The sequence below is a fragment of the Xiphophorus hellerii genome, chromosome 22 (genome assembly GCF_003331165.1).
Source record: "Xiphophorus hellerii strain 12219 chromosome 22, Xiphophorus_hellerii-4.1, whole genome shotgun sequence".
In the NCBI taxonomy this organism is placed as follows: Eukaryota; Metazoa; Chordata; class Actinopteri; order Cyprinodontiformes; family Poeciliidae; genus Xiphophorus; species Xiphophorus hellerii.
In genome coordinates, this window is record NC_045693.1 from 4,494,283 (window position 1) to 4,713,626 (window position 219,344).

Below are 219,344 nucleotides of genomic sequence, written 5' to 3' on the forward strand. Positions count from 1 at the left end.
CCCTGATAATCTCTCCTATAATTATTTAATACGACATTGCAAAAGCACAAAATCTTCTCAAGTAAGACTAGTCTCTGGTGCTAATATCTTAATTCACTTGAATTAAGACAAAACTGATTTATAAGTAACTTTTGAGTAAGACATACGAGCTTGCTTTGAGTAAATAATTCTTTAACATTGGTGAAAAAGTTCAAGTTAAACTGGCAGATTATTTCAGTTACATAACCTCTAAAAATGTCTTGCCATAAGTGAAATAATCCACCAATGGAACTAGAACTGGGTTGCTAGGTAACGAGCTGGGCTGTGCTGGCATTGCTAGGTAACAGCGCAGAGTTACATGATTGTGAAATAAGCTAGTTTTGTCTTATTAGAAGTGAACTAAGATATTTGCACAAGAAACTAGACCAAGGATACTTGGTAAGATTTTGTTAATTATTTTATTAAATTGTTAATTTGTTTTTATTTTTATCTGTATGACTGTATTCCTAAATTTATGATCAATTGATTTTATGCTTGGAATGTATTTTTTCTACACTATTTGTAAGTTGTTTCTTTTATATCTTGTAATTGTGAGCTTCAAAGGTCAAAAAATTGCAAAAAAAACCCATAAGAAATTGTAAGTTTTATCTCAGAAATTTTCAGGAAAAATCTTGGATGTTTCGGAGTTTTAAAAGTCGGCACTAATACGGCATCATACACTTCCTCATAAGGCACAGCAACAAACTTCTGACCAATCAGACGACACTTCGCACAGACCTCTGTCGAAATAGTTCAACTCAGGTTTTTTTGTGTGTCAGCTGTTATTTCCACAAAATTATAACCAAGCAGTTTGAATATCTTTAAATAAAAATACCGGAGTAAAAGCAACAGCTGAGTTTTGTTTAAACAAGGCCTGAAGCCCCAGATCCAGTCGGAGCGCATCATTATCACATACTGCAGGGAAATGTTTTGGTGTTGTTGTGCAGAGATTCAGATGTAGGTGGAACATCACACATGGGCTTAATTTCATATTGAAAGTGTCACCTATTCTGCAGCCTACACATAAACTCATCAGATGGAAATGCATTTAACCTCCCACACAGGCCAAGGAGACATGATGGGAATGACAAGCATTGCAGTCACATGTAGGGAGCCAAACGCAGCGTTAGCATCAAAATGCTCATTTTTCTGAGCTGGAAAATCTCCAAATCTTGGTAATACCAACCTAAATAAATCACAGCTGCTCATTTTCATCTATGAAAAGGAGATGAGAAAAAAATGTTCTCCAATGTTCTCCAAATCTTGGTAATACCAACACCAACATCAAGCAGAGAGCTTGATGTTGTGATTATGAGGGGAGTGCTAGAGAGAGATTATTGATCTAAGTGTTGAAATAAAGAAAAACAATTATTTAGTAGCTAATAAACATTTTTCAGTTTTTCAGTAAATGTTGGTTCAGTCTTAGTGTTTCTTAAATTAACTCAATCTTTAATTTACTGCCCTAAACTCAAGACAAGTGTAAGCAGGGCATTCTGGGTAAATACAGCCAGAACAAACGCATTAGCCTAGCGCTAGCAGGCTAAATGGCTCGTGGTTTTTTACAAAATAGAACAGCTAAAATCTGACGCTAATCCATTTTTGTTTACATTTCATGATGAAGAAAGTTGAGCTCAATGTCTTCTTCGGAGGTTTTGTGTTGTTTCCTTTAGTGGTTCTTGGTGCAGCGCCCCCACAGGCCAGGAGGGGAACAGGTTTTTAAATTAGTTTGAGAAAAGAAAAAATTGAAACATAACAAATGTTGCAATTTTGATCCCCAATCTGATTGAGTCTACCAGATTATCAGGAGTGAAAACAACCTTAGAAACGCTGTCCGATGAACATAACTGAACAAGTTAATGATCAAAAAACCTGAGAATTACAGCAATATCAGCAGTCTAACTAAAAACCAGATAAATATAAACAGCAGGCAGCTGTTACATGCTGAGAGGAATCAGCAGCAGCTAGATTACCCTCCAGAAGTTAATGCTGGTCCATCAAGGTCGGTGGCAATCATCTGGATGGGTCAGATAAAACTGAAACCAAACCTTGGATCGAAAACAGTTGAGGAGGAATACGGTTGTAGAGCTAAAACCCTGAGAAATAACAGTTTAGCTTTTAGTTTTCTAACTTTGGAGATTTTCTCCTTAGAGTGAAACTCTGACCATGTAATTCAAACTTAACCACCCAGCTTCAAAGCAAATGTTCCTGCAAGCTAAAAATGAAAAAAAACATCCACCTCCAAGCTTTATTTTCTGCTAAAAGATTACTATCTCACTCAACATTTATCTTTAACATGGACCTGTGTTACTCAGACAGGCAATTTCCTGCACAAAGCAGCTTCCCTTTTGCTTGAGCACATTATTCCTGCAAAGACTTTGCTTTGTTTGACTCAGAAGCTAAGCTGAAGTAAAAATTTTACCTTGCATGAACACACACCTGCTGTTAGAGAGAATGACTTCACTGGAAAGTGAATGATACCAACTATATAAGACCATTACCGAAAATTTTCCATCTTTCCATCTTCCAGTTTTTCTGTATTGGTCACAAAGATCTACATCAGTATAAAAGCCAATAAAAGTTTATCTAACTCACCAAATGTATTGTAAAGTAACTTTTGAGTGCACAGCACCTGAAATCTAACAGCCTATGAAGTGTTGCAAGTGTGATAATGTACACTTTGAAATTTCTATGATGATTGCACGTCTATATATAGTGCAGCTGTGATGAAAACGGTGCTTACAAAAGGGTTTTTACTTTGGCTGTGAATGTTCAGTTGGTAGCATTGCTTCCATTTTGTCATAATTACTTTTGTTTTTAATTGGAATCTGTTGTTGATTAATTTCATTTATGGTGTTCCATACAAATTTATTCCTTGTTATTTTTGTACTTCTAGGTTTCAAACGCTACCAATGACTGGCTTTTTCATGGCAGTCTGAAAAACACAAAATCTGAATAAGATCGTTCTTCTTCTTCGCATGCAGGTCGCTTTCCGGGCATAAAGCGTTCACATAAGTCAGATTACTTCTGGGTTTAATTAATATGATAATTATAGCATCAAGACCTGCTGTGTGAACATTGCCGTAGATTCTTACTCTTTGGTTTTGTTTTCACCGGTAATGTCTGCTATTAATCTCCCATGTGTTTTATCATCAGAGTTGTATACAGGAGTGCATGTGCATGCGTGCGTGGGCGTGCACACATGCGTGTTTCTACCTTTCTTCTCTGCAGGTTGTGACTGGCAGGTGGGATCTTCACCATTACCATCTGCAGAGCTCACCTTGTCCCTAACAAACCAACGTGTGAGATTTTGATGAATTTGTTCTCACTGGTGACAGCTGGCAAAGTGAAGAAACAATGAAGAACTGTTTGAACATTGTTTTTTTTAAAGTAGCAGCAGGAGTTTGACATAACATACAGTCTCTGTTTTACACTTTTTTGTGTCAAAGTTTTCAAAAAGTTACGTGCAAGAACGTTCACAGGTTTTCTGTTACAATTAAAAGTTGTATTTCTGACAGTTTTTGGCTGCCAACAATAGTACTTCCAGTTATTTAACTTTTTTGTAGTTCAAGTCCAACCAAGTACCACAAATTAGTTGTATTTTCCTTTTGACCTTGTGTATTTGAGAGCAATTCCCCCAAAATGTGAAAGCCATTTGCTAACAGCTGCGTTTCCATTACAAATTTGCGCAAAACTTTGTCAATATTCTGCTAATGTAAACAAAACAGTTTTGCAATTGTGGTGTTTTCATTAAAGAAGAAACACAATTAAAATCTCATGTGAATAACACTGTTCACATGATTAAGTCATTAAAAAACAAGCTTTGCCATCATTCTTCAAGTACTTCCTGTTGTCGTCTTCTTTGCAATTTCCGCCAGTAGCAACATCTGGTTGTTGATCATGTGATTCCATTGAAAATAAACCGATTTTGATACGGTCATAAAATAATAATAAACACCTCATCTTAGCATCAAAACTTATTTTTTTCTTTTCAAAACTGTTGTTTCCATTAAGCAGATTTATTTTCGGAATGTCAAATTGCTAATTAAACAGTCAAGGGTTAACTAAAGTTTCTAACTGTTGGATCCATGTGATTTTTTTGTCTTTTGGGCTTAAAAAACTTTTGAGATAACACTTGTGTGCTTAAATATGATCTGTATATGTTGGTTAAAACACATTTTTCTGCATGTTTAATGGAAGAACTCTTGCTTTATGCTGCTCTGTCTTGTGTTTCTGATGATGAAATTCCAGGAATAATGGATTTTCCTGCTGCCAAGCAGCTCATGTTCCCCAGAGAAAATGAGAAAACATCAAAAGATCATCCAAAGTTGCTGCTTTCGCATCTTGTTATCCACGCAGACACTCCCAACTCAAGCTTTGATTCTCCATCATCTAACAAGTTCCTAACGAAGTTATGAGCTTCAAACGAGACTCTGACTCAGCGCTGCGTCCAGGAAGTCGAGGCATAATGCATTAAAGATGAGCCAATTGTCTCCAACCTGGCTTTCTGCTGCTTTGGCACTGAAACAAGTTCAGCTTTCCATTTTCTGACATTTGACTTGGATTTTTATTTGATTAAGCCTCCCTCTTACTTTGGTTAATATACAGATGAAGAGTAGGGGTCAAATGTCATCCATGCTAAAATGCTTCTGCAATGCCACCTGAATTAATCACACCTGGTGAATCTTTGGCCCTCTGCTCATACCATCATCACAGCTGCAAAACTTAAAGGTGACCTATTATGCTTCCTTGAACAAGTTATGACATTTTTTGCATGTTTTAGCTGATTTAAGGCATCTTGTCACTTTAAATCCAAATAAGCTGCTGCTGGCCACGCCCCTCAACTCATCATTTACGCTCGCATGTGAAAATGGCTGCCAACAGATGCGCAATTATACAATTGCACACCTTTAAAAAGCAGAAGTGGAGCCTCTTGCACAACCGATAAGAATGCAACAAGGGGTTTCTGGATGGTGAGTCAACAACGAAACATTTGTCTTTTCCAGCAGCCATTGTACAGCGAATACAGTGGTAAAACCAGCAGACCAAATGTGCTGAAGTTGCACTAGGGTTGCTAGATATCGGCTGAGCTCGGCAGGGGTTGCTAGGTAACGGGCAGAACTCGGCTGGGGTTGCTAGGTAACGGGCAGAACTCTGCTGGGGTTGCTAGGTAACGGGCAGTGCCTCCTGATTTGTGATGTTACATTCTGTAGGTTTTTGAAACAGCTAATTTTCCAGAAACCCTTAATTTATTGCTAAAAAATCGGCTGGGTGTTTTTTTTAAATGCGTGGATTGTTTGTAGAAGCTGAAAAAACCCCAAAGCACAAAAATGTGCAAAGTGTAACTTTTTTCAGAATTTAGGAGCTAACGCAACATAAAGTACATAATCCCTGAGGACCAGAATGGAAATAGTTTGTTTTTTTATTATAGTTCAGTTTTATTTCATTGTCACTTTTTGTTGGTCTAATTCAGTTGGTTTTAATTAATTTTTAGAGTGTGGTTGCTAGTTTGTATTAGTTAGCATTCATTAAATATTGTTTAGTTTTTAGTAGCTTTAGTTTTTTCATACATTAGTTAATTTTCAGGTGCAGAATTGAAAAAGGTGAAAGTGATTATGATTATATTTACATCAGTTGGGTCATGAATACTCAACAGAAAATACAATTTTCAAAAATTGGATTAAATTATTGTTGAACAACCGATTGATTCTAAGCTAGCCCGCCATTTTTGTGGGCTAGCTTACGCATGAGGAGGAAGATGGGGCGCCATAATTTGCAGACAGCTGCCGCAAACTGCTTGTGTTGGAGGAAAAAATCAATTTCACATCAGTTTGAAAGGCTATTAAAAAGATTCATAAAGCGGAAAACTTAGGATGTTAAATCTATAATTTCAGTGTAGTGTTGCAAACGCCCAATATAGGTCCAGTTAGCTAAAGGTTTTCCCCATTAATGACCAGTATTATTTATTTTAGCTAAGGAAAATGCTTTCTCAGTTCCAGTTTTTGTTGTTTTGTTAGTTTTATTATACTATAATAGTTTTATTTTTCTATAATAACCATTCTGTGAACTACACTGAGGTTGGGTATGAATACTTTTGGAAAGGATTTCCCTTTGGTTACCTTTTTCTTCCAGAGTTTTCTAAAGGATAACCGGTTCTATCGTAACAAACGGAGCGGATATAAGCGGTAGACGGACAGAAGAAGCCGCTGTAATTGTTTTTGGTTGCCACACCTCAAGGTCTGTATTTCCTTTCTGCCGACTGCAAATCAGTGACAGACATTTTCTCTGGCTTCAGAAGGTTGCTGATTCTGCTGAGGGATGCCCAGAGCGATTGATTGGTTTAGGACAGAATCGATAGCCATCTATCCACGCTCAGAGGGTGATGGCGCGGAGGTGACACTACAGGGGGACATGCAGGACGTCCATCTGGTGGCTCAGCAGCTAAAGAGGCTAAAAGCTAACAGTCAGACATCATATCTGAATTTAAACTCACCCTCTTGTCCAGGTTCTTAGCTGTTTTTGTGAATTAAAATATATCTTCAGAAAGTCCAAAAATGTTCAGCTTCCGACTCTGTTTGGAAAAGTTTTTATACCTCTTGAATTTTTTTGAATTTTAATGTGAAACAATAAAACAAAGTGAAGTAGAATGAGGATTAAAGATGATTCAAATTTTTTTTATAAATAATCACACACAGTTGGACTGTAATTAGCCGTTAGCAGTCATCAGGCTACTCAGAGAAATGAATACTTTGCACACCACACTTTTCAATTTTTTATATATAAAAATATGGTTGTAAAGTGACAAAATATGGAAAAGTTCAGGAGGTCTTAGCGCTGTCAATCACCCTCCGTTCGATGCTGCTCATGCTGGAGCTAGCATTGCCTGCTGTGAATGCTAAGGCTAGTTATTATAGCGATTGATGACAGCAGATAAATGGTTGTCCTGTAATGGTAAGTTGCTTCACTAGCATTAGCACATTTAGTAGAAAGTACCTAAGGTTGATTGACAGCACTAAGACCCTCCTCCTGGCTCTGATTTGTTGTTTTTGGTCCATTTCTTCAAATTTCTTCCTCCACCTTCTACAGCTAGAAGGTGGAGGAGTTTGATCTTTTCAACAATTATCTGTCTCATTAAAACGTCACGACAAAGTGACAGTTTTAATAAATATGTAAAATATAGGTATATATATTTTATAAAAGTTACAAAATGCAGCTTTACCAACAGTTTTTCTTTGACTGATCTAGAACTCTAGATCTCCAGAAAATTCCCACACAGAATTTGCTGATGCTCACATTGCATTGTGACGCCAGTCAACGTGACAGAACCACAAAAAGCATCTAAAATGGTTTCTGTTTTCCGATATCTGAGTAACTCGCTCCCACAGGTGAGCTGAAACACAATATTGATGGAAAAAAAAGAGGTGTAAGATTTTCCACTTGAAAACATTCCTCGACTCAGAAGACTTTTGAGTGGGAAGGTTTCACTCTGAAGCCAAGTCTGCAGCTGCTCTGCCTACATCCTGGTTCTGCTGTTAGGTAACACCTGCAAATGTTCAGCTGGGCAGAAATTAAAGTAAGAGTAGCAATCAACATGTTTTTACTCAAATAAAGGTAAAACGTAGCCATCAAAGAAATTACTCAGGTAAAAAAGTACTGATCAAATGATCAATCATTTAATATTTAAAAATTACATCATCAGATGGACCAAAATGTAAAGTTAAGTGGAAATTTTGGCATTTAAGGGTCAAAATGACAATAATTCTTATAGGTAACAAAAAAATAAGAAAATCAGGCAATATACATTTTCCCAAATCAGTTTCTTTCAATAAAAAACTTGTGAAAAAAAATGCAGGCGTGTGTTTGTCTGGTGAATTTAGTTGGTTTTTCATTCAGTGGGTAGAAAATACAGCCAGTTTACTCAAGTAAGAGTAGAAATACTTCTTAATAAAATGACTCAAGTAAAAGTAAAAAGTATAGCCTGGTAAAAATACTTCTAAAAGTAAAATTCTTCAAAAACGTTACTCATGTAAATGTAAGTGAGTAAATGTAACTAGCTACTACCCAATTTTGAAAACAATAAATATCTTTGTTGTTGAGCTCAGGTGTCTATTTATTCAATAATTCAGCAGCAGAAATTATTTTTGAATTGAAAATGTTGCTTATTTTGTCTGAACGGTGAGTAACTGATCAAATTATCAATCATTTTATGTTTTAAAATTACATCATTAGACTGACCAAATATAAAGATAAGTGTAAATTTTGGTATTTAAACAATTAAAATGGTAATAATTCATATAGGTAATAAAAATAACAAATTCAGGCAAAATAAATGTTTAAAATAAAAAACTTATGAAACTTTAACAGAAACTGCAGGTGTGTTTCTGTGTCTGGTGAATTTTTGGTTAAAACATGTTAGTTTTTCATTCAGTGGGTAGAAAATCCAGAAATTTTATTCAAGTAAGAGTAAAAATACTTCAAAATAAAATTACTCAAGTAATAAGAACTAAAAAAAATTAAGTAAATATACTTTGTTCAAAGAAGTAACTCAAGTAAATGTAAGTTGTGTTAACTTTGCAGTTAGGGAAGCTTGTTTAAAAAATGTCCGTCATTCTAATATCCAATAACACAGAGCTGTATATTTTCACATATATTCAATCTTACCTTTTTTCATTTTCTGTATTTTTAGCCTGCTTGGGTTTCCATCAAAATAAAAACTTTAATAAATGGAATTTTGCTCGTGCAGAATCTAAATTAGAGATTATCAAACCCAAGAAGGAATGATTTTGTTGTGTACAGCCTGCAGGTCTTTCTGTTGACACGTCACATGAAAACACCCAATTTTCATTCAAGAGATTAGATTCATCTTTGTCCCTCAGCTTCATCTGCCGTACTATAAAGTAAAGGGAGCTTTTGAATAATTCAGCAGCAGCTGTTGTTAGAGTAGTATCTTATTTTTGTAGGTCAACACCCTTACAAAGAGAATGGGATATTTCTAAAGGAAAGCAAGAATAACACGCAATAATAAAACACAAGAAGACGTCTAAGTCTCGCTATGTCAGCAATCTGTCCAGGTTCTGAGTGGAACAATCAAAATATCTTCTTCAAAACATGTTTCCAGATTAAATCACCTTTACTGCTGCACCATTATTATCCATGATTTGTCAGAGCAACTTAATTAAAAGGCAGTACAAATAAAGGATTTCTACAACCTTATTGGCTTTCTTGTAATCAAACTTCAAACAACGCCCAATGCTTTCAAACACATTAAAATATTTAAAACTGGACATGGCATGTTGAAAAATAAGCTAAAGGACAAACATAATGTTGTAATTCACTGTAGTTGTAGAAATTATTATGTACAAAGTTGAGAAATATGAGAGTCAGTGTATAATTGTTTTAATCTGTTATTGTTTGGACTTTTAAGTTGTTTTCACACCTGATAGTCCAGTAGACTGGATTTGATTGGGGATCAATATTCCAACATTTTCTGCATTTTCAAATGGTGAAGTTCACTTTCACACTGCTCTGTGTCAAACAAGCATAACTAAATGAAAAAGCTGTTCCCCTCCTGGCCTGTAGGGGCACCGCACCAAGAACCACTGAAGGAAACGACATGGAAATTCCTTAGTATTGATGAAAAGCTACTAGTTCCATTGGCAGATTATTTAACTTATAACAAAACATTTTTCCCAGTTATTAGTGAAATAATCTGCCAGTGGAACTAGATCTGGGTTGCTAGGTAATAGGCTGGACTTAGTTGGCATTGCTAGGTAACAGCGCAGGGCCAGTTGAGTAATCTGTCAGTGGAACTACAATTTTTTCATCAATATTAAAGAAATATTGACTTAAAACACGCCTCTATGTCTGGCAAAAATGTTACTTGTAAGTTAGTTTCGTCTTACTTCAAGTGAACTAATATATTTACACTAGAAATTAGACCAAACATACCTGATAAGATTTTATGTTTTTGCAGTGTGCTACTTGCTTTCACACTGCACTGTATCAAATAAGGCAAATTAGTTGAAAAAATCTGTTTTCCTCCTTGCCTGTGGTGGGGCTACAACAAGAATCACTGAAGAAAATGTCACAAAAACCTCCAAAGATATGATAAGATGATATGATGAGATATGAGAGCAACTTCCTTCTTTATGCAATGTAAACAAAAATGGAGTAGCGTGAGATTTTAGCTTTTGTAGGATTTCTCTCGTTTTTGGTTGAAGACCACAAGCCGTTTCTCCTGCTAACACTGGACTCTCTTGTTTGTTTTGGTTGTATTTACCCAGAATGCCCTGCACTTATAATCCACTTCCTGCTTTTGGAGCTTTTCAGTCCGCTTGGCGTTCACATATGCCTCACCAGAGTTCATTTCAACCGAACCGAGACCAAGGTTTGTTGGCGGACTAAAGTTTGCTGTTTTGGTTTACCATATTTTTCTTCAGTGGTTCTTGATTCAGCGCCCCCAGAGGCGAGGAGTGGAACAGGTTTATCAAAGGGTTTGTTCACATGACACAGTGCAGTGTGAAAGCCAATCGCAGCAGCTGAAAATGTAACAAATGTTGCAAATTTGGCCCCCAATCAAAACGAATCTACCAAACTATCAGCTGTCACCTTTGTACTTACTACTACTAGCTACCATAAAAAATGTTTTTAGAGAAAGAAATGCAGCATCTTCTTCCCCTGGGATTTCTAAAGTGGATAAAATGTTCAACTCCTGCAGCCAGCAAACCAAGCCGTATGAATGCTTGACTAAAAACTGAGCCACCTAGCCTCCTGAAAGTGATTACAGCTCTATGCGATCCATCCACATTTGCACAGCAATCGGAGGCTGCTTATCAGGCTTCCACTCCCAGGAAGGCTGCAAGCCTGAATGGCATGCTCACTGGCACGCTCGCTAATCTGTCCAGAGAGGAAATTAACAAGGAGAAAGTCTTTCTTGCTGTTTTGTGTGTATACAGACACAAAGGGAGCTTGTCATTATGTTAAAAACCAGAGATTAATTAGACCCTCCCACCCTTGTGTCTCTTTAACCCTGCAGATTTATTATCGTCTGATTAATTGATTTATTGCAACAGCCCTGCCAGTGAGTAATTAGAGATAGAAATCACATATTTTTAGGCTGCATTCCCACTTAATCAAGCTCTAGTTTGTTTGTCTAGAAAGTCCGGTTCATTTGAAGAGGTGTGAATGCTTAATCAACCAAAAAAGCAAACTCTGTTCCACTTACAAACCTCAGTCTCAGTTTGGTTGAAGTGAACTCTGGTGCAGTTTGAATCCATATGTGAATGCCAAGCAGACTGGAAACTGCTCCAAAAGCAAGAAGTGGATTATGATGCCAGGCATTGTGGGTAAATAAAACCAAAACAAATGCTAGTTAGCCTAAAGCTAGCAGGAGAAATGGCTCAAAATAAATCCTACAACCACTAACATCTGACACTACTCCATTTTTGTTTACAATTCGTGAAGACGGAAGTTGCGCCCAGTGTCTTCTTCAGAGGTTTTTGTATTGTTTCCTTCAGTGGTTCTTACTGCAGCGCCCCCACAGATGAGGAAGGAAATAGGTTTCTCAAAGGAGTTGGTTCATTTGATGGAGTGCAGTGTGAGAGAGAAGGAGAGCAGCTGAAAATGTAACAAATATTACAATTTTGATCCCAATTTAAACCAAGTCTACCAGACTATCAGGTGTGAAAACAACCTTAGTGCTCATTCACACTAACCATCTTTATTTCTTTTTATCTCATAGATCAACATACAGTACGTTATATATTAATGGGAAAAGTCTCCAGATGTGCAAAGCTAATAGAGAACACATAACTATGATTGTAGCAGTTGATGGATCTACAAATAAATATACATGCCTCAGTTTTCAAATTTAAACCGAAAACATGCACTGAGGTTTATGGATGCAACGTGACAAAATGGAAACAAGTTGAAAGTGTGGTAGTACTGCTGCAGTGTACTGTAAACATGTTTTAGCTTAGCTGCAGGTCAGTTCTAATCCTGAGGAAACAGAGAATGACTCTGGGAGGATTGGATGGCCTCTAAAACGGTCAGACCCCTCTGACTGCTCCAGTTTCACCCCCACCTGTCGACAGGTCTGCAGGAGGCAGAACGGCTGGAACTGGAAGTCTGAACCCTGAAGTCTTTTCATCATCTGTCCACAGCTTCGCCATGAAGCCGACGCTGCCAGATCAAATGACTGACTGGTTTCCATTTAGAGGTAAATTCACCCTTCAGATCGGTGGCAACAGTTACCACACTGCAAAAAACACAAAATCTTTAATATTTTTAGTCTACTTTCTTGAGCAAATATTGTAATATTGAAATAAGGAAAAACTAACTTACAAGTAACGTCTCAGCAACAGAAAAGGAGCTTCTTTTAAGTCAATAACTCCTTAATATTGATGAAAAAAGTTCTAGTTTTGCTACGAACTGTCACTGTGCTGTTACCTAGCAACGCAGGCCCAGCCCAGCCCGTTACCTAGCAACCCAGTTCTAGATCCACTGGCAGGTTATTTCACTTATAACATGGGAAAATGTCTTGCTATAAGTGAAATAACTTGCCAAAGTAACAAATACGTTTTCATCAATATTAAAACATTATTGACTGTAGTGTTGGCATTTAAAATAAATTCAAGCAAATAGAGTTATCAGAATTTATTTTTCAAAATGGACACTTGTTGCAGATCCAGAACTTGAAAAGAGTAGTAGTGCCATTAAAAAATAAAAGATAAAGTACTAAATTTTCAGAAATTCAGATGTATTCTGAGAAATTTCAGAGTTTGAAAATTTTAAGATTAGCTTGAAAATAATTCTGAAAAAAATGTCAAATTTCCATTTTTGGAATTTTTCTGCATTTCAAAAGTTGAAAGTTTCCATTTTTTTGTAAAAAATTTCTGAGATTAATATAAAAAATTCTGATTTTTTGTGGGGAAAACATACTCCTCCTTTTTTCCTTTTTTCTAAAATGCCATCGTAGATTTAACACATTTGCTATATTTGAAGAAAATCATTTCATTTTCAGTTTCTTTTGGGCTTGATTAAAAAATATATATTTTTAGTAACAAGAACAGGATCTGGGTCACTTTCTTTCAAAACATTTGCAGCATTTAATCAAGTTTAACAATTTAAATCAAAGCTGATTTGGGTGCGTTAAAGTCGCCTTTTCAGTAAAAACCTCTGGATAAATGTGTTTTTATCTTTTGTTAAAGTTTAGTTATAGAAACACAAACACTATGTGTTGTACTTTACATTTTGAATTGTGACAAAATTATATCTGTAATCATTTTACTACTTTGAGTGAATACTGATTTATTTTCCTTGCATATGACACATCAAACATATTAAAATGAAAAATAGACTGTTTTGATACTAACAAAAGTAATGAAATATTTCCATTTGCAGTCGGTGAGTGAAATTTGTTTGGCTTTTTAAAACCTGGCTGCATCACTTTCTTTTTGATTTCCAATCCTCTGCCTCCTTCTCTCAGCAGCTCTGGTTGAAAATAAAGTCTATTATCTGGTAATGACGTATAATCCTGGATTTTGCAGTCTTGGTGCAGTGCTGTTCCTCTGCTGCTTATGACTCCTCAGTGCAGAGAAAATATGTACTGAAACATTTTTAACAGAAGCTAAATCATTTATATCAATGTTTCTCAGAAACTGCAGAATTCATTTATTAATTTTCATCCTAAAGATCATAAGTGTCAAGGTAAAGATGAGATTATTAAGATCTGCAGGTTGATTCACGTTGCAGAAAATAAAGATTATCTGGTGAAATGTGTCCATGAGTTACATACAAAACCATAAAATAGGCAAAAACATAAAATACTTCAAATACTCAAACATCAAGGCTCACATTGCTAAAGAAATAAAATGCGTAAAAACATTAAAAACATCCAGCATCTAAAAGAAAATTTAAATAGCGTCGCTATAAGATTTAGAAATTAGTGAGAATAATAAAGGCATCTAAGAATAAAGCTGAAACAACATTTTGATTTTGAAACTCAGGATGTTTTAATTTCATCCCAACTGAAGGAGTAAGAACTCACAAAACAAAGGATGCTCGTCGTTACAAGAGATATTAGGCCAACAGGTGCAAACACAAAACTAACGACAAAACAAGCTACAAACACATGAATGATACAAACTCCAAAAAACAAATGCAACAGGGAATGCTGCAAAAGAAAAATGCTGCGACCACAGAAAAAAGCCACAAAGAGCAAAAACAAATTCAAGTATGAAACGCTGCAAACTCGCTCACCAAAACGGAAGTCCTCCAGACCACTAGGGGGAGTCTAGAGTAAATTATATTACAGATGTAAATATGAAGACTGAATGTTTGAAAAAGACATGAACCATCGCGCAACTTTTTTCTTTCCTCCAACTTTTCTCTGGACATCCCATCTTTACTGAGAGTCTGGTACCATAAGATTTGTTATTAGACTCCCCCTGGTGGTTTGGAGGACTTCCATTTTGGGATGTGAGTTCTTGGCAGAAATGCATTCAGTTCTTTTAAACTATAATGACACCAATATGCCATCCATCCATCCATCCATTTTCTTACACCCTTGTCCCTAGTGGGTTCGGGAGGTGCTGGTGCCTATCTCCAGCTAATGTACCAATATGCCATCTAGTCTTAAATATTAGCAACATTCCTAGCAAATTTTTGACTTTCCAAACTCAGAAATTTCCTTGTTTTTCTAGAAAATTTCTACAATTAGTCTCAAAATTATACGACTTTTGGTGGAAATGTACTAATTTGTTATCTACAATGGCCCTAATACACCGTTTAGTTTTAAGTATTTGCAACTTTTCCAGTTTTGCTGCTGTTTTCTGTGGTTGCTTCTGTTATGTTAGTTGTAGGTTCTTGGTTCTAAATTTTTGTTTTTGCAAAAACAAAAATCTGTTGCATTTCCTCTGGAGTTTACCTCATTCGTGTGTTTCGCCGTTTGCTGGCCACCTTAAGACGGAGACATTAAGTCGCTGCAACTCTTTGACGCAAAGCCTCATCTGCAACTCCCGTATCAGCCCGTTTGGGCAAAAGACAAGTAGGACTTACTTGAAGGAAAAGCTAGGATCTCCTCCATAAATAAAACTGAATGCATGAATTCAGTTTTTAATGTTATATCTAAAAAAATTCTGACTTCTGAACAGAAGAACCCAAAGGGATGATGTCTGAACTAAATACATGGCAATATCTTGGATGAAAACACAAACTATAAATACAAATAACAAACTAACAGTGAGCACAGTTATGGTTTCTGCCACTTTTAAAATGAATCCTCCTCTGATTATAAAGTATCTTTGAGGTGAATAAAAACGACTCAAATCTGATGTTTGAGCTTCATTACCCTGAAAAATGTTTTCATACAGGAGGCTGATCAAAAGCAAATAGTACATGAAGATATTTAAATATATACAACTTTGAAAATAATCTGTCATGAACTTTGGGACTTTGGCTTTTATTTTAAGATTGATCATTCTTTTTGCTTTTAATGTTAAGTTAATTCCTAAGGTTTAAGATTCCTTGTAGCACCCTAAAGTTTATTTTAGTTCAGCTTTAAACAAACTCGTTTGTTTGTCTAGAAACTCACATGCTTTATATTTTATAGCAAATCTGTGAGCAGTGAGGATAAATATATATCTGAGAAAAAAGTGTGAGAATAAGTTAAACCACTGGACCTGTTAGGAGAGTCCAGGCGTAGAGGAGGAGATGAGGAAGGTGCAGACCTCCCCGGTCTTCTCTGGTTTGTCACACAGCCAACAACATTGGCAAAAGCTTGATCGGGCGGTGAAGCACAGAGAGAGGCTGCAGGGAACAGAACAGAACCAGTTGGAGAAAATTATTTTCACAAAACTCCTAAAACAACAGAATCAATAGACGGTCTGAGAAGCAGAACTAATTCTGACATTTGAAAATGTGACATTTGGCATCACAAAAACTACAAACCAAAAGGTGTGAAGATGATTTATCAAGGATTTATTGTTTGGTGTTTATTTTTTTAGGTTGACCTTTGTTAATAGAGCAGATTTTTAACTCCAAAAGGTATTCCTTGTTTTTATTTTTAAGGCTAGTTAATAGTTGCTAACTAATATAAACTTCTTGAGAAGGCATTTGCAGTTCAGTATTTGCAAATTCAGGATGATTGAACAGGCAATTCACCTAATAAGGAAGTAAGTCGAGTAAATCGGAGATAGGGAATTTTTACTCTATTTTTTTCTATCTACAAATGCCCTGACACTCTGTCGTAAAAATCCCCTTCAAGTTTTGGATTTACAATAAATATCGGGTTGCTGTATTTGCTTGTTTTTTTTTTATTTGAGTCTACAGTTTTGGTCAACGCGACAAAAAGTTTGTCCCCTGCTGACCTGGTGGGACCTGTCACTGTCAGTAATCTGGTTTCTGCTCATCCCTCTCAGCCGACGTCATCGTATTTAATGTCCTGCCAGTCAGACTCTGAGCTGCTCTGTTGCATCTCTGACTAACGTCTTTGCGCTACATGGACATCTACTGCACATCTCTACAAATGAAGCTGCATCATCATCTCACTTCGAAATGTGTAAAGCAAGCAACCCAAAGTGTCATCTTCAATGTCCTTCACCGTCAATTTGAGAAATAAGTCATCTGCAACCAGTGGATTCATGAAATTAACTGGAATCAGGCTCACGGCTCGCTCACATTACAGTGATAAGTATCCCATTAGGATCAGATTTATAAAAATGCACTGGAAAAGTCAAAAGAAGTGTTTGAGTGTGAAATGTGCTGGTTTAGACTGATTGGCAGCGATTATACCGCTCACACCCATTATTTATGCTCATCTGAAAAACACTCAAGCCTGAATATTAGGAAATCAAATTATGTGAAAGGTGTGTGCAATATTTCTTCAGCCAAGATTCATTTTGCATAACGTGAAGCAATGAGCAGGAGTTATCAGCAGATAAAAACAAATTAAGATGAATCAGGAGGAGATATTACAAAGAAAGTAATTTTCTTTAAACCGCTCTACTGAGTAATTGCTTTAATTTGCTTCTAATCACAGAGGGACTCATTAAATAGCTGGTTTAGTGCTTTAATAACATCTTTAAGGTGAAGGCACCAGCATTTAACGGTTTAATCCAATCTGTCTGTCTGGCTAGCTATAGAGCAATCTTATGAGGTCCTTATCTAGCTAGCTAGTAAGCTGTCCGTCCGTCCGTCCGGAATTTATGAGATTTTTTGGCAGAAATTTGCTTTTTCCTTTTTCTTCTACAATACGCCGTAGCAAATTTAGCATGTTTGCTGTATTTAGAGAAATACATCTAGTTTCAGTTTCTTTTGGGCCTGATTAAATAAATCTATCTTCAGTAATAAGAGCAGGATTTGGGTCATTTTGTTTCTAAATGTTTCTGAAGCTGATTTGGGTGGAACAAAGTTGACTTTTCAGTAAAAGTCTATGGATAAACTCGGTTTTAACTTTTATTAAAACTTGGTCACATAGTATTTTTAATGCTCTGTACTTCTTACTTTTACTTGAGTAATTTTATTGTGAAGTATTTCTACTCTTACTTGAGTAAAATTTCTGGATTTTCTACCCACTGAATGAAAAATAAACATGTTTTAACCAAAATTCACCTGACACACACCTGCAGTTTTTGTTAAAGTTTCTGAAGTTTTATATTGAAAGAAACTTTTTGATTTGCAGTCGGGGGCTGCACAAAATCAATCCAGGTGCTACAAATGGCCCCCGGTCCTCACTTTGGGCACCCCTGCACTAGATGACTGTGTGGTGAATTATTTTAATATCCATGTGAAAACAGGATATTAAAATAAAGATTGTCTTCAAAAACTCCTGAGAATTCAGTCACACAAAAAGGCAAAATGGAGAAATATACTGGAGAGGAAAAGGGCAGCATGAACAGCCATCCAAAACAGAGACGAGAAAGCATCTCAGCGCAGTGAGGCGAATGTGGAAGCACAGCAGCTTTAAATAGATCCTTTTATCGAGCGGGGGAAGAAAAATGAGCAGAATATCTATTCTGGCATTGGGGAACACGGATGCGTTTCTGGGAAAGATGTAGCTGAGGTAATATTTACAGATACTGTGTCAACAACCTGAACATTTGTGATCAAACAAGCAAAATCTGGCATGCAGAACTGTGCAGAAATACAAAATGAGTATTACATGTGTGTTGTATCACATTTAAACATTGAATTGAATATAAAGAAATGGCAAAATATTTAATTCTGCACGTTTGTTTTTTTTTGCATATTTTCTCAATGGTTGGCTTGAAGTTTAAGCAGAGTACAGAGCATTATCTCTCCTTACCAGAGGCACAACGCACAGAAAATTTACAAGAACAATAAAGTATGCCTGACAGAAAATGTAAATGTTCTGCAGATATAAATTACAGCGGTGAGGGAAGTATTTATGCTGTGGTTTGAGCAGATAACATCCAACATTCAGAGAGGTGAAACATTATATAAACATCCCCACTGCAAACTAACAGAAGCAGGAAGATTATTAAAACAAAACGCTTCCTTGAACTTAATGAAAAGCAACTTCTATTTCTAAAGAAAAAACAAGTTTAATTAACATTTTTTACACATTTTAATATGTGACTTAATGTCAGTTTCTATACCAAGGTCAACTCTGACCCTATCTGCACTGAGAGAGAACAAGTCGACTAAAAGATGTTTCATTATAGTTTTTATTATTATTATTATTATTATTATAAAAACTAGTGGGCTGTCCTTAAAATATCAAAATGTCCACTTAACTTTATAATTTGGTCCATCTGTTGATGTAATTTTTAAATATTACATGACTGATAATTTGATTAGTTACTCTGTACTTGAGCAGACTTTTTACCAAATACTTTTTTGCTCTTACTTGAGTAACTTCTTGAATGGATACTTTTTACTTTTACTTGACTAAAATTATGTTGAAGTAGTGCCACTCTTACTTGAGTATAATTTTTATGTACTTTATCCATCTGTGACGTTGAGTTATCTTTGTAGATATGCTGCAGTTTTTCAGCGACAAGTGGTTCTAGACTGCAAAAAAAACACAAAATCTTAAGTATTTTTGGTGTAGCTTCTAGTGCATATATCTTAAAAGATTATTAAACTCATAATGAGACATTTTTTGCCATGTCATAAATTAATTTATCTGCTAGTGGAACTAGTACTTTTTCATCAATTTTAAGGAATTATTTACTGAAAACAAGCCTCTGTATTTTGCTGAAAAGTTACCTTTACATTAATTTGTCTTATTTCAAATGGACTAAGATATGTTCACTAGAAAATAGTTGGTAAAATTTTGTATTTTTGCAGTGTACTTCTACTTATTTCAGCAGGATATCCAGGATTATTTTGCTCAATCAGGCACATGATCTGCGTCTGACAGCGAAACCATTTTTTTTACCCGCCCCGCCCAGGAGGTCGACCTCCCGGGTGAGAGGAACATTTCTCTGGGACTCGGACTCAGTGATATCCTTCGCCACGGTGCGCTCCGTGTTCGGTTTGAACCCCTCCAACGTTACGCTTCTTCACACACACACACACACACAATCAACTGAATCTCATCCAATTACTGGGAGAACAAGACACGGTTTAGCATAATGAATTATTCATAACCCGACGGAGACCCACCACAAAGGTTAGAGTGTAAATCCGGAGGCCTCTCGTCTGAATCCATTTGAAAGATTATTGCTCAACTTCAGCCGACATGCCATAATTAAGTTGCCTTTTTGCACGTGTGGAAGTGGGACTCCAATCTGCCTCTCAGTGATTAGTGTTTTAATTCTGGACGTCCTTGGTGCTAACTCCAACCCTGAGTTAAACTAAAGGAGTTTAACCAGTTTCAAGAGGATTTTCTGGCACAAAGCAAAGTTATTATAGTTAACTAAAACTAACAAAATAACAAAAACTAAACAGAGAAGACATCCGTTAACTGAAATAAATAAAAACGTAATTGATGGGGAAAAACTATAACTAACTTGACCTGTATCATGTGTTTATAATATTAACTAAAACATACTGAAATTATACACAATATCTTTTGTTTTTGTGTTTATAAATGTATTTATTAGCCTTTTGAACTGATGTGAAATTTATTTTATATTCCACTCACAAGCAGTTTACATCGGTTTATGTGAGACCACAAAATTTGGGAGAAAACACCAGTCAGTTGGTTTTTCAACAATTGAATTCATTGTTTGAATAGTATCTTGTGATGAGTATTCATTACCCAATCGGTGCATACATAATCAAAATACTTTTACTTTTTGAATTTTGCACCTAAAAAAAGAATTAAAGTATGAAAAAACTAAAACTACTAATACTATAAGTAATAAAAAAAAAAACTACACTACACTAAACAATTTTAAACAAATAATAGCTAATAAAAACTGGCAAACACACTCAAAGAAAAAAATCACAATGAACTAAAACAAAACTAAATTGAAAAACCAAAAACTATTAAACCCTGGTGATGCTACATTAAGTATTCGTTTAACATTTTGTCACATATTGGGACTGTTTCTGACAGATCAATAAAAATAGGGCATAATTGCGAATTGGAAGGTAAAGACCAGACGGACCTAAGCTTTCTAGTCAAATGAACTAATTTGATTATAGCGTCATGTCCGCATGCGCAGTGGAAGGCGCAGTTACGTCACATATAAAGAGGGAGCTCGACGTTTTGCGAACCGCCATAAAAAAGAAGAAAAAGAAGAAGTGCTCAGTGTTTACGGAAGTAAACATAGATGCTAATGGTGGAGCAAAGCTTACGGTTTTAAAGTTGTTGTCCGTCCGCAGCCAGCACATTAACAACTTAATCCTCTTTATCGCCGCCATGGTTGTTGTTTTCCTTCCCGCTATCAGGACGCAGAATAGTGACGTCTGTCGAGTATCAATGACGTTCAGGTCGGATGAACGCGACCTGGCCGCACAGACTCCGATTATTTTTGAAAAGATCAGATAGTATCGGATTTAGAACCACATATTTAATAAACACAAGTGCGATTTGTGTTGTTCAGACTATCATGAAAAGATAAGATACAGGTACTCAAGTAAGAGTAGAACTACTTCAACATATTTTTACTCAAGTAAAAGTAAAAAGTAGCCGTCCAAGAAATGACAAAAGTAAAAAGTCTACTCAAGTACTGAGTAACTGATCAAATTATTAAACATTTAAAAACAACATCAATAGATGGACCAAAATATTAAGTTAAGTGGAAATTTTAAGTACGAAAATGACAACAATTCAGATAAATAACAAAGAATAAAAAAAAGAAATCAGGCAAAAATAAATATTTTACCAAATCAGTTCCTTTCAATGAAATTTTAACAAAAACTGCAGGTGTGTGTCTGGTGGACTTTTGGTTAAAACATGTTAGAGAATAGAGAATCCAGAAGTTTTACTCACGAGTACACAGGAAAAATAGGAGAGTAATTTTTTCGGAGTTAACATCATTTTCATCTAAAAGAGTCCTGTTTATACATTAAAGAGTGAAATCATTTCCATTGGTCAATAGAATCGGAGTAAAAAAATAGAGGAAATTATATCGGAGTAAAACAAGAACACGCCCACTGAAGTTCCTTAAGTTTCGTTTCTTCCACCATCTTGTTATCCTGCAGTGGAAACGGAGGCAACGATTAGCTGTGTGCCAGGTAAGTCCCCAAATGGGTTGTAGATATATTTTACGTGGGGTTTTATGATTTTTTTTATTATTAAGACTAATTATGATGACGTGCTGCTGTATGGTAGTGGGGGAAGGAGGGGTGCAGCGAGGAATTAACATGGTTGGCTAACTAGTTAGCATGTGTGCTTCAGCTAACTTAATTTAGCCGTTTACAGCAACGTAAGCAGAAAAAAAACATCAGTGTTGTACAATTCTACGTCCATTATTTTATTTTCACAAGTCAAGGCTGCCGCTATTTTTAAGCTGAGAAACGGAGTTTAAAAGAGGAGCGAGCTGTACTATTGGAGCTGGCTCTGCTAGCAAGTGGAGTCAGTATTCCGCCCAGAAAATGGCGCGGGAGGACTATGCTAGTAACTTTTCTTGAACGTAGAGCAACGATTAAAAAAAAAAAAAAGAATTAAAGTTGTGCTTTGTATGCAAACTGTGTAAGTTGTCAGTAAAACATTTTTGATTTACTATTTTGTCCATAAACCCCGTTTATATCGAGTTGTATGGAGCTGATATGTTTTTTTTTCCCGTTTTAGTTGTGGTAATTGGCTAAATTCAAGTAAATCCTGCAACCAAACTGCACAATAAGTTCCCAAGCTTTATTTATTAAATCCTAAGATGGATGTGAGAAAGTTTAACAAAATGATTTTTAAAACCTTCACTTCATCTAGGTTGAGCAAGATTTTACATTGATGTTTGGGGAAGCCATCTCTGCAAAGTTCCTGGAGAAGTGGCCCACTGTCTACAAGCAGAAAGTCCTCAAACAAAGTCGTGGTCTCACACAGTCTGATGACCTTAAGAACCTTCTTGACAATGCTGAAGGCACAACAGAAGAGGAAAATGGTAAGTTGCAATGACTTATAAAGAAAGTGTTTACTGTAACAGAATTTTATATGAATTGGTTCAATATAATTGCACCTCCTCCTGCCCTCAGTGTTTGGTAAGCTTACTCTGGAAGTATTAACATCGTTGCAAATAAGAAGTTTTGGTAACTTATGTTTATTTTACTTTTTCTTCTAGGATGGGACATTGACATGTCATCCATTTTGATCCTAGTGCACCTCCTGCCACCGTCACCTCTTGGGCGCAAGAGACCAGGAAAACTCTCAGCCAGACAAGCCAGTGAACATCTTGTGAAGTTTGTCAAGGTAAGGTTACAGTAAAGGGAACATTTATGTTGATCAAAATTCTCTATTTTTCCCTTTTTATATATATATATTTATTTATTTGTATTTCTTGTGAAGTTGGTCTTAAATTTAATTTCAAGTGACATTTAAAAGATGCTGAAAAGTAATTTGCCTTATCTATTAGAACCCTCTCTTCTTTGAAACCCAAGACTAATCATGTTTTATTCTGTTTTTACCACAGACAGGAACCAGCATCCAGGAGCACCTTGATGGCATCGCAGAAAGCCGTCAACCATACCTGCTTGCAGTAGGGACTCAGAGGAGCGTGATTCACAAGTACTTCATTGTGATTGACAAACATGCCATACCTTGTAAATCACAAGGTTCTCTTGCCTGTTTTGATGAGCTTTTTAAAGCTCACTTTGTGTTCGGCACTTCATATGATCATAATCTGGTCAATGTGTACAACTTTCTGCAGACCGCCAGTTATGAGATAGATGTTGAGACAACCAAAGTGAATCCTAGGGTTGCAGAGTTGAGGGCTCGGATGCTGCGTTAAATAGTTGTTTTGCTATGATTCAGTTACCAATCAACACCAAGGTATTAAATGTAAAATGGGCCAAACATCATGGAAATATGTATCGTGCAGATTTAGTTGTTTGTAAAGAAGTTTTTTGTGAAATGCCAGTTTTCCATAAGATCTACAATGTTGTTGTGAAAGATGAGAGGTTACTGTTTGTTACATTTGCTCTGCAAACAGTGTGTCTGAATGAGCATTTCAGTGCTTTTCAAGTTTTGTATACAAGAGACGGACCTCATGTTATTTATGTAGAAGAGCTTTACTGTTACAGAGCTTTTGATTTACAGGTGTCGTGTCATACAGTCATGAAGATGCAAATGTTTATATTGTTCCATACTGTTTCCTGTGAACAATAAAAATGGCTGTTCAAATACTGATTTCTGGTCTTTGCATTGTACTCTTACAAACTCAGCTGTGTATTATAGCTATAAAACAATTGCTTAGTGAGTGAAATAAAGTTAAATTTGGCACTGTTTTAGAATTTAATTAAATGTTTAACTGCACAATATGGAATTAAATTAAATTAAATTAGGAGTAAAATTTTATACTATTAAGAGCACAATTTTACACTATATGGAATAAAATGTTATTCTATTTTGTGTAAAATTTATTTTTAGTTAGACTAAAATTTTTCTCTACTTAGAATAGAGTGCAATTCTCTTTAGAGTAAATTATATTCCACTTGGAGTTAAAATACGGTAGAGTACTTTTTCTTTTAAACAACTTGGAGTAAATTCTCTTGGCATTGATTAAAATTTTTGCACTAAATGGTGTTGATTTTAATCTGTAATTTCAACTCTTCCATGAGAGTAAATTTTACTCTATTTAGACTGGGACCAAATGTTGTCTTTTTTAGAGTAAAATTTTTTTCAAATTGAGTACATTTTAATCTGGAAATTTTACTGTGTAGAGATACTTAAAAATAAAATTACTCAAGTAAAAAGTACAGCGGAGTAAAAATACTCGTTAAAGTAAATTTTTTCAAAAGGGTTACTCAAGTAAATGTAACTAGTTTCGACCCAACTCAGGCATTACGGCAAAAAAAGGGATTTGAGTCACTTTGAGCTCTGCATGGATGGATGGAGAAAACTTCTCCAGCAGACACAGCAACTTGCTGAATCTTTTGCTCACATCTGGAATAACCTTGGCTGCAACTTTCACACGTCAACGACAGATGCAGCACAGATCAGGCACTGGGAAAGTTTTAATTCAGACTGACAGCTGAGCTCCTTCGGCTAATTCTCAAAGACACTCTGCAGTGACAGTGAAGAGGAGTGACAGTCTCATCACAGCTAGAATCAGGATCAAATGTTTCCACAACAAACGCAGAACAAATTTACATTCTGCTCTCAATTAAAAAGGGATTAAAAAAATATTAGCTGCAATAAAATGGGGGAAATTTATGTATAAATCTGTATGTTTCAGCTTCATCCACTTCCAAAGTTTACATCATCTGCTCTGTTAATCCCATGCAGAGTGGCGCCGATGTGGCAGGCAGCCATTTAGAGGAGCTGGCACAATGTTTGTTTTTGTCATTTGGAGAACGGAGCAGCCGCCGGTTGTGACGGCCATGAATGTGGTCCAAATGTAATTCAAGAGGCTTTTACGCTAAGCTCTCACTGGGAAATCAGTTCACATGTTTGCTGTTTACGAGGGCCAGAATCATTACACGGATGATTTAAAGATGGACCTGGAAGAAAAATAAACTTATTTCACGACTGTTTAATCTTTTTAGAAATGTAGAAATTCATCTTTAAGAGAGTAAAATGAATTTGGAAGTATTTGGGGTCTAGTTCTATTAGATCACTTAAAATAAAACAAAATTAGCATGAAAGTAACCTGTTAGTAAGATATAGGAGCTTGTTTTAAGTAAATTATTCCTTAAAACTGAGAAAGAAGTTCCTGTTCCATTGGCAGATTATTTCACTTAAAATACGTTTTGCCTTCTTATAAGTGAAATAATAAGCCAATCGAATAAAATTTGTAAAAATCAATAATAAGGATTTAACACTTAAAACAAGATCATATCTGTAAAGTTACTTGTTAGTTAGTTTTGTTTTATTTCAAGTGAACTAATAGAACTAGATGAAAAATACTTTGGTTAGATTTTACAAAGTGAAATAAGCACACAAACACGCACACACACACGTGCGAGCGCACACTCGCGCCCACCCACACACACACACACACACCCACGCACGCACACACACACACACACACACTCCTGTTTCCATTGTAAAGATCCTCATTATGCTGAGTTTTTGTCTTAAAAATGACATTTTAAGTGCCAACAGAGGTTTTTTTTTCTTTAAACCTTTTCTGCATTCAGAAATAAATAAATGTGAATGTATTCTGATATAACCAGTCATGTTTAAAGTCCCACTCACACAGCTCACATTTCACTGCAAAGGAATGTTTCTCCTTCCAGCCTATTTTTACTTGAGGAAATCTCTGTGGTTCGTTTTCTTTTGTTTCACATATCCCAGGTTGCCTGAACAGAATGGATGACCCGCTGCTTGAAAATGCTTGGCTGAGGGTTATAAAATGATAGCCAAATGAAATGTTTTTCACATGCCTGCACAATGTCCTGTCTGCCGAGCCACGGAGAAACGGGGTCGCTGGTTTGCTCTGGGCTGACGTAAACAAAAGTAACGTAACTGAATCATTACACGGATGATTTAAAGATGGACCTGGAATGTCAGCAGTTGTCCGCCTGCATGTTGTTGTTACTGATTCACTTCAGCCTTGGAAAATGAGAAACATTTCACTTTTTATCGTGAGAATGAATAAATCCACGTTTCTAATGTGTTAGCAGCACATTTAATACGGGTACCACAAAAAGGGAGATGTTGTCAGTGAAAAACTAAGGACACCCCGTTATTTAGTAGCTGGTAGAAAAGTTACACAATAAAAAAATTAAAAGAAATAATTTGGGTGTTCATTTTTCAAAGTCATAGTTTCATCATGTTATTCCTACATTTATAAACATCGCAGTTTCTAACAAAATATTTAATATATATTAATATATATAGCTTGTGAATATTTAATTCACAAGCTAAATATTTAGTTTACAAACAAAATATTTAGCTTGAAAATTAAATATTTAGTTAGGAAGCTAAATATTTTATTTGCAAACTATAAATCTGGTTTATAATCTAAATATTTAGCTACAAATTATATATTTAGTTTCCAAATGAAATAATTTTAAAACTAAATAGTTACCTTGCTAATATGTAGCTAGTAAGCTACATATCTAGTTAGCAACAAGCTAAATGTAGGTTGCTAGCCATATATTTTGCTCGCTAAACAATAGGTAGAAGCTAAATATTTAGTTACTATCCAAATTAGATTGCTGATAAGCGGAAGTGGACTATCAAAATAAAAGCGGTGTTTTGCGCGCTTCTATGTAAACTCTTGATGCTGTCGAGACAAGTAGCGTTTTGTCCTCTAAATGTTGCTGTTGATCCTTGAGTAACTGTTAAAACAGGATGTCTTATGTTTTCAGTTTGCTAGATGAAAATAATCGAGAATAAATTTTTTTTGTTAATATTAATGTTGTTAGCATAATATTCTGTTAAAAGAAAATTTGTTTTATGACCTACTGCATGTTTTCTGTACTGAGAAATTAGTTAAGATACAAAAGCATCTAAATGTGATAACATTTGTTTTACTTCATTTGTAAAAACAAAATAATCTAAATCACTCTGTTGGTCTCAGACTCCCTCACTCACATCTTTAACTGCTTGTTTATATTCACTCTGCCACAAACGCTTTTGACTTAAATTGCCTTCCAATTAAAATTTAAAAGCCATCTAGTCCATCTTATTTTGCCTGCAGCTGTGACACTATGTGTTTAACTAAGTGAGCTTTAATTTCACAGCCTGTTTGGAGCCCCACACCATTCATCTTACAAAGAGACAGGATGGTGTTTAACTGCGAATCCTCAGCAGAGAACCAGGAAACACATATCAGTGATGATAATTAGATGTCTGATGGCAGGGCTGGCTTATTAGAGGGCTGTCATGGCGGCGGTGCGGAGGTTTGTGACAGTGAAAAGCTACTTAAATATTCATTACACGGGCAACTCCCAGTACAGTGACTTTAATATAACAATAATTGCATCTCAAGGGGAGTGGGGTGCAGCAGCGGTGGGTTATTTGCATGCATGCTGAAGGGCTGTACGATACCAGGAAGTGACATTTGATTAGAAATAACAGGAAACAACAAGTGACCAACATTTAAAACTCAGAGTCTCAGAAAAAGCAACCATTTGAAAACTGAGCTGAAGAAGAAAAGCTCAGAGAGAAATCTGTCGATCAGATGGACTAGTTAAAAAAGAAAATGTTTGTTTTTAACACCAGTAATCTCTTTGCTTTTTTCATATTATATGGAAAACTTTGTTCCAACTACCACAGGAGAAATATCTAAAGATAATCAGAATGTGACGCAGAGAAAGAGGATGGACGGAAAAGAGAGAATAAAATTTATTAAAAGACGGACGGACGAACGGATGGCTAGTTGGTTGGTGGAATATATGGTTGGAAGAATGGTTGGTTGGATGTTTGTTTGGATCTTTGGTTAGTTGGATGGTTGGTTGGATGTTTTTTTGGTTGGTTGGATGAACGGTTGGATGGTTGGTTAGTTGGATGTTTCTTTGGATGTTTGGTTGGATGGTTGGTTAGTTGGATGTTTCTTTGGATGTTTGTTTGGATGTTTGGTTAGTTGGATGTTTGGTTGGATGTTTCTTTGGTTGGTTGGATGAACGTTGGATGCCTGCTCTAACTGCTGGTCTCCTGTCAGCTCCTCTCTGTGCTGCAGTGGCTCAGTTAAAGCCCGGTCCGTGTCAGAGCAGCGTAGTGCGGCGGCGGCGAATCGTTCTGAGCGCCCTTGGTGGAAAACGACGCGTCAGCAGAACGTAAATCCGTGCGGCGCCTCGTCTGAACCGTCAGCGAAAAGCCTTCAACGGAGAATGAGCCGCGCCAGAGCGAGTCAGAGCAGCATAATTAAAACATTTCCCACCCGCTCTTTTATCTGCTGCCTCTGTGTGTGTGTGTGTGTGAGTGGGTGTGTGTGTGCGTGAGGAAGATTTGCTATTTCTAACCCACCTGTAGGCACAGAGAAATGGGGTCACACACCAACAATGTCGCTGTGACACGTTTCTCTCTGAACAACATGAGGCGACGGACGAACGGGGAAATGTCAGAAAATCAGGAGGGTTAAGTTGTTGTCAGCACATGTAGAATATCAGAAAATGCAATATTTCAGCAAAATCTTTCACACAGACAGATGATCTCAGAGGCATTCTTCTTTGAAAAATTCAAGATGGCCGCCATTGTCATCAAGGAAAATGTTGTTTTGCACTAAAACTGCCAATATTTATTGTAGTTCACTGTAACATTTCCTGAACGTCACCATTAGTTGTAAGTATTTTACAGATAATTACGTTTGGTGTCAAATATCACATAATTGGATCCATAGAAATCATATTTACTGATAATTATTTGGTTTTCCAACATGGCCACAATATACTTCATGAAAAATAAATTTTCGCACTAAAGTCACCATTTAGATTAACATGTTTGGAGTCAAATCATAGTCTACGTACTTTGAACCATGTAGAACCGTGTTTTTAACGGGATCAAAAGTTTATACAAGTCATAAAAATAGGAAACATTTTATTGGTTTAAAAGGCTGAAGTTGGGCGTCCATTTTGAAATTCAAGTGACTAATGGAAAAAATGACAAACAACATGAGGGGTGAGAATGCATATTTTTATGCTTGTATCCATACTTGAAATATTTTTACAGTAAAGTAACTAATGTCATCACAGAGACACAGTTTCAACAGCCTCTTCCAGCTCTGAGTCCCCCATTATTCTTCCATAAGTTAATTACGGTAATTAAACTCCACGGCTAAACTCTTCCATGTAAGGAGAAGAAGCTCCAAGGAGATGATGAGTATGAAAAAAACACACATTGCACCTGGACTGGCTGTAAAACACAAGTCCAAACATCTGTGAAATGCGCTGAATGTTAATGAATTAACTTTTAATTGGATCTGAAATGTCCCAGACGGTCCTGCAGTTAAAGTGGTACATGTAATTAAACGCTTAAAGCCCATAATGTGGGCTGTGATTACGTCTTTATTGGGAACAAAAGTAGAAAATGGAGCTACGGCCTGGAAAATGAAGACGCTCGAGTTGTCATCAGTTTCACGGTTTCAAGTCAGAAACGGAAGATGACCGATGCTGCCTGAATTTAAAGTAAAAATAATAAATACTGAGGTGTAAACAGCATTTTATGCTAACTAATAAAATACATCGAGAGATTCATGAAACTGACACAACCAGTTAAATCTTGTCCACTGATTTGATTTGTCTGTTTGCAAATCAAATCAAATCAGAAATACTTTGTTCATCCAAAAATCTGTGGACTGTGATGGATCTCTGGTAGCAGTCAGTCTTACAACGACTCAGAAGACGCCTCTGACTGAAGACTGTTACTCCACGACAGTCACATGACTGTCCTGACATGCTAACGGTTCCATTTCCAGGTAGGAGAGGAAATATCTCCCAGCAACATGTCCTGAATGACACCATCATCACACAATGCTAATCCACCTCATTTGCTTTTGCTGCTCCTTTCTAGGCCACTTCCTGGTCCAGTGGTTAGAAAGATGAGCAGAGAAACGGATTCTGGGACCCGATGATCCATGAAACCGGCTTTCACGCTCCTCTGGGATTTAGGGTTTGTAGTTAGACGTACTAGTCAGCTGCCCTGTTGTAAAAAAAAAAAAAAAAAAAGCTATAATAAGTTGTTGCCATGGTTACACAACCTAACAATTATCCGAAAGTTAAAAAGTAGGAGCAAAACTTTTCCCTGGTGCACAGCATCCAAAACCAGAGGGAACAACGCTCCGACCAAAACAAATATGAAAAAAGGTACAAAACAAACAAATCAGAAGGTAACAGAGTCACTCCAGCATGATGCTGCCGCTCTTCATCTCTTAAATGGTTTATATAATTTCTGTAATAAAAAAAACTCTCTTCAGATGTTCTCTAGTTTTCTCTGAAATATTTAGTTTAGAATTTAAAATTTAGTTTGCAAAATAAATATTTTGTTCATAAACTAAATATTTAGTTTGAAAGCTAAATATTTAGCTAGTTAGGAAACTAGAAAGCTAAATATATGATTTCCTAACTATATGTTTAATTTCCTAACTAAATATATAATTTGAAAGCGAAATATTTAGCTTGTAAACTAAATATTTAGCCTTCAAATTAATCATTAATGAAGAATCTAAATATTTAGTGACTAAACTAAATATTTATTTAAGAACTAAAGATGAATTTAAAAGCTAAAAACTTAGTTTACAAACTAAATATTTAGATTATTGACTAAATATTTAATTTGAAAGCTAAATATTTAGTTTGTAAGCTAACTAAATAATTTGCTTACTAACTAAATATTTGATTTGAAAGCTGAATATTTAGTTTGGTAACTAAATATTTAGCTTTCTAATTAAATATTTAATTTGAAAGCTAAATATTTAGTTTGTGAATTAAACATTTGTAAATGTATGAATAACATGATAACTTTGAAAAATGAACACCAACAGTTTTTTCCCTTTATAACGGGCTAAAAAAACCAAAAATATTACAGTTAACTTTTTATTGTGTAACCTCACAAACATTGATTTCTGCATCTTTGCAGGAAGATTTGAAACATTTAAGTTAAACTGTCGACACTGTAACACCTTTGTGACGTCACACAGCATGTGGGTCAAACGCTGCGCTTTAATTTGAAAGGTATCGCGGAAAGGAAACACTCCCGCCTGGTCCACCTTGACTTCGTCACATTGACCCAGTTTCATTCAAGAGCGCTCGCGCTGCTTGTCCGTTTGAATGCGCGGCGCGCGCGCGGCTGCTCAGCGAGCGCACCTTGCCACTTGCCTCTCGTGCGCCTCACAATGCTGGAAACCAAGTTTGCGTCCCCGCGATGAATCCGGCCAACGAGACCGAGAGAAGCGCGGACAGATACCTGTTCGCGGCTGGAACCTACAAACTTCTGGCGGTCGCCATCGGAACCATCGGAGTGTTCGGGTTCTGCAACAACGTGGCGGTGATTTTGCTCTACTGCAGGTTCAAGAGGCTCCGCACGCCCACCAATCTGCTGCTGGTCAACATAAGTTTGAGTGATTTTCTGGTGTCGGTCATCGGGATAAACTTCACGTTTGCGTCGTGCGTCAAAGGCAGGTGGATCTGGAGCCAGGCGACCTGCGTCTGGGACGGATTCAGCAACAGCCTGTTCGGTGAGAAAATATCTGTGAAGAAATGTTTTCTAAAAAGAGGTTTTTATCATTTTTATTTTTCATTTATTTTTGCTTAAAAATCTCATTAAAACACAATTAATACCTTATAAACCATCGACCAGATATTGATTATACTCCTAATCGATAGATACTTTATTTAAGAGTCAACCACTAGATATACACACATCCACAACCATCCAAAATAGTACGAAATGCATAATATATTAAAGTTAATTTACTAAAATGTATTACAAGATATCGTCTTATATACAAAAGAATTTATTTGTTTGCATTTTTTTATGGATTTCTAATATTCTATAAAAAGGTCTGTAAAGCAGTTTTTAAATTAAAACATTTTATTATCACTATAGGGATCACTGTGTCATGCAGATGTAACCTTATTTAACAAGAAGACATTGAATTGTTTGTTAGCATTTGTAATGTATTTCTACATAAAAGAGGCTGTGAATGCTTTTTAATTAAAACTGAGCATAGCATCATGTTAGTTGTTTTATTTAACAAAAAGGAGTTGAATTGTTTATTTGTACTATAGAGGTCATTGCATCGTGCAGATGTAATGCTTACTGTCTTAATAAAAATGTATTGATTTATTTATTTATACTTTTTAATGTCTAATAATGTATAAAAAGGCTCAATAAAAGACCCTGAAAGCTTTTTTGATTAGAACTGAGCATCCAGCAACCTAAATGTTACCTTATCAGGAAGAGTTGCCTTTTTTGTACATCTGACATCTCGTTGGGATGACACACATTCCCACCCATTACCATAAGCAGAGCTGTATTTAATAATGAAGTGTGAACAGGCACTTTTTGGCTCCCACCACCATTCGACCTCCAGCCCCAGAGGAAGGCTGAGTGATAACGAGCTCATTAGAAAAACCCTTCTAGCCTTTTTTTTGTGTTTTTTGTTGCTTTTTCATTTTGGGAGTGCTGGACAGTTGCCCTCCACTCCTGTCATCCTGCCGTCCTTTAGCTGACATTGCATTGTGAGCCTGCAGGATGTGAGGAACACGTCTGCCTGCCTCTGTCAGCGCGCAGTACTGCAGCGACGTGTTTGTTTTTTGGTGTTTTTATCTTTCATGTTTGCATTTCAAACATGTCACAGGAGACATTGCAGATCAAAAAGATGCAAAGTTGATGGTCACGTCGATTCTCGTACTGTACATCTTATTTCACCAGCAGGATATGGCAACCTGCTCTGGCCTACATTCACAAAATGAAGCAAACCTGGAAGATAATGAAAGTTTAAGCTAAATGAATGAGTGTTCACTCATAAATTAGCTGATAATCATCTATTCTTTTGTGTTACGATCCAAGGTCACACCGATTTAAGAGCTCCAAGAAAAGATGAGGTAGTGATGCTACATCTTAAAAAACTACGTTTGTAAAACTACAAAAGCTCTGAGAAATCTGATTTATTTATTTCTGGATGTTTTTCTGAATTCCTTGTCTTGTAATCTATAGTTTTTCTTGACTTAAAGGTGTTGAATGATGTTTTTATAAAAAAAAAAGGAACTTGTATGCTTTACAGTAGGACTGAAGTGATTAATCATGATTAATCGATTAGTGAAATAACCGTCAATGATGCTCGGATTGTATCACTCTGTGTGTAACGGGTTTCATTTGTTAAGTGTATTGGCATCCAGTAGATTTTTACTAAAACTGAGATATTTTAGTTAAAAAGCACAAAGATAAAAATAATCCAAGAGTTTTTCAGTCAGTTTTGAAACACTAACAGATAAACGACTATCTACAAGATGAAAATCTATTTTCAATTAGGGCTGAAACCATTAATTGTGAATAGTCACGATTAATCATTCCATAATCGTCAATTAGTTGACGATTATGTCAAAACTGTACAAAAAATTTACACATTTTTCATTTAAGATGAAGTTTTAGCTTCATCTCGTTCAGTTTCTGTTAAAAAAATCACCTTTTGCTACCCAGTTATTAATAGTTTCAGCCAAAATATGAATCAAAAGATTAGCTCTACACGCTATTGATGTTGAATTAAGCAGAAAGGGCTGAACTTGCCACATCCTAGAAGCTTTAATCAAGCGTTAACTAAAGCAATGTTGTCGTATTTTAGACAACGAAATGTTTATTTTCTTATTTAAAAATTATTTTTTATTTGCAACTTTCTAATATTCTACAAAAAATGCTGAAAAGCAAAATCTGCAGAATTGACCAATTCTTTTATCCAATTAATCATCAGTATATACGATTGATCGATTACTGAAATAATCGTTAGTTGCAGCCCTATTTTAAAGTTGCCCCACGGCTTGCAGATGTGCTTCTTTTAAAAGTTGGAACAATCTGATGACAATCAAATCTGCTGCACTGACAGAAACAAGCCCTCCGCTAACTGTTGCTCTATGCTACGCTTCAGCTAGCTCAGCCTGTGGTGAATGCTAATGCTAGTTAGCATTACCACAGATAACGGCAGACAAACAGTTTTACCTTTAACAGTAAGTTGTTTCTCTGCCATTAGCACATTGAGCAGTGAGTACAGGAGGTTGACTGACAGCATTAAGACCCACATAGACTCCTTTTGTCACACAATCAGGTAATTGTTAACTTCAGTTGTTATAAAAATGCTATATAGATCAAATACGACTTAAAAGAAATTTGACTTCGATATTTAACACCTTGAAATTGGGCTTCTGTCTCTTTAAAACGCAACCTTCTGGAAGTAATCACAAAATGGCTCCTCTGTTAACCCTTTAACAACGTTTTTTATCAGAGTTTTTTGAGAAGTAGCTCCTATAATGAACTCAGCAGATGCACAGTTCTACCAGGTGTTTGCTAATCGCTGCTGGCTAGTCTGAAGGAGCTGAGTGGAAAAGTTGCAGAAGCTCATGAGCTTGGAAACTGCAGCTCAGAGGTGGAGCTGCACCCCAAGGCGGGGCTTCGTCCACCCGGCCGTTTTGGACAGCTGAGTGGTTTCTATGGAGATGAAAAGATTAATCAAACGTTCATGAAAAAAATCAAAGCAACACTCCAGGTATGTTTCTGATGAGAGAATGAAAAAGTAGATTTTACATCATGCTGCCCCTTTAAAAAAGCTTTAAGAGTCGCCCTGAAATGACTGCTCGGTATTCGGTTTACACCAGAAGTGTCAAAGTCATTTTTATTTTGGGCCAAATCAAAATCATGAATCCTCTTAAAGGGCCGGTTGTGCCAGACTGTGTTGTTAAAACCAGATTTGGCCCCCGGACCTTGAGTTTGATGACGACTGTGATGAAAGTCTGACCAAAGAGACGCTGAGTCGCCGCTCTTTCTCCTCCCAGGCATCGTCTCCATCATGACTCTGGCGGCTCTGGCTTATGAGCGCTACATCCGGGTGGTGCACGCCCAGGTGGTGGACTTTCCCTGGGCATGGCGGGCCATCGCCCACATCTGGCTGTACTCGCTGGCCTGGACGGGGGCGCCTCTGCTGGGCTGGAACCGCTACACGTTAGAGATCCACCAGCTGGGCTGCTCCCTGGACTGGGCGTCCAAAGACCCGAACGACGCCTCCTTCATCCTCTTCTTCCTCTTTGCGTGTTTCTTCGTGCCCGTTGGCATCATGGTCTACTGCTATGGCAACATCCTTTACACAGTGAGAATGGTAAGGCTGCGGACGATGTTTTTATTGTTTTACAAGAACGCACACCTTCTGCTCTGCTGGAATAAATTCTCCCTGCAGGTGACATTTCAACCATATTAAATTCCTAATTTTGAAATGGCAGATCCACCGTTGGTTCTCTAAAGCTGACATTTCAGAGCTTTTCTGGTTTTATGCTCTAATCCCAACAAATTGACAATAACGTCTGGTTCCTCAATACTCATTCTAGCACTTAAACCACACTAAAAAAATAAAAAGCCTAAAGTTAGCCAAAATAAATAAATAAATCTATAATTCTGAGTAGCAAAGACCATTAAATACTTGAAATAGTTACATCCTCATTAATATAGAAACGGAAATAAATTAGTTTTTAATTAAATTTTAGAAACAGGGTTTTTGAAAAATATCTAAATTTTTCAAAAAATTCAATCTTCAAAAACCAAAAAATTTGATTAATTGATGAAGTTAATCATTGCTCACTGCCAGTTTAAACGTTGTGATAAGGATTTCATCATTATAGCAATGCTGGATGCAGTTTTGCATTAAAGCACAGGTTTCCTCCTGCCACTGTAACAACAATAACGGACCGAACTGGCAGAGCAGACAGCAGGAGAGATCCAAACTGAAATGGTCATTAAGCTCACAGTGAGCAGAAGCAGAAAGAAAAGAATCCCAAACAGGCAAAAAATTAAAATTATCCAAATTACATCCAGACAAAAAGCAGGTGTGAAGCTTTAAAATGTAACAGGAGGGAAATAATGTGAATGAACAGTTGCAAAATGGCAGGAAGGAACCAGAATGAAGCTTTGACCAAACAAAGTAATTACATAAAAAGAAAATGAACACATAAAATAAACTCATCATTCATCTTTATATAAGTACAATTATACAGCAAAGTCTGCTCTTTCAAAACCAAACAAGAATCACTAAAAGCAGGGAGAAAATTTACCTTGGTAACAAGAACTCTTCTGTAAAAATAGCTTATTATTATGTAACTAAAATTATAAATTGATATTAAAATAAACATAAAACATGTATATAACAAGTATATGTTTTGCGCTTTGCATGCTTGCTTTAATCTAAAGCAGTACAAGAAAGCTTTGAAATTGTCCTCTATTTGTGTTTTCACAAATACATTAAAGGTTCATAAATTATTTGACAGAATCTCTGTTTGGCATAGAGTAATTCAGATGTGGTCTGAACAGTCTAAATATGTAAGTTTTGATTTATAAATGTGGTTCAAACTCCCTTAAAAAAATACTGAAATAGCTATTTAATTAATCACAGCAATAAGTAATCACAACATTTCCACTGGGCACACCACAGGGGAGTGCCAATTATGCAAAATTTTATTTTTTCTTGTTTTTGTACTTCCATTTGGGTCTCAACTACTTCTAAAAACAAACCAAGCATTTAAAAAAAATACACGTCTGGAAAATGAGCCGTTTCAAAAACCTCCAGATCGCCAAGTCACAAATCAGCAGGCACCTCATTGTTACCTAGCAACCCTAGCAGAGTTCCGTCCGTTACCTAGCAATCCCAGCAGAGTTCCGTCTGTTACCTAGCAACCCAAACGGAACTCCAGCATGTTTGGTCAGCTGGTTTTACCTCTGTTTGCGCTGTACAATGGCTGTCGTTAAAAGACAAGTGTTTTGTTGTTGACTTAAAATCCAGAAACCACTTACTGCATTCTTGTTGGTTTACAGTAGGCTCCACTTCTGCTTTTCAAAGATGTATGGTTGTACAGCTGCGCATCTATTTGCAGCCATTTTCAGGTGCGAGTGTAAACGTTGATTTGGGGGCTCGTGGCCGGCAGCAGCTTTCTAGGATTTAAAGTGACAAGAGACCCTTAAACGGCTTACTCTGACGAAAATCTTAGTATCTAAGAATGATTTTGTGGAAAAAAATATAATGAACATGTTTTGTTTAGGCCATTGAATTATCCTAACCTGTTCAAGGAAGCATAATAGGTCCCACTTAAAATAAGCAACAGAAAAATCAAATTGGGGTGATATTTTCTGCCTTTTGCTGCCCTTCATGTCGTGCCACCCAGGGCAGAGAGCCATTTCACCCAAAGATAAAATATACCCATCACCAGACATTTCACTTCCAGATCAGTTTGACTCAAACGTAAAGCTAAAAAACATAAATAACAAACCTTTAGTGCTTATAAGCTGTGGTCAGTTTCTAGACTCCTGAAGCACAAATACCACATCACTTCCTATCGCCCTGGTTTGTTTAACGATTTTAAATGTCACGTCTTCTAGGTCAGCTGCTCTAATTGTTTGCGCTCGGATAACATTTCCACTTCGTTGTGTTCATTTCATCACTTCTGCTTTAGTATCTCCCACAGTGAGCTCAGATTGAAAACGTTACCTGAAATAACCTCAAGTTTAGTTATTCCTTTGAAAACATGGACTCAATTATGGATTTTCTTTATGCTGACTCTTTCTAACTCTTGTGGAGATTTTTTTCATTACATTAAATCTGCAGGTAAAATATAAAGAAAACCAGTCTTAATTCAGTTCAAGTGACCCACATGTCTTTGTGAATCAGTTTCCTCCCTGAAATATTCACCATTTTGCTGGAAGTGTGAGCAGCTCCCTCCTCTGAGACCCCGAATTCGAGCTGCAGAAAATTCCCAGAACGGCGCCGAAGCCTGAGAGGACTTCACGGCGATCCGGAAAAATCTTCAAAGAAGAAAAAAAACAAAAAACACTCTGAACGCTGCAGAGATTTCACTCCAGAGCAGCTGGCCTGCTTTTCCTGACACAGAAAAATCCATCAGGCGTCTGAAGACCTGGAGAGAGCAGCAGATCACTAACATGGAACTGGGGAAAAGATTAAAAAATCTATGAATTAAACCACTAAAAACGATTATTAAATGATTGCAGAAGCTCACTTTTTAATTAAAATTGAAATAAAAAAGATTTAAATGTTGAACTCATGGAAAATTCTTCAAAGATCTCCTGTAGCAGTCTGTAACGCTGCTACAGGTCAGAGGATTTGAAGAAACCTCTGACTAAAGACAGTCTGTTTTTCTAAGACAGTCTTATTAACACACATGTCACAATAATTAATAACAAAAAATAGTCTCAGAAGTTATTGCAATAAACAATAATATTGCTTTGAGACCATTTTCAAGTAATATGACGGTCTTGGGATTCTGGTAGTGGCAGAATCATGATGTGGAGTCGACAAGGAAACTGGTCATAGTTGATGCAAAGATGGAAGAAAACACATTGGAGGTGAAACCTTCCACCAGGACAGTGGTACAAACGACATAAACAGACTGAAACCGTGTTCGAAAAGCCCAGATGTTCAAAGGGGTGTCCAAACTTTTTGCCACTTTGGCCAAAACTGTTGACCCAAAAGAAAATAAGGTAGCCCGGTATTTATTGTAGGTCTAAAACAAGTAAATTTTTCCCAAGAACTCAAACATTTTCTGATTAAAATCAGAAATGTTCTAGAATAGCATTTGCATTTTAGAAATGTTTAAGTTTCTTTTAGAAAGTTTAATTAATGTCAAAACTTAAAAATTAAAATGTACTCGTACATCTTTTGAGCTCAGAAATGTCCTTTTTTCTAGAAAATTTCAGAGATTATGCTCAGAAACTCTGAGGTTTTTTTTTTTTTTACTACTTCTTTAATTTTGCTGTATAAAAGAAATATCTAGTTTTCAGTTTCTTTGGGGTTTGATACATTTATTTTGAGTAATAAGAACGGGATTTGGGTCAACTTGTTTCAAAGCATTTTCTATAGTTAGCCAAGTTAAAGAAAGAATAAAAGCTGATTTGTTTTTTTTCTGCCAAAAACTTTTACATTTTGTGATTAATCTCAGACATTTTCTAGAAAATTTTTCAAAATAAAATTTTTGACATTTGAATTCAGAAATGTTCATGTTTTTTTGTGGAAAATTTCTGAGATTAGGCAAATTTCTTTTCTACCAAATTTCCTTCTGAGGCTACTCTCAAAATTGATTTTATTTTCTGTTATAAGAACGGGATTTGGGTCACTTTCTCTTCAAACATTTGCCGTATTTAGCCAAGTTTAAGAAAGAATAAAAGCTGATTTGGTTTCAGCAAAGTCGGCTTTTCAGTTAAAGTCTCTGGATAAACTCAGTTTTAACTTTCGTCAATATTTTAACTTTTAAAACTTGTACTTTACATGTTTCTGTGTAAGAAAATTATGTTGGTAACATTTTTTACTGTGATTGCAAATTAAAAGTCTACATCTACATCCACGGGCCAAATTTGTGTCACTTTTGAATTGTAGTTGGGTGCAGCACAAAATTAGTACAAGGCCCACAAATGGCCCCTGAACCACACTTTGGACATCCCGGATTTAAGTGATGATTTCCGTTGTCCGCAAACAAAAATAAATTAGATTTCCAAACTAGAGTTGAATTTAACACCTCATATTTCTGAAATGAAACATTCAGATTTGCAGCTGAAGATTTTAAAGTCTTAATTTTCTCTTTCTTTCCATTCCTGCAGCTGCGTTCCCTCCAAGACCTGCAGACGGTCCAGATCATAAAGATCCTGCGCTATGAGAAGAAGGTGGCGGCCATGTTCCTACTGATGATTTCCTGTTTCCTGGTGTGCTGGACGCCGTACGCCGTGGTTTCCATGATGGAGGCGTTCGGCAGGAAGGCCATGGTCTCTCCCACCGTGGCCATCATCCCGTCTTTCTTCGCCAAGTCCAGCACGGCGTACAACCCCCTCATCTACGTGTTCATGAGTAGAAAGGTTTGTAATCCTCTAAATCAGTCTCTTTCAAACCTCTGGCGGTCCGCGAGCGCCCCTAGTGGTTTGCAAGGTACTGCACGTAACAACCGTTAATGTACTGTGACGTCAGCTCAAAGTGCGACGCGTACAGCTAGCTGCAGCTAGCTTGAAATAATAATGGATAGATGGCTTAAAACTGGGTCACTCAAAAGAAAAACTGAAGATACCGATGGAAAGAAAACATCAGGATTATTTATGTGATCAGAGGAAAATGTGTTGTTCAAGAACGATTCAATTCTTTTGAACGGCTCTCTACTGCAGGACTCAAGTTTCAGTTAATGAGAACTGTTCTTTGTCTTTGCTGTCACACGTTAAGAACTACTGACATTTTTAACTAATTAAAAATGATTAAATTAGCTTAATTAAATATAATAGATAAATATGACATAAAAATTGGTGAAAGATTTTGTATTTAAGAAGAGGATTTTACCATACCAATTTAGTTTTGCCTTATTTCAAGTGTACTAAGATATTTACACAAGAAACTAGACCAAAAATACCTTGAAAGACTTTGTATTTTTGTTGTGATTGCAAAATAATGCAAGTTCGCTCTCTGAAATATAAACTTTCTATAGACGGCTAAATGAGTGAGAACTGGCATCATCAGTTGAGCAGAAATTAGTTACATCTACCTCTGGAACTTTTTTGAAAAAAATTACTTTTAGGAGTATTTTTACTACGCTGTACTTTTTACTTTTACTTCAGTAATTGTATTATGAAATCTCACTAATCTAATTGGAGTAAAATATCTGGATTATCAGCTCACTGAATGAAAAATAAACATATTTCAACCAAACATTGACCCAACACAGTAAACACACCTGCAAGTTTTGTTAAAGTTTCATAATTTTTTTATTGAAAGAAATTGATTTGGGAAAATTATTATTACTTTTTGTTACTTGTATGAATTATTGTCATTTTGAGCCGTAGAATACTAACATTTCCACTCAACTTTATATTTTAGTCCGTCTGATGATGCAATTTTTAAATATGAAGTGATTGATAATTTGATGAGTCACTCAGTACACGAGTAGACTTTCTACCAAATACTCAAATACTTTTTTACCCCTACTTGAGTAATCTCTTGCAACTTTTTACTTGAGTAAAACTATGATGAAGTATTGCTATTCTTACTTGAGTGTAATTTTTGGATTCTCTACTCACCTCTGATCATCATCATCATCTGTTTTCCTCATCCTCTTCCTCCAGTTCCGGCGTTACTTCCTGCAGCTGCTCTGCTCCCGGCTCTTCCATAAGATCTCCTGGCTGCAGCAGAACCTCAAAGAGCGGCCGCTGACGCCCGCCGAGCGCCCCGTCCGCCCCATCGTCGTCTCCAGCGCCTGCGACTCCAGGGACCGGCCCAAGAAGAGGGTCACCTTCAACTCCTCCTCCATCGTCTTCATCATCACCAGCGACAACTTCCAGCAGTTCGATGTCACCTCCAAGGCCGGAGATTCCTCGCAGGTGAACGTCGTCCAAGTGAGGCCGCTGTGATCTTTGACCTCTGGATAATGCCTTATGACCAAACATGCAGTTCCAAGCCAAACTAATCCCGCCTGACCTCCACGGCTGTTTCTGAACGCAGCCCCAGACATTTTACAACTGACTGTAAATACCCAGCAACACCTAAACGAGTCGTAAAGAGGGGGACATCCTCATTAGACATGGGCTTGGTGATATTAAGTAGGTAATTGCATAGTTGATTAACTAGTTTTATGTGATGCAGTGTGTGGCAGAGAAGCTGGGTTTCCGTTACAAATGAGCTCAAAACTTTGTCAACATTCAACGCTAATGCCAGAAAAACACAATTTTGCAATTGTGGTGTTTAAGTTAAACGGCATTAAAATTACACCTGAGTAAGTTTGTTCATGAGAAAAGTCACTAAAAAAACATGCTGCATAGGCCTGTCGCAGTAAGTAATAATCAATTAATCCTTGATCATTTAAAACATCAATAATTTCCACTTGCATGATTTATTGTTTTTTTATTTTTTCTCTTTTTTTTTTTAACCAAAAACTGGATGATAAAAAATCTTCAGTTTGGTGTTTTGGTCTCAATTAGCCCTTCTTTTGAGGGATAATTTTGTTTTCAAAATTTTTTTTATTTGTTGTTTCTGGATATTTAAAATGTCTTCCAGTTCCAGTGTTAAATGTTCATTACAATTTAAAGCTTAATAATCTTTGATTACCATTGTATTACTTGAAAATGGTATCAAAACAACAATATTATCGTTTATCGCAATGACTTCTGGGATTATTTATTGTCCTCAAACCACTTCCTGTTGTCTCCTTAATTTCCTCCAGTAGTAACATCCGGTTGTTGAACACATGCAACAAAAGTTTTTCCATTACAGTTTTGCGAAATACACTAATTTCTAAACAGCCGAAAAAAATCCACTTCATCCTAAGCAAATTTATTTCCGTAATTCCAATTTGCGCAAATATTATCAACGGAAACACAGCTACTATGTTCAGTATTTACTCTGCTAAAGCACAAAATCTTACCAAGTATGTTTGGTCTAATTTCCACTGCAAATATCTTAGTTCACTTGAAATAAGACGAAACTAAATTACAAGTAACTTTTGAGCAAAACATAGGAGCTTGTTTTAAGTAAATAATTCCTAAATTTTGACAAAAAGGTGCTAGTTCCATTGGCAGATTATTTCAAGTCAACTGTCCCTGCGCCGTTACCTAGCAACGCCAGCCAAGACCAGCCAGTTACGTAGCAACCCAGTTCTAGTTCCACTGGCAGATTATTTCACGTATGACAAAACATTTTTCCAAGTACTTGTGGGCATTTATTATATTGTTTTATTTATTTATTGTGATAAATTTCTTATCATAATAATTTAGTTTCATTAATACAATAAAATTTATTATTAAATGGAGTTTAACTGGACTGTGTAAAAGTTTAGTGTATTACAAATGGAAATTTTTGAATGTTTTCAGGAGCATTATTTGTGTTTGTGAGGCTTTGATTGCCGGGCTATGCAGTCATAGTTACCTAAAAAAATAAGTAACAAATAGTTCTTATTGTCACTTTTATTGGTGTAGCAATAGTATCACAAATATTCACTGCAAAAACAACATTTTACCAAGTATTTTTGTCTAGTTTGTAGTGCAAATATCTTAGCACACTTGAAATAAGACGAAATTAACTTAAAAATAACTTTTCAGCAAGATTATTTACTTGCGTAAGGTAAATAATTCCTTAATATTGGTGAAAAAGTACCAGTTCCTTTGGCAGATAAATTAACGTATAACACGGGAAAAATGTTTGCCAACAGAACTAGCACTTTTTCATCAATATTAATGAATTATTTACTTTAAAAAAGCTCATACATCTTGCTAAAAAGTTACTTTTAAGTTAGTTTTATTTTATTTCAAGTGAATCTGCACTAGAAACTATACCAAAATACTTTGGAAGATATTCTGTTTTTCCAGTGTTGCGATAAAACTTTAAATCCGTTTTAGGTATGTCTAGTTATAAGTGAAATAATCTGAAAGTGAAACTAGTACTCTTTCATCAATATTAAGGATGGATTGAGTTAAAACAAGCCCCTTTATTTTGCTGAAAAGTTACTAGTAAGTTAGTTTTATCTTATTTAAAGTGTATTCAGATATTGGTAATACTTGGTAATATGTTATGTTTTTGCAGGTTAAGAGGACAGCGAAGTTCGGGTCAGCTTGTGATTTATGGTGATACATTTTGGTTGGTACCCAACTGCAAGTGTGTAAGGAAGATAAAAAATAAAGCTTATTTTTTTAACCATAAATACATCTTACTGTATGGATTCAGGAAAGAGACTCTATTTTAAACTAGCAGGTTTGTGTACTTCATCTCATTATCCAGTGCGATGAGATCCGACACTGTGAAGTGGCATTTGGTGAGAATATGTGAGGATTGCAGGAGTGTAATTAGGCAAAAGGAGATGAGATCAGGGTGGGACGTCCTGGGTGTCAGCTATGAATAGACATAATTAATGGATCTCCATGTCTAATAAAATCCCTTTTCACTGTGGACCTGAATGACTGAGTGGCCTCTTTGTTTTTTAATGTTTGGGGGAAAAGGCACATGTGTGAAGTTTACTACAATAAAGTAGTAGTTTATCTACTTTATTGTATTGTATTTAATGTACAGGAGCAGAAGCTGCTGAACTGATGTTAACCACCAACTTTAGAGAAAAATTGTAATATTACAAGAATAAAGTTGTCACCAAATCAAAATTCGGGAAAAAAGTTGGAATGATGTGAAAAAACAGTAATTATATTACTTGAATAAAGTAATAATAAGGGAAAAGGTTGTCATAATATAAGAAAAAATTCAAAATATTACAAGAATAAAGTAAAAATAATACAAGAAAACATTGTAATAAAGAATAAAATCATATCTTTATTCCTGAAACAACTTTTTTACATCTTTTTTTTTACCCCTCCAGGGGGTCTTTTGTGGGCTCTAGTGTCCCTTATATGATAGTGGGCTGACAGGAAACGGGGAAGGAGAAAGACATGCGGCAAATGTCGTCGGGTCCGGGAGTCGAACCCGCGACGGCCGCGTCGAGGACTCGAGGCCTCCAAATACGGGTCGCGCTAACCACTACGCCACCACGGCACGCCCAACTTCTTTACATCTTTATTCAGGTAATGTAACTTACCTGATCAAAGGTGTAGTAATAGAAGAAAAAGCTGTGATAAAAGAAGAAAGTCGCAATAATATGAAAATAAAATTCGTATTACAATAATAAACTTGAAATAACACAATAAAGTTGTAATTATGTGAGAAAGATTCACAATAATACAAAAGTAAAGCCATAATAAAACAGGAACAGTCATAATATTCTAACCTAAATATGTTTGAGAAAAAAATTATAATGTGAGAAAAAAGTAACAATGTGACATTAAAGCCATAAAACTACTAGAATAAGGTCGTATTTTAATAAGGCAGTAGTTTTATGAGACTAGCTCAGTGAAAAATAAATAATTAAAATGAGGAATGTTCAGCATCTTTGAAGTTATACATTGGTATCAGTTTTACAATTAAGGAATTGTTTCCATGGTTACTAATTAATTTATGCATATTATATGGCTGTTAGATCTACAAATAATTTAAAAGAAACATAAATCCACATCAATGTACATTAATTTTATTGTGACAAATAAAAATAAGGACTTATTTTAATGTGAAAATGTTATATAAAGATGAAATCTGTTCATTTGCTTTAATTGAAACATCCTAATTAATCAAATCTGAAGTCCACTGCTGCTCCATTATAAGATTTAATAATTGGATTTGTTCGTTCCCATGTTCTGAGGCTCCTGTCTGTCAGATCTGAGAGGCGGCGCCGACACGAGGCAGCGTCTTCAGGGCGGCCATCTTGTTCCAGATCTTCTCAGCTGTGATAACGAGCTTGTTGATCTCTGGAGGATTTTTAATGAGCAGATAGGAGCCGCCAACAGCAGCTCCCACAGCTCCTAGCAGCAGGCCACGGTTTATCACCTGCAGGGAAACAAACATGCCAATAATAATAATAATAATAATAAAAGCACCTAATTGGCTTTGATTCAGTCCTTAATATACTGCAAGTTTCTGCAAATATATAACATTTCCAGAGTGAGCTGTGTTTGGTTTTCAACTGGACCACTTTGTTCAACAAATACGCTGCAAAAACACAAAATCTTACCAAGTATTTTTGTCTAGTGTCCAGTGCAAATATTTTAGTACACTTAAAATGAGACAAAATTTACTTAAAAGTAACTTTTCAGCAAGATGTAGGAGCTTGTTGTAAGAAAATTATTTATGAATATTTCTAAAAAGAACTAGTTCCACTGGCAGATTATTTTACTTATAACATGGAGGGGAAAAAATCTTAGTGAAATAAAATATGAATAAAATTCAAACTTTTTAAATCAATATAAGGAATTGTTGACTTAAAACCAGATATTGAGATATTTTTGTCTTATTTCATGCATGCAAAAATATTTGCACTAAAAACAAGACCAACATTACTAGGTAAGATTTTATGTTTTTGCAGTGCATCAACGTTTGTCTATTAATAATCCAGTTACTCTCACTGTAGAACATCAGCTATGGAGAGACATTTCATTCAAAATTAAACCAATAAATGTAATAATTACATAGTTATTTGAAAAATTATAATAGATATTCTATCAAATAAATATTAAATAATTAAATATTCCCATTAAATAAAACATTGTGTATTTCCCTCTCTCCAAATATTTCATATTTATTTATTTCAAGATATCCTTACTTATTTTAATATTTCTTGATATTTATTTCATTTTGAATTAAATGGTTCTCCATAATCAGCATGCTGCCCTATTACTCACCAAATTTCTTTATTTTGTTTTCCTTACTAACACAAAAGGGATTTTACTGTTAAACATGTAAAATCAACATATAATGACAAAAAAATATATATAAATTTTTGATGAGAGAAAAGTGCAACAGCAAAATTTCCAAGAGTGAAAACACATCTTTTGTGCCAAATGGGGTATAAATTTATTTGGCAAATGGTGAACTAATAGCTTTTCCTCATAATTTCTTTAATCTAAATAACTTTTTGAAATAATAAAATATTACTATATGTACTTAAGTTTTAATGATCATTGCATGTTGTTATACTTTAAAGGAAATATGCACTTAGAGACAAAAGATTTGCTCTTTTTGTGGTGCAACATTAAACTATTTAGAAAAATTTTCATCCTTTTCCAAAAATTGCTTCATTTAGCTTCATTGCTTTACAGGTTAAGCTAATTCACCAATAGCACAGCATGATGTCGCCACCACTGTGTTTTCATAGTGGTTAATGTGTCATTAATCAGCAAAGATTAATGAGATTAATGAGAAAACTGAGATTAAATTATACACAGTTGAACTCTTTTCAGACGACTTAAAAATTGATGGTTTGTTTTACAGATTTCAGAGTCAATGGTGTGGAATAGATGCACATTTTTATTCATATTAACAAAACTGACTACTTTTTTTTTGTCCGTCACATAAAATCCCAATAACATTTTGGTTTTTGCAAAATGGGAAAAAAAATTCAAGCAGTATAAATTGATTTGCAAGGCAAGTATCCATGATTCATAGATTAACATTACTGAGACCTGGCCTTTAAACATAATGGACTTTACATTACAGTATTTCCAGGATGCTCTGTTTGAGCTCCATCTTCTTTCACGTGTCTGGCGGCTTCGTGAGGTCGTTTTAGTATTCCCCTTCATCACATCCATTTTAACCTTTGCCAACTCATTCACTATGGGGTGGAAACTATTTATGAGGTTGGCTGTGAAATCCCTGATGTCTCTTTGACTATCAGCAGAGAAACCATTAGCACGAGTCAGACACTTCCTGGTTCAAATCAGAAACATTTCTGCTCCACACAGCAACATATTCCAGCTGGAGAATCGCATTTTGAATGCTGCGACTTCACAACAGTGATGGATTAGAGAGGAAAATTAAACAGAAGGAGGAAGAAACTCACTTTGTCCTGCCAATGCCAGCGCTCCACAGCGACATGGTATCTGGTCCTGGTGAAAGTCACCTGAAAAACCAGAAAGAAACTAAAACCTGTAAGTTAAAATGCATAAAAAGTCTCAACACACATCTACACCGCAAAAACACAAAATCTTACCAAGTATTTTTGGTCTAGTTTATTGTGTAAATATTCTAGTACACTTTAAGTAAGACAAAACTAACTTATAGATAACTTTTCAGGAAGATATAGGAGTTTGTTTTAAGTAAATAACTCCTTAAAGTTGATGAAAAAGTACTATTTCCATTGGCGATTTATTTCACAGTCAACTGTCCCTGCGCCGTCTACCTAGCAACGCCAGCCAAGCCCAGCCCGTCACCTAGCAACACACTTCTAGTTCCGCCATGTTATTAAAAAAAAAAAAGTACTTTATTGATCCCAAAGGAAGTTTAATGTTGTTGTAACTCATTAATTCAGATTATAAGTACGGCATTTACTGTATAATTTATCACGATTAATTTCTTATGGTAAGAATTTTCATTTATCATTGTCATGATAAATTCCAACTAATGATTTTTTAAAATAATTTTTTTTTCAGTTTGTTGAATGAGAGTATTGATAAATACAAATAAATGTGAAAATATTAAATACATTTACTGTACTGTGTGGAGTTTAGTGTATTACAAATGGGAGTGTTTTTCAGAGGCAGTACTTGGTAAAGTTTTACAACATATGTCCAATAATAATCCAGTTGTTCTCACTGTAGGACATCAGCTATGGAGAGACATTTCATTCAAAATTAAATAAATAATGTTATTAAGCATGTTAGAAAGTATTCCATTAGATAAATAAACTGGTAGCTTTCCAAAGTTTCACATTTTCTCCTTTTGTCATGAAATGGTGTGGTGAGGGTGGTGAGGCAGACGCAGCAGACCCAGGTAAGATGAGTAATGGAGGTTTTAATGTAAAAAACACAGTCCAACCAACAGGCAGCACGGCCGAGCAGAAGCCAGGGCTCGACGCCGGTAGCAACCGTTAAACCAACGGACAACACGAAGGACTCAGACCACATTAGACGAGGACCCGACGAAGACACCGACACACAGGTGACACTAAATACACAGGAGGTAATTAGGGAACGAGAAACACCTGGGAGTAATGGAGGGGAGAACAGGACAACACGGAGACACAGAAAACTCGAAATAAACACACAGAAAAAACACGGAACATGACACCTTTCACTCCAACCTAATCTTATTTTTTTATGCTAAAGCAGTTTTAAGGCAGAGTGGCAAAACATGAAACTGCTACTTATTAGTTACTCTGCAGGTTGTTGCTAGGTAGCCAAAGAATGAGTGAGTTGCTAGGTAACCAGAGAGAGTAAGTGAGTTAGTTGATTCGACCAACCTTGCTAGCTAGTGGAGAAATTGAATTGCCCAGCCCTAACAGTAGCTACTATGCTGCAGTGACACATTGCGTGGCTTGGATAATTCACATTTTTTCAGGTCAACTTGTTGTTTCTTTCTGTTTCTGTTTATTGGTTTAGATATGCTGGAGAGACGGAGTTAAAAAGAGACAATTTTGCACCATAAATCGAGTTTCTGTTCTTTTTCCTGACATCTTTTTATTCTGTGTTCACGCTAATAAAACTAACAACGCTGCCTGAGGCAGCAGCTGCAACAAAAACCAATATGAAGGGTGCTTCATAATTTGTGTAAGATTTTTACGTGATTTTTAAAAATAAGAAATCACGTTATTGTTCTGTAAGTGTTGACAGCAGTGATCGAAGACACACTTACCATTGTGTAAAGAGGAATAATCATCTTCGGCATGAGGAGGTGAAGTAGATTGTCCACATGTTTTCTGAAAATAAACCATTTGGAGTTGACGTGCGCCCGCATCTGGAAAGTTAAACAGCAAATGTGTTTGTGAGGTGAATCAATGATGCTGAACTCCATTTTAATGTAAAAAAAATTAAATACATTTATTTCAAACTATCAAGCCAGTTTCTGCTTCAGATGATGAAATGGATCATTTTCATGTTTTGGCTACTGATTATCTGATGCATTTAGAGCTGCAACTAACTATTACTTAACATATTTTTCAGCAATTATTCTTACAATCAATTGATTAATATTCCCTTAAATAAATAAACCGGAACTTTTTCATCAATATTAAGAAATAAATATAGCCAAAGTGGTGATTTTTCCGAAGTTTCTCATTTTCTCTTTTCACTGCACCTCGATCTTTCAATTTTAAAGCAATTTTGAGGCAAAACATGAAACTGCTACTTATTAGTTACTCCTCTGGTTGTTGCTACGTAACGAAAGAGTGAGTGAGTTGCTAGGTAACCAAAGAGTGAGTGAGTTTTGGCAGTTGGCTGATTTTCAAAACGTGAGAGCCCACACAGGAGTCGATAAAAAAATGTTAGGTATAACGGTTGGATCGCACCGTGTGTGGTGTCCAGCCCCACGGAAGGAGCAACACGCCACACACGAACCGATTTCACTCATCGACATTCAGATTCCAGTCAGACAATCCCATAAAAATCCCTCTTTATTATACCCGAATTTAAAGTAAACAAAGACGACTGACAATGTAGAATGTAAAAAAAGAGGATAATTTAATGCTAGCTTTGGACAAAACGTTTGGCTCTTTCCTCTTTTAATCTTCCCGGGATCCTCGGCGAGTGACGTTCTCTGTGGGCGACGTGCAGCGACAAGGAAACCACAACACTGCGTGTTGACGTCACAGATCACAGAGTTTAATCTCATACAAAGCAATAAACAAACAAAGCTGCAGAGGAACAGAGATATGCATTCTTTACCTTGAGAGGAAAAAATAGAGAAAGAAAAATAAAATAAAAGACAAAGACGCGTCCTTGGAGAAAACTGCTGCAAAAAAGCAAAATAGTGGCAATTTTCTGGATTTTCTCTCCTAACACGAACTCTTATAGTAAAGAGGTGTTTCTCTATTTAATTTATGCATTCTAGGTGTTCCTCTTGTTGACCAACTGGAAGCTCCCAGAAAAACTTGGGAACTCCCCCTGATCTACGCAAAGATCAAAGGACCATCTGCGTTCTACCGAGACAAAGAAGCAGATTGCTGGCCCTGACCCCCCGTGGCTCCCACGGTCATTCTGAGTACAGAACGACCTGAGATAAGACCTCACAGATACCTGAGAAATCTAAAGTCTCTGTCTCCCAAGGAAAATGCTAATTTTATGGCTTCGCCTGTGGCCTGGCCTCACAGTGGGGGTCCCATTGAGAGATCTCCCTTAATCTGCATTTGGCCCCTGTTTGTCTGAATGCTTACCCCTCTGGTTTAGTTTTAAATGCTCAACACAAACCTGTTCAAAATAAGAGTGTTCCATATAGCTTTTAAGATTAACTGTATTAAGCACTAAAATAATCATATTTCCTTAACAAGAAGTAATAGTGATAGTTTGTGAGCTTACTCTGAGCGATAAAAGACGTAACAAAAAGAAAAGGCGTTGGATAAAAGAATGGAGGTGGCGCGGAGGTGAGTTGTTACGATTAGCAAGTGACAATCTTAAAACGAAGAATGTCCTAGAACTATCGTAAGGGGGAAATCGGGGCAAAAAATCATGACATGTGAAATGGGCTCGAAAGTGATAAGAAAGATATCAAATATCGCACTAATGAGAAGGTACGCGTCCCATTAGTAACCATGGAGATAATGCCGTACCGTCATGTTGCCTAGCATGCATAGAAAAAACTGGTTAGCAGCTGTCTTTGGTATGTTTTAAGGCTGCTCCGGTGAATGGGGAAACGCTCTTTATGACATAGTGATGTAAATGATGTGGTGTGAATTCAGGCAAAGTCAATAATTTGATCAACACAGGAGGGAGGAGGTGTGCGTCGGTTTTTAAGCTAGCTATTTCCAACTTGCGTAAATATGGCTATGAACCCCAACCAGGCCTGCTACACTGACAGACGAATTAGCTTGATTTGAACAAGTAATAGCCACGAATAAACTGGCAAAAACAACTTTGGAAAACAATTTCAGTCGCTCTGTTCAGTACTCCCGTCCCTCACTTCCAACGTTCGTCACGATGCCTCAAATGATTAAGTGACGTAGTTGCAAAGGGTTAATAGTATGCTGAGAACATGCTAGCTAATGTTAAAACAGCAAGATAAATGTGGGTAACCATGGCAACAAGGGAACCTTTAACGGCTGGTCTGTCTGTAGTCAAGTTGCGCGCGCATCCACTGTGTTTGCAAATAATCCTCTATATATTATAATACATGTTATTATATACAAATGATGGTATACCACATATATTATTATATATAAGGTAATATAATAATAATACTATAACAGTATCATTATCTTATTGATATTAAATGTAGTAATAATAATAATAATAATAATAAAGTAATATAATAATAATATTATAAAGAAATTTATAATTCATTTGTTTATTATTATAAACAAGTTTAAATTTTATTCCACCATCCATCCATTATCTAACACAAACAAAATCTTTTTGGACTGTGGGAGGAAGCCGGAGCGCCTGGAGAGAACCCATGCATGACATTTTCAAGATTTTTATTAATTCTTGAAAATTGAAGAATTATAGTATTTTAATTATAGTGTCCAATACAAAACATATGCAACAAAAATTACAATTTTACCTTATTACCATTGTACATAAAAAAAAATAGAATACTGCACAGAAATAACCGCTGAAAAAAGCGACAAGTATGGAAGCATCAGAAAAGGAAGTAAGCAAAGGAAAGCAAATACAAAAGAAAATAAGGACACTACCGGTTAGAATCAAACATTTACACCATAAATGTTCTGCATTTTGGTTGTGAATGTCTTCCTCCATGAGAACTTTCCCGTCCGGGTCAGTTTTTACTTTGCCCACAGTGACAAAACTGTTCCCACGGATTGTGGATTCATCCTGAGCACCATTCTGAGATGTTCTGTCTGTTAAATCAGTTGCTGTGCAAACTTTCAGGTCCAGGTCCATTTTTTCTTTTGCACCAGAGGAAGATTGGTACCCAGGGACTGGGGTCGCACCTTGAGCTTTGTTTGGCAGTGTCTCGTTTTTCAAACTAATAGCTTCGACTGTAGAGAAAACCTTGTCTGTCTCTGGGCAAATTCTCAGTTTCAGGTAAAATTTTTGTTTGGCACCAGTGGGAGATTGGTACCCAAGGACTGGGGTCGGATCTTGAGCTCCGTTGTGCAATGTCTCTTTTTTCAAACTAAGGACAGTTTTTTCTTTGACTGGAGAGAAAACTGTCTCTTTCTCCGTGTGAACGTTCCCATCCGGGTCGGTTTTTACTTTAGGAACAAATTTTCCCGTGTTCCTAAAGGCTCTGGCCACATTTCGAGCGCGGTTTTGAGACGTCGTGTTTCTCCAATCAATCGCATTGCACACTTTCCCGTCCGGGTCGGTTTTTACCTTGGGAACATCTTTCCCACTGTTGTCAGAGACCTGTCTCTTCTCCTGATCGCTGCCTTTTGACGTCGTGTTTGTCAAGCTGATCTCTTTGACTTCTGAGAAATCTTTCTCTCTTCTCTTGGGAAGAGTCGACTTATCCATCCCCTGGTCTTTGCTCGCAGGCTGAGAGCTGCCTTCATCCTGATCAGTCCCAGGAAAGTAATTGTCGTAGAGCTTCTTCATTCCTACTATCGCCACGTATCCGAGTCCAAAAAGTACAGGAACTGGCACCTTTCCGAAAATATTCATGGTGAAATGCTGTGTTTACAATCAACCAACTGCTGGGATCCTAACTGCTGTTCTGAGAAACAAGCCTCCAGAGCCTCATAGATCTTCTTTGGTCTATGATGTCATCTGTGACCTCATCAATGAACTCACTGTCGTTCTGGGGCAAGGTCTTGCTTCTGGTCGTTGCTATGGAGACGATCAGATCAGTTCTGCATGAATTAAACTATTGACCCTTTGCACGTGACGTCACGGTTTCCAGAGCTCCGCCCACTCCGCCTTGACGGACGTCAAAGCAACCAATGCGCTCCTTTAAAGCTGGTCTAAAAGCAGGACGTCTGGAGCTTCATATCGCTTCCATTTAGTTGATTCACCAACCTTGCTAGCTAGCAGAGAGGTTTAGCGGCTAAAGTTTCACCTCTTCCTAAATCCCCCAGAATGCTGTGTGGTTCTTAATTGTATTTTATTGATATTATTGAATATTCTATTTCATAAATGAAGCTTATTTATAAAATATTTGAAATAAATTTAAAATACAAAAAAACCACGTACTGAAATTTATGAGTTTAATTTTAAAAAATAAACATTTTAATGATTAAATTGCAATAATGTTGCAATTTAATGAAGCGTTCCTTTAGTGAATGTGTAATTTATTTTCATTTTTGTAGAATTTGAACCCTGTGAAACTAAAGTTATACCACTTGAAACGTTTTTGTAGAACATATTCTGTGCTGCCTTTTGTAAGTTAAGCTGGACCAGCAAGGTTGAAAACCGCACTAGAACGCCCCCTGGTGGATATTTTGTTATGTTTTGGTGACGCTAAAAAAAGAATATAGATCCAAGATGGTGGAACGCAACACGAACAGTTCATGGATTAAGCTGATTATTATCCTTACACGTTGTGTTTCCGACAAGATTTGTTCGTAAGTATTGGTTAATTGTGAAAGCAATAATTGTCTCTTTGTTTTATGTAACTGGTGTAAATAACTGTACGCTGGAGTCATTTAGGAAAAAGTTTTTATTTTTAGCTAGCAGCAAGAACGGCTAATTTGCAATGTTCGTTGGCTAATACTCAGTTTTGTATGTTTCAGTTTATGATGGCCAAAGTGATGGCAGTGGTCAGAGGCCACTCTTCAATAAACAAATAGAAAAGAAACAAGTTTGGTTATTGGAGCGTCGTTGTCTGGCTGTCAAGCTGCTGAAAACTCAAAATCTCAGGGCGAGGACAGCACATATTCACAGATAAAGGGCTTTCTCATATCTTAAATGGGAGATTTTCTGTATTTTGCACAGTTTTGACTTAATTATTGCTCTGATTGTGTTGTTCTTTCAGCAATTGGCTTTTTTGAGTCTGTATGTTCAAGTTTGGAGTTTGGTAGTAACTAGCAGTGATGTCAGTAACATGTTACTTAGTAACTTAGTACTTAGTAACGCGTTGCCATTTCATATCCAGTAGTCAGAATACAGTTACTTATCAAAATTATTTTGCGTTACTGTCCGTTACTATTTTCATTTGGAATTTAATTTTATTTCCTCTACGTGTCTTGTTGAGGGATCGCCGTTTCCATGCGACAGTATCAGCAGCGACAGAAACGTAAACAATGGAGGGAAGCGGGAGATGCGCATTTTGTTGGTAGAAAAACAGGAACTATTTTGAGTTTTTGTCGCCAAGTCCGATTATTATAAGCGGCTGTGGACTTCTTTTTTTTTAAAAGTCGCTTGCAAATGTAATGAGTCGCAGGTTTCGCTTTTTGGGCTCGTTTTTGAACGTGAAGTTGCTCATTTGGGTTTTTAAATAAGCAGACATAAACCCCAGAAAATGTCTGACCTCCAATTAGTTTTAGTCAGGTTCTCCCTGTCCATCATTTCCCGGATGATCCGTCCCGCTGTGTCTTTGTTAATGTCAAGTTAATAATATATTACCTGTCAATTACGTCGTTCTATCCAGAACATTGGAAACATCGAGACTAATATGAACAGCGCAATAAACGTGAAAACAACCACGAATGAACAAGTCCGTAAAGTTGTTCAACTAAACGGCATTAAAATTATTAATATTAAGATAAGTGCCACAAATCTGTGCAGCAGCCATCTGGACTGTGGAGCCGCAGGAGGAGTTGCGCTCTGACACCAAACGCAGGGCCGTAACTCACAACCTGGAGGCTGGGGGGCACAGGGGGGTTAAAATCCTTAGAGTTTTCTAGACAATAGTGGACCACACAAAAACATGCACAAATTACTAACTTTTTTTTTGTACTGTAACCATTAAAAAATCTCCCCTTCAGTTCAACCTTATAAATGGAGACACATTGTTGATGTTACTATTATAAAATAGCTTACAATTAAGTTTTGGCAAAGCTCAATGTAATTTTCACAGCGTTGTTGTTAGCAGCTGCTGAAAGTAACTTAAAAAAAGTTACTTTTAATGTAACTTAGTTACTTCCCAAATCAAGTAGTAATCTAACTGAGTTACTTTTTCAAGGAGTAATCAGTAATCCGATTAAAGTTACTTTAACTATGTAACTATGCCATCACTGGTAACTAGTTACTTTTACTTGAGTAACTTTTTTGAAAAAATGTACTTTTCTGAGTACCTTTTACTTTTACTCGAGTAAATTTTATTATGAAGTATTTCTGCTCTTACTTGAGTAAAATTTCTGGAGTCTCTGAATGAAAAACAAACATGTTTTAACCAAACATCCACCAGACACACACCTGCAGTTTATGTTTGTTATTGAAAGAAACTGATTTGGAACATTTTTATTGTTAGTTTTTGTTACTTATATGAATTATTGTCATTTTTGTCCTTAAAATACCAAAATTTCCACTAAACTTTATATTTTGTTCCATCTGATTATGTAACTTTTAAATATTAAATGATTGATAAATTGATCAGTTACTCGGTACTTGAGTAGACTTTTTACCAAACACTTTTTTACTCCTATTTGAGTAATTTCCTGGATGAAAACTTTTTACTTTTACTTGATTAAAATTATGTGGAAGTAGCGCTACTCTTACTTGAGTATACTTTTTTTTATACTCTACCACCTCTGCTCAAGTTAACGATTAATCGGTTACTAAATTAGTTGATGATTATTTCAACAATCAATTAATCGTTTGCTCAATGTTTAGTTTTTGCTGGACACTTTGCACCTGTTTCCAGGTCGTCTCTCTGCTGGATGCCTTTTATAAATCCCTGCGTTTGATTTTAAAGCAGCTTGTTTTCCTGCAGAGGAACAAACTGCTTTTTTCTTTCCTGCTTCCAGCGACTGAATCACTAGCAGCCCTGAGCTCCAGAGCGCTGGACTGAAAACCGGCAGTCAGGGGCTTTTAGCTTTCATGTTCCGAGTCAGTGGAGCAACGGGAGGAAATCTTTAAACAAGTCTCTTTAGCTGGGTTGATGATTAGAACCGGTTCAGAGCAATGCTCGGTTTTGGATTTGTTTGAGCAAACCCAGAACAATGATGTAATATAAACTGCATTCTCTAAAGTAAGCAGAGATGCTCAGATCTGATATTAATATCTGTATCGGTACCTTCATTGTTCCCCATCCATAAGGGCAGATCTATTCAGTCTAGTTCTATGCTTTGTTTTTTATATTTACATTTCCTAATTCCACTTTCCGAACCATTTGAAAGAAGGTTTATTGGAGTTTATTATTTATATGTTTGACCAACGTAGTCAACACATTGTTTTTGTCAGTTTCTTTGTTATTTGTTCTACATTAGAATTTTACTGACGGAACAAATTAAAATTGGTTTTCCACATTTAACCAAGATTGTGAAGTTATTGTTGTATTTAAATGTGCTGTGCTGGCGCAGAGTTATCAAATAGTTTTTCAACTAAATATATTTATGTCTGTATTTAAAAAAAACAACTAAATTTCAAGTCAATTCAGCATCATTTTTCTGAATTAAATCGGTATCGGCCGATAGGTGAGAAGAGTTGATCAGTGCAACCAATAAATGATAAAAGATCATTATCATCTTTTATTTATAAAAGATCATTATAAAATCTGAAACTTTAGATTTCCTGAAACTAAAGTTTCCATTTAGTTGTAAATGGAAACTTTTACAACTAAAAAGTTTAGTTGTAAACTAAATCTGATGGAATCTGATTTTAGTTAGTTGTTCAAATCTACAGTACTTTAAAAATTATCATGTTTTGTACTTTGTTTTAGGAAAAAATGCACAAATTAATTTTATTTTTCTGTTTATCACATTAATATTTTATTAAAATATTTTATAAACACATTTAAACTTTGTCCAGATTCTATTAAACTAATTGAAAGAAAAATTCACAAAAACTTCAAAAGATCAGAAGTTTGATAAACTTAAATCATAAATAGTATCGATATTGTATTGGTATTGACATCAATATCCATATGAATATCAGTGATTCTGGCCTTGTATTTACTTTTGTTTTGGATCAATAAAAATATCTCGAATAGTTCAGCTTGGGAATCAAATATCTACAAAAACATAATGTAAAAAAAAGCTTTTTTAAAAAAAATAAAATATCTGAAATAGTGTGGCTGGGGAACTAAATTTCTACAAAAACTCAGGGAAAATAAATATTTTTAAAAATATCTGGTGAAATAGTGTAGTTTGGAAAAAACAGAGGGGAAAAAAAGACATTTTCTGAAAAATATCTGAAATAGTGTGGATGGAGAATCAAATATTTGTATTGGAGTGAAAATTTCTAACTAAAACTAATGTAACTAAAAGTGCATGTGAAGTAGAAATTTAACTGAATTACTTCGACATAGTTGTACATGGCCAGATCTGCGATGGCGTGGTCGTCAGGAACCCGGACCCTGGAGTACTCTGGCAGCACGACACCTGTGCAGGTAAAACCCAGAATGACTCTGTTACCGACTCCGGACTCTTTCTGCACCAGTAGTTTTTATTTAAAAAACATGGACACTTACTGAAATCCTCATTGAACTGATTCATTATTTCATCAAAGACAATGCAGTCTTCAAAACCCTGAAAGCATAAAAGAAAGAAAGAATATGAGTGATTCTTTAGTACAGTTTTGAACAGATCTAAAGTGATTCTTTTCCAGAGTTAAGAACTAATCTGAAGTGATTCTTTGAGCTGAAAAGATCAAAGTGATTCTTTGGGGAGTTATGAACAGATCTAAAGTGATTCTTTAGGGCATTTTGAACAGACCTAAAATGATTCTTTGAATTGTCATGAACATATCAAACCAATTCTTTTGGGCGTTATGAACAGATCTAAGTGATTCTTTAGGGCGTTTTGAACGGACCTAAAGTGATTCTTTAGATTGTTATGTACAGATCTAAAGTGATTCTTTGTTCACGTTTTGATCGGATCTAAAGTGATTCTCTGTCAGCCCGCCTCCCGTACTCGGCGGTACTCACGGCGTTCATCCCCTGGCCATAGAAAGGCACCACAGCGTGGGCCGCGTCCCCCATGAGGACGCATTTGTCCCCGATGTGATACGGGGAGCACTTCACGGAGACCATGGCCTGAGCAGGCAGGCGGAAATAATCCCTCCTGAGGGCAGCACTGCAAAGGACAAAAGCAAACAAAACCATTACAAACTTGCTCAGAGTAGCTGATCTAATCTGATGTTTTCTTCCTAAACAACGGAGTCGCCCTGCTTGCAGTGAAAGCGTCTGTCACAGCCGGGTACTGCAGAGCGGCGCGATCTGTCCGCTGTGGTTTAAAGAAAACGGGAGGAAAGCCCGCGCTGGGCTGCTCATGCCTGACCGCTCTGAATAAAAGTCTCAGACTTTATTAAGGCTACTTGCATCCTGCCGTCTATCCGTCACCCGCCGAAAATTAAAAGCCTTGCGGCGGCAGGAATCTGTGTGAGCATTCAATTTCACAGTCCGCTGCTGATGCGCCCGCTTTGGGTGGGGTGACGGCGGCTGAAGGTGTTTCTGACGACAACCCAACAGGTCGGGATGAAGAGGCAGGAAGGAGGAAGAGGAGACGCTGCGTCAGACGGACGGAGAAAGGTCGCTTACGCTCCAATTAGCGGGATGGCATCAGGGAAGTATTTTTGGAAAAACTCAATGACTTCGTCTCCTGTGGTGATTTTCTCAAACTCCTCAAAGGGCATGAAGAGGGTGCAGGTAAACGTCTTGTCCTAAATTAGAAAATAAACAAAAGATGCTTTAATATTATCCTTAAAACACATTAAATTTTTATGTGGGCCTGTAGACCAGAGGTGTCCAAACTTTTTGCCACGCGGGACAGAAGAGGATTAGGCCACTGAAACAAAAAATGCTGACTTTGATCTCAGAAAAAAAATTAACTGATTAAAATTAAGAGATTAATTACAGACCAAAGAAACCAAACAAAACAACCTAAAACCAAGGGTCATTTTAAATCACTACTTAAAACTTATTTTATTTGTTAGCATTTAATTAAGTCCTGATACTGTAACTTTTCTGTTGTGATGTTTTATTTTTATTTTATTTATTTACTTTCTTAATTTTCATAAATTTATTCTCGTGTTATTGTTTTTGTACTAAACTTGGTGCAGTTTAAACCTGTTTCTAAAAGTCATACATCAATAAATTTGATATTGAAAGTAGACCGATATTTATTGTGGATCCAAAACCTGAATTTTTTTTTTTTATTAATCTCAACATTGTCAACATTTGAATTCAGAATTCTTTTTTTGTAGAAATCTAAGAATTAAGTTTTTTTTTGTAGCAAATTTCCTTGTTTTTCTAGAAAGATTCTGAGATTACTCTCAAAATTTCTGAGATTTCCGGCAGAAATTCACAACATATTATTACTTTATTTTTGCAAGTTTTCTGTATTAAAAGAAATGCATCTAGTTTAACCTTTTATTTGCAAATTTTCCGCAAAAATTGTCAAAAACATTAGTTTAAGTGATGTTAACTCCCACCTGCAGATGGCAGTATTTCTTACTTTTACAACACCGCTGCCTGAAACTGATGAAATCTGTTCAATCGAGCGAATAAACTGTTCTTTGTTGCGTTTTTTCTCCTGTACACGTTCAAAAAAGTAAAAAAAAAATGATAAAGAAATGCATTTCCCACTCACCAGGTTGGGGAGAGCGATCATCATGAAGGTGTTTCTGGGCCAGATGTGCAGGTAGTTTGGCTTCATAGCAAACTGCAGATGATGATGAAGGTGGAAATAAGCCAAGATGTGAAAAAGCAAAGTCTGATTGTGAATCTGAGCCTCAAGCCGAAGTAAAACCCGTCTGACCTCCCCGTTTCTCGGCGGCATGGTGAGCTCCATGTATCCGTGCGGGATGTACGTCTGGCTGTAGTTGAAGCAGCTGCGGCGCAGGAACTGCTTCCGGACGGCGGAGAATGCGCCGTCGCAACCGACGATCAGGTCCGCTTGAGTCTGCGTCTTGGATCCGTCCGGCCTGAGAATGAGATACTTACACTTAAATGTGATCAAAGTATGGCTGAGACATACGATTATTTTAATAATCAATTATTCTGTCGATTAATCGGATGAAAAATGTCAACATTCTGTAACCACTGAAGCCTTGCTTTAAAGATGATTCTGACTTTAATATCAGAATTCAGACTTTTTTCCCTCAGAATCAGAATTACTTAAATCGTTTATGCAGAATCAGGCAAATCTATTCATAAGACTCAAATCACGGGTCCACTGGATCAATCATAGAACAAAGAAGAAATATTTGTGATTATTTTTATATGCTAACAAAATAATTGACACAATACACCTAAGAATGTTTGGTTATTTATTTGAATTTTGACATAAAATTTAAATTCTGAGAAAAATTTTGAATTTTGAGAAAAAAGTCAAAATTCTGAAAAAAAATTCAATTTCTTTTTGTTCAGTGTCCCTAATCCTCTTCCATAAAAAGCATATTTACTGACAAAGGTTGTTTTTTTGTCTTAAGTTGAAAATGCATATATTTTTGTACAGTTTTGTCTTTATTGCTGCTCTGACTGTTATTTGAGTAAATGGCCTTTTTTGAGTCCGGTTAACGATTAATCGATTATCTCGATAATTAATCTGATTAATCGTTTCAGCCCTGAATTAAAGCAACTCTTCCACCTGAATTTAATCTAAATGTTTTCAACAATCTGTTGTTTTTAGCCTGGGAGCTCATTAATTTACATTCTTATTCTTATTTCATTGTAATATTTTAAAATATTTATTGAGTTTTCACATGATTGACAAACACAATATAGCTCATGTTCATGAGCAACACTTTCCAGATTTTGTCTCTACCAGCTTTAAAGACTAAATTATTTCCAGTTTTTTTTTAGTAAAAAAACCTCAGATTGAATGAGATGTGTTTTGGGTCAGATTCTGTCTGTCTGTACTTTGACTGGGCCATTCTAACACACAGCTACTCTTTGACCTAAACCACAGATGTAGGACAGTTTACCGCTCACATTTGTGGCTGCAGTTTGAGGAAATGTAAAACTGTAAAGCACCACACTGTAAAAAGTCACCTTTAAAAAAAACAAGAAAAAGTATAAAAAATATGGTATATTTTACTTAAAATAAGAAAACATTTCTGGAAACAGAACAATAAAATGACACTTGTAAAAACTTTCCAAAATAAGTAAAAATACCTTAAAATTAATGTAGTTTCACTTATAACATGACCACTTTTATTTATGCAAATAAGATTATTTTCAAAATATGTAAATATTCTTGAATTATGAAAATGGTACTTGACATTTAAGCATTATATTTCTTGAAACTGATACAAAGGATTCAATTGTTGTTTTTTTATTAGATATTTTACTTTCTTTCTTTGGTCATTTATTTATATTTAGACAATTTCTTTCTTTTACACCTTTTTCAGCTACATCAAGCCTCACAGTCACTTCAGGTGTGAAAATAAAAATAAAATCACTTTTATAGGTGGTAAATAGCAAGACAGATAGGAAATTGTATATAATAAAGCTTAATAAATATTCTATTTCACAAAGTTTGCTACCTTCAGTACAGCAAAAAATCACCTCTGTATCTGTCAGATGCTACAATACAGCAGAAACACAGAAAATCTGTCAAAATTGACTTTGCAAAACACAGAGGGTGTTCATATATCTGCCTACTTCTGCAGAAAACTCATTTCATTCCTACAGGGTTGAATAAAAGAGTAATTACAGCGGTCAGTAGACACAACCCACAGTAGTAATTTTCTTTTTTTATGAGAAATCTTTTAAACAAATTAAACCTTTTCTGTCTTTTTCTCTAATTGCGCAGCCATTAGATTTAACCTCTCTGTTAGCTGGAGCCTGTCGAGTTTGAAATGAATTACTGGGCTTTGTTTCCTGAGGGCTGCATGCTCTCACCACAGGAGGAAGGAACTTTGGAAATCGTCTTGAACGGTTGTCACTGTTGCATTGTCGACTGGAGTTTGTTTTAAATCGTCATTTTGACACCTTTTAGCACCAGTAAACAGGGATTTTTATTGCTAAAGCTGATCTTGAACATGTTATGATAGGTTTATGGACAATAAAAAACATGTTCATTTAATTTAAATAATGAGATACTATCTCATTATTTTAGAATGACTTATTTTAGGGCGTCTTGTCACTTTAAATAAAAATAAATTGCTGCTGGCCACGCACCCCAACTCTAAATTTATGCAGCAAGTGAATTCTGGATGGCAGGTCAACAACAAAACACCAAGATCTCAGCTCGGGTTGCTAGGTAACGGGCCGAGCTTGGCTGGGGTTGCTAGGTAACGGGCAGTGCCTGCTGATTTGTGACGTTACATTCCGAAGGTTTTTAACGAGGCTCATTTTTCAGACTCCAAAAACCATAAACTTATTGCTAAAAAATGGCCGGTTGATTTTTTTTTTTTTAAGTGCTTGAGCTGCTTTTAGGAGCAGCAGACACCCAAACGGAAGTACAAAAATTTTAAAAATATGAATTTGGCAAAAAAAGGTAACATTACAGCCCAACAGATAAAAAGTATACTTTAACCCACAACTTAAATTTTTTTTGCTCCCCTAATAAATAAAAATAAGTACACTCTGTACATGTTTTGTTGATGCAGACAACAATTTCCACTCAGTTAACAGTGTTGCCTATTACTAACTAAACACAACAAGAAATTTGGTTTAGAAAACCAACGCGACTTACTTCACCTCCCAAACCAAAAATAAGTTGAATAAATCTAATATTAATTTAGAATTTCTGGTAATATTAAAAATTATGTTAACCAAGTTACTCTATTTTTTTTACATGTGCTCAAGAGTACAGATGCAATTTGGTTCCAAAGTTAGTAAACTACCTTTTCAGACCACATAAAACCATGTTTTCCAACTGATTAAACAGTTTATTGGAAATGTTTTGTAATTTTCACAAGCATTGCTAATGATAGCAGGTATGTAACACAAGGAATGACAAAGCATCTGGTGTTGACCTGTTTGTATGGGGGGACGGGGTTCCAAATGAAAATCTGCTTAGGGCCCCTAAAAGGTTTTGGCCGGCCCTGTCAATGTAAATCAATGCCAAATATTTCAAGATATTCTAAGCTAGATTTTCCCTCCACTTTGTATTGGTCTGTCTCAGAAAATCCCAGTAAAAAACAACAATGAAAAAAGTTAAAGGAGCGGGAAAACTTCTGCATGGAGCTGTGGGCGTTAAAATAAATGGATATTTTTTAATTTCCAGATAAGACTGCATTTAATTTGAGAATTTGTGTACAACAGTTTGTGCTTCCGCCTGGTGCTTTAATCATGAGCTGAAGCGTGAATCCTCCCACCCGAAAAGAGCTGGAGGTGTTTCAGGGTTAATTGGATTGTAAATTGTGCGTCACATTTTCCTCGGGACACTCAGTTATGAAAAAAACTAATTAATTACTTACAGCCGTTAAAAACACAACAAGTCCATTACATTTCTAAACCCTCGTCAGCTAACACAGTGTTTTTCAAAGCGGTGCCTTTAGGGGGCGCTCAGAAAGTTGAAGGGAAGATGAGAAAAAAAAACAACATAATTATCTGTCAGAGTTGGTTTACGGATCAACATTTTTATTTATTTATTTTTTTTGCTGAACCCAAACACACCAAATTCTGCAGCACATCTACATTTAAGGTTGTCAAAGTCAAGCTAGCATAACTGACCTACTTCACTCTCCCTCGCTGTTTATTTTATTTATTAATTTAACATTTGTCTGACATGGTTATCTAGTTGTTGAAGTGTTGACAATTAGTAGCAAAGTACTGTGATCCTTTTTCTTTTATACATCAGGCGGACATTTAAGATTTAGCGCATTATCTTGACAACCTGACAGCTCAAGCCAATGCTAGTCATCATAGGCAGCAGCAGTTTGTCGGGATCTGATACCCCTGATATCAGGGTGCAAATTATCAAGAGGGGATTGTAATGACAATTTGTACTGTCTGGTAATGAAGGAATAATGTATTATGTAATAATGAAAATTTCTGCCACAGAACTCATAGCCATTTAAAATCAGAAAGTATGAGATTAGCATCTATGCTAACTTAATGTAATAATTATTGAATAAAAAAACTCTGAAACTTTTTGTTTCTCTACATATTTTATAATTTTGTACGTTTGCAAAAAGAATCTTCTTTGGGGGGTGATGACCAGAATTGGGAAGTAACTAGTTACATTTACTCAATTACATTTAGTTGAGTAACTTTTTTTGAAAAATATATTTTCAGTGCGTTTTTGTATACTTTTAGTACATGTCTTCAAAAAACGTTACTCAAATAAATGTGTAACTTTCTCTGAAAGTTTACCTGGCAAACTCAAGCACAGTGTATTTTTAGTACACTGTACTTTTTTACTCTTATTTGAGTAATTTTATTAAAAATTACTTGAGTAAAATTTCTGGATTTTCTACCCACTGAATGAAAAACAAACATGTTTGAACCTAAAATTCACCAGACACAGACACACCTGCAGTTTTGGTTAAAGTTTTATACTGAAAGAAACTGATTTGGAAAAAAAATATTTTGCATGATTTTGTTATTTTTTGTAACTTATATGAATTATTGTCATTTTTATCCTTAAAATATTAAAATTTCCACTTAATTTTAGAGTTTGGTCCATCTGATATAATTTTTAAATATTAAATGATTGATCATTTGATCAGTTTCTCACTATTTGAGTAGACTTTTTACCAAATACTTTTTTACTCTTGAGTAATTTCTTAGATGGCTGCTTTTTACTTTTACATGAGTTAAATTTTTAGCTACTCTACCACCTCCTGCCATGGAAAGTGAACCTATAGGTCTCTGCATGCGGTCACTAACTGTTTACCTGGCGAAGGTCATTAGTCCGGTTTCAGCATGCCAGTCCTGCAGTTTGTGGTCAAAGTTCAGCTTTGTGTTTGGATACGTCTCTGCCTCTGTGAGAGTTACAAAAACAGCCTGTGATGCAACACCAGCTGCCATGTCTTCTTACAATATACCCAAAACTTTTACTCCGCTAACCAGAGGGTCAGCAAAAACTGAACGATCATCAGTGGAACCGCGGAGCTGCAGCTGGGATCTGTGCAAACTGATGGTTTTGGGTTTTCACACTGCGAAATCTCTTTATCTTCAGGGTTCAGAGCGGCAGCCGCCTGAATCAACCACGATAAGAGCAGCGACAATCTCTCCAGCGCATCCAGGCAATCTAATTAAAAACAGAGCCAAGCTGCCACACTTTATCTCTCAGAGGCTCCTCATTAAATATTAGGAAAAATCCTTACAGCTACAAAAAGAAAGGAAAACACATCCCCTCATGTCGCCTATTTAAGGAATGCCAGGAAACGTAAATGGAGAGAAAAGTGCCAAAATCTGGACAAACAATAAAAGAGCAAATACTTTATAAAGAGGTGTGATAATAAGTAACAAAACAAAAAATATTGAACTTAAATGATAAACCAGGTTTTTCATTACTTTTCTTTACAATTTTGATGTTAGTTAACGTCAAGTTGTTCAGTTCAGCTCATTACAGTTCAGTTTGAATAAATTCAGTTTAAAATAATCGCTTCAGCTCAGCTTATCCAGTTCAGTTCAAATTCATTTTAGTTCAGTTTTCTTCACTTTATTTTAGTTCTGTTAAAAAATATATTTAGCTCAGATTAATTAAATTCAGTTCAGTTTACATCAGTTCAATTCAGTGAGTTCAAGTGAATTAAATTCAGTTTAGTTTAACGAATTTCAGTAAAAATACAGACAGATTTAGATGCAGCAGTTCAATCCCATCCAGTTATAAAACAATACATTCAGATGCAGTTAATCTAAAAGAAAAACAAATATGAACATTAAATATCATTCCTAACTGAGCAGCAATGTTACTTATAATTTAAAAAATAATAAAATACACATTATTAAGTTGAAAGAATGAAAAGAAACAACATTTGGCCTTTTAATGCAGAAAACTAGCATGTTTAACTAGTAGAAATGTGTCCAATATGACAATTTTATCAATATTCACCAATAATTTAACCTCTAGCCACATTCCCAGAGGGGTGATGCATCTGTAAACCGCTTTTACTCCGACTTCTTTCTGCAGCTGATGTAACAAAAAATACGTCACAACTCGATGTGTCTAATTCAGGCGTGATTCATCTATTTGGGGCCTGCCATGCAAAGCAATGGCAGGAACCTATTGCTATTCTCCCAAGAAAAGTTTCTTTATTATTGGGGCCTGCCATGCAAAGCAATGGCAGGAACCTATTACTCTACACCCAACAAGCGTCTCTTTATTATAATTCTTTATTTTTCTTCCGTCACCGTTAATGCGGCTCATACCGCTGGGTGCACACCTACAAATGAGGTATCAAAACGTGCAGAAAATTCACGCCATTGGAGCTATTATTTTTGGTGGGATTTGGGGTTAACGTGGCGACATAATTCGCACAAAACTACGAAAAAAACCCCATTATAAGTCAATGGGAAAAATCCTGGAAATACCCTATTTTTGAGGATTTTCTGTGTCGTCACAAATTCACCTAGAAATGCCATTCAAATTTCATTTTGTAGATACGTCTGTGATCTCTTCGAAAGTGAAGACGGCTCGTCGATACCAGTTACGGTTTGTCCACAATTTGCCTCTAAGCGACCCAAAGTTTCTCATTTTTCCGAAAATTACAGTGCTTCTCTCGCTGATTAGAGTGAGAGATGAAGACAACTTTTTCAACCCAAATCATTTTTGAAATCGCCATCACGCCCACAAATATCGCACGATTAGTATCAAAATCGGTCCTGACATTGATACGCCTGTCTGCTCCGGTAAAATGTTTTCGAAATTTATCTAGACCGTACGGTTTTCTGTCACGGTGCTTCAGAGCAAAGTCATGCGACAGGATTTTCTGAGGCTGTCTGAGGCTCTCTCCCATGTATTTGAATAGAATTTCAGATCTGGGCACAACATTTCTTTCTCTCATCGCTGTAAATGTTCTGAGTGAGGTACAGATATGAATCTCGGGACTATCGCAGAAGACACATTGCCCTCTCATACGCTCGAAACGCTTTTCGAATATGTATTACGGTTCCCGAACAAGAAGGATTTGTTTCCAATGCTTTTTTGTCAGTAAAACGTGTTTGCTCAAACACACAATTGTGTGTTTGAGAGCTCAGAGCTCAGAGCTCACACCCTGCTGAGACCATTATTTGCCATAGCAACGGATCTCAAGAGGCTATTGGCTGCTGGTTTGGACTACGAATACGCATCGCTGTAGTTCTATCTATCCTCAGTTGAAACAGATCAGGACTGAACTGGCCTTTAGAACTACCTGCTGCTATGGGCTGTATATAACTGATTTAACTCAGTAACTGTTACACATGGGATTAGTTTTGAACTTTAAAATGAAGCTTAACAAAAATTTCACAATAAAAGCCTTGAATATTTTTACATCATGTAATTGCTCTTTTTGGCTTTATTTGACTTTTTCATCCAAAGCACTGTTACACATGGTATTAGTTTGGCCCTTTGAAATGAAGCTTAACAAAAATTTCAAAATAAAAGCCTTGAATATTTTTACATCAGGAAATTGCTCTTTTGAGCTTTATATAACTGATTTAACCCAGCAATTGTTACACATGTGATTAGTGTGGCAATTTAAAATTAAGCTTGATGAAAATTTCAAAATAAAAGCCTTGAATATTTTTACATCAGGTAATTGCTGTTTTTGGCTTTATGTGACTTTTTCATCCAAAGCACTGTTACACGTGGTATTAGTTTGGCCCTCTGAAATGAAGCATACTGAACATTTCAAAATAAAAGCCTTGAATATTTTTACATCAACTACTTGCTTTTTCAGCATTATATAACTGATTTAACCCAATGACTATTACACATGGGATTAAAATAGACTGTTTTGCATGAGCAGCAGATAGATCCTCTATTGCACATGTGTCAAACTCAAGGCCCGCGGGCCACATGTGGCCGGCTACGTCATTTTATGTGGCCCTCTCCCCCCTACCACCGTTTTACAGCCCCATTGATTGACTTAAAATAGGTTTTGAGCACGAATTGACTACAACCTACATATCCCATAATGCCTTCCGATTCTTACCAACCAACATTACGGCTTCTCGCCACTAGAGTGCAGCAGAGTCACCTCAAGCTGATGATTAATTTTCCCAGCGAATAAAACTGAAAGATCGACAAGCTAACAAGCTAAAGAGCGAAGTCCCGTGATGTTTCAATCGAGGACTTTTACCGTCTACTGCCCCCTGATTTGATGCCACAGCTTCGACTCCATGCAGCTCGTGTTTTGTCCACGTTTGGAAGCACCTATCTGTGCGAACAGATGTTTTCAATAATGACTTTAAACAAGACCAAGCACAGATCGCGCATTACTGACGAAAACCTACACGCCGTTTTGCGGATTGCCACAGAATAGAACTAAAACCAGACATCGACGAACTGACCAGGGGAAAACGGTGCCAGACATCCGGCCAGAAAACATTGGTAAGCACAAACAAACTACATTTAAATAGAATGAATGTAAAACCAAAACTCAGTATACTGGAATATGCATATAGTTTATTGATTTTGCTTGTGTTTTGTTTATTTACAGAACACAACGCAATTTTTAAACTGAGCAGTAATTTTACATCCATGCAAACTCAAATGTAATATTTAAAACTTGAATACATAAAATCAGTTATTTAAAAGGTGTTGTATTTAAGAGGTGTTGTTTAAAAATAAAAAAGATAGCAATTTCTTTTTATTGCAGAGACATTAGATTCTTAAATTTATGGTATTCTTTAAATGTTGTAATTTTGGTTCATTGTAAACTTTACCTGTAAAAAGTTTGTAGAAATCTTTAACATAAGGTCAATATATATTTTTAAACTGTAATATGTTGTGTGTGTGTGCGTTATTGAAAATTTATATTTGTGAAAATCATTAGGTAAATGCTAATGAACTGCCTTCCTGCAGTTTATGAGCATTGAACTGTTACTAAACAGTTCAATGCAAGGTTCATTAGCGTTAGCATTTTAGCTTCAATAAGCTATTAGCTATTTATTTTACTTTTTAGCAATGTTTAGTATACTGAATGGAGTAAATCAATTACAGAAAATATCCTAGTGATTTCCCACATACTGATGAAAGCAATGACGCTAACATTAGCGTTTCTGCTGATTTTAGCTGATATACTTACTTTATAATACTGAATGGTGCACGTCCGCCTCGCTTAACGTTCTTGCGATTCTCCGCGTGCCACTGATTACGTTGCGGCGTTCTTTAGCGTCGACGCCGATTTGTAGCGTGACGACGCCGGGCCCATGCCCGACGGGCGCGCCTTGGCAGGCCCCGGCTAAATTTCTTCCGAAATTTTCTAGTTATTATTATTATTCTTTATTTTTCATCCGTAACCGTTAATGCGGCTCATACCGCTGGGTGCACACCTACAAAAGAGGTATCAAAACATGCAGAAAATTCACGCCATTCCAGCTATTACTTTTGGTGGGATTCGGGATTAACGTGGCGACATAATTCGCAAAAAACTACGAAAAAAACCCCATTATAAGTCAATGGGCAAAATCCTAGAAATACCCTATTTTTGAGGATTTGCTGTGTCGTCACAAATTCACCTAGAAATGCCATTCAAATTTCATTTTGTAGATACGTCTGTGATCTCTTCCAAAGTGAAGACGGCTCGTCGATACCAGTTACGGTTTGTCCACAATTTGCCTCTAAGCGACCCAAAGTTTCTCATTTTTCCTAAAGTTAGAGTGCTTCTCTCGCGGATTAGAGTGAGAGATCAAGACAACTTTTTCAACCCAAATCATTTTTGAAATCGCCATCACGCCCACAAATATCGCACGATTAGTATCAAAATCGGCCCAGACATTGATACGCCTGTCTGCTCCGGTAAAATCTTTTCGAAATTTATCTAGATCGTACGGTTTTCTGTCACGGTGCTTCAGAGCAAAGTCATGCGACAGGATTTTCTGAGGCTGTCTGAGGCTCTCTCCCATGTATTTGAATAGAATTTCAGATCTGGGCACAACATTTCTTTCTCTCATCGCTGTAAATGTTCTGAGTGAGGTACAGATATGAATCTCAGGACTATCGCAGAAGACACATAGGCCTCTGATACGCTTTAAACGCTTTTCGAATATGTATTACGGTTCCCGAACAGGAAGGATTTGTTTCCAATGTTTTTTTTCAGTAAAACGTGTTGGCTCAAACACACAATTGTGTGTTTGAGCATGTATGACTCACAGCTCACACCTGCTGAGACCATTATTTACCATGGCAACGGAACTCAAGAGGCTATTGGCTGGTGGTTAGGACTACAAATACGCGTCGTTGTAGTTCTATCTATCCTCAGTTGAAACAGATCAGGACTGAGAACTGGCCTTTACAACTACTTGCTGCTATGGGCTGTATATAACTGATTTAACTCGGTAACTGTTACACATGGGATTAGTTTGGAACTTTAAAATTAAGCATATTGAAAATTTCAAAATAAAAGCCCTGAATATTTTTACATGACGTAATTGCTCTTTTTGGCTTTATTTGACTTTTCCATCCAAAGCACTGTTACACATGGGATTAGTTTGGAACTTTAAAATTAAGCATACTGAAAATTTCAAAATAAAAGCCTTGAATATTTTACATGACGTAATTGCTCTTTTTGGCCGTATATGACTTTTTCATCCAAAGCTATGTTACACATGGGATTAGTTCGGAACTTTAAAATGGAGCATAATAATAATTTCAAAATAAAAGCCTTGAATATTTTTACATCAGGTAATTGCTGTTTTTTGGCTTTATGTGACTTTTTCATCCAAAGCACTGTTACACGTGGTATTAGTTTGGCCCTCTGAAATGAAGCATACTGAAAATTTCAAAATAAAAGCCTTGAATATTTTTACATCATGTAATTGCTTTTTTTGGCCGTATATGACTTTTTCATCCAAAGCACTGTTACACATGGGATTAGTTTGGAACTTTAAAATGGAGCATAATAATAATTTCAAAATAAAAGCCTTGAATATTTTTACATCATGCAATTGCTGTTTTTGGCTTTGTATGACTTTTTCATCCAAAGCACTGTTACACATGGGATTAGTTCGGAACTTTAAAATGGAGCATAATACTAATTTCAAAATAAAAGCCTTGAATATTTTTACATCATGTAATTGCTCTTTTTGGCTTTATTTGACTTTTTCATCCAAAGCACTGTTACACATGGTATTAGTTTGGCCCTTTGAAATGAAGCATACTGAAAATTCCAAAATAAAAGCCTTGAATATTTTTTACATGAAGTAATTGCTCTTTTTGGCTTTATTTGACTTTTTCATCCAAAGCACTGTTACACATGGTATTAGTTTGGCCCTTTGAAATGAAGCATACTGAAAATTTCAAAATAAAAGCCTTGAATATTTTTACATCATGTAATTGCTCTTTTTGGCTTTATTTGACTTTTTCATCCAAAGCACTGTTACAAATGGTATTAGTTTGGCCCTTTGAAATGAAGCATACTGAAAATTTCAAAATAAAAGCCTTGAATATTTTTACATGACGTAATTGCTCTTTTTGGCTTTATTTGACTTTTTCATCCAAAGCACTGTTACACGTGGTATTAGTTCGGAACTTTAAAATGAAGCATACTGAAAATTTCAAAATAAAAGCCTTGAATATTTTTACATCAGCTACTTGTGTTTTGAGCATTATATAACTATTTTAACCCAAGGACTATTACGCATGGGATTAGTTTGGCCCTTTGAAATGAAGTTTAACAAAACTTCCAAAATAAAAGCCTTGACAACATTTTAAATCGTACCGAGTGGTGCACGTCCGCCTCACTTAACGTTCTTGCGGTTCTCCGCGTGCCACTGATTACGTAGCGGCGTTCTTTAGCGTCGATGCCAATTTCCGGCGTGACGACGCCGGGCCCGAACCCCACGGCCGCGCCTTGGCAGGCCCCGGCTAAATTTCTTCCGAAATTTTCTAGTTTCCATTCTTACCTGTTAGCAGCTCTTTGTTCAGATTGGCTCTGTCAACGGACAGGATGTACTGAAAAGAGAGCAATATTTAATGTAGTCCAATCAAACAGAACTGTGAACATGTCCCTTTAAAATGGGAACAGGAAGGCTCCAGGGTTTGTTTGCTTCCTGGTGTTCTGGAATATTTTTGTTTTATTTAACCATGAAGGTCCCTTAATGGGATTATGAGCCTCTGCCAAACTGGCAGCAGGAAAATCATTTGTATTTTCAGACGAGGCTCACATTTATATTTAGTAAAAATATGCGTTAAAAAACAACAACGCTGGAGCATGCCGTGGTGGCGTAGGGGATAGCGCGACCCATGTTTGGAGGCCTTGAGTCCTCGACGCGGGTTCGACTCCCGGACCCGGCGACATTTGCCGCATGTCTTCCTCCTTTACTTCCCCCTTTCCTGTTGGCCTACTTTCAAAAAATAAGGGACACTAGAGCCCACAATAAAAAACACAAAAACGCCTTTTTAGTTTTAATTTATCATACACTGCAAAAACACAAAATCTTACCGAGTAATTTTGGTCGAGTATCTGGTGCAAATATCTTATTACAGTTGAAATAAGACAAAACTAAATTACAAATAACTTCAGCAAGAGGTAGGAGCTTGTTTTAAATCAACAATTCCAATAACAAAATATTTTCCCATGTTAAGTTAAACAATCTGCCAGTGGAACTACAACTGGGTTGCTAAGCGACGAGTTGGCTTGGCTGACGTTGCTAGGCAACAATTGTGAAATACTCTGCCAGTGGAACTAGAACTTTTTTAAAATCAATATTAAAGAATTACCGACTTAAAACAAGCTCCTATAGCTTGTAATTTAGTTTTCTCTTTCTAAGATATTTGCAGTAGAAACTGGACAGAAAATACTTGGTAAGATTTTGTGTTTTTACAGTGTATTTATTTGTCATTCATCTCTGGAAAAATATAAGATTGAACACAATGCCAAAACAGAAAGACATCAGCAATAACCTTTAAAAAGCTTCTGTGGTTTGTGAAAATTTTATTTAAGACGTCTGGAAGGCGTTCACTCCTGAATTAATTAAGTGAATCTAATTTGACTTTTACATTCACTTAAAGGTCAAATTGGGCAGTACTAAAAGAAATCCAACTCTAATAAGAACCCCCTCCCCCCAAAAAACAAAAGATCTTCTATAAGAATGGTATTTGGGGATGTAAAACCAATGTTACCTCTCGGATACAGTGGTGGTGGAGTGGTGATATGGGCTTGCGAACAGCAGCAAAATAACAAAGGTGTTGCAACTGCCGAGTGTGATTGAACATCACTGATGGGACTTTAAGATGGCGTTGCAGAAACTAATATATCTCCTCCCCACAGCCTGATGCTGCCACCACCATGCCTGGGTGTTGGGTTGGTGTTTCCAGGGTGACTTATAGTGTTAGTTTTCCACCAAAAATCGGGGTTTTCCTTCTTTTTTTGCTTCATTTTTGTTGAGTGAAGAGTTACATCTGGTCTCATGTTTATGACATCCTGATTGATTAAACTTAATTTAAAAGACGCTGCAGTTTTTTTTTTCTTACCACAATATGCTCAATACTGACCTCAATGTTAGTCCAAACTCTGGAACGATTAATATTTTATCTGAAGGTAAATTTGTACTTCTGATGCAATCCTTACAAACCTTTTCCCAACAAGACGTTTGTTGCAAAGTAGAGAAATCGTCTTTCATTATGGGAAGCGCTCGCTAAAAATGTGAAGGTTTATTTTTTTGCATTTATTATTTATATGAATAACAGATTTCATTGCAACAGAAACTTTTCTAAATCCTAAACTAAAAATCTACCAAAGCTTGGAAACGGCGGCTGTTCTGTAGATTTACCTGTCCTTTCTTCCCATACGGGATCGGAGATTGTTTCCCACTTAGCGAATGAATCATCCTGGCATTCATCGGGATTCCCTTAGAAACAATCTGGGGAAAGAAAATGGAATAATTAATAATAAAACTGAGGCAAAACTATTCAGGAAGGACATTATGCACCACTTTGTGCTGGACTGTTACCCAAAGAAAGTACTTTTAGAAGTAGCTTTACTGCACTTTTTACTTACTTGAGTGATTTTATTATAAAGTATTGCTGTGTTTACTTCAGTAAAATTTCTGGGTACTCTACCCCAGCTTAAGCTAAAGTAAGACCTCTTGTTTGTGCACAAAGTTTGTTTTCTAATGTAGTTTTCTACCTGCTATCAGCTGATACAGAACAAAGATGGCGGCCGTAACAGAACGGGAAAGAGAAACGGTACAAACAGATTCAAAATGCATTTTATACGGTTCTTTTAAATATATATATATATATATATATATATATATATATATATATATATACTGTATATATATAAATACTCAATAAGCTCCTTACGTTTATCTACGGCTACGTTCACAATGCAGCCTGAAGTGACCCAAATCCGATTTATTTTTTTATGCGACCTATAGCTGACATTTTCATCACAGTCTGAACAACACAGATCGGATTATCTCGGATCGGATGTGACCCAGGTCACCTGGATACTGTATGTGGTCCTAAACCCGATAGCATCATCCGACCTGAACGTTACTGATACTCAACAAACTCTGCGTCATGTGACGCGCAAACGGGAAGAAAAACAACAACCATGGCGGACAATAATGAAGATTAAGTTGTTAATGTGCTGACTCCGGTTGGACAACAACTTTAAAATCGTAAGATGCTAGCTCCACCGCTAGCATCCACGTTTACTTCCGCAAACACAGAGCACGCTCTCTGTGTGACGTTATTGCGCCCTCTACTGCGCATGCGGGACACTTTCAGGTTGTTTGTAGTTCACACTGGAGATCACAAACAAGTCGCATTTGGAAGTGTGAATGACCACGGCAAAAATAAATTTTAAAAAATCAGATTTGACAAAATACCGGGTCACTTCAGGCTGCAGTGTGAACGTAGCCCAGGTTTTTCTTTAAAACCCGGCATATGAAAAATGTTGCTGTTATGGAAAGGCGGTGGACCCTCTTCATACAAGAGAAAACTCAGGTTTTTAAGAAAATGGCTGCTTGTCAGTTAATTGTTAGTTGATTGATAAGATCGATCGTTAGATTAAGTCATTCATCGATAACTTGTGTCTGTAAACATTTGTCATGTTTCGTAAAAGTGCGGCCTGAATTTGAAGTCTTGTAATCAAGTTATTTGTATTAATTTATGTTCATTTAGTCTTTCAAACACCAGAATTTGGACATAATTTTACATTTCAATCTGCTAACATCTTACTTTTTCATTCTTGAGTACGTTCTTGGACAGTAACTTTTAGCTTTACTTGAGTAAATCTACATTGAAGTAGTTTAAGTTTTACTTGAGTACAATCTTTGGGTACTTTACCACCTCCTATCAAGCCTATGCTAATCTCTACAGCTGACCTTTTCTCCACTTGTGCATGAGTACCTTCCATCAGCATACCTTATCCTCCATTCCAACATGTTTCAGGGCTTGCCGGCCTCTGTGGGACAAAGCCAGGTTGATGCTTCTGCCTTTCACTACTTTGGCTTTCCGGATATCTGACCGAAAACACACAGAATAATTTGGTCATCAGTTGAGTTTTTTCTTTTTTCTTTTGTTTTGATTTGTAAATAAAAGCTACCTTCTCTTGTTTCAAAGACTTCCACCTCAAAGCCTCTTTTGGCGAAGAAGCAGGCGTTGAGTGCCCCCACCTCAAAGACGAAAAGAAGTGCTTTGATAATAATGTCAGCACAGTTCAAAATGCCTTTTCTGTACTTTCTGTTCATAGTTTCACTTTTCCTACACGACACGATGAAAGAGTAATGCTTTGTAAAACCAAATAGATGTTTGCACCCAGACAGTGTAAAATAAATACTTTATACACATTGAACTGGTATTTTCACTTTCATTTTCCCTTCTTACCAACCCACCGCCCACCACTGCCACCACTTTCTTGTCTCCTCGTCTGTGCGCTGATTCCTCCATGTCGCTCAGCAGAGTTCCCCGATGGTCTGACCCGGCTCTCTGTCTGGTTCAAAGAGCTTTGCAGAACTGCTGAGTTTTGATTTAAAAGAGGAGGGGCGTTGCATGTGCCACTACACTCTGATGAACTTCCCTGTAACTATCAGTTCCTGTTTCAATGCAAATAGAAACAGGAGATAGCAGGGCGCTCGCTGCAGTCAGGCGACAGATTTTAAGGGTAAAAGTCTCAACTTGTTAGCAAATAGGATTTAAATTACTTCTCAGAGTTTTGCTGGATGCTACTCTTATGGTTTCAAGAAATGTCTCACTTACACTGGAACAAATGAGAATCCAAATGAGACTGGAGTTTGATACCCTGCCTTAAATGAAAGGTGAAATGATGTAAAAAGGTTGAACAAATATAGGATTCTGACGCCATCTAGTGGAGAAGATTGGATCCTGCAGCCTCGAAAAGTTTCTCAGCTCATCTGAAAAACATTCAGTAACTTTGACCTAAAATAACAACAAAATCAGTCACCATTAAAGATTGATTCACTTGTTTTTTAATTCAACAGAAGGAAAACGTTTCTACAGTCACAGGAAATTGAGAATACAGAAGCATTAGCGCTTTGTGAAAATATTCTTTTATTGAGTGTTTGTATAATTGACACTGATACCCTAAATAAAATTTATTTCCTTCAGATGTAACGGGAATAGTAAATGGAGACCAGGTGGAAATTATTTAATCGCAAAATAAATCCAGCAGTTCAAAATTAGGAACTAAACAGCATCACAAAGACTTTTCCTTTCACTCAACTTTAAATCAAAATGCTAGGATGGATCGCTCTGTAAAGAGACAACTTTATTTATTTATTTATTTTTATCCTTGTAAATGTTTCACAAGCTATCTGTCAGGCTGCTGTCATATAAAATATGTATGAAAAAATATTTTTCATTGGTTTTGTGTTATATTTAAATCTTCTGATAGACTAAAACGTGTTTGATTATTAATAGTTGTTCCACATAGAAAGGAACTGAAATAAATGTTTAAAACTCTGTGTAACGACTAAATATATCAGGTTCACTTTTAAAAAATGTAATTAATTAAATAAAACAGCATTCCTATGATATTCTAACTTTCCTCAAAAAAATCTCTATAGAAAGAAACATAATAAACACAACACAAGTTATTAATAAACATTTACAGGAATGAACAGAAGCAAAGAGGCTTATTCACGTAAATACATTAAATGAGGTGTTTAAATAAAGTGTTTTTGTTTAGAGAATAAATTAACATCACTAAACTTACATCTGTGTTTCTGTATTTCCAATAGAGTATTATTAGAGACTAACAATATAGTTCTGTTTATTGCTTTTGGCTCCAAACAGCAGAGTCTAAATTATTTAGGAGCACCCAGCGCTGGATGCGCCAATAAAAGTCTAGCATGACGTTGCTTGCGACTTGACGTTAAAAGGAAATCTCCATGCAGACTGTTTAATCAATTTCCGAATCAATGACACAACACAATATTTAGATAAACTGCAGATTGCTTGCTTCTTGACAAATGTTTTAACTTAGCTATTTATGGCTGTTTGATCTCTGCTGTTGTGTCCGAGTGGACGATTTAAATAATTTACCGCTTAACCAGCGAGTTACGACACGAAATATCCGCTAGTTCTGCGCTCGACTAGTCGAGTCTGTTTAAAGATGGCGCTGTAAAGCCCATGATTTGTTTTCTATGGGTGCAAAGTATGTTTAAGTGCATTAACCGAACGGCCCAGTTCACCAGATATCTCAAGTCAACAGGAAACAGCGTCTGTGTTAACCAAGGTTTTAGGTAAGACTCGCCGGATCATTTTTTAGGCTTGAAATAAAAATAAAAGTAACGCCGGCTTAAGCGCGACAAGACGGTGAGGCTACCGGAACAACGTTAGCTGGCTGAGTCGCTCAATTTGGTTAGGTGATTCAGCTAACGGCTATTAGCCTCGTTGCTATATTAAGATGCAGCTTTAACAATTATCTAACATGATTGAATACGAAACTTTTTCCAATTTATTCAACAATCCCTCTAAACCCAGCGGCTGAAGTCGGCGGTGTCTTGGCGCGTGGTAACTTTTCTGGCATATACTAAACAGAACAAGCTAATGCTAGCCTTCCTATTGTGAGTCAGAGGGATTAAACATGTTCTCCCGATGTTTCATATCAGACAAATAAATAAAACAAAACTTCTGCTTTTAGCTATTTTAATCTGCTCCATTTGTTTGTTTTTAACCACACTAATATTTTTTATGTCAGTTCGATACATGTTGATATTTATACCCGTTCAGCGGATGACAAGTATGGCAAGCGGTTAGTATTTAAAAAAAATAATCCGTACGTTAAAGCCTTATTGTAATCCTTAAATCAGTGTTTCCCAACGCACATTGCCCTGTATGTTTTAGGCGTTTCCCAGTTTCAGCACACCTGATTTAAACTGATGGTTGATTAACAGGTTTTTACTGAACTGCAGTCATCTGCATCAGGTGTTTAAGCTGTGAATCATCATGTTTTGAGAGCTAGATAATTTTCTGAACTGTAAACTTGTCGAAATAAGCAATTAATCGCAAGATAAATTAAAATGAGCTCGGTAAATTCAATTTTGGTCATTTTTGGTAGGTCAATTTTGTTTACAGAAATGTCATAATCCACATTATTTATAGTTTTCATTGTAAGTGGAGCTTTTTTCAGGATTTATTTGTTGCGTTTTTTATGCGTTTTATTTTACTAACAGTGTTTAGTGTTCTTTATACAATTAAAGTTTATCAATCTTTGAGAAGGAGCAAACTTGCATTATGCCAATATCAATATATTACTTGAAAATGGTCTAAAAATTACAATATTATCAATATTATAAACTTGACCTCTTATGGTTTTATTTGTATTATTAATATTTAACTTCTTAGATGGAGTAGTTTATCAATGAATAAGCAAATTCTCCTGGGGGATCAATAAAGTATATTCTATTCTATTATAAATATCGCCAAACTAGTAATGTGACCTTTCCTCTGTTATCCAGTTTCGTTTCGAGTTCTTTTTAATTTTTATACAATTATGATGCATAGTGGCAAAACCTGAAACTGCTGCTCGGCAAGTAACTCAACAGGTTGTTGCTTGGCAACCGAAGGATGAGTGAGTTGCTAGGTAACCAAAGTGTGAGTTGATTCCACCAACTGTGCAGGTTGAGCAGCTGCAGCCGTTTCTCAAACTACATCCCCCAGAATGCAGTGCTGTTCTGAATCTCTGTTTTGTGAAATTATTGAAAATTATATCGGACATATTTTCTATTGTTATTGATCACATGTCTATTACAATATATATATATATATAGTTATTGATTTATTGCCCAACCATAACCCAAACTATTTGGTTTGTTTAAAAATGAGGGAAAAAAGCTACAGTTTTTCAGGTAGATCGAACGTGGTTTTATCAGTTTTGCAGTTGATGCTAATGTTTCACTTAAATGAATAAAACGATTAAGGTGTAGATAATGGGTGTTGTTGTAACTCCACTGCACTGTAACAATAGAAAGGTCTTTGGAGTCGATGGTGCCGACTTATTGATTCCAACATCCACTTAAATGCGTCCTTCAAGCTTCTGCTATACTTAGCTCACCCCACTGAGATTTATTACAACTTGAAACTGAACTGGGAGGATAAAAACTCATTATAATCTAATGGCTGGTTAAGAGTTTCTGGATTGTACGGTTATTTTTGGGACACTCACACACTAAAATGGATGCAAACATGCTCTAAATCAGGGCTGTCCAAAGTTTTTGCGTCAAGGACCAGGATCCCATAGCTGAAAATACTCAGGGACAGTGGAATATTTATGGAGCTAAATTGTGGCCATAAAATTGTTCAAAAGAAAAAATAATTGAAACCAAAAATTTTGAAGCTGAAAAAAATGTTACACGCTACTTTTCATATTCAGGTTTTCTTTTCAGAGACAAATTTATGTAGCAATCAAGTTTATTTGTATGGCACATTTCAAAGTGCTTTACATCATAAAAACACAAAAATACAAAGGCATAAAAGACATACAGTCAACAATTGTTTCATTTATTATGGCTGAAAAGTAACTCTAAATAAGTAAACAATTTCATTCGTTTTTTACTGGAAAGTGTTGGGCACAGATAATTTTTCCTTTACTGGCCATGTTTTCTTTTAGTTTTAACTTAATAAACAGTAACTGTAAATATGTAGCAACTTTTTATTTAAAATAAGAAGACTTGAGCACATTCATTCTATTAATAACAAAAGTTTTTGGGTTTTTTTTTTTTAAATAAAATTGCATTTTTGTTGCTTAGAATAGACTAAACGATTTTCTAGACCAAATAATCTGAAAAAATTACCCTAAAAGTTTGGAAACCTTTTATTATGTCTTAACCTTTTATTAAGACAAAAGTTTCTGCTTTGTTTCATTAAAATATTGCATGTTTAATTTATTGATGACAGAATTCTTTTGCTTTTGAAGTCAGAAAAACAGTATGTATGGAGCAAAATTCAGGCCGTAAAGTTTGCTAAAAAAAAGAAACAAAAAAAAGTTTGAAACTGAAATTCTTGCTCTAAAGAAGTAAGTTCCCACTGTAGGACCAAATTTAGAGAATTCTTGAACGGCAGTCAGGGGGCCACACGACATCATTCCAATGACCACAAATGGCGCATGGGCCACATGTTGAACAACCCCATGCTACATTTTTATTTGTCTCTCTTCCCTGCAGGCCGGTGTCATCCTTACCTCTCAGAATGACGGAACCGGCTGTGAGGAGGGTGGTCACCGATATAATTCGGTCTCCTGAAGACAGACGGGACTACCGGGGCCTGGAGTTCAAAAACGGACTCAAAGCGATGCTCATCAGCGACCCGACGACCGACAAATCATCAGCCGCACTGGACGTGCACATAGGTAAAGTCTTCACTCTTCCCGCTTCTTCACTGCAAAAACACAACATCTTACCAAGTATTTTTGCTCTAGTTTCTGGTGCAAATATCTTAGTACACTTGAAATAAGAAAAACAAACTTGCATGTAACTTTTCAGCAAGACATAGGGCTTGTTTTAACTCCATAATGTATTAATATAGATGAAAAATTACTAGCAGTGTTGGCAGATTACTTCACTTATAACATGTGGGAAAATCTTGTGTTATAAGTTTAGGTCTGTTATGATGGCACATATTACTGGATGATAAATTGTCCTAGAAATTATTGTAATAATTGATAATATTGTTGTTTTGAGACAATATATTTATAGTCATTGCAAAAACACAAATTCTTACCAAGTATTTTTGGTCTAGTTTCTAGTGCAAATATCTTAGTTCACTTGAAATAAGACAAAACTAACTAAACTAACCTTCCAGCACAAAAATTTGCTTTTACTAATTACTGTTTTAAGTCAGTAATTCACAACATTATGATTTATAACATAGGAAAAATGTCTTGTTATAAGTCAATTAATTTGCCAGTGGAACTAGAACTCGGTTGCCAGGTAACGGGCTGGGCTTGGCTGGCGTTGCTAGGTAACAATTGTGAAATAACTGAAATAGTCTGCCAGTGGAACTCAAACTTTTTCATCCATATTAAGGAATTATTTACTTGCACAAGTTTCTTTATCTTAATGAAAAGTTATTTCTAAGTTAGTTTATCTTACTTGAGGTTTACTAAGATCTTCGCACTAGAAGCTAGACCAAAAATACTCGGTAATATTCAGTGTTTTGCAGTGTTCATAATCCAATGTCCTGATTAATTTGGTGAATAAATAATTGTTTGTGGTTCTTTCCCAGGTTCCCTGTCTGACCCAGAGAACATCTCAGGCCTGGCCCATTTCTGTGAGCACATGCTGTTTCTGGGAACAGAAAAATACCCCAAGGAGAACGAATACAGCCAGTTCCTCAGCGAGCATGCAGGAAGCTCCAACGCCTTCACCAGCGGCGAGCACACCAACTATTACTTCGACGTTTCCCATGAGCACTTGCAAGGAGCGTTAGACAGGTAGCTGCCCTGTTTGCTCTGATCAGCCAGTTAGCATCCATGTTCAGCAGCCGGCTGGCATCCGTGTTCAGCAGCCGGTTAGCAGCATCGTTTACCAGGGTTTTTTGTGCTGTATGGAGTTTTGACGAATCATGATGATGATGGTATCTGTTTGCATAAGTGTCGGCATTGATATCAAGTGTTTCACTTTTCATCTCATGAGATGGAATCCCAGTGCATTCTGGGAAAGTTTGATTTCAGTGTTTTTCATCTGATCAAGAGAAGTTTATGTCCTTACTTCCTTTCTTGCTGGAAAATGACAAAAACATGTACAAGGAAAAAAGTGCTTTAGTCTAAATTTTATTAAAAGTTTAGACCTTTATACTTAACGTAAAGTTTTGTATTTTTATGCTTTCCGATTACCAACAAGCTGCGTTTCTCTGAGGCTTTCCATGACCTTAATCCGTAACTCTCACAGATTATTCAGAACATTAATCAGCAGATTAATCAGAAGGAAATATACTTTTAAAGTTCAAAGATTACTTCAAATCTCTGACAGCATTTTAGGACCATTGTGGATAGAAAAGAAAAAAGGAGTAAAACGGTCAATGAAATTTTCCAGAAAAAACAAGAACATTTCTGAGTTTGAAAAGTTGAAAATCAGCTTGAAAAAACTCAAAAAATTTTAATTGATCTCAGAAGTTTCTAGAAAAAACAAGAAAACTGAGCTTGAATAATTGAAAATATTTGACTTTTGAAACTCAGAAATTTCGGAGTCATTTTTACTTATTTTTTCAAAAATGTCTGAGATTAATCTCAGAATTAATTTGTGAAAAATTCAGAAATTTTCTAGAAAAAAATATTTTTTCATCTCTTGAAATTCGAAATTTTTTTGTTTTTTTCCACATATTTCTGACATAAATCTCAAAATTTCAGATTTGTTTTCTAGCAAATTTTCAACTACTCATTCTCAGAAATGCATTTGTTTCATATAGAAAATTTCTGACTTTTTGGTGGAAATGTACTTCTTTTCTTCCTATGACGGCCTTATAGGCCTTCAAGTCTGCAGTAGTGGTGAACCATTTTTAGATAAGTACACTTTAAAACTGTTTTGGTTGTGAACACAGTAGAATAATCCTGTCTGAGTGAAGAGGATCACCTGTTGTATTTTCTGTTTCCTCATTTGCATGGCAGTTGCTCTGAGCTTGTCTTGATGGAAATGATTTATTATCACTTTGTTTAAATGCAGATGGCTCTGCTTTACACACTAATGATGCTGCTATGTATCTCCACTGCTTTGTTTACAAACTCTTTAACAATGTGGAAAATGGAAAGCAGGATCTGCTGCTTTATGCTCGGTCTGAATAGTGAATGATTTTTTCAGGTTTGCCCAGTTCTTCCTGTGCCCTTTGTTCGATGAGAGCTGTAAGGACCGGGAAGTGAATGCTGTCGACTCCGAACACGAGAAGAACCTGATGAATGACGCCTGGAGGCTGTTTCAGCTGGAGAAAGCCACCGGAAACCCAAACCACCCATTCAGTAAATTTGGAACAGGTAGAAAGCCGCGCCAAGCCCTTCCTGAAATGTTTTAACCATTAGTAGATTATCCATTTGGATTTGTTTTGTCACCATTACGTTTACGGTAAATTAAACTACGATGGGTCCATCTCAATAGAAGTTATTTTATTAGTTTGAAAAGTGAAACTCTTAAAACTGTGCAAATTGGAATTCTGAAAATAAATTAACTTAATGGAAACACGGCAATTTAGGAAAAAGGTTTGTTTTTGATAAATAGTTTTTGCGCTAGGATTAGGTGGTTCTTTAGCTATATTAAAATTAGTATATTTAACAGCAATGGAAACTTTTTTTTTTTTTTGCATCACGAGTCACATGATCAATAACCAGATGTTACTACTGGCAGAAATGATGAAGACGACAGGAAGTGGTTGGAGGGTAACGGCGTATCACATTTTGTTTTTTTTTAACTTATGATTTTTATTTTCCTTTTGTTGCATATTACTTTATATAAGAAAAAAAGAAACATGTTCTATTACAATTTTAGGTGAGCACGGCATGTTTTTTTTTTATTGTGTGAACAAACTTATTTACGTGTGATTTTTAATTGTTTCCTTTTTAATGGAAACGGTAATTGCGGAATTATGTTTTTTAATTTTTAGCGGAATACCAACAAAGTTTTGCACACATTTGTAATGGAAACACAGCTAGCATAAAGAGCAGCTGGGGGTACAATTGTAGTTAAATATCATCACAAAGCTGCAATGTATCATTTAGTGGTAAAGATAATTAGATACTGGATTTTTTTTTAATCTTTAGTTGAGATTAATTTATTCTTGTGGTGTTTTTATTGTTTTGCAGGCAACAAACTAACACTTGAAACCAGACCCTCTAAAGAAGGGGTCGATATTCGTCAGGAACTGCTGAAGTTTCACTCTACGTATTATTCTGCTAATCTGATGGGACTCTGCGTGTTGGGAAGAGGTAAGGACTAACCAGGGAATAATTTTATTCAACCCATTCAATAAACCAATGAATTCAGCCATTTAATCCAGTCTGAGTTGATAAGTATTGTGTGCTCTATTCTATAATACAATAAAAAGGATTTTCTCCCATAAAGAAGCATAAAAATATTTTCTAAAATGATTTATTTGAAGGGGATTAAGAGTTATCTAATACAACCTGGAGTGATGGCAAAAAGCAATTCAGAAACAGGAAGACATTGACGGATATCGGTCTTAAAAGGGTTAAAATTAAATTTACATTAGTAACTTTTTGGAAAAGAATTATTTTTAGGAGATTTCTGGATTTTCTACCCACCGGATGAAAAACAAACATGTTTTAACCAAACATTTTCCAGACACAGACACACACCTGCAGTTTTTCTAAAAGTTTCATAAAGTTTTTTATTGAAAGAAACTGATTTGGAAATATTTTCTTTTTGTTACTTATGTGATTATGAATTATTATGAATTATTGTCATTTTCATTCTTAAAATACCAAAATTTCCATGTAACTTTATGTTTTGGTCCGTCTGATGTAACTTTTAAATATTAAATGATTGATAATTTGATCGGTTAGTACTTGTGTAAACTTTTTATCAAATACTTTGTTTTACTCAAATAATTCCCTAGATGGCTCCTTTTACTCTTATTTAAGTAAAAATATGTCGCTACTTTTACTAGAGTAATATTTTTGTGTACTCTATTCACTGTAAATATCTAAATCTCTGCAAACCTTCATGGTTGAACAATAAGGAAGAAACTGGGGGAAATGTCTGACATGAGCAGTTTCCCAGGTAAAACCACACAATGGCCTGTCTCACCTTGTCATATGTGATGAAACTTTATTGTGATGAAACCATGAATGCTGCTGTTCCAGAAAATCCTGAAGGAGGAAAAATGTCCAGCTGAGGCAAAGTGCACATTGACTTTACAGCAATTAAATTACCTACAAAAAGATCGCTCAAAAAAGCTAAATTAGTTTTTTAATAGCCTAGTCAAAGTCTGGACTGAAATTTCAATTTAGGTCCAGAAATTCTTCAAATATTTGTAGAGTAGGGCGGTTGGTGGAACAACCAGTTATTTGGGGTAAATACTTTCCACATGTTGTTTTGAATCGTTGTTTCTCCTCTTAATAGATAAAATCAACCGAAGGCTGAGCTCCGTATTTACTCAGGTTCAATTCGTCTGGCATTAACATTTATTTGGGTGACGCAAAAAGCAAAGCAGACAGTGAGAAATGTTCGTTAGGATAAGTTTTAGGGCCATACTAAGAAAAAAAAAAGAATAAAGTTCCGATTCTACGAGAATAAAGTCATGATATTTACTTTTGATACTTTGATTTTATTTGTCTATCTATTACAGTAGATAGTCAATCATAGTTTATAAAGCAAAAATAAAGTCTGTTGAAATAATAATTATTTTACATGTGTTTTGATCTTTCCAGAGTCTCTTGATGAATTAACCACCATGATGGAAAACCTGTTTGGAGAAGTGGAAAACAAGAACGTTCCGGTTCCAGAATTCCCTGAGCATCCGTTTCAGGAAGAGCACCTTAAAGTGGGTCATTACATCTTTTAGAATATTTCCTGCAAATTTAAAACAGTTAAACTAATCTTCCCTTTTCCCCTGGTTTTTTGTGTTAAAGCAATTCTACAAAGTGGTTCCCATCAAAGACATTAGGAACCTGTATGTGACCTTCCCCATCCCAGACCTGCAGAAGTACTACAAGTCGAACCCAGGCCATTATCTGGGACACCTGATCGGCCACGAAGGACCCGGCAGTTTGTTATCCGAGCTCAAGACTAAAGGTACTGCGTCAAATTTTATCTTCTGTTAAAGTTTTAGATTTAAGTTAGCACTTTTATGCAATCCTATTCAGATGTTAATTTGATTTTTGGGCACCAGAAAGTTGGTTTGTCACATCTGGGAGCAGCAGATGGAAAAATCTGAATTATTTTCCAGTTCTTAATGAAGGAAGCTGGGAAGTTAAAACCTCTGACAGGGTTTGTTTCTAGTTCGTCCCAAACAGGAAGTAGTTATCGACTCAAGTCAGTCAGGTTCAGATTAACTGAATCATGTTCATAGTTCACTTCTTAAAAGTTCTTTGTTCACAGCTTCTAGATGAACTAGTTCTCATTTATTTATCATCATTAATCTGAGATGAAGTTTGAAAACATTTTTCTTTACTCCTTTTCCTTTCATTCTTTCTTTTTGCTCTTTCCTTCCTTTATTATTCTTTTTACTCCTTCCTTTTTGCTCTTTCTTTCAATCTTTTTGCTCTTTCTTTTGCCCTCGTTCACTCCTGACATAAACTTTATTCTATAACTGTTGAATTTCCATAAAAGTTGCTCTCATTCATATATTTAATAATTAAAACTTTGAAAATCTATTTGTCACTTCAGTCACTTGTAGTTGTCTTATTACCATCAAATCCGTTCTCTCTCTTCTCCTCTTCCTCTATTTCTGCAGCTCAAACACTGAATAGCTACCAAATAATGTAATCTGAAGTTGTGTTGGACTCAAGAAGACACTGATTTCACTTTTAAATATATTCCTACAACCATAAAATCTAAATGAATGCAGATCATCTTTATAAACAGCAACTTTCCTCTTTCATCCTGATTCAGTTTAAACATATTTAACTGATTAAAATCTTCAGTTTCTTACCTGCAGGATGGTTGGAGAGACGAATTCAAAGCTGCTGCTTCTCTGTGTCAATAAATAAAACTAAAAGTGATAAAACTCTCGGTGCAATCTGATAGTTTTAAGTGTTGGATCGTTTGGCTAATATCTTTATGTAGAAAGTGAAATCAAAAGCAGGAGGCCAGACATTCAGCCGACACAGAACCAAGTTTAAATCCAGAATAAATCTTTGGTTCGTCCCCAAACAGAAGGACGGTGAATGAGTTTCCTGTTTGACTCGAATGAAACGCATTTCCTGTTCCTGTCCAGGCTGGGTGAACACGCTGGTTGGAGGGCAGAAGGAAGGAGCCAAAGGATTCATGTTCTTCATCATCAACGTCGACCTGACGGAGGAGGGGCTCTGTGAGTTTTCCTTATAATACAAAATATTTTATTTAAAAAAAAAACTTTTATTTTATTTAAAAATACTAAAAAATATTTGTAAAATAAAATCTAAAATTGTATTTCATTTTTAAAAAATAAAATACTTTAGTTTTAAATTTCATTTTAAAAATAAAATGTATTTTTAGATAAATATCGTAAAATACAATATTTTATAATATTTTATTGTACTTTTAAATATTCATTTAAATATAATTATTTAAAAATGAAGTATTATATTTTAAAAATAAAATTAAAATTTCTTTTTTCATTTTCAAATAAGCATTTTTTATATAACTTTTACATAAAATACTTTATTTTTATATATATATATATTTAAAAGTAAAATAAAACCAAAGTGTTTTTTATTTTAGAATAAAATAAAACGTTGGTTCTTATGGCAGCAGTTCAAAATGTTTGCAGAGATTGTGTGAAGACTTGTTTACTAGACAATTAATTTATTGAAATAATTGTCAACTAATTTAACAACCGGAGTAATCAGACTCTAAATCCTGCTGTTTGCTAAAATAACACACTGAGAGAACTAATTAAGCCAAAACTGTGCAAGAAATATAAATATTTTTAATTTAAGATGAAAAAACTGTAAATATGTTTACCCAGAACTCCTGAAGTAGCAGTTTTATTTCCACCTAAAAAATAACTATTTAAAAGTCTCCTATTAAACACCTGTTGCCGGTTTATGCACATCGACTCGTGAAAAAACCTCCGTAGATGTTTGCAGCGTGTCTGAAAGGAAGTGGGCTTGTTGACTGACTGTAGGGTGATTTGTCGCTGCAGTGCATGTTGAGGACATCATCTTCCACATGTTCCAGTACATCCAGAAGCTTCGCACCGAAGGTCCTCAGGAATGGGTGTTTGACGAATGCAAGGTCGGTTCTGATTCACTTCATTCATGGAGCAACAGTTCACAACAAACGACGCTTTGAGGCCGTTTACAAAGAAATAGATATCATTCTACTGCTCTATATATCTAGCTCTATCTGTGTCTATAGCTCTCTAGGTCTAAAGCTCTCTAGCTCTAGGGCTCTAGCTCTGTGTCTGTAGCTCTATATCTATAGCTCCATATCTACAGATCTCTAGGTCTATAGCTCTATAGCCTTACACCTCTAGTTCTTTAGCTCTAGCTCTCTCCGTCTTCCTAATCTGCACATTTTTACCTTCCAGTTAACTTTCCATTCATATGCTTTGAGTTATTAGAGTCCTCTGTGAAGAGCAGTGTTAGTTTGTAACGACTCTTTGAACTGGATAACTGTCAGCAGTTTTACACTTAAATTATTTTTACAATAACATTTATTAGTTAAAAATACAGTTCATGTAAAATTGTATTTTTTTAAAATTATGTCCACTGACATCTCTCTGTCTCTCTCGCTCTTTCTCTCTCGCTCTTTCTCTCTCTCTCGTTCTCTCCCTCTCTCTCTGTCTCTCGCTCTCTCTCTCTCTCGTTCTCTCCCTCTCTCTCCCTCTCTCCCTATCTGTCTCTCTCCCTCTCTCTCTCTCTCTCTCTCTCTCTCTCTCTCTCTCTCTCTCTGCCTGCAGGATCTCAGTAAAGTCGCCTTCAGGTTTAAGGACAAGGAGCGACCTCGCGGCTACACCTCCAAAGTGGCCGGTTTGCTGCATGTAGGTTCTCCTCCTCGTCTTGTTTCCATGGAAACTTCAGGTTGTTTTAAAAGATTAGTGTAAAGTCTGCATTGTGTATTTCTATGTAGCTTTAGCTAGAAATGCTAAAGAATTGATTGATCCAACCACTGACCTACGATTACCTGGGATCGGGGAAATTATATTGATTGTTATTGGAAAAAGCAATAAAAGATATGAAAACTACTTTTTACAGGCATTGTATTCATAACATTTACACAAAAAATGATACTAATCATGCATAATGTTTTTCTCTTAATTTAAACGTTAGTTATTTGCTTATAAGTTGCAATCTTTGCCTTTTTTGGATGTCATTTTTATAAAAATGTAAATGACTCATTATGGAAAATTTATTGCATCTAAAAACTGATTTTTATTTTAAAAATCCAAACTTATTTTGTTTAATATGTATTATAAAATGAAGGTATTTTATTTCGAACAGCCATTTTGCATTTCTGGTTCTGAACAGGTTTAGCTGGACTAAAGGTAAAAATGGATCTTGGCACAGTCAGAACGAGAAATGATTTTATGAACTTTATATCCTTTACATTTAAGCAAACCAGCATGTTGAAGTTATAAATCCTCCTTCAGTTTTCTGGTATTTTTCTGGTGTTTTTAGCTGAAAATGATGTCTTGGTGTTGCAGTATTATCCTCTGGAGGAAGTTCTTGCAGCTGAGTATCTTCTGGAGGATTTCAGGCCGGATCTGATTGAGATGGTTCTTGATAAACTGCGGCCGGAAAACGTCAGGTTAGTGTGACAAACCGGTTTTCTAACAAGACTTTATATTAAAGTATATTTATTTTATATTAATAAACATTAAAGAATTAATTACTTAAAACAAGCGTCTACGTCTTGCTGAAAAGTCACTTGTAAGTTAGTTTTGTGTTATTTCAAGTGTGCTAAGATATTCAAAGTTATTTAGTAAAATTTTGTGTTTTTGCAGTGTAAGCTCACAACTTTTATCTTATAGTTCAATGGATGTGGCCCTCATAAACGGTTATGACGGGCTGGATTTGGCCCGCGGGCCTTAAGTTTGACACCTGTGTTGAGTTGGTTACCATTTACAGCTTCAACACCAGGAGATGTTTTCCTACAATGAAAGAAATTTTTCTTTTTTTATAAAACCGCTCAATCTCAGTCAGGTCAGATGGAGAATTTATTTATTTATTTTTTGAATTTGGGACTTTGACTAGGCCATTCTAACACTTAAACCAGCTTTGATCCAATGCTGTAAGTTTAGGATCTTTTGTCCTGCTGATTTTTGAGTTTGATTATTTAAGTTGATCTCTGTCTCTGCTGAAGAAATGCACAGCCACATTGTGTGTGAATTGTGAGACAGTTATTTTTTGTTTTTAAGCATATGCACTGACTGATGGCACCTTTTAAATTTCGTTGTTCTTGTGACAATGACAATAAAGTTTTATCTTATCTTATGATGCTGCCACCTAGAGGCAGTAGGCAGTAGGTGCAGTTAATTTTCCTCCAGTTGTGGTTGACTGGAACACATTCCTCAGTGTATTTATTGTTTCGTCATCCTGGTTTGTAGCAAACGGTGAACAGAGCTTCTTATGGTTTTCTTTCTGCTTGCATCATAGAATATTTGTCAACAAATTTTGGACACCAGTCACATAAAAAAGTGTGATTTGTATCAGTAAACTGCTCACAGTAACTGCATTTAATCATATTTTCATATTTGTCGATATTCTGAATAACTGCAGACAGTTTCAGGGGATTTTTAACATCATTAATTGACATTTATCGTAACAACGATAAATCAAAATGATCTTATAAGTTTCCATCTTTAGCGACTTTTCAGACAATAAAATTGGACTCCACACATCAGGCTTTTTAAAGATCAGTGATCGACCAGAAAACTACAATCAGTACAACGCTAATTAATTAATATTTTAAATTACTACAATCCTATAGGAGTGATTGGATGTTCTGTGTGTTGGGATAAAATATTTCATTTTATTTATAAATGTGGTCAATTGGATGGACTTTTCACATCTTTTATGCTCAGAAGATGAAGAAAAAGCAGTGAGGAAAATGTGTCATTGCGATACTGGACATCATCAAAGCAAGTTTTCCTAATGTTTTGCTGTTACTCTATTCTAACCTGATCTTTTTAATATATCTTAACTCTTTCCAGAGTTGCAGTGGTGTCGAAGTCCTTCGAAGGGCAGACGGACCGAACTGAGGAGTGGTACGGCACGCAGTACAAGCAGGAAGCCATCTCTGAAGAAAGCATCAAGGTGCACAGAGTCGGTCGAACTGAATCGGTTCCGGTTCTTCTGCCGGTTCAGGAATATCAGTATTATGTTTAAAGGATCCTGGTGGTCAATGTGTCGTCTTTTTTAAATTTTTTTTAATTTTTAGAACTGGGCAAATGCAGACCTGAACGGCAAATTCAAGTTGCCGATGAGAAACGAGTTCATCCCAACCAACTTTGAGATTTACCCGCTGGAGAAAGACTCTCCGTCGGTTCCGACTCTAATCAAGGTGAGGCGCTGTCATCCAGGTGTTTTCAATATGCAAATTATTGATTAGTGAGTTAATCTAATGTTGATTGATGTAAGAATGAATTGGTAAGCGGCCATTTTCTTAAAAAAAACCCGAGTTTGTTCTTGAATCAAGAAGGCCGACCATCTTTGCTAAATTTTTTTATTCTATCTTGAATTTTTAAAAAGTAATTAAATGTTCACATTATTTTGTGTCAGCTGTGTTAAATACTGACTGAATAAAAAGATAAAATGTGGTTTTATAAAACATATTTCTAAAGTATAGCAAAACAGGAAACTCTTAGGTTTCTGAATTTAAAAAAATAAAAAAATGACGATAATAAAATATGTGAAACACTTGATTCCCCCATAACAGAGATGTTCGTACAGTATCGATACTCTGGGAGAAAAGTTAAAACTCCACTTCAGGAAGTTCATTAAAGAAAGTCGTCAATCAACCTTCCAGACTGGCATTAAACGTTTTCCATCATGTCACAATTTCTGTCGTTGTTAAATGCATAATTATTTATGTACCTTTGTAGCACATGAATAATTTTTAAATGGAAAATTGACGCCACGATTAGGGTGAAACTTATGTCAAAACAGAACAGAAAAAAGGGCATTTTTCATCCCACTCTGGACTCTGCTTGGACCGTTTCTCTTTTTCGTTCTGGTAAGGCCGCCATCTTTATTTCTGTATTAACTGGCTGCGTTTTAAGATCACCAAGGGCGCCCTCTGCTGGATGGAGGTCAAACTACAGCACTAAAAGACGGGTCTTTTAGTCAATCGTCAAAAGGTTTTGCCCTGAGCTCCAAAATCATTGAGTTGGATGCACTTTGGGACAAAAAAAAAAGTATATTAAGACAAACTTTTTGTGCCTTTTTTATTTTATCTGATAAAAAATAAAGATGCAAAACATAAATATTAGTATGATTGCTAATATTAAACTTTTTGGGGTTGATTATTTTCTTATTTGGTCTGAATGTTTGAGTATATGTAGGCCGATGTTTGTGATTCTAGTACCTCCACAACTAAGTTTTTTTTTTTTGTGTACTTTATTCTTTTTAAAAAGATGTCATTTATCTGTAAAATAAAAACATCTTGCTCTACAGAATAAAAAAGTGTCCATCTGCATCAAACACATTAAGGTTGGGGGCCGCACAGAATTATTCAGAGGACCGCAAATGGTCCCCGGGCCACACTTTGGGCACCCCTAGTCTAAGTGGACGTATCAGTTGATCAATTTTAATCTTATAAATCTTTAATCGACAATTAATCATAAGTTAATTGTTTGCATCCATTCACAGCCTGCATTGGATTAACTTTGATCATTTTGATGTTAAAAGTTTGCCTTTCATTGCAGATTTCTTTTATTTTTCTTTTTAAAAAATCATCAGTTTGAACTTTAAAGGTTTTATTTAGTTTAACAAAATGATAATTGAGTAAAAATAAAACTAATAATCATGTGTTTTGTGTGTGTTTCTTTCAGGACACTGCAATGAGCAAGGTGTGGTTTAAACAAGATGACAAATTCTTCCTCCCAAAGGCCTGCCTGAACTTTGAGTTCTTCAGGTGTGTTTTTAATATTTTACAAGGATTTCAACTTTTAGAGCTACTTTGGCTTCTTATTCTGTTTATAAAATCCAACTTTATGGTAATCTTAGCATCCTACAATGGAGATGTGACTAAATGAAACTACTTTACGTTAAAATTTCACTCAGTAACTAAGAAACTGAAGAAAAATGAACACAGAGACATTATGGATTTAGAAAGTGTATACATCTGACCTTTGTGACATCATCCCAGCTTTAACTGGCATAAATCCTGTACAGTTCAACTGAAAACAAACTAATCTTCAGGGAGAAAATGTAGAACTAAAAACAGCTGAAATAACCTGAATACAGGCGAGTTTAACCAACACTTTGCTGGTTTAAAAGAGAAGAAAAATGTTCAAATCATCTCTTCCATCAGTTATAAAGGGAAAGGATAATATCCCCTACTACAGCATCTCCATCCTCTCACCTTTAAAACCAAATGGAGAAATAAAGAGAAGTGACAAAAGCAAATGAGGTGGATTAGCAGAGCTTGCTAACGATTGATATCATCCAAGACATGTTGGTGTAAAATATCTAATTTGCTTGGATGTTGAGCTGTTGGCATGTCTTCAGACACTTAAACAGGAATAGTCTTGAGTCAGAGGCATCTTCACAGTTAATGGAAGACTGACTGCTACTGGAAAATCTTCCTGCCCACAACTTTTTAAAGATACTTGAATGATATGAGTTACAACATTTTGTTTCTTTTTGAGGTAAATGAAGGATTTTTTTAAAAAATTGAATTGACTCTAAATTAAGTCCTTTTGAATCTAGACCAATAGGTCAGTATTGAATCTACTGATCTAGATTCAATACATCTGAGTCTGTTGAATCTATTGGATTTTTTTCCTTCTCCTGACTGATGCCTTTGAGATCTTTTGCTCCCTTTAGCCAAACTATTGCCAAAGGATGCAAGTTATCACAGCACAGTTGTGTTTTATTTCAGTTTAATCAGATTCAGTATAACTCAGGGCAAATGTGAACTCAAGAACACTAAATATTTAAATACATTTTTGTTTATTTTTATTTTCTGCATTTAAAGGAGCGCTCACATTCCTACTCTGTTTTTGCAGCTTCTTTATTTTATTTTTTAAACATGTATTTTTCTCCTTTTCGATCATTTTCTCAGTTGTATTGTACAGGAAATTAAAAGGTTACATTTTTTAACACCACAAAAGGACAAAATGTTCAGTTTTTTTAATTAGTTGGTTTTTGTAGCTGCTTTTTTTTTAAGTTCTCAAGTTAAATAATTCCAGACTATTAGCTAAAACGCAGCATCCTAATGTTGGGGGAAAAGTAGGAATATCTTCCATCGGATTCAGTTTAGAAGAATCTGCTGACACAGCCGTGATAATGGAGACAACAAACTGTAGCTTTACAGCAGGGGTGTCCAAAGTGTGGCCCGGGGGCCATTTGTGGCACTTTAACTGATTTTCTGCAATTAAAAAATTACAGAAATTTGGCCTGTAGATACAGATGGAGACTTTTAATTTATAATCAAGTGAAAAAAAATGTAATTTCTTGCACAGAAAAATGTAAAGTACAACACAAAGTATTCCTCTTTTTATAATTAATGTTATAATACTGAGTTTATCCTTTTACTGAAAAATCAACTTTGCTTCACCTAAATCAGTTTCTGTTCTTGACTTGGATAAATATAGTAAACCTTTGAGATACTGACCCAAATCCCGTTCTTATTACTGTAAATAAATTTATTCAATCAAGGCCAAAAGAAATGAAACTAAATGTCTTTCTTTTAATACAGCAAACATGCATAATTAAAGTAGTTGTAAGCAGTAAATTTATGTCAGAAATACTTGAGAAAACTTAGAAATTTCTGAAATTAGAATGTCTCTTGTTGTCATTTGAAAAATCTTTTAGAAAATGAAATTTTTCCAGAAAATCTCTGAGATTTCTAAAATCTCAGAAATCTAATAAATTTCTGAGATTAATCACAAAATTTTGGAGTTTATGGCAGAAATGTACTCCTTTTTTATTATTATTTAAAGAGGCCCTAACGCACGGCCGTAAAAATCCCTTTCAGGTTTTGGATCTGCAGTAGATATCCGGCTACTTTATTTGCTTGACTTTAGGTTGTGTTTTTGAGTCTGTAACACACGTGGCAAAAAGTTTGGACACCCCTGCTGTAGTGAAATTGTCTGCATGTAATGTTTGATCGCTGTAATTTTTTCTGCAGCCCGTTTGCATACGTGGACCCATTGCATTGTAACATGGCGTATTTGTACCTGGAGCTCCTCAAGGACTCCCTCAACGAGTATGCATATGCAGCCGAGCTAGCAGGCTTGAACTATGACCTCCAAAATACCATCTATGGGATGTATGTAAGTATGCAGACCCCCCCCTCCAACCTCCCGTCGCATCCTAGACTCCATGTTCCCGCCGCCACTCCCTTATTCACCGTTAGACTGGCTCAACCTGTCCTGGGTTCACAGGTGATGATGATGATGATGATTTGACCTTTTTTTTGTTCCTGTGAGGAAAAACGACGCAGCACCAGGACGACCCCCTGGTGTCATCATTTGAAACATTTTGTCTTCTTTAGCATAAAATTTAAGACTTTCACTGCAAGAAAAAAAATCTTGCCAAGCTTTTGGTGTCGTTTCTTCTGAAAATATCTTACTACACTTAAAATGAGACAAAACTAACTTACAAGTAACTTTTCAGGAACATATAAGAGTTGGTTTTAAGTCAATAATTCCTTAATATTGGTGAAAAAGTTCCAGTTCCTTTCAGTCAACTGCCGCTGCGCCGTTGCCTAGCAACGCCCGCCAAGCCCAGCCCGTCGCCTAGCAACCCAGTTCTAGTTCCACTGGCAGGTCATTTCACTTGTAATATGAGAAAAAATGTTTGGTACAAGAGAAATAATCTGCAAATGGACCTAGTGTTTTTTCTGCTATTTTAAGGAATTATTGACTTAAAACAACAAGCTGTTATTTCTTGCTGAAAAGTTATTTGCAAGTTAGTTTTGTCTTATTTTAAAGTGTACTAGAAACATGGACCAGAATTACTTGGTAAGATTTTGTGTTTTCGCAGCGTTCGTTTAGGATTCCTGACGCCTGAAAGCGATTTATTGACAATTCCAACCTTCCAACCCAGGCTTGGTCCGTCTCGCCTCTGTTTTCCTTCATCTGTGCTTTTGCATTGCTTCTCAACCACATCATTTTAAACACAATCTGATGAGACGAGTTTTCCGTTTTGCGACACAAAGCTGGTCATCCGGCTGCATATACATACTCAGTTCCTTTGTTTAAATCATTCTTCCCTTTTTTGTTTGTTTTGTTTGTTATATTTTTCGGTCCAATCTCTCTACCCCCCATTCCTCCCTAAACAAAAAAACTTTATTTTTTTACGTTTTCCCTTTTTGTTTTTTTCTCCTCTTCCATTAGTCGCTACCTTTATACAGATCCTGTGCACTGCAACATGACCTACTTGTTTCTGAGGTTACTGAAGGATAATTTAAGAGAGTATGCATATCCAGCCCGCCTGGCCGGGCTTGTCTATGACACATCCTCAGTGATGAATGCCCTCACAGTAAGTAAGATGTTTGGAGTGTATGGGCTGGTTCAAAGGTCGCCTCTGAGGGGTTTAACAAAACGCAAATGCCTTGGTTTTCTACGCAGGTTTTGATTGACATGTTCCTCGGCCTGCACATGATTTACAGCTGAACCTGGTATTTACAGACATCAGAGGTTTCTGCCGTTTTGGGGTCAGTTGGGATTACCCGGAATATAATTGGTCCAGAATAATAAACAAATTCAGAAGTTTACACACATTCATGTTACTTTTTGGGAGGGCTGAGCTGATGTCATGGCTTCAAAAGAATCTAATTTGAGTTAAATGAAAGCAACATTTGTTTTTTTGTGTTTTAAGTTGACCAAAGATAAATCCATGGATGAGTTTCTCTAGATTTTCCTGGGAAATGGGAAAATAAGAATAAGGGACGGGTTCCCTACTAGCAGCCACGGTAATGCCGCTCAGAGAGGAAGAAGCCATTGCTGCAAAAGCAACATCAGGGTTTCTGCGCATCCTTAAATTCCTGTTTCCAAAATTGAGGCCTTAAAATGTTTTAAATTCATTAGAAAATATCAAGATGGCCTTAAATACGTTAAATAAGGTCTTGAATACAAATATTTATTGTTGAATGTCCTGTAGTTTATTTTTCTTGGACGTTTTTGCAGGCAAAAGTTTGAGTTTCATACAGAAGTCTTATGTTCTGACTTTAGATGGTTGAGGCTAGTGCTAACTAGCTGCTAATAAACCCTTGCTTGCTAGCTAGCAGCTAGCTTTTTTGCATCCATCATTGGTAAGTGTAAATTATCGTCTTCACCACTGACTCGCTTCTGATGCTAAGAAAATCTTGGCACTAAATTATAAAATATGAAATTTTAAGAAATTAATTTCTGAAATTTAATTTAAGAAATTACATTTCTTAAATTTAATTTGGTGAAACCTGCAGAAACCCTAAGCATAAAAACCTAAATTGGTTTGTAAATGTATACGTTAAAAACGAGACCTTCATTTCTGCAGATGCATCGTTTTTTCTGATAAAGTCAGAACTGAACTCCAGCCCAGCTGTGTAACACGGTGGAGGTGGTATCATGATGTGGTGGCATTTCGCTACAGGAGGGACTGGTGCACTTCACAAGATGGGAAATCTAGAGATATCAGCTAGGCAATGCTACTAAATATGAACATAATGTCGGTAAACGAGTAAATTTGTTGAAAATAAGAAATTCTCTAAATTTTTAGGTAAATCTTTCTGACCCAGAACAGTGGAAATGATGGAGCGGAAAAAACAAAAATTTCTTTTAATACGGTATTTGTAAATATCTGGTTTCAACTGTAAATTATTTGTTTTTCAATAACTAGTCTTAGATTTAAAATGCGGACATGCATGGGGTGACAGTGGAGAGGAAACATCTGAGCTGCTGAGATCCGAAAGAGACAAAATAATTCAGGAACAAACAAGAAAAACAAATAAACTGACGAGGAGGATGACTTTATGACGCAGCGAAACAGAACCATGGAAGCAAGATTATATTTAATAAACTGAGAATGTAAAATAATTAGTTCCTGCAGAGAAAAAAAAGAGAATGGATAAAGAAGAAAATTAAAGTCAATAACAAACATTTCTTCCTGTTGAGACTTTTAGAAACAGATTGAAACTATTTGAACTTAATGATTAGTCTAAGTTAAAATTTTAGCCTTCTTCTGATCGGAAATGTTTTTGCAAAAACATAAAACTTTAAAATTATAGAGAAATGTAATCAAAGCAGAGCTATTTTTATCTGTTTAAAGGACTTAAAGTCTTAACTTTCTCTAACATGCCAACATCTTGATTTACAAGAAATATTTTTTACTTATTTGAGAAACGTATGTGATGTAAAAACATAAGGAACTGTCACAATAAGAGGTGGACTGTCTTGGTAAAAATTAACTTTCTTTCAACTGGTTCAGAAAGTGCGATTATTAATTTTAAATCCATATTCACCCAGAGCGTCTTGGGATAAATCTCCGTTCTCTTGGGATTGGGATTGGGTTTCTTGGTGATGGATTATTGCTAAATGACTCCATTTTCTGGGCATTTTGCATGCGTGTTTGTGTGTTTTTATTTTTCTGCTCTCCACTTCCCTGCTTTCCTCATTAACATTCTGCTCCATCTTAACGAGCGTCCATCGGCTTCCTGTGAATTTATGACCGCTAATAAACGGGCTGAAAGCTTCAAGCTTTCCTGCTCTTGAGAACTGACAGATTGTCTTTCTGGACTTCCTGTTTCCTGCTGCCGTTCGCTGCAGCTTTCGGTCAAAGGTTACAACGACAAGCAGCACATCCTGCTGAAGAAGATCGTCGAGAAGATGGCGACCTTCGAGATCGACGAGAAGCGCTTTGACATCATCAAAGAGGCGGTAAGTCCAGACTTCCTGCCGCGTTTTAGTACTCTGTTTATGAGACGTTTTGTTGGGGGTTTTTTGTTGGGTTTTTTTCTGTTTTTTTGCCTCCATTTTGTGATTATTGTTTTTTTCCCTCTCTTTCCAGTACATGAGATCTTTGAACAACTTCAGAGCCGAGCAGCCTCACCAGCACGCCATGTACTACCTCCGCCTGCTGATGACCGAGGTTGGCTGGACCAAAGACGAGCTCAGAGAGTCGCTCGATGGTGGGTCACTTCCTGTATTTCTGTTTAATCTCCTTTAAAGGGACAGTATCACGTAAAATCGACTTTAGGAGCTTACCATCGTAACGTTATCCAATTATCAAAAACATACCTGGTGTGTTGCTTTGATTCTTTCACACATGTTTGAGAAATCATTTAATCTCCATGGCAACCATTAAGCTGAGCAAAACACTTGGGTGGATGTAGCGCCGCCTTCTGAGTGGGGTAAACTCCTCCCCCACTGAGCTCCTTCAGACTAGCCAGCAGCAATTAGCAAACACCTGGTGGAGCTGCTGAGCTCATTATAGGAGCTACTACTTTCTGTTTTTTTGTTTGTTTGTTTCTAGTAAAAACGTTGTTAAAGGGTTAATAGAGGAGCCATGTTATGATGACTTCCTGAAGGCGGAGTTTCAGAAAGAGCAGGTGCTTCTTAAAGAGACAGAAACCCAATTTCAAGCCGTTAAATTACTTGATTGTTATATAAAATATAATACTGCTCCTTTAAAAAATCTCAACCCTCGTTTTTTTTAAATTTCAGGATTTGTACGGATGCCTAAAATTCTTAAACTCTTGAATTTCGGTTAGGTGTTTTCAAGGTTTGGAAAGTGCTTGTTTTCTGTATAAAGTCTTTGAAAGTGTTGGATTTTCAAACTACACAGTTTTGTAATAAAGTTCAATCTAACTTTTGTTTAAAAGCCTAAACTTTGGAAACATTATTTACAGTTGAAACCTGATATTTACATACACCTAATTAAAGAAACAAATTTTTTCTTGCTGTCTGAAGTTAAATTAGACAAAACTTCTCTTTTTTTAGGTCAGAATATGCAAAGTTACTTCTCTTGTTTTTTAAAATTAGTGAGAGATTTTTGTGACTTATTTGTTTATTGTGTTAAAGTATTTAAGAAGGTTTTTTAGCTTAACATGTAATGAATATTTATTATTCCTAATGGATCAATGACTTATCGATCTGTGTAACTGTTGGTTAATATTTTAAACAAAGTTATTGAAATTGTTGTATTTTTTTTGTTAGTGCTTTGTTCTCAGATCAAAACATAAAATTTTCTTTTATTTTATTCCTGCTGTAGAAACTAGAATACTATCACAAAACATTGTTGATAGCAGTAATAAATTATGTCATGTAATAGTGAAGTGAATTTGTTATTTATAGTTTATCGTTTTTATTTCCTAAGTTTTGCTGGAAAAGTTTGAAAACTTACCTTGAAGATGGTTGAATTTAAAAGTTTGATGGAGTTGCTCTGTGATCGATTACTAATGTCTGTGATCTGTGTTCCAGACGTAACTCTCCCCCGCCTCAGGGCGTTCATACCTCAGCTGTTGTCACGGTTACACATCGAGGCTCTGCTCCATGGCAACATCACCAAGGAGGTTTGTTCAGTTTTACTTTGGGAAAATTTATTTTGTTTCATTAAAACTAGTTCTTGTTTCCTGACACACAGTTGATTAATCAATGATAATTCTGTCAGTAATAATAGTGTGTACTTTTTATTGTATTATTGTATTATAGTAGTATTTGGTTTTATATCTTAAACAATAAAAAGGAAAATTAAAAAAAACTTTTTTTATTGTTAATCGGATCTAGATATTAATGTTAAAAGTACAAAAATCAAGAAAATACTATCTAAATAATAATAATAATGAAATGAAATACTACTACTAATAAAAATAATAAACAAAATAAAATAATGGAAATCTGAAAATAAATGGAAATAAAAAACTACTATGACACACTACTACTAATAATAACAAGAAATTAAAAAGTAAAATATGAAAAATAAAATAATAATGGAAACAAAATACTAATAGTAATAATAATAATAATAGAAATATAATAATGAGGAAATAAAATAATAAATACAATTGAAAAATGATGATAAATAATGGGATAATGATAAATGAAAATAATGATCAAAATAATAATAATTAAAATGATGAGGATCATCATGAAAATATTATTACTATCAGTAGTAAATTGTTTTAATTGTATTTTTAGGGGTTTTTTTCCCATAAACCTTTTTACTGTGACATTTTCCCAACTTTAAGCTTTTTACCTGAGAAAGCCATAAACAGTTATAAATAATCTAGAACAGTCACAAATCAAAAATAATGCCATTAAAGGACGGATAAATAACCGTGACTTAACATTAACAGAATATTTTTCCTCTGTTTATTTTTTTCCCAGTCTGCTCTCGGCATGATGCAGATGGTGGAGGACACGCTCATTGAGCACGCTCACACCAAGCCCCTCCTCCCGAGCCAGCTGATTCGCTACAGGGAGGTGCAGGTCCCGGACGGTAAGTCGACCTCCGCTCACCGTCGCCGTGGTGACCCAGCAAGACCCCGGCGCTGATGACGCCGTGGCGTGTTTAAAGATCTGATTAAACTCAGCGTTCGGCCCAGAGGAACATGAGAGGAAGTGAACCAGGTCACCGGCAGAAATTAGAGAAACATCACAGCCACAAACTTCTGTGAATTTTATCAGTTTAGTCTTTTAGTTAAGTACAGCGGATTAATCAAGATCAATCAATTATCAAAGTCCTTGTTATTTGGGGTACAAATTTGAAAAAGTTCAATGTTAAGTATTTTTGAAGTACATTAAATTATGCGCTAGTAACCAAGTAAGTTTTTGAGGAAATGTTTGGATCTCATATCCAATGAAAAGTGAGCAGAACTGTAAATATTAGCTTTATACGTCCGTTTGTTACGTGTTTATAATATTTGTCTCAAAGTGAAACGTGTTTTCTCTCAGGTGGCTGGTATGTTTACCAGCAGAGAAACGAAGTTCACAACCACTGCGGCATCGAGATTTACTACCAGACGGACATGCAGACCACCAACGACAACATGCTGCTGGAGCTGTTCTGCCAGATCATCTCTGAGCCCTGCTTCAACACGCTGAGAACCAAAGAGCAGCTGGGTCAGTTCCCGTCACGTCAGCGGGCACCAGAAAATTCACTTATTTACCACCTAATTCTAAATAAATACTCTGTTTTCATTCATGTGAGATTTATGCAACACTTTGGGAATAATAAAAAATATATTTTCTGTAATAATAGTGGGGCTGGAACGATTAATCGAATTAATCGTGATTAATCAATTATCAAAATAATGGTCAACTAATTTAGTAATCAATTAATCATGAACTGGAGCATACAAGCTTGAAAAATGCAGTTTGCTGAAAGAACAACTCACTCAGCACCATAATAATTAAGCCAAAACTGTAGAAATACATATATTTTACATTTAAGCTAAAAAAAAAAAACTCCTTTGTGAAAATATTCTACCTCAAGTGACAGTTTTAGCTTAAATCCTAATGAACATTTAATACTAAAACTGAAAAACTTTTTAAATATCCAAAATAAAGCAGAAACAACAAATAAAAGGAATTACAAAGTTTCTGTAAACAAAATTGTTGTAGTTGAGACTAAAACACTGCAAAAACACAACATCTTACAGAGTTAGTGTCTTAGTAAACTTGAAATAAGACAAATCTGATTTTTAAGTAACTTTTCGGCAACAAGCAGGAGCTTTTTATAAGTAAATAATTCCTTAATATTGATTTAAAAAGTATTGGTTCCATTGGCAGATTAGTTCACTTATCAGAAGACATTTTTCTTTTTTTAAAGTGAAATAATTTGCCAATGGAACTAAAACTCGGTTGCTAAGCGACGGCCTGGGCTTGGCTGGCGTTGCTAGGTAACAGTGCAGGGACAGTTGACTGAACTTTTTCCTCAATATTAGTGGCATTATTGATTTGAAACAAGCTAATATTTCTTCCTATGAAGTTACTTATAAGTTAGTTTTGTCTTATTTCAAGATATTTTCTTTAGAAACTAGACCAAAAGTATTTCACAAATTAATGGCACAAGTGGAAATTATTGATCTTATTTTAAATTATAATCCAATTTATTAATTGATTTGTTGTTTGTACTCATAACTAATCCATGCAACTCCCAAAATAACCCACAAACTCCGGCTCCCCTTCCCCCTTTAAGGCTACATCGTGTTCAGTGGGCCCCGCCGAGCCAACGGGGTGCAGGGCCTGCGCTTCATCATCCAGTCGGAGAAGGCCCCCCACTACCTGGAGAGCCGGGTGGAGGCGTTCCTGCGCACCATGGAGAAGGCGCTGGAGGACATGAGCGAGGAGGCCTTCCAGAAGCACATCCAGGCCCTGGCCATCCGCCGCCTGGACAAACCCAAGAAGCTGTCCGCCGAGTGCGCCAAGTACTGGGGGGAGATCATCTCCCAGCAGTACAACTTCGACAGAGGTAACGCCGTTTACGCAGCAGGCCGACACGGTCTGGTTCAGCGCTGTCCAAAGTGCGGCTCGGGGGCCATTTGTGGCCCAACGACTAATTTTCTGCAGTTCAAAAATGATACAAATTTGGCTAGTAGATGCAGATGGGGACTTTTAATTTGTAATCAGGGTAAAAATGGTTACCAACATAATTTGTGCAACACAAAGTATTCATCTTTTCATAACGAAGTTTTAACAAAAGTAAAAACCGAGTTTATCCAGAGACTTTTACTGACAAGCTGCACCCAATTCAGCTTTTATTCCTTCTTAAACTTTTTCTAATTACAGCAAATGTTTTGAATCAAAGTGACCCGAATCCTGTTGTTACTGGAAATGAATTTATTCAATCGAGCCCAAAGGAAATCCAAACTAGATGCAAAATTAAAGTAGTAGTAGAAAAAAAACAATATAATTTTCTAGAAAATTTTATTTTTAGATTAATATTAATATTCTCTACAAAAAATGTGGAAATTTCTGAATTTCAAATGTATAAAATTTCTTTTGAAAATGTATCTTGAAAATTTTAGTTTTCTAGGAAACGGTGAGAATAGTTGCTAGAAAAAAATGTAAATTTTAGACTAATAAATTTTCCAGAAAAATCAGTGGAAAATTTCAAATGTCAAATTTTCTTCTGAATTTTTTTTCTACAAAATTTCAGAATTTTTGGTGGAAATTTTACTAGTTTTGTTTTCTATCTACAAAGTCCAGAATCAGGCTGAATGCAAATGAACGACGCGCATCTCAGGTTCTTACTTTAGTTTAAAAATAAAAAAACATTTTGTGCTGTTTTTTTCACTTGGACTGCAGTAGTTGTGTATCTATCACATAAAACCAAAAAACATCAAAGTTTTTGTTTTTAATGTGTTTTAACTCTGAGTTTTTATAACTTCCTGACTCGGATAAACGGCTTTTCTGCAGGTTTGTTGCTTTATGCAGTTTCTAAATGCTTCAAGCTAATTATGTTTAAACTTCTGTTTGCCTTTCAGATAACATCGAAGTTGCACATCTGAAGACGTTGACTAAAGAAAACATAATGCAGTTTTACAGAGTGAGTAGCATAATTGGTTAGAATTAAAACTTTTTAAATCGGAGAGTAAAATAAATTCTTCAAGCATTTTTTACACTTCTGTATTTACTCTAGTTTAGGTCTTTATTTACTGTTAGTAATTTGTTGATTTAAGGTGTTTTTTAAATATATCTATATTCATTTAAATGCTTAATTTATGTAAAAACTACTATTGTTGATCTACAACTTGTTCAGCAGAAATATCTGTCGCTTGAAAAACATTCAAAATAAATTATTTCTAAATGGTTAAACCCCACGCAGTGACGGCTCCGGAAAATTTAAATTACACCAATAAAGCGTTAATCATTTTCTAATCAACAACTAAAACAGAGTAAAATCAGTGAAGATAATTTTAAAAAGAAAAAAATGAACTAAAACGAAATATTAGAAAAATATTGGATCCAACAGTTGAGCTGTAACAGAAAATTATTTGACAGTTGTTTCATTTTATGTTGACTTCATGCAGATGCAATCAGTTCAAACTGAATTTTCTGTAATCTTTTACATGCATTTAATGTCTTTTGTAATTAAAACATTTTTTATTTAAAATTTTTTTTTAAAAGTTCTGAATATTATAAATAGATCGGAGCCAACAATTATTTTAGTGGTTTCACTCTTTGGTAAATTTTCCACAAACTTGGTGCAAAAGTTCAAACTGAATTTTCTGTATTTCTTAAACTAATTTTTTTAATTTCATATGTATTTTAAATATTTGTTTATTTTTTAATAACTGATAAGCTGAGTTTTCAGAAAACAGACACTTAAAATATTCCACATTTAACCACAAATGTGGCAGAGAACACTGAATTAATTTTTAGAGGTTACACTGCGAAACAAAATTCAAATTTACCCAAATTCATCCAGTTTCCTTCAAATCTAAAATCTGTTAAATCTGCATTCAGCCTGGAGTTTGTTTTTAATTTTACGTTGGAGCATAAATCCTGGAAAACGAAACGTCAGTTTAGATATTTTTCTGACACTCAGTCAGGAAAATACCTGAAATAAAACCAATTTCTGCCCCAAAGGCTGTATTGTATTAATATATTTTATATTATTTTGACCGTATTGCTTCAAGGTTGGTGCTGACGGTGTTTCTGTTTGCAGGAGCGGCTCACAGTGGAAGCTGCAAAGAGACACAAAGTGTCCGTTCACGTTCTGTCCAGAGAGATGGACTCCTGTGAGTCTCTGAAGGATTTTCTGGTTTTCTTTTCGATCCCTGTCGGCTTCGGTCGTCTTGACGTTTCGTTTCTGTGCAACAGGTCCGATAGTCGGAGAGTTTCCTGCCCAGAACGACGTCAACCTGGCCCCCGCTCCGTCCCTGCCACAGGTAAACGACACCTCTGGTTCTCAGAGAACGACTTTTATTTTTCCACTGAAAATAAAACAAACTAATCTTTTCTGGATCCAGAAATTCTAATTATAGAATTGCCAGAATTATTTCTATTTGCTAAATACCACAAAACTCTGACAACATTTTTAATTGTTTTTGCGTGTAACTTTCTATATTAATCAAACTTCAGTCCGTTTGTCTGGAAAGTCTTTCGTTTGGGGCGGTATGAAAGCAGAAAGTGGACTACGACGCAGGGCATTCTGGGTAAATGCAACCAAAACAAACGCAAAAGTTAACAATAAATCGTTATATTTTACGGACGGCAAGAGAAATCCTACAACCGCTAAAATCTGACGCCGGTATATTTTTGTTTGCATTTTGTAAAGAATAAAAGTTGCGCTCGGTGTCTTATTCAGAGGTTTTTATGTTGTTTCCTTCAGTGGTTTTTGATGTAGCGCCACCACAGGTGAGGAGGGGAACAGGTTTTTTCTAAAAATGCAACAAATGTTGCAACTTTCATCCCCAGTTGAATAAAATCTACCGGACTATCAGCTGTGAAAAACAACCTTAAACTTTTTTTTTTTTTATGTTCCCACATCAAACTTTTTTTTTATTGTTGTTTTTCTTTCCAGCCGGCATTGATTCAGGACATGACGGAGTTCAAGAGGAGCCTGCCGCTGTTCCCGCTGGTGAAGCCTCACATCAACTTCATGGCCGCCAAACTGTGAGCGAGGCCGGAGAAGCTTCGCCTTCCTGAGGTTCCCCTGACCGTGTGTGTGTGGAATGTGTGTGCAGGCGACACGCCAATGCACCAGAGGAAGGAGAAGAAGAGATGCTCAGTAAGCGAAGAACCCCCAAAGTTAGCTGTGGTCATTTTTTAAACTAGCTGTGACAACCATAGCGGTCTCACCTCACTCTCACGCTGCAGCGCTGCGTAGGCGAAGTAGAACCACGTTAACCAGAAAACGTTATGCAGGAGCTTCACTTCACCAGTAGGGGGCGCTTCCCAGTCCAAGTCAGTAGCTCTACCAAGGCACTCCGACGTTTTATTCAAATGTACGCATTTTACGAAGCCTTACTCTGTAGTTTTTAAAGCTTGCTTGGTGAGGGGGTTTTATCTGTTGGCGCCCTCTGAGGAGACCTGAGTGAAGTCGGCACCGCGACTCAAATCAGACTAAATTGGCCTCAAACCTTTGTGCTGCTGTCGTTTTACAGATATTAGTAAATATTTACAGGCCAACGAGCCCCGACACACATTTACAAAATCTCTTCAACTGTAAGTTATAAAATTTGGACATCAGAGATCAGCTTGCTCCTCCGTACAGTTTAACAAAAATTATGTAAAATCTCATTTTTATGTTTCTGCTGCTAGACTTTTTTGTGCTGCTTTCATTTTAAAGATATTAATAAATGTTTCCAGAGGTCAAAGGTTAGTTAACACCACCACCACCACATTTACAGAAAACAAAATCTCTTTTCAGCTGTAATTTGTAAACATTTTTTAAGTCTCCAGACTCAACTGGCTCCTCTCTTCACATTAAAATTAAACAAAAATTTAAATAATTGTGCTTTTGTGCTTCTTTCATTTTGAAGATATTGTTTCTAGAGGTCAAGGGTCAACCCACATATACAAAATTAAATGAAATGTGTGAATCAACTGTGCTACATTTATGCAGCAAAAGTTTTCAGAGATTTGTGGAGGTATAATTTTTTAAAAAGTTTCCTGATGGCAGATCAACTTGCTCTTCCTCCCATTTTTACAACTCAAACAAAATTTATGTAATTTTAATGTTTGTGCCGTTATAATTTTTAAAATTTTAAATATCAAAAAAGTTTCCAGAGTAAATACTTTGCTCTCACCCCCCAAAACTGATGCATTTTTAAAAACATTTCATTGCTGGTTTGTGCAGCAATGATTTTAAAGCTATTAATGACTCAGAGGTCAAAGGTTAGCCACAAAATTGTAGTTATTTTTTGTATTTGTGCTGCAGAAATTCTGCTGCTATAATTAAGATTTTTTTAAAAGTTTCCAGAGAATGTGCGCCACTCCCCACATTTACAAAATATCAATTAATTGTGCTGCAAAATGTTTAATTTGTGCCGCTATAATTAAGATTGTGAAATAGGTTTCCAGAGACCAACCTGCCCTCCACTCCACATTAGCAAAAAACGAAATTGATAAATTGTTTTTTTTTTGTTTGATAGCAGCACGAACGTTTGGCACAAACTTCATTTGATTTTGTAAATGTGAGGAAAGGTGAGTTGGTTGACCTTTAACCTCTGGAAATTTCGTCTTTTCAAATGATAGCAGCACACATTTTGTGCTGCCGAAACGTTTGACTCGAGCTTCATCTGATTTTATTTTCTTCTATTTATTTTTTTCTTTTATTTCCGTCGGCCGACTTCTCTCAGGTTTTGCGGAGACGTTTTTAGGGTTTTATGATAGAAACAGCTCAGGGGTAAATCCATGCTGTCTCTTTTTTTTTTTTTTTTTTAAACCCGTTCAGTCGCAAACCCCCGAGACGTTTCCATGGCGATCCCTACACTGTGCATCCGCGTGTGTGTGTGTGTGTGTGTGCCTTTACGTCGGTCAACTCGCGCATTTTTCTTTCCAAACGCGTCACTTTGATGTCAAACGGAGCTGAAAGTAACCGGCTCCGGTTTTAAGAAGTATTTCCTGAAAAATATGCACTTCTCTCACCAAGCAATAAACGTGATTGTTGAAGGTGAGAGCGGAGTCTCTCTCTCTCTCTCTTTCTCTCAGGTGCTTGCTGCACTTTGTCCCGACTTTTTTTTATTTTATTGGTTTCAGTCGGCGCCTCGTCCAGGATTAAATGAGCTTTGAATGTGTTTGATGGTTCTGCATCCAATCTTCTTCGACATTTCGCTTCGTCTCGGATTATTTTGTTCCTTCGTGGTCGAACCCAAAGATGGCGGCGGCAGCAGATTTTAGCGCAGCAGAGGAAAATATTAATGACATTACATATCAGGCTTGGGCAGCAGGGGCACATACGTTGTGAAGTACTTAGAGAGTGGTTTCTATTTAGATGTTTTTGAATGTCAACGCTCGGCTCTGATTGGCTGGTTGGGTTTCCGGGCGGATAATTTTAGGTTTGAAGTTTTTCTGTTTTTTTTTTTTCTGTGTGTTTCTAAATAATTAATAAACAAGTGAATGGCAAAACTGCTGCACTCGATTTCCTCATTTGCAAAAATACATTTATTCACAGATATGGTAGGTACAGTTCCACAGGTCAAAGTTCACAACATGTTTTTGTTTTTGGCAGAGACTTCATGATAAATGTAGAGAAGCTGTAGTTCGCAGGCAGAGTTTGAGGTTTTTCCAGACATAATTATTTCAAAACCAGAAACTAATGGACGTGAAATATTTCAAGTTTTTGTGGAGTAAATGTTTTCCAGGTTGTGATAAAAGCTGGTGACTTTTGGGTGTAGCATCTGACCTTTTCCTTCCACTTAACTTTCCACTAATGTTTGGGTATCAGAATAGAAACAGCCAACTGCTTTAGCAATTACTTTTTTTTATTGTTTGTATGCTGGATAAGTCAGTTTTCTTTATTAAAATCCAATTTTTCCAAACTTTAGAATGTAGGTTTAGAAGTAATTACTGAAAATTTAACAATTTTCATTTCAGATACACATGAAACTTTAGCAAAATAATTCTTAGTTTTTCCTGAAGACGCATTAAAAACAGGTTTAAGATAATTCGTCTGTTTTTATTTAAATAAAAAAGCTTGCTTAATGGTTATTTTTACTACTACAGGGATTAAACAGTCCAGCTTTCACCCTCAGTTAATTTGCATTTATAACACTTGAAATTTTTCACATTTTATCACATTTCAACCACAAACTTTAATGTATTTTATTGCGACAGATTGTGGAAGGAAAATGATGTGAAGTTTTTAGGGAAGTGAATAAAAAACGAGACCCAAAATGAAACTTTTGTAATCTTTTACTCTTATTCTAAACTCCATAATTCTCACATTGAAACACAGTGGTGGCAGAATAATACTGTGGGAATGGTAGAGTTGAATAGGGAAAATGGATGAAGCCAGAGCTACAGTAGATTTAGATCAGGGGTGTCCAAAGTGTGGGGCGTGGGCCATTTGTGGCCCTTGAAATGATTTTTAATTGGCCACAATTCAAGAATAGTAAAAATTTGGCCAATAAAATATAAAACATTTGACCCAAAACATTTTGATTATTTTTTTTAACTAATGGCAATCTGAAGGTTCTTTATGTTTTGGATCTTTAATGTTTTAGAGATTTCATTAAAAACACTTATTATGCAGATAAAACTAGAAAAACTGAAATTTGTGGCACACAATTTGGCAAAGTTTATATCAAAGCACGGCCTAGTCAAAGTCCAGAACTAAACCAGATTTTTTTTAATGCATCATTTTCAGCTTTCATCGGTTTGTCAAATAAAACGTATTGAAGTTTGTGGGAAAAGCTAAGAGTTTGTGAAGACTTCTGCCAACCCATCCCGACCTGAACCAGAACAGAACCGCTCCATGTCCCACTGGGTTCATCCCCTCTGGACCGGACCGGACCGGACCGGACCAGAGCGCCATGACGGGTGCCAACACTTTTACAGAGTTCAGAAGTAATCAAAGCTGCAGGCTGAATAAATAAACACTGGAACATCTCAAGCTAGAATATAGATTTCTATGTTACGCCTCTGGTAGCTTCTGCTTTGTGCTTCCAAACGTGATAAATTATTGATTAATTGATCATCTGATTGGACCCTGGCGAGGGCCGAAGGGATGTTAAACCAAAACAATCGTTTTATTTAAAAAAAAAAAAAAAGTTCTTCACGCATGCCCTGCGTCTTTATTTCGGATAGCAGTGGGTGTGTTAGCCGTGTGGAGTTAGCGTAGCCACACACTGACTGCAAGCAGGCTCCAGTTCGCTTCCCGTACCGTCGCTCCCGGGGCAGGAAGCGGCGACGCAGTCAGTCTCCGTAGCAACCGCTGGGAGGGGGCGGGGCTTGTTGCAGTAAGGGTGAAGCTGAGTGTTGGGGGGGGTTCATCCTCACCGACAGCAGAGCGCCGCCTCAGGCCTCTTCCGGCTCGGGGAAGTTGAGGATCTTGCGGTGGGCTTGGCGCAGGTATTGCTGCTGCTTGAAGTAGACCTTGAACGCCCCTTTGATGGCCACGAAGGCGATGCCACCCTGGGGGGAGAGCCAGAAAGAAAGGAGGATTTAAAGGCAGCACTCAGCACGTCTTCAGTAAGAGGCTTCTTCAAAGCCGCTGTGACACGGACTGCTACAGGAGGACCTTCCTGCCCACAGCATCAACAACTCTGAAGAATCCTGAATAATTTGAGTTACAAAAAGAGATTTAACTTTCCAGAAGGAAGTCAAAAATATTTTTGAATTTGGAAAACTTAAAAGTTAACGTTACGACTGCAACTAAGGAGACAAGAAAGAAAGGAATGAACGTAGCATTAGACTTAGCATTAGTACTCTAGTTAGCATCGTGTCTGCTGTTAGCAATGGTAGCCCAATTTGCATCATAACGGGGCCCGTTAGCATCTGCGGCCCGGTAAGCACCAGCGGCCCCGTTAGCATCAGTAGCAGTATTAGCATCAGCGGCCTGGTTAGCATCAGTAGCAGCATTAGCATCAGTAGCAGCATTAGCATCAGCAGCCCCGTTAGCATCAGTAGCAGCATTAGCACCAGCGGCCCTGTTAGCACCAGCGGCCCCGTTAGCATCAGTAGCAGCATTAGCACCAGCGGCCCCGTTAGCATCAGTAGCAGCATTAGCACCAGCGGCCCCGTTAGCACCAGCGGCCCCGTTAGCATCAGTAGCAGCATTAGCATCAGCGGCCCCGTTAGCACCCACCAGGATGGTTCTCTGCAGGTTGGAGTTGACGCTGCTGAACATGAGTTTCCCCACGATGGTGGCGATGGTGGGGAAAACCAGAGCGCCGCACAGGATCCGCGTGGCAGAGACGTGGTCGGCCAGAGGGCTGGCCTCGGCCGGGATCCGTGGCACCGGGCAGCCGATACCTGCGGTTCCGACATTCGGGCCGTCAGCAGATGAAAAACAACATGGATGATTTCTGACATCAGAAACCGAACGGCCGACCTGGGAAGATGCTGTTGAAGATCTGCAGCTTGTTGGAGTATTTCCTCCACAGCCGCAGGACGTAGTCCTCCCAGCGGATCATCTTCCCCAGGATCAGCATGACGGGGATGGTGGGCAGGCCGATGAGCAGGAAGAGCGGGTCGGCCCGCTCCATCACGTCCAGGCCCTCCTTGTGGCCCACCACCTGCACATCAAAAAGACATTAAAATCATCAAAGCAATAAAGATTTTCTGAGAAATACCTTGTTTTAAAAGCCAAGGATGGGCAGTAGCCCAGGGTGCCCAGCTTTGGGGGCCCCAAAAAATAAAACAACTTTTCTTTTTTTGTTGCTTTTTACAATATGATCTAAAATCTATGCACTGCAAAAACAAAATCTCACCAACTCTTTTTCTAGTTCTACTAAACCTCAGATATCGGAAGTGAAAAACAAATGGATATGATTTATATAACTAAACTACACATAGTAACTGAATTTAATATTTTATAGTGTATTGATATTTATTGATGCCTTTGTGAAACAAACTGCAGTGAAAATAACATTTTCCATCATACCCAGTTGTTTTTTTCTTCTTAATTTAACATCAATAATTTAAAGTCCTCATAATAAATTAAACCAAAAATAATTTTTCCATGATAAATGAAGTTCAGCGATATTAGCTGGACTTGCTGGCGCACGGCGAACATCAGAGGACGTACCTGCATGACGGTGACAGCGCCGTATGTGACGGCGGTCCAGTAGATGGAGCCCACCATGATACCGGCTGCAGCGAAGGGGCCGGCTTTGGAGATGAGCCGGTCAGCCAGATCCAGAACATAAACGATCGGACCTGACGGAGACAGGAAACGGTTGCCTGGTTACAGGAAGTTGCTTTTTATTTCCACCCAGAATCATTTGAAATAACGAGAACCTCCAATTTTTATCTTTTCACTGCATTGTCATAGATTTGAAGAATCTTCAGTCAGAGGATTCTCCAAATGCACTGTGATACAGACAGCTACAGGATATCTGAAAAGATGGATCTTCTCCACCTCCTCCCACACAAATCAGCTTTTATTTAATGTATTAAACTTGACTAAATATACCAAACGTTTTGAAAGAAAGTGACATAAATCCTGTTATCACTGAAAATAAATTTGTTCGACGGAGATGAAAACTGAAAACCACAGAAAACATGCAAATCTTACAAAGGAGTATTTTGATAGAATAAAATAGTAAATTTCCATAATCAAACTCAGAAATTTTGAGAGTAATAATAGAGATTTTAATAAACTTGGAAATTTCTGTTTCAATGTTGAACATTTTTGACTTCTCAAACTCAGAAAATTCCAAAAGCTGAAAGTTTGACATTTTTTCTAGAACATTTTTGAGATGAGACTCAATTTCTGAATTTTTTTAGTGGAAATTTACTTTTTATAATTTTTTCTCATCTACAAAGGCCCCAATAGCCCTGAAAATACAATAAATATTCTTTTTAAAAAAAAAAAAATAAAATCAGGCTACTTTATTTGCCTGATTTTGTTTTTATTTTGACTCAACAATTTTGGCTGTGACAAAAAGTTTGGACACCCTGTTGATGTTTCATTGCTTCTCTGATTAAAAACAACAGACATGAAACAAGGATCAACTGAAAGTCCAAACCTTTGCGACAATTAAAAAAAAAAAAAGTTTCTCTGCTGCTGCATCTTCCTCCCATCTGGCATTTCAAGCCGACTCTGGGGAAATCATGCAATATTTACAGGAAGCCAACCTGATTTCCTCACTCAGAGACTCGTCCACTTGCTATTAATAACCGACCAGCTGCAGAGGCAACGCACCGCAGGGGACGACTGCGCACTTTCTGAGGTCTGCAGATACATTACAGCTCAAGACTAACTCAACATATTGTCACTGAAGTAAAAGTAAACAGCAGCAGTCCAGGAAATTACTCAAGAGTAAAAAATATTGCAGTTTTCTGGCTGATTGCCGAATTTTTAAAATGCAGATTTTGGCCGATACTGAAATGCAGATGTGGGAAGAATATCCAAAAATTTTACTCAAGTAAGAGTAGCAGTACTCTAACATATTTTTACTCAAGTAAAAGAAATGTAGCCGTCCAGGAAATGACTCAAAAGTAAAAGAGTATTTGGAAAAAAGTCTACTCAAGTACTGAGTAACTGATCAAATTAATAGTTTAATATTTTAAAGTTACATCATCGAAAGGACCAAAATATAAAGTGGAAATTTTGGATAAAAATGATAATTACAGATAAAGAAGGTTTTATTTTAATCTAAAATGGAAAATGTATATATAGTTTTTGGCTTGATTACTGCTCTGAATAAATTTACCTTTTATGACTGTATACTCTAGTTAATGTTTACTTCAGTTAACAATTAATCGTTTACTAATTGATTAATCGTTTCAGGCCCAATTGTTTTTGCCTTTAAGACTTTTGTTGGTGAATATGTTGTTCTTCTAGGAAATGGCCTTTTTTGCGTGTGTATGCTCCAGCTAATGTTTACTTCAGTTAATGATTAATCGTTTACTGATCGATTAATCGTTCTAGCCATTATTGTTGTTTTGCCTTTTTAGAGACTATTGGTGGTGGATGTGTTGCTCCTTCAGCAACTCACCTGTGCTACTGTGCTGCGTATCTAAATCCCAAACTCCCCCAACGTACCATGAGTCCTCCTAAACTTCAGAACGCTTCAGTGAAAGAAACTTTTATGACGCCAGCTAATCCGTCCCTGAAGCACGGACTTTAACTGGGACAAAACTGACCAATGGTTGGAGCCAAACTGAACTTAACACACACACAACGTGTGCAGTCAGGTGAAAACTGGTCAAATTCCTCAAAGAAATAAAACAAAAAGTGTTTACATTGAACACTGATGTAAAAATGACAGCTTGCATCGTCATTTCCATCTTAAATCACCTGCCTGCCTGCTTCAGGACATGCAGGATATTTGTACAGGTGTTGTCCCAATAAAGCCACTTTCCATCAGTTGTTTGCACAATTTAGTCACAGCAGCTTTCACTTTGTCAAGCTGCGGCTTTTTAGGCAGGCCTCATTAAAGTTTATCACTTTGCGGCTTCTTAAACTCACAGCTTTATAGTAATTATTGATGAAACTGCCGCCTGGATCGGCGCCAGGCTTTTGATCCCCTGCAGACTGCACCTGTGTTTGCTGACCGGACTCACCTCCCAGAGCCTGACTCCTTCACTTTGTTCCTGCCAAAGCGCTGCACCGTTACGGCTAGAGGGAACTGGGTCACCGCTAATGACCGCTGACAGGATGGAGAAAGGAGCAATTCATTTTAGCCACTGGCAGCAGATTCTATAATTAAGATAATTAAGCATGAGGGAGGGAGGGAGGAAGGAGTGCAGCTACAGTCTAAAGGTGGACCAAAGCGTTGGCAGCCTCTCTTCCAGAAGGTTTGTTTACTCTCTGAGTGTGAGCAAAGACGGAGCAGCAAGGACACACCGTCCTCAGAGCTGGACCCGTGTGAAAGGATGGAAGTGGCTCTGCAGCAGGTGCTGGTGGGAGGAGAGACCCAACAGAACACAGCGACCCGCTTGGGGGTTTTCTACCTGCTTCGTTTGGGGAGGAGTGAACGCGTAAACGAACTCTGATGCTAACTCTGCTTGGCCTAAAAGCTTTGGTCTCGGTTTGGTTGAAGTGAACGCTGGCGCAGTTTGAATGAGTGTGTGAACGCAAACAGCTAAAAATGCAGGAAGTGACCTACAGCGCAGGGCATGATGGGTAAATACAATAAGTTCTGTTTTACTGTATTGGATTGGTATTGGCCGATAATGAACCTCAAATATCAGGATCAGAAATGAAAAGAAGTGGATCGGTTCATCCCTACATATCCACTATTTCTGAACTTCAACAACCTTCATTTGACTTGTTATTAAACTAAAAGTGTATAAATTCAACTGACGATTATAAACTGAGTGTTTTCACTCCTGACGGTTTTAATGTGTTTAAAATAAACTCCGTTTTTTTTACCTTGGAGGTAAATCGCACTAAACTGGGACCAAACCAGAAAAACCAAAGTTTGAGTTTAATGGGCACCAACTTATTTTTCTGAATCACTGTTTGCTGTGAGTAGTGATGGATTTGTAATGACATGAACAGCCTCTTTCAGTTTAATGGCTGTGTGCTAAGGCTGAAAAACTTATTATAAGAGTTTATCAGTCAATATCAATAATTATTGATTAGGGTTTTTTTTGTTTGTTTTTCATATCTGAAGTATTGCCACACTATTGGCAGTATTACTCTTATTCACAGTTTTTATTCTTAAGCATTTATGAGGCGAAACCTTAAAGTGCTGCTGCGCCAGCAGGTTGTTGCTAAGTAACCAAAGAATGAGTGAGTTGCTAGGTAACCAAAGAATGAGTGAGTTGCTAGGTAACCAAAGAATGAGTGAGTGAGTGAGTTAGTTGATTCCATCAACCTTAGATACCTTGAAAAAACGGTTGCGCGACTAAAGTCGTTGCTTTGTCTACATCTCCCTGGATCTTCTGGATCGGAGTTCAGTGAATATCAGAATATCAGATGTTTGATCGATTGATATCGATCAGATTTTTTCGCCCCACATTTCTTCTTTTTGCATTTTGAAGCTCTACTTAGAACCTTCTCAAAGTACAAAATTTAAATTCTTGCCATTTTTCAATTTACCTTTAGTCCATAATCTAAAAAAGAAAAAAGAGGAACCATGATTAAACACTTCAACTGAAACATTTATCTCTGCATTGAGTGGCAGCAACGCCCTGGTTGCTATAAATATAGATGAACCTGTTTACCAGCTGGGCCCAACACTCCCCCGGCTTAACATTGTTTTTAGTCTGGCTTCAGTTTCAGATTGCAGCGTCCACTACCAATGTGCTGCTCCAAAGGCGTTGCCAACCCTACAACCAGCTGGAACGGGTTCTTAAGCCAACAAAAACCAGGTGAGTGTTGGACCTGTTTGCTGTTCTGCTCTTCAGGGAGTTACACCAGTTTAACAAGCTGGGATTAGCTGGTTAAGTTGGTCAGAACATTTAACAAGTAGGCCGAGAGGTTGGGCGATTGGACGAATTTAATAGACCTCCAAACATAGACTGCGCCATTCGCTGGTTTTCTTTTTATGAGTTACTCTCTTAAGTACGGTAATAACAATGATTTATTGAAACCAAACGACGCAGTTCATGGAAAAAACAACTAATGCCATTCCTAATGGCGAACACAAAGTCCTTCCAGCTGCAAGCAAAGCTTTTATTTTCCCCAGAGCCTCAAAGTGCAGCAGCGGTTTATTTACTCAAACTTAAAACAGTGTCTTATGTTCAGAAAACATTTATTTAAATAATAACCGCAATGTTTGGGTGGGTAAACAAACCTCACCAAGTCTAATTGTGGCATTTATCTGTTTCAGTATGAAACTACAAATTCAAAATTAAACAAAAACTAAAATAATAACGGTATGCGCTTCTATAACAAAAATCTCAATCGCAGTTTTAGGTCGTAGATCTGTCATAAGAACAAATTTTAGACAATATGTGAATATAATGGCATATTAATGCAAATCCACCCTCTAGAAGATCAATACACTTTAATTTCTAATGAACATTTAGCACTGGAACTGGAGGACATTTTAAATATTCAAAACAAATAAATAAACACCGGAAACAACAAATAAAATGGACACTGAAGTCTTTGTAAGCAAAATTATTCTTTAAAAAAAGTGTTAAATTGAGACCAAAACACCAGACTGTCTTTGGTAGAAAAAGAGAAAAACAATAAATTTACCAATTGATTGATTTATTGCAACAGATTTAGGAGTCAGTTGAGGTGGATCAGGCATCTAATAGGGCACCCCTGGATATTTTCTGAAGACCCACAACTTGTTGGAGGTACTACAGTACGTATCCCATCTGTTTTCGACAAGCTTTAAATATTTCAAACTAATAATTTTCCTTTATTTTAAAGGGGCAGAATTATACATTTCCCAGCCAAATAGTGTCATTTTATAATCAGTGGTTATAAAAATGCTGCATATGTCAAATATGACTTAAAAGAACTTTGACTTCACAATTTGCCACCTTAAAAAATGGGCCTCTGTCTCTTTAAGAAGCTCCTGCTCATCACAGCAACATTTACCAACGTTAAATAGGCAGATGTTGCTAAATCAATTAATTGTATGATGAATTAAAACGAGCTGAAAAATTTCTGTCTGCAGGATTTTATGTTTCTATTTCTACAAAAAACTGGATGATAAAAGTTTTTAGTCTGGTGTTTTGGTCTCAACTGTCTTTTTAATGGACGGTTGTGTTAATTATAGAGAGTTTACCATTCAATTTCTTTGTTGTTTTGTTTATTTATTTTGTTTATTTAAAATGTCTTCCTGTTCCAGTGAATCATCAGAATTTAAAGTTTATTTCTTGCATTATTATTATTGTGCTATAATCATTATAACTGAAAATGGTTTCAACAAATATGTAAAAATATATATTTTTTAAAATAAAAGTTGCATACTGCAGTTTAACCAGCTTTTACTGTAGGAATTGAACACAGATTCTCAAAGTGTTCAATTTATTTTCACACCTTCTCTTTCCATCTATACACGCTTCGGTGATGGTTTATTAATTGGACCGATTAGATAATTTATCATATTAATCTTTCTAATTTTGCGAATTAGGGTTGCATCTACGATTATTTTAGTTCTATTGATTATTCTAAAAGTTAATTTACCACTTAAATCATTTTATATATTAGAAATACCTTTAAGAAATAAAAACAAATTATTAAATTTTTTAAACAAGAAAATAAACATTTTATTGCCTAAAGTGCAACAACATAGCACTCCTTTAGTGAATGCTTAATGATGTGTAGCAGAAGATGCATCTGCAGCTAAAGAAATCCTTCTAAAATCAACAGATTTGCCTAAATTTGCCAGATTAGATCATTTATCGCCCAGTAAAATTTGGCCTAGTTTCACCCAGGTGTTTTAAAAACCCAAATGGTTACCAGGGAAGATTTAAGGATTTCTTTAAAAATAAAACAGCAATGCATCACTCCATGATTGCTTTTGAGGGAATAACATTATAATATTTTGTAAAAGCTCAAAAAAGTAGATTTTACATAAATAATATTTCTGTAAAATCCTCAGGAAGTAGAATGGGTGTGTGTATTTTTGCGTTGAATCATGCAGCCTCGACATTCCCGCCCATTAAAGTAGACAAAGCTTTACACCAGGTGTGTCCAACTCCTGTCCTTAGTGGTCTGTTTGCAGCAAGTTTCACTCCTGCTTCAACATTTCTGACTCAAACAGTTGGATAACGTCCTCAGCATGTCGTCTAGTCCTGCACGGGCCTATTGATGAATCATTCTCCGCTTCAGGTGTGTCGAACCTAAACAGTCAAATGTTTTGGATCGTGTTTCTCATCTGCTCACCCAGTTTTGGGAAGACGATGAGATATTCTGCGTTGCACTGCGGACAGGCGACCCTCGCCGTGCTGTTGCCTCGCTGTTTCTCGTCCACCCAGCGCTGCAGGCAGGCCTGGTGGACCCACTTCGTTGAGCCCCGGCACCGGCACGGCCGCACCCACTCCGCCGTGCGGTCATCCTCATCTGTGGCGAAGCACACCCAGCAGCTCCTGAGGCGACAAGCGCACGTTTACAGTATGGCTGAATCGATTAGTTGCGAATAATCGATTTATTTGAATAATCGTCAACTAATCGACCAGTAATTGAGTCAAAATTTCACATAAAATATGTACATTTTTTACTTAAAATGAGAAAAAAAACCATTTGTCTGTAAAAATGTCCTAACCAGAACTCCTCAAGTAGCAGCTTCAGCTTTACTTAGTTCAAATTATGCTATAAAAGTACACAATTAATCGATTTGTTTGAATATCGTCAACTCATTTAGTAATCAATTAATCATTAACTGGAGTGTAAAGACTCAAAAAAGGCATTTTGTTGAAAAAACACAGTCAGAGCAGAAACTAAACCAGAATTGTACAAAAATACATACATGTACCTCCATATGCATTTATAAGATATGAGCTAACATTTTGTCAAGACATCCTGTACTAATATAAGTATTTAAAACATACCGTGATATAAACGATACAGAACAGACAGTATCATCAATAAATAAATATAAACACACCATGCTGTGCTGATTTAATCTGACTCAGGCAGGGAATAAGACAGTTTGTGCTACACTGTGTTTCATAACTGATTATGCATTTTTAAATGTAAAATTATTATTATTAAGAGAAAAGTTAAGTTCATCGTCTTTGATTTAATAATTTTGTTGTATTTTAACAAAAACCTGTTATATTCTGTTTCAGAAACTCTTGCTAAATGTATTTATTGCCCCACATATATGAACTTTACAGAACAAAATGGGTTCATTCACATTCAGTTACATGAAATCTAATCAAACAGTCCGATTTAGATTAAAACCTAACTAACAAGCAGTCCAAGTAATAAAGATAGATTCAGCTGGTAATAAGACGACACTTTGTCAAAAACCGTCCAAGAAAATCAGTCGATTGGTTTTCCTTCAACAGCCAAACTGAGAGGCATAAATTAGATGATTATTGTCCAACATGTCGATGGGATGAGCTCAGATTTCTGCAGAGAGACGAAAACTGATGAAGGTTGAAGAAAGGAGGTTAAAAACAGTTTTAGACAAATGTCCTGACAACAGAACCAAACCAACTATTATTGATTCAAAAGCATTCTTCCTGTAACCCAGTCGCAGAGAACGACATTAAAAACAGTCTTGAAATGCAATCCTGTATGGGAGAACTAAAACGGGTCGTTGATATAAATCTTATAAAATCTAAAAATTAAAACGGGTTTGCTCTTCAAACACGACAGCCAAACGACGTGTTTTTACAACACCAATCCAGTCAACCAGAACCAATTTATTGAGTTTTATTAAATGTTCAAAATTAAGGACGCAAACAATTATTTGACCAACGATTGTCGATTAATGGTTTATTAAATTAACATGAGTTCCAGTCAGTAACATCCGCTTAGACCTTCCTTTGGTGTTGCCATTTGGCCGCCATCCAACAGAGGGCGCCACTGCTCATCCTGAAGTGGAGCCAGTTGATTAAGAAATAAAGATGGCGGAGAAATCCCAGAACAGGAGACACAAACGGTACGGTCTGGGATGCAAAACGCTTTCTATGTGATTTTGTTTTGAAATATAAACACTCAACAAGCTCATTAAAGTTTCACCTATTTTTAAAAAAAAATTTTTTAAATCCAGCATATTATGAAAAACTTTTCCCCATATGTAATGGAAAGACAATAAATCAACTGACTGTTTTTTTTTTCCTTTTCTAGAATAATAATGGTTTTCTAATTGGAATAATAAACTGAACTTGATGCAATTTCTGATAACTAAGATTAATTGGACTGTAGACGTGATCGAATTTAATTTTTTTGTTTTGTAAAGTGAGACGATGTGTCGCAAGTTACCCAATTATGTGAATTTTAAAGAGGACCCATTAAGCAAAATTCGCATTTTGCATTTTTGTACTTTCATCTAAAAACAGCCCAAACACTTAAAAAAAAATTTAAAAATAAAAATCACTCAACCATTTTTTGGCAATAAGTTGATGTTTTCTGTTGTTTGCAAAATGGCCCATTTCAAAAATCTCTTACAAATCAGCAGACAGTGGCCCGTCGCATAGCGACCCCAGCAAAGCACGGCCCGTTACCTAGCAACCCCAGCTAAGCCCAGCACATCTGGCCAGCTGGTTTTACTGCTGTAAGTGCTGTAAAATGGCTGCTGGAAATTCAGATGTGTTGGGACATTGCTTCTTTAAGCGGATATTAAATATAGTTTCCATTAAGGATACATTTATGTGCTAAAAATGCCTTCTTTTTATTGGCTTGATGTAATATTTTAATCTAAAATGTCATGTTTTCAATTGTTGCCAACAAAAAAAAAAACATTTAACAGAAATAAAGGCTTCAAACATCAGTCTGTGTGTCGTTAATCTACATTATGTGTTTTTTTTAGTGAATTGAGTTACTCAAATAAATGAGCATTTCAATAACATTCTAATTTATTGAGTGGGTGTGTATTGTGTCTGTCTGGTGTTGAGGCACACATTTCTCCGTCTAGAGCTCAGTTTGTGGTTTTATTAAAGTCAAATCTGCTTGTTAAAGCACCTTGCATAAGAAGAGTCATTTGGCTTGAAGTTTTCCTTCAAGTTAATTCCAAACATTCCCAGTTATTTTTGCAAACTGGAGATTACAGAGGCCATTTGTGGACCAGCAACTGGTCTCAGTTTGGTAAACTGTGTTCCTAAATGTGCATGCATCTGAAATACTCTAGACAAAATATAAGTAAAAAAAAATACATGGAGGACTGAGCCTGCCAAAAGTAATTAATGTCTCAAATATGGGATTCAAAAATTTTAAATTGACCTTACCTTACCTTTTTGATTTCTTTATATTACATACAGTGTAACATCAATAAGAAAAATAATGACAGAAAAAAAGGAAACAAGTTTTGAAATAAAATGGAAAATTAAATAACATCGATAATGTTAAATGAATACCGTCAAAATGATAAATATTCATTAATGTTACACTGTACAATCAAATAAACTGGAAATATTTAATTATTGGATGCAACATTTGGCACATTAAATACTTTATCAAGTCATTTATTTATTTCTATATTTATTCACTATTTTTGACAGGGTTTACTCTCCATACAAAAATACTTGGCTATAGTTACATAAGCTATTTGGTGAAAATTATAAACTAATTGAGTAGATTATATGAGCTTGTTTTCCTTAAAACTACTCCTTTTCACTCAAAACTTGTTAAACTATAAAATAAAATAAACAAATAAATAAATATCATTACATTGAAAGTCCTAAAAATAAAGAAACTAAATGTGGAGGACAAAAAGTAACAAGTTTGGGTTTAAATCTGATATAAGAAAAAAAGAAAAGATGGTGGATTGAAACATTTTCCTCACCTATTTGTGAAACTCTGCACAGCGAAGGCAGCTGGCTGCTTGTGGTTGGTTCTGATAAGAACCTTTGGGCCTTATGTTTGTCAGCGATAGAGGCTTGGTACATAACCGTAGCAGCAACCGGACCTGGCATACATCTCACAGCTATCTGCTCCACAAACACCGTCAGGGTTACCGCCTCCGCCATACACAGCAGCACGTAGCTGGGGCACCTTTCACAAAACCCGCATGCCCGGCCTTTCTTTGGGAAATGGTTTCAAAGTTCAAAGATCAATATTGACAGAAAATGCAGTGTCAAACGCTTCCTTTTACTCACACACACACACCCACACCCACACACACACACACACAGCAGATGTTATCAGCTGCTGGTCTTTGTTTAGGATGAAGCAGCACTGAAATGTTGCAGCATCTCCTCACTTCCATGTAAACTCTATTCACCTGATTAGCTGTAATCTGGAGCCAGTGTGGAGAATATAAAACAGAGAAAAAAAACACTTCATAGATTGTGCAAGTAGTCACAGTGTGATTTGGAAAGCTTTGGGGTGTGAAAAATGTGATTTGTCTACTGTAGGTTTGTAAATAGAGAGGAAATTACATTAATTTTCTCCAATTCAGTACACCAGCGCTAAAAATGCTACATACTTTTAGCGCGTACATAAATGCTACGTTTTTCCAAGACAATGTTTCAATTCTACTGCCAGGAACCCATTATTAACAATTTACAAGAAAGTACAGCTCCTTTAAGAGAGTTTGGTAATACAATAAATCCAAAAAAGGATTATGGTTCTCAAAATATAAAACTTTCTTTCAGTAAAGGATATTACCATTCTCTTCTAAAATTAAAAAATAAAGTTAAGGTCATAACGTTGGACAGGTGTAACTGCTGAATGTGAGAAATTGGATGCAGTTATGAGACAGTTTTACTTTCTAACTGCAGAGTTTCTCTTCTGCTCCACCTTCATGTTTGTTGTTTTTTGGTGAGAGATATGTACGGACTTAACCTCAAAGTCTCTTCCTGTTTAAAAGAAAATGCTTTAAGGAAGTCCATACTTCAAATAAATTCCCAAGTACATTTTGACTAAATTTCAGAAATCTTGCAGCCTGATTTCCTGCTATGTTGCTATAAATGAATTTGACTCTGCAGGCTTTCAATCAGTCATAACATTTACTACTGTGTGCAATAACCTTAAAAACTAGCCATTTATTTACTAGCTTGGATTGCAGTTTTGATAATTATTAATATTGTAAGCATACCTATAGTGTAATTTATTCTGCATTTTACTTTGGCAGCATAATAAGAGCTGCACCTGGACATTCTTTAAGTGCTGGACCAACAAAAACATGTTTGATTTACCTGAAGATTGGATAAATTAACCAAACTATCTTCTGGTTAAAGTTTCCACGCCTATGTGTTTGAAAAATCAACAACTTTAGTACATGAGTACATCCTTAATTACCCCAGAAATACACAGATTCTATGAAAAATACAGTTAATTTCAAGATATAAAAATTAATTATGTTTATAAGGCAGAAAAAAAATCTCTATGATGAAAATATCACATTTTGTAATGAATGTGACCTTTCAGGTGAATAAGGAGCCTAATAAGAGTAAATTAACTGACATTTATTCTTCCAATTAAAAGGCAGTACAGTCATTAAACAGTGTTTGGCGATTTAAAGTGTTGGAAGTTCAGAGAATGCTAAACTGCTAAAATTATCACATTTTTGTGATAATTGGGATCATAGCTTTTAACACATTGCAAGCCTAGCATCTAATAATGCTATAGCGGTCTTCATTTTTAACCCAAACACATTTTATTTGTAACATTTAAAAGTTAATTCAATGTTTTTGTTAGATGAAACACATTAATACACAACCTTTAAACAGTTTACTAACATGTCTAGAGTAGGAGTGATATATTTTGTAGTATCATAATACCACAAATTGGGATTATAGCCCCACAAAAACAAATACTACTATTGAAGAACATTCATATGACTCTTTAGGATGCCAGTTACACAACGTGTGATTTGTACAACTAGAATGCACATAGTAACTACATTTAATGATATTAAATTATATTATTCAAATTTATTGAAACACGTTTATTTAACAAATAGTGAAGAAAAGATTAAAAAGAAATACAGACTGCTTTAGAGGTTTTTAAGCATCACTAATTGGAATTTATTGTGACAACGATAATCAAAATCTTATTACAAGAAATGTATCGCATAAATAATGAGCCATACGATAAATAACCTAGAGTATAAGCTGCAGTTTACTGTTTTGAAAAGGTTTTAGTTTGTGTTTATAAATGTAACTTTTAAACTAGAGCGGCCCGTTTTAAACCAACATACACACGTAACAATGAATTAGAGGTTCAGATTAAGCCATCCATACTGGATGCCTCTGTATAACGTCAGGTGTTACCGGGTCATCGACCGCAGGTGGCATCAATCAGAGATCATTGTCAGAAGCAGATAGCTAAGGACGTCCCTTACCAGAGATACTCCAAAAAACATGTTAAAATACATCAAGAGGCAACGCAAAATCCACATTTCTGACTTAAGTGAACAAATTCTCAAATATTTAATGAATACACTCTGTATTTTTGACAAAAACGCTTTAATGTAAGTGAGCTACGTAGCTGCCATTAGCTTATCTGCTAAAACTTCAACTCACCTGTCCAAATTCTGCTGTGCCACCACCGGACCTGGATCCGCCATTGTTGTGGAGCGATACTGTCTTATTGAAAGCGAAGAATGAGAGGCGAAACGAAAATGAAATAAATAAATAAAAAAGTCCCACACCTGATAATCTGCTGAAGGAGGATTTAAAAAAAAAAAATCACTAGCTAACAAATTAGCTAACTAGCCCCACATAGGCCGCTTTGTTGACACGGCCCGTCGGCTGCAGACGTGCCACGTATTTGGAGTAAAACTACGCCCTGACGGCCATGATTATCAAAATAGCATTTATCTCCTCCCGGTGGTTATTTAAAGAGAAAATACACTTTAAATCTGCTATGGCCTCGTTTCCTCTGACCGTTTGACTCCATTGACTGGCCGTGGCTACGTCATCAAAACAAGGACCACACCGTCAGCGCAACTTCCGGTAAAGATGGGAAATGTAGTTTTAAAACTTCTACATTTCAACTCTATTATATTATATTATATTATATTATATTATATTATATTATATTATGTTATATTATATTATATTATATTATATTATATTATATTATATTATGTTATGTTATATTATAGTATATTATATTATATTATATTATATTATATTATATTATATTATATTATGTTATATTATATTATATTATATTATATTATATTATATAGATAAAATAAGAAAATGTTGCAGCCATGTAAATTCAGTTCAATTCAAAAATAAGATTTTTTTTGTTTGTTTGTTTTGTTTTTCTTTTATCCCCAAAGATAAATCTAATGCTGTCGCAACTCATAATGTCCAAATATTTTCAAATATTGTGGCAGTAAAGCTCTCCAGCAGTCAGTGTTGTGGTGACTCTGAAGAGGCTTCTGACTGAAGACTGTCCTGGTTGACATCATCAGTTGTTGGTAAGCAATGCTAACCTATCTCTTTTGCTTTTGCTGCTCCTCTTTCAATCTTTTTAAAGTATTCATTTAATTTTTGTTTCAGTCAAGGGTTTTCAGAAAATATAGAAGCAAATTGTCATATGCTTATAAGTTAGGTACAATTTATTTTATTGGTATAACTAAAAACTTATTAGTTATTTTTAGGTAACTGTACAACTATGACTGTGTCACACCAATCATAGTCTCACAATCACAATTATTGGTCTTGAAAAAGATTCTTATTTGTAACAGGCTTCTTTAGGACACCAGTCATCAACTTCATTTTCTAATTTATTGGTATTTATTGATGTTTTTATTAAGCAAACAGTGGATAAAATATTAAAACAATCAATCCCAACTTTAAGGGCAGTTTTAAACATTGTTAATTAGAATTTATCATGGCAACAATAAATCAAAATTCTCACCATGATAAGAAATGTATCATATAATAAACGATACGATAAATAAATAGTGAATCTTAAACCGTTAGTAAGTTTCCCTGTGTAAATTATGTCACTTCATTTCCATTTATTTATTTATTTATGACAGATTTTTAAAAACAAAAATAGTAATAATGGCAATTGTATTTAACAACCGGACATACAGCATCAGAATAACTACTAATAACTGCCAACGTACAAATTATAAATTCTTCTTAATTTGTGTTTTATAACAACAAATAAAATAAAATAAAGCATATGCTTTTATTCGTGCAATAAAGCTTTATCTCAGACAACAGAAATTAAGGCTGCTTGGTAGAGTTGGGTAGTAACAAGTTAAATTTCTCAGTTACATTTACTTGAGTAACTTTTTTTATTTAAATCTACTTTTAGGTGTAATTTTACTACACTGTACTTTTTACGATTACCCTAAGTAATTTTATTATGAAGTATCTCTACTCTTGCGTTAGCAAAATGTCTATATTTTTCACCCACTGAATGAAAAAACAAACATGTTTTCACCAACACAGAGACAAACCTACAGTTTTTTGTTAAAGTTTCATAAGATTTTTGTTTTGAAAGAAATTGATTTGAAAGATAACTCTTTTGCCTAATTTTATTTTTTGTTACTTATATAAATTATTGTTAATTTCCACTTAACATTTTATTTTGCTTCGTCTGATGATGTAATTTTTAATTGATCATTTGATCAATTATTCAGTACTTGAGTAGACATTTTACCAAATACTTTTTTACTCTTATTTGAGTACTACTGTTACGTCTTACTTTTATTTAAGTAAGGATATGTTGAAGTAGTGCTACTCTTACTTGAGTAGAACCTCTGCTGCTTAATGTAAACCGTTTCCAATAGTTTATTTGGTAGTTTGGAAGCAGCTTTGGGTGACCGGCTACCGCACCAAGATAAAACTCCAACTCCCACAAGCCCTTTCGGCCATCACCCATGCGCCGCAGTCAATCAGCTGTTGAGGCAACTGCTGACCACCTCGGCACAAGCGTAGCTCGTTTGTCATATCCCTACCCAGGCGAGGCAAACAGAAATATCTATTCACAGTCTGAAAAAGGTGAACGATAAAAGGTAATAATTCCCGCTTCACTTCGAGCAGAGGCGCAAAGTGGGTGCATGTTGTTCTGCCGTGTGCAGTGGGACACATATGGATCTACAGAACCGATTTTCGTGGGGAAGTGAGCTTCATGACATGTATATATATATATGTATATATATATTAACACCGGGATATCTCGGCCAACGCGACAGAAACCAAGGGTCGGGTTAGTGGTCAGTGTTTTTATGGGGTCCGTGGACTGAACCACTGCTGATTGTGGTCCTTTCATGACCTTGGAAGCGGTTCTGTTGGAGAAAAAAACACGGATTATAATCGGTGGGGCGTGCGGATCTCATACTACTGCGATTATATTTAAAGTCCGACTCATATCAGTGGTTATTATGCTGAGTGACGGGTCTGTGTCACGCCAGCTTTATAGTGTTATTATTATTATTATTATTATTATTATTATTCAGAGGCCACAGCTTGGCTTGTCAGCGTCACTATCGGTATGTATATATGTAAATATTCAACCTCTGATGGTTTTACGCCATAAAACCATCGGCATTTATCTCGATGTTTTAATGTTTAGCAATAACCAAACGCTTTCTATTTATTTTTCAGTTAATTTCTAAAGAACATTTGTTTTATGCAATGTGTTGCCAAGACAACCAAACAATTTCTAATATTTGTGCATTGTTCGCTTTAAAATGCGACGTATTCGTGTCAATGCGGAATTCTCCTTTTTTTTCTCTTTTCTTAAATGTCCCTCTTGTAAGTTGTGGGACCCAATTTAATATTTAGATATTTAATTTAAACATATAGATTAAATACATTAGCTTGTAACTGAAATATTTGTCTTTTTAATTAAATAATTGATTAAAAATGCAATTCTTTTTTTTGCTTGTGTGACTTAATTTATTCGTGTAAAAGATGCTGGAAGTGTAGCTTGAAAAAAATGAAAGAAAGAAAGAAAAAGCTGACAAATGTTTTTTGGTTGTTTTTTCTTTAGGGAGTCGTTAACAATAAACCAGAACTGTCAAGGTGTCTTTTCACCTTGCTGAAGGACAGCTGTATTTACTGACGTATGCAAATGAGTGTCAGGGGAGGTCCTTATGCGAGAAAAGGCACAGAATCAGTTTCACATTGCAGCTCTGGAGTTCCTGCGTGGAAGAAAAAACGAGACGTGGCGAAATCTAGTGATTATCTACTGCCATATTCTTCGTGGAGATTTAAGAGTCATTTTGTTCTCCCTGGAAGGAAGGAAGTGTTTGTGTTTTATTTTTTGAGGGCGATCCAGTTTAATGTTTTATTCCCTTTCGGTTGCCGTAGGAGTTCTCTCTATGATCTCCCTAGAAATAGAAATCTTAATTTTGACTCAAAGTGTTTGTTTCCCCCCGTCGCAGCTCAGCAAACCATGCAGGATGATTTACTGATGGACAAAAACAAAGCCCAGCCTCATCAGCAGCAGCAAGACCCGACACAAGTAGACCCTCCTCCCTCCACGCCGACCCCGTCATCGGAACCCACTTCATCTTCATCCGAGTCGGAGAGCCCGTCGACCGGCAGCAGCCAAGCGGCTTCCGCGCTGAGCAACAGCGGCAGTGGCTGCGGCAAGGACCGAGTCCCGATGGAGTCGCCGATCCTGCCCGGGCTGGGCTTCCACCAGCACCCGCTTCAGGAGCCCGGCGGACCCCTTGGTTCCCCTCCGTCGTCGTTCGGGAGCACTTGGTCCACGGGGACCACGAACGCCGTGGAGGACAGCTTTTTCCAGAGAGTACCGTCGGTGAATGGGACGATGCTTTTCCAGAACTTCCCGCACGTCAACCCGGTGTTTGGGGGGAATTTCTCCCCGCAAATCGGGCTTTCTCAGCAGCAGCAGCAGCAGCAGCGGAGATCCCCGGTCAGTCCCAGCCAAGGCCCCTTTCCCCAGAGAAACGCTTACCAGACCATCATGAACAACAGCAAGGGGACCTCGTCGTCTTCCCCGGCCTCCTCCTCCGCCTGGAATAACCACCAGAACGCCGGGTGGAGCACCGCGTCCAACCCGTGGAGCGGGCTGCAGCCGGGCAGAGACCCGCGCCGAGCCGTGGGCGTCGGGGTCGGGGTTGGGGTCGGAGTGCCGTCTCCGCTCAACCCCATCTCCCCGATGAAGAAGCCTTACACCAGCAATGTCATAGCGCCCCCCAAATTCCCGAGACCCGGCGGTCCTCTGGCTCAAAAGCCCTGGATGGAGGACAGCGCGTTCAGGGCCGACAACAGCAACAACATACTGCCTTTCCAGGTAATATTTAAAATCACCCTCTAAATTAGGCTGTTTATTCTGTACAATGATCCCAAAAGGTGTTTAAAACCTTGTAGATTTCTTGTTTTTGTTCCCAGTTCTCAAACAATTAGAGTTGGGTAACTACTAACTTTGTTTTGAAAAAAGTTACTTTTAGGAGTATTCTTGCTTTATACTTGAGTAATTTTATTATGAAGTATCGCTGCTCTTACTTGAGTAAAATTTCTGGATTCTCTATTCTCTTAACATGTTTTAACCAAAAATTAACCACAGACACACATCTGCAGTTCTTGTTAAAGTTTCATATTTTTTTATTGAAAGAAACTGATTTAGAAGAAAAATCTTTATTTTTTGTTACTTACTTGTCCTGTTTAGGACCAAAATTTACATTTAACATTTTATTTTGATCCATCTGATTTTGTAGTTTTTAAATATTAATTGATAATTTGATCAGTTATCAGTACTTTAGTTGACTTTTTACCAAATACTTTTTTACTCTTAGTTGAATAATTTCCTGAATGGCTAAGTCTTATTTTTACTTTAGTAAAAATATGTTAAAGTAGCTCTACTCTTACTTAAGTAAAATTTTTCAGCTCTGGTATTTTCACACCTTTTCATACCGTCTGGTAGACTCGGTTTGTTTGGGAATCAAAGTTGCAACATTTGTTGTATGTCTAGCTGCTACCAAACTAGTTGAAAAACCTGTTCCCCTCCTCGCCTATGGGGGCACTGCACCAGAAAATGCACAAGGAAAGGACACAAAAACCTCTGAAGAAGACACTGAGCGCAACTTCCTTCTTAAACAAAAATGGAGTAGCGCCAGATTTTAGTGGTTGTAGAATTTCTCTTTTGTTTGTTGCACGTTTGTTTGGCTTGTATTTACCCAGAATGCCCTGCGCTGTAGTCCACTTCCTGCTTTTGGAGCCGTCTCAGGTCCGCCTGCCATTCACATATGTATTCGAACTGCGCCAGCGTTCACTTCAACCAAATCGAAACTGAGGTTCATACGCGGACCAGAGTTGGCTTTTTTTTTTTTATCTGCATCAGAGTTTAATTACGGGTTCACACCTCCCCAAACGAACCGGACTTTCTAGACAAACAAACTTGTTTGATTAAAGCGGACTAAACACGGCTGGTTTCAATTCAATTAATGTCGGTGAAAGAATACCTGAGCAAATACAAAAAGCAGTTTCCAAATTTCTTTGGTGGGAAATCTGTCCTAAGTAGATAATACATTTTGCTGTATGATAAATTGTATCTGTGATTATTGCTATAAATGATAATATTGTCTTTTTGAGAACACTTTGAACAAATGTCACGGTTCCTCCCAGAAAACTTTCTATACCAGCCAGTAGGGGCGTTAGGGCAGTTTTTGAGTTAAAAATGTTTAATGTTAACAGAGAATTTGAAAATATCAGCAGGTAATCATGTGTTATTAGAAAACATGGTTAACAACATCTTAACACCAACTATAAAGTCTTAACATGAATTAATAGTGTGGACCAGGGCCGGATTAAAAAAAATAAGGGCCTCTGAGCTGGAGGCAGTTTTGGTGCCCCATCCCAGAAAAAAAAAAAGCAAAATTTTACTCATTACTTGTTTTAATTTATCAATTAATTTATCTATAGCTTATTGTGACAGGGCTAGTTGCTATTGATAGAGTGCGTTGCAATTGTGATGTAGTTCACAATAAATCAATTAAACACATGGTAAATTAAAATGAGCTCAATAGTTTCCATTTGCATTTTTTAAAATAAATGTTCTCTTTTTTTATCAAAAGCTGGATAACAAAAGTCTTCAGTCTGGTGCTTTGGTCTCAACTGGCCCCTTTTTGAAGTATAATTTTGCTGTATAACTGATTTTATTTGTTGTTTTGTTTACTTATTTTGAATATTTAAAATGTCTTCCAGTGTTAAACATTCTGTAGAATTTAAAGTTTATTGATCCTTGTTTTGCCATCAGCATGTCGCTACAGTCACTAAGTGTCAGAGTAAAGACAAACATGTCATGCATGGAAAACCATCTATTTTTCTTTCATTTCACAGATAATATAATACTGAACATTCGAAGATGTTCAGTATTATATTGGGAGGAACACAGAAGCCTTTGAGAACAAGCTTATTTTCCTGGTGTGAGAAGTTTTTTTTTCTGAGCGAATACAAGGCGTTTTTATTCCGAGGTAAAACGTGTTGCTAGCTTATAAATTGTTTAAGGAAATAAACTGCCGGCTAACAAGGAAATTGGCATTTGAATTTAAATTGGTTCACTGAGACAGTACAAACATTGTGAACTGCAACTGCATTTATAATGTAATTTCCTCAATATCCCGCACTGATATGCAAATAGTTCTTTAGACCTACGTTGTTTATTCATAGCAGGGACTCAGAGAAATGCCTTATAGCTGCTGGGATTCACTTTAGGAAGCCTTTCCAGCTCGACGGCGTGAACAAACATGAGCCCTCACAGCGTCTGGTCAGTCACGTGTGTGATCTATGTTTAGCTGACTGACAAACAGGCGTAAAGTAAACCAACAGGAAACCCTCCCACCCCTTACAATGTCACCGACTTCTACAAAAACCAAGTCGCTGCTCCGTTGACGGGAGAGGACGAAGGTTGAGCCGAAATGTTGCAAAAACGCAGCTTTGCTCTGGTTGGGATTACAGCCGGAGTGAAACATACCCGGCTGCTGGTTTGAGTCCATGTCAGTCGGTCTCTGTGACACATTTTCCTCTGTCTGTCTGTCTGTCGGTGCAGCCTCAGCCGGATTACAGCTCCAGTTATCTCTTGGAGACGAGGTCAGGGGGTCACATGTCACGCTTTATGAAGCGGAGAGGAACTGCAACGCTCTCCCACTCTCATCCAGTCCAGCTTTGCTAGATGAAACTCTAGGATTAAGAGGGACATGCAGTATCAAAGCAGATAAAACAAATCAATTATTAAATTTAAAATGTCTTCTGAGAACTAATTGGTGTTCATGCAATGTAGGGTTGTAACTTGACCCCTCCTGATTTATGTAAACGGGATATATTATGCAAAATTTCATATTTTGTTACATTGCTATACTTCAGTTTGTTTCTCAATTGCTTCTAAAAGCAACCATAAGTGCTTAAAAAATTGTCGTTTTTTTGGTGTCTGGAAAATGAGTCGTTTCAAAAACATCTTGGCTGGGGTCACCGTTACCTACCAACCCAAGCGGAGCCCAGTCCGTTGCCTAGCAACCCAAGTTATGTCAGCTGGTTTTACCACTGAAGTGTTTTTTTCTTGTTGACTTACAATCCAGAAACCACTTCTTGCGTTCTTGTTGGTTGTGCAGGAGGCTTCACTTCTGCTTTTCAAAGATGTGCTGTTGTATAATTGTGGATCTGCAGCCATTTTCACGTGCGAGTGTAAATGTTGAGTTGGCCGGTGTGCCCAGCAGCAGTTTATTTGCTAAAACAGCTCGCCATGCAGGAAACAAGATGTTTTTCTCATGCTGAAAATGAAAATATAAATGGAACTAGTACTTTTTAATCAATATTCAAGAGTTAATAATTAAAACAATTAACTTTCTGAAAAGTTACTTGTAAGTTAGTTTTGTCTTATTTCAAGTGTAGAAAGATTTTTCCACTTCAAACTAGAAGAAAATACTTGATGATACTTTTTTTTGCAGTGTACAGCTTAAAATACACATGGAAAAATAAAATCTGACCTGGTATTTTATGTCTAGTTTCTAGTGCAAATATCGTAGTTAGTTCAAAGAAATAAAACAAAACTAACTTGTTCAGCAAGATATAGAGGCTTGTTCAGAGTCAATAAATACTTTATGTTGGTGAAAAAGTCCTAGTTCATGTCAGATTATTTCACTTTAATCATGGCAAAGTTTCTTGTAAAGGTGAAATAGTCTGCCAATGAAAAAAGCTCTTTTCCATCAAAATTAAGGAATCATTTACTTAAAACAAGCTCCTATATTTTACTGAAATGCTACTTGTAAGTTAGTTTTGCTTTATTTCAAGTGAACTAAGATATTTTCTCTAGAAATTATGAAAAAATACTTGGTGAGATTTTGTGTTTTTGCAGTGCATGAATTTTCCACTTCTGAAATGGGTTTATTCACTTTAAAAATTGGACCATTTTTGGCAAATAACCAACTTCTAAGCTTATGTTCTGTTATTATTTGCTCAAATTGTACTTATAAACTCACATAGGCTAAACTAGGCTATTCCAGTCGCATGGAGTTGTTTGTTTTTAAAGTTTACCTTTAAGAGATAAGTGGCACTCATATGCAAAGTCAGGGTTCTGGATGTCAGCTGTTGTTTATGTAAACAAAGCTCAGGCGCGTCACTGCCTGGCCTAAAAAACGCTGGTAGCTCCTTCTTTAAATCCGCCTGGGTTCGAATATCAACTTGCTATGTGCTTGTACCTGCCTGCTGCCTCCTCAGAGCCGGAGGAATGCGAGGAATTCAACCCAACGTGGCGGCGTCTCAGGAGATCTGATGATGCTGATGGAAATTATCGCGCGCGTCTTCTGATTGCAAGCGAGATGGCTGGCGAACAGGAATAGCCTCCTGCTTAAATTCTGCTTCACGGTCGTGCCGCCGCTTGACATCAGAAATCTCTTTTAGAAGAGAGACCTGGTCAAGACGACACTCGGAAAGAGCTAAACTGTCTAAAACAAGTCGATAAAACTCAATAAATAAAGCAAATGTAGCGATTTGACCTCTTGGAGAAGGCAGTAACATTCCTTTTTTACTGCTTTTTTTAATGAAACTCATAAAATCTGAGTGTGTTTTGATTTTAAGAACTTTTTGTATATTATTCCAAAACCGGAACATGGCAGGAAAATGGTGTTTTGCTTGACTTTGGATATTTAAGAGCAGCCAGGAATGTAAGTTAGCAGTGTCCAAACTTTTTACTCAAAAGTAATCGCAGGCCAACCCCCCCCCCAAAAGGGTTAGGGTTAAAAAAAAGTTTTGTAGAAGATATCTGATATTAATTTAAAAGTTTTTTTTAAAAATCCCTGTTTTTTCTAGAAAATTTCCGAGATTACTCAAAATTTCTGAGTTTGTTTGGGCAGAAATTTAGTACTTACTACTACTTTAGTTTAGCATGTTTCAGTTTCTTTAAGGCTCAATTGAATAAATTTATTTTCAGTAATAAGAACAGGATTTAGGTCACTTTCTGTCAAACGTCTGCTACATTTATCCAAGATTAATAAAAAATGAAAGCTGACTTGGGTATGGCAAAGTTGACTTTTCAGTAAGTCTCTTGTATAAACTCATTTTTACCTTTGGTTAAAACTTGGGTATAAAAGGATGAATGTTTTATGTTGTACTTTACATTTTCCTGTGTAAGAAAATTATGTTAGTAACAATTTTAATCTAATCAGAACTCTGCCCGCTTCGCCATGACGGACGTTAAAACAACCTACACGCTCCTTTAAAGCCTGTCAAAAAACAAAAATCTGGTTACCTAATATTGCTTTTATTTAGTTGATTTTGCATTAAAATGCTCAAAGGGTGCTGTGCAGAAAAAGACCAGGATGAAAACCAAACTTAATGAGGAAAAGATACAGGATGGCGGTCAGTACGCAGCCGTACTTAATGCCTGTTTGCTGCATTAAGTACTGTCTGTCATGCTGAACTGACACATTTTATCCTCATAATTAACAGAAAGAATGTAATCCATTAATTAAATTTTTACACAATTTACACATAATTAAAATGTGGTTTATTTAGAGCTACTTATTCCAATCTGAACAGAAATATCACACCTTTACCCGTTCCAGAACCATTTTTTTGTTTTTGCCTTTTTCTTTTTTGCCTTATTTTTTCTCATCTTGATTTATTTATTTTTGTCTGAATTAAATTCTCCTTTGCTTGTTATAATGGGGAAAGTTGAGCTATTAAATTAGGTCAACTTGCGTTCCTCCAATAATGTGATGTGTTCAAACGCAGAGTCTAAACTTGTAAACGCCACCTCCAGCTGCGTTCCATCAGGGAAAAGAAAAACTGAACAGCTCAGCGGTTTAAGTGTTTACCATTTGCACCAAGTGGGCAGATTTTTATCTGTGTGGCGCTGTCGGGTCCTGAGTGGCAATGGGTGGGCAACACTTTTGAATGCTCAGCCGAACGGGGCAACAACAATAGCTGCGGTGTCCAAACAATGCGGCTTCCCGGCTCGCGTAGCGAACACAGGACACAGCTGCCAAGACCGCAGCCTTCCAGCTCTGGCTGGAGGTTTTTTCTCTCATGTTTCTCAGATGAAAGCGTCAACAAACGAGGGAAATTCAGTCAATCCTCCCCCAACGACAGACTCGGCGTTAACACTGTTGGAGTTCCCGTTATCAACTGGTGGAACTTGAACATTATTTTCACAGAATCCTCCTTTAAGGTGAACATTTTTAGAGGTTTTCTAAAATGCAGTGAATCCTGGGTACTGAATTGACTTAAAATGTTTCTTTCTTTTAAAAACACAGACATCAATATACTGAATTACAAATTTATTTGATAACTCTAGTCTTGTCAAGTATCACATCCAATCTGTTGTGGTATTGATTTATTGTATAGTGTCTTTGTTCATTTTCATGACTAACTTTGATAACTAATTCCAGACGTCTGCATGTTTTTGCTGTTTTCCAGGACCGGAATCGGCCCTTTGATCCTTTTAACTTGAACTCTTTGGAGAATCCCTTAATGGATATGATAAAGACTGACCATGACAAAGGTAAACCACACCCGGCCGGCGGTCCACCAGTGACTATTGCCGATATTATATGGAGGAATCATTTTGCAGGTTAGGAATATTCACTCATCTATTGCTATCACATGTTTGTATCTGTTTGTTTGTTTGCTTCATGGGCTAAAATAACTTTTTAATCAGTTGAGACATGGAGCCTTCTCTGCAAAATTTAATAAATTGTTTTTGGGATCTGTGTTGGCATGCTGCAGAACATTTTCAAGCCTTTTTTGTCTTTCTACTGCAGGAGATAATTTAATATTTCTGCAAAGTCTTTCAAATGTGGATACAAAAACCTAACTTGGCACAGATGTTCCCAAAGGCTTGCTTTGAAAAATTTAAGATGGCCGCCATCATAGACTTCATATTTAGAACTATATGAATCAGATATATATTTCTTGTTCTTGTGTTTCCTGTTTCTGGTGGACATTTTCCAAGATGGCAGCCATGGTTGTCATTGAAAATAAACATTTGCACTAAAATTGACAGTAGTTATTATTGCCAGTGGTGGGCACAGCTAACCAAAAGTTAGGTTCACTAACCACTAATTCACTAAACAAGAATCTTGGCTCACATATAAATAAAAATTAGCAGCAGCTAATGCTAAACTGCTAAACACAAAATAGCAGTAGCTACTGAATGCTAGACAAAAAGTAGCAGAAGCTAATGCTAAACTGCTAAACACAGAATAGCAGTAGCTACTGAATGGTAGACAAATAGTAGCAGAAGCTAATGCTAAACTGCTAAACACAAAACATGTTGTGTGAAGAAACAGCAAAGTCCTCAGTTTCTGATTTTGCTATATGTTATTGATTTGAAGTTGCATGAACATGATTAGCAAAGTAGAAAGTGACATAAAGTTCATACAAGTCATGAAAATGGGTCACATTTGTTTCAATAATTGTTTTAAACAACTCAAAAATGGCGGCCATCTTGAAATTTAAGTGGCTAATGTGAAAAACACAGGTCTGAACAGGCTGATTTTTATGATCGTTTCCACACTTGAACAATTTGTACAGTGATCTTCTGCACTCTTTTTGATTGTTCATAGAAATATATTGCTTATTTACAGCTTCAAAAATAATATTTGAACTGATTCATCATAAAAACAAGAATCCGTCTTCGGTCTTCTTCTTAGGGCGAACTCATTGTTTTTCCAGCTCTGTCGTCCATTGTACGAACCAGGATGAGGCCTTGTGAGGTTAGCTTTTTGCTCTCATCCTAACAATGGAAAAGTAAAGGTGGGAGGGGTGCGCCCGTGTTTTTCCCGTTTACAGACTGCGTTATTTCCAGGCCTGTACTGAGTGAACATTGTTGGGACAGAGTGATCTTCAGGGCCCCCGCTATCTGCTTCACGGGAACTGTGTCGTAACGTCCCGCAGGGCCGTGTTTGTCGTGTTTGTCGAAGCACGACAAACACAGAGGGAGATATGAGGAAAGCCAGGCAGGCTTGGCGTTTTACCATCAGCTGAGCGTTTCCCTGCATGCTTCGCTGTGTTGTCATAATGCAGAAAGCAAGGTGCTGCAGAACGCTCCTCCACCCTGCTGGCAGAACCGCTCGCCTTTTGAGTCGGGCCCGGCTTCCAAGCAGGAAACATTGTGGTTAATATGGAGAATTTAAACTGTTAAAGTAAAGCTGGTCGATTTTATAGAATAGGATTTAAGTAAATAATCCCTTCACTGCCATTTGTTCCAAAAAGCAGCTGGATTTTTAGTGAGAAATGATCAGTAAACTAGTTACATTTACTTCAGTAACTTTTTTGAAAATATTTTTAGTTTTACTTGAGTAATTTTATTATGAAGTATCGCTACTCTTGAGTAAAATTTCTGGTTTCTGCCGTTTTTGTTAAAGTTTCATAAGTTTTTTTTATTGAAAGAAACAGATTTGGAAACCTTTTTTTGCCTGATTTTGAAACTGATAATCATCAATGTTGACTGGTATGAAACACTCATATCATGACAAAAGCATATCGTCCAGCCCCAATTTCAACAAATATTAGCGTTCTCTGTGAATCTTTTGACCATAAACCATAGAAAACAAATAATTTCAAACTTACACCCCCAGTGTTTGTGTAATCACACTACTCTGCAATTACATAAATCCTTTCGTAAAGTTACCTTTGTTTATTGTAACTACCATTAACCATGTTTTTATTTTGGTAGGTTTCTTGTTGAGGTAACTATGGTAACAGAGTGCAGTTCTACCTGGAAAAATAAATTAAATTTTAGCTTCAGTTGAGATGGGAACAAGGTTAGTAATGAAATGTTGACATAAGTGACTGCTGTATTAATGGAAAGAATTGTACTAAAGTAATTAGCTATGTATAGATTATGTATAGCTAATAGCTAACGTAGCTAAAAGCTAACGTTTGTTGACGTAAAGGTTTTGGCCTTTACATGCTGACATACATGCTCATCATGGTCTGAGTTGTAGCTAATGATGCCAGTAATAAAATCCTGGTAGTTTTCCAGAGACTTTCCTCCAACCTTCAGGGTTGAGTCTGCTGCTGTTGCTGCAGAGAAACGGCTCACAGGCGGAAAACCGCCAGTCAAAACCAATTAATGCAATAGACCCGGTTTTGCATTCCTAACTGAACGGTTACCACCCACCTCCATCCCATCGCTGACATTTCTCACATACTTCTCATTGTGCCTGGAATAGCTGCTCTTCCTTTTGTGTTTTATGAGTCAGAGAGAGGGAGGGAGGGAGAGAGGGAGGCGGGTTGTAAAAGATGAAAACTCACCTGAGCTGTAATGTGGGTAGAAATCAGTCGGTCGGCTTCGTGTATGGAGAACAATCAATGGTAACACTTTATTTGAAGGGGTGTGAGTAATACTGACCACACTCTGTCATAATCATGATATAACACCTGTCTTTGTAAATATTTGACAGAAGTGTCAGACATTAAATAATACCACTTTTAGTGCAACGTTGACACTTTTAATTGTCTTTTAATACTTTGCTTGAATAGTGTCATTATTTACCAAATAATGGAAAGTTGACACTTTTAATTGACTTTTAATGCAACTTTGAACTAAAAATGTCATTATTCACCAAATGACACTTCATGACAATCAGAATTGAGTAGTAACTAATTACATTTACTTAAGTATCTTTTTGAAAGAAGTACTTTTAGTATGCTGTACTTTTACTTTTATTTGAGTAATTTCATTACGAAGTACTTTTACTCTTACTTGAATAAAATTTCTGTATTTTCTACCCACTGAATGAAAAACATTTTTTAATCAGAAATCCCCCAGACACAGACACACACTTGCAGTTTTTAGTAAAGTTTAATAAGTTTTTTTTTAATTGAGAAAAACTGATTTGGAAAAAAATTTTTTTTTAAAGTTTGCAAATTTTTGTTACTTATACGAATTACTGTCTCAAAATATAAAAATTTTCACTTAACTCTATAATTTGGTCCATCTGGTGATGTAATTTTTAAATATCAAATGGCATTTTTGATAGACTTTTTACCAAATACCTTTTTACGCTTGAGTAATTTATCAAACGAATACTTTTTACTTTTACTTGATTAAAAAATATGTTGTAGTAGTGTTACTCTTACTTTACTGCAGTTTTTGTGTACTCTGGCCAGCTGTTGTGACAGCAGTCATAAACATTCATGAAGACTCGTTCATGTTTATGACGATGTCATGTTAATTTTATTCACACATCTTCACATAAAGTCTGAATCGACTTGTGTTGATTATGAGAGGCGCATTGTGTTGCATCTGATCTTTGAGACTTTCTGAAAGCTCCCAGTTTGGGTTTGGGTTGTGTATATGTGAACAAACAGCCCTTTTTAACTCCAGCACTACACACAAACACACACACACACCCTCACACACACACGCCTCTTATCTCAGGCTGTCCAGTCAGCAGATGTGTGACGGTGCGTCTCTCAGCGCCTGCCGTCACGAACCACAGGAGGCAGGAGTGGTAGGTCTGCTCTGACTCAGCTGCTCTCACTCACACGTCATAAAAGAGGAGCTCAACGTTAACCTTAAGTTTGCTGCAGATTATGTTTTTTTTTAACAAGGTAGTTTTTCAAAATTATTGGTTAAAGAGAGGATGTATTATGCAAAATGTGAGTTTTGCATATTTTTGTACTTTAATTTGGGGTCAACTGCTTTTAAAAACAACCCGATTGTTTAAAAAAGAAAAACACGCAGCCGTTTTTTGGCAATAAGTTTATGTTTTTTTATGTCTGGAAAATGAGCCGTTTCAAAAACCTCTGCAATGTAACAGGGGCTGCCTGTTACCTAGCAACCCCAGCAAAGCCCAGCCCTTTACCTAGCAACCCCAGCAAAGCCCAGCCTGTTACCTAGCAACCCAACTTAAGTTCCAGTATGTTTGGTCAGCTGGTTTTACTGTTGTGTGCGCTGTACAACGGCTACTGGAAAAGACAAGTGTTTTCTCCGGGATTTACCATCCAGAAACCACAGAAACGTTTTGGTTGTGCAGGAGTCTCTACTAATGCTTTTCAAAGATGTATGGTTGTATAATTGCTCATCTGTTTGCGAGCATTTTCACGTGTGAGTGTAAACGTTGAATTGGGGCATCTTATTTGTATTTCAACTGACAAAAAAACTCTAAAACATCTCAATCTGAAAGGAGCTTAAAGTTGGCAGAACCAAGGAGACTACAATTTTATTTAAGAAAAATTTTGTAAAAAAAATCTCAGAAATCAAAATTTTCTAAAGGAAATTTTTGACATTTAAAATTCTTTAGTCAAATTTCAAATATCAATCTAAAAAATATTATTTACTTTTATTATAATTTTTTTGTGCAATTTAACTTTTTTTTCTAGAAAATTTTGAGATTTCTCTCAAAATTCCTGTGTTTTCTTTTGGCAAAAAATTTCCTGCTATTTTAAATTTGCATGTTTGCTGTATTCAAAGAAATACACCTAGTTTTCAGTTTGTTTTGGGTTTGATTGAACACATTTATTTTCAGTAAATTAGGGTTACTTTCTTTCAAATCATTTGCTATATTTAGTCAAATTTAAGACAGAATAAAAGCTGATTCGGATGCAGCAAAGTTGGCTTTTCAGTAAAAGTCCCTGGATAAACTTGGTTATAAGAATACAAATACTTTGTGTTGTACTTTACATTTTTTTTGTGTAAAAAAATTATGCTGGTAATTTTCACCTTGATTACAAATTAATTAAATTAAATATCCATCTACATCAATGGGCCAAATTTTTTAAATCATTTTTGAACTGCAAAGAACTTTGTGTTTTTGGGCCGGATGAACTGAGTCACAGCTTAAGCGAGTTGTTGGGGAAAAGCAAACAGTGACACTGGCTTGTTGTGGTTGCTGATGGGGCCACCGATCGACGGAAAACATGAATTTCATGCACAGCAGCGGCTTCATGAGTAACGATCTATTTAAGTAACAACTTGGTAACAACTGGATGTTCCACTACTGCGTCATTTTCAATTAAATTCACTGCAGGGAAACAAGCGTCTCGATTCAGAAAACGGATCCTCGTTCCCAAGGGTCAATGTTCAATCGACAGGTTGGATTTGACCCCTTAAACTTTTCAGCTGATATAATTAACACAGTACGAAACAATTTCATGTACTTTAAACTGCCTGTAATGACTTCACAGAGATAAGATGATGCATTTATTGGTTGTGTTAAAGGTCGAAAGCAACAGCTTCATCTGAGTGAGTTGGCCGTAGCTGCTGTTAGCATGACTTGGCTTCTCCAGTTTAAAAACAAGTCTGGGCTTGTTTCTTATGTCTTTTTGAAATGATGTCTGCTGTTTATCCAGATTTCACACAACATAAATGCATTTAAAAGCTTATCTAAGGTTAAGCAGGATTCATGAAAGTCTTTCTTTTTATTTAGAAAATACATAAGGATGCTTTTAATGTAATAACTGGATATACAGTTGATCTGGCACAATTAGTTAATTTATTTAATTTTCTTTGCATTACTGTAATCTTTAAAAGACCTTTAAGTGTGCTTGTAATTATTTTGCGGTGACTTGTTGAGTTGATTTTGAGCTTTAATGATGCTTTTTACCCATTGATTGTCCTCTTTGTGGTCTGTAGTCTTGTTTATTCAGATGGCTTGGCTGCACATTTCTGCGTTGACATAAGAGCATTGACAGGAGGTTTTTATTTTTGTCTCCTGCTAATCACAGCTATTATTTATTTCCACACCTTGCTCTCGACACACCCGTAACTGCAACTGGGATTTTCCTTCCGAGATGTTAATAGGGCGGTTTAATGGCGCAGAATGAAGTTGGATTTCAGAACGCCTTCACACCCAGCTTAACCTTCATCCAGGCTAACTATTATTAGCGACACTTGCTGATTACATTAACATTTGTCTGCATATTTTAGGCATTTGGACTCCAAACAAACATGAATATGAACATATATTGGACAGCTCTGTTTCCACTACTTTCACGCACATGGCAGCCATGTTTGTCTGATCTTTACTGAAACTACTGTATCATAAAGGTTTTTGGTCGGGTCCCCCTACAGGTCTGGAGAACTACTGGTTGATGGAGGGAGTTTGCAACATTTCATAGTTTCATAGTTATAAAGTACTTCACAACTATGAAACTATGAAGTAGTTCATAAAGCTAGTCACATGTGAAAATGGCTGCAAACAGATGTGCAATAATCCAACAGTACATCTTTGAAAAGCATCGGGGAAACCTGCTGGTCAACCAACAAGAATGCATCAAGTGGTTTCTGAATGCTAAGTCAACAACAAAATGCTTGTATTCTCTAGAGTAAAAACAGCTGACCAAGCTGTTGGAACTCAAGTTGGGTTGCTAGGTAACGGGCAGAACTCTTCTGGGGTTGCTAGGTAACAGGCGGAACTCTTCTGGGGTTGCTAGGTAACAGGCGGCCCCTGCTGATTTGTGATGTTACAATCCAGAGGTTTTTGAAACGACTCATTTTCCAGACACCAAAAAACATGAACTTAATGCCAAAGAACGAGGGGGTGGATCAGTAGAGATCCAAATGGTAGTACAAAAATGTAAATTTAGCATTATATGGCCCCGTTAAAAAGTAAAAAGAAAGAACCAGGACAGCCACCCTCAGATCCAACTGGGTGCCTGACGGGGAAGCTGTTGAGCCAACAGGGACATGGATGGCGTCTCTTGAGCCGCCGCTGCTGGAGATGTTGAGAATAGCTCACAGAGGAAATGTCACTGCAGCAGCGGCATCCCCCCACCCTGCCAATCAACTCCTCAGGGGAAGCAGATGGCACAAGCCCAGAGTTATTTAAAGCCTTCAGGAAGGCAACTGTCTCCCTGTGTCACCCAACATGACTAATGCAGACGGAAAGGCAATCTGTATGTTGTTGGGACAATTGCCACTTCACTGATCAAAGCAGTCTTCTGCTTTGAATGCAGTGGCGTTGGGTTAAAGTTCACAACCTGCGTTGATTCTCTCCAGCCGCTCAGATGTTTTGAGCTGAAACAAACAGACCACCCACACGTTTACCAATATGTGGTTCTGCTCTGCTGCTTCCCGGGGCTCTTGAACTTGGGCAGCAACCCGGTGCGACCCGCAGACGTCGGGCCGGTGAAATGGGAAGGGATCGGCTGGTCGGAGAACCTTCTGGAGAGTTAAATAACACGCATCATGTGGTGTTTTCGTCATGCGGTGTTTACATCTTTCTGATTCAGAAAAAGTGTGACACAATCTGTTTCTGTGTGGAACACATCCATGCATTCATAGGAGCCGGTGGCTGCAGGTGGAGGCTTGTCTGCCTTCACTAGCCTGGATTATGGGGCTGGAAACAGGTGGAGCTCATCTGGTTTCAGACTTGCAGTTAGCAAGTTGGGTAGTAACTAATTACATTTACTCAATTACATTTACTTAAGTAACTTTTTTGAAAAAACATACTTTAATTAGTGCTTTTACTATGCTGTATAATTTACTTTTACTTGAGTATTTTTATTATAAAGTATTTCTACTCTTACTCGAGTAAAATGTCTGGATTTTCTACCCACTGAATGAAGAACACCCCGCCTCTCGCCCGGAACGTCAGCTGGAGTTAGGAACCATCTCCTCTGACCCCACTAGGGACAAGAGTGTAAGAAAATGGATGGATGGATGAAAAACAAACGTGTTTTAATAAAAAATTCACCAGGCACAGACACACACCTGAAGTTTTTGTTAAAGTTTCATACGTTTTTTTTATTGAAAGAAACCAATTTGGAAACAGTCTTTTGCCTGATTTTGTTATTTTTTGTTACTTGTATAAATTATTGTCATTTTGGTCCTTAAAGTACCAAAATTTCCACTTAACTTAATGTTTTGATCTTTCTGATTACGTAGTTTTTGAATATTAAGTGATTGAAAATTTGGTCTGTAACTCTCTACCTGAGTAGACTTTTTTTTTTTTTTACCAAATACCTTTTTACTCTTGAGTAATTTCTTGGACGGCTGCTTCTAACTTTTACTTGAGTAAAAATATGTTGAAGTAATTATACTCTTACTCGAGTACAATTTTTGGCTACTCTACCTCTGCATTATTACAAGAGGCTCATCTCAATGTTGTCATAATCCATCTTCTGTGAGGAAATCCTAAAGTTTTGTAATCACACTTTGAGTGTCTCCTTCAAAGACTAATTATGTCACAGTGACGTGACGAAGACCCCTCCAGACTAGCTTGGTGTCCTTCGCAGACCACCATATGCGGGTTGGAGGGGAGATTTTTGTTCTTGTAACAGTGGCGGACGAAGCCGGAGTGTAATATAGTTTTAAATTAAAGTATATTAAAATCTGGTATTATAAAAGTTAAAAACTTAAAGCAGTTGTGCTGTCTCAACTGATTCTAAAAACAGCCCAAGGGCTTTAAAAAAACCACCCAGACGTTTTTTAGTTTGTGGTAATAGCTTAAGGTTTTCTGAAAAATGAGCTTCCTGAATGTTGAGTCACAATTGACGGGCACTCCGCCGTTACCTAGCAATCCAAGCAGAACTCCTGCACATTTGGCATCTGGTTTTACTGCTGTACAATGGCTGCTGGAAAAGACAAGCGTTTTGTTGCTGACTTTCCATCCAGAAACCACTTGCTGTATTATTGTTTGTTGTGCAGGAGGCGATGCTACTTTGCAAAGATGTATGGTTGTATAATTGCTCATCTGGTTGCAACTAATTTCATGTGCGAGTGTAAACATTGAGTTGGGAACCGGATCAAAAATACGTAGTAAGATTTTATGCTTTTGCTGTGTAAACAGGCTGATTCTCTCCTAAACCAGGTTGCCAGGTGTATTTTTCTTTCCGTTTTCCAAATGTTACGTCAGAGACAGATAATCAGGAAGGTCTCCCATTTAGACATCTTACACCACCTGCTTTCCATGAAAGCACTGACAGATGTGTCCATGTGAGACGGGGACATTGTCCCTGGTGAGATCCTATCCCTTTACCTGCTTTTGTCTGGGTGAGCGTATCAGATATGGGACACCAGGGTTTCCTGTTTCTCTTGTCTGCGATTGGTTAATTTGCTCCATGTCGGTTCATTTCTGCACGTTTTTTGTAATTGAGGATCAAATAAAGATTGTAACAGTTTCTTATGTTTCTTTAACAGGGCGGATTGGACTCAACTTTCACCATCCTGGAGCAGAACACATATTGCCCCTGAATAGTAAGTCCTATTAGTTTTACTGGTAATTCTGAGTTAAAGTTAAATTGCGTAATGAGTAATGCGTTTTGGATTCCTTAGCACCATAACTCAGGGGTGTCCAAATACGGCCCCGGGGGCCAAATGTGGCCCCTGGAAACATTTTGTGTGGCCCTGCTACCACAATTCAATAATTACCCAAGTCCAGCACAGGAGATTAATGCTGATGGAGATTTTTTGTTTTGTTACAAATAAATTAAAAATGTTTGTTGTTTTGCATTTTGTTTTTGCACATCTATGTAGCGACTGGTACTCAAAAGCAGACTTTGGTGCATGAAAATCTGCTTTTAATTTATTAAACCCGGCTAAATATATCAAAATTTCATACAAAAAGTGACAAGAATCCGCTTTTTATAGCTGAGAAGTTTTTATTTTTAGTATTTTTTCCCAAAAACAGACAATTTGGATGCCTTCCTTTTAATTTTTGGGGATACGTTGATTGATTTACACAACAATTTTAACAAAAGTCTTCTTTATTATTTTAATTATTGTAAGCTCAGTTTTTTGTTTAGCAGGTAAATTCTGTATTTTTTGGCCCATCTGACAAAAAGTTTGGACACCCTGCCATAAACGTAGGAGGACAGACCTCGGGTCACTGTGGGAACCACACTTGACTCTGGGAATAGCTCCTCCAAAAATACCCCCACATGTAAAACTAGTTTGCCCCTCTGTGACCGAACCAGAGCCAGGAAGGAAACCCAGCTGGATCCAAACCGCGGCTGTAGCCGTCCAGGCCTTGGAGCTGCAGTATGTAACTTTTATAAAATAAAAATTTTGTTTTTCTACTCATTTGTTAAAATTGTCACTATTTTGTGACAGTATATGAGACAAATAATCTGTGAAAAGATCGATTTCCTCCACCTCCTTCCTGAGCTACTATTGCAAAAACAACCAATCAGAGCCAGGAGGCGGGGCTTAGCGGCTCGTTTTCTCATTTTAATTTATTGTGATTAATCTCTTATTGCGACATGTTTATTTGGGTTGATGACCTTCCACTTGAGGTGCACCTATGTTAGTAATGCTCTAGTTCAGGGATGTCCAAAGCGTGGCCCGGGGGCCATTTGTGGCCCTTGACAGCATTTTGTTTGACCCCTGACCACAAGTCAAGAATGGTAAAAAATTTTGGCCAGCAAAGCAGAAAACAATTAGTGACGCCGAAATATTTGGAAATCATTTTCCTTTTAATAAGATTTTCCACAAAAAAAGCTTATTGTTGAGCAGAAAAAAAACAAACTATTTTATTTTTCTAATTATTTTAATTCAATGACTTGTTATCCACCAGTAATGTAAATTTTCCCATTGTGGCCCCTGGGGGAAAAGGTTTGGACAGCTTTGCTCTAGTTTCTACTTTGGGCTTGTCCAGTTGGGGTTTTGGTTTTCTGGGCCCCATTTTCTCTTTTATCCACTCAAGATCTTCTAAACGTGTCAGGGACGAACGTCAGCTTTTAGGAATTCCTGCTTCATTTCCTCCCGTTAGCGCCGAGGCGCCACGCTGTGCGAGAATCTCCGGGGACGGTGCGTTCGTTTCTTCCAAAGAGAAGAAGAAAACATGCGGCGGTCCTCCTCTCTGAGGTTTTTTGTTGTTGCGGTTCGTCTCTGACTTCAAACCCGCGGCACCCAGGAGGGATCACCCAGATTTCCTTTCCCTCCCAGGCAGCACACAGTTTGGAGTTTGTGCTTATTCCTAACCCCTCTCCCTCGTGGCTTGCATTGTCTCCGCCGCTGAGGCATCTCATGCTTTCCCAGCCCGGAACGCTCTCTGTTTCTGTCTGGTTGCTAGGCGACTTTGTTTATGCTGAGGCCAGGCGGTGAAAGGGCGATGCTGCAGAGAGACTTCCCAGGTTTCTCTAATGAAAACTTAGCCAGGCAGAAGAGACAATACAGTCAGATAGTGGAGGTCTGACAATGCCAAGCCGCTTATTGGTTTTTGAGGAGACAAGTCTGCTATTGTGGCCAATGAGTTAAGGGGTACAGGAGGATCTGCTCCCCCTGCTGTTTGTTGGCATTTAACTTCTTCTGTGCTTTAATGTTCAAACAGCAGGATTTCAGGTTTTATCTGTAAAGGTGACCTATTATTTCTTCTTGAACAGGTTAGGATTGCTCTATGTTTGATACAGAACATGTTCGTTACATATTTTTGCACAAAATCACTCTTTGATGATGAGATTTTAGTCTGGTCAATTCTGCCCATCATATGTTTTAGGGACTTCTGTCACGTTAAATCCGAATAAGCTGCTGCTTTGCATTTTCAACTCAGTGTGAAAATGCGAACAGATGTGCAATTATACAACCGTACAGTGCTTTAATAAGACAAACAAAGACTCTTTCCATGAAATCAGTCAGTTCCATACACTCACACACAAAAAAAACATTCCAGCAGCCGTTGTAAAGCACATCCAGCTGACCAAATGTGCTGGAGTTGCAATTGTGTTGCTAGGTGATGAGTGGAACTCTGCTGGGGTTGCTAGGTAACAGTGCCTGCTGATTTGTGACTTTACATTCTGTAGGTTTTTGAAATGGCTAATTTTCCAGACATTAAAAAAAATAAATTAATTTATTCCCAAAAGCCATCTGAGTGTTTTTTTATTTTATTTTTATTTTTATAAGTGCTTGTGCTGTTTTTAGAAGCAGTAGAAACCCAAATAAAAGTATAAAAATGTGCAAAATTGAAAATATTCTAAAACATTTTACCATTCCTGTTATGTTTGTATTATGTTATGGCTGGTGCACATTAATTAATCGTCAGTTAATCGATAAGATCGATCAACTTTAGATTAACTCGTTACACTACAAAAACACAAAACCTTACCAAGTACTTTTTGTCTCATTTCTATTGGAAATATCTTTGTTTTGTCTTAAATCAAGTGTACCAACTTAAAAGTAACTTATCAGCACAATGCAGAAACTTGTTTTAAGTAAATAATTCCTTGATATTGATGAAAAATTACTTATTCCATTGACGTCACTTATTTCTTAATTGTTACCTAGCAACGCCAGCGAAGCCCAGCCTGTTACCGAGCAACCCAGTTTTAGTTCCACTGGCAGATTATTTCACCTAAAACATGGGGAAATTGTCGTGTTACCAGTAAATTTATCTGCCAATTGAACTAGTAAATTTTTATTCATGTTAAGGAATTACTTACTTAAAACAGACTCTTCTAAGTTTTGTCTCATTTCAAGTGTAATTAGATATTTGCAGTAGAAACTAGACTTAAAATACTTGGTAAGATTTTGTGTTTTTAGTGTAATTGATCATTTGAATCCCCAGAGTGAGCTAGAAAACACAAATTTGCAGTTAGAATTGATATTCTTTTATTTTATTCATATTGCCAAGTCAAAGCAATTACATCATCTCGCATGTGACTGCTAAAGGTCATGATGGGGTCACATGTGGTCTCTGTCCAGTTCAAACTGTCCGCTTGTACCTTACCACCAGCCGGCCACATTCATACACCATCGGGAAGTTTCCACTCTCACCTGGCCTGCTCCATCTGACCCGTCGACCAGCTCTTAATATTTCACCGCAGCGATGGTAATGACTAAACCGGCCCAGCAGCAACGCCTCTTTATGGCCTCATTTGTGAATATTCACAGAAGATTAGCAGGAAGTGCAGCGATTGCAGGTTCATTAAACTCGGATCACAATCACCGGGGCTGTGCGGCCGTGCATAATGCTGCTGCGCCTCTGTTGCCAAGGCAGGTGCAGCAGGTTTACGGAGGACCGATCCTGCCATCTTTAATTCATTTAGGAATTTAGATTCTATAGAATTAGTTTGAAACTGTTGTAACTGGGGACGCACCGAGTCACTTTTGTCACTGCCGATATCTATATCTGAGGTTAATAACAGAATGTATACAGAAAAACAGTGCTCAACTAAAGTGTTTCTTAAAAAACCCCACAGAAATAAATGTACTGAATTACAATTTTATTTGCTACATTTAAATACATGTAAAAGGAACTTTAATTTGTCCAATAAGTGCAATTAAGAATATAACAGCTAATGCAAAATAAATAATAAAGAAACTGAAGCTGACAAAAACAATAGGATGACTACCTTGGTCAACCATGTAAAAAATAAATTGCAACAAACCTTTCAAATAGTTCATAAAGTGCAATTATGAATTCTAAATATAATGCAAAATAAACATTAAACCATAGAACTAGACTGAATAGATCTACCATTATGGATTGGGCACATTGTCACTGATACCCGATCTAGGATTTTTTTTCAATATAGGTACAGAAATTAATATCTGATTGGGGAATTTCTACCAAAAATGCAGATGGACATTAATATTCCGTAAAAATATTTAATAAATACAAAGATGTATATAACCGAAAATATATCAGTGTGTAAGAAATAAAAAAACAAAACCAGTTAAATAATTTGTTTTAAGTAAATTTGGTGATAATAAGTATGAAAGGAAGAGAGGGCTTGAAATAAATAAACAAAAGATAAATATATCAGTTTTGATTAAAAATATGCATTATAGCACAGAAATTTATCAAAGTATAAAAATTAAGACAGAAATACACGTTTACACACAATTATTTTATCAATTGTTAAATCTCTTAATATTTTGTTGCATTTAATGGCACACTAATTTATTTGAAATTATATTAATGAATCATTTCTTTACTGCCATATTATTCCTGACTACGGCAGGATTGGTCCTCCATATACGGAAGAGGACTAGAGCCACTGAAGAAAAATATTTTTTTGACTTTTCTCAGAATTCTGACTAAGTTTGGAATTCAGATTCTTTTCTGAGAATTTATCCTTTTTTTAAAGAATTCTGTCATTTTTTCTTTTTTTTCAAATTTATATCAATAAATTTTGATATATTTCTCAAAAGTGACTTTTTTTTTTTACAGAACTGACTTTTTTCTCAAAATTTTTTACTTTTTCTCAGATTTCTACCTTTAAACCCAGAATTCTGCCTATTTTCCCAATTATGAATTCTCAAAATTATGTCTTTTCTAAAATTCTAACTCAATCCTAACTTCAAACTCAGATTTCTGAATATTTTCTAAAAATTCTGACTCTTTCTCTCTAAATTGACTGTTTTTGCAGAACTTTGACCTTTTGTCAGTATTTCCTGTCTGACGTTTTTCTCAGAAGTTTGACTTTTTATCTCACGGGATTTCTGAGAAATTTCTCAAAATTCTGAGAAAAGTCAGAATTTTTAAAAATTATTTTGTTCAGTGGCACTAACCCTCTTCCGTATCTTATTCCCCGTGGCTGTAATGCCGAGGTTTAGGCGCGGCCCGCCACTGTTACCTTAGCGATGTTGCTAGTTTGGTTTAGTTGAAGAAAACCCATGTCTCTGTATTTTCTCCCTTCCCTTGTTCCCTCTCTCCTCTCCATGGCGCTGTCAAGCAGGCCGGAGCTATGGCCGCCGACGAGGTAACGTGTTCTGCTTCCTGAGCCGGCCATGTTTTTTCCTTTTCTTTTTTTTTTTTTTGCAAAGAGGCTGATTTGTTTTTGGGGTGTCTAATTGTGGTGTCACTTCGTGGCTTTCATCTGTGCTGTGGTTGAATGGAATCATGCTAATTTTGACACTTTGTTTTCCATCTTGTGTCTTTAATCAGGGAGGGGGCGAAAGGTCATCGGTTCTGCTTGAGTTAATCTTGTGTCGGGCGCTGAGTGGGGAGAACGAATCTGCAATCTTTGAGTCGGCCTTAAATAAAAACAATGACAAACTAAACTCTTAATCATGTAATCTTTTTGTTTGGACTGATTCCTAAAAATGTCAAAATAAGAAATGATCTTAAGGGATCTTCCAGTTTGGCTTGATGTGCTTTTTGTGTTTCTTCATTAAGAAGGAAAGCTGCTGTGTGACGCAACATTTCCATCCTGCAGGGATTCGAGCTTTGCAGCAAATAATCAAATCAAATTTTATTTGTACAGCACATTTCAGCAGCAAGGCATTTCAAAGTGCTTTACATCATATCAAACACAGAAACACAAAGCAACATGAAATCAACAATCAAAACACGACATTAAGTTAAAGTTCCATCAATAAATTTGTAATTGATTACATTTCAAATACAATCCTAAACAGGTGGGTTTTTAGTCGAGTTTGCATCCATAAAAGGTTTATCTGTTACACTCCTACTGTGTTATATGGAACAAAATACCTGTTGCTATTTTTATTCCCACTCACAATCACACAGTTTAAAACGATGTAGATGCATTTTAATGGGCTTCTGGCACCAGGCTCCGTACACCGGGCTGCATAATGATCTGATAATTAGAAATAAAGTTGTAGTTCAGGCATAAATCTGCAGTAAAAACTCACCGTCTCTTCACACTCTTACTTCACGCTCTCTTTACCTCCCCACTCCTCCTCCTCTCTGTCCATCTTTTCTGCTGTTCTTTTCACTTTTACGCCCCGTCCAGGTCGTTCCTGTCTTTTCCCCTTTGAGGATGGTTTCCTTGACGACGGCCACGGTGACCCCTCCCTGACCCCAGGCCTGAACTCGCCGACCCGCTGTCAGAACGGCGAGAGGATGGAGCGCTACTCCAGGAAAGTGTTTGTCGGAGGTCTTCCTCCCGACATAGATGAAGGTAAAGGATTTTTTTTTTCTTATTTTGTATTTTTTATTTTCATTTTTTGCAGCAAGTTTCACCCTGATGCATATTTTGCTCCTTTTTCCCAGTTGGAAACGTCCCAGAACACGCTGTAGTTGTGACTTTTTGCCTGTTACAGTCACGCTGACATTTATCATCTCCATTTAGGGGCACATTGACACTACACTGCAAAAAAAAATACCCTCCTAAAACAAGTTAAAAATACAAAAAACCAAAACATTTTTACATGTAACTAGTACATTTGGTCAATATTCAAGAATTGTTGACCTAAAATATCTTGTTAAATTGTTTATTTGGTCTTTTTTCAAGTGTAGTAAGATATTTGCACTAAAAACTAAATGAAAATACTTGGTAGGATGTTGTGTTTTTGCAGTGTAGCATTAGTTTTCTACACAAGAGCCACATCTCAAATTGGTTCATGCACTTTAAAACCTTGATCATTTTTGTCCAACAATCAACTTCTAATTTTTGGTTGTTACTAATTGTACTTATAGACCATGTTACAACAGTCTGTTTTTATATTCAATATGGATGATGGTACATAATGTGTACAATCGGCGCTAAGTAACTTTTCAGCAAAATATTGGAGTTTGCTTTAAGTAAATAATTCCTTATAATTGATGAAAAATAACTACTTCTATCGGCAGATAAATTTAGAGATAATCTGGGGAAAATGTTTTGTTACAAGTGAAATAATCTGCAAGTGGAATTAGAACTGGGTTGCTAGGCAACGGGCTGGGCTTGGCTGGTGTTGCTAGGTAACGATTGTGAAATAAGTGAACTAATCTGCAAGTGGAATTAGAACTTTTTCTTCAATATTTAGGAATCATTTACTTAAAATAGGCCTCTATATTTTGCTGAAAAGTTACTTGTAAGTTAGTTTTGTTTTATTTAAAGTGTATTTAGATATTTGCAATAGAACCTATATTAAAATACTTTGTCTGATTTTGTGTTTTTGCAGTTCATCACCTTGTTTAACTTAAAAGAGGCCCGTTTACTTTCATATGTTTAAGAGCATGCTCTACTGAGTAAAGGCGCATTACGTGCTCCGTGGCGTTTCCACAGCCCGATTCAGCCCATTTCATGTTTAATGCAGCGGCTGCTTGCCTCCAGAACCGGGGCAAATAAAGAAAAACAACCCTCCTCAACGTGGCGTTTCGCTCCACATCGAGTTCTTGTTTTCAATGCCGTATGAGAAAACTCATCGCATTTCACATTTTCTTCTCTTTGTTTTTCCCCCCACAGATGAAATCACCAACAGTTTCCGCCGCTACGGGCACCTGGTGGTGGATTGGCCCCACAAAGCTGAAAGCAAATCCTACTTCCCACCTAAAGGTAACAGCAGGTTGTCCCGCCTTGCGCTCATCATAGAGATGCGTATCAATAAATATCGCTGTGGGTGTATCGTTTGCAGAGACTCGTATTGCTCAGCGGTACGCCGCTCAAGCTGGGCGGCGATGCAGGTTTCAGTTTCCTACAGGAATCCCTCCTGTAGGATTTAACTTTCCAGCTGGAGTTTGGATTCAGGATCCGTTTCCTGAGAAGCTGGGAACAAAAATGTTTCTTTTACGTTGAGATTGTGTTTGTTTTTTGCTATGAAGGAGTATTGAGCCCACTGTAGATAAATTTTAAAAAAGGAGTAAATATCCACCAAAAAGACTCAGAAAATTTTCGATTAATCTGATAAATTTTCTAGAAAAAACAAAGTCAAAAATGTGGAAATTTATTCCTCCCTTTTGATTGTCAGAGATTTTCTAGAAAAAAATATGGTTTCAAGTTTAAAGTTTTTGACCTTCGGAAATTTTCTGAGCTTCAAAACTTTTAGATGTTTGACCCGTTGAACTCAGAACGTTTCACTTTTTTCCAGAAAATTTGTGAAATCTCTAAATTTCTGAATTTTTTGGGCAATTTTTTAACCTTTCAAACTCTTTTGCTGACATTTCCACATTTTCTTTTTTAGAAAATTTATGAAATTAATCTCAACATTTCTGAACTTTCTTCTAGCAAATTTTCAACCTTTCAAATTTGGAAATTTCCACCTTTTTTCTAGAAAATTTCTCAGATTATTATGATTTCAAAGATTTTTCCTGGAAAGTTTCTGAGACTAACCTCAGAATTTCAGATTTTTTTTTGTTTTGTGGTAAATTTTCAACTTTTGGATGTCAGACATTTCTGTTTTCTAGAAAATTCTTGAGATTAATCTAAACATTTCTGAGTGTTTTGGTTGAAATTTGCCCATTTTTGTCCCATCTGCCATTGCCCTAATATGGTGTTGTTATTATTGCTCTTTAAGCTTCTGTGCTGCTCCTTTTTGCTTTTATCTATAGTTTGTCTCATATTATGAATCTACTCTGGAAACATTTGGCATTCCATCAGCAGATGGTAATACGCTGCGTCTGGAGGACCTGTGAATATCTCTGCCAGTTTTTCCTCTCCCCACTATTTTTACCTCCTTTTTTTTATTCTCAGAGGGATTATTTTGAATCACCTCTTGTAATCCAAGAGGGGGGGAATGCGGCATCCTTTTAGGGGAATGAATGAGTTTATGGCAGCCAGAGGACGCCGCCATGTAGGGAAGGAGGCGGATGGGTCCGCTCATCTGTGCAGTGTTCATCTCTCGTTTCTGAAACTTCCCGTTCAGCGTCTCGCTCGCCGTTTTATCCGGCCAGCCATCTTGGAAAGGTGACAGAAGCCTTGCAGCTCATGGCTGTGGGATTTAGGGCAAAGTGCGTCCAACGCCTGTGGGACTGAGAAATACCGAGCTGTGAAAACATGTCTGACCCCTTAACTGATTTCATCTGTTTTCGCCGTGTTGTGACAAAATAAAAAAGAAGCCGTTTTTAAATAATGACCCATCCAAATCGATTTGTTTAAACTCCCGTCCAGCACTGGATCCAACAGAGTCGTTTACGTCGCCATAGAGGAATTTTGGCTCACTAGTCAGAGTTGGATCCGACTTTGATTAGGCCACTTTTTTGTTTGATCTTTATCTTAAGGTCTTAACGAAGCGAAGAAACCCCCATCAGAGATCAAGCTAAACTTCTTCGTTTGTCCTTCAATTTGAGCAACAGTGAAAAATTATTTATTTTTAAAATCTGACATTTCATTTTTATTCTGTTTAATTCAGATTCAACAAGCAGAACAGATAATCCACATCGTGTCATTATTAAGCTGAATTCATTCAACTTTTTCTCTGCAGTGACGAAGTTTTGAAATCGGGTAACATTTCACCAAATGAAGTGATCAGAAGTTGACAAGACTCTCTGAACATTGCCTGATCCAGCAGACACTCCCCTTTATGGAAGAATAATCCTGCCATCCTCTCTCTGATGGGAATTTTTGTTATGTTGATTGATTTTATTGAGCTCTGCAATATTGTGTAAAGTTGAAACTGAGTGACTGCACCGAATCATCAGGTGTGTGTAATCTGCCAAAATGACAGATGGCTGTCGGAGTTTTTCCATCACCATTTAAAACCCCCCATCAAAGACAGATAGTATTTGATTTCAGTTATTTCGGCATTGTGTGGATATGGTAGTCGACAAGTGGGAAATGCAAAGCAAACCAACTCGTAACTCCAAAACAAACAAATTCGAAAATCAAATGCAACTGAAAATGCTGTGAACAAAAAAATAGACACAATAAGTGGAAACTCCACAAAAAGCAAAAACAACTGCAAACTTGCTCCAGAAAACTGAAATCCTCCAGACCACTAGGGGGAGTAACACTACCTATGTGAACATGCTGGTGTTCTGTAATGCATGCTTGAAAAAGTAAAACGTGAAGTGTAACGTTCTTTTTCTTCCTGTACGTTAAATCTTGACATCCCGTCTTTACCGAGAGTCCCATTTGATTGGTTGGTCGACTCCCCCTAGTGGCCTGGAGGACTTCTGTTTTTGTTTGCAGAGTTTGTCTGTTGCATTTGTTTTTTTTAGTTTTTTAAGTTTTTTTTTTGCATCGTTCATACGTTTGGAGCTCGTTTTCCCATTTGTTGCACCGTTGAATGTGTGATGACCGGGGCGTGCTGTGGTGGCGCAGGGCGTTAGCACGCCCCACGTTTGGAGGCCTTAGTCCTTGACGTGGCCGTTGTGGGTTCGACTCCCGGTCCCGGCGACCTTTGCCTCATGTCTTCCCCCCTCTCCTCGCCTGCTTTCCTGTCTGCCTACTGTTGCAAAACATACGAGCCACTAGCGCCGCAAAAACTCTTACGGAGAAAAAAATGGAAAAAAAGAAAGAATGTGTGATGACTGTCAACGTAGCGTTCTTTTTAGTTTTAGTTTTACTCCATATGTTGGTCTTGGAATATTTCACTAAAATATGTTGTGGAAACTGTGAGATGGGACTTCATGTTCTTTTTGGTTAGAGGTGGTTTTACCTCTCACACTGATGATTTTTTTTCCTGTTATTGTTGAATCATAAATGCTGATCCTAACTGAGGCCTGGAGTTCTTTAGTTCTTGTGATGGGTTACTAATTTCATTTTGCCTGCCGTTCCTTAAAAGGTTCACCACTGTTTCATGTTTTCTCCATTACTGGATAATGGCGCCTGCTGTGGTTCGCTGAAGCCTCTTAGAATTGGATTGGTAACCCTTTCCAGATGGGTCAGTGCATTACCACTTCTGGGTTGGGTCATCATCACAAGGTGGCCCAAAATGCAATTTGACATGTCAAAGCAAAGAAAAGATCTCAGGTTTTATGCAACCAGCAGGTCTTAATTCTCAATACTGGATATCATTTTTTTTGCTCGGTTCTTTATACTACGAGTTAAATTCAACTGTAGTCAAACTTTGCTCTGCGATGCGCAGAAGAAGAATGTAGATTTCACACTTCAGCGCTCTGTTTATGTAATAACGGCGCCACCTATGGATTGATTTTAACGTATTTCGGCCCACCTTATGATGGAGAAATATTGTTTAATTAAGATATTGATTTGAGAGTCTGGCAGTTATCAGGCCAGTGTGGTTAGTGACAATAAACCAAAAAATATGGATTATCGCAGCTAATTTCTACAGAAGAGGATTAGAGCAAATAAAATAATAATAATTTTGACTTTAAACTTTGTAATTCTGTGCAAATTTATGTCAAAATTCAAATAAATAATCAAATATTCTACAATTATGTTCTTAATGTATGAAAATTATCACGTTTCTTCCTTAAATCTTAAAGGATTTATAAATGTGAACTTTATCCAGATTGAAAGACTGATTGAATTTGTTTGGTAGATTTGAACTTTAAGACTAGATTTGCCTGATGATGCATAAACATGCTAACCAATTTTGATTCTGAGGAAAAAGTCAAAATTTTGAGAAGAAAATTGAATTATGAGGGGAAAAAAAAAATCTCGATTCTGGGAAACATGAGAATTCTGAGAAAAAAATTAATTATGAGAAAAAAAAGGAGAATTCTGAAAAATGAAAATTCTGAGGGAAAAAGTGAATTTTCTGGAGAAAATCAACCCTGAATTCTCAGAATTTAATTTTTTTTTGTGTGTGGCTGTAATCCTCTTCTGTAAATTGCTATATTAAGATGGAAATTGCTTTTTAATCTATCGACAGGATCATTTGTCTTTTTCCTTTTAAACAATTTTTGCAAAAACAATAAATTAAATAAAAAAATCTCCACTCTTTGCCAAAAGATGATTTAGGCTAAAAATTTTACTGAAACATTTAAGTGTGACAAGAAGAGAAAACAGAAGAAACCCAAGAGGAGGGAAGCGTTTCGCTCTGCCAGTGATCTGCAGAATGTGGGATGTGAGTCTGCGGAGGATCCATCCAGGCTTGACCGAATGGAAGATAACTGTCACTTTCCACCCTGCTCCTCGTTAAACTGCCGGCAGCATGCGCCTGTGCCGTTATGAAAGTGTTTTTTGTTCAGCGGTGACTCATACTGTGGCTCAGTCAGGCTTCAGGGGCCGGGCCGGGCCTGGACTGTTTTGGTGCTTGGGATGAAGGTCAGGCAGAGACAGAAAGTTGATGCCAAGGCAGGATTGTTTCCCCTCAGCTTCTTCTCTCTGTTAATATTGTCACAGCCTCCAGTAATGGATCAAAAGATGTAATAAAAAGTGTTGCTCTGATGTAGATCCATTTAATATAGAGCTAATTATATGTAAGAGAAGATTGTTTTGATGGTTGAACTGAGATGTGAACAGGAGATGAATGCAATGTCGTTTTGTTCAGATAAAATGGTTATGTTTTAATTGCAGGAAGTTTAAATGCAGCGTTCTGTTCAGAAACCTAAAATCCTTTTTTATTTATCCAACTCAAAATGTCTGCAGGTTCGTGTTGTTGGCCCAGCCTCCCGTTCCCCGACATCCATCACTTCTGTTTACAGACACAACAAGCTGCCCTGGGGCATTAAAAAAAGCAACGTTAGAGGACTACTGTTTGCTGGAGGCAACAACAAATTTAGCTGCTGGTTGGAGCAACAAGTAGCTCTTAAAAATACAGCAGTAGGTGGAGAGCCAGATGAAACTTAAAATGAGAGTAAACATCAAGTTTCATTTCGTTTGCAGGTCAAGGCCGTGACTCCAAACCAAGCTAATATTGTGCTGTTTAGTTTATTAATGTAGCACCAACATGTTTGATTCATCCTACATTATATGCACAGTAGAATTAATGGCTGCTAAAAGCGCTAATCATAAATATTTGTTCTGCTAATGCTAATGCGCTAAATCAACATAGCATTTAGCAAAAGCTAATGCTAAATTGCTAATGCCCTCAATTTAACCATGTTGATACCCACAATGTGTCAAACAATAGAAAACATGAGAACAGGAAACAGAACTGCTGCGTAAACAATTTTAAACCACTTCAAAATAAGAGCATGAACTAAAACATTTAGCCACCTAAAGAATTAACCGTTCATTCAGCTGAAAGTTTATTAAATAGCCACGTAACTTAGCTTTAGAAGTTTATCTGGAAAAATTGCTTCATCTGTGCCTCATTCCAGAATAGAGAGAGTGAGACATCAGACCAGGCGTACTCGCTATGAAATCTGCTTAATGGGAACAATCCAATTTCCAAAAAACTTGTTTTTCTGTAAAACTTTATTACCCTAGGTTGAGGTGATTTTGAAATAGATTTATTTTGCAAAACTGCAAAAAAACCCACTTTTCGCATCACGAGTCACACGATCAATAGCCAGGTGTTACTACTGGCAGAAACAACAAACAAGAAGTGGTCAGAGGATGATGGTTTGTCTTTGTTCTTTTTTGTTGGACAATCTGCATCTCGTAGTTCACCGAACGTTGCCATTTGAAAGTGTTAAATCTAAAGCTTTTTTTTTACAGTTTCCCCAAAACGCCGCATGTCGTCGCTCTCAAGTATAACGTTTATCGCGCCAACGCCTGAATAAGACGACGACGTCTCCTCTGATTGCTGAATTATGAATACATCTCAAGTAACTGTGACATCCATCGCTACCGTGAACAACCTTATTCACCTGTGATTTTAATTTAATTTAAAATTTAATGGAAACACTGCAGTTGTGAAATTGTGGGTCCCTTCCCTCCCCCCCCAATGTTGGCAGACTATATACAGAAATTTGTAATGGAAACAGAACTAATGACTCAATCTGGAAAAGAGACAGTGAAACACAGAATAACCAGATTGGGAATACTTTCTGTAAAGCAATGAGTTCATAAAGTTAAAAACCCATCAAAAGGAAAGACATTGGAAACCCACTGAAGCCGAGCCGTAGCTACTGATGCTCAGAACCGATTCCTTTAAAGTACAAGTGAGACTCTGTAGTCGTCATGCCGCTGTCGCTCAAACGGCCTCCCATCATCCAAACACTCATTGCTATTGTTGGCGATGAGCTTCAGACGTGAGGGAGCTATTTTGGTCTGTGACTTGGGGCAAAAGGAGGAGGAGGGCTGAAGGTTTCGTTGTGTGTACAGCGTCGTTTGAACTGTGGAAGCTGTAAACTCCTGAAACGCGCTTGCGTCACACAGCAATAACCGTACTTTGAAAAGGTTACAACTGCAGTGTCCTTTGCCTGCACATGGTCATGATCAGCGTTTTATAATTTTGTTTTTATCACACCATGAGTCATTCAGCTCAGAGCTCTGTTCTGTGTACTGTTATGTCTCTTTGAATACAGAGAAGTGCCCCAGTTTCAGTGCTAAATCTTCCTCCATTACCCGGGCCTTGATTTATCTTTTTCCCCGTTGTGTTGGGATTACACTCTGACTGACTGCTTCAAATTGAGATGATTAGCAATGCTTGATTTCTCTGCTTTAAACTCAAGTACTCTCCAGTTTTTCTAAGCCTTTGAGGTTTTTCTTAACCTCTCTCCCCCTCTCTTTCCTTAAGGTTATTCTGTCTCCAGTAAAGTAAAACTTAAAGGTTAGAATAAGTCTATGGGCTACAAAACATGTTCATCACATTTTTTGCACAAAATTCTTCTTAGATAATGAGATTTTAGTCCGGTTAGTTTCAGAATGAGCTGTTTTAGGACCTCTTGTCACTTTAAATCCAAATAATCTGCTGCTTTCCACGACCCCTGACTCAGCATTAGCCATTTACACTCGCATGTGAAAATGACGGATGCAGAAATATACAGCCATACATCTTTGAAAAGCAGAAGTAGAGCCTCCTGCACAACCAACACGAGTGGAACAAGTTGTTTCTGGATGTTAAGTCAATAACAAAACACTTGTCTTTTCCAGCAGCCATTATACAGTGGCAAAACCAGCTGACCAAACACGCTGGAACTCCACTTGGGTTGCTAGGTAATGGGCGAAATTCCACTGGGGTTGCTAGGTAACCAGCTAGGCTGATTTGTGACGTTACGTTCGGAAGGTTTTTGAAACGACTCACTTTCCGGACACCAAAAAATATGGCTGGGGGGTGTTGTTGTTTTTTTCTTTTTAAGAATCATTAGAGGCGCAAATGGAAGTACAAAAACGTGGAAAATGTGAATTTTACATAAAGGGTCTCATTTAAAAAAATCATAGCATGTAGAAGCGTGTTGTTCAGATGGCGTTATTTCTGATGGTTGGGCGCTTTCTCTGGGCTTTGGGCTCGTTGAGAACCAATCCGCAGACTCGTCTCAGCTGCTGCGATAACCCTGGACTTAAATGTCACCATTTAAGCCTGAGAAGCCAGCAGCATGACTCGGTCAGTCGCCGTATCTGGTCATCATTGGATTAGATTTCCGCAAAGTCAACATAACTTTCACTTGATGAGGTAGCGGGAAGACTTGGATTTCAATCTCGGGCTTTGATGTGCCAGTGGAAAGATGTTTGCGCTCTGCTAAGTGACTGACCCCTTGGTGACTTGGGTGTCGTTTGCACCGACTGAGCCATGTGCAGTAGGAGAGGAGCAGCAGAATAATCTACCTCAACTTAAAAACTTCATTCAAAAACACTTCATTTAAAAAATAAAAATGAACAAAAGATTTAATTTAACACCAACTGGGGTGTGTGACCTAACTGCCTTGATGTGAAGTTTGAATACGCTCATTTAGAGTCTGAATCTTACATTAGTTTAAAGATTTTAGTGATTTATTTCAAATGTAAATTTTTCATGTAAGTTTGTTTAATTCTTCACTCATTCCCTCAGTCTCTCTTGGCAGGCAAAGTTTTGTTGGTAAAATTCATTACTGTTGCTCTATTATTGTTGCGACATGGAAAGAAACAGTTAAATAATGAACATTAAGTTACTTCTGAACACAACAAGACTAATGAAGTGTCTGCTGAGAGTGACATCTTCCAGTAATCTGACAATATGTCAGATGAATCAGACATATTGAATCAGGAAGGTATCCGTCCTGTTCGTTGCTGATTGCTCTTTCATGGTGTACACATTGCCTTACTTAGCAGACGGTGCTGAGAGCTCAGGAGGAAAGCTTTCTAACTCGCAGGCACGAGCCACTGCAGATCTCCGCTCTCCTCCCGTGGCACAAGCCTCCGCACTGCGCCAGGCTGACGGAGGCAGACACATCCTCAGCAGCGTCCGGACTGAATATCAGTTCATTCGCTCAGATTAAAGATGATGAAGTGGGTCACATCGATTTGGAGAAACGCTAATATTTACTATAAAAGAACCACACACACCATTACAGATCTATTCCTTCTGAAGTTTCTCACTTAGATGTTTTTAGATAATCAAAGTCATTGGAGAAATACCCAAAGCAAGTACAAAATACATTTAAATGATTATTTTAAGTGCTTGAAAAAAAACATTCAGCCAATAAGTTCATATCTTTTGGAGACTGGAAAATGAGCTGGTTCAAAAACCTCCTGATTAAGTCACACTCTGGGGGCACAGCACCGTTACCTAGCAACACCAGCCAAGCCTAACCCATTACATAGCAACCCAACGCAGAGCTCCAGCATGTTTGGTCAGCTGGTTTTACCGCTGTATGTGCTGTACAATGGCTGCTGGAGAAGATACGTTTTTGTAGTTGACTTACCATCCAGAAACCACCTGCTGCAGGAAGCTTCACTTCTGCTTTTCAAAGATGAATGGTTGTCTATTTGTGCATGACATTACTTTGCACAAAATAATTCTAAGATAACGAGATTTCTGTTTCGATTTAGGTCTCTGTGTTTGTTTTCTAGTCAATTTAGTTTCTGTGTCGTCTTGTCTACCCCTTGGTTGATCCCAGCTGTGTCCTGTTTCCTCGTCGGGTCCTTGTCAAAGTGTCAAGTTGGTGTTTATCTTCACTACTAGAGCTACCAGTGTTGAGTTCCTTGCTTCCTAGTTCACCTGTGCTGCTTGGATTTTCTGTTAATCTGTAAGAGCTTTAATTAAATCATCCTTTTTCACATCACAACCTGGATCCTCCGCAGCCAACCTCACCACCAATTACCGCATTTCATGACAAGGTGTACGGAGCCCCGTGCCGGAATAAAAACGGCGAGTGACTGAGGGTCATTGCGCGTAACGGAAACCCTGTAAATTCTAGACACTAACAGGTACCATAGAACTGCACAAACATCCGTGAGGGACGGCGGAGTCCCTGCTCGAAATTCTGTGAAAGGTGTACGGAGCCTTGTGCCAGAAGCCCATTAAAATGCATCTACATCGTAATAAACTGTGTGATTGTGAGCGTGAGTGGGAATAAAAATAGCAACAGGTATTTTGTTCCATATAACACAGTAGGAGTGTAACAGGTAAACCTTTTATGGATGCAAACTCGACTAAAAACCCACCTGTTTAGGATTGTATGAAACGTAATCAATTACAAATTTATTGATGGAACTTGACTTAATGTCGTGTTTTGATTGATTCTATGTTGCTTTGTGTTTCTGTGTTTGATATGATGTAAAGCACTTTGAAATGCCTTGCTGCTGAAATGTGCTATACAAATAACATTTGATTGATTGACAAATTTCAGTAAACTCACTTCTGCCAGTTTTGAGCTCCTTTCAGAATGAGCTGTATTTTTCGGTGTCTTGCCTCTTTAAATCCAAATAAGTTGTAGTTGCCACGATGCCCAACTTAGCATTTACACTCACACATGAAAATGGCTGCAAACAGATGCGCAATTATGCAACCGTACATCTGTGAAAGGCAGAAGTGGAGAATTCTGCACGACCAACAAGAATGTAGCTGGTGGTGTTTGGATGTTAAGTCAACAACAAAAAACGTATCTTTCCTAGCAGCTTTAAATCCAGCTGACCATATGTGCTAGAGCTCCACTTGGGTTGCTAGGTGATGGGCTTGGCTTGGTTGGGGTTGCCTAGCAACCGGGGTTGCTAGGTGAGGTGCAGAGCCTGCTGATTTGTGACGTTACATTCTGTTTCTTTATTTTCCCTACACCTAAAAACAGGAACTTATTCCCAAAAACGATTAGTTGTTTTTTGGGTTTTTTTTAAAGCTCTTGGTCTTGTTGGTCGAAGCAGTTGAGACCCAACTGGAAGCACAAAACCATTCAAAATGGGAATTTTTGAGTACCAAGTCCCGTTTCTAAGCCTAGAAAAGTGCAAATATTGTCTCGCTAAAGTGGCTTGGTTTCAGTCGGTGGGTTAGTTTAGTTGAAATCAGGAGTTTGTTTCACTTTCAGCCTCTTTTCTCCACTTCCTGAAAGGCTCCTGCTCACCAGAGCCTATTTCTGAATGTTCAGCTTGTAAAGCCCTCATTCATTCTCTTCCCACCTTCCCTTTCCTTTCCTGTTTTACTCTCTTTTCCATCTGCCGTTCTTCCCTCCCCCTCCGGGTCACAGAACATGTTGTTCTCTCTCAGACTGGAAGAGCTGCTGGCTAGCTCTGCCTTTTCATGCCTTATTTTTACCCCGTTTAAATATTTCCCTTCCTCTCTCGCTCTCTCTCTCTCTGAGGGGCGATGATGTTGTCCTAAACCTCAGATTTATCCGAATGACATCCCGTCCTTACGTAAGCGTCAGCCGGCCGATGATGAGGCAGCTTTCCCGTGTGTGCACCCAATTAGCAGAGAGATTATTTGGACGTTTAAAGCAGCTGGTAGCGGTTTGTGTTTTAGCACTGCTGTGTAAATAATAGTTTTAATTAATTAGATCTTTTTGGATTATTGTAAATGTTTAATAGAACTCAGGCTTGGCCTTAAAGTTCTGGATATGTATAGAAATATTTCAGTTAAATATCAGATTTTCGGATTCTGTATCAGATGTAGACATTTGATTTCCTCTTTCTTCTTCTTCACCTCCTTCCTTTCTGCCATCTTTCCTTCTTTTATTCCTTCGTGTGCTGATGCTTCCTTCCTTCCTTTTATTCAAATCTGTCATTCATTCCTTAAATCCTTTTCGTGTCCTTTTGTGCTCCCTTCCTGCCTTCTTTCCTATCTTACTGTATCCTTTTGTATTTCCTTCCTTCCTGATGTGTCCTTACTTTCTTCCATTCTTTCCTTACCTTCTAATCTGTGCTTCTCTTCTTCCTTCCTTCTTGCTGTTCTTTTGTCCTTCTTTCCTTTCTTTCTTCCTTCCTTCCTGTATCTTTTTATCCTTTGTTCTTTCCTGTCCCATGTGTTCATTTGTTCTTTTTTCCATCCTTCCATTCCTTCTTCCTTCCTTCCTCCTTTCCTTGCTTCCTCCCAACCAACCAACAGATTCAGTTAGAAATTTCATTCCAGATTTGGAAAATACATTTTAAAATGGAAAGTTGTCCATCTGTCCATCAGACCTTAAGGATGAACAATGTCTCCATATTTGATCATTAACATGCACTGTCGCTATGTTTCATCAAACATATAAAAACCTGAATCTGAAAGTTTTCTCTGCTCCGTTCCTTTGCTTTTCTCGCCTCACTTCATTTTTTTCTCGCACTTTGCTGAGTCAGCCATTTCTTTTTTATCGCTTTCTTTTCTCTTTTCGTCTCAACGTTAGCAGCTCCACTCACGAAGGAACAAAATCAAAAATAAATGATAAAAAAAGACAGCATCATTTTTTAAAAACTCCTCAATTTTTGCACGTTCTGTATGTGTGTGTGTGTGTGTGTGCGTGTGTGTGTGTGTGTGTTGTCCTGACGCTGCGTCCTCGGGCCGCCGGGCAGCGCGCGATACGCCGGGATGTTTCTGATCCTAATCAGCCAATCAGATTGCTTCTTATTCCCCTGACACACACACACCAACGGGAGCGAACAGCTGTCGCACCAACAGCTGCTGCTCTTTAGATTAGTTTGATGGTTCATTTAAGTGCTTGAAATCCTTGAAAATAATTTTTTTTCAAGGTTTGGAAAGTGCTTGATATTCTAACTGCGTTTTGTAATAAAATTCAGTGTAACGTTTGATTAAAAGCCTAAATTTGGAAAACTTTTTCAGTAGAAACCAGATTATTTTCACACCTACGATTACCGATTATTTTTGTTATCATTTATCTTGATAATTAATCGGTTAATCATCAGTATTTTTTATTTTTGCCTTTTTATGCAATATCAGGAATACATCTGCTGACTATTTTTGGATAAACTAATTAATAGTCTGTTGGTTAAAGGTGCTGAAAAGTAGATTTGAACCGGGTGCCATCTGAGGGGTTTTGGCTAAAACATATGTAGAGACAAAGGTTTTTTTTATTATATTAAAATGCAAAATTTGTTTATTTTTTTTGCACAGTTATGGTTTAATTCCTGCTCTGATGGTGTTGTTCTTTCAGCAAAACTGACATTTTTGAGTCCTCTATACGCCAGTTAACTATTAATCGATTACTTAATAGTTGACAATTAGTTAATTAATCGATTAAAAACCATGATTATTCAGATTAATCATTACAATGTTGGTTGTGTGTTCTTGCTGTCTAAGAAGTTAAATCCGACGAAAAGTTTCTTGGCTGCTTCAGGTTAGTTAGAATTAAAACGAAATAGGGCGTGGCCGTGGTGGCGTAGGGGTTAGCGCGACCCACATGTTGGAGGCCTCAAGTCCTCCGACGCGGCTGGTCCGGGTTTTCGACTCCCGGACCCGGCGACATTTAATTCCGCAATGTCTTCCCCCCGCTCCTCCCCCTTTCCCTGTCAGCCTACTTCATGAAAAGGGACTCTAGAGCCCACAAAAAGACCCCCCTGGAGGGGTTACAAAAAAAAAAAAAAAAAAAAAAAAAAAAAAAAAAAAAAAAAGAATTAACGAAATAATTTCTATTTACTAAATGCCAGAAAACGTAGCAGGAACATTTTTTAGATAAAAAAAACAACAAAACTTTTAGCATATAATTTAAGGAATAAAAACAATTCGTTTGGGTTGTTTCTATGTAGTAAATATTTATTATTCCTAATTTCTCGATAACTTATTGATCTGTGTTATTGAGATAAATGTTTGCTTATATTTGTTTACATTCAACAATATATATCATATATATTTCTTGTGTTAAAATTTGTGTTTTGTTCTCAAATCAGACAGGTTTATAGGATGTTTGAGACGTTTGAAAACATAAAATTTTGTTTTATACTGTTGAATGTAGAATAGAAACACTAAACATTAAATAATTAATAGATAGTATCATGTAATTGTGAATTTAAACTGGAAAATTTTGAAAACTTACTTTATAAATGTTGAAAAATTCTTGAATTTTACTGTGGATAAAGTACGAACCCTGTAATTTGCTGACAATTAAGAAATACAGTTTTTCTAGTTCTGGATTAGGATAAAATTGAGAAAATAGACTCTAAACTAGACATGGGTCAGGAGGAGATTAGATGGTAAGTTACCAATTTTAATAAAGAGGAGCGAAATGACATTGTGAATAAAAGAAATGGAAGATATAAATGTTTTGTTTTTATCCTTTTCCGCTGATGTTTACGTCTCGGATGGATTTTCTGGTTTTTTTGGTGCCTCTAATAGCTTTAGATGCTGAATCGTTTTTTGGCGCTCTGACCTTGAAGGAAGTCTCTGCTCTCAACATTAAATGATGCAGCAGCGCTCAGAGATGGTCTGAGAAAGTTTTTCTCTTTTCTTTCCTGCACAAAACGCCGCCACTCAGCGCGTGTTAGACTGCTAAATATTGAATGGTACCCCAATGGTTGAATATTATGAGAATAAACTTTTAATAATAGGAGAAAAGTCGTATGACAGTCAAAATAATGTCAGAATAAAAATGTAATATTAGCAGAAATAAGTAGTAATTTTATTATAACTTCTACATGAAGAATACAAATTTAAAATGAGGAATGGCAGATTATTTATTTTATAACAAGACATTTTTCCAACGTTAAAAGTGAAATAATCTGCCAGTGGAGCTAAACTTTTTCATCAATATTAAGGAATTATTTACTTAAAACAAATTCAAAAGTTACTTCTAAATTAGTTTTGTCTTATTTCAAGTGTACTAAGATATTTGCTCTAGAAACTAGACTTTATGTTTTTGTCTGCATGTATTTGCTGAAACTGTTAAATTATTTGAATATATGATTATTTATTTGAATATATGATTATTTTTATTCCCTCTCAAGGTCATATTTCCTTAAAATCATTTTTTGGTCCCTTCCAGGTTACGCCTTCCTGCTTTTCCAGGAAGAGGCTTCAGTCCAGGCGTTGATCGACGCCTGCATTGAGGAGGACGGGAAGCTCTACCTGTGTGTGTCCAGTCCCACCATCAAGGACAAACCAGTAAGTGTTACTGGTCACCTGTTACTGGTTCCTCTGGCAGATTATTTCACCTGCAACAAGACATTTTTTTCCAAGTTATGAGTGAAATAATCTGCCTGTGGAACAAATATTTCTCACCAATATTAAGGAATTATTGTCTTAAACTGGATGGTTACTTGTGAGTTAGTTTTGTCTGATTTACTGGTGTTACGTTTTTGAACTGGGGATCAAAACTTGCAAATTTAAACTACTGGTGGTTCATAAAATTTATTAAATTAAAAATGCAAAGATTAGTTTACTGTGATTTTTTTTTATTCACCTGCTCAACAATAAACTATAAATTTGTGAAATCTATAAATTATTTAAAAAGTAAACAGGGCTTCAAACTGTTGCCTTATTAAAAAAATAAAAGACAATTTTCACATTTTTGGGGCGTCAATTGTTTTCTGACATTCTTGTGATCAGGGGCCGAACAAAATGATTTCTAGGGCCAGAAATGGCTCCCAGGCCACACTTTGGACACCCCTGGTCTAATTTCAAATTTCAAGCATACTAAGAAATTTGTACTAGAAAGAAAACCACAAATACTTGGTAAGATTTTGTGCTTTTGCAGTGTACTGATGATAATCTGAGGCTGATTCATTAACAGATTAAGTATTTACTTTCTGCCCATTTTCTCCATATCACACAGCTTCGTGCTAACTCTGTAGCCCTTTCCTCTCCCATATCTCAGTTTTAGCTCAAATATTTTCCATATTGTTTTTTTTTTCTTGTTTTTCTGCAGGTCCAGATCCGTCCCTGGAACCTGGGCGACAGCGACTTCGTCATGGACGGCTCCCAGCCTCTGGATCCCCGCAAAACCATTTTCGTTGGGGGAGTTCCCCGGCCCCTGCGTGCAGGTAGCCTTACGTTATGAATCCTGCAGCTTCTGCCCCTTAAAGCCTCCAAATGCGCTTCATAAAGTGAACCGCAGCCGGAGGCGGTAATGAAGCGTCTCCCGGTGAGAAAGCAATCCTCGTCTTGGGTTCCCAGGAGGGCGACCTAGAGGTCAACGCGTTAGGAATTCATGAGCTAATGGAAGGTTGAGCCTTTCTCTTAGCGGGATTAGCATTGCTAGCTTGTCTGCAATCTGACCCCCAGATAATTTCCCCCAGCAGGTTGAAGCTGCTGCAGCTGCTGCTGCTGTTTGTGGGGGACAAAGTGGAGAATTTTGTTCAATTTTAGAAAGAAGAAGGAACAAACTATACATGCTGAAATCAGTCAACTACTAAATTTAAAACTGGATCTTTTTTCTCCTCTTAATCATTAAAGCTGCATTGTCTAACTTTTACAAAATATTTTTTTTTACATATTTGTTGAAACTGTCACCATATTGTGACAGTTTAATATGAGACTGCTAACTAGAAACAACCAATCAGAGCCAGGAGGCGGGTCTTAGCGCTGTCAATCATCACCCAACCCCCTGTCATAAATGCTAAGGCTAGTTAGCCTACTGATGACAGCAGATGAACTGTTTTCCTGCAACATTAAATGGTTTCTCCGCCAGTGAGGATCTGAGGTTGATTGGCAGCAATAAGCCCCGCCGCCTGGCTCTGATTGGTTGTTTTTGGTTAGGAGCAGCGCATTTCTTTAGACAGAAATAGTAGCTCAGGGAAGAAGTGAAGGAGGTCGAAGTTATCACAGATTATGTTTCATATTAAACTGTCATGACATGGAGACAGTTTTAACAAATATGTCTTGATAATTTCAAAATAAAGTTTAATATCATGACATAAGCCAGAATCTGAGGATCAACCCAGAATATTATGAAAATAAAGTCAAACAAATATATAAATAAAGCAGTAATATTAAGAGAATTATGTAGTAATTTATAATTCCTACATGAAAAATAAAAACTTAAAATAAGGAATGGTTGGGTTTTTTTCTTCACTTAAAATATTTTTGCCATGTTATAAGTGAAATAATCTGCTGGTAGAATTATTTTTATTTTTTCAATCAATATTAAGGAATTATTGACTTAAAAAAGCTCCTGTATTTTGCTGAAAAGTTACTTGTAAGTTTGATTTCTGCCATATTTGCACTAGAAACTAGACCAAAAATATTGGGTCAGATTTTCGTTTTTACAGCGTACGCTTGCATGTTTTGACTGAAGCTCTAAAAGTATTTGGATATGTTTGTTTTTTTTCTCCTATAATACAGATTTTTGGTATTTTGTGTTTTTGCAGTGTATTCTAGAAGAAACCCAGTCTTATTTTTTGCTCTGTGTTTTCCTCTTGTCTTCCAGTGGAGCTAGCGATGATCATGGACCGGCTGTACGGAGGCGTTTGCTACGCCGGCATCGACACGGACCCGGAGCTGAAATATCCGAAGGGAGCCGGGCGCGTGGCGTTCTCCAACCAGCAGAGCTACATCGCCGCCATCAGCGCCCGCTTTGTCCAGCTGCAGCACAACGACATCGACAAAAGGGTGAGCGAGTTCACCAGAGAGAGAGACAAAATTTACACTTTATATTTTGGTCCGTCTGGAGATGTAATCCTTAAATATTAAATGATTGATCATTTGTTCAGTTACTCGGTACTTGAGTAGACTATTTAAGAAATACTTTACTTGAGTTTATGTATTTCCTGCTCTGCCAGAAGCTTCTCTGCGGCCTACAGAACCGGAAGGCCCGGCCCGGCTCGGCTGTGTAATCACTCTGCGTCCCGACAGATGTTTCAGGTTGCAGACACATAGAGCCGGTTTAATTATAGTACTTCCCCATGCGTGAATATCCAGCCGCGCTGCAGCTCGCTTATTTTAGGCGCACCGGCCGATTGAGACCGAGACAGACTGGGTGTCAGCCAGGAGGGCGGGCCAGCCCGGTCCAGCCGGGCCCAGCCCACCTCAGCTAACGTCGTTTATCTTCAGTCGGGGGCGGCAAGGGCTTTATTATGAACACAAGTCAGGCACAATAACAACAATTAAGGGAGAAAACTGCAAAAACACAGCATCTGATTATGTTTTTGGTCTGGATCCAATGCAGATAAATTGGTTCACTTGAAATAAGACAAAAGTAACTGAAAAGTAGCTTTTCAGCAAGAGATAGGAGCTAGTTTTAAATCAATAATTGATTGAAAATGTGTCTATTCCTTGTTCATGTGAGTAATTTTATCCTGCTATCAAAACAAGCTCACATCTTGCTGAAAAGTTACTTCTAAGTTATTTTTCTCTGATTTCAAATGTAGTAAGATAGAAACTAGACCAAAATTCCTTGATAAGATTTTGTATTTTTGCAGTAATTGTGATCATAATTTGTACTTTTTTTGTTGATTTTGCCAGGACTTGTTGAACTCTTGACGACCTCTCTGCGTCTCCCCCTACAGGTGGAGGTGAAGCCGTATGTTCTGGACGACCAGATGTGCGACGAGTGCCAGGGCGCGCGCTGCGGCGGCAAGTTCGCCCCGTTTTTCTGTGCCAACGTCACCTGCCTGCAGTACTACTGCGAGTTCTGCTGGGCCAGCATCCACTCCCGGGCCGGCCGTGAGTTCCACAAGCCGCTGGTGAAGGAGGGCGGCGACCGCCCTCGACACGTCTCCTTCCGCTGGAGCTGAGGGCGGCGGGCCAGCGGGGTCAGCGGGGGATCACGGATCTGCACTATCCTCAACCCAGATGAAGAAGGACAAATGAGAACAGCTCCCGCCGGCTCCACCCGACGTGGGAAAAAAAGCGAAACGGATCAGATTCTCGGTTCTGAACTCGTTGTCAAAGCTTTGTGGGGGGGGAAAAACTCCACCGGCTTACAATTTGCACTTTGGCACAAAGTCTCACTATAACGCACACACATACACACGTACACACACCCAGGATGGTTCGGTATGTCCCCCCTCGGGACCGCTCACGTATTTAAAAATACACATAGCTCTATTTTTTTTGTTTTGTAGTTATCTAGACGTTAAATAGATGGTTTAAATTTTATGCAAAAGGAGCATGCACTTACTTTGAAACAGCTGTAGTTACGTCGCCCCTAGTTAAAAACATAAAGAAGAATAAATCAATTTAAAAACTACCAAAGGCTAATTGAATAAATGCAGAAGTTAGGCGGCATCAGATGTAGCAACAATTACCAGCTCTGAAAACAACTGATATATTCTCTGTAAATGTTAATACCTCACAATCAGATTAGTTTGCGTTTGATATCTAGGTCTTTATTTTTATAACAACATAATTTTTTTAGTGTAATGTAAATGTAACTGCTGCGGGAGCTTTGCTGCTAAATCCCATGGTATGAACAGATACCACAAGTACTTTATTTTATTTTCCCAGCGAGGAATTCAGAAGCAGCCGGCGTTTCAGGACGACAAGTTGTCTCAGGCAACGATGGCCGACGTTTTGAGGTCAGGGGTCGCCCCTAACTGCATGTTCTAGTCAGGCTGCTGCATGCAAAACACTTTTTCAGTATCATGTCTGCAGGTTTTTGTTTTTATTTTCATTCTGGCCATGTTTTGCACAACGCACTGCAAGTCGTGTTGCACCCTGCTGAAGGATTCATGCATCAGATCACTGAAAACTTGATGGTGTTTTACTGGGATTTTATCAAATTAGAGCAATGGAAAGTGATTTATATAGTGGGGGAAATTTGCAAATTAAAAATCTCAATAGGGGAACAATGGAATATATTCCGGCCCTCAGATATCTGAATGTTTCTCCACAGTTACTGCAAAACCAGAAAATCTTACCAAGCATTTTTGATCTTAGTTAAAATAAGAAAAAAATAACTTACAAGTAACTTTTCAACAAGAAATAGGATCTTGTTTTAATTAAATAAACATTAATATTGTTGGATAATTTTTTTTCACAAGACATTTTTCCCATGTTAAAAGTGAAACAATCTGCCAGTGGAACTAGAACTGGGTTGCTAGGTAACGGGCTGGGCTTGGCTGGCGTTGCTAGGTAACAGTGCAGGGGCCGTTGTTAGTCAAATAATCGGCCAATAGAACTAGTACTTTTTCACTAATATTAAGGAATTATTTACTTTAAACAAGCCTCTATATCTTGTTGAAAAGTTACTTGTAAATTATATTTTTTCTTATTTCAAAAGTAGTAAGATATTTTCACTAGAAACTGGAGTAAAAATACTTGGTAAGATTTGGTGGTGTTGCAGTGTGCCACTTTTTTTAGTGCGTCGCTCAGATTTTCACATTTAAATTGAACCCTTGCACTGCACTGATATAAAAATTTGGATTGATAGCGATATCAATATTAATATTGCATTTACGTCCAATAACCGATATTTACCAATATTATACATAGTATATCATAAATATTTCTCTACCGTTTTGACACCTTTAAAAGGAATTAGCCAAAACCAAAAGTCAATAAGATGAAAATAAATATTGACTTTGGTTTATTTATTGGGCCGATTCCGATATGTTTAAAAAAGTGATTAATATCGGCAAATACCAATGTTAATATAAATTTTTAAAAAGTCTTTCCACAGTTTTCTGTTGGATTTAGGTCTGAACTTTGACTAGGCCATCCTAACAAACAAATGTGCTTTGATCTATAGGATTGTTGTCATGATGGAGGGTGAATCTCTGCTCAAGTTTCAAGCTTTTGCAGCATCTTGAAAGTTTTCCGTGAACTCTGTTCAAAGCGTGATGCTGCCACCACTATGTTTCACGCTGGAAACTGTGCAATATCGGTGCAATATCGGTTTTCCTCCGAGAAAGTTTAGCTTGTAGGCCAAAAAAAAAGTTAATCTTTGATCTTAGCAAACACGTTTAAGTCGGTACTCTGGTTTGACGTGTCCCAAATAATTTGGAAAACTACAAACCAGACTTTTTGTTGCTTTCTTTTAACAGTTTTTCTTGCTGATTTTTTTCGTATTATTCTCTAAAAAAAAACCCATTTGAGGCCTGAAATAAAATTACAAACAGCTGGACGCTAATATTTCGGTAACACTGGATTTTATTCAGGGCGATCAAAGTAAAGATGGCAGCGTTTGCTCTAAACCCTTTTTTTCTGTTGAGCAATCACATAAAAATCCCATTAAAACACGTGATTTTGATGCGAGGGAAATATTTTTAAAAAGTTAAAGCGGTGTGAATACTTTTCGCACGGCGCTGGGCGAAAACAGGTAACCATAGCAACGCCGCGCGAGCAGATCAGGACGACGACGGTTTTAAAGCTAATATTACTCACAAATGAAGTGTAGGACTACAATTAAAACCTGTAATAGGTGAAGTACTTTATTTGCGGTGATTGTTGATTATAATTGTGCAATTTTCTTTCTTTTTATTTTATTTTTTTTATACTGTATGTAGTTAGACCTGCCTAGTACTGTGATTCGCTTTAACTGTCGTCAGTGTCCGACATAGAAGTCCTGTGAAACTTCATAAACTAGCTAGCATATGCACACGTATATCCGCCGGTTATATAAATGTAAAATGTTCTCACTGATTCACGTCTGGACACACACGGAAACACACACCTGGGACGGAAGGTTTTCAGGCCGAAGACCTCGAATCTGACCTGAAGAGAAGACAATAATGTGAGCGGGGTTGGAAAAAAACAAAAAAACAACGAACACGTAAAACTATATTGTTCACGCACGCAAAACTTTATTGTTCGTTCCAACTCTTGACAGAAACGTTTTTACGTCATAACGCAACCAAAGAGCTCACTTGTTTGTCTTATTTTTATTTTGGAGCGTGAATAAGCAGAAAACCCCCATAAAGCTACTGGAGATCTGAGATTGATTAACTGAGCCCTTACACATACTGATATATATATATATATATATATATATATATATATATATATATATATATATATATATATATTTTAATTGGGGAAAATGGCGGAGATGAAGGTGTGTGACGCAATCACCAGATTTTTTATTTTTTAAAATCTTTTTTTTTTTGTCTCCTGCAAAGCTTGAAGTATCGGACCTGCTAAATAAATGAAATAAAAATAAAGGTGGACATTATATATTTTTGGGTTCCATTAAAAGCTGAAAAAGAAACGATGATGGTGACGGAAACGTAACTGTGTGTGTGTGTGTGTGTGTGTGTGTAGCTGTTTTCAGTCGTAAACTGTTGTTTTTCCTGCTTTTTTTGGACGGACATTTTTTTGTGTTTCTGTTTAAGAAAAACTAATTGGACCTGAGCAGAAGAGATATTATTTCTGATGAATAATAACAAATGAATTCTGGGGAGAGTTTTTATTTTTTCAAACATTTCTTTGCCTCCTTTTTACCCAGTTTTCTATTATTTTCTATTATTATTTTTTATTTTCCTGTATTTGTTGTGCACTATACTTTGTATCTGAAAACAGTTTGCAACAGTCAGCAGTTTTTTTTGTTTTTGTTTTGTTTTTTGGAAAAGACTGATAAAAAAAATCCTTTGCAATACCTCAGTTTTGACATATATTAGGAGAGAAACATATCTTCTACGTTTATTCAGATGGACAAATATATATTAATTTAATTATTCAAGAGAGATGATTTTTTTAAATGTTTTTATTTTAAGAATTTATTTTTTTTAAAGAGAGTCAATGAAGGAGCTAAAGCTTTATAACTAATATAATAATGTTCGTAGTGATAGTAGGGTCTACTTTACTGGTTTAGAAGAAGGAGTCCCACTGGTTTAATTGGTTGAGAGAGCAGAAAGCTCAAATATCAGGTGCTCTGAGAAGAAATTAAAGCTAATTTCCCACTTTTTTTAAATATTTATAACCAATCATCTATGCTGACCAGAGTTGTGGAAGATCTTCTGTTTATTTTTTTAAAAATAAGTTTTTTATGTTTTCTAAAAGTATGTGCTCCCGTTTTTTTTTTCTTTTTGTTTTGTAAAAAAATAAATAAAAAGAGAATAAATTAAAAAATAATAATAATTTAAAAAAAAGAATTGATTTGCTGTCCTGACGTAGTTGGGAGAAACAAAAAGACTTCTGAAAGTCACTGGACACAGAAAAAGAGAAGAATGTTATTTTTTAACACTAAATAGACACAAATGTTTTCACCTGTAGCTTGATTGAAAGCCCCCAAGGTGCATCAATTTGACTGGTGGCCTTTCTGTTCACGCGAGACTTGAATTAGCCCCGCCCCCTTCCTCCTTTTTAAGGCTAACAACCTTGATTCTTTGTCGTAATGTGCAATACTCTGTACCGTTTGTAGAAAAGAAGAAAACGAGAAAAAGAGGTATAAAATCTTATTGCGAAATTATTTTCATTGCAAGCATTGTGATCCACTAAAATCATTTTCTACTGTGTATTTACCTATTCTACCTGCTAGTACCTTCCAGTAGTAATGTAGCCTTTGTACTGAGAAATTTTCTTTTTCTTTTTTTAAGAGTTTTGCAGAAAAAAAGAGGAATTCAAACATATTTACTTTTTTTTTAATTTCATATATTTTGTTTCTTTACAGACTTCATATCGGGTCATGTCATTAATATTATTTTGTATTTTTACTTTGGATAAATTAATTTTATGATGCTAATTCTTAATTTAATTTTTTTTTGGAAGCTGAAAAATCCCTTTGTATTATTGTTACTAAACTGTCTTGTTTCTTGAAATGCTGAGCTTTATGTGTTAACTTGCTGATGCTTACATTAGTGTGAAAATGATCTACAAAAGTAAAAACAAAAAAAACAAAAAAACTACTCAAAGGAAGAGATTGGTGGTTGGTGATGTATAAGTGGTTTATAATGTAAACAAATGAATGGGCAATAAAGGAAAACTGGCAGAAAGAAAAATATTTGTGCTGTAATTGAATAAAACAATACTGAAGTACAAATAAAAAAATTTGCTAATGTTACAAAAACTAAAATATTGAATTATTTAATCAAATTCCTTAAATGTTAAAGAAAAAGTCGATTGTGATGCTTGAAGGAAGGAACTCCAGTAGCAGTCAGTCCTGCAACAAATCTGAAAAGGCCTCTGACTGAAGATTGTTGCTGTGTGATTCATGACTATCATGATATGCTAACAGCTAGATATCTGGGCAGCACAGATTATATTTCTATAGTGTCATGTCCTGGATCAGTGGTTCCCAAAGTGTGGGGCGCGCCCACTAGAGGGGGCGCAGTGCCATTGCAGGGGGGGAAGCGGTATGGATGAATAATAAAAATAAAAAAAAACAGTTACACAAAAGTGTTTCACTGTAATAAAGAGGGTTTGTAGTTTTGTTACAACCAGAAGTGTGAAATAAACGTCAGTGGAGTTTGAAAACAAAGTACATGTATAGGTTATGTCTGGTTGAATAGGGGAGCCCAGAAAATTTTTGGGAACCACTGTCCTGGACGATGTCATCAGTTGTTGGCTAGCTCTGCTAATCCACCTCATTTGCTTTTGCATCGTAGTTGTACAAAAGTTAAAATATATATATATATATTTTCTGCTGGAAAGTATCCAAAACTGGAGGGAATAAAAGGAAAAAAAGTCTACAAAAAACCTAATTAAAACTGGAAAAAAAAATGACACCTAGTTTTTCAAATTTAAAAAAGCTAACACTATAACTAATCATTATAAATACATTTATGACAGAATTTGGCCACAAAAATTACACATAGAGCTTATTTTCCATTGCTTAAAGCTTAATAAATTAATCTATTTTCTATTATTTTGGTTGTACAAATTTCCAGTACAAATTTCACTGATACGTTCATGTTCTCAAATGGAAGACACTGCCATCTAGCGGCCACTGCGCTCAAGAAGTGTTTCAAAGGAAACCATAAAACCTGCAACAATGATGCTTATATTTCCTCAAAGCAGAAACTCGTGGCTACATTTTGGGGCATTAAGTACTTCTGTAGATTGAAATTTGTACAAATAGCAGAGTTTTGTTCATGAAAATTGAATAAAAGCATCAGTTAAGAGGGTGCGCAATGTGGCAGCTGAAGAATTACATTATTGAAAACCTGAAAAAAAATCCATAAAACTTAAATTGTGATTTATAAAAAAAAAACTATAGCAGACATCAAAAAGTTTAATCATCTGAAGATAGCCTAAAGCCTCGTGAGGAGTTTAAACTTTGAATTGAGTTTCTAGCTGAAAGTAGGCGGAAGGTGTTAGCTTTGAGAAGAGAGAAATGTTTCGGCTGAATTTAGCAGAATTCTTGAGATTTTCAAATGAGCAAAAACAGAATATTTTAACAGTTGCAATAGCATAAAATATGCATAAGAAGATAGGTACCAATATATTAAGATATAATAAAGATAAATGTAAACAACAGAGTGAATGCTTTTCGTTTTAGGGCAGGTTAAAATAAAGATCATCTTTAAAGGGATGGTTGTGGCAGAAAGTATTGATAAACTTCTTTTAAAGGGGCGGTGTTATGTTCCAGGAACTTAGAGCTATTTTAGAACATTAGTTTTAAAAATCCCATATATATATATATATATATATATATATATATATATATATATATATACAGTACAGTATATATATTGTCAAGAAAATCCGAGCTCATCCCACTTCCCCATGCTGGAGATTTTAGTTTAGCAGTAATAAAAAATAAAGTTATCTTTAAAATGAATCACTCAAGTGACATCTAGGCCCAGCAGTAGACTTAAGTGTCAATAAAATAAATCTGGTTGTGTGTGTTGTTTTGTCTCATGCAAACTTTGCTTTAATTCTACTTTTTTCTATCTAATCATAAGAAATCATAGTCAGTCAGAGAGAGTCATTAAACAGGAAAAGCAGGTTTCCTGGAAAAAGAGGAAGTTTCCAGCCTGCAGATTTATAAAAATAGCTGAGACTATTCCTTATTTTAAAGCATGAAAGTTTGAAAGAATGAAATCTAAAACATTTTGAGTAATTTGATAAGATTCAAAGTAAAATACTTATATTAATAATGGTTTACTTGTAATAATATTTACACGAACATTTGTGGGAACACTTACAAGAAAAACAAGTAACTGTAATTTTAGTATTAAATAATTAGAATCATGTATTATTCTTGGTTTCTTTTCAGAAAAACATCTGTAATAACTCACATTAGGATTATAATAAGTATAATTAATAAGTTATGGTTATAAAATCATAAATGAATGATAAATCAGAGAAGCTGAAGAAAATAAATGTGATATAAGTTATGGTTATAAAATTATAAATGAATGCTAAATCAGAGAAGCTAAAGAAAATAAATGTGATTTTGACATTGAACTTGAAATGGTGTAAAAGGTGTAACTGCAATTAAACATCACTAATATGTTGTAGGTAGATAGTAGGTGAAAGGTGAAAGGAAGGGAAAAAGGGGAACTAACAGGAGAGCAGAGATGATCACCGCCTTATTTAGGTAAAAGGTTGTGCAGGCAATGGACATATGAGGTTGAGCAACTCTGAGACATTAGCACAGACTTCAGGACATAATGTCTGAAGGACAGTGATGGATGTGAGGTCATCTGTCTAAGCAGACAGCCAATGAAAATGCACCAAATGGGTGGATAAACCCTATATAAGGTGGGTGCAAAAGAGGAACCTTTCGTTGGATCCTCCGGGCAGCTTCGAGCCAAGAGATGGACAAAGAACTCTGCAGCTGAAGAAGAGCCGGGGCCACGGAGCCGAAGACTGTCCTTCTCATGGAGACCAACCCGTCAGGCCCACAACCTGTGGCTTCAAATCGCACTTCTCTCATCGGCTGGGTTCAGACCCCAAAGACAAAGATGAAGATAAAGACAAAGGCAAAGACAAAGAAGAAGAACTGGTGCCTTTTTTCCTGCCAGCACCAAGTCCTGTGTGACCTCACCATCCATGCGGAGAAGAAGCTCATCAGACCTACAGAGATTCCTGCCTTCGCCGATCAACATCTTCCTCCTGCTGCAGCACCTTCTTCATCATCAAGCCAGGTCTGGGGTTCGAAACGCCAAACTCCGTCCGTCTCTCTCAAAGGTTCCCTTTTTTTTAGTTCTTAGTATCAGCAGTAGGGAAAGACAGACTAGATGATTGATTTTACTTATTTGATTATTTCTGCTACTGAATTAAGCTGTACTGACCCTTGCAAAAATGCCTTATTAATAAAATATTTAGCATAAAGAAAATCTAAAAGATGTTGTGGACATTCAGTTAATGAGTCACCTTAAAGTTCTTTGATGGTTGTAAAATAGCTATGATGTTTGATTCTGGAGAGGAAAAAGTTTAAAATGTTTTTAGGTTGCTGGTAGCCCAAATTTAAAACGTCATCCTTGGGACTCGCCCGAGTCACTAAAACCTACCTGGTTCAATAACAAATGCAAGTTGTAAAATAGAGAACGAGCGACCGTTAACAGGTGTGCTCTGTGAAACTAGTTGGCTGTAGGCTGCTCAGTCTGGCTAATTCACAGGGGGAAGAAGGGTGGGACACCTGGATGTAGGCCGTCAGAAAACCAGGCGAATCGTTTCTCGAAACCAGCTTAAACAGAGTTTACTTCAGTCCTGGACAGGGTAAATCCCGGCAGATTTAGGAAATTCAATTAACCCGTTAGAAGGAGAGCTGGTAGCACATCTCCCCTCTCAGAAGAGGAAGTAGAGAGTGAGACAGTAGAGACAGAAAGGAGGGGGGGGGTGTTGCGCAACAACAATATATATATACACTGTACATGCAACATGTATATACATGTTGCTTCTTGATTTAAAATCGGGCCTTTGTCTCTTTAAGAACGCTTGCCCTTTCTGAAGCTCCGCCTTCAGGAAGTCATCACAACATGGCTCCTCTATTAACCCTTTAGGAGCATTTTTATGAGCATTTCAATAAGTGGCTCGTATAATGAGCTCAGGAGATGCACAGTTCCAGCAGGTGTTTGCTAATTGCTGTTGGCTAGTCTGAAGGAGCTGAAGGAGGAAAGTTCTCTGCATTTGATGAAAACCTCTTGAAATTAAACATCTTTTCACCTTGATGTAATTTTAACCGATAAACCTTCTGATTTGATTAGTAAAATTATATTTAAGCACAACTGTAAGCTCTGTAACAGACCACATGAAAACTCCTGGCGGACCGGATTTGGCCCGCGGGCCTTAAGTTTGACATGGCTTTCACAAACAGAAAAAAAGGGCAACATTCAAGGTTTGCAGAATTTATTACAATTCCACTATCATAAAGAAAAAGCAGCAGTTAGAGAAATATGTACAAGTCTACAGTTCCTTTTTAAAACACTGGGCCAAGTTTTCAGGTACCAGTCTGGGCTCGTCTCAGCCACCTGGGTTCCCTTTGTGATCCAAACCGTGTGGGTCAGAGAAGCGCTGACAGGCAGGGCTCAGTTTAAGACTTTGTGACATGTTGCATTAGCAGATAACACTGAATATCCTCTGGAAGGTGAAGTGCGAAAAGAGCGAGCTTCTGCTGCCGCGGCTATAAATTAGAGCTATAATTATAATACATGTGCTTGAAAGGTGAGAGCAGCACCCACTGACGACGACGCAATTCAACACTGGAGATGTTTGTCGCTTGCTCTGGTTTACTGGTCTGTGACGGTTGGGTTCACTTACTGTGAACGTAAAAAAAAAAAAAAAGTTCAGGAAGAGGACTGAGTCTTGGAGCAGCTCTGTAACTCTAGACCTTTCAAATTAAGAGCATTACAATGTACGAACAGTTCCTGATCTGGTTGTGTTTGACTTCTACTGTAACCCTGATCCATTTTTACTATTTTCCCCTCCTGGCCAGGTCCTGCTTGGCCTGTAGATGACTGAACGGAGTCCTAACAGTGCTAGTGCAACGAGTTCATGAAGCTGTCCAGGTTGTACTCCGAGTCGTACTGCTGCTGGTCCCACAGCTCCCCGAGGCCGTCCAACACAGACTTTATGGACGCCTTCCCTGAGGTCGATGACGACTGCTCTCCTTTGTCACTCTTGTCATCCTGAAATAATCCAGAAACAAAACCAAAAGGATGAATTAGTCCAAATAGCTAGACAATATTCATCTGGACACTCAGAGAAACAAACTGGGGAAAGAAACTGTCTTGTTTTTGCAAACAGTTTCTGTAGTGTTAATCTGAATGTGAAAGTCTAAACAGTTCATGTCCAGAATATGCGGGATCTGCAGAGACGTGTCAAAAGTCTCACTTTCTACCCTTGTGGAACAAATCAACTCGATTTCTTCAGCTGTTGATGCTATGCATGGCTGTAATAAACATAAAGTAGAGGACTATACATCTCAGAAAAATGGAGTCATCTTCTCCAAGCTAGAGGTTTGGACTAAAAAGCATTTTATGTTTTTACAATTCATAGCATTTTATTTTTTATTATATCTACAACTACTACTCAGTGGTAGTTGTTATTGTGTCTTGTCTCTATGCTGTAACTGCGAAGTAATTTCCCTGCTGGGATGAATAAAGTACTTCTATTCTATTCTCTGGTAAGGCACAGACCACCACCAGTGGATGGCAATGTTCTACCATTCCCATCCCACTCTGGAGCGACCGGCTGCTCCGGGTTGACAGCCCTCCCCTCTGCGCCGGAGGTTTGGACTGTGATTCGCTACGTCACATCAGAACAAATTCAGCAAATGTGTTTCCATCTCCAGTCACCTTGTCCAGAGTGAAGAGGTTGAGCAGCTGGTCTGTGCCCATACTCTGCAGGCTGGTGTTCTCCTGGTTGATGACGGTGTTGGCGATGCTCATCTTGAATTTCTGCAGTCCCATGATCTTCTCCTCCAGCGTACCTCGCGTAATCAGCCGGTAAACGTTCACCACCCGTTTCTGCACAACACAGACGACAGGATGTAGAAGGTGAACCTTAGAGGTGACCCTTCATGCTTCCTTCAACAGGCTAGGAGAGGTCAATGGGCGAAACAAAACTTGTTCTTTACATTTTCTGCACAAAAATCAATCTTAGATGACGAGACTTTAGCTGTTTTAGGGCATCTTGTCACTCGCACGTAAAAATGTCTGCAAACATGTGAAATTATACAACCGTACAACCGTGAAAAGCAGAAGTGGAGCCTCCTGCACAACCAACCCGACTTCAGCAAGAGGCTCTGGATTGTAACACTTGTCTTTTCCAGCAGCCATTGTGCAGCACCTACAGCAGTAAAACCAGCTGACCAAACATACTGGAGCTCAACTTTTGTTGCTAGGCAACATTAACTTATTGTTTAAAAAACAGCTGGGTGCTTTTTTAAAGAGCTTAGGAGGTTTTTAGAAGCAGCAGAAACTGAAATGGAAGTACAAACGTCACGTCTCTCCCCTTTCTAATTTTCTATGAGAGGTCATAAAGCGTCCCGCAGCAGTACCTGTCCTATTCTATGGGCACGGTCCATGGCCTGCAGGTCCCTCATGGGGTTCCAGTCGTGCTCCACAAACACCACAGTGTCTGCGCCGGTGAGGTTCAAACCCAGACCACCGACATGGGTGGTGAGCAGCAGCACATCAATGGAGGGATCGTTGTTAAACCTGAGGAACAGAAAAGAAGACGACGATGATCAGCCTTAGTTATAAACCCATCAACAAACTGAGGATTTGTTCTTCTACCTCAGGCGGGTCAAACTCATTTCATTTTGGGTTATATTAAGATCTTGCATCTTCTTAAAGGGCAGGTTGCACCAGAATATATTGATAAAGCACATTAACAAACTCTTAAAATATTAATGAATAGCTGTCTTTGCATTCAATAAGTACTTCTTAATATTAAATATTTTACATCTTTTCACACTGATCAACCCTTCCAGGAGTTTGCGATTGTTTTTATGAGTTTTTGTAATCAAATACACAAATCTTCTGGTGCAAATTAAAAATATTTACATTTCTGTATTATGTTAAACTTGATTTTTTTTGTTACTCGCCACATCGATCACGGACTGTAACTTGTAATGCAGAGGCAGAAGAGTTGTAAATGTAAGAAATACTGCCACCTGCAGGTGGAAGTTGGCATCACTGAACCCAATAATTTTATAAACAGTTATTTTAGATAAACAGTTATTCATTAGTGCACTAAAATCTATGTTTTTCAGAATTGTGAGACTAAAGGAACTAATTGATGTAATGCAACTCATTTTCATTTTGGATCATATCAAGATCATGAAATAGTCCCTAATATTTTGCAATGAAAATCTAATTTTCTGGTGCCAACTTCTAAATATTTGCATTTCTGTATGATGTTAAAGGTGACTTTTTGTTACTCGCCACTTTGATCACGGGCTGTAACTTGACGCAAGTAATACTGAGGCAGCAGTGTTGTTAAGGTAAGAACTACCGTCACCTGCAGGTGGGAGTTAGAATCACTTACACATGATTTTTGACAATTTTTATGGAAAATTTACAATAAAGTGGGATTTGTACAAGAAAATGTGTTGAGTTTGTTTGGATTTTTGCAGAATTGTGAAAAACTGGAGGTACTGATTGATAGAAAGGCCACATAAAAAGCTGCTGCGATCCGGACTTGGCCCCAGAGCCTCATGTTTGACGCAGGTGGAGTACCTGGAGACGATGGAGTGGCGCTGGCCGGCCGGCACGCTGCCGTCCAGCCGCAGGTAGGTGACGGTGGGCAGTTTGGGCTTCAGCAGGTCGTGCTCCACGATGTCCAGCATGCTCTTCAGTTGACAGAAGATGAGAACGCGATGCTGCGCCACCACCGCCTCCGTCCCGCCTTCCGCTCCTCCGCCGCCGCCAAGACCGCAATCCAGTAGCAGCTGGAGAGCGAGAGCACGTCAGAACCGCACCGACATAAAAAATAAAAATAAAAAGAAACACTTAACGGCGCCTCAGCACTCTACCTGTTTGAGAGCAGAGAGCTTCGGCGCGTGCTGAATGTCACGCAGGTTGGAGTTCTGACACGCCAGCTGATCCGTGATGCGATTGTACTCCGGATGCTGCGGCGTCAGAACCAGGTTTGGGTGGTTGCAGAGCTTCCGCAGGTACTGCAGCGCCTTAAGGACAGGAAGTCGGGTTACAGCGCGGTCACAACAGAAAGCAACACAATGCAGCAGCCAACTCAAATCTGGAGCAGTAGGAAAATAATGGTGGGCGATTTGGACTTAAAGTTTTACTGCAATATTTTGTGGTACGATAAACGTGAAGATAACCAATTATTGCTTATTTTTTAGGTAACACTATGGCTGCATGACAGCAACTGTGGTCACAGAAGACAAACACAAGCATTGCACTTGAAAAATATTCCCACTTCTTCAGGACACCAGTCACAAAAATAGTTTATTTGTATCACTAGTCACATATTGACAAATTTACTGATACTTTCATTGGATGAAATAGTAAATCTAACAATCCCAACAATACGGACAGTTTTGAAGTTTCAAACATTAACTGGAATTTATTGTGACAGCAATAAATCAAAATTCTTATGACAATAAATTAAGATAAATGATAAATACGATTAATTCACAAACGTAAAGGAAAATGACAATTTTTGTAGAGTAATGATCTGAAAAGCATGAAAATCTTTGCAAGAAAAAGAACGGACAGGATCAGTCAAAGAGCGTCTGACGTTGCAAGACTTGAAAGTTAAAGTTCAAATTCTTAATTAAATTTAAATCTGGACTTCGACTAGACCATTCTCACATACAAAAATGCTTTAAGGTTCGGGTCTATATTCAGTTTGATAAACTTCTTCTCCAATATTTCCTCTGCCTACATCCCCCAGAATGCCATGCGGCTCTGGAACAGGCTCCAGTGAAATGATCAGGTTCCATAAAAACGTTAATTTTTCTATTGATATTGATCCCATGTCTATTACAATAAACAAACTGAAGTTTGCATTAAAAAAAAGTCTCGGTACCTGGAAGACGTGACCCGTAGCCTTCAGCTTGGGCTTCTCCTCTTCCTCACCGGAGGCTGCAGAGATGCTGTCCTCCACGCTGGCTTTGGCTCGAGACTTCGCAAAGTCTTCGTAGAGCTGAACCTGTGAGAGCATTCAGGGTTTTAACAGATCAGACAAGAATAGAACAAAAAAGAAAAAGCGACATTTTGCATGTTGAAGGCAACAGAATGAAGAACTTCAGAGAAAACAACTGGAAACAAATAAAGAGAATAAATGTTAGTCTGTTAAGAACAGCCGGATATCTGAACGCATCCTTCAACCCTGACTCCTGCAAAAAAAGGAAGGAAGGAAGGAAGAACAGAAGGAAAGAAGTAAGGAAGGCAAGAAAAGGAAATAAGGAAAGAAGGTTAGTTGGAAGGAAGGACAGAAAGACAAAAGGAAGGAAGTCAGAAAAGAAGGAAAGTAAGCAGCCGGTCGGGTTCTAAGGACTGACTTATTTTAATCGAAGATGTTTAAAATATGCAGGACGATTTCGTTTCCCTGCTGGAAACAACCTGAAAACTAATTCGCGTTTAACTCCCAGGTGCTTTTCCAGCTGATCTGAGACTTTTGTCCCAAATGGGACAAAAACCAGTTTTCTGTTCACTGCAATCTTCAGTCTGGCCTGAAGAGGTCCCCAAATCACACCAGCTGCTGTTTTATACATTTCAGCTCTTTCTATTACCTAGAACGGTAGTGGAACATGTTGGATTTCTTTAAGTGATTCTACATTTAAGTATTTAAAAGTTAATAACTAACGGAGAGAGCCCACGTACCTGCAGAGGGCTGAGAGTGCAGTAATAGTCCTGGATTATTTTAGGAGGAAGGTCTTGGAGCACATCCTCCTTCATCCTCCTCAGAAGGAACGGCAGAACCTGCCGATGAAGAGCCTCCATGGCGAGGACGCCTGGCAGGAGGAGAAACGCATCAGCAGTTTAAAACGGAGAAAATAAAGTTAAATTTTAGCCCGAAAAGACAAATGTAAAAGTTTCTCTACAACATTCATGATGACATTTCACAATTTCTACATTAAACAATAATTTATAAACAAATTCAGTTTCTAAAGAATAAAATAGAAGGAAGGAAGGCAAGGACACGAGGGAGGGCAGGAAGCAAATGAGGGAGGGAAGAGAGGAAGGAAAAAAGGAAAAAGAATGAAGGAAAGAAAGCAAGCAGTAAGGAAGGCAGGAAGGGAATTAGGGTTGAAACGATTCCTTGAGTGATTCGAATACCTCGATAATTAAAATTCCTCCAGGAAAATTTATCTGCCTCGAAGCTTTGTTAATTTATGTTTATTTAGCGCACTGTGTTCCAGCTGGGTTATTACTTGTGTTGCTCACTTCTGCCTGAGTTGTTGACGAAAGCTAAGCGTTAGCAGCATAACGTCCAGTTTTCAAGTTCGGCCTGGGAGGATTTTATTGATTCATGATAATGTCTGGGTCTTTGTCGTTTTTCGGGAGACCAATATGCATCCTTAAAATGACTGGCGTGATGCCTGGAGTACGGCAGTTTTTCTCCTCCTGGAGCTGCTGCCTGGTGGCCGGTGTTCAGAGCGAACGAGCGCTAAAGGTGTATTTATGCAGGTGAGCGGATAGACTGAACACTGCGGGCGGCTGCGCATTAGATGATTAACCTAAGTGTAGCTTTACGGACGAACCGGAAAATTTATTTCATATCATCCCGGTCTCAACAAATGTGTGGCGGAGCTCATGGTGGCGGCACGTAGCTGGTAGATGAGTTTCTGTGTGTGACGAACGAAGGAGTCAAATCCCGTCGCTAACATAAACACAAAGCTATAAATGTCTGGGCAAGGTGAGAGTTCATCTATTAAACTGACTGAAGATGAATACATTAACAAAAACCTGGATTACAGACATTTTTTAGTATTTGTGGGCTTGTCTATTATTAAACTGAATATAATTTCAGAGTTTTGTATAATTTTCTTCAGGTTAATTTTCTAAACTACAGAAAAGTTATTGTTAGGGAAGCTCAACTGAAAAATTGGACTGACGTTGATATGTGATAGTAATACTGCTGCTATGCTAGATTTACCTATGTTTTATTAGATTTTTTATCCGATTACTCAATTAATCGTAAGAATAATCGATAGATTACTCGATTACTAAAATATTTGTTTACAACAGCCCTAAAGGGAATGAAGGAAAGCAAGCAAGAAGGAAGGACAGGAATCAGAAGGGAAGGAAAAAAGGAAAGAAGGAAGGCCGGCAGGCATGCTGGTAGGTTTAGACAACGTTTCCCCTTCTCCTCTCCAACCTTTCAGTCATTTTATTCAACCTGAATTATTGTTCCAGGCTGCGTTGGACCGTTACATTCTGGGAACACGACTTACCAGCTTCCTGTTCTCTGGATGAGCTCTTGGCGTCGCGGCTGGCCAGGATGGGTTTCCCGTAGCGAGCGGCGAACTGGCGTTCTGTTCCCAGGAAGCCGGGCATCAGGAAGTCGAAGAGCGACCAGAGCTCCAGGACGTTGTTCTGCAGAGGAAGCGCAAGGTTTCAGTGGATCCACCAGGGGGAGCCGATGCTTCCTCTGAGGACTCACCTGGATGGGCGTTCCCGACAGGATGACCCTGAAGTTAGCCGCTAGCTGCTTGATGGCTTTGGACAGTTTGGTTTTCCCATTCTTGATCACATGACCCTCATCCAGGATGCAGTAATTAAATTTTATATTTCTGTTAAAAAATAAAAAACAGACATTTGTTATAATGGAATAATTCTAAGCCAGAGGTTTCCTAAATGCGGCTTGGGGCCATTTGTGGCCCTTAGACTATTTTCTGCGGCCAAAACTGCAGTTCAAAAATGATACAAATTTAGATGCAGATGGAGACTTTTAGTTTGTAATAATTTACATAATTTTCTTACATGGGAAAATGTAAAGTACAACACAAAGTATTTATCCTTTTATAACCACGTTTAAACCAAACTTAACTTTTCTTGAAAAGCCAACTTTGCTGTAAATCATCTTTTATTCTTTCTTAAACTTCACTAAATCTAGCAAACGGTTTGATAGAAAGTGACCCAAATCTTATTACTGAAATTTATTCAATCAAACCCAAAAGAAATAGAAAACTAGATGCATTTCTTTTTAATACAGCAAACAGGCAAAATTAAAGTAGAAGTAGTAAATTTATGCCAAAAAACTAATTGAGAGTAATCTCAGAAATTTTCTAGAAAAAAGAAGGAAATTTCTGAGCTCTAAAAGTTGAAGATTTACGAGGGGGAAAAAATTTTTGACATGTATACAAAAGACTTTCTGAAATTCAAATGTTTTTCTAGAAAATATCTGAGTTTTTGGCAGAAATTTACTCCTTTTTGCAAAAGGAGTAAAATTTACTATTTTAATTTTAAAGATATTTTTAAAGAGATTTCAAAATCCCTTTAAAGTTTTTGCTCTACAATAAATATCAGTCTACTTCATTTGCTTGATTTTAGGTGGGGTTTTTTTTTTTTACATTTGAATCTACAATTTTGGCAAAAAGTTCGGACACCCCTGCTCTACGTAAAATGTGAAGAGACTTGGAGGATCCTCACCTGAAAAAGTCGATGTCGTTCCGCACGACATCATAAGAAGCGACTACAAGGTTGTGTTTTTTCACTTGATGCTGCAACCTGAAACACAAGACCTCGGTTAGTCATCCAAGTGTTGGCTTTATGAAAAAAAAAAGAAACGTTTTCCTTGCTTGTTCAGTCCTGCAGGGTAAGCCTTAGTCATGCTCCTGCGGCTAGCTGACGGATGCTCACCGCATTCGCTCCGTGGGAGGTCCGGTGTAGTGCAGCGGGTTGAGGAACTCTTTGGAGCAGAACTTGGCCACTTCGTCCACCCAGTGGCCCGTTAGCGTGGGCGGACACACCACCAGCGAGGGCAGGGGGCTGCAGTCTGCTGCCTTGGTCTTCGCATATTCCTGAGCCCTGAAAAGCACAAAGTTAGCATCAGAGCTTCAAAAACGGACAGAAGAAGCATTTTTCATAAATGAGATCTCAATGAATGAAGTTATATTTCAGAGCCGTTACAAAGCTCAGACCTTTATGGGAATTTGTAGCCATGGAAACAGGAGTTGGATGTTTTGTTTATAAGCTTCAGGTAAACTTGAGTGTTTAATCAAACTCTGGTTTGCTACCCTGGATAGTTTGGTTTTTTGGGGAAGTGTGAACGCACAGTCAAACTAAAAAAACAAACTCTGGTCCGCCTGCAGACCTCTGTCTCTGTTTGGTTGAAGTGAACTCTGATATGGTTTGAATGCATATGTGAACGCCAAACGCAACAGAGACCCCTCCAGAAGCAGGTAGTAGACTACAACGCAGGGCATTCTGGGTAAATACAACCAAAACAAACGCTCTAGTTTAGTCCTAGCAGGAGAAATGGCTCCAGATAAATTCTGACTTCCTCTGTGGCTTTTGTGTCATTTCCTTCACTGGTACTTGGTGCAACAGTTGTTTTATTTTATTTTATTAAAAGTTTTTGGTTTGTTTCACATAATGCAGTGAAAATGGAACAACTGTTGAAATTTAAGTCTCCAACTGGACCGAGTTTACTGGACTATCAGGTGTGAAAACGTGCAACATGACAGATTGTGATGAAGAAGTAGGGGAGCTGTAAATGTGCTCAAATTGAAAGTGGGGATAATTTATAAGCTCTTTTAACAAAAACAAAACAAAATCTGTTTCTTTTCCACTAAGTGGTACGGCAGGAGTCGGTGCGTTGTGCTCCCATAATCCTTCGTATTCAGAAAAGTGTTTCCACCGCCAGCTGGCCTCACTGGGAAGGAGGAGATGAACCCAAACATGCAACACTGCATCATAGCTATGCGACAACAAACCTGACGCACTGTAGCAAATTTCAGCAACAAGGCAATTCAGTGTTTCGCATCGTAAAAAATATACAGTGATGTTTTTCTGTCCACTAATCTATGAACTGTGTTGTGTGATGCAGAAGTTGTAGTAATTCAGAGTGTGTGTGACGGGAGTCTTTAATTCAAATGTAGTTTTCTTTGCAACAAAACCTTTGTTCAAAGCAACAGTTACTTTGTTTTTATCATGTAACATCGTTTAACTGCTGTCCTTGATTAAATAAACCTGAACTGAGCACCTGAGGTACTGATCTCCTGCCAGAATGCAGATGGACTGCAGCGTCTTCCCCAGGCCCATGTCGTCACAGAGGATACCGTGCAGCTTGTATTTGTTCAGGAACGCCAGCCAATTCACGCCGTCCTGCAGGACACAGCAGCAGGTTTGTGTTCTAATCTCCAAACAACCTGATCTACAAAAAGTTAATCTCATTTAGTTTAAAATGTAAAACTCAGATCACAAAGTAATGTAGAACTCATTCAGTTTCTATTCAACTTCTATTTTTAAATAAAACATGGATTCGCTAAAAAAAAAACCAAACAAGAGTTAATATATAATATCCACAAATATTCAGGGAAGGTTTAGTGGAAGGTAAAACTGTAGTAGAGTGAGAAAATTATGCATTTTTTTTTACTTTTATGATGCTCCATACATTTCATCAACAGGATAACTGTCCACATTCATCCAACTGGACATGCCAACGGTGCTGCAGGCTAACAACAAAGCTAATTCTGGAAAATGACACTTGTAGTTTAAGCTCCTTAACTCTCTGTCCGTTTTATTTCTTATCCAAGTGAGTAAGAAATCACTTTTTTCCTGTTTCTACTTTTTATTTTATATCTTTATTAATTTCAAACTAATTCATTTTTCATCTGCTGCTCAGACAGCTGACAAACGGCTCACCTGCTGATACTTCCTGAGCTCGGCTTTAATCGGCACAGGGATCTTATAGTTCTCCAACTTCCTGCCGTCCAGCAGCTGCTCCAGAAACTGACGCTCTCTCGCTTTCTGTTGGATCAAGTCGGCTGACATGGCCGGCGGGTCTGGTATTCCTGCCTGCGATTAAGTATGATGAAGTCATTTGATAGTTTTCAGTTCTTTTACCAACAATAAAGATTTAAATTGATAACCCGGAAGAACGTACCTCCAGAGGCACCAGGCGGATTAACGTAGCGAAGCACTGAGTGGCCATAAAACGAATACTGTCGCTGGGGTCGCTCATGCGGCCCAGAACGGGAACAACCAGCAGCACGATGTAGGGAACGATGTCGACGTCCAGCTGCTCCATCACACCTGGAGAGCGTTGGTTAAGGGAACAAACACGCAGAAAAAACTAACATTTCCAAAATGTTGTGATTAAATGTTGACTTTACATCTGACTGGTGTAAATCCAATTTTATTGATTAATCCAATGTTTGTTTTTTCAAGGTTTTATTTGTGAAAAATGTGGATGTTTTTCACCAGTCCTTAGGTTTCCATAGTTCAGTGATGTCAGCACGCCATGGCGGCCATCTTGTTTCACAAGCGTGTTTTACAGCTTCCATTTATGTGGACAAAGATTTTTTTATTATTCAAGACAAAGTTAAAATAAAACAAGAATAAAGTCATAATATTACCAGAGTAACATTGTGACACATCAGTGTGTCCCAGTAAATTTTTCTGGACAATAAATTGCCCCAGAAGTTATCGCAATAAGAGATAAAATTGTTTCGAGGCCATTTTCAAGTAATATAAATGAATATAAATAAACTTTAAATTTTAGTGAACATTTAACACAGGAAGACATTTTAAATATCCAAAATAAATAAAACAAATAATAAAGTCTCTGTGAACAAAATTGTCCAAAGAGGACAATTTTGAGAGCAAAGCAGCAGACTGAAGATTTTTATTGTCCAGTTTTTGGTAGACATAAGAAAAAAAAAAAAATCACGCAAATGTAAATTATTGAGCTCATTTTAATTAACCATCTTATTAACTGATTTATTGCTTATTGCGACAGGCCTATGTTTTTCTCTACGTTTTTCTCATAATTTTAGGACAAGCATTTGGTAAAATTGCATCTTTATTCTGCTAATATTATGACTATATTCTCGTCATTAAACAAAAATTCTGTCTGGCCCTGTTGGTCCGTAATCCAACTCACAAAAGGGATCATTGGAATAAAAGCAACTTTCTGAAAATATATTGTGTAATTTGTAATTTCTTTATTAGAAAAGAAATAAAAAAATGTAAATATCAATTAAAATCGAATCTGGTATGAGAAAGGTTTTATTTGCTGTGAATCACTTTAGTAAGCTGAGGTTGTTGAAAATGTGGTTGATGGATAAACTTTGACTTGATTTCAGTGAAGGATACAAGCCAGCGCTTCGATGGCGCCCTCCTGTTTCGTGCAGTCGTCGATAGCAGCTAACCAGTGGAGCACAGACTCCAGGAAACTGTTCATGGTCTCCAGTGTGGCTATCTTACTGAGCACGCCCACACAGCGCGCGGCCATGTGCCGCACCGCTGTGTACGGGTGCTGCAGGCATGTAAACAAATGAGGTAGGTGTTCCAGTAACTAGAAGGAATAAGAGTGGAGAGGTGAATGGTTGGAGATATTTGGGTCAAAAACAGCAGCATGTAACTGGGATTGCAAGAAGTTTCTGACTAAAGCCTGTTCTCATTTAACCGGTTAATGTCCGGTTCTGGTCTGGTCGGGTTGTCTCCATTGGCAGGGTGTTTCCCTTACTGGGTAGGAATGTAAAATCTCCAAAATCTCACAGTGTATTTGTGTGTTGCAGGTTGCCCCATCGTAATGTAAATTCAGAGGATCAATGAATTCAATCTGCTTCCCCGTGGTTGGCACGCTTCTGCTAACGCGCCAATAACAGAGCTAATTTCTTATTTGTTGCCTTTTCTAATTTTGAAAACATTCAGCACACTTAGCTTCCACTAAATTAATTTCTTGTGACTTTTTTGTAAATTTTCCATCAAGTAAAATCTGACATCTGAGTTAAAGTTTCAGACATCAATTGTTAATTCTTTATGTAGTTATGGTTTATATTCATGCTCTTATTTTGAAGGGGGAGAAAACTTTATGCAGCAGCTCCAATTCCCCTCCTCACATTCTTAGTGGAACAAGTATTTTTGTCTAGTTTCTAGTGCAAATATCTTAGTAAACTTGAATTAAGACTAAACTAATTTAAACGCAACTTATCAGCAAAATATAGGAGCTTGTTTTAAGTAAATAATTCCTTAATATTGGAAAAAATAATTGATCCATTAGCAGATTATTTCACTAAAAACATAGGGAAATTGTCTTGTTATAAGTTAACTTATCTGCCGATTGAACCTGGTACTTCTTCACCAATGTTAAGGCTTTATTTACTGAAAACAAGCTCCTATATCTTATTAAAAAGATAAAAGTGTAATAAGATATTTGCACTAGAAGTGAGACTTGAAATACTAAATAGATTTTATGTTTTTGCAGTGTTAGGGTTAGCACAACCAATTTTTAGTTGCGGTGTCCACCAATGATGCTACCAATCAAATCGCTTGAAGTGGTTCCAAAACACGGGAAAGAACCGTGCAGAATCTGCCAACAGAGACGAATCTGACTGAGGAAGAACCGGTTAAAAAGCAGAAGGGGCTTGGTAGCATCACAAACGACACTACAGGAGAGATAATGAACCATCAGTCTTACCAAAGGTCGAAGTTCACCCGCCATGGCTCCAGCCATGACTTCCAAAACTTGCAGAGAGTTGACCAATTCCTGAGCTGCCGCATCGCCTCTCTCCAGCTGGGCCTGCCTGTCTAAAACACAAACAGGACACACATTGGTTCAGAAGAACAAATACTGAAACAATCTGGAGAGTTTACCACTGAAAACTGGACAAAACAAAACAGACTCAAATTCCTTTTATGATTTTGAGTCCTGAAGGCCTAAAATCTGGAACCTGCATAATTATGAAATTACCAACATATTGTATACAAGTTTATTGCAAAAACTACGCCGACAGCCAAACAGCCTACGTACCAATGCAAAGGTTCTCCTTGGCGACCGCCTTCAACGGTCCCACCGTGTTTTCCCAGAGGTACGGCAGACTCCTGTTGAGGTCCGCACCAAAGTGCTTAGCAACGGTCGTTAGGGCAAACTCCGCTCCTCGTCTTTGAACAAGAAACTGCTTCTTGTTCTTTAAAAAGAAGAAAGAAAACAGTTCATAGAGAATCTGCTGCTGATGGGTGTGAGAAAACGTGCGTCCGTCTTTACCTCATCGTTATCGGAGCTTATTGTGCTGCCAGGAGGAAGCTCCGTCACCGGGGCTTTCGGCGCCTTCGGTGTCGGACCTCTTTTACTTGTAATTGCAAACGCGGCCCGTTGGTGGCGGTACAGAGTGATGATCCCCTGGGTTTTGTTGACCATGTGATGCATGCCATCTCTTTCCAGCCCACCTCCTTAGATATTGAGACACAGAAATGCTGCACATAATAAAGCTGAAGTATGTAACTTTTATAAAAAAAGATATTTATGAGACAGTTAATCTCTGATAATCTCCCAGTGCTAACTAGAAATAACCAATCAATGCGTCTTTTGCATGCCAGAAAAAAACTTTTGCACTCTTTTGGAAAAGAGCAGTTAGTCTGAGTGCCGCATTTTGGATTAGACAAATGTTAGCGACAGAAAGGGAAGCAATAAAAATTTGCGGAGGTGTGGTTTTCATTTTATTCATTTGTTAAAGATACAAAACTCAGATGAAGAAAATTAAATATAGATTTGTGTGACTCTGGAAAATAAGATTAAAGAAACTGTTGGTGTGTGGAAATAAAATTGGGATTTTTCTTGTGTTATTTCCTCTTTTTGTTAGCCTTCTTATCCGTTTGGTCATTTATTTCTGATCTAAATGTTGAATCAAATGTTTATTCATTTACGAGCCATTAGAACTCATGCAAACTTGGACTGTGTGTGAATTATATCTCTATTGTTACTAAGAATATAACAAATGTATGAATATTTCCTATAAAAATTCAAATAAATGTTTTAAAAAAGAAACAACCAATCATAGCCAGGAGGCGGGTCTTAGCGCTGTCAATCATTCTCCATGTGGCGCTGATCTCTGCAGAACTTATTGTGAATCCTAAGACTAGTTAGCATAGCCACTAATGACAGCAGATTAACAGTTTTTCTGTAACCATCTGTGCATGAGGATGATTGACAGCACTAAGCTCCTCCTCCTGGCTCTGATTGGTTGTTTTTGGTCAGGAGCATATAGCAATAGGATGGGAGGATGTGGAAGAGATCGATATGTTCACAGATTATCTGGTTCATATTAACCCTTCCAGGCCGTACGCGTCAGTGACAACGCAGCCAAATTTGCAGTACCGTAATTCCGCCACACTTTGCGCTATCTGAAAAATTTGAACGGTTTCTGAAAGGGAAGACGTTGCGCTTTCCAGCCGATATCGTGTTATTATGGTAATTTCACTCCCGCCGTAGCAGGGATTGAAACTAATATGAGGGGCATGCTTTTAATAGACGGTAAATTGCGAAAATAACTTGCTAGATATCGAAAGCTCCAGTTATGACAAAATGGACAAATATATTTACTCACAGAATGTTTAAAGAACTTCGTACAATTGAAATGAGCAAAAATATCCAATTGGAGATTTGTTACAATATGGTGACAGTTTTAACAAATATGTAAAAAACATGTTTATAAAAGTTCCTTACTGCAGCTTTAATGTTCTGATTTTTCTAGTTAATGATCTCTCCAAACCTTTAGCCTGCTCTTGCGCTGTGGGAACGGGACAAGCGGACGAGGGCGTGGCCGAGGGGTCCATGCACGCCGAAGCACAGAGGTTTTTGATAATCTTTGGGTTGGGGCACGGCGAGCGGACGGCGCACTGCCGCAGCAGCTTGGCTATGAACGAAGCGGCATAACTCTGGATCAGGGTGTTCTCCTCCTTCTTGACCGTCTCCATGAGTGGCCGCACCAAAGGGTTGAGCTTGCCGGGAAGCACTTCCAGGTTGATGGCGGCGCAGGCGGTGAACATGTGGACGCGCAGATGCAGCTGCTGCCATTCCGTGTTGGTCTCCATCACCGTAGACTGGGCTTGCTGTCGTTTGCTTTCTAGCGCCAGCCACTGCTTGGACTTCACGTTCATACCTGCCGTCGTCTCTGTGAAGATGGTGGTAACCTAGGCAACGAGAAAGAAGAAGTTTTATTTTAACAGGGACAAACTGGATTAATATAGCATTTTCTACCCACAACAACACATACAGTACATGGGATACCTGATTATCAAAGCTAACTTAGCTGCTTGGCTAATTTATTTGGCTAGCACCTTCATACATGGTAAATTTAAGAGTTTTGCAGGAAAATTGGTTAGAAAACCCCATAAAGCACGAAACCAAACATCAAAAAGAAAAAATCATTTGCATGAAAGCTTAACAGAAATAGCTACAACAGTGTCACATTGTTAACTTGTAGCTTTAGCATAGCTAGCATGTGGCATCATTTGACATTTCCAAGCCTCATAGACAAACTAACTGGGAATAAGGCTTTTGTTTTTAACTTGTCAGCTAAAGAGACAGGTTAAAAACAGATTTATTTTAAGCTGATGATAAAAATAAAGCTTTTTTCTGTCTTGTCTCGCTGTGTTAGCAGAGCTTCGACCTTACAGCAGCAGCTCATTGGAGAATGAAGGAGTTGAGTTTGTTATAGCAGCGCTGCTGCCAGAAGAAGTGCAATTGCAATTTGTGCAAATAAGAATGGATCAGTTTATAAAAATTTTAATGCAAATTAGTATCCTTTTAGTATCGATTATACTGAGATGTGAGTCACTTTGACAACCCTTCTAAACCATGTGGCAAAACCTGTTTTTTCTACATTGAGCAAAAGAAAATTCTGACCCATACACACATAATGATATTTTTAAACACTGACTTTAATCTAAAGTTGTTTCATCAGCATATTTGAAAAGAGGAATATGTTAAATAGAAAATGGAGCCTTGAGGAACCCCACGCATGTTCTTTTTTTTGCCCAAATTTGTAATCACAAAAATACTGTAGCTCCAGTCTGCAGAAATCTGAACTAATTTAGAACAAAACCAGACAAACTTTTATTACTTCTGTTTTCAGGGATTGTGGAAAATTACCAGAGTGAAGAGAAGAATTAAATATCTGGAATATTTCAGACACAAAACAGCAAAAGCTTAATGATTTTATAATGATTAACTGAATGTTTTCCAACTCCTGATGAACTGTGTAATTTGGTTAAGGAAAATCTCTCAGGTTGTTCTTTTCTGGATGAAGAAAATGTTAAATGTAGGTTTACCAGTTCGTTGGCTTGGTCTATGGTGAAAACGCTGCTGCTGAGGCGATCTTGAAGGTCTATGTGAACCTCAGCAAGCAACGAAATGAGCTGCTTGCATTCATTCTGCATGCGTGTGAAAGGAATCGCGATCTCGTCGTAGTACAGCTGCTCGGTCAGGACAGCCAGAAGTCGCGGCTGCACCATGGACGACACCATCTGGCAATCCTGAGAAGATTCAGACACAGTTTGAGGCTGTGGTCAAATCTAACTGGTTCCAATCAATCAAGTTCAACCAATATAGTTTATTTGTATAGCACATTTCAGCCACAAGGTGCTTTACATCATAAAAACATAAAAATATAAAGTTTAAGAACATGCACTCAACAACTGAAGGATTACATTTTGTCAAATGCCGTCGTTACACATCAAAATATTGATTGTTTTATTTATTATGGTTCAAAAGCAACTCTGAACATGTGGGTTTTTAGTCTAGATTTAAAGGAACTTGGTGTTTTGGGTGTTTTCAGTTTTCTGGAAGTTTGTTCACTGCTAAAACACAATCTTACCAAGTATTTTTTGTCTAGTTTCTGGTTAACTGAAGTTAACCAGATACTCGAGATACAACTCAAGATATCTGAACTAGAAACTGGACAAAAAAAATACTTGGTAAGATTTTGTTTTTGCAGTGATAATAAATATAGGGATTAAAAAAGAAAACAAAAAGAAAAAAAAACACGAAATCTTACCAAGTATTTTTGGTCTGGTTTTTAGTCCAAATATCTTAGTAAACTTTAATTAAGACAAAAGTAACTTAAAAGTAACTTTTATAGAGGCTTGCTTTGAGTAAATAATTTTTACTCAAAGCAAATAATTTTTGGAAATAATTTTTCCATCAAAATAAAAAAATATTTTTTTTATATTGATGGAAAAATTATTTATTCCAATGGCAGATTATTTCATTTATAACAAGACTTTTTCACGTTAGAAGTTAATGAAACAAGAACTTTTTCATCAATATTAAGGAATTATTTACTTAAAACAAGCCTCTGTTTGTTGCTGAAAAGTTACTTAATTTGTCTTATTTAAAGTGTACCAAGATATCTGAACTAAAAACAAGACTAAAAATACTTGGTAAGATTTGGTGTATTTGCAGTGTTCCAGATTTGTGGTGCATAGAAGCTAAATGCTAAGGTTGTTACAGCAGCAGCAGATCTTTAACCCGAGCAGTGATTTATAAAAACAGTATTTTAAAGTGTGTTCTCTGAGCTACTGGGAGCCGGAGGAAGGACTTAAGAATTGGCAAGATGTGCTCTATGTTCCTGGTTTTAGTCAGAACGCCAGCAGCAGCGTTCTGAATCAGCTGCAGCTGCTCTGAAACGCTGGACATTTACCTTCTGCAGTGCAGCCCACTCACAGAGAACCAGAGCCACGGCTATCCGTTGCAAGGCTGATTTGGAGTTGAGATGGAAGAGCAACAGCTGGCCCAAAGACTCGGCTGGCCGGATCTCCTGGGATGCAGCATTAAGCTGAGGGTCACAGATGCACCTACACAGAGCTCCCAGCAACCTAAATAGAACAAATAAATAACTCTCAGAAGAAATAGTCAAAAGTCAATCTGCTGATCCAAATAAAGCTTTTAAAATGTACCTGGCGGCCATGAGTCTGGCACGAATCACAACGTAATCCCTCGTCAACGAATCGTCTGATAGAGTCTCAGCCCCGGCTATGTACTGCTGGACCGTTTCCTTCACTTGATTGTTTCCTAGCCGAGCCTTTGCTCCAGTCTTATCCTGAAGTATGAATATATATACACAACTTTACCTTACAGAGTAAATAAAAATTACATCAGGAAGTGGCCACAAATGTTGAGTATGAACTTTCAGAAGCATAAACTTATGATTTAAAAAAAAAAGATGTGTATTTTCAAAGTTTACTCAATGTTCTAATTTACAACATTATATAAAATAACTAAAATAAATAGACATTTAAAGGAGGGGGTACAGTTATAATATCCTATTTATAAGTAATTTATCAGTAAATCTTCAGTCTACTTTCAGATTCTTGATTAATGCAATCGATTCATTTATAGGTAAGAGTATTTCTAACATTAGCTCTAGTAGTAAGATTGAAGTTATGTTGTTGAATTACTCCACACGCACACAAAAACTAATTATAAATGAAAAAAATATATGTATACACACACACCTCTATGAACATTACAAAAATTGATGTTTTCAGACCAGCTGGAATAACTTTAACGCTTCTTTAAACCGGTAGCTCCTTGGTTTGAATACACAGACCACATTTCCCATTGAATTCAAGTAATTTGTTTGTCACCTAGCAACCACTGAAGTTTATTGCTGCACCTTCAGGTCAAACATATTAACTTTAGTCCCGATAAATAAATCACCATCATCTGATTTTTTAGAAATGGCTAGAAACTGTGTCTCTCCCAAATATCCAATACAAGAAATTAATCACGTCCGCCCACAGCTATGTGTAGGAGACGGATGGAAGGAGAGCTGTGCAGATAAAAAGTAAACAGAAAAGCGAGTTACCTTGGAGCGGGCCTTCACCTCCAGCAGCATGTTCAGGTCTATGGGAATGTGAGAGGCCTGCATCATCAGGCAGAGCCAGGCGCCCATCCAAGGACAGCTGGCTGCCACCACGAACTGCTGGGGGACCTGAGACAGCAGCTCCATCCACACCTGCAGAGGTGAAATATTGGTACTTCCAGAACCAAACCTTTGTGCTCCAAGATCGATTCTCAAATTCAAGTATCAGTACTTTCAATATTTAATGCTGCGTTCACACCGAACGCGTTTCGCGAATCAAAAACGCGTCTGAGGCTTCAAGTTGGAAGCTTGTGCACTTCGAAATCAATCTAGATGCGCGTTGGGACGAGCCGTTGTTTTCTGTTTCCGCTCTCTTGTACAATGGCAGATGAAATTGAGAGAGTAGAACCAAAATATTATGTAGTGATCAAAACTGAGTGATCAGATGTCTTTGCTGGACATTTTGTGTTCAGTTTTTACTGAACAAACAACAATGACGGCAACAACAGCATGACGCGCGTTGGAGCTTCTTACCTTTTTATCCTCTCCTGGTTGCTTTGAACAACAGCGGATGAAATATTGAGATCATCTAGTTTTTATTAACTGAAATCAATAGAATGTTGTCGTTGGGCGATTGTTTGAATTTACCAGATAATTCAGAGGTGTTGTGAGGTTTACAGGCAAATTAAGAGGTTTTGCACAAAGTATTGGATCGGTATCGCCGATACCAGCTTCAATTTTGATCAGTATGGATTGGAAGGGAAAACAGGGGAATTGAAAAATTATCATTGCACATGTTAGCAAATATATTTCTTTTCTAAAAAGAAGAGTACGTCTTTAGCTTTTACAACTAACCTTCTGAATGAGCTCCAGTATTTCGTCGTTGCTCTCCAGTATACAGGACTGGAAGATGTGCCGCAACATATCTTGTAAAATGGGATTTATCCAAACCGCACAACTCTGAACGGAAAGAAAAAAAATAATAATGCAAAAATTATCAATAACTCATCAAATCATTGTACTTTATCTCCAGTGTGCTGTTTTACATTTATATCCCTGGTTCTGATTAGGGCTGAACTAGAAATTTCATTAATAAATTATTCTACCAATTAATGAGTTAATTGGTAGAATAGTAGATTAATCCGATAAAAATAATTGGCAAAGTTTGCAGATTTTTTATTTAACCACGTAAGCTGTTTTTATACATTACCATAAACAAGCAATTTCTGAAATTATTCCTTTAAAGATATTAAACATTTTATTGCCTAAAATGCAGCAACATATCATTAATTCAAAGCATGCTTAGTCATTTGTAGCAAAGAAAGCACCTGCAGCTAAACAAAAAAATAATCATACAGTAAGTCTGGGTAGAAAATATTTACAGATTTATTTTTTTATTTTTTTTATCTTAAATGCAAATTTTATATATTTTTTGTATAGTTTTGGTTTAATTACTGCTCTGGTAGGTTTCCACTTTAGCACATGGCTTTCTTTAGTCTGCATGTTCCAGTTAACGATTAATCGATCCGTCATGATCAATAATTTCAGCTCTAGTTCTGATAATTAGTAGATGAACTTGCCTCATCAGCTTTAGACAGCAGTGTGTAGAGCGTTTCCAGCGCAGCCTTTCTTACGGATGATATGGTGTGTCTTAAAAACGGCCAAACTCGAGGAACCAGGACAGTCAGTGACTGCTCCATGCTACAGCAAAAACAGAAAATAATAAGACTGTTTTAATATAAACTATGCAGGAAGGGATGAACTGTGATCACAAGCCAATATTCAGCTGTATTTGAGATGCCAATATGAGAACCTGACCTGCATTGCCGAACGTGAGGAAAGGTCAGCAGCAAAGACAGCAGCGTCATAATGCTGTTGGTGGAAGCGGTGAGGTCGTCCAGGTCCAGGAGTGCGTCCCATAGTGTGTTTACAATAAAAGGAACCTGCATGACAGCAGCGTTGCATCAAAACCAGCAGAACAAACATCACAAAGATTAATGCTACCAATGCCTTCAGCTCAAGACCCTGTTGGGACAAATGGCTGCAGGTGAAGTGCAGCTTTATTCAGACGACGCTCTGCTCTGAGCCAGGATGATGATGGTGTCATTTTATGGCTTAGACTTGCTTCTCCATCAGTGTTAGCCTTTCTACCATGAAGTAGGTCCTACACATATTTGGAATTTGGTTGGATAAAAGCTGAAAGTTCAACTGGGATGAAAATGTCTTAAATGAGAAAAATGTGCAAACTTCGCTTTTTAGCATTCTTAATGGTGATATTTCTTATGCCTGGTCCACACAGCAAGATAATGACGAAGATTTTGGACCAGATTTTCCACTAATGACAATCTTAAGGATGTTTTGATTGTCATGATAGCTCTAGTGTTAAGAGCAGAGGTGGGAAAAGGACCAAAAACTGTACTCAAGTAAGAGTAGCTCTACTTTAACGCATTTTTACTCAAGTAAAAGTAATAAATAGCCCTTCAAGAAAATTACTCAAGAGTAAAACAGTATTTGGTAAAAGGGCGACTCAAGCAAATTAGAGATATTTATACAGCATGTTAGATTGTTTTGGTATCACAGCAGGTGGAAAGAAAGCGAAACGGAAACATAGAGGGGAATATAAATCACAGACGACTGCCAAGGCAAACCAGAAAGTCGGTCAGACGTCAGACTTCTTTTGTTTTCCCCTCAGTTAAAAATAGACAACAAGCCATCGCTTCTTCCTCGTCAGACATGTTTGTTTACTATGAACTCGTGTTTGATCCTGAGAAGTTTTATGAGATTTCCAGTCTGACATTTGAATATCGGCCCGCGTTTTTCATCTTTGCCGTGTGGCTCATCACCACAAACTGTACGGTCAAACCTGTTATATATATATAATATATACACGATTTGGTTTGAAAATCAACAACCTTAAAATCTTGCAATGTGAACGAGGCATTATGAGTACATTAAAGCTGAGTTTTTTTTTCTTTCGAACACTCCTATTTTTAAACGGGAACTTGTACCTGCTTCACTTTGACAATTTATTTCTTCATGTACTTTTACATTGGTGTCAAACTTCTTGCAACAACATCCCTATTTTTGGTCAAAAAGAGTTCTTTGGACTTCCTGACTAAATGTTAAGTCTTGGTTTAGTTTTTTTGATTGGGTCTATTTTTAGTGCAGCTGCTTAATACTTCTCTGTTGTGGAGAAACCTCAAACTTTCCTCACTTTTGGACAGAAAGTGTATAAACCTGATTTTAGAGAATAAACAACAGATGGACCAGTTGTGCAAGAGCTGTTTCATCTCTTTCAGGCATCACTACTGGAAAAGATACACTACAGAAATAGTGCAATTCTGCATTCGCAATTATAACCCAACAGCTCTAAATTAATGGCTTTACAGCTAAAAGGACGTCTGCTCAAATTTACGAGCATGCCGAGTTAATTACTGAAGTTAAAGACTGAATATCTAAAATTAAAGGACTTAAGATTCCATCACATCTATAGCTTGCATCCAGGAATATGGTGTGAATAACTATTCAATGCTCAAATGATTCCTAAATTTAGAAATCAATCAAATTTTTACACACTTGTAAACAACAAGGGGATGCAGTCTGCAGAGGAATGAGGTGATTTGTAGTTTTTCTCTGCTTGTACAACTGCAGGCAAGAGGACTACCTTGTTGGGCAGAAGCTGGACCAACCCTTCCACCACTGGGATGAGAGCAGCAGCAGCCACCGCCCTGACATCATCATCCAGGTCCTGCAGACCTTCTGTTATTGCAGGCAGCACCCGGGGAAGCAGGACGGAGATCAGGTCCTGGAAACACAAGGAGAAACAGAACAGAATATAAAAAGGTATGAAAACAGAATGTCTGCTAGTAGATTCATATGTTATGCACTTGCAAAGGAATTACAGGAATTACAGAAAATAAAAAAAGCTTTCTTACCTGTCGGACAGCCAAGGCATATTTGATCCCCAACAGGCCTCCATGCCGGACCTCCCATTGGTCCTCCTTCAGCAGCTTCAGCAGGACGTCCACCGTCATGGCAACGCTGTTTTCACTCATGTGAAGAAGAGAGACACCGAGCGTCTGGGCACACGTCTCTCTGACAGGAGCCACCACCTGCCCAAACACACCAAAACAAACAAACACGACGTGCTGCATGTCAGCAGGTGTGCACTGCAAAAACATCTTACCAAGATATGTTGGTCTAGTTTCTAGAGAAAATAAATTAATACACTTGAAACGAGACAAAACTAACTTTTTAACAAGACATAAAAGCTTGATTTAAGTAAATAATTCCCTAATATTTCTTTTTTTAAAAGTTCCAGTTCCACTGACAGAACTTATAACAATACATTTTTCACATGTTATAAGTAGAAAAATCTACTAAAGGAACAAGTTGTTCTTTTGTCAATATTAAGGAATTATAAATTTAAAATACACTCCTATATTTTGCTGGAAAGTTACTGTTTCAAATGGACTAAGACATTTGCACTATGCCTGTCATAATAAATTTTGCTGGACAATAAATTGTCCCAGAAGTTATTGTGATAAACGACAATATTGTTGTTTTGAGACCAATTTTAAGAACTGTAATGGTAACGGCAAAATGAAAATGCAAGAACACCATTTCATTTTTCCATAAACTTTAAATTGTAATGAACACTTAACACTGGAACAGAAAGACATTTTAAATATCCCAAATAAACAAAATAACAAATAAATTGAATTATGAAGTCTCTGTACACAAAAAGGCATTGGTTAAATGTAATGCACCAGAATGAAGACTTTATCATCCGGTTTTTGGTAGAAATAAAGAAAAGAGAAAAACGATAAATCATGCAAATGGAAATTATTGAGCTCGTTTTAGTTGATCATGCAATTATCATAGCAACACGCCTAATTTGCACTACAAACTAGATCAAAACTAATATTTATTGTTTTTGCAGGGCATGAATACTGTATGAAACTTGAAAATATTACCTCATCAGATACGAAGTCCCCAAAGCGGTCCAAAGCAAACACACAGAGGAGACGGATGACCAGATCCTCGATCCACTCCTGATGCTGTCGCGACATCTGATCCAAAACAAAAATCACTAATATTGTAACCACTTTCTGTTTGGAAGGGAGAAAAAAAAGCTTCATGTTTGATTAAAATTCACCTGTTCTGCAGTGCTTCCAACCAGTTTCCCACCACCAGAACCATGAGACTTCAGGATTTCTCTGAGGCCTGTGCCCGCACCATGACGAACCTGACAACCACATAAAACAACTTCTTATTTTAAAGTCGCAAAAGATTTAATGTTGGAAATACATTTTTCATCTTAGTTCTACCAAAATATCTTTCAAAGTTTTCACACTACTTGCAGTTCCTCTTTTTGTTGTTACAGCTGCGCAATTTTGTGCATTTATTTTGGGAATCTATGAGACACTCCATGTTTGTGAAGGCTTTTTGTATAAATGTAAAAAAAATGATAACTGTAGTCCCATATAAAGAATATTCAGACATCAACTAAACCAGTCATCCCCAAGCCCCGGCCAGCGGACCAATTGGTACCGGGCCGCACAAGAAATAATTAAATATTTTAGTTTTTATGTATTTTCTGAGTCTTGGGGGGCTTTTATTTTGAAAATCCTTTAACCGGATTCTCTCGGTTACGTCTTGCGCACCAACATTAAGCCCACAAGCAGCAAAATGAGTAAGAAACAGATCAGATGTCTTTAGAAGGATTCTTTGGGAAGGGGAAAAGGCCGAGAAGAGACAGGACAATCACGGACCCGTAGGCGATTCCCACATTCCAAGCCCGCTCTGCATGATATGTGGCGTCTGGTTTCGCTAATGAGGGAATGAAGCTTCTAACTGATTCGCCACATAGAGACCAAGCAACACTTCAGGTGTTATTGTCTCATCACTCTCAGATAGGACCGTCTCGTTGCAGAAAGAAAGCTCAGGGCTCCCATTGATTTGTCGTTATCTGAGTTACAATTTTCATTAAAGTAAAATGTTTGAAAAGTCCAACAGGTTCGGTCGGTTCGTGTGTCCAGCCACACGGCAGGAGCAACACACCACACACGAACCAATTCCACTCACGAACACCCCGATTCTAGAAGAAAATCCTGTAAAACTCCCAACATACCATACATGAATTTAGAATATCAAACATATCTGACGATGTAGAAGCAACAGTGATAGTCTGTGGACTCATTTTAAGCGATAAAAGACATAACATAAAGGAAAAACGTTGGATAAAAGCAGCCGCTCTATTTAACTGCACTGTGCACTAAACCAGGCTCTCAGTTGCCCGATGTCAGCTGTTTGGGATTCCCCTCCGTGATTATGTCAGGTTTGGCTTTCTAACTGGCTACCTGTCACATTCAACAGGTTGCTTCTCGCTCCCAGTCAGGGAAAACCCCTCACGCTGAGATTAAAAGGGTCAAGACAATCAACATGTTGAAAATGCCAGATGTTTGATCGGAGCGGTCCCGACATTCCACGTAACACACCAAACTGCAGGATGATTATAGCCAGCGACAATCTTAGAACTCGGAAAGTTCTAATATTGTCCTAAGGGGAAAATCAACGCAAAAAATTTAAACACCCCCACCCCTGGGCTGCAGTAAAACTGCCAAGCCTTGACCGGTCCACGGTGATAAAAAGTTTGGGGACCACTGAACTAAACTACTCTGAAGAAAAACAAAGAAACATGTTTTACAATGCAAGTTTTAATGAAGCTGAAAAACTTTGATTTTGCTCTCATCTGATGTTTTCATACTGCTGTTTATTCACTGATATTCTCCAAAAGGTTGCAGATAACTGGTTCTATTTTAATTAGAGTAAAGGAAACTAAATATAAATGCACAAACAAATGAGAAAACACCGCATCACTTTCCTTCAAGGTGACCATTTTTACCACACATAACATATTGAAGTTCAGAAACTGTAACTTTCTAGATGTTAAAACTTGTTTAGGGGAATCAAAAAAGTTATCTTACCTCCCATGATGGGTTGAAGAGGTCGTTACAAAGCTCTTCACAGAAGCTCTCCAACGGCCACTCGTGTGACTGAAAAGTATTTAAACGTCACATTTAGAGTAAAGAATTAGGATTCATAAACATGTTTATTTATAATTTCATACCTCCTCTAAAAGACTGGAGTTGTCTGGAACGTTGTCAATTAAGACCTTATGTTCTGTTGCCGGCTGGTCGATTACGACGTTGGTTGTTTTCCTCCGTTTCTCCTCAGGTTCACCTTCTATGCTGTCATTGCTAACATTGAATAAAATAGTGCAGACACTTAACACAAGCTGGGTAAAATCTTAAATAAAATAAACCCACAGAGTTGTGTTGTGGATCAACAGAAAAGAAGCATGAATGCGCGGCTAATCCCACCTCTTCTCGTTAGGATCCACGTCTCTGGATTTTTGTTTTGCCACGAGTTTAGCCAGTCTTTTGGCTTTGTTCTTCTGACGGCTGCTCATGCCGGGCCGGAACTCCGAGTCAATCAATTCAGCAGCTTGAATAGTCTGAAACCCCCAAAGAAAACAAAACAAAAAAAATTACTGGATGTTAGAGCATAAGCAGGAAACAATAAAAGAAAAAACAATGATTTCAAGACTGTTTTATCTGTATCCTCTACAATCTAAACGGTAAAATAGCTGAGACAACTGAATTATGTGCCACTGATATTATGGGTGGTTTAATGTTTATGTTGCTCCTCTACAAAACTAAAAAATGCTGGTAATGATGACCAAGTTTAAAAGACACCTGCTTTTTTCTCTTAATTGCAACTCCAAATTCTTTACTGAAAACTATTCATGGATTTTTTGTAAAGAAAATCAAAATTATTTGAAAAAAACATTATTAAATTAGACAGATTTAAGCTATTCATGGAGAGTTGTGGTCCCCAACTTCTGCGGATACAAGAAGTCTACTATATTTTCATCATGTGTGACAAAGTAAATAATGAGTAAATATAGAAACAGCTGGTAAAGATTAACTTTGATAATATGCAAATTAGCACCACATAACATTAGAAAAAATGCACTGTGATGGCAAAATCATCACATGCACTCAAAAAAATTTAAGAATATACTTCAAATAGAAAAAACATCCCACAAAACAGAGCTGTCACACAAAGTAAAATATCTCAACCTTAAAGAGCAGCTTGAAAAGAACATTTTGTAGGCTATTTCCAGTGTCAAGTATTGCTGCTTTGCATATCAGTAATATATTTGGCCGGTTGGATGGAAACCAAATGCCCTCAACGTAGAAGACATTGTGTAATAAAAAACATAAAGCCAAGTTTCTGGAGAAATTTGAGTCAATTATAATCATTACTGTTACAGCAATTTTCAGCAATGGTATCACAATTAGGGTACGTTCACACCAAACGCGTTTTCAGCATCAGGCGCATTTGGTTTACACTCAAAGTCTATGTGGAGGCGCGTCACATTTTGAGCGCCTAGCGCTGTGGAAAATCTGAACTTTCGCTGCTCAACGCAGAGCATCAACAAATCGGAAAAAATCTGCTATGTGGCCTAGCAGTGCATTTTCCGACGGGATCTCAGACAAAACAACAACAACAAAAAATCTATGGAGGACAAACCAATTGTCGCTGTTTCCTCTTGTCCTATAATCTACGACCAATCAAGTTATACTACAGGGACAGGAATAGAAAAGACCTTGCTTGGAAGAGGATCAGCGAAGGAAGTTGGAATGTCAACTTATAACTTGCTATTTGAAAATATTTCCCCTCATTTGAGCTATCCAAATCCATCCAGCAAAAACGTTGAGTCACGTTAAATGTCTATTGAAAATTTTGTCTAAATAAATGTCTATTTATTTAGACAAAATTTTCAGGAGACGGTGGAAGAGTTTGAGGGACACGTATGCAAAGGAGTCTCTTCTCAACACCCGCCTAGAGAGTTTTTGACGCGTCTAGAGCAAAATGCCGAGCGTCTGTCTTCAAAGTGCACACGCGTCGAACTTGAAGTGTCAGATGGTTTTTGACACATAAAACGAGTTTGTTGTGAATGCAGAATTAAGCTGAGGTACCATCATTTTCCAAAAACCAATTTTTGTTCTGAGCCATTAAGAAGATGGCTTAATAAAACTCCAAGACAGTTTTATTAAGAACTCACTGCAGAATTAACACTATATACTGCAGTGTAGTTGACCTACAAATAAAATAATTAAAAATCATTCTATGTGAAAGTTCCAAATAGGTCAAATGATCTACATTTGACCCAAACACTCACCACGTGGTTGCGGGAGCTGCAGCCAGCTGTAGCTCTGAATCCTTGGGCTTTAAAGCCGCTGGGATGGCAGGAATAGTCCAGGTCCTCGTCGTTGAACAGCTCGTCTGTGTCCATTCCTATAGCAGCTCCCATATCCAGACCCAGCTTCTTCTGGAGCAGCTTCCTCTGACGAGCCAGACGTTCCTTAGGATCCATCTCACCTGACAGATTTTAAAATGAGACTGTTGGTGTGTGAACAATGGATCATTCAGAAGGAACACCATGGATACAGTTAATGTCTACCTGAAGGTTTTCTACAGGAAATATGATCCAAAGAAAACGGCAGATAACTGAACAAAATTAAACTCTTCTCTCCTTTTTTAAACCTTTCCCCCAACTTTATCTCACCCCCCAATTACAGAGCATCTTTTATTATTATTTCATTTACTTAAAGTTTAAATTTAACATGTTGACAAAAGCTTCGAATGAAAATCAATAGTTTGAAGAAAAAAAATATATAAATACACATTTAAATTAAGCCTGTAACAATACGCAATTAATTACGTGATAAAAATGTGCTTGATCATTTCCATTCTGATGATTAATATTCTTTGATTGTAATTTTGTTTAGAGACATCATAATCATTTTTTATGGTTTCTGTTGACGGTTTTTATTTTTTTTTGGTTGTTGTGTTTTATTTCAAATATCTTCCAGTTCCAGTGTTGTGTGCAAAATTAAAGAGAGAGAAGAGGATTAACTTATATTTTTATGTCATTATGAATATATTGCTTGAAAATTATCAAAAAATGACAATTTTATTGTTTATTCCAATAATTTCTGGAACAATTCATCGTCTAACAAAATTGGTCATTGTGACAGGAACACAAAACTTTTTAGGCAATGTGTAAATATAAAAATCATAAATTGTTTTATAATAAATCATGATCTTTGTATTAATGGAGCACTGCTGAATCATAGCAAAAGCTATAATGCTCCACTTGAAGATAAATCTGTTGAGGTTCAAACAATTGAGTGACACTGTCAAACAGAACGCATTAAAAAAATTCAAATATAAAAATGAAACGACCAGCAGACAAGAAGACCGAAAGTAAAATGTCCTGTATGAGATAAGGTCAGCTTTTCCTATTCAAATCACATTCAAATGCAGCAGAGTGGCCTGGTTGGTCACTGACAGATAACATGATCGTTTTCTCTACAGAAGTGGTGTCACATTTCAGAAAGCAAACCTTTAAAATTAAGATTGAAAAAAGAAAAACTGGACAGGTACGGTTTTAGGAAAGGAAAATCAAGATGGAAACCACACATGAAACTCAAAGCAGTTACCAACATGTCTGTACAAACCAGTTTTGTCTTCCTGCAACTCAAACTCGGCTCCTGCGGATCCGAGCAGCGACGCTCCATGCCTGAGCAGGCGGGAGATGTCAAAATGGTAAAAATTCAACCGGTCACAGGACGAGTCCTCCGGGGACAGGTTTTCACGGGACTCTAGAGGAAAGCAAAGAATCCAGAAACGACTTCATTTTTTCCCCAACTGCTTCATTATCACCTGGAAATGTTTAGATTAACGCTTTAGAAATGACAAACGGTTTGGCATCTTTGTTACAACTCATGTCGTATAGCAGGGGTGTCGAACTCATTTTCATTTTGGGCCAAATCAAAAATCTGAATGTTCATAAAGGGCCAGTTGTGCCAGAATGTATTGATAAAACCCACTAAACTGTTAAAATACCAATAAATAGCTGTTTGTTTCAGCATTCGGTAAATGTTTCTTTAAATTAAATGATATAATTGAACATCTTTTCACTGGTCAGTTCATCTGGTATTTTGTGATTATTTTTTTACTTTTTTGCAATCAAAATCACAGATTTTGCGATGTTAATTTAGAAATATTTGTAAAGAATATCTGTGCTAATGTGTGATATTAAACATGACTTTTTATTAATTGCCGTATCGATCACAGACTATGACTTGACATCAAGTGAGGTTGAGGCAGCGGTTACTTAGACTAAATGTTTTTAGCCAATTTTGAGAGAAATTTGCAGTAAAATTTTAAAAAATCAGTAAAAATGTGAGAATCTGTTGATTTTGTTTGAGTTATGCAGATTTGCGAAAAACTGGAGGGAGTTATTGATGTAATTTGGAGTTTAGAGGGCCACATAAGACACTCAAACAAATTAAATTTGTTCAACAAGCTGGCTGAAGTGCTGCACCACCATTTTCCAACTACACCATTGGTTGCCATGACATATGCATTAACTATGTGTATGAAAATCAAATTGTGTTATTCTCAATCATATGGTTGAATTCTCACCTTCCTTTGGCTTCGGAGCAGGGTTCCACTCAGGAATATTTTTCACAATGGCCTCCACGGCTTGGCCGGCTGCAATTCGAGTGTCCCAGCTGGGACTCCGTAGATAGGTAAGCACCTCGGGACGATAATTTAAATTAATTTAGTACAAACATAAAGAGCATGTACAGTGTCTCGCTAAAGTTTTCATACCACACGTTTATTTTTTTACAGATTCAAATCTATTATATTTGGATTTTTGCTTGTTAGCCAACATATTCGCATCAATCGCAATAAGAAGCACTTTAAAAAGTGGTGCATAATTACAAAATGGAATCAAAATTACATATTGGTAATTGAAATAAAAAGTTTAAAAAATGTGGCGTTTGCTTTCTGCCCGCCCTCATCCTGAGACCACAAAATAAAAGTTTGTGCAACCAATCATCTCCAGAAGTTACCTAATCAGTAAGTGAGTGTAATTTAATCTCTGGATACATCCGGCTTTTCTGCAGAGACTTTAGTGGTTTGTTTGAGAACATTAGTGAACAAACAGCATCATGAAGACCGGGAAACACAGCAGACTGCTTAAGGATAAACTTGTGAAGCAGCTTAAAGCAGAATTAGGTTATAAAACTAAATATAACATTTTGAAAAGCTCACTCCATTACCTAAAGATGGACATACTGGACAAATAAAAACCTACCAAGACACATCCAGCGTTTGTTTCCTGTTTTGACAAACAGGCAGGAAAGTGATATTTTTAAATTGCATATAAGCTAAAAAATATTGTCATATTGTAATACTGCATGTTTTTTGCTAGTAAGCCTTTAAAAAATGTTACAGAAAATGCTATTGAATATTTTTCTTAGCATCAAATTTAGTTGAAGTGCTGAAAATTGAGAAACTATTGCAAAATTTGAAAAACTGATGATTACAGATGCTCTAAATCCAAGTGGTCTGAGCATTAGCTGTTGATGGGCAACAATTTTAAGATCTACATATACAAACCTGACACTTTCTCAATTTGCTTTTGTCATTTATTTTTTTAGCAATGTACCCCCCCTCTTCTTCCACTACAACTATCCTCTACTTTGCGTTGGTCTATTCCTAAAATCTTAGTGCAGTTTGTGATTGCAACATGACAAAAATATGAATAAGTTCAAGTCATACTGATACTTTCACAAGGAACTGTAATTACATGAGCCAAGGAGAGATGATGGCAAAAACTCTAATCTGCTCAGGAGGATTGCACAATATAGAAAACACATCCTGTAGTCACCAGATTACCAGTTTATCTACGTATGAACTTGTGTTTGAAACAATGTTAGAACAACAACAACAAAACTAGCAAATCCTCACCTTTGACAGGAGGTTGTTGAGTTCATGTGGGTGAAGTTTCACCACTTCTCCAAGCTGCTGGGCTGCTGCTTTCCTGGTTACTGGTGTGGTTCCAGTGTCGAGCAAGATAAACAAACGGTCAAGTCTAGGAGAAGTTAGCAAGATAAGAATCCAGATCAATAAACCGTTAAAGGCTACAAACATGCATGTTGCCATCAGCGAGTTTGTGGCTTCACTTTTTTCTTTGTGCTTTTCTATATTTTTTATTTTTTCTTTGATAAATCGTCATAAATTCAAGATAAAATCTAACCACCGATTCATACTTCCCTGGCGATTATTACTTCCTAAAACAGATTTTTATTTTAATGTTGCAGGTTACAGTTTTAGTAAAATTACATGTATTATCCTTTTCAAGAGTTATAATACTGTTTTTTCAGATATAGGTTGTTTAAACATGCAATGCTTTTAGAAATGCTGCCAGCACACATACTACTGCACATGCACAGCAGTAACAAAGTGGATTTAAACAGGTTATAACAGCTTTGCTGCGCCACAGTGCACATATCGTTTTCTATAGGTACATACTTTTACTTCTGTCATATGCAAAGGAGTACAATTAAAAAAATAAACTAAACAAAGAGATGAACACTTAAACCAGAACAAGTTAGGCAACTGTAACACAAGGTCACCATTTAATGGGCTTAGATTAGTTTTTAATAGGTCGTATAACAACCCTTCGGTTACAAACATGGGGATAAATTAATTAATGAGCGTTTGCAAATCCCATTTAATCACCCAACTTCATAATAACCGTTTATGTAATACTAAACAACATAAACCCAAGTCAGGATAAAAATCAAGTCCAATAAACGTCTGCCAGCAGTTGTGAACTTCAATAAAGTGATCAAATCGTTTGGAACCAAATTGAGGTAACAAGAGTCCCGGTTTAGTCGGCCATCGCCACGCTATTCCGCTGCCAATTTAAAGCTAGCAAGAGTTAGCACACCAGCTAGCTAATTGTTAAGAAAACTCGGTCGAACAGAACCGAGACGGTACAGGGACAACTTGCCTTGATACAGCCATGATCATGTGTTACAGGAGCTTCAACTTCCCACATTCAGCATTGGTTGTATTCCTTCTTTTCTTTGAGGGTTCCAAAACGGCAGAGAATAGTGGGCGAAGTCATTAGCTAGTTAGCTGCTAGCTGCTAACTAAGGCCCTGCCGGGGCTGTGTGATCCTCAGCAGCCCAACGGTCCACGAAGATTCCGAGCTCTCACAACCATGTCTTCAAATCCGTTCCTGATGTCCTTATACTATATATTTCCACAAAATAGAGCCTAATGTCACCACGCTAAAGCTCAGTTTATCCTTCAGAACTCGTCGCGGATAAATATTTTAACCTAATAAGGATTAGAGAGTTATTTTGTTGCACGATGAGGGCAACCAAGAAGACTGTTTTTATATGAGGAGCCATCTTGCATTTATTCCTTCCTCCATGGCAGGCGAGGGCTGATTGGCTACAAGCGTTTGGGAGAGCCAATCAGAATGCGTGTTAAAAGAAGAAAAGAATATATGTCAAAAAGAGAAAGAAAACGCTTCATACTTTTTTCTTCCTAAGCGTGGAGCACCGTGTACATTTCCACTCTCCACGCATGCATTCGCTACAAAACTGCGTCAGCAGCTTTTGTGTATGTATAATAACAAATAGCCATCATTGTATGACATAAAAATTACGTTAAATTAACAATATTTATTAGAATTTTTTAATCACGCTCTTTTAAAACATTTACTGAAATGCCTGCCTATTAAGACTTGAGCTGGCCATGGTCCTGAAATAATTTAAAACGATCAGCCAGGTTTTTCAGTAAACTCGCTTATATGTAGTTCACCTATCGGGCAAGTGAGTTTTTCTTTGTGCTTTTCTATATTTTTTATTTTTTCTTTGATAAATCGTCATAAATTCAAGATAAAATCTAACCACCGATGAATAAGCATCCGTGTATACATCCGTCTGATGACATCACATAAGGGGACTTCTCAGAAATCTTTTCAGTAAGCCTTTTTGTATTTCACATTTATTTAAAAATCAAATATACTTTATTGCTCAAAGATGGAATTTAAAAGTTGCTTTAACTCATATTATGTATTTTTCTTCTAGTTGTTGTAGATGCTGACCGTGGGTAAGAAGGGTATTCTGTAGCAGTCTGTATTACAGCAAATTTAAGGAATTCTCTGACTGAAGACACTTTTACATATAAGAGTCAAATAGAGATAATGTCAATAACTTTCTTTATTTTCCAGATATTCCATCGTAGTCCACAGAACAGAATAGTCCTTTTTTATGTCTTTGGAGCATATAATTTTTATTTTTTAAATAATTTTTTACAAATTTATTTATTTTCTTGTTAAGTAACTATTGTTTTTCTTGTTCTGCTTTACATATTTTTAGCAAAACTAGTAAAATAAATAGAGCGATGAAGAAACATGTATATAAATTCAGTGAACAGAAGCTGCACCTTTTGGTTTTGTACAATTGAATGACTTAAATTGATGTTTTAGAGTTTAATATTAGAAGATCATTTATAATTATTTAAAAATATACTTATTGTTTTCCATAAATCTGTGATATGATTACAATATTTTGCATCTGCTGAATATGTGGATAGCATTTACAGTTTCTTTTACTAGCCACCTTTTACAATTCTGCCAATTTCTCTGTTTTAGCTCTCCCAAAGGGAACACTATGAACGTTTTTCCTCTTCATGATGTGAGTGTTTTCAAATTGTTGCCATGTCAACCAGGCTTTTCTTGGTTTCAGTCCTTTTATCTGCAGTTTCGGATCTGCAAATCCTCCAAAGTATTAAGATTCGCTTGAGGAACATTCAGTCCAACAGAACAGGGTTCCTGGGGTCTGAAAGGATTTTATCACATTACGAACATCCTGTCTTTATTCCGCATTTTTGCTTATGAAACATTGTTATGCAATCTCTAAAATAAGCTCATGGCAGGGTAGTTTGGATTAAAACAGCAGGTGTCCACACATGTAAATGTCAGTAAATTCTATTTAATCTAATCTACTCTAAATGTATTCTTTTTTTGTATTTTTGATTTGTTATTAAACATTTTATGACACTCTTTAAACTCCACGGTCACAAACAGATTTGTGTTTTTTTCACTCTGCATTGTTTCTTCAGTCTAATTTAATTAAATGTATTGCAGCTTATTTATGTAAGACCAATTTATAATTAGTGGCATCTCAAGGTTTTGTGGCAATTGAATAAAATTCACATGAACTCAATCAAGTCAATCAAAAAAGAATATAGTAAAAGAACAAAAACAAATAGAAACAGAAATTCTACACAAGGAAATAGGAAAGGGTTAAAAACAGAGAAAACATAAAGTCAGTGATTATTTCATACATGAAATAATTATTTTCTAATATACTTTGATATTCATTTTTGTTTCCATCTGACCTCTGACCTCCACTCAAAAACAGCAAATCTAAAGTTTTGTTGCTTTTATAATTCTTTTATAGCAGCCATAAACTAAACAAGGTATAAAAACAAACTGATATGTTTTTTATGTTTTTGATTTTTTAAATTTTTTAGATCTGGAGGCGACATGTAGCTTTTTAAGATCTTTTTTGCTACTTCATGTTGTCAGATATTCCAATTAAG

The 219,344-nt window shown here is 37.0% G+C and overlaps 6 protein-coding genes and 1 long non-coding RNA gene across 11 annotated transcripts; 4 read left to right on the forward strand and 3 right to left on the reverse strand.

Moving 5' to 3' along the window:
• Positions 1 to 31,390: 31,390 nt before the first annotated feature.
• Positions 31,391 to 42,077, forward strand: LOC116712711 (opsin-3-like). The gene is made up of 4 exons (XM_032552534.1): positions 31,391 to 31,703; positions 35,014 to 35,333; positions 39,827 to 40,078; positions 41,327 to 42,077. The coding sequence occupies exons 1-4, from the start codon at positions 31,391 to 31,393 to the stop codon at positions 41,609 to 41,611; spliced, it is 1,170 nt and encodes a 389-aa protein (XP_032408425.1). The 3' UTR covers positions 41,612 to 42,077.
• A 2,659-nt stretch (positions 42,078 to 44,736) lies between these two features.
• On the reverse strand, positions 44,737 to 76,792 carry LOC116712599 (kynurenine 3-monooxygenase-like). The gene is made up of 15 exons (XM_032552408.1): positions 76,654 to 76,792; positions 76,373 to 76,442; positions 76,192 to 76,289; positions 74,589 to 74,678; positions 72,720 to 72,768; positions 65,560 to 65,647; positions 60,529 to 60,694; positions 60,361 to 60,432; positions 59,310 to 59,431; positions 58,698 to 58,845; positions 58,242 to 58,299; positions 58,070 to 58,152; positions 49,413 to 49,514; positions 47,623 to 47,682; positions 44,737 to 45,614 (listed from the first exon to the last, which is right to left on the reverse strand). Exons 1-15 carry the CDS (start codon positions 76,714 to 76,716, stop codon positions 45,441 to 45,443), a joined length of 1,443 nt encoding a protein of 480 aa, XP_032408299.1. The 5' UTR covers positions 76,717 to 76,792; the 3' UTR covers positions 44,737 to 45,440.
• On the forward strand, positions 49,871 to 51,087 carry LOC116712600 (uncharacterized). Its single transcript, XR_004337582.1, has 2 exons — positions 49,871 to 50,218; positions 51,046 to 51,087. It is a non-coding gene; the product is annotated as an uncharacterized LOC116712600 (long non-coding RNA).
• A 1,607-nt stretch (positions 76,793 to 78,399) lies between the features above and the next one.
• LOC116713643 (insulin-degrading enzyme-like) lies at positions 78,400 to 108,264 on the forward strand. 2 transcript variants are annotated; one of them, XM_032553855.1, is made up of 25 exons: positions 78,400 to 78,530; positions 81,453 to 81,637; positions 82,513 to 82,720; positions 84,084 to 84,253; positions 85,076 to 85,198; positions 86,663 to 86,775; positions 86,864 to 87,026; positions 88,171 to 88,263; positions 89,080 to 89,171; positions 89,839 to 89,919; positions 90,583 to 90,686; positions 92,092 to 92,194; positions 92,319 to 92,441; positions 93,931 to 94,013; positions 97,444 to 97,588; positions 99,853 to 99,963; positions 100,094 to 100,214; positions 101,506 to 101,597; positions 102,412 to 102,523; positions 102,979 to 103,146; positions 104,225 to 104,497; positions 105,513 to 105,574; positions 106,697 to 106,769; positions 106,852 to 106,919; positions 107,555 to 108,264. In XM_032553855.1, exons 1-25 carry the CDS (start codon positions 78,418 to 78,420, stop codon positions 107,648 to 107,650), a joined length of 3,075 nt encoding a protein of 1,024 aa, XP_032409746.1. In that variant the 5' UTR covers positions 78,400 to 78,417; the 3' UTR covers positions 107,651 to 108,264. The 2 variants fall into 2 exon arrangements, with proteins under 2 accessions (XP_032409746.1, XP_032409745.1); XM_032553854.1 differs by lacking the exon at positions 97,444 to 97,588 and adding an exon at positions 96,234 to 96,378 and having other exon boundaries at positions 78,401 to 78,530; positions 107,555 to 108,263.
• Positions 108,265 to 110,116: 1,852 nt separating this feature from the next.
• Positions 110,117 to 127,107, reverse strand: LOC116713514 (E3 ubiquitin-protein ligase MARCH5). Its single transcript, XM_032553690.1, has 6 exons — positions 126,694 to 127,107; positions 120,443 to 120,645; positions 113,726 to 113,856; positions 113,030 to 113,213; positions 112,784 to 112,950; positions 110,117 to 112,110 (listed from the first exon to the last, which is right to left on the reverse strand). Exons 1-6 carry the CDS (start codon positions 126,735 to 126,737, stop codon positions 111,994 to 111,996), a joined length of 846 nt encoding a protein of 281 aa, XP_032409581.1. The 5' UTR covers positions 126,738 to 127,107; the 3' UTR covers positions 110,117 to 111,993.
• A 1,854-nt stretch (positions 127,108 to 128,961) lies between these two features.
• On the forward strand, positions 128,962 to 175,135 carry LOC116713612 (cytoplasmic polyadenylation element-binding protein 3-like). 4 transcript variants are annotated; one of them, XM_032553812.1, is made up of 11 exons: positions 128,962 to 129,155; positions 130,530 to 131,407; positions 138,025 to 138,178; positions 147,698 to 147,754; positions 153,172 to 153,198; positions 154,195 to 154,362; positions 155,632 to 155,721; positions 170,280 to 170,398; positions 171,162 to 171,276; positions 172,662 to 172,843; positions 173,740 to 175,135. In XM_032553812.1, exons 2-11 carry the CDS (start codon positions 130,541 to 130,543, stop codon positions 173,965 to 173,967), a joined length of 2,007 nt encoding a protein of 668 aa, XP_032409703.1. In that variant the 5' UTR covers positions 128,962 to 129,155; positions 130,530 to 130,540; the 3' UTR covers positions 173,968 to 175,135. The 4 variants fall into 4 exon arrangements, with proteins under 4 accessions (XP_032409703.1, XP_032409702.1, XP_032409704.1 ...); XM_032553811.1 differs by lacking the exon at positions 128,962 to 129,155 and having other exon boundaries at positions 130,405 to 131,407; XM_032553813.1 differs by lacking the exon at positions 128,962 to 129,155 and having other exon boundaries at positions 130,405 to 131,407; positions 153,175 to 153,198.
• An 8,254-nt stretch (positions 175,136 to 183,389) lies between these two features.
• Positions 183,390 to 217,155, reverse strand: btaf1 (BTAF1 RNA polymerase II, B-TFIID transcription factor-associated). The gene is made up of 38 exons (XM_032553316.1): positions 216,736 to 217,155; positions 215,688 to 215,811; positions 214,353 to 214,467; positions 213,383 to 213,526; positions 212,041 to 212,240; positions 210,173 to 210,306; positions 209,920 to 210,049; positions 209,777 to 209,845; positions 207,946 to 208,035; positions 207,764 to 207,859; positions 206,723 to 206,899; positions 206,452 to 206,592; positions 204,606 to 204,730; positions 204,368 to 204,488; positions 203,643 to 203,747; positions 202,791 to 202,940; positions 201,880 to 202,022; positions 201,624 to 201,798; positions 200,254 to 200,457; positions 198,693 to 199,113; positions 197,189 to 197,373; positions 196,955 to 197,111; positions 196,622 to 196,731; positions 195,295 to 195,496; positions 194,084 to 194,232; positions 193,843 to 193,995; positions 193,181 to 193,302; positions 191,836 to 192,003; positions 191,626 to 191,703; positions 190,637 to 190,766; positions 190,428 to 190,569; positions 188,854 to 188,984; positions 188,057 to 188,179; positions 187,038 to 187,190; positions 186,742 to 186,953; positions 185,559 to 185,718; positions 184,855 to 185,025; positions 183,390 to 184,185 (listed from the first exon to the last, which is right to left on the reverse strand). The coding sequence occupies exons 1-38, from the start codon at positions 216,753 to 216,755 to the stop codon at positions 184,036 to 184,038; spliced, it is 5,580 nt and encodes a 1,859-aa protein (XP_032409207.1). The 5' UTR covers positions 216,756 to 217,155; the 3' UTR covers positions 183,390 to 184,035.
• Positions 217,156 to 219,344: the final 2,189 nt, after the last annotated feature.

Bases quoted from the DNA above. Each gene is read 5' to 3' on its own strand.
- LOC116712711 (XM_032552534.1), top strand. From the start codon at position 31,391: ATGAATCCGGCCAACGAGACCGAGAGAAGCGCGGACAGATACCTGTTC. The intron at 31,704-35,013 runs GTGAGAAAATAT...TTCTCCTCCCAG, and splicing joins ATTCAGCAACAGCCTGTTCG to GCATCGTCTCCATCATGACT. The intron at 35,334-39,826 runs GTAAGGCTGCGG...CCATTCCTGCAG, and splicing joins TCCTTTACACAGTGAGAATG to CTGCGTTCCCTCCAAGACCT.
- LOC116712599 (XM_032552408.1), bottom strand. From the start codon at position 76,716: ATGGAGGAATCAGCGCACAGACGAGGAGACAAGAAAGTGGTGGCAGTG. The intron at 76,443-76,653 runs GTAAGAAGGGAA...TTCGTCTTTGAG, and splicing joins CAGTGGTGGGCGGTGGGTTG to GTGGGGGCACTCAACGCCTG. The intron at 72,769-74,588 runs GTAAATCTACAG...CTCTCTTTTCAG, and splicing joins CGTATGGGAAGAAAGGACAG to TACATCCTGTCCGTTGACAG.
- LOC116713643 (XM_032553855.1), top strand. From the start codon at position 78,418: ATGATTTGTTTTCTATGGGTGCAAAGTATGTTTAAGTGCATTAACCGA. The intron at 94,014-97,443 runs GTGTGTTTTTAA...CTCTTCCATTAG, and splicing joins CTGAACTTTGAGTTCTTCAG to TCGCTACCTTTATACAGATC. The intron at 97,589-99,852 runs GTAAGTAAGATG...CGTTCGCTGCAG, and splicing joins CAGTGATGAATGCCCTCACA to CTTTCGGTCAAAGGTTACAA.
- LOC116713514 (XM_032553690.1), bottom strand. From the start codon at position 126,737: ATGGCGGATCCAGGTCCGGTGGTGGCACAGCAGAATTTGGACAG. The intron at 120,646-126,693 runs GTGAGTTGAAGT...TTGTCGCCTCAG, and splicing joins GCACAGCAGAATTTGGACAG to GAGCTGCTGGGTGTGCTTCG. The intron at 113,857-120,442 runs GTGAGCAGATGA...TGTCTCCGTCAG, and splicing joins CATCGTCTTCCCAAAACTGG to GTCCGATCGTTTATGTTCTG.
- LOC116713612 (XM_032553812.1), top strand. From the start codon at position 130,541: ATGCAGGATGATTTACTGATGGACAAAAACAAAGCCCAGCCTCATCAG. The intron at 131,408-138,024 runs GTAATATTTAAA...GCTGTTTTCCAG, and splicing joins ACAACATACTGCCTTTCCAG to GACCGGAATCGGCCCTTTGA. The intron at 147,755-153,171 runs GTAAGTCCTATT...GGCGCTGTCAAG, and splicing joins ACACATATTGCCCCTGAATA to CAGGCCGGAGCTATGGCCGC.
- btaf1 (XM_032553316.1), bottom strand. From the start codon at position 216,755: ATGATCATGGCTGTATCAAG. The intron at 208,036-209,776 runs GTAAGATAACTT...TGTGGTTGTCAG, and splicing joins TCTTCAACCCATCATGGGAG to GTTCGTCATGGTGCGGGCAC. The intron at 206,900-207,763 runs GTAATATTTTCA...GTGTTTGGGCAG, and splicing joins GGGACTTCGTATCTGATGAG to GTGGTGGCTCCTGTCAGAGA.